General features: G+C 38.7%; 2 protein-coding genes and 1 long non-coding RNA gene across 10 annotated transcripts in view; 2 read left to right on the top strand and 1 right to left on the bottom strand.

Annotated features, from left to right (window-relative positions):
- WDR25 (WD repeat domain 25) overlaps nucleotides 1-45,311 on the top strand; it is a 62,331-nt gene extending 17,020 nt beyond the window's left edge. For all 3 annotated transcript variants that reach the window (XM_032112911.1, XM_032112910.1, XM_032112909.1), the window contains 5 exons: nucleotides 17,477-17,624; nucleotides 27,228-27,358; nucleotides 40,636-40,806; nucleotides 42,929-43,069; nucleotides 43,451-45,311. In XM_032112911.1, the coding sequence (XP_031968802.1) occupies nucleotides 17,477-17,624; nucleotides 27,228-27,358; nucleotides 40,636-40,806; nucleotides 42,929-43,069; nucleotides 43,451-43,672 (813 nt within the window). In that variant the 3' untranslated portion in view covers nucleotides 43,673-45,311. The remainder of the gene's footprint in view (nucleotides 1-17,476; nucleotides 17,625-27,227; nucleotides 27,359-40,635; nucleotides 40,807-42,928; nucleotides 43,070-43,450) is intronic.
- A 14,723-nt stretch (nucleotides 45,312-60,034) lies between these two features.
- Nucleotides 60,035-63,911, top strand: LOC116445817. The gene is made up of 2 exons (XR_004240893.1): nucleotides 60,035-60,113; nucleotides 60,744-63,911. It is a non-coding gene; the product is annotated as an uncharacterized LOC116445817 (long non-coding RNA).
- A 1,644-nt stretch (nucleotides 63,912-65,555) lies between these two features.
- BEGAIN (brain enriched guanylate kinase associated) lies at nucleotides 65,556-224,352 on the bottom strand. 6 transcript variants are annotated; one of them, XM_032112835.1, is made up of 10 exons: nucleotides 223,970-224,352; nucleotides 220,808-221,015; nucleotides 178,904-178,932; nucleotides 138,978-139,067; nucleotides 125,179-125,340; nucleotides 123,536-123,592; nucleotides 118,907-118,973; nucleotides 74,611-74,718; nucleotides 70,887-70,970; nucleotides 65,556-67,663 (listed from the first exon to the last, which is right to left on the bottom strand). In XM_032112835.1, exons 2-10 carry the CDS (start codon nucleotides 220,856-220,858, stop codon nucleotides 66,290-66,292), a joined length of 2,022 nt encoding a protein of 673 aa, XP_031968726.1. In that variant the 5' UTR covers nucleotides 220,859-221,015; nucleotides 223,970-224,352; the 3' UTR covers nucleotides 65,556-66,289. The 6 variants fall into 6 exon arrangements, with proteins under 6 accessions (XP_031968726.1, XP_031968727.1, XP_031968728.1 ...); XM_032112836.1 differs by having other exon boundaries at nucleotides 220,808-220,937; XM_032112837.1 differs by lacking the exon at nucleotides 220,808-221,015 and having other exon boundaries at nucleotides 223,970-224,350.
- Nucleotides 224,353-224,752: the final 400 nt, after the last annotated feature.

Below are 224,752 nucleotides of genomic sequence, written 5' to 3'. Positions count from 1 at the left end.
AGAGTGTCTCATCTCCTCTGTTCTCCTGGCAGTCGGCATTGCCAGTGCTTGTGATGGGCTTTGAAGCAGAGCAGTAAATCTACACTTGATGCAGCCAGGCAGCAGCAGGAACTGGCTTTTAGACAAGGTCAGGAGTTTCTTGGTACTATGCATCTTAAGAACATTTCATTTTTCTTTTTTTAGAAAGATTTTGCCTCATTTTTCTCTTCAAAGATAATCCTTGATAAAAGTTTGATCAGGAAAGAGTTTTCTGGTATAGAATATAACTGCTGTTCAAGTTGGGCTGAGAGATACAGACCAGTAGGACATCCTTACAGTACATAATTATTCACACTGTTATTTTGACTGATTAAAAATCCTCTATGTCAAATAATTGGAGAGCAATAGAGTAAACTTAACCTTTTGTACTTTAGAATGCTGTCTAAATGTTTCTCCTCCATCTTGGAGCACATTATTCATTAATTTCTTTTCTAGTGGAGAGAAACTGTCTTTACTCTTGAAAGAACAAAGGACAAAACACCAAGTCATGACTCTTTTGACATCCTGTTCTTGGGGTCATTTTATTCCTATTTTCAGAGTTTATTTCTCCAAGAAGGTCTTGATCAAGACCAAGATCAGAGTTGATGATCAAAGACTCCTTCCGCCTCTGAAGACAGTAATGGTTAAAACTTTTTTCCCAACAGAATCAGGTCAATGCATTTTCTGATTTTCACATTTTTGTTATACATTGTATGTCATCCCTGAATTTGGTTGCATTTTTGTTTTTGTAGAGAAATGGACCTAGCTATAAACAAGATGGAAGAAAGTGTGCAACCTAACATGAATAATATCCTCAGTATGTGCATTGGGGGTACCATTGGCTTGATGATGAATATTTTCAGTCAAGTATCCTTCACGTCAGTCCTGTGATCTTGAGTTCAGTTAAGGAAACTCAGAAATTTTTGGTTTTGTTTCCATATGATGGTGTGAGGAATTATTTTTTATGGTCCCTTCTGAGAAAACAATCAGAATTAGTGTTTTTTCTCAGTGTTTGCCTGAAGGAGAGTTTCTTATCAAAAGACACATACTTGCATTTGAACACATATCCCAATATTAGCAGGTAAGCAAAGGTATGCAATTTTCCTGAGCAACAAAATACTTGATTACAGGTCTAATGATAGTTTAAGAGGTGTTTTCAGATGTGCTGAAATCAAGGACTTGAAGCAGATGAACTTAATTATCTTTGTGAATATTCACAATCACATTATGTGCTTTAAATGTCACATTTGGAAATAGTGCCTCGTTGCTAGTTAATTAACAATAATTACTCAAGGTAGTACTTATGTTTCTGGAATCTTTTACCTACTGTGAAAAATGTATTTTGCTTCTAAAGGTTCTCCATATAAAATCCAGATTTTACTTAAACCATTCTGGAAGTGTTGCAGTTGCATAGGCCCTCTGTACTGTTTACCTGTACCACTGCAGCATGGAGAATCAGTTATTTCATTCTATTTTCTCTGCTACAGCTGGGCAGTGTTTTTGACACCTGAACCATGGTGTGTATAATATATTTTTTTCTTTTTCAAAAAAGCAAGCAGTTGATATTTTTTTTTCTTGATACCGTAAGAAAAGAGAAGCAGTAGCAAAGTAGACTGGCAGGCTAGATCCATCATGAGGTGTTGCAAAGGTGTGTTGACATCTTCAGCTAAAGAAATATGGCTTATGATAATACCAGAAGGGGTTTTTTTCAGTCCTAGCACTTACACTCTGTATGCTTTCCTCTCTCTAAGGATGTTTTTTCTTGGCAGAGAGCATTCCACAGCCCAAGATAGCTTAAACTGCAACCAAAAAAAACCCTCACAGATCCTAGAAAATCTTCCCTGTATTCTAGTTCCCTCATTCCCTCTTCCATCTTTCTTCTCTGCCTGCTCTGTCTTCAGGTAGACAGTTAATTGAAATATCCAAGGATTCTCTTCAAGATTTTTCCATTAAAATGAATCTTTCTTCAATAGTGAATCTTTCTTTCAACTTGTTTGCAGCAGTGCACTTAACATGTGCTTGTGTGTATATGTGTATTAAAAAAATATATATTTAAATAGGTATAAAAAGAGCCTTAAAGTAGTAGAAAACCTCTATTGTCAACTACTTTTACTTACAAACTGTGTATTCTCTTTGCCTGCACATTTCAGATTCACCTGTGTGAATGGGGCGTCCATTGAAATCCTGGTAATAACCTGTAACTTCCATTTCAGAATAATATTTTTCTATATAGTACATGAAATACTTTAAAGTTTTTAATTCAGGACGGTACTTACAACATGCTAAGCAGATGTTTGATTTCTCAGACATCAATTACAAGCTAGTTCAGAGAAGAGAAGGAAAGCTACTAAATTTTAGAAACAGTCATGAAGATTAATTAAAATAATTATCTGTGCTTTGTGCAATGGGAGCGGGGATAACTGCAGGTACATGATGGCATAACCAAGGGGAGTGATGGATATTTTTTCAAGTAGTGAAAGTGATTTAGTGATGGTAACACAGATGGAGGAGAAGTTGAGTAATAGGACGCTGAAATAATAACATGAATCTGATTGTGGAAGGGTCTTCAACATGCTATGTGAAACTAGTGTTGGAATTGGTAAGCATGTCATTGGGGAAACTTCCCAGTGATAATTTTTCAGTTGTAGAATGACTTCAAGAAAACAAGCTTTTCACAACCACCAGGTTTTGATTTTAAGTATTTAGGTAGTATCATAGACCCATTCTAATGGAATGGTCTGGTAATGATGTCAAAAGCTTTCACCTGTGTGTCTGCTATGCCAAATGGGTTGAAATAAAACATTTTTTGCTTGCTCTGTTCTCCTGCCATTGTACATGAAGGACTCTTTTTTTGTAAAGATTGATGAGAAATCTGCATTTGGGTATCTGAGTAGAGAGTCTGGATTATCAAAAAACTTGATATGTAGCTGCTGACATTCCTTGTTTATTTTAAAAATCATTCACATTTATGTGCTTAAATGGGATTTAAATACTCTTGAAAATTTTGATCAAAACTGGTCACTAATCTCCTTAAATTTGTGCTAATAGGCGTTAGCCTACAATGTTACTAGAATTTTCAAGTAAGCCAAACCCCAAATATTTTCATTAACTTCTAATTTTGAAATTCTTAATTCTGTAAGCCTGCAGTGGCAGTGAAGTAAATGCAATGAAATATTTCGAGTGGTGAAGTAACACTTTGTGTAGATGTGTCGTACCACTGCTGCAGTGAGAAATGCTGAACCAAGTTCTGCCTGACATGAGGTTGCATTGTTTAAATGTTTATGTTGCAGTAGTGCCAAGGAGCTAAGCACTCTGGGACCTATGGTGGACCTTTGGCTTTATGTGCATGTTTCAGAGCTGTGCTGCCCAGAGCAATTGAGCTGGCTTGGGTGCTTGAAGCTGCTGAGTAGGGCTGGTGTGATGCTCTACTGGGATACAGATATTTCTCTGGGATGAGTTTAAGTGGGATGTCGCATGGTACCATGGCACTGATGTGCTGGCCGAGTAGGTTTGCACTATGTGAATGCAATCAGAGGCAGCCCCTACTTATAGAATACCACAATTATGCATTTTTGCTTGCTAAATGAAGTATGTTCTTCAGGCTTTAGAACAAAACAGGGCAGGGCAGTGGTGTGTATTTTACAAGAATCTAAATATTACATTTACTTCTCTAGTTAAAAATAACTTAATTGGGTCCTGTATAAATGCCAGGCAGTGTTTGCAGGTGCCAGCATGTTCATACCTGCTCCTTGATAACTGTCATTAATTCATAGTTTCATATCAGTGTCCAAGTAGGAGAAGGTTAGCTTTTAAACTGGTCCTGGGTTTTTAGCAGGAGCTATTATTTTCGTTTCTGGCTGCAAAGGTATGCTCTTACACCAGCTGTAAAATGAAAGTTAGTGATACCATCTCTATAATATGACAAAACCACAACAATTGTGCAAGCTTGTTACTTAATTTCTAAAATATTGCTGTAGAGCATAGTAGATACTTTTTAACATGTACAATTCTGAGTATTTATAGATGTTCCTACCCACACTTTTCTAGCAGGACTTCTCATTTGAGCTGTACTCCTACTTTAAATTAAAAAAAGTCAGTTACATCTGGAAACTAGTTTTGAAACATTTGGACTACATTAATAATCCCTCTTTAAGGTACAGCTTCTTGTGTCTTAAATTGGTGTAGTTTTTCTTCAGCATATGATATCTAGGTAAACCAAGTATAAAATTTTTATATCCTTATTGGCTTTAAGAAAAAAAAATCCTATATTTTTAAAATGAATATCGTGTCTATGTTTAATGTTTTTGAATTTGTTGTTAAAATAAACAACCCCTTTACCTATTAGTAAAGAAAAACCTATTCACCAAAGTCTTGTGGAGAATGTGAAAAAAGTAAGTAGTTGTTCTTTTAAGATTATTTTTGAATCTTAAAATTTGATGCAAACTGTTGTGCTTTGTATTGATGACAAACATAATCAAAGATCTCTTGTTCAGCTTCAGGTTGGCTATATCTCTGTACTACATTGTGGGAATGTAAGTGAGCATTGAAAACCCTCTGCTGACTAGATGTGTATTAGATTTGCAAATTACCTACCAATGCCCTTTGGGACAAAGCTCTTCATGAAATCATTGTCAATAACTTTCCGTTGGGTTGACTTATGGAATAGGTTGTTCTTCAAGATTTCGCAGGAGAGATATTAAACGTTACAAAGTACAGAAACTCCGTAGGGCAATCTAAATGATGTTATAGGAACTGAGCTATATTACAAAGAATATTAAACATATTTGCAGTCTTCTGTTGTTTGTCACATGAATGCCAGGTCCCTTTTTGTCTAGTAGTTTGAATAGATATGCTAAAGACAAATAACAAAAGCTAATCAGCTTTGTTTTATGTAAAGCTGTTAATATGTAGATACTTGAGTCCCTAAAAGGAAAAATAAAAAACTGAGTATTCTAATGACGTGTGTTGATGTTGTGTAAATTGCTTGGCAAAGAGGAGCTGCTGTAATCATTTCATTTGAAAAAGGAATGTACTTAAAAAGGAAATAGTGTGACACAGCCAGTGTTGTATATCTGTGCTAAAATTAGTGTGAATTAATTAAGTTTCAGTGTACCTGAGACAGTTGGAGTAATGCTGGTGGGGGCCTTATCTGCTTGGGGAAACAACCTTTTTTCTTTAGTGTATAGACACACGGATATAAAGGGTAGAAGTGTGTACTGGCCCCAGCATGCCAGAGATAAATGTGGAAGTGAAATATTTTTGTTATGAGCATCAAAACATGTGGGGAAGCTGAAAGGGAAGGTGAAGCTCCTCTCTGTTGTGGTAAACATGACATGGTCACAAGCCCTGTGCTGTGCCTGGCCCCACATCAGGGCCAAGGCTGAGTTATGGTGATGGCCGTGCTCACTAAAGAAAACTGAGTTGGGCTGTGTGCTTGGAGGGAAGCTGAAAAAAAAAAAATTAAAATGGATAAGCTGTTTTACAACTTTTCTAGATAACTGCTTCAGAGCAGGATTTTTTCTGCTACATTTAAAAGTCAGGAATATGCTGAGGGTTGATGTGTGTGTGCTGCTGCGCACAAGATGGCCGTCCTTGTCTGTGGGGCAGACTGTTTTGTTTGAGTTACCAGATCTTATAGGAGGCACTGAATATCCTGGGAGTCAAATGTGTAACTTTAAGAAATCCTGAGGCATCTGCCTCCTACACTTCTTGTGAGTGGCCAGGAAATGCAAATACCCTTAATATAATAAATCACTTGTATCTCTCCATGTTACTCATTCTGTGATGCTCCTCAGCTTCCAGGGCTTAACAGCATTTTTCACAGGCTTCATTCTGGATAAAATCTACCTTCACCCATCCAGTGGAGACCCACCTGAGCACGAATTCCTGCAGCAGAGATTTGGACCTTGTTGAGATCTCCCAAAGAGGAATTGTCAGTGAGGATTATGGGAGGCAGCTTTGTGTTAGGAGCTATCTGGAGGCTCTTAATTTACATAGGAAGCAGTGCTTCCCATTCACAGGTGGGAATTCAATGTGTGTGTTAGAAGGGAGAACATTCACAACACAAGGAACAGTTTGTTCCAGGGGAAGCAAGAGGCCAAACCTTGCACTGAGAGACCTTTGTCACTTGGGCCATAAACTTCTTGTGTGTTTTTCCCATTACTTTCCCCAGTGCTTAGAGACACATAAACATTATAATAGCTCAGTAATAGTACAAACAATTGTAATAAAGCAGGATGTTTTCCTCAAGAAAAATAGGAAAAAGTCTCAGTCTGGATGACTCTAGTACAGACAAGTGGAGGTTCCTATATTGTACATCCATCCTTTCTAAATAACATATTATGCAGAAAATTCTTGTAAAGAACTCAACCAATGTTTATCCCTGCAGTCTTCAGGCTAGGTGTATTCTTCAAAGCAATTTAAAAATATTCAGTTTATTTTAAAAAAACCTACCCAAATAAGTTACCTATTTTTTGGTGCTCTCTTGTTGTTCTGGCTAACCTGATTTCAGTACAAAGTTACCTCTGCTAGACAACTAAAATTTAGTCTTCTCCTCAGTGTCACTTAAATAATCAAACTGCTTGTATTTATCAAAATGTATTCCACTCTGGGAAAGGAAAATATCTGCTCTTACTTCAAGACTTTTACTGCAAGGACTTCATCAAACAGTGGACTTGCAGCCATCTTTTCTCTTCACACCTATTTCTGAACTGCAGGTTAAGGCTGTTTCTGTGGAAACAAATCAAGATGTTAAAGTTGTATAGCTGCCAGAGGGGGCTCTGATATTTCTTCCTCTGAAGGTAAAGATGATTCCAGCTTGTTTCTAATTGTGTGGTACAGCTTTGCTAAAATTCTACCGCAAGCTGTCATGGGCAGCCCTGCATTATTGATTCATCTGGACATTAAAATATGTAGCCAAAACCAAATGTATGATAACATGGGTCCTACATCTTAATACATGTTCAACTTTTTGCAGTTTGCAATGTGTCTAGATTAGTGTACTTTTCAGAGGTTGCACCTTCCAGGCCTTTTAGAGGGATGAGCAAGCGTTGTGTGTAATGTGACCGACTCATCTCCACTTGAGGTCTTGGTGCTGCAGAATTTGTGCTGAAACCAGGAGTGAAGGGAGGTACCAGTACAGAGGATGCTGGACTGACATCTCTGTCCAAGGGTGTTTGCTGCTGGCTCTGCTGCTGTCCTACAAGTGTCTTGCTGGCATTTAAAGGACTCTTAGGCAACAGGGTTCTGCTTAGAGTGGTCTCATATCAATGAAAAGTGACGTGTTTCTCCAAATCTTAGAATAATGGAAAGGGGAAAAAATGCTGCTCTTACTGCTATTGCATCTCTATTCCTTTGGAATCTTTCCATTTTAAGAACAAAGGAGAAAACTAGCTGTCTGCCAGAATAAAAGTCAAAAGAAGGATCAGTGTGTTTAGAGATCTTGATCTCATTTAGTGAAGAATTTATTCCGCAATGTCTGCAATTTTCTAGTGTCTTTTAAAATTATACATGTGGTATAAAACATTATAACAAACAAATCTGTGCTTTTGTAGAAGGAATCAATGTGTTTTGAAAGTCTAACAGTGTAATTTATTTCCCTGAAGTTTTTAAAGGAAAATAAAATGGTTTCAGGAGAATTTTCTTACTAATGATATTTTGGTTTCAAGGAAGGAAGCTAGAACTGTGAAGATTTCACTTGGCAGTGTAGAAAAAAGTATTTAAAAGTAATGAAAATAAACATGTCTGTTTACTCACAATGTAATACTGTCAAGAAATGTAACTAATAAAAAATGATAGCAACTGCACGATGGCTGTGTTTTGAACAGTTTTATACTATAGGTTCTAACTGACATATTAATTAAAGCTCTAATACTTATTTCCAGAAACTAGGCTGCTTTTTCACACCCCTCTGTGTCTCTGCCAACTTGATTATAGTTGATAAAGTTGTTAAAGTTTGATAGTTCTTTGGTTCTTCAGCATGTGTCCTCAGTTTTTGGTTTACATTCCCCTGCTGGGATAGCAGTTATTCCTGTAGAGAAATTCAGGTGATGTCTAAGGAACTCTGCATTTTGTTAGTACTTGTCTTCAGTTGCCCACTTTCTGGGAAGTATTTTTAGTGGCAAGATCATCTTACTGAGCCTGTTTCAATATAATATTTTTTTATTTTAGTGGGGGTGAACCTGTGCTGCTGGTACTGTTCATTGAACAAGTAAGATATACAGCTCCTGCTGACTTTAATTTGCTTAAACTGATTTTGTCACTTTGTAATGTGTTCTTGTCGCACTGCAATACAAACGTGCCTTGTATTTTATCGTGATACTAAAAATAAATGCCTATCAGAAACTTGTAACCCTCATCTCTGTTTAGAAAAACAAACATCTCTGCCAAACATGCTGTACTGCAGTAAACCTTGTGCCCCTAAAACTCAAAGCTTGGTGCTATATCTTAACTAGACATTCACTGGAAATGCTACAAAACAAAGAAATGGCCCATGATTGTGGTATGAAACACATTTAAAAACAAAACCAACCAACCAACAAAGAAAAACCTCCCCTTAAACATGGTTTTATTTTCAAGTGAATGTGGGAATACTCCAGCGTTTAAAAATGCTCTGAAGCTTAATTTTAAAAACATGCCTTTGAAAAGACCACCCCAACTTTAAAACCCTTTTAAGTAGTGATCAAAGATATTAATTAAAGCAAGATATTGATCTTTGAAGTATTATAACACTTAAAAAATAGAATGCTATTTTATCTTCTCCTTTAAAGGAGTCTCCTTAATTTTTTCATTTATTAGATATAACAAACCTTATAAGTTACCATTCTGCCAAATAAGGGAAGTATTAGATTTATTTTGATTGTTTTACTAGGTGTATCTTCTACACATCTTTCTCAGCAATTATATGGTAGTAACTGACATTTGTAAAATTTTTCTGCCTTGTGTAATAACAGTAATGTGTGTATGGAATTGATATGCCATCCAAGAGGAGAATTTCATGTGTATGTGTGGCTTGGAAGCTTGGAGTCATGAAGAAGGAGATTATTGCATATCCACTTCTTATGTTACTCTCTGCAAGTAGCCTGAAAGAAACCAACTGTTCAGCTTTGTTATTTTGTGAAGCTCAGGTGTTGAATAGAAACAGTTCAGTATAAACCTGGCACAATTTCAGCTCAAGGCTCGGCTACAAATACACCATAATAAAAATAAAATTTTACAATGAGTTGCTGTGTCATGAAAGTACTCAGAACTGCTGCTGAGTTACTTTGAAACTTTTAACTGTGTTTTCATGTAAATGAAAACATGGCAGGCCAAGATTTCACCCTGAACTTGTTCATACTTCGACAGTATTTCAGTTCTTTTCATAGAGATATTAATTTTAGGTAAACATTCTTTATAAACAAACTCATTCTAATCTCTAACTTCAGTTTATAAGAGCAGCAGGGCTTACTTCTGAATAATTATATAATGTTCTAGCACTTACTTACTTTAATCAAGTGTTCGAATATGTTATTAGTATTTTGCTAGTTCATGTTGCTGCATCCGCGCATGTGTTACTTGTCAATGTTTAGCATCATTTCATCTGGACACCAGCTCTGTGTAGGTGCTGTATAATGCCTGGATGTGCAGGCCTCCCTCTGAGAGGGTTGTGAAATGCTGGAGTATTGAGCTTGTTTGTCCAGAATCTGCATATAATTAACAGGGAGAGAATATTGAAACCACTAAATAGAAATAAGGTCTCAGCTATTCTTCTCACCTGCCTGTCTGTAATTCCAGACATGAATGACAGCCCAGAAATAGGAATTCACCAGAGTCCATGTTTCTTTACTTTTTCCATTTCTGAATCAAATGGTTAAAAAAGAGTTTTCACAGATGAGATTAGTATGTCCTAAGGACGATTTTGATACAATGGGAATATATGATTTACAAATTCTCTAATAGAAATGTCTATGAAATAGGTTATATCAGTATTGTTCGGTGTCTTACTGTTACCATTTTAAAAATATAATTTACTTCTTTCTGAAGAGTTCTGTTTGCCAGTTTTGACTTGGAAGGCTCCTGTGGAGGCAACATTAATTATTTATATTGGCAAAACTCCAGACAGTTTGTATACTTTAAAATTATTTCTGTCTTCATTTTTCCTTGGTTGATTAGATTTTCCGTGTGTTACAGGTTAACTTTTGAAGTAAGGAATCGTTAGGTCTATTTAAGTGAGGTGTAGTAGCTCTTGTTGTTAAAGCTTTACCAAGAATATTTTTTTATTGTATTTAATCAGATGGGTAGCTCTTACCACAGTGGGTGTGGGGTTTTTGTTTCCTTTTCACAGAATTCTATTTATTTGTCTTGTCCTCCTTTGCCAGCTGAAAATGTCAATGTTTTATCTTCGTCCATTAGTGTTTTCTTAAATAATTTTGTAGGATGCTGGCAGCTCGAAGTGCACTTTTGATTAGGTTTATATTTTCCTATTAATGGGAAAACCACCCAAATGAAGCTTCAAAACCAACGATTATGGAGTCTTCCTTGGGGAAAGGGCTGCTGAGTTTCTGTGGGAGGGAAGATTAAAATAAAATACACCAAATAATTGGAAATGTATTTCATAGGCATGGTTGACATGAAGGTCATGTAGTGCTTGTACTTTAACTTTGCTGGATTTCCAGGATTAAAGCTTTTTGACATGTGTGCAAATCAGTTTTCATACCACTGAGTAGTTTCTAGTAGTAGTGCCAACTAGTATGCCACAAGTACTATAACTTAAAATGCTTCTGCCTGAATAAAGCCCCCTACAAAATTAAAACTATCTTATGTCTAATATACTGGCTTGTTTTTGGGTTTTTGTTTGATTTTGTTTCTGTTTGATTTTGTTTCTGGGTTTTGTTTGGTTGGTTTTTTTCTTTTTTTTTTTTTTTTTTTTATAAAAGAGAAGATTTTACACCTCACTGGTTTAATTAATATACTTGAGTCAATTTAATATTAAAAATTTTGGTGGAAAAATAATGAATTTAGACCTTGTGCTGGGTGTCTCAGCTAATTGAATTTATTATATTTTTCTACTTTACATTCTTCTTGTTTCTACAGTAGTAAGGGTTGTCTAGTAATAAGCTATCCAAATACAAGCTCTTATTCAGATATTAAGGCAATAATAAAGTTGGCTCTTCCCTTCGGATTAGTAAAATAATTGCATTTTGAGTTATAACTGCTGCAAGAAAAAAGCTAGTAATCTGTAAATGTTCAAATGACAGCATTGATATATGCTTCTTACACCATGGCTAGATTAGGAAGAGGGATGTCATTTAAAATATGTTCCCTAGAACACTTTAAACATTCCTGAAACAAGTGTTCAACACATCTGAAAATGTGTTAGCTTTATCCAGCTATACAGAATCCTGCAGAAAAACTCTTTTTAGGACAGTTGGTTTAAAAATTAAACTGGTATGTCCAAAAATGTCATCACTCATAGTGCATGTAACAATCTGAACATCTATTTACATCCTTCATAACTGTAAGAAAATAAGTTTATTAACACTTGAAGGTTATACACAAAGAGACCTTAACTCACAGGTTTTTTTGAGCTTAATTTAGTTTTTACACGGTTTAACTGCGATTTATACAAGAGAGTTCAAATGATCTCTTTTGTAGTTCTTTCAACAAATTTTGCTTTGTACTACAACAGTTATAATTAGCTCAATATTTTAAGAAGACATGAATTGAAACAAGAATGAAACATTCTAAATATTCCTGTAATTTAGGAACTTATACATATTGCATTCAAGATCAGATTTTTTTTTTCACGTCATGGCTGGAGAGGCTTAGGCACACCTACCAATTTTAATGCTTGGCTATTTATTGCTTCTCTTCCTGGCATTCTCTTGTCTCAGTTCTATGAACAAAAGGATGTACCTGTTTATGTAGCCCCTTATCCTTATTGCTGTTGCTTAGAGGTAGGCAAGGGGCACTTTTAGCTCTTGCAATCCTGCCCAAAGCTGCACTTCATCCAGCTCTGGGGAATCTGAAGAAGCAGTAGCAGTAGGAGATACCTTTTTATAATTTTTCCATGAGACTATTTCTGACCTCTGGTCCATTGATTTCCAAAGAACCTTTTAAAGTACAGTTCTGAGCCTGCTTTGACAACTAGAAAAGACATATTTTCTGTAGATAGTGTGGGGCTCCTTCTCTACTGTATTTGTTAGAAATTACAGTATTTAGATATTGATGAGATCAGAAAAACAGTATGGTTCAGGGAGTACCATTCTCTTGAATCTCTGCATGTTAGCAGATATGGCATATTATCTTTCAGACCTGAATTCAGTTCTGCAGTTAAAAATCAAAGTAAAAAAACAAATCAGTTTTGTCTCCTTGAGACACATCAGAGAGCAGTGCTGTTCCAAAAAAGAGAAAGGAGAAGCTCATATCTTTTCAGCTTCAGAAGTCTGTGGAGCAACCTGAGTGTGCTGTGGAATGAAACAGAATCTATTCTAATCAAAGCATAGTAATTTTTTCATGGTTCCCGTAACTCAGTACTATCCTACATCATCTTTGAACAGGCCTGTTTCTTAAATGCCTTCCTTGTATTAATTGATAAGGTTTAAAATGATTTCTTACTGTAGTTCATTAGGAGCCATTGACAGAGGAAGTTGGTAACACAATTTGGCACAACTTGGCTAAATAAAGGGGAGAAGAGTTCTTTTAGTATGGATATTATGTTGAAATTAACATAAATCCATCCATTAAAAAAGTTTTTAATTCTGTTACACATGCTCCAGAAATTAATTTCTTGTTTAGTATTCTTGACTGGCTCTGCTGTAGTTCCTTTATGCATGCAAATTCAAAATGCATACAATTTAATTCCTCACTTGCTTCCAACCTCTAATTTATCACAATTGAATCATTGTTCTCAAGTCCACTGTGCAATTAGTGACTGCCTGCTTGAATAGATGCACCTTTCTCTTTCTAGAAGTCAGGCTGCTGGATTTTATTTTCTGCAATCAAAATTGCTTGGAGGGAAGTGCATCATAGATAATCATAGTATGGCAATGAAAGAGATTTGCTCAATTCCTAATTTATCAGTCTTGGTGTACTTGATGAGTTCTCATATTACTTTGATTACTCTGCATATGTTACTGTGTCCTTTTGTCTAGGAATGCATCCCTAGATTGGATGATCAGTAAGGTAAAAGCCTTTCTTTTATGCCTTATGAGCTGGTTGATAGTGCAGCAGACCCCTGAACATTATTCCGTGACTGCTATTTACTTGAGTATCAAGTGCTTTCCCTCTCCTGCTTTCTGATGTGACTTACCAGGAGAGTTTTTATCTTCAACCCAAACTACTTTATTTTCAAAGGCTGTTTTCCTGAAAGCTTTCAGTCAGAAAATAGGATTTGGAAACATATCTATAATAAATCTCATCTCTTATATTGTGTAGTTGATTATATGGTTTGTGAACTTCTGATGAGGATGAGGAGGTCTGGTTATGTTACCTAAAATATGTGTTACAGTATTTTCATAGCATTTCTAGGCTATACAGGAAAGCAAACATCTTCTGAAACCTTTATTTCCAAATACTATGGAGAATGTGAAAGAGCAATTGAATTACAATGTACCTCAGAGAAAGTAAAAGGAAAATTGCTTTTGTAAAGAAATCTCTAGTATAATTTTGTCACTTTGCTGTTTGTACCTGCCATTTTGGCCCCATATATTAATCCTCACAGATAACTATGTAACCACCATGCTTTCTATAATAGGAGAGGAAATGAAAGGAAAACAATTTATGGAAAAGAAATGGAAATCTGGTGTTATAAATAGTGAAGCACAGAAGAGTAAGAAATAGTAGTAAAAGATGAACCAGTTTGATAAATTAAAGCAAATTTTAATAAAATTGGAAAAAATAAAATTAAAGTTTTCATGATATCTTTATGTCAGAAATGAGTATTGGCTGTTTATTTCTTTCAAATACTGTATAATTAATTAGTTAATAATTGTCAATTTAGAGGAGGTAGTATGGTAATATGTGTAATTTTTCTAATAACAGTTGCATATTTCATTGTTTTGTGATTGTTACAAGGGGAAAGGATGAACTGTTTACTGTTTATAATGTATAACATTGCTTGAGTGTGTGGCAGTAAGAAATATTTTCAGAGTAGCAGGATGAAATGTGTGCTTTTAACTTTTTTGCTCAGCAATTAAAATCACAATGGTCATCACAAGATAAAAGAGCAACCTCAGGTTTAATGAGAATTCAGTATTTCATCTAGAAATAATACTGAGTTTCTGTGAGAGCTGAGTTTTGAAGTAAAGCTACAACACTTAAAGCAGCTGATCTCTTGGTGAAAATAATTTAACATAATTATGTCTTCCTTTGGCAGATGCATAATAATGTCTAGTCTTATAATACTTGATACATGTGTTTCAATGCGTATGAAGGAAGATTTATATATACCTCAGCCTCTGTATTTTTTAGTGAACTGTTTCTCCAGCCCAAGTAATTTACTCTGTACTAAATACAATCTTTATTCCATGTAAATCTGGGAGTTTATTCTATAAATGTTCATTGTAAAGGTATTTATTACCAGGTATGTTTAAAGTTTAGCAGCTTTTGGTATTAAAAGTGAAATTTTCTAAATAGTTCTAAGACACTTCATTTATTAACAAAATTACTTCAAAATTCTTACAGCTATGACTTCTTAAATTATGGTGTGGTAGCCTTTATCTTCAGCCTTAGACTGGATTTGAATACAAATCCTTTTTATGAGTTCATGTATAGATGCCGCTCAGAAGGGTATATTTGGGATCCTCTTCTGGTAAAGAAGCTGTAATTTATGTTCATTTTCCCAAAGAAGACATGATCCACACATCACTCACTTGAAACAGCAAGTTTATAATGATCCTAGTTCCTAGGATATGGAAGAAGTGAAGAAAAAAAAGACTAGAAAGGCCTTTATTTCCACACAAGTTATTCTTGACACACTTGACTCTCTCAGTTGAAATTAAAACCCTGAAACACCCATTACCCTGGAGAATCTGCTGATCAGACTTCTGAGTCTTGGGCAGAGAGATGCAAACTCAAACACAGAGGACTCATCCCTTTGCAACTGATCCTCTTTTCAGTGATGGTGGCTGCCTGTATGGAGCAAACACCAGCAGCTGAGCCAACATTCCTCTCAAGCTTTGGACAGAGTATGGTCAAACTCTCCCACAAGCCACATTTTTCACTTACCATGATTAAACAGTGGAAATGCACAGGAATGGGGAAGTGTTTAAGAGGTTCCCTAAGGAAATGCAGACATGATGGTGGCTTTGCAGTGATCCTCTGATAGGATTTGAAGCATTTTTCCCTTGTAATGAAATACAGTAGATTCTCCATTTGTGCATGTAACACGGTTAACATCTCTGTCACTTTGAGGCACAGAATGGTGCGTGTAACCTGGGGCAGACACTTTCTCTTACAGCTGAGCATTCACTGCTTGGCTGAGCATCTCACCATAATGCCCAGTGAAAACTGATGAAGCTGGGTAGGAGCAGCAGGGGGAAGCACTGGGCTGAAGTGGGGCCTGAGGAGGGAAGGTGCTCCCCTAAGTGCTTGTTTAAATCTTGGTCTTTTTTCCTCAAAGTCAGGTTCCGTAATTGAAAGTTTACATTAATTGGCAGTAAACTAAGTGAATTTCCTCAGTCAAAACTGCCTTGCCCATGTGGCTCTAATTCCAGAAAGCATTGCAATACCACCATTACCTGGGCAAAAAAGAGCTGATGGAAAGTAAAACAGTGGAAAGAAATGTGTTATTTGGTAGATTGTCCCTTGGGATGTTGTCAGTTGTCTCATCCACAAGAATGGGTCACTTGTTCCATCTCACATAATGGAGGGAAATGTGCAGCTTTAAGGATGTGTTATTTCCAATTATATAGCTTTTTCAAATGAAGCATGAACTCAAAAGTGCTGTTGGACTTTACTTTACATTTCTTGTGAAAATTGATTTTTTGTACTTAATCTCTAAAACATGACAGAAAGTATCAGAAGCATCAGAAGCACCTGTTTTTCCTTTCATCTTGATTCATTCATTAGCTTCCTCCTAAGGAAGCCAAGCCTCCAAGACATAATTAACCCTTTTTTGATACTGTGAAACTTGAAACAATCATTTAAACTCATTAAAAGAGAGAAACTTACTTTCAAAAGCAGTTTAATATCAAAATTTCCCTGGTTTTTTAAAGTTGCGAATAGGGTAGAATATGGAGGGCCACCATGGTTTCAGTCTTTACTGGCTAGTCAAGTAATTAATGATAATTGGTTGCTTTGTATTGCAGAACTCTGCTTTGTGATAGAAGATCCTTTGATAAAATAATTTTCGATAAGGGAATGTTGTCTTCTGAGTATGCATTATGTAATGATACTGTCAGCAAGTCCTTTTTGTCCAGTAAGAAGAAAATATAATTGAAGATAAAAATACATTGCCTAAAGTCTCACTTTTTTTTCTCTCTTCACATTCTAAGCTCAATAGATATTATATTGTACAACCAACAGGGTATTTTATAATCTGGTTTTTACTGAAGAAGAATATTCATATTTAAATAGTTTTGATATTTAGCCTTCTGTCAAAGAACTGATCATACTGGATCTTTATATGGGCCATTTGTTGCTAAACTTCTAATTTTATCTTAAAACTATCAGAAAGAGAACCATGAAAAGGATATGCTTTTAATTTTTGTCAACTATATTTCATAACTAAATTCAAAGTAGTTGTATTTTCTTAAATATATTATTTGGAAAAAAGTGCCTGTCCCTTTAAGAATTGCTTTTAAAATATGAGCAGGACTATTTATGTTCTGAAAATGCTGCTGGTTATATACTTCAATAAACATTGGGTAGCTAGTAGGATTTTCAGAAATTCTGAGCATCAACTTAGTTCTGTCCGGAAGAAAATGACAAATGAGAGGACGTATACTCAGGGTCCTTAAAAATCTCCATGTAGCTGCATGATAATATTCTTATCTGCTTCCTTAGTGAAGTTAAGGTAAAATTCTACTTGAAATTACAAACTGAGAAATATGATAAAAGCCTGTGTTTAGGCAGATGTGAAAGCTGTAATCTGCCAGGATTCTTCTTACTTGATGGAAAATAAGATATGATAGAGACAAAAATTTGGAAGAAGAATGATTTAAAGGTAAAATTTATTTGGAGACATCCCTCCATAGAGGTAGGACAGCTGTATGAATGGGAAAGTATAATATGAACTGAAAGCAATGTAGGCATTTAAAGAAATAGCAAAAGTAATAAAAATATATTTGTACCTTGTTAATTAAATGCTCTAATTTTAATCAACCATGCAATTATTTCAAACAATTTTTTTACAGCTTAGCTGATACAACTTCAGAATGCAAAGCTTTCTCAACTACAATGATTTGCTGTAGCTAATTATTTTTGAAAAAAAAATACTGTGATTCTTTGTAAAGGTATCCTTGTCCTTCTTTTTAAGGTATGGGATGCTGTAGATACAAGCTGCTGTTTAAAAACATACTCCTGTCACTCCTGTGCTGTTCGAGCTGCCCAGTGGTCATCTTGTGGAAGAAGGATCCTCAGTGGGGGCTTTGATTCCACGCTGCATTTAACAGATGTAGAAACAGGTAAAGGCCATGAAGACTGCATTATAGCCATTTCTTTATTGTGTAAAGATAACTTGGGATCTTGCTAGCGTTATTCTTTCTTCTAAAACATAGACAAATATTAAAAAATGCCCTCGGCTATATCACCGTGTCCCACAGCCGTAGGGAGGAGGAGAGAAGATCCAGCAGGCAGGAATTGTGCAGCAAGATTGATTGATTTAATTATTTTACAAACTCTTTTATAGACTTTTTTCTTCGTAGTCTAATTGGACAAGGATCAGCCACCCCTTGGGGGTGATTGGCTAAAATCCTAAAACATCCATTGTCAAAATATTTTTCTACTATACCATAAACAAGGCTTCTCAAGGTTGTAGGTGTTTCATTTTACAGAACTCTGCTACTATCTGTAAGAGAGAAAAAGTCTCTCACAGACTTAGAAAATAGTGAGAAAATCCTTGCTAGCAGCATTTTTGTATCCACAGACAAATCTGTAGATGAAAGTTAGAATTCTTGAAATGTGACCTTACTTAAAAATTGTATCTTGGCAGTTAAGAGTAGTTGGAGAAATTTGAGAAAACTGAAATATCTTGGAGTTCATGATCACATGTAATTTCTGTTGTCAGATTCTACACAGATGAATAGAATTAATTGTGTTTATTTTATGCTCTGTCATGGTCATTCATTAAAGCGTTTGAACGGCCTCTTAAGGCTGACTTCCGTAACATTTATACATATATTTAATTTAAACATAGGCTTGTATCTCATTCTCTGTTGGGTTGAAGTTTGTGCTTAAAGTTAATTAGGTGATTTTTTCTTTTTTCTGAATAGGACCTTAATTAGGAGTGTAGAAACTTAAATTCTGGTATGAAACCTTGAGACTGAACTTGTTTTGCTTTGATGCATTTTTGAATTTGATTTGGGATTTAATTGTTGTAACCTTAACAACTAATTTCCTGGATGCTGTGTCTCCTCATGTCTCCTTCACAAACTAAAGTGCTTCTGTCAGCTATATTCCTTCTCTCCTTAATGTGTGTTACCAGCATCCAGCAGCATTCACTGGGGCTGTGCATAATAGGACATCTCAGTGTGTGTGTAAATGAATTAGATCCAAAATGGGGCCTTGTCAAGGGAAGAGATGCAATTCTATATTTTCCACTTAGTTTATTTTTAAGTGTTTAACTCCTGCAAAGGTGCAATATTTTTTGTAAGACTACAATAGAAATCCTTACAAAAATTACAAGCAGTTTTTGTCTAGGAGGATTCTCTCTTGCGTAAAAGCAAGAATTACATTGTATGTGAATATCTGGAAAGCAGAAGTCCTATTCAGATGAACTGGGAAAGCAGCCAAGAAAATTTTAAAATATTGTTCACATGAGAAAAAGATTCTTTTCCATGCTCTAAGAATTTATTTTTCTCAACAATAGTCGTACCAGAAGTATTTAAATTCAATGATGGCAGGAAGGGAGTTTTTGCAATGTGGGAATATAAAAAATATTACAGAATGCTAATGTTTTGAGAATATTCAGCTTTTTTTAATGGGGAAAGGAGGTTTGTATACTTGGTGTAGTAGTACATGAGTTTAATATACCAAGTCATTAATTTGTTAGACTTCTACAGCAACCTTTCTAGTCTCACATATAACTGAATCTTACTAATCCAAGTGGATTTACTTTTGTCTGTAATGCTTAAAATTCGAAACAGAGTAGCTATCTTAGTAATGGGATTTACAGCAGTTGAATAGATTTTGTGTGTCTGAGTCATTGAAGGGACTACTCTGGGAAAAATCTCCCAAAATCATAGCACAAATTCCAAAGATACATTATTTAAGTAATATACTTTAATTTCCAACATCTCTTTGGCTTAAATATCCAGTAATGGGATAGAAGTCTGGATTAAGTTGACTGTAGTGGTTCGTTTATACTTCTCTAGAAAATGACAACAATAGCAAAATATATTTACTAAGTTTCAAAGCAGATAAATTTATAAATGGTTCTTTCCTTACTGACTCGTGAGTTGTGTAGTGTTTCTAGCTACTTAAATAAATTGTATGTGTAAAATGAATGCTTATCTATTTGGAAATACCAGATATTCATTATTGCCTTAATTAGGGAACACAGAATTCCTTGTAGTTTCTCTGAACTGCAGTTGTGTTTTGACCTGACTTTCATACCTCATTTGGAAAAGTGTAATATGAGTGATCAGAATTTTAGTCTGATTTCCTATGTATGAAAGCCAGTTTCTGAGTTCCTTCCCTGTTGTAAAGTTACTCTTCTTTTCATACATTTCAGTCAGTTCTGTTCAGAGAAACAGGGCAAGTGGTTTGCCTCTGGAATCCAAATCAATTTGATATAAAAAGCCTCATTTCCATTTGAAAAACACCAAGGCATCTATGAGATTTTGATTTACATTAGTTCACTGAATCATTCATTCCTCCTCACTCTTCATCGGTGCTGAGAAGATTTCTTCTTTGATTAACTTCAGATAGATGTTAGAACTGTTCCTTCACAGAGGACTTTCAGATACTTTTTTGGTATTAATTACTTTCTGTTGCTAGTGTGAACTCACTACCAGTGTGTTTAAATGTAGTAAAGGCATGCCAGTAGGATTTTATAAATAATAATGCTCTCTTTCAGGCTCTATGCTCTTGTAGCTTGTATATTGTGATCTGATTCAACATTTTTTCAGTTGTTTCCTAAAATCTAATCTTTCTTGTCTTTGTTTTCAGTATAGGTTTTATATATTACATCTGTGTTATAAAAATTGCTACATGTCCTTCACTAAAGGAAGCCTAATGGTCTACATTGCATGACTTTAAAAGTTTAAAAGGTTGTGAATACAGCTTAGTACATGCATGGTATTGAGCTGCTGAGTTGTGGGCGGTCTTTTTGTCATTGTCTGTTGGTTTTCCATTAGGAATATAGTTTCTGCCCTATTAAATCAGAATTGTAGTCTGGCTAATTGATCGGAGTCTGATGAAGACTAGTTATGATAGTTCTCAAAGGAATGTATCAACATTTTTTTAACAAACAGCACTAGAATAAATTATCCAGGAAATTTTCTTTCTAAGATTGGACTTTAGTTTGGGTATCCCTTGTCCTAATATATTGCATTTTCTGGAGTGATTTTTTTAATCTTTATGATCTGAACAATATCAGAAGAATATCTGAAGAATAGAAGCAAACACTGAAATCTCATTAATCATGAAGCAGAATTGTTGTTGTTGGCAGAGAAATCCTGATCTAAGGCTAGAAGATACATCCATGAAATCTCATCCTGCAGTTTTACACCATCAAACCTCTTGCCCTTGTCACATGTATTTAATGAAAGTTCTTATCTATAAGAATTTAATGCAAGCATTAAAAATGGGCTGATAGGAATCTCAGGAAGTTCAACAAGGACATGCATCCGGAATGGAATAATCTTATGCAACAGACCAGGCTGGTGCTGAACTGGTTAGAAAGAAGCTTTGCAGAAAAATACCTGGAAGTCCTGGTGATGAATATAAATCATAAGTGTTCTCTTGCAGCAAAGGTCAACGTCATTCCAGGCCAGATTAGGAGGTGTTTACCTAGGATACAGAGAAAATGATACCAGGCTCAGAGATGTACAGTGAAAGGATAAGAGACAAAGGAAAAATATAGGAACATAGAAACTTGTTGGCTCAACTCAAGGGTCATCAAACACTAAACCAGGCTTTTCAGAGAAGATGTGGAGTCTATACTTGAAGATATTACCAACTTCAGTGGACAGACCCTTAAGTAGTCTGCTGCAGCTGGATTTAATTTGAGTAGGGATTTGGACTAGATGATCCCTGGAAGTCCAACCTACATGATACTGTGATGAAGAACTGGGCAAGAGAAGAATTCAAGTTAATGCAGTACAAGGAGTTCTCTTACCCTGGTTTGGATAAGAGATAATAGATGTTGCTGTGCAAGTCTTTTTTTTAATTCAATTTTTGTAGATCATCATTTATTATCTTCAAGGGTCATCCATTGCCTTAACACCAGGATGTGAAGCTAAGACTCTCCACAAATATGGTTTTCTTAAAAGCTGTTGTACACGTTCAGAGTATGAGTCTGATCCAAAATATGCATAAATTTTTAAGGAACTCAAGGTTATTCATGAGTCATTCACATGAGTGGTTCTGTGATTAGTTGCAGTTTGCATCAGGCACTATGGAGATTCATAAATATTGGTAGATCCAAAACCTGCAGATTTACTGCCTGTTACTCATTAATATTTTTTATTGTCCTGTTTTGTATACATTATTTCTTTATAAAAATAAAGGCTTTTGAATGGTTTCACAAATGTGATAATAATGCAGCAGTCTGAGACTCCCTGGTTTTGTTTTTCTCTAATAACACACAGTCGTTTTCTATTACTGGTAGTTCAGACACTTTGTTATTTACAGAGTATTAAATAGTGCTATATTCAGAGAGCACTGAAAAAAAGTGCTTTTAAAGCAATTCTAGGTCAAATACATTTGACATTTAACTTCTGTTACATCCAGATGCAGTGGAGATGCTCTACCAACTTTGGAAGGGTAATTGTATTTTTAAAATTTATTTATAACTATTTTATTTTTGGAATGCATGTTTTATTCATCAGTAGATTTTTCATTAGTCACAAATGAATTGGTATAATAGCATAGGCAGAACATTGGCTGGGTTTTTACTATTTGCATATTGTAGATACTTTTCATTTCTTTAATATTATGACAGAGGGAATGTTCCAAGAAATTTTGGCACATTTCCTAAGTTGCCAAATGCTGCAAGCTCATGGACGGGGCTTGGTTTCAAATATAATTTCCTCAGAGTTATAATAAGAGAGAGAGTTTCTTAATGGAACATTTTGTACCTACCAAGAGAATGGTTCAAATTTTCTTTTCTATGTATTTTTTTCTGTTCTAATTTGATAGTCCTATAGATATAACATTGCTATTTTTAATGTACTTGTTTTAGTTCACATCGGAGTTTTAGTTCTCTTACCTAAACATCACCCCAGGAGAGCCGTGGCATTCCTCTGTTCCCACTTTTCTCTCCCAGAACTATTTAGAGAGTATGTTATAATATGCAGAAAGCTTTTATATGATACCTTAGAAAAAAGCCCATTTGATTGATTTTTTTTTGCTTGTTTGTTTGTTTGCTTGTTTATTTTTTTTCTTTTGAGTGTATGCAGGCACCTTAGATGTGAGGTCAAAGGTTTCCCCCAAGATTCAGCAGTTTCATGAAATATGTTGAATGTAGTTTAGAGGTCACTCTCCAGCTAGGAGGTAACACCATTTTACTTTTTATGCTCACTGGTATAAAGTCTTCGCTAAAAGAAGAGAGAAAAATATCTACTTTGGGAACATTTTAAAGGTTAAAAGAGAAAATGATTTAATATTTCAAACATCTTCACGTGCTGTGAACTTGTGAATATGTAGGGGAAAAAAATAGGAAAAACATGTAGTCAATATAACTTAGGTTCTTGAAAAAATAATAAGGCCATTTTTAAGCACACCAAGAATGGAGAAGTAACAGACGGTATTGACTTGTTAAGAACAAATGATGTCTGATCAATCTAATGTTTTTTCTCACTATTGTGCATGAGAGAGATTGTGACTGTAATGAAATATTTTTGTATATATTGTCTTACGTCTTTTTATAAACACAGACAGAAATCTGTTTTGCTAAGCAAGATTGCTCGTGTCAGGCTTCACTTTCCTTTACAGATTAGAGTAAGGGAGTAAATGTTTTTAGGTTATGCAGGTGGGTGTGTGAACCTGAGGACCACTAAGCGCAGTTACAGAAGCATCCTGTGATGAATAACTGTGCCGATGTTCTGTGAAAAATTCACAATATTAAATAGCCTTTAACACATCTGATTTCATAGTTGAGCAGTTTCACAGTAGGCTGCTGCGTAAAGGAGCAGAAACATATACTCAAGATATTTTTAAAGATTTTTTTTTCCATACTGTGTATGTTACTATTATGTTACTGGCAAGCCTTTAAGGCTTGGAGAATTGAATTAAAGCCTTTAAAGAACATAAAACGCACTGCAAAAGATATAGTAGATATTGTTACTGAAATTGTGAAAATTAAGAGTTTAGAGAAACATTTGCTTTCTGCTTTGAAATAACAACCCCTTGTACAGGAAAATGATGTGTGGTATGGATTTTCCCTCAATTAGCCAAAGATATTTTCAGAAGATATGATTTTGTAGTCTATGAGTTGGTTATGCTGCCTTAGGAACTAAAATGCAATAAATATATACACAATAAAGGTACATGTAAACTTGCTGAATTATACCTGTTATGGATAAGGGAGTCTTCTCCTCAAAGGCCATCTTTTGCAATATATAAAATAAGGCCCCCCAAATTTGAATATTTCATTTTAATAAACTGAGTAATTGTAGAGAAAAATATATGTAACTGTAAATAATGATTTCCAGAAAGGTGGAGGAGGATTATAGCAAACACTGAAGCTGGATTTCCCAAGCTATGGGTAGGTTCCATCATAGCAGGATTACAGCCTGGAAAGAACAAATTCTGCTCATAGTAGTATAATACACAAAGCAAACTTTGTACAGAAAAGGGCTAAGATTTGAGTTCATTGTTTCAAATTACTGAATTGCATGAACTAATTTGCCCCATGTCATCTTGTGCATGGATCTGATCCATCTCTCAGATGGATATTTTTCCTAAATTTCTGAGTGTATCGAGAATAAATTTTAGTTCTGACAATAGGAGTGTTTCCTTTCTGTAACATTGTGATCCTTCCCTTCTGAGTTTGTTAACTGCTGCTGTTCAGCCTGTCTGCATTCCAGTCTTGCTCATTTTCCGTGACATGGCAGTAGAATGGAATTCATGTATGCACCTAATAACACCAGACTCTTCAGAACACTCTTTACTCAGTTTCCAAAAAGAGATGTTTGAATTTCACTTTGGGGAGTGAGACAACAAGAGAGAGCGTTGTATTTCAAAGTGTTAATTGGAGAGCCTGAGCTTCTAGGATTAATTTATTGTGATTGTTTCTGACTTAAGTAAAAAAAAATGGTTAATATCTTCATCAAATAGTAAGGCAGCAGCTTAAAATAGGAAAAAGAAGGAGGTTAAAGAGTATAGAGGTAAATAAGATGCTCAGGTTTGCATTCATTTTTTGTTATTACACTGTAATGTAGAATTCATAACACTGAGATCCTTATGGTTTAATTATGTTAGTGACTGTCACTGAGAGCTTTTGGATAAATTGCAGCCTCTAGAAGACAAGAAAAGGGCAAATTTGGTGCCCACTTCTCTTTCAAACAGGGGGAAACAGAGTAGGAAATTAGAGCATTTTAGTTTCTGGAGAAAATATCAGGTGAATGATTAAATTACTTGGAAGCAGTTGGGAATGAGACTGAAAAATGGACTAATTAATAACAAATTATGTTAAATCAATCTTTCTGTGGAAAAGGTAGCAGATCGTGTAGTTAGTAGATGAAATGCATCTTGAACTAAATGCACGTCTTTTTTGCTTGTGTTTTACCAGACTTTCTCCTGTCTTAGGCTAGAGAACACAAGTATTTATTATAGAAAAAAGCAGTTTTGAGAAGTCTTGTGGAGGTAAACACATAGCAAAGCCAGTGTTTGCTGAAAGCTTAAATGATGAGTTACACTGTATCAGTTATGGATATGTCTAATGCCATTTGGACAACACACTTTGTGGAGAACAGCGATCACTTGATGTCCTTTATAAAGCTGTGTGACAGGATTAGTACAGGTAGGCTGCATTTTTGCTAATTTCTGGCTGCAGTCCCATGGAAAACCTGTTGATTATACTCCCAGAGTTTTTATTAAGCTGGGAACTAGTAAGAAACAAATTCCTTTGGGAGCAAAGTGCTGTTAAACTGAGCAGTTAGCCTGCAAGGATTAATTCAGTATTTTCTCAAGTGCTGTGGGTGAGAGTAAGATGCCTGTGTATGTGGCTTTTGTTAAGCCCTCCCAAATGATGCCTGGCAGTGGTGTACCTGAGAGCAATCAATATCTTGTTGTTCCTATAACTGATGATTTTAATACTTTCTTCCTTCTTCCACTCCCTGTGGAGTCTTTTTTTTCCCCTGTAGCTGTTGGGGTACTGAAAGCTCCCATGGCGAGAGATGGTCACTGTTAGATATGATTTGTGGAGAAAATCTCTGCCTCCCTTATGACTTTTTGTCCTTTTGGGGAAGGAACTTATTGAAGAAATTAAATGTTTCACTTAGTAGTGACAGAGCGGCCCTTTAGATCTTGCGCAGGCAATTGGTGGAGAATCATTTGAAAAGGACAAAAATCCCCTACAGATACCAGAATTCACATAGAACAACACTCACCTCTCTTATAGGCTTTCTGTAATCTCTTCTCCCTGCCTTTTCTCTTGGTGAGCATGTGTGATGAAGTAAAATTTTTCTCTTCTTTAAACTTAATAAATAAGTAATTTTACAGATCTTAGCCTACTGACTGTGTAAGTTGAGTTCAGCAGATGAGGAAAATGCAACTGATGATGAAATCAAATATATTGGCCCCAGATCATGATAAAAAAATCTATTTGAATGATTTCCAGTATTGTGCACCTAACAGTAAGAGTTTACATCTGTCAGTAATGTTTTTAGCTGAAAGTATTTTCAATTGTTTAAGAAAGCCTCTTTTAAGACAACCCTTGCACAAAATGCAGATTAAAGAATATTTTAAGAAGCTTTTATCATAGTATTTTAAAGGATTTTTTTTTTTTTTTTGTTTTACTTCTGGAGTACCTCCTTCACTGTTGCTTACAGCAGTAACTTTATGTAATGTAGATCTTTATATGGGATATGTAGAATATAAATCACAGTTGTTATTGTGAAAGTGAGCAGGTATATTTATCTTGGTCCATACTGCTGTTCCAAAAATTTTATTTTGGGGAATGTACAGTAATGTCATGAATTTGTTAGGATGACAGGAAGCAGCGGACTGTGAAAAAGTGCTATAAATTAACCTAGCTGAATTCTGTTGTGTTCAGAAGTGCAGGCCATCCGATTGATACTAACCACAGGGTCCTGTGGAGATTAGTGTACACAATTAAATGTTGGCAACAGTGTATCCATGGGAACAGCTATTGCCTTCATATGGTGATATGCAAATTATTTCCTACTTTCAAGATGAAGTTTCACTCCTATCTTCACAGAAAGATAGGTAAACAACTTAAAAGTTGTAATATAGATTGGGATGTGTTATTTCTGTACAGACAATTTTTTGTTCTAGTTGTTTTTGTCTCACTGGAAAAAAAGACTGTGGCTTCTCTGTAGGGAAACATTCAACCATTACATTCGTAGATTTCTTCCTGTGTGTTGTCTGAGTTGCGACCTCAGTGGAGCTCCTCTCCTTAGTGTGGGAACCACTTGTTCTCTCCTTTCAGTGGGAAGCAGTCAGTGGTGCAGAGGCCCATGAGCAGGAGCAGTTTCATGTGGATAGAAATTAGTGAGTTGTCTCTTCTTTTCATTAAATTAGACTAGCCCCAGCTATTTGAAATATGTAGATATAAGCAAGTTCACCTTTGGCAACCTTGATATCTTTGAAACTAAGTTGAAATGAATAACATATTTCATTTTCTGCTCAAATTTTAATCTCTGCTTGTCACTTGATTTTAGGGAAGCAGATATTTAGCAGCAAAACAGAATTTAGGATCAGTGCACTGAAGTTCCACCCTACAGAGTCAAATGTTTTCATTTGTGGAGGGTTCAGCCCAGAAGTTAAAGCGTGGGATATAAGGACTTCTAAGGTAAATGAAATCTTTTTTCTCTTTCTCTTTCCGAGTGTTTCCTAGGTTGTGTGTGCTGTGTGTTACTAAGGTGCAAGATGTACTTACTGGTCATTCAATGGAATGTTATTCAGAAGTATTTTGCATTTGCATTTGTGTTCCTATTCGTTGATATGAACCTCTGTAATATCTTTTAAGTGCTATAAGGATCATTGTACACAGAAATATTATTTTTTTTATTTCTGTAGATGTAAGTAACATCGAATTGAATTAAACAAAGCCAATGGCTCACTTCAGGATTGTGAAAAGCAGTTGTGTACTAGGAAGCAGTACAGTTAATTTGCTCTTCAAGCTGTTACATGTGGGTCCAGATATGTGTGCCTGTACCTTTTGTATAGAAGCCTGGAGAATTTTTACATTCCTGAAGGGCCACAGAGGTGTGATATGCCTCTGCTTTTACTTTATCATGAACCACAAAGAACAATGTGCTCCCAGCTGCCATTCAGAGCTCAGGTAAGACCAGAGCTGTACTCTGCCAGTAGAAGTGTAAGGTAAGCAAGATCCTCATGCACAGAACAGCTCAAGGAGAAGCAGGGACTGTAAAGTTCTTTGTTTTCCTTTGAATTTCTCTGTGGGTAGATCGTGCTCATCATAGTTAGCCATTTGTTTGTTCTTGAGGATGTCAGAAGGGACCTGAAAAAGGTAAGATAGCATAGCCAAACCTTGTCTCTGCCTTTGATGCACTAAGAATAATAGGTGAGAGATGTAGGGAGATGAGTTTCAGGTGTGAGGGGTCTAACAGAAGAGCTCTGAAATAATTGTGAGAGTTGCTCTGTTGAGGACACAGAGTATTCTTGTGCAACTAACAATCTAGTTCCTGTGCTGCAGTTGCATTTGTCACTGATGTTTGAGAAAAGAATTTAATTATGTAGGGTCTCTACCACATGAGTAAGTTCTTACAAGAAAAACATTAGTAAATACATATTGAGACTGCCACATCTGAGGCTACTATGAAAATAAATTTACTGTGAGTTTCAGAGTTACAGTGTTAGTATGAAAACCTTTGTAGGAAGCTGTGGATGGGATTTATTGCATCCATCATACTTGTATGATGGCTAGTTTTCCTTGATAGGAATGTGAAGAGATACTCAAAGCACAGGTCTGTGAAGGAAGATGGTTCTAGTTTTAAATTGCAAAATGTAAATGCATTTAACAAAAAATACCTATGTAACTTTTTAAAAAGGAAATGAGATTTTTCATTTTAACTGTTCTCCCTGTTCTTCTTCTGAAGAAAGACTAATAGAAGTCTTTTCTCCTGAAGAGCAGGAGCAGTGGTTTCATAGCATGGAAATGACATAGAGAATACAGTTTTTCTTTCTTGATATTCTCGTAATAGTAGATCTTAATTGTGGGGAGGAGGTGCAGTCTGTAATTGAATACTTCACTGTCCTTTTTAGCATAGAGAACCCACTGTGTGTCATGGTATGCTGAACTACTTTTAAAAGGTGCTTCAGGAACTCAATGGGTATCATCTTTTTAAGGCTTAAAGATTGTTGATTGTTATGTCAAATTTGGGGTCTTTGACTGTAGTCAAGGAGAAGATGGCAGATGTATGTGGCAAAATATTCTTTGAGAGGTGTTCTGACTTGGTCCAATAATCTTTTCCAATAATAATAATAATAATAGTCTAATCCAATAATCTTTGTGTAGTTATACACAAAGTCAAGTGATAGTCTGGCTGTGTACAAAGCCAGAGAAATTCTTTCATCCCATGATGTTTCTTTATGATGGATTTTGTGCCTGTGCATATCTTTAAATGATTATCTCTGAGAATCTGTGAAGGTGATTTTTCTATAGATTTGAAATCAATTGTGATTGGTGAGCGTGGTCATGCCAAAACTGGCAATGCTTCCAGCCTGTGTGTGTCTAGAGTGCCCTGTCTCTCCAGATGGAAAATGATAACTGGTTCTGTTCTACAGCAACAAATGGCTGAAGTAACATGTTGCAAAAATGTGCCTGTCTGGACGGTGCTGGTGTTGTGTATGGTTGTGGAGGAGTATGTTAGAAATTTTTCAGAGGTGGTAGAACACATTCTCCAATATTGAGAATTAAGAAGGCACTTCAGTTTCAAGGAAACAGAAGATTTGTTTATAATGGATATTTACAGTACAAGACTTATGCTTGATTAAGATTTTTTTTCAGCAGTTCTGATACCAGAGATTGTGATGACAAGATCTGAAGACTATGCAAAATTGGCACTGACTCAAGTAGAACTAAGGGGCTAGATAACAGATGTTAGTGCCTGTGCTACATAAGTTAGTTCTGAGTTGTCTCCTGGGTCTGTTATTCTCCCATTGTTAGTGTCTCTGCCAATCTGCAGTATTTTGGTGTTATCTTTGAACAGTTACAGTGTCACCAAGACAAATGGATTGAAAAATGCTGTTCTTGGCCCTTTTTTCCCCACTTGTGAATTGTCTGAATTTCAGTAGTGCTTTCCCTTGGCACCAATCAAGGTATCTGATTGTATCTGAAGAATCCATTGAAATCCCCCAAACTAGGGAGCAGCCGACATGACATACTGATGACACTGATAATTCATGCCTAACAAATTTATGGTTCTGTGCCTGAGAGTTTGAAATGTAACTACAATATTTTGCAGTAATGATGCATAGGTGAGACTAACCTCCATCTCAACACGTTTGTCTGTTCCTCGTTACTGCCTCATGTAAACTGTGTTCTCTCTATTTGCCTTCTCTCTTTTGCAGTTACACTGTTCATTGGTGAAGGACATGCTTCCCCTCTCCCGCCAGTTTTCAGGAACAGTTTCACTGAGAAGACTTTCCAAGACAGCCAAAGAGCAAACTCTAGTCCACAGACATGCACATATTTCTGTGGGCGGCCCCTTCTGCAGAACACCAGGCTGAGGTGGTTGGCAATATTTGGCAATCACAGCTTGGGATGCTTGTGCTGCTTTGCAACCTCTGTCCAGGTTAAGCATCATGTGCTGTTCCATGCCTGCTCCTCTTCACAAGGAACTGCATTCTGAATCTACTTTTATGCAGGTCTGAACTACAATCAGGTTTGTACATACAATACAATACAATACAATAGTATCATCTTCCAAGCAATGAGGACAGTAAATGTTTGTCTCTTAAAGCAGCTCCTTCCTTTTAGGTTTTAAATTCTTACAGTGCCTTAGTTTAACCACAGCTAAACTGTCAATTTATATGTCTGGCAAACCTGATTGTAGTTCAGACCTGCATAAAAGTAGATTCAGAATGCAGTTCCTTGTGAAGAGGAGCAGGCATGGAACAGCACATGATGCTTAACCTGGACAGAGGTTGCAAAGCAGCACAAGCATCCCAAGCTGTGATTGCCAAATATTGCCAACCACCTCAGCCTGGTGTTCTGCAGAAGGGGCCGCCCACAGAAATATGTGCATGTCTGTGGACTAGAGTTTGCTCTTTGGCTGTCTTGGAAAGTCTTCTCAGTGAAACTGTTCCTGAAAACTGGCGGGAGAGGGGAAGCATGTCCTTCACCAATGAACAGTGTAACTGCAAAAGAGAGAAGGCAAATAGAGAGAATACAGTTTACATGAGGCAGTAACGAGGAACAGACAAACGTGTTGAGATGGAGGTTAGTCTCACCTATGCATCATTACTGCAAAATATTGTAGTTACATTTCAAACTCTCAGGCACAGAACCATAAATTTGTTAGGCATGAATTATCAGTGTCATCAGTATGTCATGTCGGCTGCTCCCTAGTTTGGGGGATTTCAATGGATTCTTCAGATACTCCTGTTTTCAGTTTATATTGTTATCTTTATTCACATATCTTTTCCATCTTACACAGTTATAGCCATAGTTAAGTCTGGATAGTGTCCTGGCCAGTATTTTGAAATTTATCCTGTTCTTATAAGTGCCATTTGCTCTTAACTGGAATAGATGTCTAAAGCCTCTTATCACTTTTTTTCAATTTTGACATGAACAGCTTTTCTACCTTTCAAGTTCTTTCATCCTAATTCATTACAAGATTTTCTTGTTTTGGCTATTCTTTCAAGTGTGTTAATCTGACATTCAGCTTGGAATGATGTGTGGGTGAACTACTAATTCTTTTTGTTTCTCTCATCATACTCCCGATAGCCTTTTCAGGCTTTGCAGCATATTTTGTCAATAGAGTGGACACCCTAAATCAGGCATCTGAATCTTGTTACTCATTGCACATTGAAAACTCAGTTTCAGCATTCGCTGGTAATTCAATTTCAGGGGTCACTCTTTAGGATGTACTCCTGTGTTTTAACAAGCTATCCTCTTGCATCTCTTAAAATGAACTGTGAGGCGAAATGATAATTGTATATCAGGAAATAAGGGGATTTTTCGTGGAAATTCAGAGCAAAACATTAAGCATAACAGAGATAGAGAGGATTAGAAATTGCAAAAATATTGTCCAATTACACATACATGCAGTGGTTTAAATGGGCTGCTTTATGCCAGTGTGCCTCATTGATGCTTTCTGCTGATGGAAAATGACATAAGATAGCTGATAGTGGTATTTCAAAGAATTAGTACTTCTGACCAGGGCCATGAATTTATGAGCATTAATTACTAATATTTATTTGTGATTTGAATGTAGTACAAAAATTGGATATGCAAGTCCCAGAGAAAATGTATCAAGTTGGTTTGAGGCAGCCTCTCAGCTACTAAAACACCGAGAAATTTTAGGGGAGCTAATAGCATCCCTGCTTTACACGATGCAAACCTTGCTGACGTGTAAATGAATCTTTTCAATTCAGTTTGACAGTTCATTCATGGTACAAGGGAAGTGAGCGAGTGGCTGTGTGGTACTTAGTTGCTGGCTGGGTTTAAACCACGACAGAAATGTGCACTAGGCTATTAATCAGAGAGGCAGATATAAAAAAAAAAAAGAGGAATGCTGAAAGATACTTATTGCTATCCTTGTTCTGTTGAGCAAATAGGCAAAATAGTTTCAAATGTAGCATATTAAGCAAGATAAAGAATGAAACAACAATAAGGGAGTTTAATTCTTTGAGATCAAGCTAAGCAATATACTTCAGAGAAATGAATGGATGGAACAGCTTTTTAACTGCTCAGTGAAATGTAAGGGATACCAGCATCTCAAAATTACGGACACAAGTAATCAAAGCCTGAAAAAAAATAAAAGAGGCAGATGAATAGCCTGTGGAGATTTATTATAGTGGTATTTCTTTCTGTTTGTGTTAAACGCAGTTTTGTCTCTCTGGTAAAGAGATTTTTCTGGAGATCTTATATTACTGTATAACACATTGATTAAATTTATGAAAAATTTGAAGAATGTTTATAGAGACTTTATGAAAAGACCAGAAAACTTGGAAGTGAGCTGCTGTGTTTTGAAAAAAAAGTATCTGCAGTGTTGACCAAGGAGGGAGCATCATATTGAACAGCCCCCACGGGATCTTTGGACCTCGGAGCTGAACCTAGATAAACCCTGTAAAACCCTGTAAAAAGAAATGTGCAATAACCCCAAGACCTTAAAGTAGTTATGTATTTTAGAAGCATTTCCTTTCTCTGAGCTGTGGAAGAATTTCTTAAGATGTTCAGCACTAGCCAGCACAGTCACCCTTCATTTTGGCTGATCTACATGAGCTTTTCAGGCAGCATACAAAATATATTCCAACCACTTATTCTACCTGAAATTTTAATATTCCTTGAAATGCCGAAGAGAACAAAAGGTTGTATCCTTTAACTCAGCAGTAAGGACCTTAATGTGTTCATTAAAGTAAATATGACTACAGATTTTTTTTTTTCTTTTTAATTTGGGTTTCTAAGCTTACACCGATGTACTGTCAGAGCAAGACTACAACTGCAGTTGTCTAAAACTGAAAATACTTTTAAAGAAGCTGAAGTTCATTACATGGGGAATGGTCGAACTGCATTGAAACAATGTATTTACATGTGTCCGCAAGGTTTGCGTGGTGTAGAGCAGGGATGCTGTTAGCTCTGGTGAAAGGGCATACAGCAGTCAGAGCTTACATCTGAATGTACTCATGTAAAGTTTCTAAATGTATCCATATGATTATTTTTGAGATTTGCATATTTTACCTTTTATTTACATTCTGCTTTGATGAAACAACATTTTGTAAGCATTCAGGAACTGGTTCTTTATTGTGTGCATACAGAAATGCAAGGGACTTTAAAAGTGGACATCACTGACATTTTTTTGGACTCTATGAAAAATGAAGGAATAATTTCCTCAACTGTTGGATGGAGTCTGGTTTTGATCTCTTGTCTGTTGATGTTCATGTGTCTAGTGTCACAAACTAGTGAGATTTTTTGGAGCTCTGGCAAGAGCTATTTGTGATCGCTGTCAGAACAGCAAGTCCTAATGAAGCCCCACACAGTAATCTGGAGAGGGAATAAGTGGAAGGTGACAGGGCTGTGGCTCTGATCCTAAAGCATTATTTGAAGCTCTTAGACCTCCATAAATGCAAATCTACTGCTTATGTTAAACAAGGAGGGAAAGAGAAGAAGGGCATCAACTAGAGGAGACCCAGTAAAATAAGACCTGACAGCCACAGAACAGACTTTGAAGGAAAGATTAGTTACAGATATAGGAATAAAAAACATAAAAAAAATTTATATGATTTAAGTGAAGGTCGGTTGTATGAAGTTTACTTGATGTCACTTTATGATGTTGGACTTTGACAGAGCAATTAGAGAAGCTGGAGAAGGAAGGAATTAACCTAGGTACAGTATAATGAGAAAAGTAGCTAAAAGGGGTGTCTCAAGAAAGAAAACTGACTGGGAGGAATTTAATGAAGTGCTTCAGGCATGACACTAAATGGAGACAGCATTTATTATTTTATTTTTGGAAAATGTTTGTTACAGAAAGTCTTGTGCTAGCACAATCAATAAAAAAAGGAATAGAATATTATGCAGGAAAAATACAATGATTTATTAGAAATTGAAAGAGTACAAAGAAATATAAAGGTTCAGCCATTTGGGATTAATAACAAAATTTGGTTGAGGAAGGTTTGAAAAAAGATTAGTATAAAGTCAAGGCAAATGTAAGGAAAACATAAATTTGAAGATTTACACAGAATTTCCCCCTTTTGAAATGAGATAAGATAAACAAATTAACTAGAAAAAATGGTGGAAGCTCCTATTTCAAGCTTTTAAAATTAGTTTTGAAATGAACTGCAAAATTTTTATTAACAACAGAGTTCAAGGCAGAGTAACAACAGGGTTTTTTCCCTCCCCCCATCTTTGTTTATTACTCTGAACATTACTTAGCTGCAAAATTGCAACTATCGTCTACAACTTTATGCTTAAAAAGAAAAAGATTAAAGAGATGCTTTTTATGTTGTTGAGCTATTTCTCCATACTTGAATTTATAAAGAAATAAGCCTAAGCTGTTAAAGCACAGTTAAAAAAATTAATAGGTGCAAATGCACTGCATTTGTTTCCTTGGAAACATTCTATTGCAATTTCTTTCAGATGAGATGCAGTCATTTTAAGTAGCATGTATTTAGGAGACCCTAATGAATTTGTCTCTGGATAGCATATGAATATGAAAAAAGGCTGTAGAAACTGGTAGAGCTGCTTGCACTTCTGGTTTCTATAGAAACAGCCAATACATTGTCATGTACTGGTGGTATTAGGAAGAACAAGGTAATTAAAATAAGATGATTTATTCAGTGCTTTAGAAAACTCAAGTTATTCTTCTCAGAGAAATCCTTCCTGAATCCATGGGCAAAAAGTTCAAAGAAATATGGTGAGGGAATATTTGTACTTGCATAATGGCATTTGATTTTAAATGTTAACATTCAGGGGTCCTTTCTGAGTGTGAAGGCACACGTTGTGTCTGTGGCCCAGAGGTGAGCAGTCTGCTGTGTTTATCTGGGAGCCTTGTATGGTGGCATTGCAGATGAGAATCCTACACCTGTCTGTGGACAAGCACTCCTGTGCTCCCAGAGGGACTAAAACAAGCCAGGAATGAAATAGTCCTTCTTTTGGAGAGGGAGTACTCAAGTGAGAAGCTGTCAGGGAATGGCTGTTCCAGTTTCAGACCATTTCTAGACACATTTTACACCCCCTGCAGTGACCAATACACTTTTGAAGATTAAGAATAGAGAAGCACAGCAAACTTCTTTATCACAACTCTCAGCAATGGTTATTCAGGCCTCTCTAACTTAGAGTTTGGGGGCTTCCTGCCTCTTTGTCTTTCTTGGATCACTTTGAGTTTTCACACTGTGGAATTGGTTGTTCTTGATCTCTTTACATCTGCAACTTCCTGTAGCAAGGAATTCAGCTTAAATATGTTGTGTTTGAAAGAAGCATCTCGTTCTCTGTGTTTTGAAGCTGCCTTCTGCTCATTTGTAGTCTGAAGTCTTATAATGAAGGAAACCACTCGCTGTCTCCATGCTGCTCAGACTTTATTTCAAATTCTTTCAAATTCCCCTCAGTCATCTCATTTCTGTAGTAAGAATTCCTTGTTTTTTACTAAAAGATCTGTGAGTTCCTCACAGAAAAGCCATTCTTTATCTTCCTGTATCTTTCCCATATGCAGATTTCACTTCTTACCCTATTTGAGATGGGGAGATAATTTTAAATAAAAAAATCTGATGGGAAAAATAATTTTATTTTTCTAATAAATGGTTGACAATTTCCATCACAAGATTCTTGTGCCTTGTCAAGCAATCTGAAATTGACTTTAAAAAAAGACGGTGTACATTGTTCATATCTGAAGTCTTAGAGATCAATACCAGATAAAGGTTAACCACTTCTTCATCTTGAGCAGCCTTTCTTTCCTTTTAATTATTCTCAAGATCCCTTGATAATCTAGAGCTGTATCTCAGAAAACAGAGCAGTTACAAATGGGAAAAAAACTTACATAGAAAAGAAAAATGGGGTTTTTTAACTGCATGAAGAGAAATACAATAGATTGACACAAATGGTTCGCACTGCAATAGATAAAATCCCCATCTATTTAGTGAAAAAACAAGCTTTTCTTTAAGTTAAAATGTACTTTTTATTACTGTTAATGGTGTAGTACTGTTTCACAGAGGAAACTTAAATCAGTCCCCCATTGCATTAATTACTCAACATGTCAGTAGGAAGTGGCAGGTCCATGCCAGATCACACAATCTAAAAAGGTAGGCCAAGAAATAAAAGAAAAAATATGCTGAATTTTACAGATTGGAAGCCATGGATCTGACTGATTAAGGGGTTTTTTTGATGGCCAGCCATATTGGCTGTAGTCCTATTAGATTTGTTGATTGTCCTGATGCCCAGGACAATGACTGTTAAAGCACATTTCTTTCTTATCACTGGCATAATACTTGAGGTATTTTTTGTAAAGTGCATTGCACACAGTTTGCAGCTGACCACCACAGAGTTGAGGCAAATAGCAGCTTCTGAATTGCTCGTGTGGAGGCTTTGAGATTTCTTGGTAAACAGAATACCAGTATGTGCATGGTATGTGCTTTATGCAGAGAAGTATTATAGAACACCCATCTGAAATATATACCTTGAATTCAGCACCACAACTTGCTTTTCAAATCACCAGGACCATAAGAATCTGTTTGAAACTGATTTAATTTGCTTAAATTACCTTTCTTTTAGAATGCCTGCAGCCTTGAACTCTTGTCTTATTGAAGAAGCTTTGTTATTATGTTGGATTGTGTTGACACCAGAAACTATTAGGCCTTCCATTGAAATGAATTCTTTTGTGTCCAGAAAATGCTCAGATTGAAGAAGTGGACTGTAGTTTTCCAGTGCTGATGGGTGATAAATCTGCAAGTAGGAAAAGAGCGGAAGCTGTTATTAACAAACTAAAGCCAGTAGGGTAGGCAAACTGGTGCTTTCCCCAGCCAAGTTCCTCAGGCATATAATGAATTAATTGCCTAAGGTAGAACAAAGCAGGTTTAATTATGAGTACTTTTCTGAGCAGGGATGTTGCAATTAGTTATTTTTGAAGGCTGTCTTTATGGGGCAATTGAAATACTATGTATACCAAGTTCCCAGCTGCTATTCAAAGTGTTAATTTACTGTTCTCTGAGTCAGTTCCTACTATGTGGTTTGAAGATAAAACAGCATGGTTTTTCTGAGGTATGTATCAAACATATAGAAAAAGAAGGTGTTTTGTACTAATTTTGATAGACAGTTTCCTGTTGCAAAGCTAAGGTACACAGGTAATTTGGTTAAATATCCTATTAAATAACAGACAAACATATTATTTAATGATTACTGGTGAAAATGTTTAAATTGATAGTGGCAGTTTTTGTAAGAACCCAACAGGTTTTCAGCAAACATTAAAAGTATTTGCACATTACCAACTTCACAGTATCTTCTTTTTCCTTACCAAGAGATGTCTGTTGCCCCAAAGACTGTTAAAAACAAGTCCAAAGCCTAAACCCTTTACAAAGCTGTACACAATGTATGTATGGATATGTACCCACTTTTCACAAGATTGGGGCTTTTTTAGGTGATGAAGATCTAAAGAGTATGTCTGTGATTTTCATCTTTAAAATAAGAAAATATTAAAGAATCACTACCACGAATAATGGTTTGGAAGTTTGTTATCATTTATTGCTCTATTTTGTTGTTCTTCATTTCTCAGCACTAACTGGCCTTTGTTTCTGGCTCTCTGTCCCTGTTCCTACACTTGTGCTGCTCCATGCTCTCACTCCTGCTGATTCTCTGGTTGGGACTTGTCACTTCTGAGGAGTGCCTGCTGCTAAGTAGCTGCCTCCTCAGTCTGTCGGGGTGGTTCTGCCTTTGTGCCCAGTCCCCTCAATTTAACTTCATTCTTCTCCTGCAGTTCCTACAGCTGTCAGGTTTCTGTATGGTTTTCCATTTCTCATTCCAGGCAGCTATTATATTTTGTGGATTTTTTTTTTTGGTTTGGGATTTTATTTTTCATTTTTGCTCCTGCAAAATAGCTTCATTTTCTACTTTACTAATGAACTATAGACTTCCTTTTATAACTCTGTGAAGAAATAGGCATGGTGATTTCTCCATAGAGAAAGTGGAGGCTATAAATATGGAAATATCCCTTTTGGCTTTACAAAATTTAATTGCTTTGTATATTATGCAGATTCTGAGGCTGTAAAATCTGATGAGAGCAAGTAACACATTTGTATATTCACTATCTTAAAAATGCAGGCAGATTGCTGAGAGATGTGCAAGTTTTTTGAGTGTGCAGGTTTACATCTCGTTGCTGTTATTATAGGGTGTGTAGGGTGCTTGCATGGCTGAGGTTCTTCACCGAATGCAAACATAATGTTTCTAAACTGTGTATTTCACAAAACCTGTGAAAAGCAACTGGAGCAGCTGCTGCTGCCATCCTTCTACATGCTGAGATCACAGGAAGCAGAGCTGGGAGGGACGTCAGGACACCTACTAGTAGATCACCACCCTAAAGTGGGATCACCTTTCTGAACATTTTGCCAACAGTCACTGATTTTTGTGAGGCAAGAAATCAAGTTCTCAAGTTTGGTACTTGAAGCGATTTTTCTTTTATTGGTGAAAGTGTAAAACAGAAGTATAATCCAGGACATTTCACTGTGACACCTGAAAATTGTTTGTTTGGTTGTTATTTTTAAAAAAATGTATCTGCAAATGGCCTGGGTCCTGAAGTCAGTAGTCACTAGGTATATTAGGGGTGTCAGGTAGGCACTGAAATACCTCACAAAGTTGGGAGTCATTTCAGGATAATGCTTCAATCACTTTCTCCACTGTGTTGGTTTTCTAGTGACATTAGAGGAAGGACTAACCTCCGCACACCCATTGGAAATGCAGGCAGCTATGTTTTTAGCTATCTTGGGGAGAGAGATTCAGATATTAAAAACTAGGAGTCTTCCCATGTCCTAGTTTCAAGGATCACCATATTCAGAGAGATGGTTTGCTTTGATCTGGCCACTTGCCTTGAAGTTTCTCTTCACTGGAGGCAAATCAGAGAAAAAAGAAAGCAAAAGTATTGATTTGCAAAATTCAAATTAGACAACATAGATACAGATTTTCATGAAAAAAGATGGAAAGAAAGGAAATTCAAGTTGTTCATGTATTCCTTAGAATAATTAAAAATATATCTTACTTTTTAAGATCCAGCTTACAGGCTGTTAAAATATTCAGAATCCTGCGGCTGATACCCATTTCTGCATGAATCTAACCCACTTTTTGTGTACAATCGGAATCTCCCCAGGTGTAGCTTGTACCCATTACTCCTTCTCTTTTCCACATAACTCTTTGTAAAAAGGGAGTTTCCATCATCTTTGTAGCCACCCTTTAAATACAGGAACTTGGCCTCCCCTAAACCTCTTTTTTCTCAAGGCTGAGCAAGCCCAGTTCTCTCTGTCTTTTCTTAAGTAGCAGCTTCCTAGTCTTTTGATCATCTTTGTTGCCCTTCTCTGTTCCCTCTCCAGCCTGTCCCCATGTCTTTTGTATAGCATGGGCAAAACTGAACACAGTGTTCCAGGTGGGACGTGAGAAGAGCTGGCTAGAGTAAGGCAATGACTTTTTTATCTCTGTTAGGGATGCCCTTGTTGATGCCCCCCAGCGCCCAGTTGGCTTTCTTTGCTGCAGCTGCACACTGTTCACTCGTGTTCAGCCTGTTGTCCATGAGGACCCTCAGGTCCCTTTCCACTTTCTGGCTGGGCACACAGCTCCAGCTCCTCCTGGTTGTTCCCAGGCTGTGTGTGTTGGTATAGAGACACCTGAGGTGCTTGGTCTGCTGGTTTTCATCTCAGGAGGCAGCTAAGGAACGTTTGTTGCTGCTCTGGTCGGTCTGTCTTATCCCCAGCTGCTTGCAACAGTGTATTTAGTGTTGACGCTTTGGACTTCCAAACTCCCCGAGGCCTTCAGTTTAAAGCCCAGCTCACACTGTGGGCCAGCTTGCTGCCAAGGGTTATTTTGCCTCCTCTAGGGAATCTAGAAGAGTTCATAACATTGAAGAGAGTTTGTGTAGACCCATCTTCACAACATTGTGTTGTCTAAAGCCCTTTCTGGATCTTACTCTAATTCCTTGGTAGTTTATAACAGAATCTTATGAATATATAAATATAATATATAAATTGTACAAACTGATGCTTTTTAAAATAGAATTTAATTTTCCTGTATATTGATTCTTTATATACATTGACTAAGCTATTTAAAACACTAGTACAACATTTTAAATTGGGTGACCTTTTGATGTTTAAAAATAAAATAATTTAATGGAGACGTTTATTAATACAAAGAGGGTAAACATAGGTTATCATGTTCTAATCTGTCAAAAAATAACAAACTCTTCTATCCACTAGGTGTTGAGAGTTTACAAAGCTGCAGTACAACAGACTTTGGATATACTCTTCCTCCCAGAAGGAAGAGAATTTCTTACAAGCACGGATGCAGTAAGCCGAGACTCAGCTGATCGCACCATCGTTGCGTGGGACTTCCAAAGTGCTGCCAAAATCTCCAATCAGATTTTTCATGTAAGATTAACAACTTACATTGTTCAGGTCACAATTTAATATTTCATACTTGTCAGTGTAGTAAAAAAAAGTATTTGATTTTCAATAAGGTCTTGTGATATATAAGATGCTTTTCCTGTAAGTTGATGATGACTTTCTTTGTTTTTTTACTTAACACTTAATTGTTATTAAAAAATAACCTTGAAGGCTGAGAGGTCTCCTTGTGTTTAAAATATTTACATTTCGGTGCTAATTCATTGACATGTAAGCTATATTTAGGCAAGGACTCTGCAGTGTCATTGTGGCTTGCCAGTGGTGCATGGCAGTAGCTGCTATAGTGCCACGATTCTTTTCCCACACTTTTTCATACATTCTTCATCAGCTGCAGTGAGGGTTATGGAAAAATTGAGTTTAATATTCACACAGTAATAGCAACCTGATACGTGCGTATAGATACCTAATACAGCATAATCACAGAGGCAAAATTTGCATTTATCAGTGCAGGTGCAGTATTTCTCAGTCATCTATCCAAGCAAGACATTCAATGGACTAAATTGTTTAGAAAGGCTGGCAGCTTCAAAGGAGATTACCAAGGAAGTTAATAGAAAATTTCAACTCCCTGGGTCTTTTTTGAAAACCAGAGTCTAATAACCTATGTAATACAATATGATTGGATTGTATATAGATGCTTTTTGGCTGAAATGAACAGTACTCTGCTGACAAGGACACATAATTGATGATTTAATGGGATTGTTTCGTATTTAATTTCCAGAATTGTGTCTTTGTACAATATTGGATCTATCAATACTTTGGATAGACAATAGGAAAGGAAAAAAGAAACAACTGTGAATATATAAATTACAGCCTAGAAGGGTTCAGCACCAAGGAGTAACAAACAAACATGATTACAGCATCTCTGAAATGGTTTTCTGCACTGTGAATAAACAAAATGTGATGATGATTTTGCCAACTCTGCTTCACTTTTCTGAATTTCACCTTTGAAACGTTTGATGTGGGAGAGAACTCCTCAGCTCTCTAAACAGATTAGATCCCAACAAGACTTGATCTACTGCTTGTCTGCATTAACAAATGAATAGTTAAGAGCTCTAAAATAACCCATTACTACAGCATACCCAGCATAACAGCACCTTGCTCCTGCAGATTATGTTGTGCTTTCTGATCACATACTTCCAGACCCAGTTTCTCTGCAGAAACACACAGTGCAGTGTGTCCAGTACCTTACAGTACCCAGAACTTCCTTCCCAGTCCTTCACTTCCAAATCACACTGCAAAACCAGTCTGATGTTCTTCCCGCTCTACCACACAGCGCATGGTGTCCAGTGGTCACTGTCATCCTGGTGTTCTTCACATGCAGATGGATCCTACAGCCAAAGCTCTTTTTGTATTCATGGCATCAAAACTCAGCACTCTGTCTTTATGTTAGGCTGAAACCAGAAGAGGTTTGGACCTGGTGGAAGCCTTGTGAGAAAGTTGATTTCTGATGGAGTCACCATGTAGAGTTTTGAAAGTAATCTTATTTCAGTCTTAAATAGGAACTGTATGAGTTCGCAGCCAGCAGATGTCCACATCACTGTCATAAGGAGGCTAATAATGATCCCTTTTTTTTCTTCTTTTTTATAACAGTGGGATGGGGAAAGGTGTCTGTTTCAAATCAGCTGTTTTCTGTTCCTGTCAGTGTGGCCAGAACTGGAAAGATGGAGGATTTGAGAACTGTACAAAGTAGCATGGAAAGCACAGTATGACTGTGGAGGAAGGGATATGGGAGAAGAAGATTGACTTTCATGTCCAAACTTGGGCTTTCTTGGGCAGGAAGATGATGATGCAGAACCATCTGGTTGGAATTACCTTATAATTGTTCTCCAGTATAATTATGGCTCAGAGAGATAGAGGATTTTGGTCAATGGCTAGGAAATTGGGGTAGAGGTTTGATTTAGCATTTGTCTTGATGTAGGACTTCCAGTGGTTTGTAGTGAGTTAAATATCTTTACATAAAGTATACTATGGAGATGACTTATCCTTACCATGGCCTTTATGGGCTCTCAGATACATCAACAGATAACTTGAATAATTTGAATAAATCTTCTGTTTGATACAACAAAACTTCCTTTAAAATCATTTTCAGGAGCGTTACACATGCCCAAGTCTGACCCTGCACCCAAAGGAGTCTGTGTTTGTTGCTCAGACCAACGGGAACTACATGGCTTTGTTTTCTGCCCAGCGACCCTACCGAATCAACAAAAAGAAAAGATACGAAGGACACAAGGTATCCTTCCTCACCAGGAACTCAGTATCCAAGTTTAAAAGGAAGATAGATAGCAAAGCACCTCTGCTTTTTAATATTTCTGCTAATAGTGTTTTATTATAAATCAGTGATAGATACTAATAGGCTTCATTTGCTTTCCCATGTGCCAGTCTATTTTGAATCATGCACTCTGAATAAAATAGTTATTAGAAGACTTTATGAATGCTTAATAGCTTGATTAAATAAGTTTTTGATATAGCTGTGTCTTAATAAAGACCTGGAGAAGTCTTTAGTGTATATTTATTTAAAGATGTGTGGGTTTTGTACTATATTAATGTTCAGTATACCACAATGAACTTTTCTAATCAGCATCAAGAGTTACACTGTTATTGTTTTTCACAGGTGGAAGGATTTGCAGTGGGCTGTGAATTTTCTCCAGATGGAGCACTTTTGGTGACAGGAAGTTCAGATGGCAAAGTGTTTTTCTACAACTATCATACTTCAAGGATTATTCGCACTTTGTCTGCACATAGAGAAGCTTGTGTGAGTGCTGTGTTTCACCCAGTCTTGCCATCGCTCCTTGCAACATGTGATTGGGCTGGAGAAATCAAGATCTGGCAATAACAAGCAGAGCTACGTTTAGGGATGTCTCTCTCCTGTTAGTCTGTCGAGGGCTTAGTAAATAAGCCAGAGTATGGAATGTGAAATTCTGTTGGGATGTGTTGTAAGCAGGAGAGAGAGACTGTTGTCTTTTCTCCTGTGACCTCTAAATTTGCGCTTTCGTAATGCAGTTAAGATGGTCTTGTGGTTAACTGCTGAGCAAAGAAGTGGTCCTACTCTCTCCCTCAGCCGTGGAGATGAATTTTTAACCCTTTTGTGTCAATATTCTGGTGCTCATCCAGTCCCATTCTGCTTTGAGTACCTAAATTTAAGAAAATTACTGCTCTTTTTATTTATCTTTTCAATGCAGCTTTCTTACACGAGGTTTATCTTAGAATCATAGAATCATTTAGGTTTGAAAAGACCTTTAAAATCATTGACTCCAAGCTTTAACCCAGTACAGCCAAGTCCACCACTAAACCATGTCTCATAGTGCCACATCTACAAATCTTTTAAATACCTCCAAGGATGGTGGCTCCACCACTTCCCTGGGCAGCCTGCTCCTGACAACCATTTTGCTGAAGAAATTTTTTCTGCTATCCAATCTAAACCTCCCCAGTCACAATATGAGACTGTTTCCTCTTGTCCTCACCAAAAGTCGAGGGCATACTATTTAACAGAGGATGATGTTCAGATCAGTTAATATATATTCCATCTTCCTGGGATGTTTTTTACCCCTGGTTTGAGCTAGTTTAACTCCCTGACCTAATCACTGTAGGGTTAGAGAAGCAATACAGTAGTTCAAGGCAAAATAGCTTCTATGTACGAGAAGGGGGAAGGTCACAGGGCAGGTGGGACTGCTTCTTCTGATGATGGATAGTCTGTTATCGGCACAACCTACTGTAAAATGCTGTCTGAGAGTTCCAGGGAAAGATGTGACAGATAGCTTGAACCTTAATTTGAAGTCAATACATCTGTGTTTTTGAAATCCTGATGTTTAAACTTGAGTTTTAAACTTACTTTTATGACTGTATATAAACAAAGTGAAACTACGTATAAATATTTTTAAGGAAAAAATAAACTTTTTTTTTAATACATGATATCTCTGTTTACTACTTTACTCCCATTATTCTTGACAAGTTAGTACACAAGCCTACAATGGAATCGATGCTTGGGGGTGAAAACAATTAACATGTTACACTAATTTATTGCAAACACATATGCACTTCTCCATATTTCTTGATGTCACTTGGGCACAGAAAACTATCATCATGCTATTTAGTGCAGGGGACGTTCTTTGGCACTCAGACAGGAGCTGGGCTATTCTTCACTAAATATAAAGTTCATTAGGCCATTACTGTGTATTTACAGATACAGAGATTGTTTATAAGTGTATTTTAAATTTGTACTCCCTGTACTTGTATTGCTTGATTCTAGAAAATATTTTATATGTATATGTGTGTATATGTATGAAAAATAATATGTCTATGCATCACATAAACCATATGTATTCCTAATCTTGACTCTATATAAACATGTCTTACCTTGTAGTGAGTGCTGTAAGGTTGTCTTGTCTTTGGTCTGGTGAGTCTGTAAAGGCGTTTTAACATACACAGGATAATAGTGCTGAGTAAATTGTCTCTGTTGTGGGTTCCAGAAACCATTTTTCCTCTGTAGCATCTTTTTATTCTTCTGATTTTTCTTACTGGCGCAAACACAAGGGGTTTCTATCCATTTTTCACATGCTCAGTAAAAAAAACTTTCTGAGAGAAAAATTTTCAGAACACCCTTGTGAACAGCAGATTTTAATTAATTAATGAGCAAAATGAGCTCCCTTGGTTTGTTGTTTATGTTCCTTATTGCTTGTAGTAAGAAATAAGCCTATACCAAGACTCTGGATCCAGTCACATTGTATGAAGTCTGGACCAAGGTACTGTGGCTGCATGATTTTAATCAACAGCAATGACAGGTTTTAACCTAGGGCATTAAATTTAAGTGAGCCTTGCAATGTAGCAAAAGCATCTTTTTTCTTTGTTTCCCTTAATTTCCTTAATTTCTTGCTTCCTTGTTCAGCAATGAGTTGTTCAGCAGTAGCCTGAGTTTTACGCTTCTCTTGACTGTGCCTCTAGTACACAAGGAAGATGCACCTTTAAACAGAAACTGGTTCAGTGGTTTTGAGTTACTCCTAATTCAAGGTGTGGGCTCCTCATAAAAGTCAGAATGAGGTCAGGTGGAAGTGAAGTAGCCCTTGCTTGTTGGTTGGCAGGCTGGATCCTAACTGTACAATGTTTTTCGTGGGGGTGGCTCTGTGTTCTTCCTTCCTGGTGTTTTAATTCAAAATGTACTGTTACCATGTTAAAACTTTAGGCAGCCAGGTGTGTCTTATATGAAGGATGGGCAGTACTGGAATTGTTTCTGTTACAACGTGGTATCTCTGTAGGAGATTATCTGTTACTTTGTTAAGTACTGCCTTGAGAAAGGCCTCTGAAATAAATGTGAGCTTGTGGTAGAAATGCCTTCTTGGATGAGGCTTCAGCTTATGTGAGCACTTCTCTCTATCTGAATGAGCTCTCAGCACACTCAGCCTCAGTGAGAGCACATCTGGACAGAGGGAAGGTCCTGAGAGAGCAGTCTTTGAGAATCATTGTAGAGAAAAGTAACTGCATTTTGTAAGATTACCCATGTTGTTGCTTAAGTTTAACTCATGTGCTGAGGCATGGTTCTGGTGACTTAGCATCTATCCCTCCTGAAATTATCTTGCAGGTATAAATAGACTATTTGAGGGGTGGAGAGGAAGGGAAAAGCTTAAATTTGATTAAAGGTAGTAGAGAAAATAAAAGAAACCTGAAACTGTATAATCTTTAAGAATATTAAAGTTAGAATTGCATTTGTGTCAGATTTCCAAGATGTCTGGAGTTTAATTAGTTAGAAGATCCAGTCAAAGGTTTTATAATGCAATGAAATTATTTTCACAGCATTATGTTGTTAAAATACCTTTCTAATATAAAACTGATTAAGACACAGACTGAAATTTAGTCATTGAAAGTATTTTAGAAGAGTGATGTCAATTAAGTTTTCATTATGATTCAAACACAAATTCTTCCTTGTTATCTTATGTAATGAACTGTAATCAAAAAATATCCACATTATTTCATCACTCTGCAATTACCAAATACTGTTTGGGCTGCAAACAAGGATTATTATGGTCAGATGAAGCTTTTAGAATGTAATGAATTGTTGGTTAATTAATTTTATTCATAAAATTGTAATCTATAAATTTTTGCCTCTTGCTTTAGGAGAAATTCTTTTAGCTTTATATAGAGCTCTCTAGGGCATCATATGTTGGAGCCAAGGCAGAGTTTTCCAGCATTTTGAAGTGGTCTAGACTGTGTAGATAAACAAGCCAGATTAATTTTAATCTATTTTGTACTGTACCAAAAAGTAATAATGCCAGTCTCTACTACTTTATTATTTGCTACTGGAGCATTATTAATTTGGGGTGTCAGAGGATGCAAGCTATTCAACTGTCTTTATCTCAAAAACCTGCTAATTAGCAGACAGTTATTAGAATCATTGTGTTCACTCAGCTGAAATACTGTTGGTGAGTCACTATATTTCAGCTATTGCTTCATCATGAAAATAAGGTATGGCATTACAATGGGATTACTCTTTCTGTAGGGGACAGGCAAATGTAAAGATACAATACTATGGCAGAACAGAACAAAACAAGAAGATCAAAAAATTATGGGATCTCAAATTTCCCGACATCCTTACATAAGAGTTTAGCCTGCATTCAACTGAAAATATTTGCTCTGCTTTCTTCAGCAAGCCTTGATCTTGGTCTCTTAAACCCAGCTCTTCCTAGTCACTGCTCACATCCTCACCATTTAATTTTCATTTGTTCTGTCCTTGTTTCAGCACCTTGTCTTCTGCACTTAAAGGTATAGCAGTCTATGTGCATACACTACATTCATCTTCTCTTTTTCTTTTTTACTGTGCTCTGACTTGAGACTTTCAGGCTTTCATTCCAGCTGTCATTAGAAAGGCAGGCAGAAATCTCAGAGCACTTTGCACTCCATTCTTGCCTGTTTTCCAGTTTTAATGAGGCTTATTACTTTTGGAGAGTCTCCCGTTTTCTTAGCCTCTCCTCTGTCTGCTTCTCTTTCTACCTTTGATTACTGATTTACTGTCTTGCAGATCCTTTCATATCAGCTCCTACAAGATTTACCTTGTCAGGAGTGCACTTTTGTGGAGAAAAAAATAACAAGGAAACCTCACCCACGAACGCTCAGAGTCATTGCAACTTACAATGGTTTAGCTCACAGAGTGCGAAAACTGCGTTGCCCTCAAATGAATTTAAATGAGGAGATGTGCTCTAGGACCATATTTAATATGTCCCAGCTGGTGGGACTAGATTGAGAATAGTTCAGAGTACCCCTACTCCCCCAAATGCTTGTAGGTTAGATACTGTGATTTCAGAAGTGAGACAAACTGCACATTTACTCCTGTTGGGCCATACTACTTGCAAACATGAATGTAGCCTCAGGAGTTTCAAAGAGCCTTTGGTGTTTTTCCCTTTCTTTGATAAATTTCTCACTGCTCTCTTCATGACTCACCTCTCTGTGCAGAGTGGTCATAGTCTGATGTTTTCACACTTCAAAGAATGAAAATGCAGGGGGCTAATGAAGGGAAAAGAAAGCAATTTTAGAGGTGCTTGATCTCCAGTGGCAGTAAGATGAGCTGGCCCCTGCCCCAGAGCTTGATGAATCCTGCCACGTGTGCAGAATGACTCCCAGCAGCCCAGCATAGGATGGGAATGATGGGTCTCTGGAAGGGGGTAGGACTCTGTCATAGGTTAGCAAGCATAGTCCCGGAAGGGACGTCCTTGCTAAGGGGTGCTTACAGTTTCCTCTGGGAACTGATAGAACCTATCAGCTGGCCAGTTTGAATGTGGACAATTCTCTAAGCCACTTAAAGTTGTGATCACCTCTGTTATCCACATTTAAGAATAGGCAAACTCCCCCTCCAAGCTCTCTCTCGTTTCCGGCGCTGGGACAGGTGGCTGCGGGCCCCGTGTGGGGGCCAGCGGGCCCGGCCAGGCCCTGCTCGGGCCAGGCCGGGCCGGGCCACGGCCATCCTGGAGCCGATGGACCTGTTCCAGCCGTGGAACCCCCCCCACTGCCTTGCCGTGGGCAGCCGGAGCGGCTCGGCTCTCCCCCCTCTCCACTGCGATAAGAAACATTCAACATTCCAGCTGCAAAGCTGCAAGGCCGAGGTGAGAGTAACCCTTTTATTGCTGTGAAGAGCTGAAAACCTGAGGGAAGAGAGAGAGGAGATGCTTAAAGCTGAAATTCTCTTGTGAAGCTGTGATATATCAGAGTATCCTGCTGTAATTTCATGAAGATCTGGGGGGTGGAGTGTTCAACTCGTAAGCAAAAGCACCTGCGCTGAGATAGGCAGATGCTGACGCCGCTGTAATTTCATGAGAAGTTTGGACAGGGAGAGATGAACCAGATGAGGACTTTTGCTCCAAATGGGAAAGGAGAAAACCTCAGTTCCTAGAGATGCTCCCAGAGATAGTCCTAAAGATGAAGATGATGAAGACCCTTTGCTCCCAGGGAAGGAGAAGGGCCTCTATTTTTGTTTCTGAACGGCTCGACCTTAAAATTGTACCCCAAAAAACTTCAAGAGTGGACCCTCGAAAGCAGTTGCGGGAAAAGCTGCAAGTCGGGGGAAAGGACTCACACGCAGGCAGAGAGACTCCTCTTCCTAAATGGACTGAACGATATTTGGAAGTGGGCGGCTGTCTCGTTGTGATAATGTTTTCATAGCATGAGCAAGAAGAGACTTCTCTCTCTAAATGGACTGAACAAGGTTATTATGGAAGTGGTAAACAGACTGAACATCTTAAAAGTTGTCTTTTCACATTGTCAGTGGGAGAAGGGAGGAAGGTGGGGGGAGGAGGAGAGTTCTGAAGGTGGTATAATTTTTTTTTTTCTTCTTTTAGGTCTGTTAATAAACTTCTTTATATTCTTTCAAGTTTGGTGCCTGCTTTGCATTTCTCCTAATTCTTATCTCACAGCAGATAAACAGTAATGAGTATTTTGGACCAAACCACTACACTAAATTGGTGTTTCTGCCCGGTTACAAACCGAACCCGCGACAGACTCCCTGTACTGGATTTAGGTGGAGGTTTAATGGAACTCAGCTTATTCACCTCCCTTTCCCAGTCCCTGGGTATCCTACACAAGCTTATTTAGAAGCCCACCAGAAAGCACCCAGGTACTGCACAGAAATGATAAGGCTTCATCCAAACGTAATCCTCACTACATTTTCATGATTTTGCATAAGTGCCTCTTAAAAATCAGTCTAGAAACTTTTGTAGGAAGACTTTGGAGAAGGCTGAAGTTACCAAGGTTGAAAGTGCCTGAAGTTATAGTCCAGACAGTTTCAGCTAGATCCATTTGTCTCCAATTTCCATCAGCAGGGCAGCAAAACTCAGGTATCATTCTGAGGAAGATTTCTACTGAGAAATTGTTTGAAGTGTGTCCTTAGAAGAGTAACTTATGTAACAACTTGTGCTTAAGTGTACCTTGTCTGGTCCAAACCTGCTTACATTGAGAAAGCAATTTCCTTATGTTCAGATTGTTACCACTTGTTCATCAGCAAGTAGCGAAGAATTGCCTCAGAATATCAATTAGGTATATCTTCACCATGAACTGTGTTATTTTTCATGTTTTATTGCATAACCACCTCCTTTGTTGGCTTGCAACCCTTGACTTACAAGAGTTATAAGTAAATTCCAGAGCTCTTCCACCTCATGGTTCATAGGAAATTATTTGAGTATGAGGTAAAGAATGTCATAACTTACATGTATGTTATAATTTATATATATATTATAAAGCAAATGAACTATTTTGGTTCATTCCCTTTCCTTGCTTTTTAAGTCCTTGCTAAGGCAAGTTCTTGCTTTTAAAAAGAATTTCTTATAAAACAAGATAGAAGATGTATTAACCCCAGCCAGTCTGGATAGTTAGTTTGCACAACTTTGCTATTTCTTTTAATGTGTGCAGCTACTTGAAATGCAGACATCAGTTCCAATCACGTACTGCTTTTAGTGCAAAAAAGAAGATATTTATTATGCTATTAATATGAAACATGCAATCTGTGAACTATGAACTGTAGGCATGTCACGGACTAATTTTTCTTTGTTGCAACATCAAACAGGTAATGTTTTGGCCAGATATATAACCTCAGGATCTGGGCAAAAGCCGTGAAATGAAATTGTAATCATATCCAAAACCTCATCTTTACTCTTCTCAAATATCAAACATGAGAGATTTTAAAAAATAAAAAAATTCCTGGGAGATTATAATACTGGTGAGGGATAGAGACATGGATTTCCTTCTACAAGTACAAAGGAAGTAACCTCTCTGTTCAGTTCACTGGTTCTAATCTCAAACTCTTTTCACTTTGGGCTCTTCCCTAATTTTTAATGTCTCAAAAACGAAATGGCTGTTGGTGAGTACTCAGGTGAACCACACCCCAGTGTATAAAGATTCCCGAGTCCTTGCATACTCTTTGTAAGGATGTGTGATATGCCCAGATCTGAATATATACAGAAATTCCAATTATTTTTTAATCAGGGGTCATTTGCTTATCAAAGATCATAAACCAAAGCCCCCCACATCCCGTAGTCCAAGACTCAGTTCTGCAGTACTTTTATGTAGCACTTGCATGCAGCTCGTGTGACTTTCTTTCCTGGACTGGGAGGAAAGCTGAAAGCTTTGTACCAGTAGGAGCTTAGGAGGAAAAGGGAGAATGTGCTTGGATAATGAGTGTCAATTTCAGGTGAAAAATTATGTAAGAGAAGAGAAGCAAAGAAAGGTGAGATGAGAGCAGGGAGGAATGGATGCTGCTGATCACGGAGCTTGAGGAGATGTGAAGGGTTTAGCACCACTCACAGAGGTGTACAGAGCACAGCTGTGTCAGGGAAAGAAACCTGGCCCTAAAAGTGAGGGAAAATATGAGACATGAATAAAAGGAGCAGGAGGATCTAGTTCTGGGAAGATGTGGTGATTTTGTGAGCAGCGTTTGCTGTGAAGGAGCAGTTGTGCCCTTGGCCATGAGGGTGGCTGTTCACACGGGCTGGGGCTGTGCCAGCTGAAGTTGGTGAAGCTGGGAAAGGTCCTGCCAGCTGAGCACTGCTCTGGGCAGCAACCTGGCTGGGCTGTGGAGTGACCTCAGCAGAGCCTCCATGCATCAAAGCCTCCAGTTACCATCTAGGGGTAACTTCATGGTCCTTTTCAGATGGGCAAACCTTGCCGCACTGTGATCTTGCCAGAGCTGTGAAGCTGCAAGGTGGGACTGGGACAGCCTCTAGCTGATAAACCTGCCTTTTGGCTGTGTAACTTGCTGAGGCTGCATTGCCATGCTAGCCACAGCCAAGAGCTTTTCTTCGGCCTGTATGGCACCCATTTATGAAAACCAACATAAATTTGCTGTAATTTGTGTCTGTGCTTGCAGGCCAACTTCTCAGCACTTCAGTGTTCAATTAGTAACTCTGGCACTGCTGTAGCAGTCTGGTCACGGCTGCTTCAGCGACAGGTGAATTGCAAAATTCACCCGAGAAGCTGTGTACTTCCTTGGATAATTGGCATTTTGAGAGTTTTACAGAGAAGGCAGTGGGGACAACATGTCATTATTAAAATAAAGACAATGCTTTGGGGACTCCAGAATCTGATATAATTTACATTTGGACCTCTGGTCTCTACTTCAGAAGGGCAATTTTGAATAATCTTTTTATTAATGATGTATACAATGTTTTCCTTGTTTTTCAACATTCTAGCTGAACTACCACATTAATTATGCACCTTTGGGGATTTTTGTTATTTGGTGCAGTTTGAATGCCCTTCAGAGAGAGGGAGGTTTGCAAGTCTGACAAGGTTTCTCTGAGGGAATAAGAATTTTCTCGTCTTACTTTTCCAATTACTTATAATAAGTTGAATGCTGTTTTTGGTACAATTGAACTAAATCCATTGGAGTAACAGAGAATGTGTCCTTTTTTTACAAAAGAAAAACGTTGTATGGACTTGGGCTTAAATTCTTGCATTTTGGCCAATACTTAGGAGTCTTTCATACAAAATCCTGCGTTCAAATTTGGATGTGCTCATAGAAATGAGTCAGGGGAAGCTTAGTTTAGATATCAGGAAAAGGTTTTTCATCCAGAGGGTGGTCGAGCACTGGAACAGACTCCCTAGGGAAGTGGTCACAGCCCCAAGCCTGACAGAGTTCAAGGAGTGTCTGGAAAATGCTCTCAGGCACATGGTATGACTCTTGTGTCCTGCCAGGAGCTGGACTCGATGATTGTGATGGGTCCCTTCCAACTCAGACTATTCTGTGACTCTGTGATTCTATGAAATACTTGACATGTGAAGTGGCCCCTGGACTTGATGTTCCACCAAATGAAAACTCCTCCTTCCCTGGTTCAATGTGTCTGTTTGGTGGGTCTGGGCCTTGGCACTACAGAGATTGCTTTGCTCTTCACGTTATGTTGCTGCAGGAACACGTAACAGGGAGCCCTGAGCCTCCTTTCCTCCCCCTATTCTCTACCCTCCCGTTTTCCATATATTTTAAAGGATGCCTAAGCATTCCCTTGGGTACTGCAGTCCTAAAATATGAGAATAATGACCTTTTCATTGTGTTTTAAATTGCCTTTTACTTAGGTGTCTGTCAAGGGAGTAATTTCAGAGAAATTGTATTCATAATCTGCACTGAGATCTGATGGTACCACTTCAATTTGAGGTAGGAAGCCTAGCTGTACTTAGCTTTTCACCAAACTCCTCTGGTTTAATAAACTCACATCTAGTTTTGCATTAATTATTCCTGAACCTGAGGTCTTCTTGAAAGGTGGCAAGTGCATGAGTGAATACAAAATAGTCTCATGAGAGTGTCAGAGGAAAATTTTGGCAGTAATTTGAGTAAATTATAGAAAAAATATCAATGGACTCTTCAGATATTTTCTAGAGGAATATTTTTCTTCATAACATAAGGGCTCATCATTTGCTTCTGAAATTAATAGCTCTGTTTTTATTTTTAGCATTCATAATTAGACATCAATTTGCTCTCTGAATCCTTACATTTCAAATTCTACAATCATTCCCTTTTGAGCGTGTACTACTCTGAATGTCTGGGAGAAAAATTCATGACAAGTATATTTGAAGTGTTATGACATTATCTGGGAGATTTATTTTTATGTTCACACAGGACACAGTCCCATCCATGAAGTCACTGTAAGTGTGCAGGAATTCCAATAAAGGCTTCCACAGAAAATCACGTTGCAGGTCTAACCCTCACAACATCCTGTGCTCACCTCTTCTTTCTGCTTTTAAATATAACTTTTGCAACACATCTCAAGAATTGCTTTAAATTGCTTTGTGTTTCCTTGGGTTTTTTTCCCCTCTGCTGCTTCTATTATTTCTGTGTTTGTCATTCCTCAACTGCTCCTCAGGACATCTTTGAATGCCTGTGATGCACCTTTCCCTTCATGGGCACAACTACATAGAAACCTGAAGCTGGGAGACTTTCATCCATCAGTTTTTTCTGGCCTGTAGAGAACACGCTAAAGTGTGGTGGATGTATTTGTGGCTGGAATGCTGTTAAGTACATATTGACACAACAGAGGCACCACTGACCCCTCTGTTTGGAATGCCATCTCCCATCAGAGAAATAACATGAGGCTACTTTGTGAACAAGGCATACATGTAACACATTATTTTGTGTTCATATAGGTGTGGTGCCTAGTTTTCCAGAAAATAGCCTGTCATCCAGGCAGCTTTTTAGGAACATTTTCTAGTGTTATGTGCAACCAGTAAGATGATAAAGCTTGGTTTCTCTTTAATACCTCTATTAACTACTGGTGCATCTAGGATGTAGATGGTAGGCTTGAACCTCTTCTGCTTTATCGCTGTAAAACACTGCAAAGGTAAAATAATGTATTATTTTATTGGATTGATTATAGAATAAGAGGTCCTGAAGTCTTGCCACAGAACTCCACAGGAGAAGCCATTAGGGTGAGAAAAGCATAATGCATTTGCCACTTGTCTCTGTAGCTTCCCAGAGGGGGGGGTTTCATTTCAGGTCCCATGTGCTGGAAGGCTGTGTGGCAGAGCAGTGTCCTCTCAACAGCAGAGCCGGCTCTGTCTGAGCAATGTGTTGTGCCTGGACAGCCCTCACAGGGCTCTTCACCATTGTGCAGAGGGAAGGGGGAACCAGAGGAGGCTGGAAGGCCTTTTCCTGGTCTTAAAATCAAAAGTCAAACATGGTTAGAAGGGAAAAAGGGATTTTACCTTGGTATTTATTTTAAGGATCCTTAGGTGCACTACGTCCAGGTGGAATGCACCTCAATGCACACCCCCACAAAAGATCTGGTCTAACATTATAGGTCTTACTAATTAGCATATCTATCAAAGATTCCCCAGTGAGAGGCTTGAATGAGCCCCCCCTCTCCAAGGAGCCTTCCCCTGGATGGTTCTATCTTAGTTTACAGAATGTGTTTTGGAGAGGACCTTGGGGTCTAGGGCACACTGATCCCTAAGTACAAAACTTTTAAAATGTTTAGTCTCTCAGCTTGACAAACAAGTCCAAGAATGTAGGCAAAAAGCACCAGGAATACAGAAGTTGTAAAAAGGTATAACAGGGGTATAAAAGAAAAGGTAAAATTCATCATGGCATCAGAAGGTGAAGGTTGAGTGCTCAGCCCTCCTCTGCATCATCAAGCAGCTGAAATACCCTTGTGATGGCTACAGGAGAGACCCTCCATTGGGCTAGCCACAGGTGTTTGTAATTGAAAGTCTCTCTGCTGCATTTGCATGGCGTTTCTCAAGCTTACTTTGGAAATTGTTCTTACAAGGTTTTGGAGAATCATATCAAGGCTTGGGTTGGAAGGGACCTTAAAGCCCATCCAGTTCCAACCCCGTGCCATGTGCAGGGACACCTTCCACCAGACCAGGTTGCTCAAGGCCCCATCCAGCCTGGTCTTGAACACTTCCAGGGATGGAGCATCCACAGCTTCTCTGGGCCAGCTGTGTCAGTGCCTCGCCACCCGCACAGTAAAGAATTTCTTCCTAACATCTAATCGAAATTTCTTTTCTTTTAGTTTAAAACCCTTGTTCCTTCTTGTCCTATCACTGTGTAAAGAGTTGTTCTGCCTCTCTTTTATAAGACCCCTGTAAGTACTGGAGGGTCACACAGATCTCCACAGAGCCTTCTCTCCTCCAATCTGAACAACTCCTGCTTTCTCAACCTTTCCTCAGGGGCTCCAGGCCTTGGATACTGGTCATGGCTGTCCTCTGGATCCAATTCAACAGGTCCATGTCTTTCTTCTGCTGAAACCAGGACATCATCACCACTAGTTGTGTAGTCTACGTGGTCCCAAGGCACAGGCACATGGTGAGGTGTTTATTTACACACCTTTAACCAAGAAGCATCTAAGCCTGTGACAAAACTGTCCCTCTGCAGAAATGCTGGGAAGCAGAAACAAAGGGTACCATTTGGAGAAGGAAAGCAAGCTGCTATCCACTTTTGTATTGCAGTAGTGTTTTCAGGAAGTGTTTTGAACACTTTAGTGCAATAAATAAAGGAAATTGAGCTAATAGGTTGCCTTGAACCTCTGTTGTGAAAAGGAAAATAGCAAGCAGATCTCATATTGCAGGAGGCTGAACACGTCAGATGTCAGCCTAACATAATGACATCTCTGCTGTGGGCTGCAACCATCTGAGGCAGTAGTACTTCCTGCAAGGAAAGCAGCATCCAGGGGAACCAGTTCCTCATCTTTCAAGGAATTACACTGCTTAACAGACACATTTGTTTCCCAATGTAATGTTATTGTACAGTTTTCTGTACTGATTATTTTCTCTCTTTAAATTAGGCTTTTATTTTTGTTAGCAATCTGAATTTAATGTCTGTTCTGTGGCTGGGGTAAAAAGTGTACACCTTGCTTTTATAGTGCAGCCTATTCACTTTTCAAGTTTCAGACCAAATGCCAAATGCTCTTGCTGCAGGATTGAAACTCATCTAAATTATTAATAAAATAATTTCAGTGGAAATGAAATTGTCACAATGTAATTATATAATAATATATGTATATAAGTATTGGAAATAATACATATACCTTTGCAAGCTATATGGTGGAAAATATCTTCCTCCTATTAAAGATATGGGCACACATGCAAAGATAAGTGACTGGCCCAGCAAAAATCTCTGCTATTTTTCTAGGCAAACAATCCCAACATAACAGTCCAATGGAAAATCATTTGTTAAATAGAACTCAGGTCGCTGTAGCTGCTGGGAGGCTTATGCTGACAAGGATCAAGATCAGTAGTTTATCTACAGTTTGTGTTCTAATTTGTATAAATTCCTGAATAATTTTAATGTGATTCAAATGTGTAAGGCAATTAAATGTGACGTTCCACAGCCAGAGAGCACAGTCTGTGCATCTTCAGTAGGTTTAAAACGAGCCCTAAAGCCTTTATAAGACTTGGTGTGTGGGAAGTCTCTAGAATGGCTAGAGGCATGAATTGAATGTACTGTAAATAAACTGTGGCATGAAAACTTTCACTAGTGCCGAGAGAGGAGAGAAAATGCTGATGAATGTCGAAATGATAACATTTGAATGCGGTGGGTAGCTCCTGCCTGACACACATAGGGCTGGAGCAGAGAAAAATTGATTGATTCAGCCAGCACAATGAGGGAGAAGCCTGACTCTGACACCACCATTAAATAGGAAAAATTTTGACAGGCAAGTCAAGCTATGCCATATGTTTTTTTCATCATTGTTATACACTTCTGAGGAGCTGCTGCCCTGGTGCCTGCTCTGCAGATGTGGTTCTGCAACATCAGGGGGCACCATGATTTTCTCAGGTCTGCCCTGTGAGCCTTCAGGAAAACAGAATCCTCTCTTGATTTCCAGTCTCTATTTCTTGGACAACAGGCAGCAGACTCAGCAATATTAATGGCAAAGATATCTGTAGTCTGGATCCTGAGGGTCTGGGAGGTTCCCAGGCTTGGTTGCTGTTTCTCCCATATTTTCTGATGAATCTCACTTCATTCTGTTGTCTGTTTTGTGTCGCTGTGCAGTCCTAGGCTAGGATTGTGTACCCCAAGATATGAGATGGAGACATGCCTCTCTCTTGTGTTCTTGCCTTACATTTTACCTCCTCCCACTCTCACCAAGTATTCACAGCTGTCCAGTCCCTTGCACTATTCATGCCACAGATTTCAAAACCTGCCTGGACAGCCCATGGAATCTCCATCACTGATGTAATGAGGAAATGTTGCTGTGTGGATACAGCTATTACTACAGCATCTGTAGAGCAACTGAGAGCCTTAAAGGCATCATCTGAGACTTGTGCTGGTTCAAATGTGATCAAAATCTGACTGTCACCAGCCTCTGAAAGAGTAGCTGAGAGACTGCTAGTTGCTGTCTGCCAGCCATGTTACAGTCATGAGGCTTCTCCCAGGCTCTTGCCAGCTGTGCAGCTCCTGCAGAGAGTGAGTGTGCTCTCCAATGAAGTGGAAAGCCCTTTTTTAGATGGGGGGGTACTTCCTTATCACCTCTTTAGCAGCTGCACCAGTCCAGTCCAGTGCGCTCTCTGAGCAGTCTTGCTTCTCTGAAGTCTTCCCTGTTTTGTTTGTTTGGGTTATTTTTCACCAGGAAGAGCTATTTCTTTCAACAGCTGTGTGAAACTTTACCCTCTCAGCAGGAGAATATCTAGAGCAATTCCTAAGTATCAATGTTCAGCTAGAGCGGATGGCACTAATGGAAGAATGTAGGTGTGGCCAGGGTGGTGCCTTCTTTTGAATAGATTTTTTTGTGTGTGTGGATTGATAAATAGCTTTGGCTTGCGAGTATAAAGATAAACTGCAGAGTGTTGAGAAATATGATACATGCAGTGTCAGTGCCTGTGGAAAAATGAGGTGGAGCCCAGCTGTTCTGTAGTAATTTCCAAATACTGTATGCTGAGGCTTCTGCTCTTTCAGTTTAAGAAGCTTTGCAAGGAGAAAGGCCTAGCAAGGGAAAGGGAGAGCCCAGGGTAATGGACTTTGTTCAAATACTGGTAGTTCAAATAGTCCCCTTCATTTCTCTATATGAGGCATGCATAGGTGTGAGGTGTTGAAGCCCAGGGACTGACCTGTGAATAGGAAATGCTAGATTTCACATTAAAAGGGAAAAAAATACTAAGGATAAGAAACCATAGTATTTGGTAATGGTAGGCAGGTAATGGAATATGCATGGCATATGCAATTATAATCAAGAGACTATTATGTCAAGTACTGTATAATCAAGTAATGAGAGACAATCCATTCTTCATAAGCTTAAAGGATAAAAAGATAGAAGAATTACCCTAACTTTTTATAAGGATAAAATACAAATGTTGGACAAATTACCTATTTGGTAGGGCTTGGGACTTGTGTGTGCATTTTCATGAGTTGAAAGTTAGGGTGTTTGAGTCGGAGCAACACTTTCTCTCTAAACAAAGCAGAAATTTAAAGCTCAAAACAAACTAGTCTTAGAAGTCAGAGACAAGTGGAGTTATGATCTGAAGCAAGAAATCAAGTTTAATTGGTGTCATCTGGAGTGCCAAAAAGTGCATTTCATCTTCATCATCAATAGAGAATGAAAGAAAAGTAAAAGGCAGTCCAAACCTATTTTAAATAAAATACTTGTTCAGGGTCTTTGCAAAGTGTGACTTCACTGGATTTCTTGTGTTCCCACACCTTGGCTTTCTGGGCTCTGAAATCTCAGTACTGAGCTGTTTACTGGCATTCTTTTCAATTAGACCATTTCTCCTTGAGTAGCAAATGTTATTCGGTTAAACTGATTTAATTTCAGGATTGTTTTTCCCTACTGACACAAGTCAGGTCTTTATAGGCAGGACTGACAGCTCTAGCAAAAAACCCCATATCACTGCAGCTTGCAAAACAGGATTTTTTTTTCTCTTTAAAAAGAGGTGGGGGAAAAAGCCAAAATAAGATTGAAAGAAAATGGTATGTGTTTCTGAAAACCTTTTCCTGGGACTTTTCATAATGCTCCCTAAAAATCAGGGGAATACAGTAAATGTTGTGACTGGAATGTTTTACTGCATTTTGTGCTGACAGAGCAATCATCCTTGCTCTGCCTCCATTCCCTTATCTACCCTTGCAGTTTGTCAGGAAAATCCAAGTTGGTTCAAAACAGAAAGATGCAAGTTCTCAGCTCAGTTACATATTTTCTCTGGCATTCTATGTATTCTCTGGGCAAAATACGGAAAAAACCCCAGTTTTATTGTAGACAAGCACGACTGTCTTAGAAATAATTTGGCCTTTTAACAGTTTGGATGCACAGATTAATTTCTGAATTTTCTTACTTCCGGTGTCAGGTCTTTCCTTCCTCACCTTCAGGCTATTGTGGACTCTGTAAGCACAGGTAAGTGGGGATGAATCAGAAAATGATGATTCAGTTCCTGTGCTGAGGCTGAGCTTGAGAACTTGAGCTTTCGTTCTTTATCTGTTTCTCAAGTTATAACATAGGCAAAAGGCCAAGAGCCTTAAAATCTGCTAACACTAAAATAGATAACTCCTTACTATCTCTCTGGGATTAGACATGTCATCTTAGTGTAACTCCCAGGGCTTTGGGGATAAGAGCATTTCCCTCATTTGTGGAGGATAAAGATCGTGAAGTGCTGAAGGCCCATTGAAATAAATTGTCAAATTTGAGTCAAGTGAACATAAGCCTGGATTTATCTCCCTGCCAAAAATAATCCCACCAGATTCGACACTAGTAATTTATCAGTTAGAAGTGCTGTTGCTGTTGTCCCCATCTCCTCAGGTCGGTGGCACAGTGGTTTCTTGAGGTGAGGGGTTCTATGCTGTCTGGACTTTCAGTGTAGGTCTTCCTCCTCATGTCACCCTATGCAACTGGTCTCCAGACCAAGAGGAATTCTACTGTAACAATAAAAGCTCTACTTTAACAAAAAACCTCTTGAGTGGGACCCCACTGAAATTTATAACCCTTATGTGCTGACGATGCTTTTATTCCTTGTGATCTGTTTTGCAGTGTCACATGCGAAGATCTGGAATGGGAAAGGACTCTGGCTGACATTGACATTACAAATTTAATGATTCTGGGACTTGCTGCTGTTTCTCTTCTTCTAAATCATAGCGCTGTCATAGCTCATCTGAGTGTAGTAAATACTGCTGAGGCTCTGCAGCTCGTGCGTGTCTGCTCTGACTCATAAATTGCAAAGGAAAAATTGAGACGGGTGAATATATTTAAATATTTATTCATTAGAGCTGACTTCAAAGATTAGAATTTTTCTGAATTATCCTGGTTAGAGTATTAGTGCATATGTATCGTGATGGGTGTGTTGTTGAGAAGGCATTTAACTCCCATCAAGGATATTTTCCAACAGTTGCATCTTGTATCCATGCATCTTGTTTTGGCCCTTGCAGATGAAGATGTTCTCCCTACTCTGGGATGGAGTAACATTCTGCAGGGATGACCCTTGCCTCAGCAAGCGGGGGTGGGAGGGGCTTTACCACTCCCCACAGGTGTGGGATATGGGGCCGACAGCATCCTTAAGGAGCTCCCATCTGGCAGAAAACAAAGTGCCCTTTGCAGCACGGGGGCTGCAGGAGCCTGGGGAAGAGAGACCTCAGGGGCTCTTGGAACAACAGCCTTCCAAAACTTTGCTGCACTGGACATTAAGCTGCTGTCTAAGGTCTTGTGGGGTACGAAAGCAGCAGAACCTTTCATTGCATGAATATTCGAATTATTATTTTTAACTGCAGCTGAACAAACCCTCTCAGTTACTAAAATACAGCAAAAAGAAAATACCAAAGAGAAAATAATGTGAGAGAAGCTGGAATGAATGACAGTCTGGTAAAGAATGACTGAATAGCCAGAGTTGTTTTATAACAATGAAGTTTGTTTTCAAAGACATGGAGGGAAGATTGGGAAAACAATGAAAAGCTTCTGGTAATGTTGATACAAGACCATGTAGACAACATGCCATGACTTAATGCTTACAGATCAGCATGTACAGTCATTAGAAGCCACTCCAATCTGTGTGGTCCTCTCCTTTCCTTGAACTGCACTTTTGTATAGGGGGTTTGAACAGCTCATTGTTCATATTAAAATGTTATGGTATTCAGCATTAGAAAGGTGAGGAGGGTGTTCCTTAAAGAGAATAAGAAGCAGTTAGTGTCCTGAGAGGAGTGTCTTCCAAGAAAAAATCGGAGAGGACTACATTTACATAATTTAAGCAATATTTAAGGAGACATATAGTAATGGTCTGTAAAGATTACAAGGTTGCAAACATGAATGGGGGATAAGAATTTTATATGAAAATCCAAAGGATGCCAATTAGTACTTTAAAATTAAACAAGGGGAAATTACTCTAAGTAGCTGCATAATCACGCTATGTGATAGATTATAAAGTGAAAATTCTTTTTAATTAAAAGTGCTGGAAGGGGAAAGGTTCAGTTTGATTAATTTTCTAGTTTGGGTGAAGAAGTTAGAAACTCTTGAATTGAAAATGACCTATGTTATGGCTTGCCATGGTTTAAACTTAAAAATTTTAGACTTCTAAAAAGCTTAACAAAAGGGACCTGCATTATTCATAATTATTGAGATTATGTACCTTTTTTAAAGCTTAATTTGGAGTAAGAAAACATCTCAAAAATGCATCTGCTTTCCATTTCATAATAGCTTTGGTCTGTTATTCCTGGTGCATTGTACCCCATATCCCTAGTAGTATTTTGGTAGTCTTGTCTGCTTTGATATGTGATTCAATATGCCTCACTCTGATTTCTTTCAGCGCCTTTTGTTTTCCCCCGATCAGTGTTCTGTGTCGTCTACATTCTGCTTTCAGTTTTCATTCATTAAAATGACATTTTTCATCTTCTGCTTCACTGCACTGTTGGGGACTTGCCACTTCTTTTACTCACTCTTTCTGTTCTTACTTACAGCAAATGAAATAATTAATCAAATCAAAATTCCTGCCATAGTTACCTACAAACCCTGCATACAGAATTTGATGTCGTTTTTGTGTCAGCATGCAGACACCTTGGCATTCTAATAATGCTTAAGAGAAAATTGCACATTTATGTCCTTGGGAAAAGGTATTTCATAGCAAATTCTCAGCCACTGGAGTGGAGGGGTCTGTGGCACTTTGGCTGAAGATCTGTTGCTTTGCATTTCTGGAGACTCTTGTCATTAAATGAACATAAGAGTAAAGTTTATCAAATCACCTCTACTTGAATGAAAAAGGGAAGCCAGCTGTTCTCTATCAGAAAAGTCCTAGAGAACGTAAGTGCTCTGAGAAACGTGGTGCCAGACAGATCTATTACCCCTTTCATCTGGGTTAAAACTTATTCTCTGCCTTTGTCTCTTTTTAACAAGTTTCAATCTCTTAAAATCTCGGTGACTGTAAGTCTGTACAAACAGACTGTCTGATGGCACAGCAGAGCTCTGTAGGCTGCTTTAAATATCTCCAATGACATACTCTAAAACTCATCATGATTTTTTTGGGTTACTTTCTCCTCGTGTGAAAACTGAAGGCAAGCAAAAAATTAAGACATTAGTACAAATAAAAATTTATTGTGAAAACACCTATCATCATTCTGGCCTTATGCCTCAGGTCTCTCTCTGTGGATGTCTCAATAAATCTAAACTGAATGTGACAAAATTAACCCCAAAATTCTGGGACTAAATCCTTTATTATAATCTTTCAAAGTTATTTTTGTTTGGAAAAATTAAACCAAACCATGGTATACCTGTAAATCTGAGAAAATTTTGATGAATTATTAAAAGTGTTTCTCATGCTCATAGGAAATTAGCAAACATATTGTCAGTTTTTCTAATTAAGGAGAAATTTAAATCAACACATTAAAGCTAATAAATTTTATAGTCATTTTGATTGATTCAGTTGAAATACAGGGTAATATATTGTTCTGTAACAGAATTCATTACAGAAAAATGTTACAAGGTTATAGGCTATTTTACAAAAACACCCAGTACTAATTGACTGAAAAGGCTGGTTTTAATCTATGTATTAGCGCACATAAACTGAGAAAAAGAGTCAAGTGAAGCATAGAAGCAGACTTTGAAACTGCAATAGTATGAAAGAATATAATAGAACAGGATATTAAATAATCAGAGATACAGTATCTAGCAGAAATGTAATTCTGTGTAATTGCCAAAATAGCACTTTAAGTCAAATAATGAACAATATTATAAAAGGATTATTCTGACACTGTGTTCCAGTTCATAAATGAGACAATTTACTGTTCTGTAGCTTACATATTTTCTTAGGTGAGATAACAGTTAATTTTCACTTCTTCCATACAAATCCTTGTATTCATTGACCAGAGAAATGAATGCCTTGCCTTAGGGATTGTCTAAACTTTACATACCTGGATGAGTCAACAGTGAGGATTTTTTTATATCTGTTTTCTATCTTCGTGTTTCGAAGGGGAAATAACAGCTCTTCTGGATCTCCAAGTCAATTTACTGCAGGTCACATCCTGCCATAAGAAGCCCTTGGCCTTTGGAAAGCTCATTGTATGTGTTTATTGTCTACTTCATGGAATTATTTGCAGCTTGCCCTACCTCTCACACTCACTGTGAGCAAGTTTGGGAGTGTAAAACCACAAGGCCTGTGGCAGCTTTTGTACTGAAATGAGCACCACTTTGGAGCTATCTCATGCCTTACCTGTGTGATATTATTTGCTACTGCTGTTCTCCATGGTGCTGCAATAGACCCTGGAGGAACTGCAGGGACTTGATGCCTGATCAGACAGCACAGCAAGTACTTGCACACATCAATAATGGTCAAATTTTTATATTATCCATGAAGAAAATGGAGAGCAATGGGAGATATTCATACCAAATGCATTGAATCTGTGGCCTCATGATTGAAGGTGCTTATGTGGGAAATGAACAGTTCAGTAGTCCTGGTTCATAGTTAGTTGCCAGGTAACTGCTTTCAGAGAATCAGCAGAAAAAGTATATTTTCTTAATAGCTACTGAATAGATCATTATTTTAGCTTTACAAGGAGCTAGTTTATATTTCCACAGTGATCTCACTGATTACTACCACATATTGCACTAAGCAAGGGCTTCCCCCATACATGAGCTATCGAGATTCAGTATTTTAAGTATAGGATATATGAACATGACATAAAATAATTATTAAATATTTATTGCTGTGTTCTACCTCTTACCAAGCAGGAATACTGAAGCCAGGAAGAAAATCCACAGGATTTCATCTCTCTACTTTTTGTTTTTCTCCTCCTCTCCTTTTGCTCTCTTCCTTTTCCTCCTGTCCCAGTTGTACACTCCATTATGGTGAAATGGTGAGAAACAGAAAAGTCAGTGGAGGAAATGCCAAAAGTACAGGTAAAAATACATCTTCTCAGACTCAGGGGTAAAGGCTACAGACTGCCAGACTTTCCTTAGGCTTTACAAAAATCACTGTTAGAAATACCAAGTACATATGAAGAAAGGGCAACTGTGGAATGTATCAGCCCTAAAGACATAAAAGATTGTGTCAAGTAAGCAAGTAATAGAGGAGGAACTTACATCACTGGTTTTTGAGTAATTTTCCAGAAAATACAGAACCCTCTAGTGAACTCAAGACTGGATAAACATTTTTTTTCCTTTCTTACTTTCAACAGGCTGATGAGAAGTCACCCTCCCACACCCAGAGGCCATGCGCTATGAACCAGATTTCTCTGGAGCTTACAAAGAAAGAGACACTCCTTTAGAAAGCAATCCAGTTCACGAGCTTTAGTCAACTTTTGCTGGACTGATGCCCCTCAGAGCAATTCTGTGTTCTATTGAATTAAGGGAAAAACAACCCTGAAATATATCCACTGGTGTCTTTTATTAAGTTATGCAAAATACAGTATTAATTATGACACTGCATGCATTTTAGACAATATAAATGCAAGCCTACAGAAAATGTGACAAAGAAACCCTCAATTACTTTTGAGGTAGTATACAAGGAAAAATAGGAAAGCAGAAACACAGTGGATTAAAAGAACAAAATATTAGTATCACTTTGTGCATACATTAGTCACTCATAAATACATTTGTATGAAATAACTTAAGATACAATTCCATTCTTCTTAAAAAATATACTTCTTCAAATTCACTATTTTTGTTTTGATTTCACATGACATTTTATGGTATTTTATCAGGTGGGTTTATTTTTTTTTTGTCACTGCCATCATGATTTTACCCTTTTCCTCCAAGAATTTAGGCACAGATGGCCTCATGCACAAAAATAAATAAGAAACCTGCTTGAAGGGAAAAGAATTCTGCTCAAATAGCTTAGGATAGTCTAATAAATACATTTTTGTTTATAAAAATATTTCAGGTTTATAAAAGAGGGGAGGGGACGGTCTCCCATGTGGAAAGGATGTCAAGTGAAAAGTGCTGTATAACGTTTTTGAAGAGATTTTGTTTTAAACATATAGTACCATTATGAATATATATTTTATAATAATCCTGTTTCTTAGAACCTTATTGTTCACTAGAAGTATCAAATGCTCTTTCCTTCCTGTTGTTTGCTGTCTTATTGCCAGCTGGGGAGATGCCTAGTTCAGAAGGGTTCCATATAGCTGTGCTTTTGTAAGGCTGTCCTTCCGACTCAGACCAGTGCTCCCAGTCCGCTGAAACTGCTGCTGTTTGCTGTGAATACCTGAATGACTTCCTTGATCCATGGAAGACTGGTGGATTTCTGAAGCCTCCACTGAACTCTGATTGAGGGACTCTGCTGAGCTGTTGGGGCTCACATCAACGTATTCTCTTTTCAATACTGGGCTATTTTCGATGTTTTTGCTACTGCATAACTGGACAGTGATCCTTTCGTTTTTTTGGTCTCTTGATTCCTTTGTTTTGTAAGTGGGCAACTTTTCCTGTTTACAGCTTGTGCTGATGTCAATGTTCAGGCCACTGTCTGTTCTCAGGAAGCAAGAATCCACAAGTCTGCTTTGGCAGATGTCGTCTCCCTCTGAGCAGCTGTCTGCTTTGTAACTAGCATAGATGGGGCTTGTTCGACTGTCCCCCTTCTTGATGGGGCTGCTGTAGTACTGCTCTGAGAAACTGCAGGGTGACAGCCTGCCAGCGTTCCTATAGGAGTACGCTCCAATGTCCTCCACACTCAGCTGCCTCCATCGCCCTGGCAAGTCTTCTTCTGAAAGGTGGGTGCTCCTGCACTCGTTCCTCATTTTCTGGTTTGCTAAAGCCTGCTGTGGTGTTATGGCTGAGAAATGAAAAGGTTCATTTGCATATGGAGGCAGAGTCCTGGTAAAAGTGGGTGAGTTCTCGTTGTCGTCAGCGAGCTCCATGTGCTGTGCGGGTTTGGGCTTGGCAAACCTGGGGCTCCCCTGATGCTCGTAACCCGCGGGTGACTTCCTCTCAAACAGTTCGTCTCGGTTGCTCATGTAGATCGCTTGCTGGGAGGCTGTCAGAGTGTTGGCTTGGGCATTCTCCTTCTCCTCAGATGTGACGCTGAAGCTGGAGTAGGAGCTGGAGGTTGGCAGAGAGGTAATGTACTCTGGGAAGGCTTCGTGGGAGAAGCTGGAATGGAAACCGTCTTCTTCGACAGTGCTGTCCGTGGAGTTTTGGGACCGCAGGAAGCCCACGTCTTTCACCTGCGTGTCTGCACTTGGCCGCCTCTCCCTCCTCCTCTCCTCGGGGCAGTAAAGGGCCGTGTCACTGCAGTAGATGTCGGACTTGTACTGGGGTCTTTGTCCGACTTTTCCAGCGGAGTCCTGAAAATTGAGATCCCTTGTAGATGGGCTTGACAAGTGTGAGGACAAGCTGTTGGGGTCTGGTTTTTCCAGTACTTTGGCAATGACGCAAGTGGGAATGGTGTCAGTGTAAGAAGTGTGGCACAAGGGGACAGAAAGGCTGCAGCCGTGTTTTTCCAGGTGGATGCTGACTCTTTCCTGAAAGTCGGTTGGCAACTGCAACATAAAGAGATGGCAAGGAGAAAGGAGAAAAGGGCACACGTTAATAGAGCTGTCAGATGAGTGTTGCTTATGACATTACATAGCTCACTATGCATGGTTCTTTGGCTAATGTGATGGCCACAATCTTTGTGCCTTTCTGGAAATAAATGTAATCAAATGACCTTTGCTTACTTAATATTTGTACATCTTCATCTGCTTTCCCTCATGGATAACATGTGAAGCTGAAATGTTTCCTTCCAAATTAATTCAGGTTGGGTAGGAATGATCATAGAATCGCTCAGGTCAGGAAAGGCCTCTACGCTCATTGAGTCCAGCCGTTAACCCAGCACTTCCAGGTTTACTTTACTGATGTAAATAAAGTATGTAGTAAACAACAATCTTAAAAAGGCAGGTAGGGAATTACAGCCTACAGCAACACTTTCCAGACTGTGTGCTTGGGTGTGATTTACAGTTGGAGTGTGGGTGTGCAGAGGTCTCTCTGGGGGTGAGGAAGGAGGAGGAAGAGATCAGATCTATTCTGTTCTTCTTTTGCCTTTCCTTGAGCTCATCTTGCCTACAACCCCATGCCAAACTGGCTCCCGCCCTCCAGCATCACATTTGATAAACAGTGCTCTTTGAAGGTGCAGTAAAGCTGCCTGACACTTATAGAGTGGTACTGGCTGCTGTGACAGGATTATACCTGTGCTGGGAAGAAGCAAATCAAGCTGGCTTCCTTGCCCCTTCGGTCAGACACTGCTTGTCAGATCAACCATCCATATAAGCCTCAACATGTCCTTCCATGCTGATAGAAATAAGCACTAAGACCTGAACTCACATTGTGATTCCTGTGACAGAGTTAATCAACAAGTCTCTTATGCATCAGAAATCATATAGGGTTTTTTTAGAAAGTCAGGATCAGGGCTGTGGATGGTGGTTTCACCTGCAATTCTGTCATGTGGACCAGAGGAGAGAGAGCGATGACACTCCTTGGATGCCTACTCAGGTATCACCAAACATGCTTTCCTGTCAAATTTTATCTGCCTTGCTCACTTCAGATCTCTATCAATGATCAGACAGCAATATGAGAGAGGTTGCTTCTCAGTATTTCTTGCTGGAAATCAGAAGAATTCATGTTTGGAATAAGTTTTGAGTTTGTGATTGTGATAGCTCCTTTAATATCTGTGTTGATTTATGCCACTTGGGAATTTATCCCTTCAGTGCTTGGCTGAACTCTGATTTACTCAGCACTTTCTTTTTATAACTAGAAATCAAATTCCTCTTCACAAAATCATCAGTGGTTAACCTTATGACCTTAGCAATCTCACTTCCTCCTTAAATTTGTTCCTCTAGAGGAGAGAACACTACAAATAACTGTAATTGCCCCCCTCCTCTTTATTTTTGGCAAAGGAAATTTAAGGTGCCTGCACCTTGTCATGGTCTCACATTGTATAAGATATGGATCTCCTCTTTTAGCTTCATTGGGAAATTTTTAAAGCTGGTTTAATCCTCAAACCTCAGTGTGTTGAAAATAAGGCATGTAGTGAAATGGCATTCTTGTTATTTGTAGTAGTATGAGTGTTTTTTCAATCAACAGACCTTCCAGGATATTTTGGATTAATCATTACGTTGCTAATTAACTCATATGTCTTCCATTGGAAATAAATGACATTGCCAGTCTGCTGGCAGACAGTAACATTAGTCATAGTAAGTACAGATGCAACAAAGATTGAATAAACAGGTTGTAAAATAGGCCTGGTGTAAATTGCCATAGAAATGAGGAAAAAAAAATACAGTTAACTGAATGTGAAAATGCTGTATGGGACAGCTCTTATTTCAGTATCCTGTAGCACCACTGTTTGATCTATTTTATATACGTTATTAGTATTATGAAATGTGTTAAAAAGAACATTGTTTTCTGGGCATTGCACTGGAAACTGGAATTACTAAAATGATTCTGCTGTCACATTACTATATTGTACTAGAGTTTAGGTTTCTGGATAACATACAATAGTTTATCAGGCAATATTTGCATTTGTAAGGAATTTATTGGCTGTGACAGCACATTCACACTTGCTAAATTAATAAATACTTGGACTTATGAGTGGAGACTGCCTATTGAACGGAGTATACGACAGTCTGGGAAATTGTGGGGAGAGCTCACATTTGTGATACTTCTCTGTAAATGAACAGCTAAGTGCTTTTAAAGTCCTAATTGTAACAGGTAGGGTGCTTTCAAGTGTGAGTAATGTAATGATAATTCCTGGATACAATTTGCTAAGGGAAGTCAGTTAACAGGAAAAAAATAACAGGACCAAGATAATGGTTAATTTGGAAATTCTGTCTCTGTTCAGAAAATCATTGCCTGTTTGACAGAAGAATCTTGCTCCATCTTTATTTAACAGGGTTGTTTAGTGCTCTGAAACCATCTACTGACTTATAAACGGTTTGTACATTCCAAATCTAATTTTGCAATATTCCACTGCAGAATTGCCTGAGAGACTATTTGGGGGAATGTTGACCTGATGGGATTGATGAAGGAAAAGCTATTCTCTGTAAACTTCACTGAAGCAATACATGTGAGGAAGGTGCTATTGCTTTGTGAAGGGCCTGGATCCCTAAAGACTGTCTTGTTCACTAAAATAATATTTACCTCCCCTTTAAGGAGCCTATCTCTCAAGCCTTGTTTCCTTGGAAGCGAGGATTATTAATTAAAGTTTACACCTTGGAAATCAATCATTCGGTGCTCTGGTTTCTTTACAAAAAGATATTTATTCTGTCAGTCCATTTTAAAATTAAGGTTTGGAAACTAGCTGGACTGGAAAATAGCTTCAGGAGGAAAATTGATTATATCAGGATCTCTGACGCCTGTAGCTTGTCATTTCCCTGCTCTCACCCCACTGCTCCTGCCCAGCATTTTGCATTCTAGAGCTCACAGCACTTCAGTGTTGCTAAAACCTTTGTTTTACAGGCAATCAGTGCAGGCCCATTCTACAGGATAGGAGAGGTTTTGGGGAAGAGAGTACCTTTAAGTTCCACCATGGGCTGTGATTTTGTCAGCAGCTCCCTCGACTGCACAGAACACCAGCAGGTGCACAAGGCCTCCTGCAGCTTAAAGGAAGATGTGTGCAGGAATAAAAGCCTTAAGGGCAAAAAAATGCTGGAATTTATACGTGCAAAATAACCTGCTTTCCATACAATATTTATGTCCTTGAATATTCAAGAGGCTTGGTCACATTACCTCTGAAAGTTTATGTGCCCTGTCGTAGTTCTTGCTGCACTGGAGCAGCTGAGCAGCCAAATTGCAGTCCTTCCTGTAGAGCTCCTGGAAAAAACAAAAAATAGCCTCTTTAAAGTTTGCAAAGTGCTTGTGGATTTCCCCATGCCTGATCAATCTTTTGAAAATTCACTTTGGGGAGATTTGGAGCATACTTTAACTTCTAAACAAATTAAGATGCTGTGTTTCTTGCACATCCCAGAGATATTTCCCCCTTTGCTCTGGGAAGGCTGATAAAATTACTAAGAATAAACTTTTGAAACCTGTTACAACAGAACAGTAATCTGCATTTCAGAAGATGGATGCTTACCATTAAGAACAGAATTTTATACTGTTAACATGCATGGTATTGTGAAGGTTAAAAACCATGATCTTTAAAGCAAAAAAGAAAATTTTTGCTGATTATTATCCAGACTAGCATTAAAATACTGCTTTAGAAAGTGCTAAAATAATCTTATGAGATTGTGGAGAAATTCACTGCAGAAATATACAATATGTCTTTTTTTAAAAAGGGAGACTCTCTCCTTTTGATTTTTCTTGCTGGTTCCTGGCCCCTTTAATGTCTTGCAGAATGCAGCTATAGAAATATATTAAATCTCACTGCAAATATTTGATGCTGCAGAGCAGAATATTTTCACTGAGCAAGAAGTTACCATGAGAATTCCACACAGGAAAGGAGAGAATTTAAGCAAGCTTCTTATGCTATCTTCATAGTGGATGGCTCCCACAGCCTATTTAATGGGAAAATTCGGCACACAGATTTGCCCTTCACCTAAATTTAATTTAGCACACATGACTGCGTAACTGTATCCTTCAACCAGTATCTCTGGGTCCCTGAAGGTAAGAGTTGTATGTTGTTTTTCCTTTTCCTTATCTAGTTGCCCTAGCCACAGCTGGCTACAGAAGCTGACTTTATAGGTGGGAAGAAACAAAATATACAAAGCATAAAAGTGCTATTGGCACTGGCCTGTGTTAATCTGTAAAAATTAGCATATGTTTATAGACAAATGTTGTAGAATATTGATATGATTTTGATTTTCTCTGGTGTTAATAATTTTATTGCATGCTGATTTTTATAGCTCCATTTATTCTCTTAAAAACTGATAGAGAAATTTTTCTGTGAAAAAGAAAATTTCCTCTCTTTTAAAATACCATTTTAAGGTATTTTGTAATAACATGCAGCAAGATGTTCTTGTAAGTCTATGAGGGATGGGAATAATTTTCCTATGAACATTAGTTCATATATCTTCATATTCAACGACCTTTAGATAATTTTATTTTGTGATTTTTTTCTGTGTCTTTGTGAGATTTTATCCATGCCACTTCTGCCTCAAATGTATTGCGGAGGCATACTCATTTATGTGGGTCTTAAATTTCATATCAGGACACACTATTTTCATCCGTGAAAATGTAAGAACCCAAGAATTCAATTTAGAAGTAAAATCTGTTGCACGTGCATGCGATTCTGACACGTTGCATGCACATTAAACCCATAATATATTGCTGCACAGAGTATAGCACAGACAGGTACCCTGAGTCCCATATGGCATTTCCAGGCACACAAAAATGATATCTCTCCAGAATCTAATCCTTTCTTCTAAAGCTGTATGCCTCTCTTTCTGCGCAGCGGTTGTCATGGAGAGTACAAAAAGCATTTCTGACACTTTATTTTTAGCAGCTTTAAAAATTACTACAGAAAAATTACATGTGAGCTACATGTGCCACATGCACTTTGTTCTCAACCTGCTGGGCCGAGCCATGTGACTGGACCGACTTTCTCTCCTTTAATATCTGCCTAAATGGAAACCAACCATATCTGTGGCAACTAGAACAATAACTGGCAACTAATGCCAGAAGTGTTTTCCACAGTTTGAAATATATTTTTGTATCAAAAGCATCATTTTACATTTCTGTCAGAAGAGTGACAGGAAATAGATTTGAAGGAAGAGATCTTGCCAATACAAAAACTTTCTCCCCATGTAGGATTCTTCAGTTTATCGCTTCTCTACTTAGGTATAATACTAGTGGTTTGCTTCATAGTCCTTTATTTTAAAATTTGGAATGTAACCTTTACTTTTATCAGTAATACTACACAAAATCACAGGTTATCCTGAGTTGGAAGGGACTCACAAGGATCATCGATGGCCCTGCACAGGACAATCCCCAAGACCAAGATATCAAGAGTCACACCATGTGCCTGTGAGCATTGTTCAGATGCTTCTTGAACTCTGTCAGGCTTGGGGCCATGACCACTTCCTGGGGAGCCTGTTCCAGTGCCCAACCACCCTCTGGGGAATGAACCTTCTCCTGATATCCGACCTAAACCTCCCCTGACTCAACTTCATGCAATTTTCTTGAATCCTGCAAGGGCAGAACTTTTTCTGTGACCCAACTTCAAGTCCGATGCAGTGGTACTGTTATTTGAGGTCTCTGGACCATATTCTAATGCTCAGAGTATCACTATGAATATTGAAAACACTTCAAATGTGGGTTCAAACCTGACTCCGTGAAGTAGTGTAAATGCATGCACACTTAAAGGGAGAGTTCTGCAATTTTTTTCCACCTGTATTTTAAAGCAGAAATAACTCCACTGATTTCAGCTGAATTAGTCTGGAGGTATACCTGTGCTTCCAAAACCTGAATGTAGCCCATTACATTTACCACACTCCATTACTTACAGCTGGTAGAGTTGTGAAGTAACTCTTCTTTCAACTCAACTTCTATAAAAGTAAGGGGTCAGATTGGGAACTTTTTGTTTCTGTTGGAAAGCTGTTAATTTGCACAGACAGAGTTCACATCGGCAGGCATTTTAATGGGATCAAATGCTCCCAGCTATGATTAGGAGTTCATGTGAAATTCGGGAAGATTGAATATAAGATGCTGAAAAATAAGTACTAACAGAAACATGTCCTCTGTAGATGAATTTTTTATTAAGTGTGGAAGGAATGGCACAATAATGAACTAAATGCCTGCAATATTCCTCTCTTTGCTGTCTTTGTAGATTTGTCTCAGGAAGAATTTAATGAGCTTGTTGCCAGCTGCAGTACTCATGCCATTTTGCAGCAGTGTTTAATGAGATGCAGGGTGACAATCACCAGAGATGTTCCCTGTTTTGTCCCACACAGAGACAGGTAAATTGTTACACATTAACAACTGCTGGGGAAAGCCCGTCTCCTGCTCCCTGCAGGAGTGATCTGAGTGACCAGGCTGGGTCAATCCTACCTTCTGCTAGCAGAGCTCCCTTGTGCTGGGCCTTTTGGAGAGCAAAGACTGAAAGAACAAAGAATTGCAGGAAATGTTGGGGTCTACACTGTGCCTAAAATCCTTCTGATGAGTCCTCACTCCACACGTGACCCTGCAAAAGCTCTGACCATGTGCTTGCACCAGTTTGCTGTACTGATGGCAAAATCAATGTGGGAATATTGCCATCTCTTAGAATATTTTTTCATCAGTTTCAGGCTAGACATAAAGAAAAAAATATCAGTGAAAAGTCTCACCTCATAGGATAAGGAGAGCCAGATTTACGAAATGATGGGAACAAACATACATAAATTTTAACTGTTGAGGTGACAAGTTATATTTTATACAAACATAAAAAATTATTCTATAATTTCATGGGAAGTGCAAGACCTAATTTTTTTCTGAATATAATATCAAAAATAATACAGTTGCACATTTAAATACTTACATTGTCTTCTGACAACTTATCTATCGTCACCTTGGCTTCTATTAAGTGATTATTGAGTGCAATTATTTCATGGCTCAAAGCCCGTTTTTCCTCTTCATAGTGCTGACCCTGTGTAGACAATGGAGTAGTTAGTGTTTTTTCTACTGTCAGAATATTTCAGATAAAGGCCCACAGACTGATGTCATTCTCAAATCCAGAGAAAAGCACAACAGACCAATATTTCTTTTTTCTTTCTCCTCCACCCCCCCCTATTGGTTTTCTCCATTATTTTGCTATTTGTACTCAGCAGATGCAGCAAAGTCCTTTAGAAATATGGAGGTCAGATTGAGCTGCCATTAGGAACCTTCACAAAAGACTTTAAGTTAGCCAGTGCAAAAATGTTGTATTGAGCCTCAATCAATACATCCTTCTTAGTCACAGGACAGGGTTTCTAACACAGAAGGGACTGGAGCTGCTCTTTTGCTACAAGAATGTTCCACTTATGCTATTATTTCCCATTCTCATAAGGAAGGAAGAACAATATTTAAAAAGAAAAGCAGTTGTGTTTGAGCCAATATCATTTTAGCTGTTGACTGTTCTGGCTGATTTAAAAGCTCTGATTAAGGCTGTTCATTTCTCAAGGTGAATGTTTACCTGATTGCAGTGTTAACACTCATTAGCAGAACACAACCCACTGTGGCATATCAGGAAAACAGTCTGATTCAAATTTCTTTCTCCCCCTAATTTAAACTTGTTACCAGTGTGCTGTAACTCTTTATTAAAAATGCAAAGAAATCAGTGGAAAGAATGAAATGTCACTGGCCCTTCCCATATTTTGTCTCATTTTGATATGCAGTGTTTATTTTATTGCCTCTTATATCAAAAATCATTGTGTGCCAGTCATTTATAACCCTGCCTCCAGCCTTGCATTGGCATTAAAAAGTATGGAACCTTCTGAATGCCCTGAGATCAAGGCATCTTCTGTGCACTCAGAGCTGCAACAAGAAGGTTGAAAATTATCTTGAGGGTCTTTTAGAAAGTTACGATGCCATAAGAGCAGAAAGTAGGGTGAACCCTAATGTACATCTGTTTTGTTCAGTGAACTCAATCCAAAATTCATAATTCATAAATCTCAGTGGTGCTGAGCAGCAGGACAAGAGGCAACAGGTGGAAACTGGAACATGGGAAGTTCACGTGAATATGAGGAAGGAATTCTGTACTGTGAGGGTGGCTGAGCACTGCAGCAGGGTGCCCATAGAAGCTGAGGAGTCTCCTTCCCTGGAGATACTGAAAATCTCCCTGGACACAATTCTGGGTAAAGTGCTTCAGAGGACCCTATCTGAGGAGGGAGATTGGACTAGATGACCTCCAGTGGTCCCTTCCAACCTCAACCATTCTGTGATTCTGTGAATGTCACTTCCCATTCTAAACTAGTTGTGAAGGACTGAAATTTCCCAAATGCCATATTGCCAGGGTCACAAAAAGTCTTCTATCAACACATGCTTGGCATCGTCAGCTAATTGACAGCAATGGGAAGTTGGGTGTTTTGAAGTCCCAACGAATATCAAGGTTAATTATCCAGCTGCAAAGCACTGGCCTGTATTAAAGGAGGGTGATTAAATTGGAAGTGGCAGCTCTCCTCCTAAGCTGCTATTTAAAGAAAAACACCTTCTCGAATGGTCTAAGCAAACCCACAGCTTGCTTTAAACTGTGCAGATATGATTGAAGTGTCTCTGTGAAGGTCTGGACTGGCCTATTTTAATGTCAGTTTTTCTATGGACTGTCTATTCCCTGCTGTTGCCAGCCCTCTGTCCTGACAGCTCAGCTGTGTCTGGAGGCTGGTTCAGGCTTGACACCTCTCCCCTCCTCGTTCCCATTGATCAGGCACTCCTGCCTTGGGACTACCTCATGGAAGGCCAAAGTGCAGCTTTGAGAGCTTGCAAGGCTCCAACCTTACTGATTTTAACCAGACACAGGGATGTTTTTTTTAATTAGGCAGATCGACATGGTTTTATATGAGACCCTTAACTCTCATTGATTTTATAGTGAACTAAACAACTAGGCACTTTGTAAACCTCCTGGCCATCTGTGCACCTCTAAAAATCTGTCTCCTTTGAGACTGTGACTGAAGATTACATTTCCAGAGGTATTTAGCTGTGTAATGGGGTAGAAAAGGGACTACCTAAGTACCCACAAAAAAAGTGTCCCCTCAATTTTCTAAGTAATTTCATGCTTTTGAAGGATCCATGTCCACAGACTTAATCTTCCAAATAACCATTCATATGGAAGATTTTATCAGTCCTTTTATGACAAGTTGTCATGCCAGGACAGCTGATTTGTAGAACTCTGCTGCTCTAAATCTCTCTGATCTCAGTTACTGTTGCTCTTGCCTAGCCAAATTGAACTTCAGTCATTCTATTTTGCAGTTCAGGAGAGAATATCTGATCAAGGATTTACAGTTTTCAGGAGAGAAACTAATAAAAGGGCAGCAGATTCAGGCATTGGAAGCACTACTTTCCACTGCATTTGAGTAAGGCTGAATCTTGCTGAATTATGATTTCACTTTATTTCATTTATGATAACATTTGGATGATGTTTCCCAGACTTTGTACCTGCTCAAGAGTGACTTTAAAAGATATTCTGTATTTTTGAACTGTAAAACTCGCCTCAGTTCAAATTTATAATATACAGGTTAGCAGGTAGACACCAAAGTAATAAACATCTCGGTAGTGCTGCGGAAGAGTAAGAAGGAAAGGCCAGTCCCAGTCTTCTCCACCATTATTATTTCACATCTTTCTCTTGAAATCAGTGTTGTTGACATGAGCAAGGAGTCTGTTTCAACGCAGCAAAATGAGGTAGCCTAAGGGCGGGCAGGACACTGAAATCCTTTGGCGTGTTGGCCACACACTGTGTGTTCATCTCTGGAAGTTCAGAGCTTCAGACAGACATTATTGTGGTGCAGTGGTGGCAACAAGAGGACAAAGGCTTAATCCTGACTCCAGCTGTGGGAGTACAGCATAGCTGGAAGAGACAGTGTGGTAGTGCTGGATCACTGCATTAGAAGGATTGTTGGTCACAGGGGACTGCAACTTTGAGCTCTCCAGTTGCAGTCAAACAATCATATATTCAGCATCAAATTGTCAGAGAGGTATGAAAGGAGGATGGGAATAATAATATCAATGCTGTGATCACGAGTTACAAATATAAGTGTTTATTTTACTTGTAACCTCTTTTGGCAGATCCCTCTATTTTTGGTAGCTTATAGAAGGTTGGTCCTCCTACTCTTCCATAAGGCTGGTGACCCCTCCTCCCTCCTTTTGGCACTGCTTTCTGCTCTGCAGGTGCTAATACCCTGTCTCTCAAAACCCAGTAGTGAATTAAATCAATGGTGTTATTGATATGCCAATAGCTTGCAGCTGGGCTGAGGGCTCCTGAAGTCCACTCCAAAATGCCAGAGCTATAGACGGCAGCGGGCTGAGCGCCTGGTGGGTCCTTGTCTAGAAATCTTTGTTGAGTCAGCTCTGTGCATCTTCTGCCTCCCTCATCCCTTGCCACAGAGTCAGCACACAAGAATACAGCTCTGTAGTGTCTGACTAACACAAGAGAACTACAATCATGTGCCCACATCTGAGTCAGACCAAATTGGTACTGCTGGGTGACTCCAGCAATCACAGCACCGATTTTGAGGGCACCTTGCTCCTATCCTGGATTTAGCATGAGCTCAGTGCTTCCTCATCAGATCTGAGGAAGGAATTGCATATCTGTTCTTCACAAAGGAACCAAATGATATAATAAAATATACATTCTCTGTCTGGAACCTTGGGGCCATTTTTATAATTTATATCTATCATGGTGAAAACATCGCTCAGATATTTACAAATCCATAAAAGTATAAGTTGATGCTTTCAGAAGTGTTTGGTGCCATCGTGTCCCTACATTTGAAATCTGTGATGTAAGTGGGGTGAAAAGCATTTTGGTAGGTTGATTCAACATGAAATAATTAATAGATAAGTGCATTTTTAAAAGTAACAAAAGCTGGATGAAAAGATCTGCTTATCTTGCATATTAGTGGATCCACAAAGGTTCCTACTCTAGTCCTCCAGCAGAAATGGGCAGGCTAAAAGTTCTCTCTCTCTCTCTCTCGTAATGTTCAGTCTCCCTTCATTGCTTTCCCGCAGCTGGAGGGTGTCCTACCATAGAGTAGTGTCAGCCTATTAGTCAGGGCTTGGCTGGTTCCTGTCGTCTCTGCTGTCCTGTGGGAGCTCTGATGTGTACAGACCTTTGGAAAGCAGCCTCAAATTTGCAAACGGGAAGTACTGGTCTGTGGAAATGTCAGACTTTTCAAACATGGCAAAGTAAATCTGTTCTTGATGTTCCTGTAAGGAACATTTCTGTGGATGCAATTTCGATGCTACAGTGACAATAATGTAATGGTAGTACTGACCAGCAAGGTATTAGTGGCCAGCAGTATTCCTTTGGAAATACTTCTTAATAAGTAATGCCCAAATGACTGACAGAAAGAGAGAGAGAGAGACTTTTTCTGTTACAAATACCACCAGAATGATACTGGTATCCCATCCTGAACGCCTTGCCAGAGGTGTACTACAATGTTTTTGGATGAGGAATACAGGCAGAACTTTGTTCCCTTTTTTCTTTATTCCTCTTCTTGTCCAGGGGGAACACAACACTGACAGGAGAAATTCCCCAACTTTGTGGGCCAGTGTAACACTGTTAACTCAGTACTTTTCTCCTAGAACAGTAGTCACAATCTTTCACTGCTTATGCTTTAAGGTATCTGCTAAGAAAATGCAGGGGGTTTACTGTTCCACGGATTGTAGTCAGCAAACAAGTGCTGTGGTGATATAGTTTCTAACCAAAGTCTGTGTATTTTATGGTGATATTTTATAACCTCATTGAAATCATGAAGGACAAAACTGAGCAGTTGATGATGACAAACTGGGAGGATGTGGTTGGGTACAGCAGAGTGTGGTGCTGCACTCCCCAGAGACCTCATAGGCTGGAGAAATGGGCTGAGAGGAACTTCATGGATTTCAAGAAGGATAGGTGCAAGATCCTGCACCTGGGGAGGAACAACTCCTTGCACCAATGTATGCTTGGGGCCACCCAGCACACATTGAAGCTTTTCAGAAAAGGATCAGGAGGTCCTGCTGGGATCCAAGTTGAACACAAGCCACCAGTGTGTCTCCTCTCTGCAAAGAAGGCCAAAGGTAACCCTGGGCTGCATTAGGCAAAGTGCTGCCAGCACGATTCTTCCCTTCAGCACTGCTGTGGCCACACCCAGAGTGCTGTGTCCTGTTCAGGCTCAGTACAGGTGGATATGGACGTGCTGGAGAGAGTCTAAGAAACGGCCAGGAAGATGATTAAGGGATTGGAGCATCTCTGTTCTGAGGAAAGACTGAGAGAGCAGGGACTGTTTAGCCTGGAGAAAATACAGCTTGAGTGGGATCTCATCAAATGTGGAAAAATATCTGAAGGGAGGGTGCAAAGAGGACAGATCCAGGCCCCCTTCAGAGGTGCCCAGTGACAGGACAAGAAGCAACAGGCACAATACCAGTGGCACAACACATGAAACTCAAGCAGTGCCATCTGAACATAGAAAACTCTTTAACTGTTGAGGGTGACTGAGCACTGAAAAAGGTTGCCCAGCAATAGTGTAGAGTTTCCATCCCTGGAGATATTAAAAAACTGCCTGGACATGGTCCTTGATGACCTGCTGTAGGTGCTTGATCAGGGAGTTTGAAGAAGATAATGCCGAGATGTCCCTTCCAACCTCAACCATGCTGTCCTCTTGTGAGTACTGTAGCAATGTATGGCTGCCACATCTCACTGGACTGCTGTGGTAAGTGGCGTTGTTATGAAATGACAATTTAAATTTCTGTTATTAGCAAATCCTGATATTTGCATATAAGCAAATGCTTTTATTGTTATGCAGAGATGATTTAATATATAATTAAGACATCTTTAGGTCCTAATAAAATCGAGAACAAGGATGCTGGAATATGGTTACAAGTTCACTTATGTTTTTCCCTGGTATTCCATCAAGACTCCAAACAGACTCCCTATTTGACTGGTGCATGTGAATGTATGCCTTCTGGAGTCAGTGATGCCACATCTAGTATTACTGATAATTACAGCAATCATGGAGGATGTGAGTGTGTTATCTGTCACAAAGAAAGGGCCCCCAGATGCCCTGTGCATTCTCAGTGATAGTTCAATGACAGCACTTCAGTGATGAGTGAGGATGAATTTGTTTTATAGCATCTGTCAGTACATATCTCGTGTCCTGGTGAGCAATTAATAAAAACAGCCATTCTTTGTGAAATTGAAGATTGGGAGATTATGCAATGGTCTCTCCCACCAGGTGTGGATACTTCTCGCTGTTGCAGAGGGTTACTATTGTGGATTAGTTCAAGCTAATGTGCACTTTTTCTTCTCATCCAAGTGTGTCACGGTCTCAGCTGAGCAAGGCCAGTGTTCACAGTAAGGTGACATCTTAGATTGCAAGCAGAGTCTTTAATAGAAACATATGTGGTGGTGGGCATGGCTAGGCCAGGGTTATAGCCAACAAGGTAAAGAAAACAAGAATGAGAAATGTGGTGGAAATAAAACCTTTTTTCCACCTGTAACTCTGAAAGTTAACAGCTGTTCTATTTGCAGATCATATGCATAATTTGTTTTATCAATTGGCTCATAAAGAAGCAAAGGATAGATTTGCAGGAATTACTGGATATTCTCTGCAGTAATCCCTGATTTTAAGCATGTTAACTTCTGCTCTGCAGATCTTCATGTTTTCATGACAGATGACTTGTTTATCTTTGTGCCTGTTTATGGATGCTCTGTGTGAGTTTACCTGACAGCGAAGAGCAGTGGATATCCCTACTCACACTCACTTGCACGCACAGGAAGAAACTGTAATAAAAACAGTGAACTGACAAGATCAGAAGAGCAAATATAATGAAAGACTTTTCAATGAATAGTGAAACTGTATCAACTGATACCAGTTCACAACATGATCCTTGGGGTGCAGGATTTGGTGCTGATCGTTGCGGCATGAAAGCAACATTTAATACACATTAAATTTTTAGTTTCACTTCTGTGCATAACAATCTTGTTTTGGTTTAAGAGCAAAATGAGTATCCAAAGGAGATGTTCACTTACAGATTCACTGAACCCACAAGTCTATTTAAGAATGTGCATCTTTACAAGCAAAAGAGGAAAAGAGCCAAATGTTTAGCAGATTTATGAGGTAATTCTTCATCAAGTTACAAACAAAACTGCAGGAATGTGTAGGGATGTATGCAGAGGCTGTGGCAGCATCCTGATTGCACTTCATCATCTACCACTGTCTCATCTTTGCTTCCCATTGCAGTAATCCCCAGGACACCCATCCTTGTCTCAATACTTCTTCAAAATGCTAATAGAGCCTGGCTTTCAGGAGTGCTGCTACTTTATGGTAAGGAGCAATGACTAATTCATTATATTTATCCTACGGAATATTAGATTGTATTTTAAAGTGATTTTATGTTGCCAAGCTGCCAAGGCTGCAGGCAAGGCTGCATTCTTCAGAGACAAACGTATGGCACTAAGGATTTGAAAATACCCATTTTTCTGGGCAGGTCAGAGTAAATATGTTGTTGATGTGTCTTTTGCCTAAGGCTTTACCTACTGCAAAATCTAAGTCATGTGGAGTTCTTCCACATAAAGAAATAGTGGCAAGAACATTGTTCCAATGTGACAGGCCTTTCTTATGATGAACACATGGGATAAAAGGAAGTGACAGATGTATGACCCTTGGGTTGGCTCAGGAAGAGACTGGATTTTCTGTCCTTGCCCATAGCTTAATTATTTTTTTTTTTTTTTATCTTTTTCACTCCTCCTAGGAGCTCAGCAAAATATTTAAAACAATTACATGGTCATAGTGAAATGAAAGGAATGGAGTCTTCTGCTGAGCTAGTGGTAAGGAGCAAAACATCTTGCAAAAAGAAAAAGAAATTGTGTGACTGGGTAGAAAAGGAGACGTTCCACTGCTGCAGGCCACATAAGGTAGGCTCACCAGCCTTGTAGCTTGAAGCTGTCACTCTAAGGACTGATTGCCTGACACTCAAACTTTCCAGCCACAAAGGCTCCTCTGTGGAAATGGAGAAATTACTGGAGACTGGATATTGCTTAAATTAACTACTTAGATAGTCTAGAAAGAGGAGGTAGCATTAATTTCTCTGAGTAAAGAAGTAAAATGGTCTAGGAAGAAAAATGTGGCATTCTGAACTTTGGAATATTAAATTCATTCATATACATTGCAGATTACTTCAATATGCAAGTGAATTCTAATTAGACCTGACTACCTAAACAAGGACAATTTCCCAGCCAAATAAAAAAAGTAAAGGCTAGATTATTTACAGTACTTTGCTCTTTAATAATTTGTTCAGCTCTAAGAATTTTGAAATTCACATTTCCTGTCACCTTTTGACCCTTTCTTTTAATAATTAGTTGTTCAGAAGAAAACTTAAAGTCTCTTCTTTTCCCCCTGTGACTAAAAGAATGGTTTATCTAAATGGTCTCTCGGAGCTAAAGTACTTCCCTCTCACAAAAGTTTCTCTTATATATCACAGTCCCTGTGGCAAGGCTGACTTTTCATCTCTGGGTTCAGAGTGCACTTGAGTGCACAGAAGCCGTTCTTGCACTGAAAACCTGTGATGAGCAGGATTTGTGCCCAAGCCTGCTTGTGGACCCTGAACAGCCCAGAGCCAGCCCAGCAGCTCTGGCCTGCCCACAGAGCTTGTCACAATGGCAAATCTGCTGATTAGGATTATTGCTGCATTATTGTTATACTTAGGCTTCCGTCTCCTCAACTTTTCCACATCTTGGGCTCTTCCTCTTGTGGAATTTGGATCTTTCTAAACATGTCCATGTCCAATGTGTGCATGTCTCTATGATTCTGTTCCCCTGATCTCTCATATCTGTTAATATACATTGAAACATCAGCTGGGGTATTGTTTGGGAAGATTTGGTGAGCTGGCTGAAAAATTGTAAGTGTAGTACAGGGAATAAACATAATTTACTTGTGTCTTTTCATGTGTGAATTAGCCTCTCCATTTTTTATTAAAATATATCTCTGATATTTACTTTGTAAAACCTCATGTTGGGTAAAGATATTTAAGGTTTGGTGTTTAACCCACACCCCAATCAACACCAGATCCTTGAGAACATTTTGAGAAAATCCATATAAGCTCTTTTCAAGGCAAAGCAGTGGAAATTCATTAAAACAAAATACTCTGTTCAAATATCCAGCCCCTCATACCCTGCTAAATAGTGTCTTTTTGGTAGCATCCCAATTCAAACTGCCATAACCAAATATAATGACTACAAAAAAAAAAAAAGTATAAAAAAGGAAAGAGCCTGTAGGACAGCGGGGGTGATTCGGACGGGACTGACGGAGACGAGAGATCTCTATAGTCAGATCTTGGAACATGCGGTTTATTGCAAAGGGCGTGGGTACAGGGGCACTGCTTAGAGCTGCAGCTGGCAGCTCTGAGCAGGCCCAAGAGAGCAAGAGAGTAAGCGAGTAAGAGAGAGAGAGAGCGAGAAGAATGAGAGTGAAGAAGAAGTGATGAGAATAGGATGGAATCGTGAGTCCTGTTACAATAACAATAAATCATCTTCTGTACTGAATATTCTAATTGTCACTAACCAATCTAATACAAGATACAAATCCTATAGCATTTACATACAGCCTATAAGAGTTCTTATATTACCATAGAGTGTTACATCTTAACTTCTAAAAACTACTCTTTGGACCCCTTCTGCTGAGCTAGTAGGGTCTGCTCTGACCCTTGGACCTGCTTGCAAGCAGAGGGTATTGTTCCATCAAGAGGGGATTACCTTCAGTTGGCCATACCATTGTTTTCCAGTTGTTCAGTAACTAAGATTTGGTATTTCAAAAGTGGCTTTCATTTCGATGTCGCCTGTAGTTTTCATATTCCCAAAATCTTTTGTCAGGCAATCATATTTCCTGTTTCATCTTCCCCAACAAGAGCCATTATGCAAATTGCTTGAAAAAAGACAGAATTTTGCTTCCAACCCTGCTAGTAGGTTACTCAAGTCTTTGTCTCCTAATACAGCTTGGGGGGGTTGTTGTTGTAGTTCTTTTTCATATGAATTTATTTGTGACTCTTTGGAATTGCTGAGGAACCCTGCAGGGAGGGACAGGTGGGACTGTGCTGGAGAGCTGGAGTGGTGTCTGCTGCAGGTTGTGGTCACGGGAGGCTTTGCTGGATAGAGCCACATTTGATCCCCACAATGAGGACACTGTTTCTGCTCCCCAGTGCTTGAGGAGTAAACTCTTCTGGCATAAGGAAAAGCTGCAATGGTTTGCTTGGTGTAACTGATTGAGTTTTACTATAAGGGAAGTGCAACACTTCCTTGCCATCTGACTGCTGGGATCAAATCCAAGGAAAATTAAAGATGGATATATTTTTATGGACAAGCAGATAGGGAACTCACTGCTGTGTGTTTCTTGTGTTGCTATTCAGGATGGTCATTTTACCTGTTGCCTCCAGAGTTTGTGTAGATGGAAGAGACTCTACCTTTTGATCAAGAGAAATGTCACAACCTTTGTCCCATGTCATAAGATCAACTGTCTTGAATCAGCACTGCTCTCCTCTGTGCCATTTCAGAGCTTTGCTGTAACTTCATTTGCCTCCTTAACTGTCCTGAGTTATACTGTAACTCCACAATCCTTTTTTTTTTCAGTCGTGAATTTGCTGCCCCACAACAGTTCATGGCCCCATCAGCTGTGCTGGCACGACTCTGTGGCCATCCTGAAAGCCAGGCTGATCAAAAATAACCCTTCAAAACTGAAAAGCCCTTTTTTTTGGGAAAGAGATATTTTTAACCATTTTTGCCATTAAGAAAAGTGTTCATGGATTCAATAGCCTCAGTATTTCTCCATGGCATTCAGAAAATCTGGCTCACAGTTTAAATATTTTCCAATGCTACCCCAAGATGCAGTTTTCTTTTGCCCTGCAGCCTGGCAAAAATTTGAACACTGTGATTTCTTAATTCCATTTATTATAGCTATTCATATACTTCCTAATAATATTAAGTCTCTAAGGTATTATTTTCACTGCAGCTTAGAAATATTAATATCCTCTTGAGAAGAGGCTAAAGCAAACCCTCCCTTATTTATATGTCAGGGGTGTCATTGTCCACTTTTAAGCCAGCCACCTTCCTGCCTTCCTTCAATCAGCATAGAGATTTCTTCAAAGCATGAAATTCTTCATTGTATGGTGATTTATTTTTGGAGAAGTAGCTCTCCAATGGTGCCTGCTTCTCTCCACTGACTGATAATGATGCTGAGTAAAAACACTTCAGACATACACATGCTAAATAGACATCTAGCATGTAGATATCTAAAAGTAGGTAAAACGAAGCTTACTTTGAGTAACTAGCTCAATGACTCATAAATGATGTTTGGCAGAGGCAAGGACTGAATCCATATCTCCCAAGACATAAATCTTGTAATTCATGGGAAACTTGCTTTTCTGGGTCTGTAAGTGTCCCCAGGGAAGAGCAGCATGAAGAGATTTTGCAACTAATGTGAATCTAGCTGAGACAGACTTTCAGTAAGTTGATTGTAATGACCTGTTCAATGGGAAAACTTCAAGGAATGAAGTATATGCTATTTCCCTGGATACCAGGAGCTCTGTGCCTCTGAATGTGCAAACAGCTTTCACCCTTTGAACAGGTCTGGATCCTGAGTGTAGCTCTTGTTTTGCCTGATTAAAAACCTGTCTGATATTTAGCATTTTCTCTCTGTGAAGACATTTGTATGAGTAAGTTGTCTTTCTTCTCTGCACTAAACTTGTGAGCTGCCTGAGTCTCTTGCTGAGGCAGCTTCTTCACTTTTCAGTCTTTCCAATTCTCAGGCAACTTGAATGATTTTACAAACCCTCTAAAATATTTTCAATATCAGAACTTGAGCCACTGTCTTCAAACTGGATTTTCTTTTGTCTGAAACTGTGGCAAAATTATCATTCTGCTCTATTCACTTTTCTCATGGTTATACAAATACTGCTTTTGTCATTTTTGTCATGGCTTGATGCTGGGGGCTCATGTGGGGTTGTTCAACCAGTCTGACTTTCAGAATCAGTTATGTTTCCTGAGTCCCTCCTTTCCAGAGCACAACCCATTCCGCTTACTTCTTCCTTCCCATTTGTTGCAATAGGGTCTGCAAAGGACCCTCATAGATTTTATGCTTTTAAATCTCTGTGGAAAAACATATTTTGACTGAATGGGAACATCTTATGAAAGGCACTGGTCATTTGAATTAATTTGCTTATCAACATTTAACAACATTGCTAATCCTTTTTATCTCATTTTATCAGCAATAATTTTGTGTTTACTTCTGGGACACTGTTGAAGACATTGGTTTGTGCTGAGACCCGTACCAATCACTGAGCTGTCCTGATCCAGCCCTCTGAACAGACTCTTTTAAATGGAAATACCACAGCACCTGGTACTTTTTGAAGTGACTTTTACTGCAACCCTTCTGCTAACTGCTTTTAATACTGTATCATGTTTATTTAGTAATCACAATCATATGAAGTGGTACTTTTCAAGTCTTACTATCCAGATAGATCTACTCAATTGCCTTTGCAAAAGAAATAGTGGTTTATGTAATTTTTCATAAAAATGTGTTGGTTTCCATTATTTATACTCTTCTGATTTAATTTTCCAGTAGCTGAACAACATAAAAAATGACTTTGTGTTTTGCACAACCTCTATTTGCCCCATTCTATCCTTGACCTCTCAGATGTTGGTACAGCTGGTTCAGAATTATCTCTACATTCAGAGTCTTATTTAAAATGAATAACAGCTTAACACATTAGAATGTATTTCTAATTTAGCTTGGAGTAGGAAGCTGGGAATCTGTTCAGCTGGTTCTTTTAGGAACCTTAGGTGGAAATTTATGTAGGCTCCTGTTTTTCATAAGAAGGATTTTGCAAGTGTTTGCTAAGACACATTGCTCAACATTGTCTGTAGTTTCCATTGAATTTGGATGTTGGGTTGCAATCAGTAGTTAAAAAAAATGCTTGGCCTTAAAGCAAAGAGTGACACAAGCACTCTGCCTGCTGCTAAGGGGAGCCAAGTGAAGAGGGAAAGGTGCTCATCTGTTTTCTGGCTCATGTGGCAAGACAAGGACTGGGAAGTACTGCAAAATGGCCCAGTTAGGTCAGAATGAGACATTTCTTTGCAAAGCTGGTGCAAAAAGCACATTAACGATATTGTGTAGTCAGGAGGGAGCTACTGGACATTTGGAGTACACAGAGCTATAGGGACAACATGGGGGAACTTTGCCCAGCACCATGTCCCTGAGGTTTGAGGTACCCCAACTGCAGAAGATTTAGTAAATCCCTGGGCGCTACACAGAGAAATTTTGGAAATTTCTTCTGGAAAACATCAGAGATTAACACTGTCCATAATAAACTTTCTACTCTAACTTTGGCACCCTTCATTTCTTTTTTAAATGTGGTGTCTCTCAACAGCCATTGATTTGAAAGTTATTTACTGCTTAATAACTAATTCATTTAGTTTCAGAGACAGCTCTCTGGAAACAGAAAAAAGCAAAACTCAAACCCCAAAACCAAATGAAAAAAACCCTAAAACTTCTTGGTAAGCACACAATACTAAAATTAATAGTTTGGATTTATTTTCCACTTCTTTAAGGGATGGTCCTTCAATCATGGGCACTGAAGTCATTTGACAGCTGTTTACTTCCTGCCAAGGGAATACCAGAAGCCCTGGGAGCCTGTAGGTAAACTGTTCTCTACCATTAAGAAAATGAGATTTAGATACCATAACCAAGCCCTCTCTCACTGTGAAGAGTAAAACTTTACTGGTTTATGGAAAACATGAGCGTTGGGCAGGATGTTAGGCCCCTGAACCTGCCAGAAGAGGAAGGAAAAAGAATAGACTCACACTTGAGAACACACTGATTAATCCTTAGGGCTTTGATCTCAGGAAGAAACTTTAGAGAGACTCTTTTTAATCATAGTTGAGGATGAAATGAGAAATATTTGACAGAGAATAGACCCCAGAAAACTGAAGGTTAGAAGCCAGACCCAAATGCACCACTCTACAAAAGTCCATATCCTCTTGTCCTGTTGATTGCCTTCTGGTTCCTTCCATCTCACTGTCCAAAAGTATTTCTAGGAATATAGTTTTAAATTCAGTGAAACTTTTAATCTAATTAGTCTGATTTTTGTACCCAGCCTTTGGTTTATGACTTTTGTTTATGACTTGATTTACTGGCTTTTGTTTTCCTTGTATTTCCACATTGTTCTGTTTGAATTTATCCTCCACACAATGTAGTACATTGCATGTGCTTATTGTCTTCAGAATTGACATCTAATTTACTGGTCCTTTTTTAATGCTTCCTGTCACAACATCTTATGCTTGAGGAGTGCAGAGATAATTTGTTTTTCAGCTACTGAGGTTTATTTATTGAGAGAAATGTGCTAATGTGGATGGACACTGAAGAGCTGTGTTGCTTCTCATTAGTGATAAGAAATTTCTGTCAAGGCTTTAGAAAAAATCTCTGATTGCTAAAAGGGTTCTTTTATCCCAATTTTTACTTCTAGCTTTGAGTCTTAACAAACATCCTTTCTGTTCTGCCACTCCAAAATAAGAGACTGAATACTGTCCCCATCCATGAGTATATTTTGGGTGAGTGAGAGGCCAAATTTCAGGCAACTTGACAGCTAGAAAATAATGTTGAATGTCTCTGCACTAGTCTCAAATTTCATCAGAAGTCATAAGAGTTGTTCTAAGAGATAAGGAGATCCAGTGCATTCTGAATAAAAACTTTAAAAAATCTTCTGTAACTTGCTGTGGTAAGGAAAATTCCTGGTGTCCTCCAGAATCTAGCTCCAGTAAATGCATAAAGTCATCAGCAAAACTACTGTTTGGCTCTGTCTCGGTTTATCTTTTACCACTGTAGAAAAATATAACTTAATATAGATATTTTAAATTTCCTGAGGTATAATTTAATCCACATAGATAGGAGGGAAAAAATGCTTTCATTGAAGGCAATGGTAGAACTATACTATTTAAACCTCATCACAGCCTGTGCTAACTGCTTTTGGTGATAAAACTAGGCACTATTGGAAGGTACAGAAACACTTCCTACTGCTCTGGCATGGTTTCAGAGTCCATATTTTCCAGCAGATTAGATATAGAAGGCTGATTCTAAGCAATGTCTTAATTGCTAGTTGATAGCTAACAAAGATGCAGCTTAAGAGCTGGCAGGAGATGCCATGGCAGATTTTAGGGTTCTCTAGATATGTCTGTGAAAAACCAGGCATGCATAAATAATTTAGCCAACTAAGTCAAAACAACTTGTTTTTTGAATAGTTTTTCTATACCAGCAAGAAGACCACTGTGATCACTCATCTGATCCATCTAGCTCATGCCATAAACATTTCAGTCAGCAGTTCCTGAGATTGAAGAGTACAAATTTTGTTTTCTATTGGTAAATAAGCACCAGAAGAACCTGCAGAAAGCTGGCTGGCACTTCATGAGGTAATTGTTGCCTATCTGGAGAAGGCTGAGTCTGACACATCCTCTGCATGTCCTGGCTCAGTAAGAACCACCCAGGAGGCATCTCAGTGCTCCACGTGGCTGAAGGTCATTACCAGAGCAGCTTGTCTAGTCCTTGGGCTTGGCATCTTGTGAAATCTTTGAGCTGTGGCAGTCTGCTTTGAATGGATATATCAATCTGTCCAGTCTTCCCTGGGAAGTCCTGGCCAGGGTTTGCCCTGTGCCAGCCTCAGAGAGAAGAAAGGCTGCCCTTGAATGGGACTTAGGTCATTGTCATAAGGGTGGATGGGAGTGTGAGGGCTACAGGAGAAATGAAAATGAAAAATGCAAGTCAAAGAGTGAGATCTTTAAACTGTACAACATGTCAGTTCTCAGTGTTTGTCACTGTCAGGAGACCATGGGCTTGTTAGAAGCTTAGAATTGAAAACCTTAATGTATTCTTTACAGAAACAAAAGCTCCTGAATTATGCAGCAACCTCAAATGTTCCTACTACAGGTGACTCAGCTTCTAGATGCATTATTTAAAGAGGCCTATGATATCAGTCTGCAGCTATGGAACTGCAATCTATACCTCCCTTTTTCACTGGTGTGTCTTTACAAATCCTAATTCTCATTGCAATCATTGAAAACGGTCATACTAAGAGAATTCTGCAGTTTACACTCATCTTCATCCACCTTTGCAGCTGCCTCCAGCAGTGTTTTAAATATACAGTGGAACTGATGGTGACTCCTTTCTGATTTTGGAGAATGAAGGTTGTAATAATATTTGCATTTCTAGTCTTATGAAAAAGACATTTCAAGAACACCTAAACTCTGCTAAGAGATTGTCTGGAAGATGTGGACCAGCATCAGAACAGCAGTTTTAGATGCTCAAGCATTCTGTGAATAGGAAGGATCCCCATACCTTGTCTCAGGTCAGGGTTTTAATGATTATGTGATGCAGGTGAAGGAAATAAAGCTTAAGTTATGGTTTATCTTCAAGCTTCAATCAGTAAACCACTGAACAGAAGCTACACATCTCATATCACTTGAACAATTTTCTACACCTCTGGAAGATCACAGAAATGCCTGAAGGGACCTCAAAGATCATCTAGTACAGATGTGTATTTCTTTTGTGTTGTGTAGTGTTGCTTAAAAAAGTGGCCTGAACATTTTAAATATTAAGGGATTATCTCTAGGCTCCTTTTACATTATTAATCAGTTACTATAGGATTTTCTTCAATTAACACTATAAAAGCTCTGATCTGTACTTCAAAATACAGTGGGACGAATCTGTTTTAAGATAGAATTTGCTTTCCAGGCTTAAAACTGAAAAGCATTGCCCTGTGCTCATAACATGAATGAGATGCACCGCATTTCTTTCAAGAGTGGATTACAAATCAACAATCTCATTGGCATGTATTATGGTGCCAGAACAGAGTCGATGAGAGAACCATTTTATTATCATACCACTTGTTTTGAGGATGAACAGAAATTTCCAATTAAAGAATCAAGTGTGTGCAATAGAGAGTGTATGTGAATAAAATCCCTCCAGCCTGAACCTTTTCATAACACTGATGTTAATTTCTCTCCCCTCTTGAATTTCATTTTTAAAGGCACTTTTCATGGCAGTCCTGAAAGTGGGCAAAAATATGACTGGCTACTTCTATAGTGATTGCAGATGATGCCATCTCCTGACTACTCGGAAGAAGTGCTGGATAGGAGTCAAAACTGAGAAGTGAGTCAGAATAGAAAATGAGTTCATTTTTCATGCAACAAAACACCTTGATGATACCTACTACCAGGCCCCACTCTCAAAGTAACTCTAAGTTACTCTGTATATTAACCTGAGCAGGATCCTGAAAGCCATATAGTTGCTCTGGTATTTCTAACTATGGAAAACCAATGGTTAAAAAGCACTGAATATATTTGGAAAATGAATGGTATGAGAGGGCAGAGGAGCTAATTAATGCTCCTACCTTTTCAAATGCCTGTTGAGATCAGGACAAGTAAAATGTATTTTGCCCTTTAAGGAAAGATTGAAAACAATGTCAATTATGACAGTAATATGGGAGAACAAAGGCAGGTGCCATATGGTGTTATGGCATACACAAGGATGATCACTTACTAAAATGAATAGAAATTTACTGATGGGATGTTACTGCATTCCCTAGTATTGTAGTAGTGCTTGGGAGTTTTATTCATGAATCAGGACCCCAGTAAAGAGAAAAATGCTATGCAGAGAAGAAAAATTAAGAGATCCCAGTGTCAGTGGGGATCAGCCTAAGCATACCTGAGCCAAATCCCGTGTTCTAGTAGAAAGGGGCCTGGTTTTGTTTGTTAGGAGAGCCCTTTGGGCTTTGTGCTTCTACATCTGCATTATTCTCTTGAATTCTTCTTCAAAACATGACTCTTGCAGAGGATTCTTTGGCCTCATCAGCTGCTGGAAAATCTGTCAGGTTTCTGATATGTCAGCTAATATATACACATTTTGTATGAACAAGGCTCAAGAGTGATAGGTGGGGAGTGCTGCCTTGCATAGGAGATCTGTGCTGTCTCAGAGATGCTGGTGCTTATCTAAAAGTGTGGTTACATGGTGGTTCTCAAAAGAGGAAAAATTACTTTTTGTGCTCTATTTTAGGCGCTATTTATTTTCTTTGTCTGTATATAGTAATTCTGTATCAAAACCAAGTCTGTTGGTAACTCTTGGCATCTCCTCTTAGCCTTCCTATTGCTTTGCTTTGCTCTCTCTCCCCCCACTACCTCCTCTTTCCGAACAACCAGTATCTGTCACTTTTGCCTTAGCCAGACTCAGCCTGCAGCCAGCTGGCTTTCAGCTGACTCCCTGACTTGTGTGAAATATTCTGTGAATTCCTCTAGCTTAGATTATTTTTGTTGTAAGCCCTCAGCATGCCTTTGTTTTCACTTCTGCCACAGAACATGGTCCCTGAAAGAGAACATGACATGAAAGAAAAGCCATCATCTGCTGCCGAGTCAACACTCTCAAGTGTGTGAATCCAAGGACAGAAGCCCTGTGACTAGAGAGCACTTCCCAAAATTTGGCCTTTGTCTCCGTGAGGCAAGAAGGTCTTTGGAAGTCTGTCACTACACATATAAAGTCATTGAATACAGAGCAATGGTCAGAAAACGTTCCGCTCCAAAAGAGAAATGGGGGAGCACAAAGGTGCATTGGACTAGAGAGGACCCCATGAGTTAATGCCTCCCACTCCTTGCTGTTGCAGGCAGCTGGCCTGGAAATCCTGATCCTAAATGGATCACACTTTGGCACCAATGTGACTAAGCAGTAGAACTGATCCTAATAAAAGTTGTTCTAGTCCTCTGGGGATTTGCAACCTTTTTCCAATAGTCAGGCTAAATTTATTAAAGGGTAATGAGTATCCATTTGTTTTTGCAGCAGAAGTGTCTTTTAGTTTAAATAGCTTTTAGCCTCTGCTAAGTTTACAGAAACTTAGACTGCTCAGTTTATAGAAAGCAACCTTTATTCTCTTAGGCCACACAAGCCAGCATATTTTAATCTCATTTAAGAAGATAAATTCTTCATTTCCTTGATTATTGTAGTTTTGTTACAGACTAAATTAATCTTCCTTGCATCTGGATGCCCGAGACTGCATATTGTATTCCAGATGGCCTCATCATGCTCTTGTTCTCTAAAAATGCCTCACAAGGGACATCTGAAACCAAATTATTTTTCCAGCTATGATTGAATAATCAAGCCAGAATTTTATTGCTTTCTGGCACCTCCAGTGGGCAATCCCCAATTTCTAACATATTTATTTCATTAGTTCGAGGGCACAGTTTTGTCTGGCCTGTGGGTGGGCACTTATCTGAGCAAACTGGGGAAGCAAAGTGCCTTTGCTCCTCAGTAAAACGGCTGTGGTCAGTGGAGTGACAGAGCCAGTTTCCCCAACAAATTGATTCATGTTCTGTCTGGTGCTGGAAGAGCTAATCTATCTATCCCTATTGACCACAGAAGGAACATGGGAATTCCATGTTCCTAAATTTGGTTCCTAAACTTGGGTAGGTGGGCTGAATCTGGCCTATGTGCAGTACACACACACACACACACACACACACACCTTGTAGTGTGCACTGCAAAATTTCATCCTGTTCCCATAAGCCAGGGGCATCCATTCTCTCCTGTGCTTCCCAGTTCCCACCACTGCAGCACAATTGATGGAAATGATGTAGGACTGATTGTAGGAAGGCCTTATTATATTCGCTTTCTCTGATAATAAAACTCGGTTCCCTAGAAGGACAATGGTTCAGCTGCCTTTTCACTTAGCATGATTATATCTTGCTTCCAAGTGGTAATGTTCTATTTTGTATCTTCTGTATGACTGTCTGATTCACTTCTTTTTGGGCTATGCTGAACATCAATTTCTTCACTCCTCTTTAAACAACTTCTTTTATTCTCGTGCTACTATTTACACAGATAAAGTTTATTTTGCTACATGTTTTAGTTTCCCTTGTGTAGTCTAGCATACCTTGAGTTTTGGCAATTTTAAGTTTATTTGTATGATTTATGACATACAAGTTTCTCCTTCCAAGCCTCTCAGATACTCTGTTGCAAGGAAGTTTCTCATTCAGTGAATCTCAGAAATGTTCTAGACTTTTTCCTTCTAACTTGCAGTGCATAATCCTGTATCCTTGATTTCAAAGGCTCTCAGACCTTTTTCACATTCCAGATTCTTGAATTCTTTAGTCCAGATAAACAGCCATTTTAATTCCCCTGAATTCTATCAGTCCAGATAAATATTCCTCTTTGATATCCACTGTAAAGTCCAAAGTCAGACCTGCACATACAAATCTGTTTACTCACTCTGTTTCTGAGGTATCTCTCAAAAGACAAAAGAGTGTTTTTCTATACATTATTTCCTTAATGGCAACCATTTGAGTGTTTCCACAAGCTAGTACTCGTTGAGATTCTCAAACTACCTTTCCTCGGGGTGGATCATATCCCTCTTACAATTGCATGGACCTTCCCTGTGCCATTGTAAGCAACTTCCTTTAATTGCACTCTGTGCTCTCTGTGGAAAGCATCTTTGATAGAAATTCCGATAAAAATTAGTAGCAAATAAGGAAGAAAAGAAATGAACTTGGATTCTGCTACATTCCTAAGTGTGGCTGTAACTGTTCCCATCACAATCAGTGAATTAGGTTTCAGTCTACCCAGTACCAACACATTTCTTGTTACTGGCTTTAGTTACTTCTTCTATTTTATTGGGAGAATTGTGGAAAAAATATCTATACTATGAGAACTTTTCTTTCAGGCCATTCACATCACTGTGAGATGAATAATTTCTCAGTTCTTCTTCAAAGTTTATAAATACAGCTCAGACAAAGTTATATCTCTTGTGTTTGTGGGGAAAGAATGAAATAAAAGAGAGGTATTTTTTACCCACAACTCAGTCATCTAACTGTGTGACTTGCACCTAGATTGAAGTAATTGCACTGTAACAAGTAATTGTGTAACAGCAAATGGACTTAGAAAATTTAGGCATTCACTTTTTTACATTTACAGTGCTATCCACAGCAAGTGATTATCCCAGCTCTTTTTTTTTTTCTTACAATTTCTTACACACTCTTTAGGCATATGTGTTGGTCCTAATAGACCAGAGACTGAGAGGAGGATCTTTAAAACTCAAGATTTGAGCTAAAGATGATCCTGCATGGTTAAGACTTGGAACAGACTTGTGTCTCCTGGTGACATAGAGCAGATATATATGCTCATTTAAAATAAACCATGGGCTATGGACTTTGGTTGACAGCTCATTTGGTTGGCAGTTTAATTTCTCTGGTGTGTGTTCTCTTGCGTGCTCTTTGTCTCTTTCTCCTCCTCTTCTCCCTCGCTCCCCTCCTCCTCTCCACTGAATTTAAAGGTAGGACCTTGGAGGTCTGTATTTGTTCATCCAGTGAAACTTCAGTGAGATGCGATTTCTTTCTCAGTTTGTGTCTTGGGGTGTTTGGCTGAAGGTAATTTTATCTCCTTGAACCAGTTAAGCAGGTTTGGGATTTCAGCTATGCTTGTAGGAACTAATTAATAGGTCATAAACACATCACTGGAAGCAAATGTTTACCCTTAATTTTGAAAATAAGGTAAATTTGGAGATTTTTTCATCCTCACAGGAGAAAAATAGTCTGCTAAAACACCACTTTTATGTACCTTTTAATTAGGTTATTTAATCAAGATGCTTTTGATTTGAACATTATTGTTTTGTATTGCAGTCCAGAGGGACTGACCAGCCTGAGATTCAACTTCCCACGGATACCCAGCAACACTTGGCTGCAAAACAGGACGGTCTTGCAAACTACCTGGAAAAGTCTCCTAAGGGCCGTCTCAGAACAGGGGCATTAATCTTGAATTTTTATTTCAGCTCAATTTCAATTATTTAACTCTTTGCTCACTGGAAAAGAAAATAAACCTTTACTGCTATTCTATGCAGGCATCTATGTATTTCAAGCACACAGGAATTTATGTAGAATACAAGCTGGTGATTTAAATTAGGTTGTGGGAATAGCGCTGGGAAAGGCTGAACAAATAAAATGGAACTAGTTCATTCATCATTTAATAGCATTTAGCTTGGCTCATAAAGAGAGTGGCAGCTTCTATTGCTCATACAAGCACTTATGCCACTATTAAAGAATGACGCCTCAGCTACTTCTGCTCCAAACTGCAGAGTATGACAAACCCCAGTGGACTGAATTCTATTTAATACTTAGCACCTAAATGCTAACTAATAAAGCAAAGTGGAAGGGTAGTGCTTAGAAACAGCAACTGCAATATTTAAAACCTGATTTTAAGCAGAAGAATAATACCTAAGACAAAACTTTTGGCTCAGCATGTTAAATTGTTAGGTATTTCCAGATTAAAATCAGTTGACTATTATAAATTCATTTTGCATTAAAACAAGAAGATATAATAGGACTAAAACTTCATTGAAACATGGCTTTTGGTCTAAAAACTTGGGTGATATCACTTAGTCACTGTGGAGAAATCTTGCTAGATACTCTCCTAAGTTTTCCTAAATTTGTCACTGACCAATCTCTGCATCCAAGGTTTCAAAGAATATCCTGTCAGCACTGACAAATCATTTAGGCTCCCACAGATTCAGGACTTCTGCTGCAAAAAGGAAAGATGAGTGAGAGATGAGCTCCCTGTCTTTGGTCAACAATGCCTTTTCAGAAGTGTTCTCTCCAGAGAACTGCAGTGTAGACAGCTCCTGCATGTTTCTCCTTTGTGAAATAGGATCCCAGGGTTGCTGATGTGTCCTGTAGTCTATTTTTGCTCTGAATCACTGTTGCACCTCATGGGACCTGTTGTTCATTCAGGGCAGATGGTGCAGAGAAGTCATCCAGACAAGGACCCAAATGGCAAATCCCTCAGACACTTCGGTGCTGTTTCCAACAAGAATGTTCAGGTGAGTCTGCAGTTACAAACTGAACACCTCTCAACTACTTTCTAGATGAAAAGCTGAAGTTTGCCCTTAATAATCTGCCACTTTTTGAGAAAAAAATTCAACATCATCACTTTGGAGATCAAGCATCAGACTGGGTAATTTTTCACTGAAAAGTAGTTTAACCAAAGCCTTTCTACCAGTCTTATAAAAAGCCTTCTAGGCTTTTATTCTCTGTTCCCACTAAGTTAAAGTTACCCACTCCTGCAGAGAACAAGGTGTTCCTAAATCATGTGCAAACTCTGATGAATCTTTACTGATACCTTTATTTATATGTTTCCTCCTCGTGAATATCTGGGGATAGCTCCTAATTGGTTGCTGAGCCCCTCAGTATAAATGGAGTTGCAATTTGCTAATGGGCTATGTAGAAAAGGCTGGGTCAGGAAAAGCTGTGGGAGGTGAATATAAAAATGTCCTAGTAATGTATCTAACCAGAAGTGAATTAAATACAAGCTGTTTATCTCTCACATTTGTTGTGTTTTCATGGTTCATCCTTCTGGCCTAAAGCTTATTTTTCCAAGTTATAATAATGAAACCAATAAAAGGTCTAAACAAGAAAAGAACTGTATTACTCAAGGCAGGGGTACATCTACCCAGCTATCTGGTTGAGAGCAGAGGTACCCAGAGTAGTGTACAAGAACAGACCAAGCACAGAGTCATAATTTCCCAGGTATCCCCAGCCTCTGTCAATTTTCAGTTCAAGTGCTTCCTTACTTATAGGTGATACTATAACAAAGTAGTAATTTCTTATCACTTTCTTAATCCAGAGGTGATTTTAATATTCATAGTATCCTGTGGCAGAAAGGTCTTTACCTAGGTGCTATGTGGATAAATGCCTCCCCTGTTTTGTTTTAAATCTATCACTTGCCCCTGCCATTTGATGGTCTTTGGTTCTTTTATTAGTTATAATGAGAAATAATTTCAGTTCACTTGTTCCTTGCTTTTCTAGGCATTTAATATATCTTTCCTGAGATCCTTCTCTCTCTGCCATTCCTTCAGCACGCGGGAGAGTCCTGTCTGTGTATTTGCATGGAACACGCTCCACAGTGTTCTCATGCTGTTGCTCTTCACTATGTTTTTTTCTATTTTATATGTTTTTTGAGATGGAGAACCTAAGTGGCATACAATCATCAGCTTATGGATGCACCGCTGACTTTTACTAAGGGGGCTTAATGAGAAAGATGGGGACAGACAATTTAGGAGTGCCTGATGCCATAGGACAAGGGGTGATGGTTTTAAACTAAAGAGGGTAGATTCAGACTAGATATAAGGAAGAAATTTTTTACTATGACTGTGGTGAAACACTGTCACAGGTTGCACAGAGAGGTGGTGGATGCCCCCGTCCCTGGAATCAACCCTTCAGTCAAGGTCAGGTTGGATGGAGCCCTGAGCAACCTGATCTGGTTGCAGATGTCCCAGTTCATTGCAGGGGGCTTGGACTAGATGACTTTTAAAGGTCCCTTTCAACCCAAGCTATTCTGGAATTCTATGATAGCAGACAGAATAGGTTTAAGGTGGTATTTTATTAGAAATATCTATTATAACTCAAACCCATGAGTGGTAATGGTGAGTTATGAATCTCTCAAGGCATGTGTGAGGTTAGTACTGGGTTTCTCACATGCCGTCAGCCTCTGCTTGGAAACCTTGTGTGGATTGTTGCCATCACCTTTTAGTCCCATGGCCCTGACTATCTCACTGCTGTCATTGCACTGATCTATTAATTTCTACAGGTCATATCTAAATCCACCCAGACCTGAGATCAAACCTCATTTTCCTTCATTGACAAAATAGACCACTTAGACATTTCATTTCCAACCTTTCAACATCTCTTAACAAGAGAAAAATACAATTTATAACCAGCATTACCTATAATACCATAATTTAAATATAACCACTCATGTCTCCTGTACCTTTTCTACATGGAACATTGCTTTCAGGTATAGCGATTTTATAACAATAACAACTTCAATGCCTTTGTTCCGGTTACCAGTGAGCACTAAAAGTGACATCAGACATTTCTGGTGCGGACAATTAGAGATAACAAGTGTGAAGGTATGGATCTGGAGTCAGCCAGTTTGCTGAGATGTATAATTGTGTCATGTCTGTCCATGTGTCATGTCTGTGTCATGCTGTGTCTACACCCTTCTTTTATATTTTGGAGGAGTTTTGTCTTTAGCCATTGAAGACATTGCTCCTGGATCCAGCAGTCTGCTTGATATCCTGTTCTCGTTGAGTACGTGCACTGCCAACTTAAGGGTTTAATTTCCCTCTTTTGCGTAGTGTTTGGTTGTAGAAGAAGTAGGAATAATTGGGTGCAATAATGGTCTGTTCATGCCTACAAAGTAAAATGAACACATTCATGGGCTCAATTCCTTCTGCTGTTGCTGCAGACTGTTTTGCTCAGGCTGTTTTGCAGTGGAAGCTTATCTCTAGGTTCTGGCTGTGAGAGGAAAAGTAAATAAGCCCAGGCAATTAGTGTAACGTTCATGCAGGTGCAAAGAGCCTGCATAAAACGCTATTTACTCTTGCCTTCAAACCCATTTAATCATCACTGTGGAGCTTAAGTTGTACACGAGGCTTTTGTGTGGTGTATTTCCCAGACAGAGTGTTTGAGTCCTTCTATTTCACTATAGAAATCCTCAGCCCTAGAGACATACCTGGTACCAAAATAACTCTGAACATCTCCTCAGTCCTTGATGGAATGAGCCACTTTAGTAATGAGTGGACAAGCTGTAGAGTCTCCAAGATCATTTGAAAGTTTATAGTACTGCTTAGTGGCAGTGTAAAAAATAATTCTGATCCATGTAATTCTACAAACAATAAATAAGTGTGGCACACATAAAGTGATAGGAATCGAAGGCTACTGAAAAACATCCACACTACCTTGGTAATTATCTGCACAGCTAATGAAATGTAAACCTCTGTGGAAATCAATATACCACTGGGATTGTCTTTTCTGTAATTTAATATTTCTTATAAATTTTTTTCCCGAGTAATGGAATTTCCTTTTGTTTGCTTGCTCTAATAGTACTTTAAAATTGAGCAGTTAAAACATTGTTGAGAGGACTTCCCAAAACAGCTTTATTCATGTTCCTGAAATTCACAATAACTGCTTATTTCTTTCTCATGTGATGCATCCTAAAAGTGAGCGATTTATCTATTAGGTTTACATTAGTGGTGGCCTGGGGGGATAATTTCAGGCAAAAATTCTATAATATTTTCTGCAGCAAAGCTCTTCCTTTAAGGACAAAAAATCACAAGGCTATTGAACTGATGCTTATATTCTCTGGTAAACTACAACAACAAAAAAAGGCAATTTTAGCCCATTTATTAAGAAAAGCTTTAGGTATAAGCAAATAGTTGAACAGTGTGAACACTGTGTACTTTATTTTTGGATGAAGGATTTGTAAAATTGACTGAGTCATAGATTTTAGGGTTCAAAGACAATGTTTAATCAGCTAATGTAATCTCATCTATAAATTAGTTCATTGAGTTCCAGTCTTGCACTAAGACCAAAACACGTGTTGGCTTAGGAACATCTATAACGCATGCCAGCTTATGTTCTTGTGGTTCTTTTTCTTTTTTTTTTTTCCTTTTTTTTTTTCTCCTAAAACAGGATGTATCTCAGGCACAGAACTTAAAGATAGCTGAAAATTTTGGGCATTTATCATCAACCCTAGTCAGTCATCAAACTTTGACTCCATCTGCTACCACATGTCTCATTAGTGTACATGTTTTCCTCTTGGTGTTGTCTCCTCCTGGGCTGACAGAATAACACATTTTTTTCTCCCAGACAGGGTATTTACAGGGAGGACAGAGAAAAATACTGTTAAAAGGGAGCTGGGGAAATAAGAGAGAAGAGCCCTCATCAAGTCAGTCTTCCATTTCCCGCTCTCCCTTTGGGAATTTAAGGCCAGCCTCATATCCGAGTGTCAAAACTGGCCCAGACATTTCATCGAGGTGGGTCATATTAGGATTTTGAAGGAGTTGTTGATGATGGAGTAGAAACAGGCAAGAAGGTGTTCCAGGAGGATCTACACAAGAGTCTCAGGCTTCTACCCTCTTACTCCCATTCCTCTGGAGTACAGGACTTAATCTCTCCTCACTGCCATGTAGTTGACAATCCATTCCATTTCCTACAAGAGCCCCCTTGGTCTCCCTCCTTCCTTTCCAAATTCCTGGGAGTGCATAAGGAAGAGGGAGGAGGTGAAGGCCAGGGACTCCTAAGAGGAAAAGAACAAAAAAGTCAGGGAGGGGAGGAGAAAGGAAGCTGTGGAGGGTGCTGCTGTGTAATGCTTCCTGATCCTGATACAACAGGTAGTAGCAGGGACTTCTTGAGAAGTGTATTGACTACTGTCCCATGTCCTCCATGGGCTACACCATAAATGCATGCCCTGCACAGCATCTTCTGTTTCCCATGTTTGCACCCTGAGCCAGATACTGAGCCAGAAACCTTCAAATCTTTTCTAGACTGCAAGACTTCAGGTTTTGGTAATTTTGCTCTCAGTGGTATTATTTACCAGGAATGATGACTGAACCCTATGAAAATGGTAATTTTGATGATTTTTTGGTATGCCATGCAGTAATTTGTTTCCAATTACTTTTCATCTACCATTCCAAGTCTATCCAATTCCAAACATGCACTAATCTATATTGTTCCAAATCTCCCCACTGGTGCATTCTGTCCTTTTTCATGGGGATGTGATACATCATATGCCTGAAATCCATGTATATCTCAGATATGTTTCTGGTGTATAGCTGAATGTAACCAGATCCAGGTATAAGGAACACTAGCAAGAGCACCTCACTGGTAGCTGGTTCTACATTCAGGCCATGAGTAATATTTGAATCACTGTATAATTGCTTGAAAGCGATGCAGAAGTCAGCTGCTACAGAAAATGGAGGATAGTAACTACTGGTCTTCTTGGTAGTGTTTGTAGTTCTATACTCAATGTGTTTTCCCAGTTATGAGTTCATGTTAACTTGACAAGTGAAATGTAAGATTTACTTGCGCTATATTTTGGCTTTTGTACAAATATATTCAAATTATCCTCTTTTATTGGTAGTGCAAATGTAAGGTGTGTTTTCAATTATCATAAAGAAATTAATCTTGTAGACACCTGATAGCTAAATCTTTTGAATTATTTGATTTGTACATTTGTTTCTAAAAAAAATATTAAAAGAAATAAGGGAAGATGTAGTTGGAAAACAAATAGGAGAGTTGTGGGGTTGGCAAATGAAGCTGTCCTTTTCCATCTTGGACATTTTTCATTCTTCATTATGGCAAAACAGATGTCTGAGTTTCAGCCCAAAAACTAGATGATTTCTGACAGTATACAGCCAATCACTCATGAGTAATCACTATTATGCTCAAGAAAAGGGTGGGGGTTTTGTCTATAACACATTTGACAGAGGCTTAATAGAGCACTGTTGAGTTGAAAAGCACAAAGTAAGTTGGAATTTTCTTTGTGAGCATACAGCAGCTGGAGAGATCTGTTCTGGGAAGGGAATTTGGTGGACATGGGGAAAGGTGGAAGATGCCCAGGAGAAATCTGGACTCCGTGCAGGTGATAGGACAACCACACATGGGAACTGGAGAGAAAGGCTGGGGCTCTTCAGATCTAGTTAAGCAGCTTGCAATTCAACACCCATGCTTTGAAATAACAGGAAGTGCTTTGCAAACTAGCCTCTCCAGAGGATAGATCCCTTATACGGAATGCATTTTTAGCCCTCTTTGTAGGAAAATTGCTGGTGATGTCACACAAGACAGCAGAAGTCTTAGGCTGGATTTAGGTGAAGTAAGGCTAAAACCCTCATGAAGTGCAAATTAATTGGAATGAGTTTAATTGGGACCACCAGTTTATTGGGATATCTCCTGGGGAACTGATTTAGTCTAATGAGAATGGACGGCAGTATCTACTGATTAACTGAGAGAGAGTTAGCATGTGTTGAGCTTAATGGGAAGGGCTCTGGCAAGTTTCAAAGCGTGTTCAAGGTTTTTCCTAGCTCAGAAGGATAAGGTCTGGTTTTAGTTAGTCAGAAGAGATTTTATTTAGGAATGAATCCTATTCACACTGTTTTGCATACAAATTCTTCCTTCCACCAGCAGATTACCCAATTGTGATATAATAAGGGAAACATATATTTTTGAAAAGTCAGACCATCTGTCTTCCTGCAGTAAATATAATTAGAGATAGATATAAGGTACCTTAGCAGGGAAAGGACAAGCAATTCTGATGTCAATGGGCATAACAGGCAAGACAGGATTGACAGATGCTTGTGATATTTTAACAGCTATGTTCCTAGACTTTCTTCTCTGCTGTATCCGTTGGGTGCTAAAAAGTTATTCCTGCTCTGATCACTTCAGGAAGTTATTATATGCTTAAATTTATAGAATTATTGAAACCACAGCTAGATCATGTATAAAATTTTGCCTTCGAAGTTCCTTTCAGTGCCATGTCCAAGATACATCTCCTGTCCTTGCTTGTACTGACTTTTCGTATCTTTTCCCTTTAAAACACTCTGATTGTCTAAAATTCTTGGCATCCCAATTTAATATAATTCAGAATTTTATATGCAGTGAATGATGCCATAAACTACACCTTAATATCTACTGATGTTGCCCTTTGGTTATCCTTAATTGCTTGTAAAAATTCACTTAGGTTAAGAGTTTTACTTTGAGTTAAAAACTCTCTCCTGGTAGCAAAATGTCCTGCTGAGAAGGTTTTGATTTAAGCTCTCCCTCTGTTTAACTTGGCTCATGCTTAAATATTTGTACTGTTGAATTTTAATTCTTTGTACTGTTCCCAGGGATCCAGGCAAGAAAAGTTTGAGTGCAACAATAATATGAATGATTGATACAGCCTCTATCCAAGCTGCTAACTTGCTAATCTCAACATTTGCAATGTTAATGTTTTCTACAAAATTGTCAGTTATCTCATCTATTATGGTACTAAATAACCCTGGCTGCCAGAGCCAAGCTGTGCAGAAGTCAGCTACACAGTTATTAAATACTTTAAAGTAGAAGATATGAAAAAAGAGCCTTTTCCCTTCCTCCTGGCACCTTTCATTTGTTGCAGGTGTTCGATTGCATTTCAGGAGTTCTAGGAGAAAATCCATGTAAACAGGTTACTCTCCAAGGTCCTGTTTGACTGTAAAGACAGCAGTTTATACCACAATTCTGCTTCTTTTTCATTTCTACTGTCAATTCCTGCTACTTCCTTCCACTTCACAATCCAGCGCACTCTTCCAAGTGTGAGAGCAGACCACCCACTGACCTGTGGTCATAGAGAAGCCATTCCTTTTTTTTTTCTAGCTATCATTTTCCAGACACCAGGCTGCTTCCATTAAGACTGTCAATCATTTGAAGACTCCTTAGATTCAACCCCTCTATCTGGACTCAGAGCTTTTTCTTCCCTGTCAGTGAAATCCTGCGCTCTCCTCAGCCCACTGTAAGAATGATTTCTTTGCTTTTGTATCCAAACTGTCCTCTGTAGGTCAAAAACTGGTCCTGTTTGTAACTAGGCACCTACTGAGGCCATTTTTATTGTGCAGCTCATGCTCTACTTTCAGCTTTCTTGCTCACAGGTGACTCTGTGTGTTACCAGGACAAACCAACAGCATAAATTTCTAATCTAGGGGGAATGTGAAAATACATCGTTTCCTACTCCATAAGAAGTGGTGCAACTTCACAAGGATTTTCAGGCTTTTTCAGCCTATACAAATGAAGTATATGCTGCAAAAGAAAAAAAAGATAAAAGCAGCAACCCCCTGTAGTGAGCCATCCAACCTACTATTTCCTTCAACATCTTTATGCTGATAAAAGCATTTCATACTCCAGAAGGAGAAATGTGGGGTAGAGCTTGTGATTTGAATAGAAAGTAGGTACCTCATTAAAAGGAAGAATTAATCTGATTACTGAGTGATTTTCAACATGAAATAGTTGCATCTGAAAGCTGACTTATATGTCTATATCCATCCCCCAGAATTTTGCTATTGAATCCCATAGAATATGTTTAAAAAAACCTATTGAATTTATAATACAGAACCTACATTGACACAATTAAACCTGATCATGTCACTCTTCTTCTTCAGGAAAATTGCTTGAAACTCACTTGATGGCACAGTAGGTAGTCAATCATTTAGAAGACAGTGTCAAGAATCTTGGTCTTTTAACTGTGTTAGCAAATTTTGACATCATGAGCAAGAGCTTCCCATCCTGCAGTATCAGGGATCTCTGCAGGATTGCTTAGGGCATCTGTTGTTGATGAAGGAGGAGGTAATAGAGTCTGAGTAGGATGGGAAAAGATGTTTGGACACACTGCAAACTCATCACATACCACAGGATATAGCAACTCCCTTCAAAACCCTAGCTTTTCATAGCAAATTCTGCTACAAAGCTGAGCTGGCTTTACCGTATTTTGTAGGAGAATTGCAAGCCAAGATGGGAGAAAGTGGAGAGGCTCAGAAAATTTTTAAGAGTACCTTTGTAGAAATGACCTTCCTCTGAGACATTCTGCAGCAGTTGAGACCTTAGGAGAGGATAATCAAAGCCCTTAGAGCGCATCAGATTTTGATTTAAAAACCCACAGGCTTTAGGATATTGGGACACACTTCTGTGGGTGTGTAAAACCTTTGTTCACTTCAGGTTAAATCTGATCTCTACTTCTTAATGAATCAAAGCTTTTTACTGTTGGAACTACAGGAACAGCTAAACCAGGAGTGAGCAAAATATAACTTTGTACCCTGCTAAATAAAATATGTTTAGGGATGCTGCTGGTACTGTCATCTATAAAAGACAATGTTGTCTCACCCCAGCGTGTTACCCAGCACTTACTGACATTAAACTTGGAGAATCATACCTGGAGTATGACTATATTGTTTAGATAATCTATGTAAAAAGAAAACTCTCTTCATAAATGCCCTAGCACTGGCTAGCTATCTGCTAATGCTGCAGTGCTTAATAGAGCACAGTAAATATGAAAGCTGTATTTAGAAAAGGAAGTATCTTCACACCCTTCGGAAAAGCTCTGCATACTTAAGTAATGATTCTTGACATGCCATTGTGTGGCTGCTCTTCCCAGGTTGATGCCCTGTTTACAAGAAAATAAGATTTCATGGTATAACTTTTTAATGTCTTGGACTATCTGCTCTTCTACTTAAATTTTTGAAGTCTTTGGTTTTTTTTGTTTTTGTTTTGTTTTGTTTTGTTTTGTTTTGTTTTTTTAAGGATTCTTTTAAGTATATTTCTACTGTAGGACAAAAAGAAGAAACACAGATATCCAGGGGGAACATAGCGATTCATAGGGAATTATGGAGTATCATCACATCTCAGGAGCTGGGTATTCATCTCCCATAACTTTAATTCATCTAACCATCTACAAGAAAGACACTGGATAAAACTGCTTGTCTAGTATCTAGTCAGTGGAAGAGATGTGCCCGAAGGTTGTTTCTGCCTATGTACTTAGACACCTGTTTGAAGGTGGCAGTCACACGGTAGAGGTGTTTCTGTCTCTCATTGGAATAGAGCAGAGCCTGGGCACTAGCTGAGTCCTTATACTTAATTAATAAGCTAGAAGTAGGAGACATGAAACACATGTTTTGTCCTAAGTTCTGATTACTGCTTCCTTGTATTAATTTTCCCAAACCCAAAAACCTCATTGACTTCAGTTCCATTAGAGAACAAACTCCATTAGAGTGCACACTCCTCCATGACTTGTAGGCAAAATATCAAAGTTATTGTTTAAATTCCTTCTAGTTATATAAACCCCATCATTATACCTACCTTGTATCTTACAGGTTATTTTCCGGTATATTTTTCCTTCCTTTACCTATTCTCAATGTTTCAGACCTTACAGCTGGTATTGACTGTTATCAGTTTTTCTTTCTACTTGCTACTTGTACAGCTTCCATTTTACACAGCAATTGTTTCCTTCTTCTCGTAAAGTTTTTTAATCATAGGTTTCTAGTCTTTTATTCCTAGATGTGAGATTTGTTTTTAGCAAAACAATGTGAACAGTGACTGATAAGTGTTTAAAATCTTTTCTCCCAGATGGCTTGGCTCAAAATAATTTGCAAGATTCACTCCTTTGCATTGAAAACAGATATCATTGCTTTGGACTTTATTCTATGTACCAATATCAAATGTAACAAATTCATGATCTCTTTCCCTTAAGCTACAACTCATTTTAGTTCAAAGATGAGTCCCTGCATTTATCATAATGAAGGCAAGGAGAGATTCCTTCATGTTTAATGCAGAATTTTCATAATCAGAAAATTGTTACTGTAATTTTTTTAACCATGGGTAAGGAGCTCTGTAGTGGCTGTAAGAGACCATCAGCATAGGTCATTAAAGCTAAAGATGACAGATTTTTTCCTCCTCGCTGTTACAAACAGCTCTTTATAGAGATTCTGCACTACTGATCACAGGGTTATTATGGTCTGTGGCAGGCAGAGACTAGCATATGATCTACCTCTGCTATCTATTAATAATTGAGGAATATTCAGGACTACTATTTTAGAGTTGCCAGGCACAATAGAGAGTGTTGTTCCCAAGCTCTGCAATCCACTTAGCCTATCCCAAACAAGCTAAGTTAACCATTTTAGTTGCACAAGTCTTTTCCATGAGCTGGAGTCATTTTCCAGCACCAATACATACACAATGCTTCTAAATCTCCTAGTTTATTACTAGATTCTTAGTTCGGCATGCAGACAGCTAAAGAGTCTCTTTTCATACATCTTGGTGGCTGTGGGTTGATTGGTTTTATTGTGATTGGTTTTGTCCTTGACACCTTGATTGTATGGTAAAATCCTTCATCTTCCACCCCTTTTTTGTTATCTAGGTTGATACCTGGCTGGTACAGCTCGCCAGTTGCACAGGCAGGACTTTCCTAACTGCTTTAGATGAATACAGCTAAACCTAGCGTCTTCTTTTCCTCACAGCAGATGAATGAGGATTCCACAGAACCCAAATTCTCCACCTAAAGCCACATGCCTTGCTATCAGCTCTCTTCCTGCTTTCTATTCTGTTTTCCATGTAGTATAAGACGGCTCTCTGACCAGAACTTGTATGAATGGCTCCTGTCTTTCAGCAGTCTACTGGGAAGTCTGTTAAAGACAATAAAGCAAGCTGGCATTAGCACCTGGGGGGGAATAATCATTCCAATTCCTCATTCTAATCTCTGAGCCTTTAGAACTGGTTAAATCGGCTTAAGGGAGAGCATGTGTAGTTAAAATGTTGAAAGAAGCAGGCAGATTCATGCTTCTTTAGAGCTCTCTTCCTAAAGGGCTTCTGGCCTTATTTCTTCCTCCTCATGGAATATATTCTCACTCTTAATATTTATCTCTGGCTATTTAGCCAAAAGAAAAATTCCTGGAAGTTGAGCAATAGAAAGCTGAGCAAGGCCATGTAGTGAGGGTTTATGAAAAATCTCATTGCAGCAGATAAAGGCGATTACATGTGTCATCAAGGAGTAAAATAAGTCTTGCTCTAATGAAATTTCTTCCCTTGATGTTATATTTATGGAGCTCTTGCGTCAATGTATTTGGGAACATCGAGATGAAGAGACATTAAAATAACAGCATAAAAATTCTCACAGGAGCAGAGCAGGTACTGGGGAATCATCCAATGGGGAGATAATTCTCCAGTCACCCTGAGAAGGGGAGACAGCTGCTTTCCCTGGTGTTGCACGGGACTGTCAGCATCTCTCCTGCCTACAGACTGCTTCCCTCCTCAGTGTGCTCTAGGAAGAAATATCTAACTGGAAAAAAAGAAAAGGAGTAAATAAGCAGAGACATTTAGACTGAGGAGGAAAAGTTTTGTGTTCTCCAGCCTCTGGCAGGGTCTCTCCTGGTTGCAGGGTTCTCAAGACTCCAGCCAAGGAGAGAGGGGAGCCACTGTCCCTGGTGTGTGTCCGGAGGAAAGTTTTTCTTGCTCATCTTCCTCCTCATGTCAACCCGATAAAGTCACATGGCTTGGGCTTTACATGTCAGAAACCTTAGTGCAGCAGGTTGACACAACCATATTTTGAATTCTTTACATTTTCTTACTAGGCTTACTTGGAGATCTAACAAAACTGACTTCCCCACTGAGACAACCTTCGCTAGCATCTTGAGTTGGGTATTGAATGGTTGCACCCTATTAGAAGAAATTAAATATATCTTAATAGAATAGATTCAATAATTGGTAACTTAAACTCTAATTTGCTTTCCTGGCATCATGTATAGAAATCATAGTTTTACTTTACTAGGCACGTTTTGTCTATTTATTCACTGAAATCTTTGATATCTCCCTGTATCCACATTAGAAATTTGAAAAGAAATAGCTAAAATATTTAAACAGGAAAGTACCAGAAGTTTTGATAGAAACCTTATATGATCAGCTAATTTGAGACAAAAACATGCTAATGTTGTACCATGTTCACTTCAATTAGTCTCTTCATACAAAAAACCTAGATTGTGGGACAAAACAGAATACTTTACTACTTTAACGTCACCCAATAGTGGAACAAATTTCATTGAAATTACTACAGCTGCTGTACAAAGATCCATTCAGTAAATTATGCTTTAAAAAATGCATTGAGAGACTTGGGCTAATTTTATTAGAGGGTTTAATTCAGATTCTCTGTCTAGTAGTTGGGCAACTGTGAAAGAACTATTTATTAATTTAAAGCTTATACTGCTGATTGATGCATGCTAATACATTTTAGATTTAATAATCACATCTTCCTTAATTGAATTGTATTTTCTCAGACAGAGCATATAATTAAATTAAGTCTTTTCTAATCCTTCTCATGCCAGATTATTCTATGGTACATTGGGGAAGAATAGTCAAAAGTATGAATTTAGTTAATTTAAGCCTATCGAAAAAATTTGTAGTCATGTGGAAGTTTGATATATCAATCATTTCCCAAAATAAAGAGATTTATCCTTCCATACAAATGTTCTGCAATAATTACAAAGTGTATAGAGGCAATAAGACTTAAAATACAACTAGGAAGGAACCAGTTTTAAGAAAATACAGCAAATTTCTACAGCAGATCGTGAAATCCTTGTACCACATTACCAGCAAGTCACTTTAGACAATTGCTCTCAAATGCTGTTATGGAGAATGAAGATATAAGAGGGAAGACACAGAAAACAAAGCCAAGATGTGCCTAAGAAATCAAAGAAGAGAGGAATGAGAAAATGCTTTACTGGACACAATGTGCTTGTGTATACATTGTCAGCTCTTTCTAAGATGCAGGTTCAGAGCCTAGGAAGGGTTCTCCAAGACTAAAGGGTAAAAAACCTGGTTTCAATGCAGGGGAAAAATCATTTAGAGTTGGGGATGGATTTCAAGAAGACATGCCAAGGGAAAGACAAAACAATAAAAGTATTTTTCAGGGAAGAAATGTATCTGTCAGCTGAAATTTTTATAATCTACTTTGCCCCTTCACTAAAAGAGTTGTAAGAGGAGGAGGATAGAGTTTAGGCATACAGAGGTTTACTTATTGAATGCCTTTTTCTGATTGCTGTGGACCTTTTGATAGAATAAAACTACAGCAATATAATTCATAGTGTGGTCTTCAAGCTTGGCATTTTCTTCTTTTTATGACAGATCACAGGAACTGAATAAATGGATGTGCTATCAATGTATCTTCTGTGCCCATAACACTTTAGATGATCTATTCTGCAAAGTAGTGATATGGAAATAAGCAGCATCTTTTTCTCTGATAAATGAGGTGTTGTCTCAAGTCTGAATTACTGACCTGATCTAATCTGTCTATTTGTCCAAAATCATAGAATTTATCCTTTTTACTAAACAACACTTGTTTCTGACTAAATATGACTTGCAGCAGAATCTGATTTTTCTTCTTGATTTCCCAATACTATAATTTTGTTAAAGATAACATCATGGGGCTGTAGTGTTTTGTCTGAGGATTCTGATATGCTCTCTGGCATTTCACTTGAAGAATGATTTGCTCTTAATGTCATATTCAACGTGGTATTAGCAAAGGTCTTACAAAGATTTGTTTCCTTGACTACCCCATGTTACAGGCTTGAAAGGTAATTCCATAGCAGTAAAAGGGAAAAAAACTTTGACACTGGTGTATAATTAATAACGTATCACAGAAAGAAATCTGTTTAGCAAAGTGCTGTCAGGGTTCTGCTTGTGAAGTAAAAGCATGCTTTTCTTTCTGTGCAAGTGATTTGTAAAAGAAATGCAGGATGATTACTTTTCTTCCTGGTACAACAAGTACTAGTGTTGATCTTTAATGTTTCTTTATGGGGGCAAGCCTGCCTCGACTGAGCAGGGTGTGTCACTTCACATAGCTCCTCAGCACTGACAACTGCAGGAGTTTTGCTCCTAATTTGAAATAATGCCAAACTACATGGCATACACTTTGTAAAAGGACATTGCAATAAAATCCGTTTACACCTGCACCTCCTGCTAAAGGTCTTTTTGTCACAATATCATCTTGAAATACTCCTGAGGTTTTCAGTTCAGTGCATGTCCCGTGTCTAACATGAGCTCAGGATAAAGGCACTTGTCACTTCTTATTCAGCTTTTTTGGAATGGAAATCCAAGCAGCGAATTTAAATAATAAACAGGGATCCTTTACCTAAATTCAATGAATGCAAACAAACCTGGCCCTAGGCTGGGGAAGGGTCTGCTTAGATGTGCTGGGTTCTGCTTAGATGTGCTCTTTGATATAAAATATGGATGAACAGGGTATCACTACACAGGCTGATTGCTCCTCTAAGCAGGAATTAGCTAGCTTCTCATCTTTTTCAAGTGTTCAGGACTTTGCTCCAGGCACTAGATATCTTTTGTGGCAAGAAGTTTTTTCCCAGTTTAGAACTGTTTTATTTTGCTGACTTAGGGCCAGTTCTTTGGGAAACCAGCAGTGCTGAGGATCTGTTGTTTATAAAGGAACGTAATCAGTTCATTATCTAACCCCACTGACAGCAGGACAAACTTGTTGGAAGCCAGAGGGTAGTTTTACTTGCCATCAACTTCCTTGGTCTCCTACGGCATTGCAATTATGCTTGAAAAAGGTGTCTTTCCTATCAGCTCATTAGAAGCCTTTCTAAGATAGCTAGTCAGCTTCACAGCCTGTGCTCTTTCTTCTGGCACTATAGATGAAGTTGAAAAAATGTGCTTATAGTCTTTCCTTGTACCTATCATCTCCCACATTTCACATCAGTGGTATGCCTTGCCAGGGTAGAGTCCTTCCTGATATGAAAATGCTAAATAAATTATAGCTGGAGGGAATAGATATGGTGTTGACTGATGCTAATTCCCTGAAGTCAATGTAATAGTGTCTTCTGAGGCTGTGTTAGTGACAGGAGGTTGAAAGAATAAGTGTTTCTTTCTGGAGGAAAAAAGAAAAAGAATGAAGTACAGGATTAAATATTACACCTCTAGTGAGCAAAGAGGATTCTGCTGGAGGTACATGCCACTTGTGATAGTAAAGAAAAGGTCTTACAATGTTGATCATCCTTCATACCTTTAGTACTGTTCTGTGAGCACAAAGTATGCAGCCAGAAAATGTACTAATTCATCTTTCTCCATCCCTCTCTTGATTTTCAATTCACAAAAGTCATTGTCTTACCTCAATTAATTCTGTATTCTCTCCTGTACCGAATAAATGAAATGGTTTTGGATTCTGCAGATGCAATACTATTTCCAAAAAGTACTTTTCTTTATTTAGGAAAAAACTAATAGATTATGAAACAGATGATCCATAATGACCTGTACTAAATACTCTAAGTACTGTATACTGAGTACCAGTACTCTGCTTGTATCTTTCTTTTTCTTTTTGTTTGTTTGTTTGTTTCTTTCTTTCTTTCTTTCTTTCTTTTCTTTCTTTCTTTCTTTCTTTTTCTTTTGAGATGTGAAATGCCTGCTACAGAACACCTTTTCAGGCTTATTCTTGTTCTTGCTTTCTCTGTCATTGTGGTGAATTGGGAGATAATCACAAAGGACCGAGGCACTTACAAGAAATACACAGGTCAAAAATACCCACATCCCACACATATTTCTGGTTTTTTCAGCTATTTTGAAAGCAACGGCTTTTTCTGTTCTCAGCTGTTCAATATGGTGTCCCTAGGGATTTTGCTAAGAGACAGAGACCAAACCATGGAGATCAGGATGAAGAAAATGATTGAAAACCTCAGGTATCAGAAATGCATATCAGTGGCCAAGAGATAAGACGTATTAAGAAGGAGTTTTGTCATCATGCAACAGAGACAGTGTTGGAAGTGAGAAGGGTTCATTGTCACTTTACACCTTCCTTAGGCTTCTCATACCTGTGGAAGATGTCCTACCGAGAGGGAGAGACAGAGCAGAACAGTCTCATGCCTTTTGGAAAAATGGAAAGTAGTTTCCATAACAGTCTCTCATGAGAGCAATTCATGTAGAGCAATCAGGGAGTGGCTGGGCTGCCTTAGGTGTCTCTTGGGAAGAGGACTGGGCAACCATCACCAATCACATAACAATGGGGCAACAATGGGAAGTGAATCTCTGTTCAGAGAGATTGAAAGGACTGAGAATGTCTGAAAGCCTGTGTGCTCATGCTCATGTTCCCAAATTGTCCAGGGGAATTCATTTATTTGACTGCAAAACTCATGAACCTACTCAGTCTGAGCTTGTGTAGTTGCTGCAGGTGTTAGTGTGTGTAGGTCCTATTGTTTACTTGGCAATATTTTTAACCTGGAATATGATTATGAAGAGTTAGGGAGAAATGGACATCTTTAGCACAAAGTGCCTGTAAGCATAAAACCATCCAGCCTTAAGTCCTCCTAGAAATGCATCTTTCAACTGCTATTTTTATAAATTACTTGTTTCTGTGGCATTTATGGTCATTTCCTTCCTTAGAAATGTTATTTTACAGTTGTTTAGTCCACAAAGCACAAACCTTCTCTGGCTTCTGCCTTAACTAACCAACCAGTATAAATTTCTCTTGAAATTCACAGCTGTCTTCACTGAATGTGAGTAAATGAGCCTGTCAGGTTGAGCTGACTCCAAACTTTCTTGTCTTTGGGATGCAAATCCTTTTAAGTATATTTAGGTCATCTCTATTTGATTTTCATGGGACATGGGGGAGGAGAAGAAACTTCTTCTTCCATAAAGGAAAGAAAATGAAAAAGATGGGCTTTAAATCACTCTGTTCAAAGTCACTATCAAAGTCATCATGTTCCATTCAAGAACCTGAGGATGCTGGGCTTCTGTTTTCCTTGTGTTTGTGTGAGAAAAAGGATTTCTCTCCATTGTTTTAATCTTTCACCTATGATTTAAACCATATTGGGGTTGTGACTGGTAGGTCTCATAGGAGACTCAGGTGCAATCTAGTCACTGGTTCAAATTGCAAAGCCAAACTGCTGGTACTTAGATGTTTTTAATGTCTGACTGAAATTGTTCATCAAATTCCTCACTACTTTCCATATTCTTTACCTTCCTGGCCTGGATACCCAGCAATCTGCTTCTTTTAAAATAACATTTCCCTGACACAAGGTCTCGGAGCACCACTTAAAATTGCCCAGCTCATATTTAATTCCTATTTGGATTTCCCCAGCTGGAGATACTTAAGTATATATTATGACCAGCAAACTGGAAAACCCCAGATATTCAAGAGCTGGATAAATAACTCTTAATAACATAGAATATAAAGTATTTGCTGTACCTCTTAGTCCTCCTCCAGCTCATAGGCAGAGGCAGAAACAGGATAAAAATCAGTGCAGTGCTCAGAAAGTGCAGCATTTCAGACATGATCATCCTTAACACAAACCCCTCTTTACTGCTGGTTTATATAATAATTTCTTCCAACTTTATGGCAGAGTCGCACTCCCAGTCTGCCTTAATGTGAATGAAAAATCAGGCTGTGATGTGTAATATTGCAAAAGTTCTATGGTAAAATTTAGCTGTAAACTTTGTACATTTTTATTGAAAAAATGTAAGAGTTTTCATCTTGACAGATGATAAAATGTATAATGCACTTTGTGCAGAGGGCCGGTGCTGGCTTTGCAGAGGTGGGAACCAGAGCTGATACCATCCAGCAGTCTGTTCAAACTGTGTAAAAATGACATATTTTGGGGTGTTTCTGGATAATAAGGTCTCCTGAGCTCTTTGCAGCTGCATTTCTGTGATCATGTTTTCAAGAACATTCAAAACGCAGATGGGGGAGGAGAAATGGGTGTAATTTTCATTAGCAGTTGGTTTTATTAAGCAGCTATTATTAGGCTTCAGTTCTTCCCAAAAGAGGATACTATTAAAAATCTGGCTTAAGGCATTAAAGGTAAATCTACAGAACTAACTGCAGCCAAAAGCCTTAAAACTTCAAAAGCTTTTTAAAATATGTTGTTTAATTCCAGACAGGATCATATGGAGAATACAACTGGATTGAGATCATATAAAGGATTTCTTACCATGTGGTTGGGGTGACTTGCATAATCTACTTGTAATTGCTATTTGTGAGCAGCAGGACCATGGCAGAGCATGCTCCAGAAAATCAAACAAGTGTAAAGGTAAGTGAAGATAACTGATTACAACTGGAACTAAATATTACAAAAAATTGTTTGATTAAACAGTGCTTTGATGGAATTGCAGTGCAAAATGTGAGGACTCTGCCTAGTCTTTTCACACATTTTAATGGAGAAAAGAGTTATAAAGATTAATTATTTAGGAAGACAGCCTGTATATTCCACTTCTTAACCAGTGCTTACAAAACCAAAGAAATCTTCTCCAGCTGAAGACACTTACTGTGGTAAGAACAATAGTTTTATGAGGAGTGACAGCAGAACTTTAACTCTGTGCCACATTCCTCTACTGTTCCATGTGTTGTCTTGCCCAGTTTATTACAGCAAGCTCTCCCCTGATTTCAGGATTGCATTTTTTAGCTCTTAGCCAAATCAGACACCATGGTTTATATTTTATATTTATACTTCCACTTCTGATGTGACAGAGGTTTCAGCTGGATACCATTTGCTGTGATCAGAAGTGTGCTTTCAAATATTTTTAAATATTTTATAGATTATCACCCAAAAGGAAGCAGAGCCTAGAAGAAAAGTAACTGCTACATCAGCTTCTTTTCTGTGACTCCTGATGAATTAATGATTATTCTTTTACATCTCTTATACCAATAGCAGGCATGAAAGGCTTTAACATTCAGGACACCAAGAAATGTTAGAAGAGGGAGCCGCAATGAACTCCTAGATAAGTTGTGATGAGAAGGACCAGTCACTGGGAGAGGGGGAACTGTGGGTCACCTGTTAGGGCAGGGAGTAACTCATCTCCTGGGAGCATCCCATGTTGTCTACAAGGGGAGCAAGGGACCACTGCCTGGGTGTCTTTCTTCTCCTACTTGTTGAATTTGAGCCCACTAAATAGTCAAAACCTGTGTGAGTGTATATATACATGGGTGTGTACAAAGGGATGGGGTAGGGGAGAGAAGGAGGAAATAAACACATGGTTTATATATTTGGATTTGTATAAGGGTAGAGAAATCAGAAGTGCTTGATTTTAGAATGACAAACTAAACAAAACAAAACAGTACACACAGCTGTTCCTCCTAAGCAGGAAAGGGAGAGAAAGGTATCCAAGAGCCCACCATAGCTGTTGAATAACCAGACCAGCTGTTGTTCAATTCAACTGTCTCTGAAGCATTGAGGGCTTTTGGAGCACCCTGAAAATCAAAAGGTTTGACTTATCTAAATCAGATATGGTACTTTCTTCTTCATCTTTTTCCTTTTAATAGAGTTTCTAGTTCACATTTGTTTTGTGTCTTCAGTTTCAATATTTCAGAAAGCGAAGCAGTCTGGAGTTAAGTGGTGTGCAGAGCCTGACTGATCTTCTCCAAGCCTCTAAAGCTATCTTCAGTGACTGTCATATTAGTGGGATAAAGAAAGGCACAGTGCTCCAAAGGACTGGTTTTACATCTTTCTGTGCTGTGCTCTGAAATAATTTCTCAAGGATTTAACTGGATGCTGAAACAGCAGTTTAAAAATTCTTTGCTCTGATCTGAAATACCTGATAAAAACACATGGATTTTCTGGAGTCCTTTCTGTGTTTCTAATATTATTATTTCATTTACCAGCCCAAATGACTCTACTTTATTTATCTTTTGTGGCACATAGGTAATAAATATTGGGCTACAGATGAAGTGATTTGGGCAAAATCCTCAAGTGGTTTGGGCAAAAAGAAAAAGCGACAAAAGAAGAGTGGGTAAAAAAAGCAATAACCCGAGGCCAAACATTATTTACGATTTTACAGTCTTTAAACATTTATTTATGAACAAATGTCAGCTACAACCCAGCTGTAACTTTGCTCTGTTGTTAGCCAGTTGCAAAAGCTCAGTCCCCTATTCATTGTTAGCTATTGAAATAGGATTCTGAGATAAGAACCATGGCATTTTCAAAAATTTGTTTATTAGTAAAGGCTGGTGCCTGTCCTGTATGTTACTATAGTCCGTACTCTCTCAAAATCCACAATAAACCCTTCCCCCCATTTCAAGCTGCTCATCCATGCAATTGCTACCTAAGATCTTTGGAAATTCAAAACTGTCATTCTTTCCTCTCTAAACATTATCTTCACATTCCTTTGTAATTGTACTCCTACCAGTGAGCACAATGTCCCAGCAGCATTAGCAACAAGCCAGGGGACCAATGGCATTGCCATTTCTTTTTGACATCTTCAAGCTATTTTGAATCAGTGGTGCTGTGTCTTGCAATGTGGAGCCCACAAAGGCTGCAGTGTTTTCCTCTCTTGGTTATTAATTGGCCCATGACAGTGACATTGACATTGTGGTGGCAGACACATGCAGATTGTAAATTAATATGCTGAGATTGATAGTTACAAAAGAATTTAATTCAGACCATCCAAGCTCTTAAATCACTTAAAAAAAAGGCTGAGTAGAAGCATCTAAGAAACATGAGAAAACCTTGGATTACCTTATTTAAATTTGACACTTAATGAAAACATAAATATTTAAAACCCATAAAGTTATTAACTAAATTTACCAGAATTATTTTAAAGGTACAATTTACTCAGCTAGATCATCAGTCAAGGCAATCTCTATTTAAATTGATGGAGTTATGTCATTGTACACAGCTTGAGCTCTTCACATGATATCTTTTCTAAGCGTCTCTGCTTTTAGAACTTGACTTTTTTTTTGTGACAGCTACATACATGTTTTTCCAATGACTTAAGAACCATAAAACCACATTTAATATATTTTTTTTTTTAAAAAGCACTTATGATAACTTACCATTCTGTAAAGCTTATCCTCCAGATCCTGATTAATTCTTTGTAAGGCTAGGTAATTGTTTTGTATCCTAAAACAAAGATGATATCATGTAACTGAATGCATTGCTTTTCATGTTGTTTTTTACCTGTATTTTCACATCAGTACAAAACTTTGGCTTGCACTACTTGAATTCTATTTGCTTATCACTCCTGTTACCAGTCAGTGGTTGCCTTTGAAATGCAATTACCATCTGCTTCCTAAGCAAACTTCTTTGTCATATTTGCTTACTATATTTAGCAGCAAATTCCAGCAGGAAGTGAAGATATGTTGGTTGTTCTGCACTTGTGTGCAGACACACATTACAGCCTAGGAACTTGCACAAGGTAATTATAGTTTTACATCAGGCTCAAGAATAGTATGTCAGAGAGGAAGCTTGAGCTGTAGGCTTAGGCAGCACAAAAATAAAAGATTTATTGTGAAATTGCAGCAGAATCCTGATGACTGTAGCAACATGTGGGCATCAACATGTGACTTAGAAGAGAATATTTCTTCTTTCAACAGGAGTTCAAGGAGTTGCTTATTTTTTCAGGAAGTATATTTAGATACCTTGGCTGGGAAAAGATGGGTATTTATTTTTATCAGCACTTAGGGACTGAATGAACTCTCAAAATGAGGCTTCCCTGCTTATTCCAGAGCAACACACCAAAGAAAAGTTTCAGCCTGCACATCTTTAGGTTACTTAGATGGTAACCTTGGTATGGTAGTGAACAAGCCCGTGGGAAAAGATTTTCCCACAGGCTGTGGGAAAAACATTGGCATTTTGGTAGTAGCTTTCTCTTCACAGAACCTAAGGAGGACAGCTCCTTGTTCATTAGTACCCATCACCTCAGCAAGATGTATAACAAATGTAAAGCAAATATTAGAAGCTCAGGGTTGAAAATTTTGTCTGAACAAATCTATATGTCTGTACTGATCAATAGGTCAAAGTATTTTCAGCAGTGAGGAGATTTTACGTAATGTGCAAGTGTTTTCACTGTAAGAGTGAACTCAGATGTAATACACATTTATACAGCAGAACACACTTCCTTTCAGAAGTCTGGATCCGGGTGTAGTTTCTGTGGTTATCAGGATGGGACTGGGATTAAAGAAGTCTCTTTGGTTTGTCATTTGGTTAGGAGTGGCTGTTGAAATTGGAATGAAGGTCTGTTTTCCAAACATGCTATAGCTTCCAATCAAAGGGTCCAGCCCACCCCTTCCTGGCAACGTGATGCTTCTCCCAGATTCTGTTGCCATGGAGATTTTCTTTCCAGTTAAATGATCAGAATTCTCCATCCAGGGCAGGCCAGTGGCTTGCAGTGCCCCTCTTGAGGGATGCAGAGCTCTGGCTGGGCCTCCCAGCAGTGAAATAACATCTGCTGCACGGACCTGAGAGGGGATGTCTGTGCCAAGGACATCTGCTCTGTGGATATAAATAATAACATCCCCATGGGTGAACCTCCTTGGGGTACCAAGGGTCAGCCCAGAATCATCAGCCGTTTCCAATATGCATTGCAAGCCTGGGGGAAGTCTCAATGTTGCCTACATTTTACAGAGTGGCTGAGCAGAGACTTCCTTCCTGTGGGGAGGGTCTGTGGTAAACAGTGTTTGCTGAGGTGGTGACCCAAATGGGCTGAAAACCTCTGAGACTTGTACTGTGAGACTTGGTCAATACTCACCAATTCTCATAGTGCCATTATGCTTGTGTCCAGGTGACTTAAAGGATTGCCTCAAGTTTACAATTCTCTGAATTGTCCATGCTCCTCACAGCATTTACCACTAAGCCTCACTATAGACATTGACTTGTGCAGCTCTAGGTTTACTTGGGATTTTCCCAGCCATTTAGCTGACAACACAACGAAGACAAATCTCAGGGTACTCTGTACCCAGCTTTTTGTGGCACAGGAGAAAGCAGAGATGATCTTGATACAAGGAGGATTAAAATGGCTTTACCTGCAGTTAGCACAAATATTTTGTTTTGCTGGTAAGGATGCATGCCATGGTGCAGGAAGAAAGGATTTTGGGAAATAAAATACTGCCTTTTGGCTGAGCCCTAAAGTGCCCTGGCATCTTCTTTGTTGTGGTCTACATTTTTTGTCTAGTAAAGCGAAATAGAACAGATTAAACTTGCTTGGCACCCAGGAAGTTTGTGGTTCAAGTGGAGGTGGTGTAAAAACTGATTTAAACAGCTAGCACCTGCAATTCCCTAAAAGTTTGCATGTGTTCAAAAGCACTTGCATAACTTCCTGAAAGTAAAGGGAAGAAGAAATTTCCTTCAGGGCTTTTCTAGGTGTCCCTGTACCACAGGCTGTTCTGCAGTGGTTACTGATGTGGACAGCTCAAGGGAGACCCTGAAGGTTCCTTGTCCATAACTTTGAGACCATGAATAAAACCAGCAGTGATTACTGCTTGGATAGACTCACTTATGGTAACAATGGGTTTGTTCCTCAGCTTCTGTTGTCACTTTTTCTCTTGATATGAATGACCAAAAGGTTAACTATTATTAATTGTTTTTCAGTGACAATACTTCCATGCCATAGATGGTGTTAGAAGGTTTTTCAAGTTTTTCACAATCTCCTTCTCTCTTTATAACTTCTTTTGCCTTTGCCCATCAAATTTTTGCCTGTTGTATGTTTAGGAGAAAGTAGCCCACAAACTCTAGTTCTCTAGCACATTCATTTTGCACTGAGAAAATGACCACCTCCCAGTACAGTCAAATCCAATCTAAAAAAAATCCACAGAAAGTAGGAAGCTGAGCTTCAAAAAGTGTTTCTATTGAGAACAGTATGCAAAGGTAGTCAAAATAAGCACAAACACATACACACATACACAAGCACATACGCATGCACATATAGGCATAAACCCCAAATTGGAAATTCACTGTGCCAAAAGAAGTGTCAGCAAATGTAGGTGGCAAGGAGAGAAATGGACCCAGAAGTACATGGAAGAAAGTGTTAAAGGGATAAAAGAGGAACAGAGTCAGATCAGTCTTCGGGCAAAACTGTAAGATAAAGGGAAGGGGAAATAAAGAGCAGGGAAAGTTCAAATTTGAAAATGATCAGGTGACCAAATGGTAACTTAACCTTGTTTGCAGAAAAAAATACACCCAGATAGCCTGAACATTGTGAAGTATGAAATATTTTAACCTTGTAAATCTGGCTTCTTTGAAAAGAAAATGAAGGGTAGGCTTCACTATCCTGCAAAACTGCTATAAGGATAAAGTCATGTGGCTTGATAACCTATATCATTTGTTGATGTATTTTTGTGTTGTTCATGTCATTAGGAGATGCTCATGTAACTTCAGGTGCACATACATGCATCCATTAAACAAATATTTCGATTCTTGAACAAATTGGGGCCTAATTAAAAATATTCTGACCATATTGAATGTATCAGGTGTCTGTGCTCCAACACACCAGACAACACATTCCTCCCTAAGACTGCAGATCACTGAAGAGGAAGTCTGCAAAAGCCTCTATTTCTCTGCTTCCACTCAATCTCAAGCCCTCTTAAGGCCATGAAATAAATCTAAAGTAAAACTTAGTCTTGGGCTGACTTTCTTTAAAGAAGAGAATTTCTCCTAGAGTGCAGTTAGCTTTGAAAAGTGACTCTTGAAAGAGTAACTTCTTCAAAAAACTTTTCTCTCTCTGTTATCACAAGTTATACCAACATCCTTATGAAAACAATAGTTTTTCCTCCCGGATTCCTGTTCAGAACACCCCTTCAGTCTGTGAAATGCCTTGCTTTTGGTGAAACAATTATCTGTGTGGGCTAATCTCAGTGCTAAATATAGCCTTGTATGGGTTTACTTCTCATGTCTTAAAATAACTTTCTGTTAAAGGATAGGATGGGGACCTCGCCAAGTTGTTACCCAGGGTAGAGCCTCAAGGAAAAAACCCAGCGTGAACTTTGGAGTCCAGATGTGGTTCCAAGCTTGGTTTTTTGATATTTTTTTAGATTTCAACTTATAAAAGCTATGCTGACCATGTCAGATAAGGGACCACTCTGAGGTATATGAAATCCCCTATCTCTTCAGTCACTTTTCAAAGCTGAACATATGCTTTACAGTCATTATTTTCAAATCTAGTCAGCACTGTTCTCCCACTGAGAAAAAAGAAAGAAGCCATCTCTAAATGTTTGTAGAGAGTTTGAAAACTTGACCCTTGAGACACAAAAATGACTTCTTCTCTTGGGTAAAAGTAGGGAGGCCTAGCAACAACACAGGCAATTCTGGGTAAATTAAGACAAAGACTTTCAGAAAGGATTAGAAAAGGTATTCATTCAGCCTCTTGGAAAAAAATTTACACTTTACAGAAACAGAAATTTAATAACAGAAATGTTCTCCAGTGTACAAGTGGGATCTTGCTACACAGGGCCTATTTATTTATGAGGGGTTGAATTTCTCTCCCTGTGCAGTGAATAAAGGAAGAGGCACATAATTGAAACTAATTATACTTTGTTTTCCTCACATTGATTTTCCTCTGTGACATGTTGCTGACATGCTTTTGGATGACAGGTTTTTTTCAGACATTACCCTTCTCCAGGTTGACAAATCTAGATGTTCAACTTGCAGGATGCCTTGCTATTCTCAATAGAAACATTTTTAAAGCTCACCTCGTAAAACATTTTTGGCTTCCATTATGATATGTCTTCAGGGGAGTAATCACCTGCCTGAAACATAATTTTTAATATAAGTTTTCTTTGTAATATGGTACAATGTTCCATTAGAATATTGGAAAGTCAGTTCTGCTAAAGTAATGTTCTAGTATGAGTTCTAGACTTGGCTGTGAGACCCTGGCCTGAGTTTCAAAGGGTGCTTGACTCATTAATGCCCAGTGAAATTGATAAGAGGCTTTCTACTGACTAGGAAGCCCCTCTGTTTTAACAAGAGTGGGATGGTCAGCCCCTCTGCTGCTTTATGGCAGCTGCACAAATTCATGCTTCAAGAGAAAAGAGTACCAGTGTTCCCTGTCCTGGAATGTATTGAAGCGAAACTACATCAAGAATGAAGTTACTTTCAGTGACTCTGCTCTAAGTGAAAAGATAGGAAAAATATTGTTGACAAGAAAACTATATAGAGAACCTCCAGACTGCTCTTGATAGATGTGTGTAGATTTCAAACTCATCACAACACCTGCATATTTTAGTTTCGTTTTGAGAAACATCCCCAGTTAGAGAAGCATTTAAGTTATAAGACCACACTAGAATGTTTCCTAAATTGAGATCTTACAGACTCATTCTGTTTGAAATTTGCATAAAATGGTTTGGTTGACTCTGTTTATTGGTGGTTTTTGACATTGTTTTGGTTTGGCTTTTGCCTTCTGCAAGGAATGAAAAATATTTCCTTAGGTATTGCCCTGGAATGATTTATTCTGAATTTAGTTTTGAGTCATCCAATGAATTAACCAAATAGTTCCATTAAGATATCAGTTTAGGAAAGTCTCACAAGACATGCAAATACATTCCTGCATAAGTGGATAATTCTAGTTTCAGAAGTTTTGAAAACAAATGAAAAAATGGATATTAAGAATCAATGATAAATTTTAGGCTAAGTCCACAGACCATTTTCATCAATGCCATTAATGTCAGGACTGCTTGCTTAACATAATCTATCATTAGCACTACCTAGGTCCCTGATTTGCAACAGCAAGGTACCACAGCTACAACAGTTTTAAATAATAGCTTTTCACCATCATCCCATTCTGCTTGAGGCTAAAAAGGAAATTATTTGCTATACTATAATGCAAAATGCCTTAATATTATTTGAATTGAACATAGTCTCAGCTTTGAGTGATGGAGACCCAAATTCTATTCTCTTGTATGAATGCAAAGAAGTCTAAACAAAGAAAATGAGCAAAGTCATTTAAAAAAGATTTATCTGTATATCTAGATTATAAATAATATATATATATGTAGTGTGTTTTTAACCTTTGTATGTGTAATGCCACGCGTCACTACCCCACATGTGTGTTTATACATAAATAATGCCATATATGCACATATATAGGTGTATTTCTATTAACATATTTGCTTTTGGTACAGAGACATTTTACATATCACAGATAAATAACTGCATGTGGCATGTAATATATACTCAGGTAAATGAAATCTATATATTAAATATGAAACACGATGTGTAATCAATAAATAATAAATTACACGTTTGTGACTATATTTGTTTTTACTTAACATATGTCTTTAATACAGCCACTTTTAAAATTCTAATAACTGTTTATTTCAAAAAGTTCATTACTAACCTTCTCAGTTTTTCAGTTACTTTTTCAAGTTCCTCCTGAGCACGTCTCAATTCTATTTCAAGATACTGACGTGTAGAATCAAACTCCGTTTCAAGCATTTCCAGCTTATGGGTAGTGTACGATAGGCGCTTTCGTAATTCCCCCTTCTGTTCTTGCAAAGTACTAGAAAAACAAAGACCACAGCTGTAGAATTTAGCTGCTCCCAAAAAGCTTTTCATGATCCACTCTTTGACTAGTTCCTTAGAGTATAGCTTGGCCTCAAGCCAGAAAAGTGTGCTTAATAATCTGTTTACTGCACTTTGAAAATCTTCGGATTCAGACAGCTGACTATCTTCCATCTGTCCTTTCTGGTGCATTTATTGCTACTATCTCATTATCCAGAATGGAATATGTTGTGAAAGAATCTTCATTAAAATACAAAACACGCTCTAGTGTTTGGTTTCACATAGGACTTCCATTTAGATTTATCTTACCATACTATGACTGAAGTAGCAGGTCTCTATAGAGCAGCAACTCTAAATAAACGACCAAAAATATTTCCTTACCTAAAATCCAAATTAAAATTCTGTGGAGGAAGAAACTTTTGTCTTGTTTGATTCCATTTCCACCCCAATCACTGCCACAGAGATGCTAGAGATCTTATTGTTCAGCATCTCGTTTGGAGAATGGTAATCAATTAATAATATCACAACTGTAAGGTTGTAGATCTTTCCCTTTTTCCCCCCACTTATTTGGGAGCCAGGACTTTCCAGACCCAGGTGTAGCCCCTAATTTTTCACAGTTTTTTTCACTAAAGAACTTATTGTAAAGCATCTTCACTTATGGTCTTAAACAAAACAAAGCAGGAGACTCAGGTGACCCACTCTGCATGCGCCTCAATTCTTATCTGCACAATGGAGACTTTTGTATCCTTGTCTATTTAGTTTGTAAGCTCCTCAGTCTTCTCACATTTTTGCCAGTTGAACAGCAGGATGGGATTCCTGCCAGAGCTGGATCTCTGGAGATGAATGTAACTTGGTTCAGATACAGCAACCTCAGTACGGAGCTGATCACTTGGCTCCAGGTGGGACCCCTGAGGCACTATGGAACTGGGATCTGCCATCACCTAGACACAAAGTGCTACCACGGGATGCATTGTGAATTGTTTTGGTTTTTTTTAATCCTATGGTAAAAATAGTTCTTCATAAATGAATGGCAAATCTTGATTCCCTTTAATGTCAAGTGAGTACCGCCATCAGCTGCAGTAGAATAATATTTTGGATCTTTAATTAGACAAGAGAGGTGGGAACAACATGTCAATCTTCAAGGAACACTTATCTGAGCTGTCTACAGCGTGACTGGCTTCTCCTCTTCAAGCTATGGTAGGAGCTCAGTAAGTTAATGCAAAAGCCTTACAATTGCTGCTTGCTTGATCCATGCAGCTTTGAGCTAGGAAACAGCCTAAGGTTTTGTCAACAGTGCTCTATTTCAATTGCATGTATTGCGTGGTTACAGCTATACTTAGATTACCACTTGTAGTTATATTCTCTTAAAATAATATATTCTAATTCATATATTTAATGCAGCTCCACTTAATATAACCATTTAATTTTTATATTTCACTTTGTGAATTAAACTCTGAAGTTATCTAGGGAACTGAGAACCCATGCTGCTCATTTCTACATGTCCTCATTGATGATGTTACCACATCATACCGCCTTTCACTTGCTCTGTTTCTGGCCTGTTCTTGCTACTCATCTGCTTATCTTGGGAAAGAAGAGTGGTCAGTTTTCCTTCCTGTAGCATGGCAACTTGGATTTTCTTCTGTGAAGTGGCAGTTACAGTGTCAAAATTGTTTAGAGTGAAAAGAGATATGATCTCAAGTTTTCTGCTGCTCTAAAAATCTAATCACTAGGATTTGCACGAAAAGTAGACAGTAGGTCCTCCAGCTATGATTTTGAATAAAAATGCCCAGGCTGAGGCTGCTGGGCAAGTGCAGTTAATGCAAGTTAAGCCAGATCAAGGAAGGCTAGAGCATCCTGCTTCACTGGGAAGTTTTGGACACAGGGAGCATAACCTTTGGGAGGAAGAGGAGCTATTGGGGTACAAATATAATGGTAATGCCAGGAGTGTTTAAGTTAATAACAGCTGGAGACTGCTTAATAAAAGAAGAAAACGGGGAAAGTTAATCACCTCCAATAACTTTGTTTTCTGCTTCCTCATGTAGGTAATTCTTGCTTTGGGTCTCAGTTGTGAGAAGAATAAGCAGGAGCAAAACTCCTGACTCCTCAAATGAAGTTGCTTCTGCATAGACCTGTGTGCCTAGACATGTCTATGTGGGGAAACTTGGGGTTAAAAATCCGAGTTCTGTGTAAAGCTTGATCCTGAGGTGGAAGGCAGTGCTGGTCTGAGATGCTGAAATGTGTTTTTAGATTCAGATCTCGACAGTTTTGTAGGTTTTGGCAGGCTGAAGCTTGTACTAGAAGCATAAACTTCCAACTCACTTTTTCCCTTGAAGTTCACTTTGAAGTATTTGTATTCTTGAATTCTTTGCTTTCAGAATGAGATTATTCAATCCATTAAAATAAAGACTATTCTAATGAGCTTTACTGAAAGTCTACACACATGGACTCTTCCATGTGATGTTTTGGGTAGTAAACCATAGCTGTAACTTTGTTCAAAAAAAGAAAAACTCCACTGATTAAGGCAAAACTCAGGCAGCTTCAAAGATCAAAGTTATTCCCAACCAGCAAACCATAATTCTGAAAAAGTTTTATTCGTTTCCACCCAAGCTGGAAAGATGGGGTGACATTTTTAAACTCTCCCAACCCTAGGAGAACCCCTCCTCACTGTGTACTTTGATTCACCTGATACATGTTAAAACAGCTAATTGTTTTCAAGAGGACATATAATTTTTAGATAGGAAATAATCCCTGATTTATGATGGGATTATTTAAGATACAATAGTAGATGCATAACAGTGAGTCCTTACTAAAACACAAGTTATTAGATGGAAAGGCAAAACTTTTAGAAGGAAAGAAATTATGTTCTGACAAGAATATGCTGAATGGCAAAATCTTATAGTCACTTTCATGGAAGAAGAAAAAAGAAAGCGATAGAGAAAAGACCACAGCTGGGAAAGTGTTAAATCATCTGCTTTAATATCTGTCTTGAGTCAAGCAAGTCTGGAAAGACAGCTAACTTTAAGCAATGGCACAATGAAACTTATGCTCATGAATGGCACAATTGGGAAATTTTCCCAAATCTTAGACTGCAACCATTGAAAGGGTACTGATAGCTCTAACACTGAGAGCAGATTTCCCAGGATTCCCAAGATGGCTTTTATTTCTGCATGATTTGAGCCTTATCTAGATACATTATTGGTTGGAGGTAAACCCTGCTGTTTTCTCTTGATATTGCTTCTATATGAACAAGCATCTAAAAAGCAAAGGCAAAGCGAGTGACACAGCAGAAAGAAGAAGAGGATGCAATATATCAAATTCTGCATCTCTAATAACAGGATCAGAGCCTCAATTTTTATTTTGTGCTAATCTAAGGTATTTAATGAGATTTTTGTTTGTTTGTTTTGTTGTTTGGGTTTTTTTTCATATCTCAAGAAACAGATGTTCTTTTTCTGAAAACCTTCCCCAAACCATTATCTTCCCATGTCATCACATAATGACATGCTTGGATTCTCATTCCTTATGCTTTGCCGTGTTTTTTGTTCTACTAATCTGAGGCTTTCACGAGGAGGGATAAATTTTGCTCTTTATCACTGTAAATTTGATAGTGGTAATTTAACTAGAGTTGAAAAGAGGGAAAAGATAAAAAGTCAAAATATGGAGTCACAAAGTCACCCATTTAGCATGTTCCCTTTTCTACAAACCAACCAACTCCATAAATTAACTGAACTTTTTTTCTGCTTGTCACATACCAGTTAATTAGAAAAGTTCATTGCACAGGTTTTTTTAATGCTGGTAAATCACTGTATTTTGATTCATAATTTATGTTCTATGGGTGTTGATCCTCATGGTTCTTTAGTTTTATATATATGTAAAACTAAGAAAATAAATACATGGGAAAAAGTACAGCCTGGAGAAATGAGAGGACTTATTTGCAAATAAAATTCTGATAGTGTTATGTCTTAGCAATCTGATAATGCTATGTCTTAGAAAATACAGATCCTATGGTCTTCCTAAAATTCTGACAGCTTCAAGGAGTATGGAATTACAGGGCAGGCTCAAAAATCCTGTAGATTATTCCACCTTTAGCATAAGTGGTTGTCTATTTCTTTTAATGATCTCTAATGTACTGCTCCTGTGACAATCAGTGGTTTGCAAGTCATTACCCACTTTGCTTCATTAAAATATTTCTCTAACAACAAGGACAGTGAATACAATATTAAATATTTAGACTGGTGAAAGAAAACCTCTCAAGGGAAGCTACTTTAAAGGTTATTAAAAATTGGTCTTTAAACTTTCCAAAGTAGTATTTTCACTGATTAGCTCTGTTTATACGCAAAAAAAGTATAAAATAGATGAAACATGTATTTGCACAGAAATTTGTGCCCACAAACATTATCTCAGCCTGCAGCTGTTGGTCAGGGTTAATCTGTAGTGCTGGCTGGAGAAGCTCCAGGTGAACACATTCCCACTGGATTTCAGACAAAGCTGAGATGCCACAAGATAAGGGCCTATTCTGGGGAAGGTGTGCTGGAAAACAAGCAGGTTTTCATTGTACCTGTCTGATCTTCTGCCAGCTCATCTGCCTGGCAGATGGGCTTATGACAAAGGAGTGCTGGCATGCAAAGCTGGGGATGTTCAGCTGCCTGGAGGCTAGAGGATTTCTAGAGCCTTCTACCCTCAGGTGGCCAACAAAAAGGGTAGGTTCAGGTGCTCCCTGAGCCTTTACTCCATGAGAGTTGATGTCTATGGGTCTGCCCCATCAGTGGAGTATTCCAGCAACTACATATCTCCACCTCACTGGTCAAACTGCTTCGGCAGCACTTTCATGTCTGCCTGCCACCCCAGGGCTCTGGTTTTAGATGATTCTGCAATGTTGTCTAAAGCCAGAGCAAAACCATTTTTTTTGAACCAGGGAAATTCTCCCTGAAAGGACTGATTACATTCCTTCACACTGCTCCTGAAGTGAGTGGAAAAAAAAATGATTAATGGTATTAGGAGGAAAATTAGCAGTGAAAGGAATGCAAAACAAAGGCAAGATAGATGCCCATGCCAAATATACTGAAAAATACCCATATCAAAGGTTCTTATATAGTGAATATTTTAATGTAGCTGTGAAATCCTAAGTACAACTAATAGCATTTTGGGGGAAAAAGCCTGTCTCAAAAGAAAGAACGTGTAAGAAGGAACTAATCTGGACTGGGGTTTGGTTCTCTGTTTTGAACCTGGCTGTATCACTCAAGAGAGTTAAGGCAAGACTGAGCTTGCCTACTGCTGGTCAGCTCTGGCTCCTGTTCTTAGTCAAGAGCAGGCACTATCAGGATGAAATTAATCTGACCTATATTGGAAGCCTACTTTTAGATGAGTTGACGCAAATCTGGAAGTACCCATTTCCGTTAATTACAAAGGGAATCTAGACAAGTATCTCAGATGTAGACAATCACATCTCATCAGATAACTCCCCCTCTTCCTGACTCAGTTCTGAGTGTATGAGATGAGGTAATAGTATTGCCTTTCTTGTTTGCTTAGATGGCGTGGGGGTCCACAAAAATGAACCACTAAATGCTTTTAAAATGTTTATCAGATCTGCTTCATGTCTGCGATGTGTCACATTCTAAAATAAAACTTCATAGGATCAGGAATTTGGGAGTGCTGAGGAAAAGTTTAAAAATATATTCTGAACAGAATTAAAAAAAAAAAAAAGTTTTCTTCTTTTGCCCTGTGGGGTTTTATCTAGGGAAAGGTCAATAACAGTCAACCCTGTAGGGGTGCTTTCTGTGAAAGAGTATAAAGATCAGGAGAGGGTCTCCGGGAAAGGCCAAGGGAGAACATTGTGGAAGGAACAGAACATGTGCACCCAGTCATGGCAACCCAGCTTTAACCACTGATGACAGACATGGCAGGCAGCCACAGGGGCTGGGGCAGCTTTGTGCCCTTGCTTTCCTGGAAGCACTTTCCCAACACTGTAAGTCTGCTGTGGATCTCTGCAACAGATGGGTTCTTTAGCTCAAGGAATGCAGCCATCCACACCCCTGGTTTTGTTTCTGATTTTTGGATCACAGAGATGAAGATCATCAGCCAGGCAAGAGGCAAGACTCTGGGAGACACCTTCCTGACCTGTAGCTCACACCCCAGGGAGCAGAAGTTGGGGACAGAAATCTCTGGGGTTGTTCACAGCTGGCAGAGATGCCAGCAAGTCCTCAGTGCTTCTGTGTTACTACTCAATGGAGCTGGACTGCGTTGTCAACTTGATCTTGAGACTACCAAGGAATTTTGGCTCCAGCAGCTCTTGATGATCCACTTCTGGTGGTCTGGATTACATGAGACATTTTATTCCACTCTAGAATGGGTCTGGAGGCTGCCCAAGGTGGACATGTTGCAAGAAAGACACCCAAACCCCATCTTAGAAAGCATAGCTTTGAGATGACAGTTGTGACATTGAATCTGACCCCTCAACAACATTTTTTCCAAGCTGTAGTTGTTGAGAAATGAGGTCCAACACAAGTGCTTTCTAGATTAATGAAAGATTTTTAATTAATCCAATTTAATTGGATTTCTATGTTAATCAAGTTTTGATTATGTGTTACGTGCTCAGGGTCACTGTTTCAAAAGGTTAATGCCAAAATTTCCTTGTCTGCAGTTTTTGTGTCTAACCTTGCTCTTGCTTTATCTGATTAGGAGGAGGATGGGATAAAAATACAAAGTCAAGATCCAGAGCCTGAGAATCCAACTACAGACTTGAAATTAAAATTTTATTGGGGAGAAAGATTACATGCTGCAGCTCAGACCCAGAGTCAAGTCCACAAATCCCAATTCCCTTGCACTCTTTATTCAGCAGCTTCATTTGTACTTAAAGAAATTTGCTTCAGCAAATTTGTATCCATGTTCTACAATAGGCATTTTCCTATAAATTCAGGCTCACACAGAGTTTGTTCAGCTTACCTATTTTTTATTTCAAATTTTTACCAAGGTCTGTCAGGATTTTTTTTTCCATTACAGCACATCCACCAAATTTCTCCATTACTTTTGAAGAAGTTTGTTAAATATTTGAAACTTTGGAGTATGAACAGTTTGCCTGTCAAATTGTATGCAGATCTCTCTTTCCTGTAGATATATATATATATAAACATATTTAGACAGATAGCTTTTGGAGGAGTTTATTGCAAGTATTAAACCATTTGAATTTTCTTTGAAGTACTTCTTTTCAAAATAAACAACTTGAAGCTGAGTTTGGATTATGAGAAGGAAGGCCTATATATATGTTTCAGAACAAATGTGTGGGTGATCCAAATCTGGAGCTCAGATAGTTTCCAAATGACTGATGGACCCGTAACACAAGTAACAGAGTCCTTTTCTTAGGTTCCAGGCATTCTGGCAGAATTTAAACGAGAGAAGAGGGATCCTTTATCAGAAAAATTAGAGAGTCATTTGGAAGGGAGGTGGGGAAAAGAAAGAGATGTTTAGCAGTTGGAATGCCAAGTGCTTATTATTTTATTTATTTTTTATTTATTTATTTATTTATTTTATTTATTTATTATTATAGATCCTTAGCATGAAAGTCTGTTCGAGGCACCTGTAGATTTGATATAGCTACTTTAAAACAGATATATCACTGGATTTTGGAAGGTAGCTTTTCTTTACTTTGGATGTGAGTACCTCAGTCTTTCATAATTCACACAATTAAAAATTCAGACCTGACAAGATATATCATATGGTAAATGTGTCTGAACTGTACTAGCCTTGTTCATAAGAGGTAGAAAAGAGGTTTTTTTCTCTTAAAAATAAAACTGAATTATGTTTTGGTTATAATGAGCTGGCAGTCTTTCATTGCAGAAGGGTGACTTCTATAACGAATATCAGAAGCCAACAAGAGCATTCAGTATTAACAATAATATGAGGTGATTAAGATACGAAAATTCAGTTACGTGTTGACATGCAAAAAACCCTTAAAGGACCATCTGTCAGCACTGAGTTGTCTTAAATGAATGCCATTATTTTCAGTGAAATGTGACACGGTTTTTAAAATAAGCTCATAATAAAGACATACCGGTTTTCCTTTATTTAAAGGTGCTATCCATAACCTAAGGCTCTGAATGGATTGAATATAAATACCATGAATAAAATTACAGCTTTCAAAAATAGACACTAGAGGTGTTTTGATTACTTTAAATGAAGTTTCTTCAGCAGACAATTTTGATTCCTCCAGTGTACTGAAAAATACAAAAGGGCAAATGAAAATGAACTGTGAGAATCCAGACCTGTGACCAGGGAGTGTGTTATTGTGCAGAGCACTAAGCAAGGCTACAGAGCAGCTCATGGAGAAGGAAGGACGTGGACTTACAAACCAGGATGTGCACTGTCAGTGGGAACCCCAGCCCGTGCTCGGTGCAGGGCTGAGCAGAGACTGAAGGCCTGAGCCAGCTCTCTGAGGATTGATTTAATACTTCTGCTAACTTGATTTGGAACTGGAATCTTCCAAATGTGTTTCTGTCTCCTATTAATGAGATGACTATTTTTGCTTATGAGACCCTTCTGAGGTGAAATACATGAGTATGTGAGAAATGAATGCAGTGCACAGTGAAACAGCAGGAGTCTTGTGCCCAAATTCAAAGGTGACTAAAGCAGAGGGAAACATTGGAAGCAGCAGAAGTTGTTACTGCAATCTCTGCCTTCTTCCAAGCTGCCTCCTAGTGCCTCTTTTAGGCTCTCCTTAAAGTGGCAACTAATTGTTTTCAGTTCTGGCAGGTAGACTCTTGGTGGGTTAAATGCAAACCTTTAGGCTCAGTAAGTGATCCTACAGAAGTTTTAATAAGCACTGTTCCTGTTCAATTTGTTTCTCTTTATTGCTAGAAAATGAAGGGATGGAGAGCTGAAAAATATGGTTCCAAAAGAAGAAAACCAGCCTATGATTCCAGGAAGAATACATGCTTTCTGGCTCATTCTCTAGAGGTAGGAAGCACGTTTAATTTTTTTTCCATAATGAAGGACTCTGTTTGTGTTCATGCCCTACTTCATTTTGTCTGCATTGTCTAAATGCTGCCTAGTGCTTGGAACATATCTGAAATGAATCAGCTGGTGAAACTGGGAGAGAAGGGAGGTAACTTCTGGCATGACAAACTTCAGACAGCATTCGTCCAAGAGAGCAGAGTCATAATGACCCTGACCCTTCCTAGGGATTAAGGGATCTTCACTGCTTGCTGCCCAGACTCTGCTCTTCACATGACTCTGGAAGAAGATTCACCTCTGTAAAAGCCACTATTTCCTGGCTTCCCAGAAGCTGATAAGTTTTCATAAAATATTTGACTAGCAGAAATGGTGAGTTACAGTGTAAAGTTGCAGGGTTCGAAAGGATAGCAAAACCAGCAGCAAAGACTGCAACAAATACGTCTTGATGTAACACAGGCCATGGGGGGGGGGGGGGGGGGGGGGGGGAAGTGCCTCAGACAGAAACTTATTTGAAGTTGTTGGACAGTTGTTGTCTGCTTTTTAATGTCTGTCAGAATCCTACCCGTCTGCACTGCATCTCGCTAGGGAATCCAGACTACTGAGAGGTGATAAGAAAGGGGAAAAAAATAGTAAGGTATTGAAAAATTGAGGAAGCAAAATTAGAAGTAGACTTCAATATGTGATTAGAAAGCTAAAGAGAGCTCTCCAGGTGATTAAGCAGGCTGCTTTGAGTCGCAGTAGCTCTCCTTACAGCTTTGAGTGGCCAGCTCCTAGATTGCTTTGGTTTGTAGTCACGGATAAGCACTCCCTCTGGAAATTACTGAAAGCAGCCTGCCACATCAGCTCACAAGCTTATAAAGTTATATTTTAATTGTGTTATTAAACCTTTCTCACTTTTGTTTTTGTCTGTTTATTTCCCTGATTCATCTGGATCAAGCTGTGCTGGAACAGAAGTGTGGTTCCTCCTGAATTGTGCAGTTTATTTGTAATAGGAATGTAATGAGAATGGGTGAAGCCCACTTCCCAGAAGCAATCTGAAATTGATCCTATTCTTTCTATTAAAGGACTGAGGTTGGAAGTGTGATAGGGGAATACTAGAGAAATGTGCTTTAGCAGTAGGGATAGAATTTTGTTCCTGTTTTATTTGGTATAAAACATCCAGACATAGGTTAACGGACAGAGGTTAGGTTAAGAATCTCACCTTAACTATTTCATTCCTTTCTATTTTCTTCCTTTCCCAATCCTTTTCTCTTTCCTCTGATTTGAAATTCATCTTTGTGTGGCTCAAGGAACTCATTTAGGTGGGTTGGCTTAACACTTTCCATCAGAAAGGTTATGCTAAACTGCTGAAAAAATTAAATATGCTCTTTCGGCTCTAGAACCAGTCAGACAGAATTACTATGGGACTGCTGGTAGGGGAGGAACTCCAGATGCTATTGTTTTTCTTCCATTACAAGCACTATATATTACATTATTTGAGGAAATTACTGAATTTTCCTTTTAACTATATCCGTTACAGTTGCATCCTGATCCTCTTTTGTGACAGAAGTCATACAAGACAGAAGCTCCTGTTGTATCTCTAACTTGAATCCATAGGTGCTTGCCTTTAAAAAAGTGCCCATATTACCCCTAAAGAGCACAGGAGGTAATGCTGCTCTTTCTTGACCGTTCAGACACCTTCAGTGGCCATCAGTGCAATCAGTTCCACTGCAGTCTCTGTTCTTTGGCATTTGTTTCCCCTCACACACAGCTGTATGACATTTCTTAAGTGACATGCCAGAGAGGAGAGCTCCGGACACTTTGGGGAAGGCTTTCTGGCAGCAGAGTAGATCACTGGTTTGTTAACACAAGCAAACAAATTAAATGAATTAATAATTTGATTTAATAATTTGATTAAATAATACTCCTAAGCCTGGACACACCCAAATTCTCAGCTGTGCACATGTAATTCAGATTCGGAGGTAAACTATTACTACACATAGACTCATGTACAAGCTGTTGAACAGGAACAATGAGAGCTACTGGCTCATACCTGAATGAACTTATTTTGCCTGAATATTTCAAGATATTTTTAGTTTTCCTACAATAACAAACGATCCTCAGCTCTTTGATCAACTTGATATTACAGCAAAAGAAAGGAAGGAAAAAAAGAGAAAGGAGTTGCCATCTGTCATCTGTGGCTAATTATTTCAAGCCCTACCTTGTTTTATACACTGCAGCACACTATTTTGGGACTTGTTAACTGAGAAGTCTTCTACTCTGCAAGAGTATAAATGAGTTCACCTCTAGCAAGTTCCCCACTGCTCAGCATGTTGTGCCATCATCTCACACAGCCTTCCTCCCAGCTGAATGTCATAATTTATTAGTTCAGTATTTTATCCTGCTCCCCTGGCTGCACTGGCTTTTCAGTGTAAGATTCTGTTCTGTCACCTCTTTTGTGGCTGTATGGGAAAGGAGAGGGAACAGGACTGCATTCCTCCAGATGCTTGTTGCTAGTCCCGCACCTTGACACTGGCTCTTGGGTAATTTTTGGAGTGAGCCAGCAAATGAAGGAGCTCTCTGCAAATGTGGAGGAACCAAATCAGGCAGCAGGTGTTCATCTGAAAAGCTGCTCACGCTACTCATGTGAAAAGCAGTGCACAATGTGCTCCTTCAGACGAGACCCAGGAGCGCTCTGATTCCACCTCCCCTGTGGACGTAGCACCCCAGAGAACTGTACAGAGTGAGGAAGCAGATTCATTACTCCAGACTTTCCCAAAAATTCCTCTTGTGCCTTGAGATGTGGATTACATAAACACAGGCCATGTATTTTGGGGTTTTTTTGGCATCTTATAACTAAACCACTTCCGCATTCTGGGTGAATCAAAACTTATGTTTTTACTTTAACTCTCTTGCTGATACTATTACTGCTTTCGCATTAGATTTTAAAGGTTAAGGTGCATCAGGCTGGATAAAATAGAACCTATCCTCATTTTGCCATACTCACTATCTTTCATTTTACCAAACAAATGTTTGGGGTTTTTTATTAGTTCCTTCAGCGAGGTGGTATTTTTCAATATAACTGGAAAGCAAGTTTCCAGATATATTTTTACAGCCTAGATAGGTTGAAACAGTGTGGTCAAGATCAGAGTTAATCAACAGGAAAGAAACAAGCTGGCTTTCAGGAAATACAAAAATTTCTCTAAAAATTTAGATCCTTGTGAGCTTTCCAAAAAGCAGGCAGGAAAATGAAAATTATCTTTCAATGGCTGTTTATTTTATTTATTTTTTTTTTTTATGAAATGGCTAAATAGCCTGAGCTAAAATCCTGGATTTGTGCATTTTAAGTTGTAGTATACATGGCGATAAACTGTGGTATTGTCCTCTACAAGAGCAATCTTTTTTTTTTATTTTGCAAATAACAACTACAAGTAGACAGTGGTGGTAGGAAAAAAAGATATTTTTTTAGTGAGCTCTACAAAAAGATGACTAAGTATCATCCCAAGACTCAGAACTTCCATGTGGACATCCATTTAAAAACAGAATGCAAGACCAAACTCAGTGATTACACTGTGGTTGTATGAATTTGTTCTGATTTTAAAGGATTTCCAAATATTTAACCAAGTTGGAATTAGGGTCAAACATTTTGTAAAAGAGTTTTATATGCCTGGATTATGTTTCACTTCACTGATCATCTCTTGATTTTAGCAAGAACAAGCAGTAGAGCAAGCTATTTTTGCATCAAGCTCCAGGTAAGAGTAGAGTGTATCTGCAGAATCCCAGGGGATTGAAAAGCAGAAATTCAAACCACTTTTCCAAGATTGCTGAGTTTTTTTACTCCACAGAGTGTAGACCATGGGAAAAATTACCAAAAAGAATCTCACTTATGTCTTCCTTACACTAGCAGCACACTTAAGATGAAAATTCTCACACATTATTCAGAGAAAATCAATATACTGCAAGAACCAATCTGAAGCTTAGTCTGTCTTTATTTTTTAACCTAATTACTTTCTTAGTTTGAAATATATTACAATATTTCATATGTCACTGCAAGGATAGGATTAGTGAATGACATTTCTTCTACATACCTGCCACTTGGAATAAAGTCAAGCAAAAAAGAAAAAACAGTGCATTCAGGAGAAAAGTAGAAGAGAATTTAAGAAAAATATGGAAAACTGAGTCATTACTTAAACTTACACTACATGCTGCATAGAAATATAAACCAGGATCAGTCATAACTCCCCCATCCTTTCAGTATTCTGTACCTATAGCATTGAGAAAATCCTTAGTTCAGGAGACCCAAAATTAATGTAAACCTGATAAAGGAAAGAATATATATACATACCAGCAATTAAGGAAGGTGGGTGAACTGCCCAGATAACTGTGGTATCAACAGTGAAATGCAATGTGCCTGTATTGTCAAACTACTTCATCAGAAAAGGGATTAATTGGTAGTAGGCAGCTGTGGATTTTGCAGCTTCTAAAACAACTTTCAGTTTTTATGCATGTTACTAACAATTATTACAGGCTTGGCTGAGGCAAGCATCTAGAGTAGTATAACCAACAGATCTGCTGTTACTCCCCTAGTCCAGAAAACACAGTGGCACTGAACAATGAGAGACCACAGACTGACACAAAGAAATGAAACATTTTTAAGGACATCAGAAAGTTAGAAAGAAAGCATAACTGCACAAAACATCACTTATTAGTTACCTGTCCCAGAGAGTAGGTGAAGATTTTGCGAGCCTGCCCTGGAGAATTCTAGGTTGCCATAGGCATGTTGGCACCCAGGAATTTCGTACCCTGTAGCATGAATAGAGGATAAACCATGGCTAGGTGTGGCTCATAAGACATACGAGTGATAACCTAGCTAGATTTGCTGCATATTAGAAGGCTATGGCATAATTTGGTACTAATTATTATTCAGGATATCTTACTTTAAAGCAGTATTAAAACTACAAAACAGAGTGATGCTACAGCACACACATTTAGAAATTTTCTTGTGTGACTGTTGTAGGTCAGAAAAAGCATTTACAATTGACCTTGTGACAGCTCTAAATGGGTGCTACTCCATTTATTTTACTGGAGAAGCATTTGGTCTTAAGGTTTGTGAATCAAGCCCTTATATTTTTGCATTGTAAAAACATCAGCTTAAACAAATTTATGCTTCATTGAAAGAGGGTCATCAAAATGCCTTCTGAGCACCATAGTGAGAACATGTTTAACAGTGTTAATTGAATCTGGGCTGAGGTTCAAGTCCCACATATCAGGTTCTGTGCTCATCTACCAGCAGCAGAACAGTAGCTGCAAAATGTTTGCTGGTAAAGAAAAGCACAAAGAGAAGCAATCTAAACTAGCAATAGAAGCTATGAATAACACACAGCAAAAGCAGATCCTGAGCCCAGTAGAAGGACGAGGCAGGCAAATTAGCAATGAGAACTGTTGCCCAACATTAGCATCAAGCAATGTTGGTAAGATTCAAAACAGTCTGTGCAGTCCTTAGTCAAGCAAATCCTCACTGAAGTCAAAGGTGTTTTTTCCTGAGTAAGCTCTGAGTAAGGACTACAATATTTGGCCATGCAGAATACCTCATACAGTATTTCTTTATTCCTTTGCAATATCAGAAGTGCAACATAACATGCCTGGAAGGACAAACTCAATAAAAAAATCAGTTGTTCCTCACCCGAGCATATCCATATTCATGAACCAGAATTTTTGCATAAACTTTCCCGCTGGTCAGTGATCACTACACATGCAGAAGATCCTACCCATCAATTACCAGTGGGTACCGCAAAGCAGGGACCTTCTGGACCCTGAACATATCTTTACATACATGACGTATTTCAGGAGTGTTACAGAGAGCAGCAGAGAATCTCAGTGTCTGTGGGAAAGGATAACCCTGCTGAGGCTCTTGCCACAGCTCTAAGTCTGCCCTGGGTTTGGCTTCATGTCAAGGACTACTGGCAGCAAGATAATGGTCTTTGAGACACTGAGGAAAAGCCACAAGTGAATTTCAGTCTGTTACTTTAGTCATACTGAGTTGTACCTAAGGAAAGAACATTTAAGCATCTTTTAACTTCTTCCATACTGGACTTGGATTAAGCGTGTGAAGACACCGAGGGAAGACATAAAAAATGTGAGGGCCCAAGTATTAAGTGCTGCCATCACATGAATTTACAGCAATATCAACTTTGAAATCAAACTGGGGGTGAGAATAAATCTATACTGTCTGACACCTCAGTACTGTTTGTTCTCCAGTGAACTGTCAGTGTTACTTTGGATTATGTATCTTGCACAGCTTTTTTGATGTTCTCAAAGTGCAAATGTCATAATCAATAGGTGAGTACATATTTAATACACACAGTTCTGTGGCACTTCACTATGCCTTTTCATTCTCAGCTATGGATATTAGGAAACAGTCTGTTGTAGGAACACAGTTTTGGAAATGGTCTTTACCTGGCTCTCCATCTAGTATTTGCATACTTTTACATACAAAATTGTAAACTGCTCCTAAAAATCATCTGAGAAACCTTAATATTGAAAAAAAAACCAACCAAACAAAACAGGGAATCTAGCCACAGGTTTTTCCAGAATGAGCAGAGGTTTTTCAAGCCAGTACATTTTGCATATTTCTCTGCACTTCATTGAGAAACCCTCTATAAGAGTGTTCTGATGAAATAACAAAACTTGAAAATCCTGAGATGGCTTAAATGAAAACATTAGGATTTTCAAGCCTCCAAAATTAATTAAATTTGGGCTCTTGGTGCAAAGAAGCCATTTGAGCAAGGAGAAATCTCTGCTGCCTTCAGATCCAGAGCAAGTTCTCATCCATATAGTCTTAATCTAATCTATTACTGATATATAGCATCTATACTGATATATAATCTAACCTTTTACTGATCTATAGCAAATGGCTTTGCCATAGGTAATCTTGACAAAATATTTTAAGGCTGTGACGTTGTGAGATGTTTTGACAGAGATGGGAGCGATGTAAATTCCACTTTAGCTGTTTGTTCAGTGTTTTTCCTGACACTGTTTTTGTAGTAAGTCCCATGTAATTGCTCCATAAATGAGCTAATGCAGAGAAAAGCTCTCTGCTCTAAATGTAGTGGATCTTTCAAAAGCTCCCCAAAGGGATTTAATAACATCCTGTCTCATATAATCAGTGTCAGTTGTAGTCAGTCTAATCCTATTCTCATATGCAAGGTTGAAAAATAATTAGTAATGGTAAGATTTATTTGCCTGATATTAAACCACAAAAATTAATTTGTCAGACTCTACAGTTTACATGGGATATTGTTTTAGCACTGGCAAAAAAAGAAATCAGCAAAACAGACAAACATTTTTGTCTAAAACAACTGCAAATTTTAAAGGAGACAAAATGGGAAAATCTCCTGTTTTCTTACTGTGTTGCTTCCCTTCTGAAACAACATTTATAAGAAATTTGTAAGTATTGCAAATAAGGAACCAGCCTGTTCAAAAAAAATTGTATAGTCACTCCAGACAATTAGTAGTTTACTAAAGGAAAAATGCCAGTCCCAAAAACCTGATTATGAAGTTTTTCAGATTATCAAATATTAAGACTACTTTTTATTATGCCAAGGCATGATAAAGCAACTAATTTTCCTCTTCTTTCTCCAGATCTCCCCTTATGCTTAACTGATGTGATTGAGATTGACTCCAGTGTCAAGTGAGGTTGGAATTTGGACACACTGTTGTAATAGTCTGTGTTTCCTTGTCTTGGCCTAGAACATGCAGTATGTTACTTCGAATACTGTCTGTGGCTCATCTGGCAATAATCACAGAAGATACTTACAGATCTATAGCAAATTTGGAAAAAAAAACAAGGTGTGGGTATCTCAGTGAAATGTGATCAACACTGTCTAGAGAAGAACAGCTAACAATTCATCAGTTTTGGTGCCAGAAGGTCATTGATCCACTGTGCCTGGAATAGACATATACAGACTGCTATGCCTATTTAAGAAACAATTTGATAAGAAAAGTAAATGCAAGGCCCTGTATACTACCCTCTCCATATTCTGTAGGTGGTGAATAAAATTTTTTTCAGTTCTTTCTGAAGCTGCAGCTTGAAGACGAGTGTGAGAATCTGTGAGAGAAGCCATTCCTCAGACACCAAGTTCAGTGCAGGAGTGTCAGGAGGTGCTCCAGGAGCTGGAGCATGGGCAGCCCATGGTGAGAGAACTGTGCCCCTACTGTCTCCCATGGGAAGGGCTCCACACTGGAGTAGGGAGTGTGAAGAGTCGTCACACTGAGGAGGAAGGAGTGGCAGAGACAAAGGATGAACTGACCACAGCCCTCATTCGTGTCCTCCTGTGACACTTGAGGGGAGGAGATAGATGAGAGTGTAGGAGGGGGGGGGTGGTGGGAAGGTGTTTTAAGATTTAGATTTTATTTTCTCATCATTTTTCTCTTATTTTATTGGTGATAAACTAATTTCCCCATGTGGGATCTGTTTGGCTTGTGATAGCAACTGGTGCGTGATCTCTCAGCACATAAGCCTTTCATAATATTTTCTCTCCCCTCCCTGTCCAGTCGAGAAGGGAAGTGACAGGGCAGCTTTGCTGGGCACCTGGTGTCCAGTCAGGGTCAAACCACAACAGGAGAATCCACGTCTCTTTTGCAAATGTCAAATGCAAATCTGAAAGATTTTTCTGTAATAATGTGTTTTTCAGAAGTTGGAGGATTTTGTGGTTGCTCCACTCGTGAGTAGAAGACTTAGTGAGTAGATTTAAGCAGTCTTCAAGAAAAAGTCTCCCCTAATATCACACCTGTTAAAGGGAGAAGGATTTTCTGTAAAGCAGCAAGGAATGTATCCCAGTCTACATTTTAGCTTAAAGTCAGTGATTTTTAAGACATGAAGGGGATTTGAAAGTCACCTTTAAACTGGGTTGTGCTATTATGATTTCTGTGCTTGCCCAATTTAGCCTTATTTTACACTGCTACAAGGAACTTAAGCACAAGAACTGCTATTTTTGCTTCTATTAACACCATAAAGCTATTTTAAGGGCATGCTTTTATAAATACTAATAACCTGAGATGAAACATTGACAGAGCAAGCTGGGAGAACCACAGGGACACCTTGGAACATACTGTCACGACTCTACCTCTACATCCCGTCCTCATTGAGAAGGCACGTGGCACTGATGCTGATTTAGCATCACAGACTTGCAAGATGCTGTCAGCTGTGCTTTCCTTCTACCTACTTTCCTACCAGTCACGCCAGTGTAGGTAACTGGCTGTCATCTCCATGGAACAAAGGCTGGAGCTAATAAAAATGTCAAACAATCCATTTTCTGTGAGGGGGTGGTAGTTCTATTCCTGGAGTTACCAGAACTATCCATGACCACAGCATTAAATAGTGTAAAACTGCTGCAGGGACTGCAACAATATACGTTAATGAACATTTTAAGTATAACTCCCTAGTTGAAAAGCAGGGTCCTATGGAACCAGGCATCCCACCAGCTGGGGTAATCTGCTGGGTCTGGACCAAGAGCTCTGCAGTGCAGACACAGATGCTAACAGAGTGTATGAGACTATAAGGAGGCTGGGAATGTCCGTGAAGCAGAAAAGGGAGGAAGATGAGGACACCTGTAATCAGTGAAGTTAATACCTCTTTTGTGACAGTATAGGAATACAGAGATGTTGCTCAGTTTAACACATTGCAGGAGAGGGTGTTTCCCTGAAAAAGGCCTGCTTGCTTCCCTACCTCTCAGTAACTTTCTGACCAGTCACAACTCCCACTTTTTTCCTCATCCTATTTCTTGTCGGTTTTTTGCCTCACTCTTCTAACAAGCTCCTGCTATGGCTTCTCTTCATCTACAGCTTTGTCCATTGGTTTAATCCCCAAATTAGATGTTTCTTGTATGGCCACTGGCTCCTCTTGGTCCATCACCTGCTGCACCTGGTGAGAGACCACATCCATGTGCCTTCTTAGGAAGCCAGACACTACAAAAACTTCACCTGCCATAAAGAGTTAGGGAGGAAGTCTTAGACTTGAAACTCTAGGATCAAGAACACTTGACTGAGATTGAACCTGTGTGAGATCTAGTTTAGAAACTAATACTTTTGAAGTGCACAACTTCACAAGTTTATAAAAATCATAGAAATATAGAACGATTTTGGTTGGAAGAGACCTTAAAGATCCTCTAGTTTAAACTCCCTTGCCATGGTCTGGGACACCTTCCACTAGACAAGGTTGCTCAAAGGCCCATCCAGTCTGGCCTGAGCAATTCCAGGGATATGCCATCCATAACTTTTTGGACAACCTGAGCCTCACCATCCTCACAGCAAAGAATTTATTCTTAATATTTAATCTAAATTTATTCTTTTCCACTTTAAAGCCATTCTTCCTTGTCCTATCACTACATGCCCCTCTCAAATGTTCCTCTCCTGTAAGCCCACTCTAGGTACTGGAAGTCCCCCAGGTCCTTCTCCTCAGGGCTGTTCTCAATCCATTCTCTGCCCAGCCTGTACTTGTGTTTGGGATTACCCTCACCCATACGCAGGACCTTGCTCTTGGCCTTGTTATACTTCACAAGGTTTGCATGGGCCCACCTCCCACCTCTGAAGCCTGTCCAGGTCCCTCTGGATGACATCCCTTCCCTCAAACGTGACAACTCCACCACACAGCTCGGCGTTGTCAGCAAATTGCTGAGGGTGCACTGAATCCCACTGTCCATGTTGATGGCAAAGATGTCAAACAGTATCTTTATTCCTCACAGAGGCATTTAAGCTGGCCTTCTGTTAAAGCCAAACTACTGGCCGGAGTTTGTGCTGCTTTTCAGGTGACCTCCTACTGACATGTGATCCCTCTTCAGGCTCTCTTAAAGGCACTGACATCCAACTGGGATGGATTGAGATTCCTGTCCCTTCACAACATCAGTTTAAAGCCCTTTTCACAAACTTTCCAAGCCTATGCTAACTATAACACAAATTCTTGACACTCTGGAAAGCTCCTTGGAATATTTTAGGTCCCAGATGCAAAGCAGGTTGGTTGAGGTGTTCCTAGTGAAAAAAAGTAATTGCTATGAGTAAACACGCTTTTTTTTTCTTAGTTATATTTTCTGAAATAGCTGAGGTATTTTAACACAAAAATGTGGCATACAACATTCCAATTGATACAGTCAAAATTTTGCAAAGTGTTAAGAAATCTGTGAAAATTTTGGGTAGTCTCAGTGATCAGTAATGCTGCTGGGTCACCACATCTCCCTTACCTACCTATTTATCCACCTATATTTATCAAACCATGTGGGTGGCCTTTTATGAAGTAAACATGTATGAATATGCATACACATATGTGTATGTATATGTATGTACATACTTCAAATCCACTCTTTTCAGGAAATATATGAGGAAAATAGTACACAAAGCCTTTAAAATGCCATTCTTATGCTATAAATACACAAATGAATAATTATCACTCTATTAGGCGGGGTGACAGAGCAGTTGTGGTAGAATTGGAGTTATTTGCAGTGTTTGATTTCGTTTGTTGATCCCTTCAAATAGTTGTGTCGCCAAAATACAAATTACATTTCATTCAGACACAAAGCAGTCAGTTCAATAGAGGTGTATGAACAAAATATAGGGATATATGACTAATGAATTAATGAACTCTGTTCTCAAAATGCTAAGATGCCTTACTCTCTGTATGATAACATAAGCTAATCAGTTTTCCATAAATTTCTGATATTTAAAAACAGATTTAAGCTCTCAAAAGTACCTGTGGAAACAGATCACATTTTTCCAAACTTTTGCTTTATTGCATTAATGGGGTACTCCAATATTGGCTTTAAGCTAGTGGGTTATTGCAACAAATTCCAAGATTTTGAAGCTTTGCATGTTTGGTGATCACTTTTCTTGGTATCACTGTGGCATTATATTTTGGCTATATGACTTCAAATTTTGTCAGTCTTTAAATGCTTGAAATATACTAACAGATCTGAAATTTAATAGCTGGCTGAGTATAATTTTACTGATTATTAGATTTGCAGGAGAAAAAGAGAAACAGGTGCAGAAACACTCCCTCCTGCAACTGCAGAAAAATATGATAGGAATTAGTCATTCAGTATCTGCATGGAAATAATCATAAATTGTTAATAATATTTCATTTTGAGTCTCCTGCTAGAGAAGCTGATCATCTGCATATTGTGAAAAACATCAGCTAGCTTTACTGTCCTACAATTTATAAACTATTGCTTTAAAATAAAAACAGTCACTCTTTTAAGGGTTAGAGATCATCTTTGCAATGTAATTCAATGACAGCTGACAGTTTGTATACTGCTTAAACACATTTTATTATTATTTCCAGTGGGAAGCAATATCCATAAATGCCTTGTGTAGGTGTCAAAACATACCTGTTGTTTGTGGACATTTCCCATTGGGACTCTACCTGCTAGTGTGTTTTGTGTGTGTCCTGAAGGGTCAGTATTAGCAGTGGCTCTCCAGTGCTGCCAATGATAATACACAACAGCTTCTCTGAGGCATTTATTTTTATGATGAGTTTTTGCATAATGGCAGGAAACAGTTTTCATGAGGAATGATTTTCCACATGCAGGAAAATAAATATCAGATTGACCTAAGGGCTGCTCTTTCCTCCATTTCCATTGGGTGCTTTTCTTCATCTAGCTGAATAAGAGTTGTTTTTAATGTAATTAGACCATCACGAATCATTCCCCCCCTACTTTTCCTCTACCATAAAAGCTTTGTTCCAGTGTCCCAGCAGCAGATCTGTATTTTTTTCATCCTTTTTTTATGGTTTTACTTCAGGCAATCTTTACAACACTCCAGCTGCCCTGTCTGAGTACACTTAAAGCTTTGTTTCAATGCGGAGAACATTATGGGGTAGCTGTCAGTAAGCATCAGGTTGAGAAGATTCCTCTGTCTACACATTAATTTTTATCAATCTTAAGGAGTCAAATTTGGAAAGATATTTTGGTATCCTAGTTTGGAATATTCAGATGCTTAAGGTATCAGCTGCATAAATTAGTAATATATTAAAATCTACCTTCTAAATCCTCTATTGCCAGTGTAATTTTCCCTTTCAACAGTCTTCCTTGGAGCCTCTAAGTTTGGGAGCTTTAGATAATCACTGAGTCATTTTGTCATCTAGGAATGCACTATGTAAGAGGTCTTCTCTAAATATATGGATGTATTTACTGCATACATCAACTGTGCTTGTATTTATATTTCATACCTTTTCCAAAATCTGCTGTGATGATTTTAAGCAGGGGGATGTGAATGTGTGAATAAAATCATACTGAATATAGAGTAGGACTATCTTTACTGAGAATAGCAGCTCTTTTGTGCAAAGACTGGTCTGTGCTTTCAGAGTTCCAGCAATCCATGCTTGGTGCCTCCAGAGAATCTAATAATTACAAGGCATTCCTTTAAAATTGCACACATTTTACATAGTAAGTCGAATAAGGCTAACAATTAAGACTGAAACATATTCCTTTAGCCATAAAGAGGTATCCTAAATTATATCTGGTAGTTCAGTAACTTTCATTTAGTCACTGAATGCAGTGCTAAAAAGGCTTTCAGGCTAAAGATCTGTTTTCTAAGCAGCTCCAGGAAACTATGGTGTGAAGTGTTTCAGCAAGAGAAGGAATGTTGGCGTACTGGACAAAGGGCAGTGATGTCTCTGGGAACATTATGCAGAATCTCAGTCACCCTTTTTCAAGAGAGGGATTCAGTCTGGAAGAGATGCACAGAAAAGGGTTTCTCTGAGGCAACTTAGGAAACCAACTCAAAGTAAAGTTTGTCTAGATAAGTCAAAAAAAAAACCAAAACGGAGTGGGGATGTGGCTGATATTGTAAACGTAACAGGGAAGGGCAAAATTTATTTCCTCTAAAGAAAAGTGATAGTTTAAGAAGAAACTGATAATGATTACATTTTCTACTGGAATTTAGAAGATTTCTAATGACAGAACATGATTCTGAAACAGCCTTTCAGTAAGACTAGCAGATAGAGAACCACTTGGAAGATGGAGCATCTGGATACCTGTAATGCAGTTCTGTACCTGTAAATGCAGCTCACTGTCCCTAAATGTCCAGGTTCCTAAATGTCTTTTTTCATAAACTGATTTTTCACAAAAAGGCTATTGTCAATAGATATTTTCTAACAATGGATCTCAGCCCTTCAATATATCACTCCCTTAAGTAATTGGTACTTGTGGGAGAAAGATCTAGGCACCATATCAGTACTGCCAATGACTGGAGTCAGAAATGGAAGAAACATCATTGAAAAAACAGTCTTACCTTTCAGAACCTGATGCAGTTAATAAATTTGTCATTTGATCTCTGTTAGCAATGCATTTATAAGTTCAACACTTTAATGCGTTTACAATACGAATGCTCTGCTACAGAGCAGTTGAATTTACAATTCAGAATTCTGTGATTACAGAGATAATATCTAGAGAAACATTCCCAGGAGATGCTTCCAGGCAGCTTAAAATCAATAGACATGATGAGTATTTTACATCTGTTCAGATTTTGCTTCTGGTTTGGCTATTACAGCCCTTATCTTTTACCCCTGAAGAGCATGGGTTCTTCCACTGTGGATAGATTTCTGCGTTCCTTTTGCTGAGAAAATTCAGCAGTGAGTGATCTGCTTCAGAAATCTGCTCACTGGAGAATTGGTAAATATGCATGTAAACAACTGCCCTAGAGTATAATCTGAACTATTTTTATGTTACAGTTTGGTAGGCTAGAAGAAGGAATTAATTAAAACAAGAGAGAATAGACTTCAGAAATTGTTTTTCTGTCTCCTCAGAAACCCAGTCAAGGTTTCCTCCTCTGCTTGCCACCACAGATTTAGATTATTTTTGTTAAATTCTGATTTTATTGACTAATTAATTCAGCACTGACTGTACCTCTGGTGAAATGATTCAGTGAAATTGCCTGGGCTAGCCAGGATGACGTTTCTCCCTTGTATACCTGTGCAAGTTGTCTCAGTCCATCTCGCACTCTGTGGTGCTATTTGAATTGATTCTTCCTAGTTTTACATGCCTTCCGTTATACAGGACAGATTTTCTGTTGTCTTAGGGTACGCTACACTCATTTTGCAGGCACTTCTCTATGCCAGGCACTGTTACATTGGACTCCTGGGTATGTCAAATAAACAATATGGCTCCCAATATAGAGACAATCAGCTCCCTTTTCTGTTGCTTGACTTGCTCTCCTACCCTTTTCCTTCTTCTCCATTTAAAGCATGAGTTTATCGAGGGAGAGGAAATCTCTTAGGCCTGTGGAAGAACAGCACGCAGTATAATGAATCCTTATCTCAGAATAGGACCTCAAGATTCTGGTGGGGTCACTTGAGTGGAGGATCTTTTGAGAAAACAAGAAAAAGAGTAAAAAAAGCATGTGAGGGATGGCAGACTTAAGATGTATTAAAAACATCCCAATACCCTCAGATTTGTTCAGGGCTGTATTTCAGAACAGCTAATGGGAAGATTTCAAAATTATTTCATTATCCTGCATACCAATTTAAACCAGACAAATGCCAATGAAACAACTGAATCCAGAAAAATGCAGGAAACAGAGCTGACTCAGAGGCAAAGAAAATGCAGAATTTCACTACCCCGTGGATGACTGCTGTCAAGGAAGGTGGCAGGGCTGTGGAGAAGTAGGCGTGGTGCTCCTGCTTGTGCCAGAACAAAGGGCCATGACCACTCTTTCTTCCAAGAAGGATGAGCAAGAATTTTTAGTCTACTCAGAGCATCCTTTCCTTTGGCAGTAGCAGTGGCAGGTCTCTGGCAGAGGCAAAGCAGGCAGCTGCCCCAGCAACTGCATACTTTGTCTGTGTTTAAAGCTGGCTCTGCAAATCCCATTCCATTTATTTCAGGGCTTGAAACATGTACTATACCTGGCGCAAGGCCCATCCTATGCTTTGAAAGTGCTTTGGGGGAAAAAAGCATGTCTCAAAACAAAATTGCCAGGTGTGAGCAATCAGAGCACAGTTAAATCTATTATGAATGGAATGAATTATCTCCTTAAAAAAAAAATGCTAGCTGTTGTGGAACATGTCTCATTTAGCAATTAAAAGATGTATATGTTCAGGTGAGTCTTATTACTGCCTGGCTAACTCATGTCATGTGTTTCTTCAAACTTTCTCTTGCCAGAATAGGCTGTGTGGCAGAAAACAGACTCAGTTTTCATCCAGATGTACAGCAGTGAGTCACGGGCATGAGACTGCTTTATTCAGTGTAGACAATGTCTAACTAGGATAGCAGCTAACTAATGGATACTGTTAAAACTACAGAAACAGAAATGCAGAATGTGTAACGGTGAGAATCCGAGTGCATGGAATACTCCTCTCAAAGGGAGGGCATCGCGCGCTAAGGGTGGGGATGGCTCAGAAGCAATACTTGGCTGAAGTGCATGTCCTGTTTTCAAGGCATGAGTACAGAAAAATTACTCTCTCTAACCAGTCTCACAGCCATGCAGAATTTGGGATTCTGGAGTGCCCTGGGAGGTTGTGCAGACACTGATCTGCCTGAGGACAAGTGGCCAGGCCCCCCAGCACTACTGCAATTCCTCAGCAAGGCAAGAGGTACAGGTCCATGGTAGAGCTTGACCCATTCATGGTGCTTCAAATCCCCCTAGCCCACAGGGATGGGCAGTACAGAATTAGCATGGAGATCAGCAGCTGTTATCTCTTATTTTAAAAGCCCAGAGGTAGTGGTATATATCCCACACTTTCAGAGATTTGAGCAGGGAGCAAATTTATTTTATATCAAATTGAAGACCTCAGTCTTGTTTCTACTTTTTCTCAGGATATACTCTTGCTAGGTGGCTATCAGCACAAATTTCCACGCCCTCCACTGAGACTTGGCACTGGATAACCAGGAATACAAAGTCATGAAGCCAGTAAGAAAGCAAGCAAGCAAAAAAATAAAACAAAAATAAAAATCTATATCTCTCCTTTCCCTAGCTGTAGTGTATTTCTCTCTTCAGGTCTTTAAGGACTCAGGGTTCCTTTTTCAGGAGGTCTGAAAGTCCCCTCTGGACCCAGGGATCAGTTCTAGAAGCAGTGCCATGCCTGTATTTTGTGCCCAGAATATGATATGGCTCAGACAGCAGAAAGAGCAAGCGTGTGCACGTTAGGTGCAGTACACTAATGGTAACCAGGCTGTGCAAGCAATTTAAATTTTAGCACATCCCTTTGGACTTGGCTGCCAAGTGCAACTGATGGTTAATTGGGCCTGAGGTTTGCAACAGTGTTAGCTTGTTATGGTACAAACGTGGAAACCAGGAGGTCTGATCTGGGAGCTGGTGCCCTCAAACAAGAAAACCCAACACACACATGAAGCCAGGAAAGCAGAATTTCCAGTCTGGTAGTGGGGCCAAGACACAGAGAAATCTAGTTCATACTTGTGCAAGCCTTACTGGTCATAGCAATTAGAGTCAAATTACCAGCTCAGTTAAAGTGTAACATTCTAATACCTCCCTAAAGGATACTGAAACTCTGGGCCACTCCTCAAGGAGTTGGAAGATTATCATGTGGCCCACGCAGCCAAATGTTTTAGGGCTGCAGATGTTAAGAGGGACTGTAAATAGCAGATTGTACTTGCTTCAATCTCATGTAATTTTGGAGTCTGTAACTCCCCCCTGGTCCCTGCTAAAAGGTATCATCATCTCCTTTGCCAGAAATGTGCTACTGCTTAGTAGCTGAGTAATGGGACTTGTCTCTGCAAAATAACAGCTTTAGGATCCTGCCAGCTCCAGACCAGAGCTGCAGCCTCTTGGCTCCTACAAGTGTAGAAGTTATTGCATTAAAGCAGGGTAGATTAAGGGATTGTCTCTTGCTCGACTTAAGAATTGGGGAAAGCATCAAGCCTGATAAACAGACACCAGAGCTGAGCTAATGCAAATGCCAGGAGTTGGGTAGAACTTGATGATGAGCTAAGCAGTCCTCCCCAGCCCCCATCTGCTGGGTAGTATTTGCAGAAGCTGGTGACTACTTAATAATGTTATAGTCTGCAAGGGACCTCTGGGAATGCGAGATGAGAGAGGAAGTGTTTGTGGGAGAAAGAAGCACTAAATAAAGATAGCTCATGTGAGAATACAGCAAATCCTCAATTATCAAGATAGTTTATTTGGAACAGTTTGTGTTTCCTTTTTGATCTGACATCTTCTCCTTGCTTTATAGAAAGAGATTTTTGGGAGCTGAAGGGCTACCTCCCCTCAGCTTCACTGGTCTTGCTTGTACATTGCTCATTCCTAACATCCCTTTGATTTCCTCTGCGTAATGAGAACTGAGTATAAACTTAAGAGGTTTAACTTTCTCAGGTCCTTATATTGCATTTATGCAGGACAAGATCACAGAAAGGACTGGAATTTCTGTACTGCCTCAGCAGTAGCTATTCTGCAGGAAGGCTGACAACCTTGACCATCAGCAGAGCTTGCTCTAACTCACTTCTAACCCCTGCACTGTTGCAACTAGTGAACATCTGAGCTCTTGGTGTTGGAATTCAGAAATTTTTTACAATGTATTTTTTCCTATTCCTTTGCCTCTGAGCATAGATAAACAATGTGTTTTATTACTTATTTCAGCACCTGCTAGCCACTTTCTCTCAATCTATTGTCTTTTGGAGAGAAACTGCACTCCTCCATTGCTACTGGAAGGCTTAGGCTTGATCCTGGCAGCTGCATTACACTTTTAGATAAGCAATCTTTTTGAATACTTACAGGAATATCCACTTATAGCTTGTTGTAACAGAATCTTTTTTTTCTCACTCTCTTTCTCCTTTGCAAAGTGTATTTTGGCATCATCCCTGAACTTCCTACTGGCAACTACCTCTTTGCTGAGAAGTGACATCCTTTCACGGTCTAATGCCCAGTATCTTGTTCCTGTCTTGTTTACATGTAATCTACTTTTAACAGCTCCAGACATCTTGGCAGGAGGGCCAAAGCACACTCACTAGCTGTATTTCTTGGCCTTTTTCTGATAAGACTTAGACTTGTTCTGTTCCCTATGGACCCTCGGATGAGTATGGAAGGGGAATTCAAAGTCCTGCTCTTTTTCTTCCTTGCTGTGTTCCAGTGCAACAGGAATGGCAGTGCCTGCACTCTGGGGAATGCAGACAAGCAACTGTTTGGACAGTAATAGGGTGGAAGGGTATGGGGCCAGCAGTGTCCCATGTCTGCGTTACTGGCTAACATCTGGAAGAGCTCTGTAGGAGTCTAGCAATAAAACTCCACAATTTCTCTTTCATGGGCTTTGTCTTAAAGGCACATTTTGATACCTTAGGATTAGTTTTTGCTCTGGTGTATTTAATATTGAAGAGCCAATGGGAATTTGGGGTTGAGTTCCTGCTTTGATTTAATGTGAATTCTCTGGCCAAACCTGTGGCCAAAGTTAACCTTTAATAGTCATATCTCATGATATGACAGGATTTTTATGCTCTTAGATGATTGCTTACTAATGGATGATGTATTTATAACCTGGCAGAGCCATGATCTGCTACCTTCTGACTCCTGAAGGCTAATCCAGGCAGATGATCAGCTCTATCACCTCATTAATCAGACCTGAGTTAGCAAAAAACCCTCACATATTAGAAAGTTCTGACAGTTGGTCACTTTTGATTGTTTTTCACTCTCAACGTATTTCAGAACCACTGCAACCAATCATTTGTCTTGGACAATTAGACCAAGGTAAGGCTATAGAAATGGGAAACCAAGGAAGAAAAAGAAAAAATTTAAGGTTAGCTAGTGATGTGTTCAGCTAGCTGTGCACATTTCTGGTTTATAACACGAGTTATAAAGAGTTAGTACATGGAGTATCAGTAGTAAATGTGGGAATAGGTCACCAAAACACATGTGAGTTCTGTGCACCCTGTAGACAGTTGTGTTACCATTTTAACCTTTGCTAGATACTTCATTAAGTGTTATGGAAAATAAAATAAACAAATAATTTCCATCTGTAAGGGTTTCACATCCTGTTGTGAAAAGGGCTTTCATTTCAGTCAAGCCTTGCTTTCTGATTAACTCCCATAGGCAGTGTAAAAGTATTAATAGATTTTTCTATCTTCACCTTACTGATGTTCAATCACAAGTTTTTTCCAACTCTGCACTTTTTTAGTGGACAGTAATTTGTGGAAAACATTCTTAGCAAGTTGATGTCAATCTTATTACAATTAATGATACATTCCATTTCCATTTCCCACTTTGAAATGAAGTTGAATGATGGCAGTACAAGTCAGGAAAAGGATTTAAAATAAGATGAGGTCTCTCTAGATTTCTATGAATACAGGGTTCATTCTTTTATGGTAGGTAGCAATTTTTGTACGTATCCCAACACTTCTCTGTTCATTTTGACCAAACAAGGTAAATGAGTAAAAAAGTGAAAAAGGAAAAGTAGATGCAAAGCAAATGCAGTTGTCTGGATTTATTGAGCCCAGTTGATGTTCTTGAAATTATTTTTTCTTATTTTTACAGTCATTCATTTTGTTCAGACCTGCTAGCGCATGTCAAACACAACATAAATGAATAAAAAAACAAACCTTTCTTATTCATAAATGAATAAAGAAATAAGCCTTATGTATCAATGAAAACTATGTACTCTAAAATTAATGTGTCTACTGCGGCTCAGAATAATAGAGAACAATTCCCTTTTATGTACATATTGAATTTAACTATCAATAAGAAATAGAGCAGTTTTGACTTAAAATGGACAGTCCCACTAATTTAGAAGATGGGAAAACATGGGTAGCCTCAGGAAAGACAAATAAGGAGTTGGCAGGTCAACCACCCTGAGATTTGGGGAGGTAGAACACAGTCCAAATGTTCTTCTTGGGGTATGGTCCCAGCAACACACATGGCAAGCAAATCCACAGACTGTGATGGTGGCAATAGGCCATGGGAGTGGTTTTCTTGGAAGCTTTGACTTGCAGGTTACCTGGTACAGATGGGCTATGGGGAATGACTCCAAGGAAAGGAAACTCGCTCCTGGCATTGACTTCCTATAGCATTTCCTGGGGACTGTCTGAAAAGTTCTTGAGAGATACCATTAGGATTTCAAAAGGCTGCAGAAGAAGGTGCCTGAGAGAACTCCTGAGCAAGCTGTTGGCAGCCTGCGCTGCTCCAGATGAACTGGCATGGGGAAAGGTCAGAGTAACCCCCATTTGGAGACCCCGGACTGAAGCAGAAAGGTTAAGGGATGGGAGACAGGATACAGACAGAGAAACAGAGTACACACTCCTTTCTCCAACAATTTGCTAGGTACTCGTGCCCCCTTGGACAGCACAGCTGAGGTGTTTATTGCCTGGGGCAGTTGTATCCTCACCTTTCATTTGCAGCCTGGGGAAGGAGCAGTGAGTGAGCTCTGTCAGTTGCTCCATCCCTCCTAAAGCAGAGACCTCTACCCCTGATGAGCCTGACACAGTCAGTAAAACCCAAGGTCACCTGCAGAGAAACTTCAGAATGAACCTTCAACTCAAAGGACTGACATCATTGAACCCTCAGTAACTTGTACCAGGAAAGCTTTTGGCTAGTGGTATTTCATAGTCTTTAAGGAGTGTGTTATGAATTCAGGTTTTTCTGCTCATTCCATTTATTTATCGTGACTGGGAGTACTGAGAAAAATCTGAGATAGAGATATTTCAAGTATCTGCAGATTTGGAACAATAACTGTACAGTGAAGCATCACTGGTGTGAAATACTCCAGTATGCTAATTTAGATGTAAAGCTGTGTTAGAACTTGGGTGCTTAAGGTTAGGGTGATGTGCAGAACCTTGGGTAAAATCTGTAGATTTGATACTTAAGTATTGGTGGCAGACCAAAAATACTTCTCTTGGGGTACATGCCAGACATGAAGGTTTTAATTAAGTAATGTACTTTGGACCTTTTATTTTTCCACTTTATGTGCTTTTTTTACTCTACTTGGAAACTATACTTGTGTCACACTGTTGGCGAGGAAACCTCTGCATTTAACAAGATTGATGCAGTGTTGCTGGTTTTCTCCTGTGGCCCTGAAGCACTTTGGGTGTTTGCAAATGCCAAATGAGCCACATGAAACATTTTCAGATATGTGCTGTAGTGAACAGGCTGCAAACACCATCTTTGGGCCAAATTAGCACTGCTGTGTCAGCCAGTGACTGAGTACATTGTTGCTATTAAAAACAAATGCAGTACAGTGTGTTTACCTATTTTTCAACCATAGGAGAATCCTGTATTCACTGAGGGAAGGATTATGGCCGCTTCCCTATAATAATTTATAGAAGAAATATAAATTTCTGCTATAAGAAGGATATGCCTCATTCTTGTACTTTACAAATGAGATACACTGTCACAGAAAATATTTGCAGAATGCAAGAGGGGTGCTTAATTTTTCCAATCTTGACCATCTTTGACCTTTCAGAACCAAAGCAAGGAAGGCAAATATTTGGACCCTAAATTATGAGTGCCTTCTGACCTGCTGTTTTACAGAAATGAGGCACAGCAATGAAAGTGTAAAGGATACTCGGTAGTGAATTACTTAGGTACTGCTGTAAATGCTAAAGGTAAATGGCTTATTGCCTTCATTTCCCTTTTTCTTATTGTTCAGGAGTAAAGAATCATCATGCTTGAAGGTAAATCAGATCTGTTTTTTATGGAGCAGTGTCAATAGACTGTAGGCTATACATTTTATCTCCCTCTGGGCTAGATTTTCTGCCCTCCAAAGCTGTTGGGCCACTGCACTTTATATGCCTGTTTCTCTTCCTTCAGCTTCTTACCTAATCAAATCTCACAGATAATCTGAACAGCAAACAAGGCACAAAGAAACAGTTAAAGAAGATATCACAAATTTTACAGGAATACAAGATTGAAATAAGTACTTTGGGCCACAGGGATGTGCTCCCTATTGTGTTCTATATTCCATTTAATCAACTGATCAGGATTTTTCTTAAAATTAATTTAGTTTTAGTCTTTAGCCCCATTTTTATGGTTACAAATAGTCTTTCAACTGCAAGACTAAATGTATTCCTGCTCAGTTTGGGCTCATTTGTTTTTATACCTGTGGTGCCTTGTAGCTTATATACCACTCTGCTCACTATAACTTTTGTCTACTTGTAAAGAACAAGATGGGGGTGGGGGGGAGAGGAGGTAGTCAGAAAAATTGCTTGTGAATAACTGAGTCTTAAGAAAGAATCTCCTTGTAATTGAGATGTTCAGTGAATTTGAAGATTGATCTTTTCTTCTCCTTTGTCCTCTGTTGGCTTAAGTCAGTTGCATCTACTTATTTGTGAGATTTGGCTCCAAAGAAAAGAAATTGCATAAATCCAACTGAGGGAAACATAAGGACAACCTGCAAGAGCACCCTAATACCTCAGGGGTCAGGTTAGAGGGGACTGAGGAGGTCAGGACAAGGCTGGGCAGAAGAGCCTGACCAAGAGATATTTGAGGTGAAGAACAATTTTGCTCCATTCCTGTCTCAAGGACTGATCTCTTCTACTTGAATTCTTGATGCTTTTGCTCTTGTCACCAAAGCAGTTTCATAATTTCAGTACAGACTAGATAGTTATTTTAGTAGTTTTTTAAACAGGACTTGCTGATAGGTGCTGTTGGCACCCTGCTCCCTGTGTTCTCCAAAACAATGGTGTGTTTGTTTACTGTTCCTGACTTCAGAGCACCTTTCTGACCACAATAACAATGCAATGAGGTTTTTAATACCTCATTTCTCCCAGTAAAGATGAAAGCACTGAGCCAGAGACATGCAGGCTCAAAGTCCCGTGTCAGAGCTAAGATTTTCCTGAGCCTGAACTCTCTGTGCAGTGGTGGTGTGCCCCTTGCCCCAGCTGCCCACAGTTTTGCCATGCTGTGCAGGCAAGGCCTAGGGAGGTAGCTGTCAAATTAAAAAGGTTTCAGCAGAAATAATTTCTCTGAAACAGTAGCATATTTCCAGCATAACTGTCTGCATGCTCCCCAAGAACAGAAGGATCCATCCCTTGACTTAAGCTCAAGTGGTTCCAAGGAAGAAGCCTGCTCTTCCTTGTAGCAGAAACATATGTATTGTAAATGTCAAATCACTGCAAGATTTGTATTTTGATGTTGTTTGTAGCACAGGCTACAACTATTTTTCGTTCAAATAATACATCTTGGCTGGGAAGCTGATAAGGAGTCTCTGAGATTTAGTTATCTTTTTTTTCTACCTTGCAAATACTTTCTCTGCAACTTAATCCCTTCCAGTCCTAAGCAAAAGCTTTGATCTTCTCATTTATTCTCATGAGCTGCACAAAACAATCTCAAATAGATTTTGGTGTTGTGACCTTTGCTAGTGTTAAGTTTTCTGCCTTTGCTGGTCAAGTGAAGGCCTCCAGGGCAGTGAGGGCTGTACTTCTTTGCTCTGGGTCAGACAACTCTCCTTCACAAAACTCAGTCACACAAATCTCTTTCCTATTTGTGCCATTGATTTTTTTTCATGGTTGCTCTCTGATGTTCATTAAGTTTTGTTTTTAGTAGCCCACTTGGTCCTCTGGCAGGTATTTTTATAGTGCTAAAGCCAAGTAACCTTCTTTCCTCTTGTGGGCTGAGCCCAGTAATGAGATGTTCACAGACTGAAAATATACAATTTTGCATGTTGGGGAAACAGCATTTTTGTGAGGTCAAAAAGTGGAAAAGAATCTTCATTAAACAGAATTCAAACTAAGGACCAACATCCTCCAAATCAGCCTGAAATATGCTGGCTGGGCTCATGGGATCTTGAACAGGGATTTGTAAGGCTTCCTGAATGAATATGGGTTACTGTAAGATCTTTTTAGGAGGAGTTTAAAGCCTCTGGCTTTCCAAAGAGGTGCTTCTTATAAACTGAAATTCATATGAAAACCTTACAGTGAGAAGAGGGTAAGAAGGCACAGTGATGGACAGGCTGATTACATTGTACTGGAAGACCTATTGATCGGGGAGTGCATCCAGTTCAGCATGTTTAATCATTTTCCACTTTGCACAGGCTGCTTTATTGCCCTGAGTTGGCACAGTTCTTGCCTGTACATCAGGGTGATGGAATACAAGCAAAGGGTTCTGAGCGATTCTTGAACTTGAAGAAACAACATGTACTACAAATAATAATCTGTTCTGTACTGGGTAGGTGTGTACAGCTTAGTAGTGTTGGTTTTGTTTCTTTGTTTGTTTGGTTTTAATTGTTATTTCATTTTTCAGTAGCAGACACTTAAACACTGTGCCTGAAACCACACTGTTCACTTCCTTTTATAAACATGACTCTCATCTATTTACTAGTGGTAATGGCAGTGCCTCAGCAGCACTAGCAGAGATGATTGGAAAAGGTGTCTGTGTTAGTATGATAAATGCTACTGTTCAATTTCAAGCAGAAAACAATTTTACACAACAGCGTGTCACATATCAATTAATTTTCTTCCTTGCTCCAAGCTATAGCTAATCTATATGTTTGCAGCACACCTATTACTGCACCATTTAGACATTTTCAGATTTGGTGTTTAGAAGTGTTTGGTGTTTATTTAACTAATTGGGGAGAATAAAGGCTATGCAGTTTCATAAATAAAAGAACGAAAATGAATAGAAGATTAACCATTTTATTCTGAAGTCCTAGATGACCTAAGTTAAAACGGAGTTGTACACAAATATTAATTATGCTCTGTGCTTCCTGCTGAGTAACTGTGTTCAAGAAAAATGCCTACAAGTCAGTGCAAGCTGTCATTTCAGCAAGTATGTAGTGGTTTGTAATGGGCTGAAATGTGCACCCTGATGTTTTATACAAGTGACTTCCACAACTCTGTTCCACTTAGGCCCTGAGAAAAGTCTTCTGTATGTTCACAGGAAATGTGGGCCCTGGCTTCCCCGGCTCTTAGGAAACAGCTGTGATGCTTTATTTGCAGATGGGAAATCATTTTCCCCTGGGCAGTGGCTCTCAAAGGTTTTGTTTTTTCCTTCTCCCATGTAAGTGCATACCATATTTCATGCATGAACATAAGGACATGAAGAAATCTACCATTGGTATGTGCAGACATGGAGCTGTTCACCCAGCTGACCGTGGCTACACGCACAAGTATGATATTTACACAGGAGAAGTGAGTTTTTGTGTATGTTCGTGTCTGCCTACCTCTGTCCACAGCTTAAAATTCCCGAAGGAAAATAAGGAACTTGTCCCAGTCATTTTGTCATTTCTGTACAAAACACTTTTTCTGGTAAATGCTTTTCTTTAAATGGAGTTCCAGACCCATATAATTATAACTGACGGAGCTCAATGTTTATCAGAAATTATTCTGCTAGGTGGCATCTGTCACAGGGATGAAAAAGTAAATACTTCTGTCCTTAAATTGAACTACATAAAAGAAAAAACATATTGAAATTAAATATGTCTGCAGTAGATAGAGATGTCCTTTAAACTCCCATTCCCTCCAATGGGAATTCCAGCGTATAAAAGACCTAGACTGGGAGTCTGTAGAATCATAGAAAAAATTAGGTTGGAGTGTGCTTCTAAAGGTCATGTGGTCAAACCTCTTGTTCAAAGAAGATTCAGTCAGACCAGGATGCTTAGGGCCTTGCCCAGTCAAATTCTGAATATCTTCAAGGATGGAAATTTCATAATCTCTCTAAGCATTCTACATTACCCTTCCTCTCTGCTATTGTCTGTTCTCAGGCCATTGCTAAAACCAGAGTAAATCTGACCAAAATGCACACCAAGAAAAATATTCCATTTAGAGAAAACAAAAACCAGTGGTACCACAAAATTTTCATCTGTTAGGAAAATCATTAGTGAAAACTAGTGAGGGGAGGAGAGGATTTTATAGCAAAGCACTGGATCTGTTAGAATTTCACACTGTCAGGGATGCCTTGCAATTTCTAGTGGAAAATTTTAATGGAGTAATTCTTCCTTAGCCTTTCATGTAGACATAGAATCTCAGAAAAGTTTCATTGGGAAGGGACATTTAAAGGTCATCTAGTCCAACCAACCCCCCTGCAATGGGCAGGAACATCTTCAACTAGTTTGTTCAGAGCCCTGCCCAACCTGACCTTGAATATTTCCAGGGATGGGATATCTACCACCTCTCTGGGCAACCTCTGCCAATGTTTCACCAATCTCCTTGTAAAAAAGATATTTAAAAAATTCCTTTAAGGAACAATTTAATTTTTTTTAGCCTAAATATACCCTCTTTTAGATTAAACCACTTCTCCTTGTCTTCTCACAAGTCTTACTAAACAGTGTGTTCCCTTCTTTCTTATAAGCCCCCTTTAGCTACTGGAAGGCTGCAATAATGTCTCCCTGGAGCCCTCTCTTTTACAGGTTGAGCAATCCCAGCTCTCTCAGCCTTTTCCTTGTCAAGAGGACATGCTTAGCCTATGACTAATTTAGCAGATTCAGCCTTCCAGAAGAGTTTATCTGGTGTTTAGCTTGCTTCTTGTTTTCTCCACAGACATTATTAATAGTTTTTTCCTGGCTTGTAGCTCTTTTTTCCTACTGGAGGGAGGGGGGCAACTCTCTTATCATGTGACCTCGGTGCAGTTGGCCCTCCCATTGCATGGCAGAGGTGATTGCTGGGATCTGACTATGCAGACAATGGTGGCACTGCTGGAATGGGAATCAGAAAAAAAATCACTGTATGCTTGTCCTCTCAGTGTCTTTAATAGCTGCTGCACAGTGAAAGGTTGGACATCCTTACTTTTTCCATTAATGCAAAATTTCTTCACTGAACTCAATATAACTACACAAGAGTAAAGAGGAGGCATATCTGTAGCATGCAGTAGACAATCCAGTTTAGTTCTTGTGCTTTAGTACCATCACTAGTGTACTGCAGGAATGGTCAGAAGACAATTATTCTTCCACCTGTGTGTTTTATAGGTCTTCCCAGTGCAGCTGCAGGGTTTATTCATTCTCATTCCAGTCTTGTCTCCTTCAATATCCTTTTAATTTGATGCACGACACCTACTCTGCTAGAGCAAAATGCCACAAGCAGGCAAGATGCTCACTTCTGAGGAAAAGCAGCCTGATCTGCAAGTCACTTTTCTCAACCCCATACAGATTTTTTTAAATTTTTTTGGTTTTACTCAGTTGGAAAGGTAAAGCTTACTTCTAGTATTACAGAGTATAAGCAGCTCTGCTTAACATTAATTTAAGGGAGAACTTTTCAAAGTGAATTTTAGAAAGACTCAGCAGCTGGAAGTGGATGTGTCTATAAGCACATGGACATATGTACAATGTACCCAAGCCTGACACTTGAATAGATGCAGTGCTGGTACGGTTTTCCTCTTGGAAGCCATAAGAAGCTGGGGGTTGTCTGTCTGGGAGCCACAGATAAAGAAGGAAGGAAGGTGAATCCTTAGCTGAAACCTGCAGCCACGGAAAGGGGACCTGGAGAACAGGATTCCTACTGCAGAACCCCAGGACCAGGTGGTCTCCTGTGCTGCTTGATGGCTTTGGGCTTGGAACTGTCACACATAGGCTTTTGGGGCTCTTAGACACTGAGCTAGGGGTGCTGCAGTTGCTGAGCTTATTCATGTAAGTGCCGAATGTTTTGTTTCAAATTACATGCTGAAAATGTCCATTTGTTCCCGTTTAAATATACTCCATTCAAACTTGCCAAGATTTATGTTCTAAAATGGGAACTGATGTCCCATTCTTTACAATCACTGTATTAGCACTCAAATAGTCTTGCTACCCAGCTGGAGAGTCCTTTGAACAATCAGAGCACCTAAATATGGGAGATCCATATCCATATCAAGAATGCAGTTTATAATGCAGAACTTAGAGTCCGAACAGTACTTCTGAGAATGGGAGCAAAAGATGCAAGGGTCAGAAAAAATAAAATGCACTGTTTCTTTCCAAGTCAAAGCAAAGAGTAAAACTTCAAATGTGAAGAACTATACAGAAACTACTGCAATGCCTTTTATATCTAATGAAGACTGAAGTAACTCATGAGCTTTTAATGACGTAGAATCAAATAACAAATATTAACTCTTATGCAATGAGTCATTTGCAGATCTGAATCGTCCTCTGGTGTCCTACTAATCAATAAACTCTCTTGTCCTACCGGCACCTGGTATATTTGAATTAGATAACCACTTGATGGAGGTGCCTCGTAGCTTTCTATGTCCTTACTTCATGTTGTCCTTTTACTCTCAAAAAGAGCTCTCCACCATTCCCATTTTACAGATGAAAACTGAGGCCTGAATATATTAAAGGTGAGATCCATACAGTCTTTGTAATCTTAAATCCCCTCTGAGGTATTTGCAGTATCTCTTTGCATTTTTTTTTTTCATTTTTGAGAAACGAAGTATTTTTCCTAAACTTGTCTGCTTCAACAATTTCCCTGCAAAGATGCTTCCAGCTTGGGTACAAAGTTCCCTCTTACTAAACAACCCTCTTGATTTCTTTAACTGTTGCCTTTCAGACCTGTAAGGAGTGTGTGTGGTGTCTCCCACGGCATCTCCAGGTTTCTGCCAACATCCAGTTCTGCTTTCCTGCCTCTCCTGCCTGGGTGCAGGATGCATTGCCCTCAGTGGCGGGGCAGCAAAAATGCCTTGGTTTTCCCACATGGCAGAAGACTCTCTTTGCTTTGTTACATCCCTCTAAATGCCTACTTTAGTGGTTCCTGCAAAAAGAAAAGGATCCGAAAGTCTCTTTGATTGATATCTCAATCCGTCTTTTCATTTCTCCTGCTGCCTGTTTCACCTAGATTCCGTCACTGCTAATTTGCTTTTAAATGTAATGGATAAGCTTCCAAACCATCCATCTCCTCTTTTAACCACAACCTCTTTCAGTGCATTAATGACTGAAAAGTTACATTTTCATTTAAAGTGAATTTGCAAAGCAACCTTTAGATAATAGGCAGTTCTAATATTCTGACATTGCTGAAGCTATTAGAAGAATAAATCAAAAGAAAATTCTCCTACTGCCTGCACAAAATGGGGGGAGGGACAGAGCACAGGCCTCAATATTGTGATGCTACACAACAGCAATTACCATAAACTGAAAAGGGCATGGAAATGGTAGCTAGAATTGGGCTTATCTCCCTGAAGTTGAAAGGTGTCAGGAAGGGTCAGGGGGAAACTCCACTATTGAAACTGAAGTTATGGTAATTGCCTTCATTTCACACTGGTTTTTATTACTTATTGGGTGACCTTTTTTAGTGCACAGAAAAACATCGAATAAATCATTCTGAAGATTACCTGTAGAAGCCGCAGTAACTATTTTGATCTGAATGCAGCTGAGTCTGCTCACACTGGTGGTGGATTTAGCTCTTAAATATCCTGCAAGTAGTACTTTTCTTGCAAGAATATGTGCAATGATACTTATCCAGTACCCCTAAGTGATGTTAGGAGGCTGTAACTGCAATGAGTAGCACTGATTTTGTGGGGATTATTTGTAATTGGGGTCAAGTTAACAAGTCTTTGTATCTGGATCCTTCTTCACAAGGGCTCTCTGCTGTGGAGAGGAAATGAGAAGAAAAACAGTCACAAATGAATTTTTGAAATAATTTGTGAGACAGGTAAGAATTATGCAGTTCTATGAGCATTTTGATTTGGCTGAGAGATGTTCCTCTTTGGAACTTGTCCCTGCTTCTTGGCAGATTGAAACTACTCATTTCAGAAATGGTTATTCCCCTCCTGGAGCAAGAGCTTTGTTCTCTTGTTCTATGTTCTCTGACCTCTGTCTTATTATAAAAATAACCTGCATGGGGTCTCTTGGCTTTGACAGAAGCCCCTCAAAGAACTTGGAGAAGTCACTTAGCTGTTCTCAGCCTCTCCATTAAGAAGGCAGCAGTACTTGCAGGAGCTACAGAGGGTTCCTGAGTCAGGGCTGATATCTAGAAGTGCAAAAGTTCCTTTGTTGGTCAAACAAACCTACACAGTGAAAGCAATGATTTCAGATTTCTCTCTCTTGCTGCTGAGCTTCTGCTCTTTGTTCAGGGAAGCGTAGGCAAAAAGGCATGGTTTTTATTTCCTTTACATTACAACTCCAATACAACATTTACAATGTGAATGCTTTGCATGCTGGTTTAGAGGTTTTTTTTTTTTTTAATGTGACTCATGTTCAAGTACTCTAATGATCACTCACATCATTCTTATTATGCAGGTAAACAATGTTTCTACCTTTACAGGGCCAATAATACTCTACAGCTGATGAGAACTATTAGTAATTTGACCTTCCTGTCTGATTTGTACTTATACATCTAATAATAAATAATCACATGTGAAAGAGTCAATAGAGAAATAATGCAACACACTCCTTTTAGTACCCTAATTCAGCCAAATAAACCATGAGAAGTATTTCAGTAATTTACTATAGTAAGTGCTCTCAGCAGCTTCTGTATTTCAGCTGTTTGGTGCTCCAGCATGAAGAAAATTATCTTTGTAATTAGTTATATTGTTATTTAATAGTCCCCAGACAATATTCTATTTTTTTCAAGGAATAGGCCTTTCCTTCTCAGTCTTTCTTCCCCATTACAAATAAATGTTTATCTATGAATCTTTCCCCTTGCCAAATCACCTTTTTTTTTTTTTCTGTTTACTACTTTCTCCAAAAAGTTCCCAGTTATTGAAAAAGAGCTTCTGCTTAGCAGCTGCATTGATGGAGCTGCAGGAGACTTCCTCTTCTTGCATCTCTCTGAGAAAACCACAGGAATCACTCTTGAGCTGGCAAGGGAGCACAGCTGAGGGGGACCAGTGGTTGGCAGCACTGCAAACAGAGACTGCAGAACTGTCCTATGAAACCTGTGTTTCTCCTCACCTGGGCTTCAAGGGAAATAGGAAAAGTGAAAAGGCTAATGAAACAGACTGGCAGTAAAGCCGAAGAGTAAACCTCAGTCTCTGAAGTTATATGCAAAATAATCTTTGTTAAAGTTTCATGTTCTTAGGTGTGGAGTTTCCGGCTGTTTCTGGAGTAATATGGTGAAACACAACAGTCTGAGGGCCGAAACCAGGATGAGAAGGAAGAAACTACTTCCTGGAAGTACTCAAGCTTAGTTGATTTAAATAAGACATTAATGTCTTAAAAACCGCTGGGGTGGGAAATATCAGGAGCTAATGTTCTGCAGGCCTAACTCAATATCTGGGGAGGGAAAGGGTGAAGCTGTTGGTGGAGCAGGAGGAGAATCCCTCCAGAAGGCAAATGGGTGGGAAACACATGAGAAAAACACACAAGTCTAGGGAGAGGTGAGAAGAAAGGCTGGAGTCTTCTGCATTTGAATGTAGGTGGTTATGACCTCAATAAAAAAGACACTTCCCCCAGTGTCACCCTCACTCTCAAAGTGATTTTTATTCCTCCTTTTCCAGAGGAACAGACTGTCATCACTCTTTTTTTCTCACATCACTCCCTCTGTGGTACTATTTCTTGCAGCCTTAGCAGGAAGCATCTTGTTTGCATACACCTCTTATAATAAACAACATAGCTTCTAGTTTATTTAATGCCTCCAGATTTTGTGCTTTCTTAGTACTGGCTTTGTTGCAGTTATCCTTTCAAAGTACTGCCATTCAAAGAAACCAAGGTTTTGTCTCTAACTTTTTGTCTGTGGAGATGTTTTGGGTTTTTTTAAAATTTACTTAGTGACTCAAACTCCACAAAGTACCATTCTTGCTTCTCACCAGCTGGTGGTCCATATGCCGCTGCATCTCTGCTCTTGTAAATACACATTTGAAGTCATGCTCATAGATCAGACTTTTGGTAGTTAATATGGCAATATGTTAAAATGTCAAGCAATGCAGAATGAGTGAGTCAGGGGAAAAAAACCAGAAGCAGTATTCTGCACATTTATAAAATTTTCCTTCTAAAGGACTCCCAGTGGTCTGCAGACATCAGGGGACTTCTGCTAGTCTGACGGGGTCAGCACAGGGCTGGGATTTGGGATCCGCAGCATCTTGATAGAAGCATCTGTGAGAGGCAGTGGCTCCCAGCTTCTCAATATTGTCTACCAACATGTTTAAACTAAATTAGGAACAAAAAATACGGTCTGACACATTGCCCGTGAAAGATTGCCAGCTTCTAACTGCAACTCTTCATTACTCTGGAAAGAATGGTGAGTGTTCTGTGAGGAGATGGTAATTTGTGACTTAGTGCTCAAAAAATGAAAAGGAAGGTAAAAAAGAAGAGAATCCTTTAAACTTTGACAGTGCTTCAGGGAGCATCTTAATGACCATGCCTGCAACCTGTGTCTGCAGAGCAGGACCATCAGAGGTTTCAGATCTTTGGACCTCAGTCCATATTTTCAACTCAGTCATGGCAGCACCTTCACCACCTGCATTTCAGGCAGATGTACAATCTCTGACCTCTCGTACTTCCTCTTTTCATTGCATAATTGCCCTTAAATTTGGCAATGACTCTGCAAGCCAATGCCCTAATTTCCAGTGCTGAAGAAAGTAGCCAGGGTAAGAATAGAAAATGCAGTTAAGAGCTTTCTACAAAAGAGCTGCAACTAGTAAAGGGATAAGAGTTTTTGTTCATTTTTCTGATTCTTCTGTTAATAACAACGCCTTCTGTCATTGTGAAAGTTGTAGTTAACCCGTCTCCGATTCAGTGGCTCACAACAAAAGTATAAGGAAACAATTTGTGCCACAAACCCATGCTGTTATGCATGTATGCTGTATGCCAACTTTGGGTGCATGAATGCAGACTTATATCTGGAAACACTCCGGATATGACTGACAGCATCATGTGAGTGCTTTGTTGTTTTTATGAAAGTAAAAAAGTATAAATAGCATTGCCTTTTAGAGAAAAGAATATGTTGTTTTCTTTAGTGTCTAATTAAATTAATCTCTCTGAAAAACTGTAGTGAACTCTTTTCAGCTTCTGTGTGGTCTGTGCAAACCAATATATGATGTAACTAATCTATGCATAATGAGGTAGATAACACTCATAAAGGAGTTGCAGTTCTGGGAAAAAACTGGAGTCCTCCAAGGATGAAGTAATGGATTCATTCAGTTACTTAGAATTCAGCATGCAACCATATCTATGCCTATTTATATCTTAAGATGTTTCCCAATATTGTGCCTATAGAGATGATGAATAAGGAGATGGGATGGTCTGCAAATCCAGGCTGGCAATTTAATCAGAACTGTCTGCTCTGCCTGCCATGATAATTAGTAGTTCAGTGCTATAGGAACCTTGAGATGAAAATCCTAGTAGACTTTGTTTTTACTGTGCAGTAGGATTTGGAGTTCTCTTTGGGGGATGGAGATGAGAATGCAAAGTAACTGCAAAGCCACAGTAGAGAAGTCCAGTCCACACTGTGTTACTGAAAAGCATTCATTAAAATTTTACTGTGAAAACTGTAACTCAAACCTTCTGTGTTCATTGAGTCCAAGTAAAATGATGCTTATTTGCTACACATTCTTAGGTTACAATAAAGGGTGTTTTCCAAAGTGGACCATGGGAGAGTTGTCACTGCACTAAAAAAAGAATGCTTTTAGATGAAAATAAATGTTCTTAAAAGCAAAGTATATTAGGCCAAACTGGCTAGATTAACATTGCTTTTCTCAAACAGCTCCAAGTCACTGTGTGCTGGAATTAATGGGACATCTCTCTTGGAGAATTTTTCTTTTACATTTATATAATATTCAGTTCTAGTTTGTAGAGAAAATCCTCCAGAAGCTCACAGCATGTGAAACTTGTCAGTTCTAGTAACTGAATCTGCTGAGGCTTTATCAATTCAAAAAGCATAACACAGTTAAGCATAACAGCAAAGCAAGTTGAAGTCTACAGTTGCTGTAAAACTCTGCATCAGCAGCTTTGTCAAGGTGGAGAAAAAAATGTTCTTGTTTTCAGAAGTTACCATTATCTAGAACTTTTTGCATCATATTCATCAGACAAGACAGCTTTAGTCCTCTGAACTGACATTTGTTAGCAGAGTACCTGTTTAGTGCTATAATTTAATGTATTTTTAATTTCTCAGCAAAAAAAATCATGACTTTTAGATTGTGATTTCTCTTGTAGATTGAGAAGGAGGGAAGTGGGGCAGGGAGGGAAGTATTTTGCTTTGTTACTAAACAGTATAGGTCAGCTAAATTCGGCCCAAAGAAACTCACGCCAGTCTCCTCTACTATGACTCATTTCTTCCCTCTCCTGCTCATATGGTCTGTTGCCAGAGCTACCCCTTGAGTTATACAAAGGCCTAATTAACCTTCTTCAAGGAAAAGCCAAGACTCTTGAATTTGGTCCTTCCTTCACATGGAACTGCGGGACTGCTGTGTATCTCCTAGAGGCTTCCTGCTCTTGGTCCCTTCAGGAGTGAAAGAGTTTAATAAAGAACATTTGATGTAAAGACAAGACACTGTCAGCATCTTGTGAAGAAATAAAACAGGGCCAAAGAAACATGAAAACCTGCTGCGGGGGACTCCACTGCTGGGAATGTCATTTTAGCAAGGGGACTGCAGCACTTACCACAGCAGTTCCAGCTGCAGAGCAAGGGTACTGCTTTGCCTTCCACAAGCAAGAGAACAGAAAATTCCATCGTTCACGTTACCTTCATCAGCCCTGTTTACCTGGGCACCTCTGCAAGCTTGTCAGATATCTAGGGGCTCCAGAGCAAAGACTGGCATTAACTGGGCTATTCTAGACTACGTTTTGAAGTGTGGGCTGAAAATCTACCTGGAAACCTGCCCCTCATGCCCATCACACTTGGTGGCATTGGTACAGTAAGGACAGGGATTAGCCAGGAAATGTTTTTCTTTTCCAAAAGGCTTGTGAAGGCTCAGGACTGAAGTGGAAGTGCTGAGGTTCAGCCCTGTCAGGGTCACGCTGCTGATGTGGGTTGAGACAGCAGGTGTTTCCTTCACCGCGTGGCTCTGCCCAGCCCTGTGTTTGCAAGGCTGCAAGGAGATGTCAAAGTGGGATTTGAGGGCCAGCTGCTGTGCAGATTTAGACAAAAATAACCCAGGGCAGTCATGCACCCCTTTTAGCAGCAGCCTGTCTGTGAATTCACCACTTGAAAGGAGTAGGACAGAGGAGCATTTGGGCTTGTGTAAAAACCTCCTGGCCAGTTTTATGACCGGAACAACCAAATTTTTCTGTGTGTTGAGCTTTGTCTGTGCTGTTGCTTTCCAAGTAATTACTTAAATATTATTGCTGCTCTGTCTTTCATCACTCTACTTGCATTGCTTTGGGCTAGTTTGCTGTGTTTCACATTTTTGCCCAGTCTTCAGAGTATTTGACTCAATCTTTCCTTCTTTATTTGTTGGTCTCTTATCAATCTTAATCAGAATGCAAATACAAATAAAAGCATCATTGTTATTCATAAGCTGAGAGTCAAAAAGAAACATACAATTTATTTTGAATTTGAACAGACTCTTTCAATGCTATAAATTGATTGTATGTAGTCTCAAAAAATCTCTATTTCCGTATAGAAAGCAGCACTTGCCTCATCATTAAGGATGTTTCTGTCCATGAATGTACATTGTTACTAGTTTCACACTTAATTGTTAAGAATATCGGGCAGAGCTGGAAAATATTTATTTTTCAGCAACTCATGGATCTGCTTTAAATCTTGGAATGTACTTGGTACACCTTTATCTACTTGGAAATTAACTTCTTGGAAATACTTCTTCCTTGTTACAGGACAGAGATAGGATTCATAACATGAGGAAGTCATATCTCAAAAGGGCAAGTGACCCAGCAGGTACAAACTTAGTTAAATATGCACATGCAAAGTCATGTGCCACACATTTAGTGCTACTTAAATGTAATTTCAAACACCTACATCTGTAGAACTTCTTAGCAGTAAGACCAATTATACAGATATGTAGGCAAGTTCTTTACTTATGTGTAGACTACTCTGTACAGGTGAAGCATTGAATACTGTGTTAATTTGTGCAGTACCTTGGTTAAGCCAACATCCCTGAGTTAAATAGCAGCAGAAAGATTTAACACTTTTTAAACTAGAAAAGAGGAGTGCTGATTGCTTTTCTCTTCAAATTGCCTGATGCAAGAATGAGCTGTTGGGTGATGTCAAGGCAAAAGATTAAGTAGCCATTCATTGTCGAGAATTCCAGTATAGTTCTTGGAATGCCTTAAAAATAGAGCAGTTTCTTAAATTGGTCATTTTGTCTGAATGGTAGTTACAGCTAACAGAAACATACAATGAGCTCATTTGCTTGACCTGATTTCTATGGAAGCTTCAGAGTTAAGGCCCTTTTCTCTGACATGGTCTCGAACAAAAGGCAGCAGTCTGGAGCTGCTGAGTCATGAGAGTTTCTTGTGAATGTGAGGGTCTTTGTAGAACAGCAGAGACTCCCTGAAGAGCTCAGTGGTTTCCAAAAAAAGTTTGAAGCTCCTCTTTTCTTCTAGGACCCTCCTACCTCTTTCTCCTCCTTGGGAAAAATCAAGGCAAGGTGGTAAAGATTTGCATTTTGCTCTGAACAGCTGAAATGGCATTTGTGTAGTCATGATATCCTAGTAAGTCAGTCAACCACTGCTTTGCCAACAACATTGTGCTCAATGCTGTTTGCCCTCTTAGACGCAAGTCTGCTGCATGAGTTGTGTGCGTACGATCGTAGAACGCAACTTCTCAGTTACGGCTTTGCTGACACGGTGACAGTTGGGCAAGTTCAGGATGAAAATTTGATTTTTCAATGATTTTCAGAGCTTAACAAATGCATATATGAAGAAACTCATGCTGTAAGGAACAATATAACTGCATGTGATGTGGAGCCCTCACTTTTATCCCAGTTCAAATATTACAAACCAATAAATGAGCTGTGACTCTGCACTGTTCAGTGAGGGGGATCTTGTTTCTCCTGGAAGAGTTGAATGACAACAGTTGTGCAGTTCACATGAGCAGTAGGATGGTCACACACATGGGAGAAATCCTTCAAGGAGGATCCTACAGGCACTTATGATCCTGCTGTTCTGCTGGAGGGCTCTGTATACAACCCTCACATTCATGAATTCCAAAAAGCATGATTACACCTCACTATCTACTGCCCATTTTTCAGCACATTGTGTTTCATGCTAAGCTGGCTTTAGGTCATCACTAAAACATTAGGACAATTCAGTCTTTTCAATTTTTTAATGTGAAAAGCTTAATAGTTTTGGTATACTTCAGATGCTTTTGAATTTTAAAGAATGCTGAATCAAATGTGGTGATACAGTTTTTATTTGAATGTATTCTAAAGTCACTTGTGTAAATCAAGAACTGATTGGTAAATTAAATTGCCTAAGCCATGCCAGCAGCAGCAGAGCTGGAAATTGCAAAAAGCTTGTAATAAAGTGTTGCAGACAAGTTACCTCCTTTCTTTCAACAGTCTGTGAGCTGTAGCAGCAGCAAGCATTCAAAATCTACTTGATTTCACCACAGAGCACGCTCAAGTGCAGTTCACAAACTGTACTGTCCTTGAACCATCTGGGGTTCATAGCATGAAACCTCTTATATTCTTCAGCTTATAAGATTGTTTTTGTTACTGCTGCAGTGGCTGCCACTGTTTGCTTTGCAAGTTGCTGCTTTCAGTGTTCAACACATACCCTCCAGTAGCTGCAGTCAAAGTGCTTACATAAACTGAAGCCTATTAGCAATAAAGGGGATGCATCCAATTTTCCCACCTTTGAATTTCTTACAATCATGGATAATTGTGTTTTTGGAGCTCGAAGGGGGAGAACCCAACAACAAAAACTAAACTGTTCTGTAAGTTCTGCTCCCTATGGTACAAAGTTCTGAACTAATAACAAGCACTATACAAAATGGTGTTTCCTTTCTTTTTTCTTAAATATTTGTCAAAAATGCCTCCTTTTGTTTATTTTTCTGTTCTGAGAAGCTCGTGGCATTGCTCAGTGATGCATTTTGCCTTGCAAGAGAGGGGTAGGCAGAACATTATTTGTAAGCTAGGCATCACTTAGGTCCAGCCTCTTCCCCATGACTCACTGCAGCTCCTGGGTGATGGCATGGCTCATCTACTCCTACCTACTTCCTTGGTCTCTTCAGATGTTTGTTCATCTCCCACTTGTCCCTGCAGGCCACTTTACACGGCTATACCTGGTTTCATTCAACTTGAATCTGTTCTGCCCTCTGTTTCTGTCTTGGTGGATGTTTTTGCTTCTCTCAGTATCTATCTGGAACTGAAGGATACTATAACACAACACTTGTTACATCCGCTGACTGGGGATGGTTCCCTGCATACTGACATCACTGCCTTTTAGGTCATTCAAGCAGCAGATGAAGCTCAGGGCACAGGATTGTTGGACAGCATGGCAGCAACACTGCTTCCTCAGCTGAGGTAGTGCAGGTTTGACTGACTAGCACAGGGAATAGCAATAGTGGAAATTGGGTATGATAAGCTGCACAAGCATACTGTGCCTCTGACAGCACTAACAAAATTCTCAGAGGTACTGGAATAGGTAGATCAGCATGGCTCTGTGCCTCAACCAATCCCAGTTCCAGGGATATGGTTCCCCTGGGGACTGTGAATGTATCTGTATGTGTCCATTGCTCCCATTGCTATGTTTGACAACCACCAAACTCAAAGCTGAGTGTAGTCTCGGGGGGGAGAGAGAGATGTGCTTTAGCTGCAGTCACACCTTGGATGGCAGCATGAACAAACCAGATGTGCCGAAAACAGCACTGCAGGGCTGTCCTTGCTGCTGGGACTGCCTGACAGATAAAAACAGCTTGCAAAACAGAGGAAAAATGAAAACCTGTTTTACCTGTCTGAATATATGTTAGGCAGCTTTTTTATCCTTTTCCTTCTCTTCTCCGTCTTTCAAAATGGACCCAAAATTCACCCAGCTTGCTGACTTTTGCACCATTGCCTCTAATTACCCCAAACTCTTGGCCCTTTCATGCTAGCATTTCCCTATGCTCTGTTTCTTCCGAGCTTGCCCTGTTCCATCTCTTTGCCTGTGTCCGCAGCTGGGGTTTCACATCCCAGCATCAGCTAGAGCCTGAAGACACTGCTAGGCAGATGGTGGAGCTGCTTCTTGCACAGCCCTGCTGCTGTCCTGTGGCATTTTGCTTCTGTACAAGGCAGTGGCTCCCAGCATATCAGCTGTGGATGTGAAGACCAGACCTAGGGTAAAGTAAACCATGTTTGTTGGTTAACTTTCTGGGAAAAAACATCCTCCCCTTGTGTTCAAGTATATGGTAAAATTAATGTGGGTACAGGCTGATTGAGTAATAAGGACAAGGTGGGGAGGGCAGGAAATTGCAGTGTGCTCATTAGCATATGAAGAGGGCTATACTTATACCAAGTGCAAGGAAGGCAGCATGATCAGGTGGGCATTTAGAAAGGTATTTACATTTCCAGCAAAGGATGGCAGAGGCTTTTCCCTACAACTGCATGTGTCTCTGATGTTCCTTTTGAGGAAACCCATATTCCTTCCTTACCACAGATGAACTCAAACATGCTTGAGAAAAGTCCAAGTCTAAAAATTCAAGAGACTTGGATCAAGCTGCTGACTTACTACCAGCTGTGTGTGCAAAACAAACCACTTTGCTTTCATATGTTCTGAAACAAGGACTCAAGTGAAATGAAGATGTTACCTCGCAGGTTCTTTGAGACACAGGTCACTTTCATCAGAGATCCCTGGGTAATTAGTAAAGTTCCCCTACTGATGCTACCAAAAGAAAGTAATCCTCAGTTGAGGAATACCATGATTATATTGTAAAGTGGAAACTCAGCCTCCTTAGAGGCACTGTGAGCCTGGCAGTTGGCGATGGTGATGATGTGTCCTGTTTCGTGTACTTTTAGATATACAGTTCAGCCTGTTGTGGATCTTGAAAGCTTAGAACTAAGAATATTGATTTATAGAGTTTCTGAATTGTCACTGAAATTTTAGGAGTGTATTAAAAAAAAAAAGAAAAAGCTTTTACTGAACAATATCTGTCTCTTCGAGTGACATTTCCTGTAGAGTGAGATACACTTCAGTGTAAGGAACCCTGAGAATCTGATCAGTATTTGTGTATAAAGTATATCTAGAGTTCTCTTCTGTCAAACCTTACATCTTCTGCACTAGAAACTTTGAATATTACAGCCTGTATTTCAAGCTGGATGAAATGGAAGCAGAGAAAACCTGCCAGGAGTCTGTACTGGAGCTGCAGTGGAACTGGTCTTTCATTTGCACATCTAACCATTCCATGGGTTCAATCTGATTTAAAGGAGTCGTTTCCAGTGTACGGGCAATTTTGTGTGCCAGCCCCCACAGATCTACAAGGCCTCCAGCTTGGAAGGCTTGTGCTTCTCTTGCATATATGCAGCAAAGATTGCACACTGCTGAGTCAAAATAAGGTAGCATAGGTATATTTGAAACTCACTTTAATTAACTAAGATTTTCAATCCTTGTTTATAGACATGAAAAAGAACCAGATCCAAAAAACAGTATTTAAAAGGTTGGAGTCAGAAGTAATTAATGCTCAAAGTGACTCTATAACCATACACAGCCAACCTACATAAGTGCAGATCCTCAAGAGGTTTGTGTTTAGTAGTTAGCCTTACTTCTGCCTAATATATTGGCACCTTGAGATGTAATAAACACTGTACTGCTAAGAATCATTCACAGTGACAAGACTTCATTGCAAAAACTGATTCTTTTGAGTCCAAGTTTTAGCATGAAATTGCATGTTTCCACTTCTAGAGGAAGGTGTCCCTGTGCCAGGCTAAATACTGACAACCTCCCACCTCTGCTTCCTGCTGCTCCTTCCACATATAACTCTGTCACAGCAGAGCCCCTGCTTGTGACATTGCAGGTCACAGCAGCTCCTTGGTCTGCAAAGGGAATTATTGCTGCATTACGTGAGATGAATCACATTGCTCTGGACAGATCCTCAGTGAAGGAATGTAACAATAAGACGTGTATTAATTTGCTGGACTACTACTTGTGCTGCTTGGCTCAATGAATTTTATGGCTGAATAAAGCATGGACCATCAGTGGATCAATTTTTCAGGCTCCTGCATTCACCCCTCTTTCTGAATGGGCCTGGCTACCCCAGTCCTTGGGGATGCTCCAGGTGGATCCCCATTCTCCTGGGCTGGAGAACGTGCAAAGCTCACCCAAAGACTTACAGAGCTGCCTTCTTAAAATGTTTGGCCCTTCGAGCTCCCAAGGTCTGTCACCTGTTCTCCTTATTTAAAAGACTTTCTTCTCTGAAGAGCACTGTGGAACGCAAACCTCTATTTCTCTAACCCTGAGGGTTTTCAACCTGGCTTCACTGTCCTGTGGTTATGTGCCTTTCTCCTCTTGTCCTGTTTGTCTAACAAGATTTGTTTCCTTTATGCTGATTACAGAACCCCTTTCTCTCCCTCTGTTGCAGGAGCCTTGTACCCTCTGTGCACCCCAGCTCCACAGCTGGTGTGGGCTCACCCTCTATTCCTTGGGCCAACACTGTCCCAGGTGCTGTGGAATTGCATATCATCAGCTAGTAACAAAAAACAGTGGCAAAGGAGCTGGGCAGAGGAGATAGGGCAGAACACAATGAAGTATCATGTGGGAATGGCTTTTCCACATTACACTGGTTTCTACATATAACAAAAAATACCTCTTTCCTCCCAGCCTGCCATTTTCCTGTTGTTTCTTTCTTTCTTCTCCTAGCTTCATGTTAGCTTTCTTCATGACCTCTCTGAATCCACTGTGGTTAAAATACAGGGTAATTTGTTTTTTACCTGGGTACCAGACTTCTGTAAGTTTAGAAAAATCTAATTCTCTCCAGGCTGTGAGTTTACCAGCTATTTAAGATAACGACTCCAGATAGTTTCCTTAAAATGCTGAAAATTCTGTCAGCTTGCATCCTAGAGAATGACTGTCGACAGGGAGGCTGGAAAAGTTTGTGATGGAGCAGTGCAGCTTCTGCACTGGGTCCTGCTGGAGTGCCTCTAGCCTGGCTCACTGCTCTACTTGGGAGCACACGAAGCTCTGGAACTAGCCTTGCACCTGCTGGGGCGATGGGGACAAACACCTGCCAAAATCAGCTTTTGCACACAAGAATTTTTAACAGAAAATTTCTTTAGCAAACTCCTGAGAGAGCCTGGCCCTTCTCTTTGTGGAGTTAATAGCGAAGCTCCTACATCATTCAGTGGGGCAGGGTGGGTTTTCCATCTATGTAGCACTCAGAGAGTAGGGAGGTAAAGTCTGGCAAGCCTGACAGCTGCAAAATTGTGGTGTTTGGAAAATGGAACTTTACAAATGCTTATTCTCATCATAGAAAATTCTTTTTTCAATACATTCTGCTTGTTCTCCTGGGCTCTGCAGCCCATTATTGCAAAAGAGACAAGACTAAAAGCAGAGGCCAAAGTATGCTCAGGAAAGTATTGCAAGAATTATATTGCATTTGTGCACTCATGCTTATCAAGCAAACATGTAAATATATATTTGCTTGTATCTTCTAAGAGAGTAATTCATGACAGGAGCGTGCATACACCATAAGTGATTGTTTGGAATTTTTATTAGACACCAGTCCACATATCGAGGCACTTTCTCAGGCATTACTCAGGAAAAACTCAAGCTTTAACATTATAATGCTTATATACATTGCTAATCCATAGTACATTGCACAGTGTTTTCCTTTCAGCACAAAAGTTGCAATACTTCTGTTGTCATGAGGCTCTACGAAAGTGTGTAAGTTAAGTGCTTTAAAAATGTATTCTTAGTAACTTTTGGACATGCATCTTCAGGTCCACTGTAAGAGACTCAACCTCCTTTGCATCAAAAGAAAAACAGGATTCTGTTTCCAGCCCAGAATTCATTAAACACTTGATCAAATTTCTGTTGTTTTGCATTTGCCATTCCTTCCCCAGTTATTTCTAGAATTTCAGAACTTTTCTGCATTTCTGATAACTCAGGATAGCCATTCCAAACTGCAGGAATCTAAAAAGTTGCTCTTGGACAACAGTTGTCACTAACTGGAGTTACCAGGTTCAGAGAAGGAATTTAGGCTTGTCCAATAAAACCAAGTAAGATCATAGCCAGTGTATTTGGTTATGAAAAGAAGTTCCATAAAGTATTTAAAGGGTAGTAAAAGGTTCATCTCTTGCCTATCACTTTGATAATGTGTTAGTAGACAAGATTTTACTAATTTTTAATTAATTTATTAAAAAGGGCTAGAATGCTTTCTTCTTTTTCTCTCTCAACAACATACACAAAAGCAATATCCCCCAAAGCAGACTTGCACTAGGACATGAGATGGAAAACTTATGTTATAAAACCTATCTCCTTCTGCTTAAAGCAGAGAGATGTACTGAGAAGCTGGTACAATATGACAACATTTTAAACACAGAAGAGACAAGATTTATCTGGCTGGTATACAATATAAAACAAAAATCGAACACCAATGTTATAGTGCTGTATTGAAACAATCCACATTAATTAGATGCTTTGAAGTCAAGCCTATGTTTTCTTCAGCTTTTTCATGAATTATTGATCCACTTTCCACATTAAATGGAATGGCAGGCTCTTGCAGTAAATGGACAAGTGGCTACAACATTTATATAATCAAATATGCGCTGCATCTGGCAATAAAATGTTTGTGTGTAAAACATGCTTTCTGAATTGACATCCCTGCAAAACAGATTTACTAGAACAGCCACATTCCTTTTCTTTTGTCTCTAAAGCACAGATTGCCTTGCATCATCATGCAATCCAGTGTTCTACTCTGATGGCATTAAGCGAAATATTTTCCAAGAGCCTGTAACAAGCATTGTGCAACAGAACATTTCTTCTCTATAATGAGATGTAAATAAACTGTCTCACTTACCTTATTTTCTCCATTTCTGCCGCAGAGGCCTACAAGAAATCAAATAATAGGAGCAAGTGAATGAAAGAAAACATTCACTCTGCAGATTTATGCATAGTTAAGGCTTTCCGAATGCTTCTCGACAAGTGGCTACAAAGCGCCGGCGAGCGAGCCCCACATCTGCATTAGCCGAAAATAACGCTGCCAGCTGAAGTGGGGAATAAAGCCGAGCGCAGTGGGAGCCCGGTATACCCACGAGCCATGGGCACCAGAATGACTCAGTTGTAGCGCTGAGGCAGAAAATGGGGAGGGGAAAAAAAAAAGAAAGGAAAAAAAAAAAAAAAAAGAAAGAAAAAAGCAAGCAGCAGCAAGTAACAGGTTACTGAGCCTCCTGGGTTTCCGAGGGAAAGTTGAATTGCAGTGCTACCCTGTGTGCGGTGGGCATGGCAGCGGGCTGGGCTGGCGGGGATTGACAGTGACTTCATCACACGTGAATTTGGAGCTCAATTCATCATCTTTCACAGAGCCCGACAGATGGAAGGACACGAGCTTGCCTCCTTAGTGGGAGTTTCGAGTAATCAAATTACTTTCCTCAAGTAATACACTATCTTGACAATTAGCATCTCGATACATGGAGGCGTCTCGTTAACCCTTTCGCTGCTGCTGCCCCGCCGGAAGGTCCCCGCCCCAGTGCCTGCCCCGGCCCCTGCCCCGCCGCGCCGGGCTCCCGTTAACCCTTCGCCCGCGGCTCGGCTCTCCCACGGAGACAGAGGCTCTCCTTGCATCCTCACAGACCTGGCACAGCAGTGGGTGGTCATTTCATTAATCTGCCTGGGCTCTTTTTACCGTATAGATGCTGTAAATCCCTACTTATCTATAGCATGGAGACTCTAATTTCTCCGGCATTACTTATAGCAAAAGCATACTCTTGTTAACCCTTTGGTTTCTTTTTCATAATTTTCTCGCACAGATCCTTAATAGCTGCTCTCATTTCATTTCAGCAAGCACTGGGACAGAATCTCATCAATTCTCCCAGTCCCGCTTTATTGTAACTAAGGAATGAGCACTCAGAGCAATCCTGCCATCTCTAGAGCCAGAATCTCTTATTTATAGTGAAAGCACTGGCCATTAATCGTGAGCACTTTAAGCCTTATTGATTAATGGCCAACAACCATATTTGAGTATGAAATAAATTAAAGATTAAAAATACAGAAATGTAAATTTAATCAGTTGACCAGCAGGAAATTTGTCAAACTGCTTAATAACACATCCCAAATGACAAATTGTTGGTTCTTCACTGGGTCACTTGTCTTCCGTTTTTCTCATTTACTTTTGATTTGCCCATTAGATAAGTTGTCAGTCAGGCTGGTGTTTGCACAGTAATTTCTGATGACAAACATTAAGGATTTTAGGCATCTACCATAACATGGCAGGCAGGAAGCCAGCTGCAGGAAAAACCCTCCTCAGTTTCTCAGTAACATACCTAATACATGTTTACATGGTCCTTGCAATGTCTGTTGGAACCACAAGGTTGCCTGGACCTCGAGTTTCAAAATGTAACCTAAAGACCCATAATTGCTTTCTCTAATTTGTGTCTATCCATTGAATCATGCTGTCATATGCAGGAAATAGATTCAACATTGCTGATTAGAAAATGAACCACAGGGGCTTTCTCGCTGGGCATTAGAAGCTGCTGGCAGACCCATGGGCTTGACAGTTTGGCTCTCCAGACATGAACTCTCCAACGCTGCCCTGATCATGATGTTCCTTTAATTCTGGGGAGACAACATAGTTTCTCTCCAGGGTTACTTACTATTTCCTTGCCTTGAACTCTGGGAGCCACCATGAAGGCAGAGTACTTAGAATATCTGATTTTAGAGCTTCTGTTGTGGCAATATCTGCAGACGTAAAGGGAAGCTACCTGGCCTTGTTTTTGCCTAGTACTTTGAATAATGCTGCACTCTTGGGGTCACTGTGGGGGTTGCTTTGTGTGATTAAATCAAAGTATTGAGAAGAGGAGCTGCAGACTGATGTTTTGGTGATACTCATCTGTGAATGCAGGTGAGTCATTGGCCGCCAATCCTGACAGGAAATTAGTAGGGGGAAGAAAAGCACAGAAAATGCCTAACACCAATTCAAACAAGAAAACTAAACCAAGCTTCAATTACCTTTTTTTTTCCTGGTAGGGCTGGGTTTTTTACCTTCTCACAGTAAAAGCTCTTTGTTTCATGTAATATTGCCAATTTTCCTTTGAACCATTGAGGATGTTCTCCTCTGCCTTTCCCTGGCAGGATGCGCAGTAAAGAGACAGCTCCTCTCTGATGTGGAAGCTGTGGGTTCAGATCAATCCTCCTCGAGGAGGATGCTCTGCCCCAGGTCAGGGGCCTCTCTGGGCTGCAGCACTGCAATTCTCTATTATGTCTTTTGATGGGGATCCACTTCCAGTAAATAAGTAAGAGCACAGGACAGGACTAGAGCCTGTGTGTTCTCCAGCAGATTGCCCTAGCTTTCAATCTAGGGAGTCAAATGAGTGTATAGAAACTAGAAATGGTGGAAACAAAGACAGGAGCATCTGTAGAAATATAGCTTTCATCCCAAGCAGTTTATTTTCTCAGATAGTTGTGTCCCTTAGAAAGGTCCTTTTTATCCTCTTTTTTTGGTTTTTTTCTTCTTCTTCTTCTATTTCTTCCTCCTCTATTTCTTCCTCCTCTATTTCTTCCTCCTCTCCCTTTTTATTTTTTTTTAATTTTTTTTCTTTTATCCCCCCAAAAAGCCTTAGCAACTCATAACTATTTTAAAAGTCTGTGGTTTTCTGAAACAGCTCTGTTATCACAAGGTGACATTTTTACTAAGGCAAAATTGCTGTTCCTAGCCGGATCCCTGCCATTGATTTAGCCTGTAGAAGTTTAGAGGTTGCATCATCCTCCCACTGCCATGAAGGCTCCTATTTGAAATATCTTACTGAATTGAGTTAAAAATATATTTTAAACAGCTCTGAATTGGCCACTTTAAGGACAAATCTTGTCCTTAAAGTCTTGTGGGACCTATTTCAAGCAGATAGACTGAAGTAAAAGTTCATATAAGAATGTCCTTAATGGCAAGTCATCCATAAATTGTTGCTTGCTAGTGTGTTGATTCATTTCAAGTGATTCTGGATGCCTAAACTGAGCAGTGATTGAAGATGTGTGTTTAAATTAAGATCAGTAATTACCTTTAATTACAAAAATATCAGATGTTATTTATTTACATGGGGTTTTTTTTTAAACAATATCAATGCTGTATGACTAAAGAATTTATTTAATTGGCCTAAAAATAACAACTTTTTCTTTTAATAAAAAGTTTGGTCTTAGTAATTCAATAGCCTACATTTCCATACACAGTCTCTTTATTTAAAATACTGAGACAGGTTTGAAGATTTTGATTTTTACAGAAATTCTTGGTGTGGCAACTCTGCCTAGAAGCACTTTTGGGCAATGCCTAATAATATTGGTAGAAACCTGATTTTTTTTCAAGTATTTGAAGGAAGCAAGTGTGATACACTGAACAACTGCCGAGACTCTCCTTTTTTGGAAATGTTAAACATTTAAAGGTTCATTTTGGAGCAGATATTGAAAAAGGAAATAAGTTTTATATATATATATATATATATATATATATATATATATATTAAATATAATCCCCCACCCCTCACTTATTCTAGATTGCAAGTTCATATTTGATATTCTTTGAAAACAAAGTCATTTATTGGCTTGAATGAAAGCATGGATGCTGTTAATGGAAACCCCAGGAAATTTACTGTGCTTTTTTCCCTCTTTACAATGTGGTTATTGCCTTTTTGACAGTGTGACAACTTCTGGGTTGTTTTCAGGTTGGCAGAGTGAATAAAGGATACTGTGCTCCCCTAATTTTTTATCTTTCCATGTTTCATTAATGAGTCAAACAACCTCAAGACAATGGCAGAATATTCTTAGTCATTGACATACATAAAACTTAGTATAGTGATCCAATTCTTTGGGTTTTTTATATAATCAGTGTCCATAGTATTGATTAGTGAACCTAAACATTTTTTTAATGAAAAAGTCATGCTGATGGTCTATCTACCACTATTCAGTTCACAGTGTGTTTATATTTTATTTCCTTTATGACCACTTTTTGAGGGATAAGCAATCATAAGATTTCAGATCTTTCAGATGTCTAATGAAATTTCCTTCCCCTATGATCTTGAGGTTAATTTTCATCCTTCTGCATCTTCCCAATGTGTGTGTGAAAAAGAAGGAGTACCCTGAAGGCGAATTTTTAATTTCACTTGTTATCTTTTGTTTTCTTGGAAAGAGCTGTTTCATTTCAGAGGGAGAGACAGGACCCAGACTGGCTCAGTGCTCACCAAGTCTTCCCACTGTGTTCAGTCACTTTGGAGCGGCATGTTGGCTTGTTGCTACCAAATGTAGAAGAAAAGAAAGTGTAGCAGGAAGTTACTGCCACTAATTTATTCTGACTGTTTACTCAGACTTGTTTATTTTTGTGGAAGTTACTTTTATTTCTTTGTTGAGGAAACCCGTGAATGAGAGCTCTTTCGCAACTAAAGTTTTCTGGACTTCTGGCACATTTGTAAACTGCCACTTGTTTTCAAACCAACTACATTACTTCAACATCTTTTTGTGCTCGCTGTTGTACTAAAGTTTTATTGATAGAAACCACTGTGATCTTTTTCCTTTCTTTTCGCACAGAGTACAAGAGTTAAAGATTTGATTTAATAAAAATTAGAGACTATGTAATTGAATAGGATCAATCTTTAATTAGACCTTAATCAATTTTTAGAGATTTGTTTTATCAGCTTTAAAGTACCACTCAGGAAATGCCTGAAGAAAGACTAAAGTTTAATCTATAGAAACTTTAAAAAAGCTGGAGGAAGTGTTCATTTGAATTTGATTGTATCGAATGTATCTGATAGATGTTTACAAAAGAAGAATCGTCTTTCTGTAAAACTCTTGCCAGAAATTTCATGAAGATACATAGAAAATTGGGTCCATGTCTCCACAGTTACCTATGTAGTAGATATTTTGCTCAGAAAGCATGTTCTCCAGCCATACCTCCACACCACGGGCCATGAAATACTTCCACTATGCTCAGACCATCTGAAGATAGTTCAGATATGAAAGGTGAAGAGGTTTAATACTGAGGGAAGAAGGCAGAAGCTGCCAAGACTAACAGCCTTTATCCTTTCCATACTAATGAACTTGTTGGGGCCACTGAAGATTTTCTCTTGGGAAAAGGAACATCACACATATTAAAAAGAATGGGAGGGTTCCATTAAGCTGTAGAGGGTTTGCATGTTGGACATGAGGAAAAGCATTTGTCAACCAGTTTAGATGTAAACAACCACAAGTAAGTCACAGCAAATCTCTTAACTCCCCCAAGAGTAGCATTGCACTTTCCCAGCATTCCCTCCCTATCTGGGACAAATTGCCGATGTTTCTTAGGGTTACAGAAAAAATCCTCCACAGCAAAATTAAGTTACAAATAAAAACTCAGATATTTGGGTCTAACTGCATACAGCAAAGATATGGCATAAATGGACCCAACTCAGTAAACAAAAACATAAATTGTCTTTTTAATTCTTAGAGCAGATGACTAAGTTCAATGCCCAGAATTTTTACACTGCACCAGAACACCTGTACTCTGTCATGCAATGTCCATAAGGCTGTTGGGACCCATCTTGAAACAGTTAGATTTATTTTTACTCTGTTTTTCTGAACACTACTAAACTGATTGAAATCAGAGGGTGATTTTAACCATGTTAAATTTTGTATGACCAATTCTCTCTTTGATCTTGTACCAATTTTATGTTTAAAGCTTATTACTCCCACGCTGTTTTTACATTCCCATACACATTTATGAAGAGAAGTTTTATCTGAGAAGGAAAACAAGATGTGCTTCTCTGACTGCTCTCAGAAGATTGTACTCCTTTTCATCTGTCATTTCAGTATTCCTTCTCTGGGTTTGCTCCAAATTACCTTAAATCTGATTTGAAAATGGGTGATCAGAATAAACATCATGCACAAAGCACCTTGGCAGTACCTTGTATGGTAAATGTATGCTTCAGTGACTCCAAAGAAAATATATCTGCAGTGCATCTTAGGCTTGTCTCAGATTTCTCATGGTTCTCTCTCACTGGAGGCTCACACCTGTTTCACAGTCTAACAACACACCTGGATCTCTGTCTCTCTGCTGCTGCCAAATGATGAGCTACACAACATAAAGTCTTTGTGAGGATATGTTGTGTTAAAGTTCATCAATTTCCATTATTCTGCTTATAAATAAACCAGTTCTTATATGAGCTTCCTAATTGTTGTCAATATGTCAAAATGCCTGTATTATTTAGGCAAACAGTTTATTTGCTCAAAGTCACTAACAAGTATTAGCAAAAAAATGTTTCCAAACCTTCTTTGAAAGTTCCAATAATCCCTTTCCAACCTGACAGACTTCAATTTTAACATTTACATAGGGTTTTTGTTCAGATTAATAATCTTGAATTACTCTCCATTTTATGTTTTAGAGGGTAATTCTCAACTGAGCACTTTATGAACTACTTTGTGCAAATCTAGATAGATCACGACTTGTTCCCTGAGTATGAAATTGCTTCTCTTAACAAAAAGTTACTTTTGCAAGAACTGTCATGATTTATGCCACTTTTCCTCATCCTTGATTGCTCAGCTTGCTTGACCATGAAGCCTTTGCTTCGCTTCATGTTACATTTTCTCTTTACCACTTAGGATATATTTGTACCATTGCACACAGAGAAAAGCTTTTCTTCTGAGCTTGCCTATTCGTGTGTCAACTGAGCAAGATTTTGGGCTGGGGATTACTGCAGGATTCCCGACACCAGCAGAGTGAATAGTCTTAGTTTGAATCTGCCTTAATTATGATAGTTTCTGTTAAACCTTCCTCATCCTTACTCAGATATCCTCCAATTATTCCCTGTTCACTATCATTCATACTGAAAGATGAGGCAGAGAATCTCTTTTATAACTGGACAACATCTAAGTTATCCTGAACTTCTGTCTGACTTTCAATATACACTAGGTCTTCCTTTTATTTTTTTTTGTTTTTCTGTCTGTGTGGTTGAAGACCTTTTCAGCACTACTGTTTTAAAAATCATTAGCAAGGTCTGACATCACTGAATTTTTGCCTGAAACAGACTGGGGAATAATCATAACAGAAATAAGATAAAAAGAAATAATGGGATTTTTTCTCAAAACAGATATTTAAATTCTTCATGACACATCCTGCATGTGTGAACATGTATCAAATAGCAACAAAGTAAATTGAAACTGTAACCTACAGGCTTTTTTTTTTTGCATGGCTGGGAAAACATAGCGTTCTCAAGCTGTTTTATTTGCTAATATTTTAGAATCTTTGTTTTGCTTCCTTAGTTTCTTTTTCACTCTGTAAAGTCTCAAAGCCACATTCCCAACAGGGGCAAATTAGCAGAGCTCCAGTGAAGTGAAGTCTTGCTGATTTATATCACTAGAGGTTCTGCTTTTAAATGGCTGTTTCAATGAGTCAAGCTGATTTCTGTCATACCCATTACCCCCAAGTACCATGAATGCTGTAGTTTATCTCAGAAAAGGGTTCCAAAAGAACCTACACCTCTTCTCCATGTCACTGGGCAAACCATCTAGTGAAACCTGAACAAAGATCATTGAAAACAGGGGGCTTCCTGCCTTAAAATGATAGTTCAGACTCCACTTGAATTGTTCAGTATATTTTTGCTCAATCAGATTGCTTGAACCTGTGTATGCAACTATTGTGATTAAATGCTTGGTTTTTATGAAAATAGTCCTTGTAGTCAGCAGCAGAGATGAGGATCCATAGTGCTAGGAGCTTTACAAACTTTTCAAGTGAAAAGGAAAGCTGTTCCCAGATGACCTGACCAACTAAAATAGGGACAGATATGTACAGTAATTTTTTTCCTTTATGGTGCAGAGACACAGCAGCATGTCTGACAATGGATTGATGAACTATTTTCTTTAGAGTTGTTCAGCATCCTATGATGCCATAACATTACAAAAGGTTAGAATAGTGAGGTGAAGCCACACTGCTTGCCCAGTCAACCCTCTGTACATTTCAGTTCCATCCAGTGAGACCCCACCAGTGACAGTGTAACTAAATACTTTAAGTGAGACTTAGATGCAATCTAGTGGACCAAATGGACTCTATGTCTCCTAAACTACTAATAACACTACCAACTGGACATTGCCAGTACACATATGTACTCTAATACAGACATTGATAACTGCAATTACAGACACAATATGAAAGCATTTAGCTACAGCAATTGTCATTTAAAAAGCTCCTGTTTGTCAATAGATAATATAAAGTGGTATCTGAGATAGTGAGGAGTAACTGCAATATCCTGGAGCACTGACTCCTGACTGGTTAGGTATGGATTTGTACTGAGTGGGACCAAAGCCTGGGTTGTCATGACCCAGGATGGCATATGAATTCTAACATAGCTGCTTCCAGGTATTTCTGTGCTTGCAGCTTTGTATCTCTACATATGTCCCTACATAATGAGGATGTTTTGCTCATGAATGTTGAAGATGGGAAGTGGGAGAGAGAGATGAGAGGGGGAGCAGAACTGCAAAATTCATACATCCTACACTTCGAGAACTCTGTTTGTTACAAAACATGTATTTTATGCTCTAACTGCTTCTATACCTATCTAGGTGATAAAAGTAATCACATGAGGCCCTGTTAAATAAAACTTCACCTCTAATTCTTGTTGTGGTCCCTAGTTTTGTGCCCTGTGTTTAGAACCACCCCTAAAGGAAAGGTTCAGAGGAAGGCATCCAGAATCCTAGGACAGCCAAACAACATCCTAGCAAAACCAAGACTGCAATGGATGAAAATACTTGTTTTCAAACAGGGTGAAGATTGCTGTAAAGAGAATGGAAATCTACCATTTTTCATGTTCAGTGTAGATTGAATAGGAAATAATGGATTCAATGTGAAGACAAAAAATGTAGAGAAAGTGTTAGAGGGATTATTTTAATCACAGAGGTAGTTACATACTGAGGGGATTTCCCACAATAGCATGTTCCATAAAGATTGGAAGGATTTACATACAACTTTCCTTGCCTGGGGCAGGAGGACAGACCTTTAATGGTCTTCATGACTCTTCTGAGTCCACGAACAAAGGACAATATAAATCAGTGTAAATATTTCTTAAAACAAACGGAATTTTCTCTCTGCTTTACTGCCTTCAGCATGAATCAGTTCCCAAGGCACCACTGCTTCCCTGGGACCCATACACTGGGGTCTTGAAAAAGTGTCCTAAAAGTAGGACATTTGTGTTCATGACGTTTGTCTCTTGTGAACTTGTCTATGGACAGGGAAGAGTAAACTAAACAAGGTGCACCAATACACCCAGTCAATATCACAGACATTTCCTTCAAAAGAAAGGCAAACTTCAAAGCGTTCACTTCTCCTGTCACAGCACTGGTGGAAAACAGTATCTGCTAATTGATTTGCCTTATTTTTCATCCTGCTTCCAACCAACGGGAGTGGGGCTTCAAAGTCATACCAGTGGTGCTACATCTATTTCTGGAACAATGGTATTTCCAGGGAATAAAAAGCCATGGCCTGTGATAGATCATTTGGATTTTTGCCTGAAATTGTTTAAGAGAACTTTACTTAAGCAATAAAAGAATGAGGCCAGAGAATAATGCTGAGGAGATCTTTGATCTTCCTCCTTCAAACCAGTCTCTTCACCAAAGGCATAGGATCTTCCCAAAAGATTAAAAAAATCTCCCCAAACCCAGAGCAGACTAGAAGGGAATTAGGATGTTACTTGAATGAAAAGAACTTGTTCTAGTCACCACTTTTACTCATGTGCCAGGAAAGTATAAATATGGGGAAGCAAAGAGGAGATCATATTCCTAGAAGTGCTGTTGGTCAATGCTGCTTTTTTTTTTATGCCACTGTAAAACTTGACTTGTACATTTGTTCCCTCAGTTGCCTTAGGGTACCTGCAAATTATGCATCTGTAAAACAGGTCTGTCTCGGTCCTCTGTTAAATTATAGTGTCTGCTGTCCACATGGAGGTCAAGAGATAATGAGGCATCACCATATATTTTTAATATATTATATGTAGATGTATTTATATGGATAACTCACTTAGAGCTTTAAACTGTGAATATTAATTACCATCAAATTAATCTGCTAGGTAAGATAGGGTTTAGAGAAGTACTAACGAAAGCTAAAGTTCCTTAAGGGAGTTCCAAGGCCAAGCAGTGATGTGAAGAGGCAGAAGAGACTTGAACTTTGCTCTCCCCAAGTCTTTAACTAATTTGCTAACTACTTAATCTGTCTCTTCACTACTTTTTAGGCAGGGTATGAAAGTAAGTAAAGCTCCTCTTGCCAGCTCCTCTCTGCACTCTTGCATGAGAGCCAGCCAGGCTCTCACTCCAGTATTGCCTAGGAAATATTTCCTAAGCTGTAGTGATTTTTGTTTCTGCAAAGCCACAATATTACTGGTGTGTGTCAGCATTGCTGAGTCCACTGGTGTAATTGTAATAATTTTAAGTATAATATAAGGTGACTTCTATGCTGGACTTGGATGGTGTCTTTAATTGCTACAGGGTCATCAGAGGTCTTTTTATTTTCACTGCACTGTGCATTAGCATTTTTCTCAGGGGTTCTTTTCTGGGAGTTTAAAGAAGTCTGTTCTTACTCCTACACAAAACGTGGAGTTGCTAGGCTTTACTGTGGAGATATTAAATCAGACTCTGGAGATTCCTTTGTTGAAAGGGAAGCTGTATTGTTAAAATTACATCTGGCTTTTGCACGTGTCACATTTCATGGGAGCATTGAGCCTGTATTATGTAGTGGCTTTGCCTGCAGTCTTTCTTCACACAGTGCTATTTTTAGATTTTCATACTGTTGGAATTCAATAGTCTAGTTGTCAAGGCAAGCACGAGAAGATAGTTAAGGCTGAATTTGTCAATGATTCAGCCATGTTCGTTGCTACTATTACTATATAATCTTACCATAGTGGGGGACAAATACCACATTTAGGACATGTAATTGCATGGAACTGTCAGGTTTTAGATTGAAATTATAAAGTGCTTAAATATAATTACAATCCAGGTTTGAATCATTACAGAGTAGAAGATTATCAGAAGACTCTGGGGGAAGCTATAATTTTTCTGAAAGGAATGGCAGTCAACCATACTGTGACTTCAGCTAGCATTTTACCCTTTTTCCTCTCTCCTGCCCCTTTTTACCCTACAGGCACTTTCTTTCATATACCCTTACAGATGCATGAAGGAGAAAAGAGTTTGGCCATGGTGTTAGATGAGGACAGTGAAGGATCAGGTCAGAACATTATTCTGTCCTGATGCATGATAAAAAATGAAGGCATTTGCAGTTAAATAGAATCAGGATCAAAATCCATAAAAAGGCTGGCTCCAGTCACCTACAGATTGGGGTTTAATATTGTGATGTTACACTGAATAACTTAAAAGCTATGAATGAGAAAATAGGCATTATTCTTCATAGGTGAATAACTTTATAACATATACCTATTTAAACTGTACTAAAGGCAGTGATCCAGTAGAGCATAAAACCGATACAGAGCTCTGATCACAAGTGTTATTTCATTGAAAATAGCATGCTCTTGTGCTTAGCAGAGCTCCTGGGTCATAAAGAATACAGAATTTTAAAGATTACCAAATTATAGACCTCAGTGATTTCCGAGATCCTTACTATGCCCTCTCGGTCACTGCAATAAAACCACTCTGATTTAGCAGATATGGGATATTTCCTTTAATTTAGTTAAAATTAGGAGATGGAGTCAATGTTGCAAAAAGTCCACTGTGGCACTCCTACCTCTAAGTGCACATATTCTGGGATGTCTAGGTGCCAGGGAGATCAATGCACTTCTGTTGCTGTAGCTGTAACCTGGGAGCTCCCAGAGCCCCAGGTGGTAAAGGAGGCAGTTTGAGGTGGCTCAGGGTGCAGATGGTCTGCCTGTAAGGCAATGGAAATGGTAGGGCTGGGGATGGCCAAACTCTCACTCTGAACTGACTTAAATGAGCTCAGCTCTTTCTGTGGTGGGAAAAACTTGTCAGCACACTGAAAACAAGTTTCTAGATATCAGATACCCAAGGTACTATTGATTAAAAAAGGATTTAATGGTGCCGTATTATAGATACAAGATAAAATACCTACTTGGAGAAATCCAAGGACTCCTGAATTTTCCTGTTGTACAAACTTTAGTTTAAATCAAAATTTTTAAACACTAAACCATAACTTCAGTTGTTTGAGTGCTGTCTGGCAGGAAAACCTGATTATTGCCAGTTTGCTCTTCACAGTGTGGAAGATTTGCAGGATGAAACAGCAGTCTCCTAGCAACCACAGATCCTCTAAGAATCTTCTCTTTGATAGTTCTTAAAATATGTTAATGCCACTAGATATCGCAAAATAAAACATTGGGATCCACACCTAATGAAAGGAGAAATTTTGACATATCTTCAGTCCAGAATAACAGTGCACTAGTCAGCAACTGTAGCACAGTTCTGACAGTGACTCAACCCAGTTTGAGTTGCTAACCATTTTTGTTGTGTTTAATTAGATCTGCATTACTAAATCCCAGTAGTGCAAATGCTTATACTCATAATTGTGTATATGAGTAGTCCCAGTGAACTTCATGTGACTATTTATGTGTTTAATTACTTGCTGGACTGAAGATTTACAGTCTGAATTTTAGTGGGCAATATTTTAAAGACCTGATCTCTCTTCCCCTGGTTATCTACAGGCATGTTATTAGGAGATAATTCTCTGACAATTTTTCATACACATGCTGAGAAACAGAGAATTTAAATCTTGAAAGCAAAGTTCAAAGCTCACATTCTTATGGGAGATTTTGATTCAGCAATTATCTTGTCCTCAGAGCACCTACAGAGTGCCTCACCCCTCCAAAGTGCAGCAAACCTTTCTGGGTGAGGCCCTGAGAGTGGGAGAGAAATAAAAAAAGGAGCAAGCATGTTAATCAATTCAAATGCCTACTACGAGGGACAGCTGCAGTGGTGTGCCAGCAGTTATCAAAAGGGATACACAGATGTAAGCCAGCGCAGGATGCAAGACTCTGCATTTAATGTAGAATCCCAAAGGATTTATTCATGCTGCTGCATTGCTATTTTAATGAATGGAGCAGGAAGGACCATAGTGCCAGGCAAAACTTATTGTAAGGGACTGAAATTCCTATTTCTGAAAAATAAGGAGGAGAGTTCACAAATGCTTTTTGTCCCCCCTCAACTATGCCTTTCTGAAGAGACAAAAGAATTGAACAAAGAACAAACTGTATGAAATAACTTCTCAGGAATCTTGGAATTAGCAAAAATGCATCTTCCCATACGGAGCTGAGCTGTAAAGAACACATGCATTCTAAGTCTCTGTAGGGCAGTTGATAGACAAAGCGTAGCATTTCTCATCCATTTCTACTGACTATTGTTTAAATGCCACAGAATCTCATTAGTTTTGTCTTTATTATGTTCATTATAGAGGCTTCACAGAGAGGAAAAAGCTTCCCCTTATCCATTTCTCTTACAGCCAAAGGACAACTGACCATTTGTGGTCACAATATCTGCTTGGCTTATTTTAGAGTGAAAAAAGGTTTGATAGAACAGAAGTGAAGCATATGAGAGGCAGTGTCTGTCTCCTCCAGAGCAGCCCCGCCTGAGCTCTTGAGTGCACGAAGGGAACTTTCCTTCTATTTAAAGCATTTCTATTTGTAGCATATTGAAAAGAGCTGCCGCTAATTTCTATGCATGTAATCAGTAAGCAAAGCTACAGCAGAGTGGAGGGGGATTCTCCAGGTAATGAAAATCTCTGTAACTGAGATCTATGGCCTTCTTTTGAGTAATTTTAAACAGGTATTTCTAGATCTTCTAGATTTCTTAAATTGTTAAGAAATATTGCAGATATCAGATTGTGTCCTTGTATGGAGCTCTGACATTCAGAATCTTTTTAGAAGTTACTGCAAATGCAAGGAAATTTCTTTCTGTGAGTTCTCTGGTGTGTGCTGTCTAGAGATACAGCCACTCAGATAATTACTGCAATGGTCCAAAAGGAAAGTTTTTTACAATATTTATCTATTTATAAGTGAGATTATAAGTGAAAAACCAAGATTGTAAACAGGCCTAAAATGTTTCCCTCTTTTTATCCTACCCCTTAGCTAGCAAAAACCAGTGATGGAATTTCCTGACTGTAGAGACATATCTTTTTTCTCTATTCAACAAGACTATGTTTCTTTATGCTTGTATCATTATTTAGCACAATAGTACATCTTGTCCCTACATTAGGGAAGTTTGTTTTCTTGTTATAAGGCAGACACATTATGCAAACTGTCCTCTTTTGTGACCCCATATGATTTCTGAGACACAGACCACATGTGAAGCAGTGCTGTTGACCAAGGTCAGTCACCTATTTACATCCCAGGTGGCTGCTGTTGAGACTAGAAAAAGGGACTGAAACATAAGGAGAGCCTATCAAAAGGCTATAGAGAGAAGAATGGAGAGGTATCAAATAACAACCTACACCTGCAAAGTTGTCATGCTGCACTAAATAAATTTGTAAGAGAAGTATTATTGCATTAAAAATGTGTCTTCCAGTGCTTTGCTAGGCTAATGGTTTTCTGATGAATACCTGACAAAGAGGTGGGAACAGAGGCTCTGGCTTTTTCCAAACTCCAGAGACATTACAGAACTGTTCTCTTTCTCAAGAGGTCAACAGAAAGCCAACCAATTCTAAGTGCTTGTAGAAGAAATGCTTTTAATATGGGCCAGGGAAGTGGCCCAAGTGGCAATGGAAGAGCAACTGAGCAGAGCCACATCAAAGTGACTTCAGCCAGAGTGTCTCTGTTAATTATTTCAAAAATTCTTCTGGATAGATACAAATGGAAAGAGCGTGGGAGTCGAGGATTTTGCTCTGCTGGCACCAGAATGGCTGTTTTGAGGGTAGGTTTTCTTTAGATGTTATTATTTCAAAGGAGCTGGGCATCTTTTGAACTGTGTTATGCCCATCACTGCTATAGGAGAATGGCAGGTTTGGGCACCAGAAAGACAAATGCATAGGGATGAACAAGAGCTGTCACTTGCAAAGACTCAAGGATATTGCAGAGGCTTGGATAAACAAACATCTAAATGGGACCCTAATAAATTAATGAACAGTGCTTTATGAATAGTGTCACCACATGCTGGCTTTCCAGTCAAGGTTGAATGAAGACACAGTGACATCTTTTAAGAAGTCAACTATTTTAGTTGGGAGATTGTGATTCAAGCAGTAAAGAAACCTCGTTAGAAACCTTGATTCAATCCCTTCATCTACTTCACATTTCCTTTCCAGTAAGTTTCTTGACCCCTACTATTGCCAAGATAAATAACTGCACTCATATGTGGAGGTTTAGGGTCTAAATCTCCATCTATCCTACAGTTTACACTTTACAAGCACTACAAATATCACTGCTTCTTCCTGTATATTTATGTCACAATCATACAGTGACAATTGCAATCATAATTTTATTTTAGCTAGGAAAGCTGTATTATTACTGCACTGATTTCATAAAAAAGATAAGGATAATACAAGTGATAAAGATTCAACTAGTTAAGCTCTATAAACTGAAATATATTTTGTATCCGTCAAAGGTTTTGTTTTGCATTTAAATTAAATTTTTGTATCAAAGAGGGAAGATGTCGCTGTGGTTCAAGACTTCATCTAGTTTCACAAATCTTGCTTTTCAGCTCATTTGTTGAGTGACAATGGGACTACTTGGGAGATAGATTTGTGTCTTAGTGTCTCTATATTGATACCTGTAAAATAAAGGTTGTAAACAAAGCTTCACAATATCACAAATAAGGAGAGGGAAGAAAAGAACCAAGGACCATGAAATCTTCAGAGGCAAAAGGAGATGGACTCAGTAAGAAAACCCACAGCTGGTGTTGTATCTGTAAAACACTTATTCCTGACTATGGAAAGGAAATGGGGCATTAAAGTAGGTCTAAATTAAACTGAAGGCACATTTATATTGGTAGTGGTCTTTGGCATGACCATGCCTTTGTGAATATGAAGCGGTGAAATAATAGCCTTTGTAGAGAAATAAACAAATGCTTTGTCATGAAGTAGAAGGAATTTTAGTGCTGAAAATCTGCTTGAGAATTAATCAGGGATAGGCAGATCGATAAAGAGTAAAGCATATAAGCAACTACAAGATATGTAGGGGCAAATAGCTTTCTGGGTGGCCAAAATAGAAAAAGTCACAGGGAGAACTTCAGGGTAGAGGATGATCATCTCATACAGTTGTAAATTTCTTCTTTGAACAGTGAAAACATGAGAAACTCAAGTAAGAGAACCAGAGAAAGGATTGTCACCAGTGTGGCAGAATACAGAATCCATTGAGCCAAAATAATTACATGAAGCATAAAATGAAGAGGAGTGAGATAATTAACTAAAATAAGGAAGGGTTAAAAAGAACATATCTAGAAAATCTAGGAGCAAATGAAAAATATAAGGCTTAGCAGACAAACCTTTGGTATACAATATTATGACATTTTTGCAATCAACATACCAAGAGACTTTTCACAAACACTGTAGGAAAACGTCAGAGCCCACCAGAGAAAGCCGTTCTTATGATGTCCTTTTACAACTGGGAAAGGATCTAAATTTACAGACCGAAATTCTGGCTCTATTGATCTCTTGTGTGATTTTTGCTATTTGATTCAACTGTTTCCAGAATTTCATCCAACAGGCATATTCTTCTAGGATAGAGAATTCACTTTAACTTCCAGTTTGGTAATAGTATTATCAGTGAGAAGATGACATCACTCTTGTCTCTCTTAAACCAAAGAGAATAGCAAGGATTTGCCTGTAAGCCTGTGCTTCAGACATCACTAGGAAAGGGCTGTTGGGATCATCTCCTCTTTAAGGCTGCAGTGAGGCCAGTCTAGTAGCCTGGCTATTACTACAAAGCCAAATGAACCCTCTGAAAGAAATATTTCATGCTGCCACGTCATTATTTCAAAAAGAAAAGCTGCATTTTTTTTTTCTCTTTAGAGCAATAACTGACACACATGAAATGAGGTAGTCAAGTTTTATAGGGAGGATTCATACATTTTATTACACCAGTTGGTATATTTCTGAATAGCAGAAAAGTCATGACATCCTTGAAACTTTGTTTGGGAGAAACAAAGGTTTAAACACAAACAGTCTTTGTTGGTTTTGCTTTCTTTCCCCAGCTATATCACTTAGCCCAATCTAATTTCTCTTGTTCTTCAAACATTTCCTGCTTATATCCTTATATTATGAAAGCTAGAATAACTCTGCAAAAATATGTGGCATGTGTGTATCCTTCCATATTTTGCTACCACTGTATACAGTTGTATTCAGCTTGATAATGACCTAAACGCTCCCCTCCTTCCCAATTTTCCACATCAGTGATCTCCAGAGATGCATTTTGGAATTCTATGCTCTTGGCATTGTAGCATCTAAACTAAAAGTCTTATCCCTAATGTTTCACAAGAAAATGGATGAAGTGACATAGTGAGTGATTGGGGAAGAACTCATAAGTAGGAACTAACTTTCTAATTCCTGCCAGGTAGAATTTGGATTATGCCTTGCTGCCTGGGGATTTCTGTACCTTCAGACAAATGTCTAACTTCACTCTGATTCCCATTGATCTTTTTAGACCTTCAGATTGTTTTGTGACAATGAGCTCCACATGCAACTTACTCTATCTAAAAATCACTTTTTATCAGTTTTGATCTTATTGCCTTTCTTTGTCATTTAAGTCTTTCGTTCTTGCATTATGAAAGTAGAAAGTGGAGCACCTGACAATCATTTTTCTACCCATGGTTTTGTATATTTTTCTCCTAAACATAATGTGTTCTTTTTGCTGTCTCTTCCTAAAGGAGTCTTTTAACTTTTAGTTCATCTTTCCTAAAAGCTTTCTCTTTCTGATTGTTGTTGGCGAGGTGAAGATCAGAACTCTTTTCTATACTCTAGACCAGAGTTATAAGGTCAGAAAAATTACATTTTTCTTTGCCTGCATTGTGTTTTGACTACAGCAGTGCTCAGCAGATCTTACTACTGGGTTTTCCATATGGGTTTTTTGGTTCTGTTCCTGTCTTTTCCCCCCACAATAAATTTAGACCTCTTGTCACCAAGCACACTTGGATTTGTCAGTATTGAACTTTTCCTTCTCTCGTGCTCTATCTTCATCCAGTTCTGTTAGTTCTCCTTGAAATATTTTATCTACTGATTCTTCTGAATAAGTTTGTGCATCTTTAAGGCTTTTTCCTTCACTTTTCATCTCCTTTTCCTACATTTTTGCTAAAGTATGACCCAGTGGTCCCCGTGTTAACCTATTATTAGCCTTTAACTTTTGTTAACCTTTTTGAACATTTAGCCTTAAAATTTCTTTTTCTTAGTTTGTTTTGAATGGCAACAAAATTTTACTTCCCTCTCACTCCTTTCTGACTTCATTTAACTGATAAAAGCACGTATTCCATACACACCTCCATGGGACCTACCAAATGTAGTATATCTTCTTGAATGACTTGGAGAACAGTAACTTTAAGAAGCCTCTGAGAGGGGAGCATTGAGGAATTACACACCAGTCAGCCTTGCCTCTGGTCTGGAATAGCCACAGAGCATATACTTGAATCCATTTCCACACACATGAGTTTCTTCTGTCACGGTATAATTGTGTTTTTCTACAATGACAGCCTGGAATTTTTGTCAGTCTTTCTAACACTGATGTTGCTTTACTCTGTGCATAGAGGTGAATATAGCTTAACATTCCACCCATTTAAGTTTTTAAATCTAAGGTTATGTTAGCTTCTTTTCAGCTGAACAGAACTCCTTGATCCTCAGCAGACTCTGATTTATGGTCTCCTAGTCTAAAAAGTATGATCTTACCTTCCTACATCTGGATGTATAATTTTATCATTGACCATTTAAATGTTCTTTCAGTAGGTTAGAAGTGAGATCACTCTGTCCTGATATCATTATTTATCGCACTATGAATGTTTGCATTAACCATTAATTAATCATAAAAGGTTTTCCTTGCAATCACCAACGAAAAGGATTAATACTCTTAGACCTGATTTCTCAGATCCTTGTAAGGTGAATTTCTTTGAAACAACTCTCTAAAGAGTAGTTAGTCTGTTCTGTAGTCACTGCAAAAGTGTTTTATTGCCATAGTATAGCTCCATACATTGTTCAAAAGAAAGCATCGTGTCATATTAAATCAAATATCCGTAAAAGACTGGTACAGCTGCTCTTTCAAATTTATCAGTCCTTCGGGGAACTTTGGCCAGAGTGTAAAGCTGACATTGTCTATAGGGATGGAAACATCACAGTACTTCTTATCAGAGTGATGACATTTTATAGAACTTTGAAAAAACCCCAGTTTAATTATTTCCTTCCAGCCTGCTGTGATTATGCAAGACTCAAACTGAGAAATCAGCTGTTACAATTATTTAGCATCATAAGCTGAGACTCAGGCTCTGTGAGGACTACGCAATGCCTCCTTTTGGGGGTGTCCTTCGGTCCTTGCTGTTAAGACTGGGGACTTGACTGAAGCACACTGTGCTTCCTTCTGCAATGGGCAGCTGGGTTTTCCTTCCCATTAAAAGAGTGACAGGACAGCAGTAGGAGAGGGAATACAATCCAAAGTTTCAAATGATGTAGAATCAGGATTACTGGGCACTGGAATGCTGCAAGCTTACTTGGCTGCCAGGCTGACCAGCTCAGTGATGATATTCCATGTAAACTATCACTATTTTAATCCTGGGAATCAATCCTAAAGACACTCCCTCTCACCTCCAATCAGTACCTCTCACATACATCTCATCCAGTTTGGGAACACAACCCAAAGAGTGAGGATGAGTGGTGACTCCAAGCATAGGTGAGAATTTTCTGCCTGTGTTTGTTTCATTGCCTGACACATCAGGGAGCATTTTCAAGATTAGGTTCTCAAGCCCTACTGCTTTGCCTTTGACTTCACATCTCAGTAATGAGTAGTTCCACAGTGGCCATAATGTGTCATACATTGATAATAACAGCACATGTATCATTAGACTTCCTACTTACAGTATTTGTCATAACCCTTAAATAATATTTTTCCACAAATAAATAAAACCCAGGGCTAGATAATTTCAGGCTTTTATGTCAGAAGAGCACAAAAAGCTATAGTTCTTTCAGCACTTGGGGTTTTTTTCCCTGAGTTCTCTTTTAATATTTTGAGAGTTAAAACGTTAATATAAAACAGTAGCATGGCTGTCAGTTAACTTTTAATGTGTTTTAGTGGAGAGAGGTAGAAATGCATCACTGAATAAAAAGAAGTTATTTGAAGTATTTTAGGCCTAAAATGAACACACAACACCCCATTGCACCAGTGGTACATAAAAAAATGCAGAACTATTAAAGAGAAGAAGAGATATGAAAAAGGTCTGCTAGATAGGGTATTTTGGGAAATGCAGATGACAGTTGGAAAAGATTTTAATGGTGCACCTATCATCTGTGAAGGCAATGGATGACAATGGAAAGCAAGATAACAAAAAGGTAGATTTATTTCTCACAGTAACAAGTTCTGCTCCACTTCTACTGAAGTTAATAGTTTACAGTTAATCCAGACACGGTAATTTAACTGCAAAACTGCATTACAGGGGTTTGAGTGCTGTACTTGACATAGAAATGTAAGATATTTTTAACTCTGAGCTATAAGAGGAAAGTGCAAATATAGAAAGTCTGCAACTGAACTAAGTCTGAACCACAACAGCTTTGCAGGCTGCAAGTCCTGCCAGTTCTGGCTGGCAGAAAAGGCACTGAATGCTGGAAGACTCAGGACCAACCCGAGACAAGACAGTTAAATTTGCCATGACGTGCTGCATTCTACGTAGATCAAAGTTTTCAGGGGTTGACAGTGCATTGAAATTATAGATGGATCTAACTTTATTCATTACTAGGAATAGGTTGCCCAGGGAGGTTGGGGAGTTACCATCCCTGAAGTTGTTCTAGAGGTATGTGGGTGTGGTACTGGGTGATGTGGTTTACTGGTCTAGGGGCTACAGGGGCAGTGATGGGTTAATGGTTGCTCTGGATGATCTTAAAGGTCTCTTCCGACTTTGATGATTCCATGGTTTTATTATTCTATTTTATTTTTGTTACAACTAGCTCAATTGGAATTACATAAATACAAAGAATAATTTCTTCAAGAAGAGAAATTTAGATGGCACACAGAGGGGTTAATATGTTCGTAGATTTAGATGCCCTTAAAAAGACCAAGGAAGACAGCATAGCAGATATGTTTTTGCACATTCAACACCTTTCTTGGAAAATCCTGTTATACTTGATGCCCAAGAAATTTCCCTAGAAAACACATTAGTGCCATTACTTAGGCTCACAGAGATTATGCCCTAATCTGGAAGAAAAATAATGAGGTAATGTGATAATAGGGTGTAAGTAACTTTGGGAATAACCAGTCTTACTGGTCTGGAGCTAAAAACAATCAACTACAATGCAGAAATTTTCCTTTCAACAAATGGAAGATATTGAGAAGCTCATAATTCCCTAGTTACCCTAGAGGGACATATCCATGTTTTTGTAAAATTCTGTTATGACTAGGAGGTTCATAAGATATACTAAGTGTGAAAAAATAAAAGGTATTAGTGACACAATTCAGTGTCAATCTATCTGCTCTGATAAAAAAAGGAAGGTGTACATACTTTCGTGGAAACAGGTAATTCTTTTGGTGAATGTGTGTCTAATTTAGTTGACCTGGGAATGGCATATGCAAAACTACGTGCCAAAAAAGGACTGCTCACTTTAAACAATTTCAGGAAACTGAGGAATGAAATAAACACGTTCATTTCTTGAAGTATTAGGGCAGTAAGCAGGAGACTCAGTCGCCCCTCAGTGCCGCAAGAGGGACTCAAGCAGTGCTATACCTTTACCTTGCTGGCCAGACTGCACACGATGTTCATAGACTATCCTGAGTTGGAAGGGACCCATCAGGGTCATTGAGTCCAACTCCTGGTCCTGCACAGGACACCCCAAAGTTCACATCATGTGCCTGAGAGCATTACCCAAACACTCCTTGAGCTCTGATGGGCTTGGTGCTGTGATCACTTTCATGGTGACCCTCTTTCAATTCTTAGTTATTTTCTTTCAGATATAAAGATTATATGATATTCTAACACTCACCATAATTTAATTATCTATTTAATTATCTATTCCAGGAAAAGATCCTATGTTTTCAGTTGCAGGCTACGTCTTAAAAGTTTTTAACAAAAACCGAAGCTAGGCATAAACACTTCAGAATAGCAAGAACAGAAACACTCCTAAATATCATAGTATCATAGTAAATATGATAAGTACTACAGGGGGATAGGACAAATTTCCAGTGTACATTAGAATAAGGATTCCTCATTTTTCTAAGAATGTTTTTGAAACACATCCATTTTATGAGAGGATCTTGAAACACTAAACAAACTGATTAAGCGTTATTTTTATTTTGCAGCTGGAGAAACTGAGGAACTGCCAAATTCGACCCTTACCCAAAGTTACACAATAAACCAGTGGACACAACTGTGAGAAAAGCCAGTCTTATTTCCTATAAATATGTATCTAAATTTACCTACATTTTGCCACAATGTTTATCTGGAAAATAATTGTTTTTACAAGAAGTAACAATCAGCACTGGAGCAGCTGTGATGTTAACAATTGTTCCACAGAAAGTAAGGATTTAAAAGACACTTGTTAGCCAGTTCTTCCTGAAAAACCACAGCAGTGCACATTCACCTTCATAAAATTCCATTACAGCTTAGAGGACACATACTAATATTTATTATAGCTATTAGGCTTCATAATTTTGAGAAATGTAAAAATCAAGCTATTGATCTGTGGCACTAAAATAACTGAGTTACTAGAAGAGCTACCTCCTGTTTTTCTTCTGATGATAGAAGTTCATTAAGAGTGGAAAATACTTAATCCCTGGTTGTCATGATTTTTAGCTAATTATTGTGTTATTAAATAGTGACTCAGCCAGAAGGGTTCATTTGTTTCTTCCTTCTCAACTGGAAGAGCTTGAAAGCTTATGCAATGGGAAAGTAAAAGCTGAAACTTTCTTCTCAGCATCCCACTCTTTGTTACTCACATTTCCCAACATGGGCGAGAGATGTATTTCCTTCAAGGAAGGAAGGAACATTTAAGATGCGAATGAATACAAGAAAAGCAGGAAACCAACCACAGCTGTCAATACACAATTTATAGAGCTGCAACACTGCTGGGGTAATATCAGTCAGAGAAGCAATCACCTGTAAAAGGAATTCCTGCAGACCTGAGCTCAGAAATGAGCCATTAGCTATGTTAGTACCATTTGTTCTGAAGGCCTGGTCGTTGAAGGACAAAGCCTCTTTCATTCCTAGGTTGCTTCCTGCAATGTCAGTTTCTACACTCCAAAATGATTATGAGCAAGATACAAAAAAGCTGCCAGTAGCTTGTGAGTGGAACAGTCTTACTTCTTTCTGCCCTTGCCTATTTCCAACATAAATAAACAGATAAATAATAATTTGCCAACAACTTCCCTCCTGCTGTAGGGAAATGTTCCATGTTTGATTGGAATAATTAACAGTCTTTTTGTTATTTTCTACCACCATATGCTGCTTTTCTGCTCTGTATTTGCAACTCCTCAGACCAGCTCCCAGTTTTGCAGCACTGGGAGTTGAATGGCAGATTGGTTGTGGAAGGTGTGTAGAGAAGGGGGAAGGGTGGAAAGGGGGGGCTTATGCATTTACACCTTAACACTGGAAGGAGAACTTGGGGCTGCAAAGGTCTGCTTTTGTAGCTATCAATGAAGTAAAAAGCCATTTACTTTTAACTGGGGACTGAGAGGCCCAACAAAAGAGCCAAACTAATTTTGTTTTAATTATTTATTGTGTTCCAATTCTCATGACTGATTCTGTTTTAATTGTATTTTTAATTAACTGCATTGATTGCGATGGACTGTACACTTCCCTCATGTAACTGCTGACTGGTTTAGCTTCCATTTTGCTTTACTACATCAAAAAAGGAAGCAAGAGAAGACAGGTTTATCCAGAGAAAATGAAGGGTCTTTTCTGCATTTTACTGGTGAATATGGGCACTTATGAAGCTAATTTTAGGAGGCTTTTGTTGGCAATTTGTTACTCTATGTAAATTTGTTAGCAATTTGTTACTCCATAAGTAACTCTGGTTTTGCATGGGTTGCAATATGGTGGTTCTGTTTCTTCCTTATGATAACTTGGCAATATTTTATCTTCTACTGCTGCTCAGGGATCAGCTCAGGGAGTGGCAGGAAGCCAGTGCCTGGTACAGCACTGCCTCCATCTCTGCTCTGCTGGAATCCCACTGTGGGGCTGGGGACTCCCCTGGGGTCTGTCAGGTCAGCTGGGGGCGCCAGGGGCAGCCCCAGCCCCGCACCCAGGGCACCCTCCTGTGTCATGAAGTTCTGCTTATGCCCCTGACTGCTCACTATTTCTGCTCCTCTGAGTCCTGCTGACTTACCAGCACTCCTGGCTTTCCCCTTGCAAGACTATGAATCAGCTCTGAGTCTCCAGAAATAGGCCGTGTCTGGTGCTTTCTGTGCGCTCGCAGCACCGTGCAGCATCGCAAGCAGAGAGAAGGTCTGACTGGCTGCTGGAGAAATAAGTGGTTGTGAACCAGATTTTGAATCCTCAATAGCTGCTCATTTTAGCCGTGTTCACAAAGCGGGTTTTTGTCACTGCAGTTATCCAGGGAATAGCTGTTCTTTGCGGGAAATGTCTCTTCATTTTTAAGAGAACAATTGTAGCTGTGTGAACAGGCCTGGTATTTATTCCTCATTCTCTTTTGTTTAAAATGCTCTCTCTATCCAAGCAGCGAACAGGGGGCTGAGACTGCCATATCCCTGATCATTCTTGCCCAACTGTCATCAAATATTAATGCAACCAGCTCATAAGCTCAACAGATACAGATGTGATTTGAATAATGTTAGTTTATCATTGCAGGTATTGAATTTACTGTCAGAAATTGAGAGCTGTTGGCCCAGAGTGTCATAACAGAAGGCCCTGCAGACTACAGTCTAGGAGCTAGTTGTTCAGCGATGGGAGCTCCAACATTGTTGTATCCAGCTCCCTTGGGTTTTTTCAACATTAAGTTCTGAACAAGGTTTGGAATTCCCTTTTGGTAGTGAAAAAGGAAAGGGAGTTGGATGTAGACAGTGCTGATTTGAGGCATGGAGACAACAGTGGGATCTTTAAACAATTTCTGTCCATTCTAGGTACTGAGTAAGTGTGACACAGAATAAAAGCACTTGCAGGCTTTTCAACTAAGAGTGATTTTCAACACAGGAAAGGTTTCTTTAAACTTGCTAAGTACCTGCTTACTTTTGAGAAATTGGCATTTTTGAAATTCCAAAAGCATCCTCTCAAGAGTATTACACAGGGGCATAGACACACTACTGTAGTGTCCAGCTCAGATAAAGGTGAAGAATTTCATGTTTTATTTGCTCTCTGTAGTTAGAAAGAAATGGTATCTCAAAACAAATGCATCTGCTTGCTAATAGCAAATAGTTTTGGTACCCCTGAGACCCTGGTCACAACTAAGTATTATGAATTACCCTCTCAATAAGGTTTTCCAATCAGTTTTGCCTCTACCTTTTAATATATCCCCCCTTATCTTACCAGCTTAATTTTGAGAATATCACGGAGACTGTTTTAAAGCCAAGATTTACAGCATCTACTGCTTCTTCCTTATCCACAAGATGTGTTTTTCTGTCACCTAAACCTCCTGGCACTGAAGAGTTTCTGAGAAGGTCAAATCTAAGCTGCTTTGCAAAGAAGAAGTCGTTGAAACAAATGCCTGAGCTAGTCTGTGAAAATACCTTTTTTTTGAGTTTTATGAAAAAATATGTATTTTATAAACATAAAATAGGTTCCCAAATGACGTCCTGCTTCTTCTTATCTGATCTGAGGTAAAAAACAACAGTTCCTGATGTTATGAGACGTGAGTCATGCTGTTGGGGCAGGTAGGCTTAATTTCTGAGACGTACATTTAGTATAAAACCTTTCAAACCATCCCATAATTCATGAAAATTTCTGTTCTTTAAATGTATTTGGCTCAAAGTTTTAATGCTACAGTTTCTGATGGGAGAATAAAACCAACCTATAGGACCACCAAGCCTACATAAAAAACAGAGTAATGCAAATGCAGCTTTGGCAGAGCAATGTAATACTGATTCCCTCTTTTCTGTCCCCAAAATGCTTGCTGTGGTGGGTTCATATTAATAAGTAAACTTTTATTTTACTCCAGTTGGATGTTAGAAAACAATGGGAATTTGGGAGCAAAGTCACATCTATGTTTCTATTAATTGCATGCAGTACATCACTGAGCAGAATTTTAATAGAGATGAAAACCTTAGAATGAGTGGGGAAAAATATCAGTCCCTCACAACTGAAAAATAAATCAGAGCAACCTCTGGCTCTGGGCAGTGCCTTGCACTTGAATTTTTTCTCAGTAGAGTTCAGAGATTTTCACTATGTGGACCAGGTTAAATAGTTACATTAAGTATTGCATATGGCTGTGTGAGAGGGTCACTGCATACCGAGGTCTTTGCTTTTCTGATGTACTACAGCCATGCTATGGCAGGGCAAGACCCACATTTTGTAAACATGACAAACAGGCTGCTGGCTGAATGAAGAAATGAAAAATGAGCTGAAGCACCTTTAAAATCTTTGTCATAAATAACACTTGTAGACCAAATCTGGACTAGAAAAGAGAAATCTATTAGTCTTTTCTACCTCTTGATCTTTCACCTTCCCTTGTCTGGCTTGCAGTTTTCAGACATGTCTGCTGATGGTAATTGTTCTAAGCCTATTGTAACCGCCATTACTCTGAAAGCACCATTTCTTTCCAAAGGCATCCAAAGATAGAGTACAATTGAGGAGTTTTTTTCAAACTCAAAGGAAGGGGAACTCAAAGGAAGCGAAAAAGTCATGTTAACAAAAATCACTGGGAAAGGAACACTAAATATTTCTGACAGCCAGTTTTGCTTTCCTGTGCCACGTGCCAAAAGATACTGAAATCAATGTGAACTGCATGTGCTCTGGATTTTTCTCTGTCTGAGTAGCTGCCCCTCTGAAGGCAAATAGTAGGCTGGAAAATTATTTTGTTTTCGAGTTGGAGCTCTGAATCCTGTGCAAAAACTCACCATTATAATATTGGGGTTTTTTCCTTTTACAAATATCTCCCTCCTGACTCACTCGCTGCTCTCCTTCTCTAAAAAAGGAAGGGTGGGAGGGCAGAAAAGGGAGGAAAACTGAATTAAAAACCCTGGCTTCAAAAATTCATTCTTTATGGTGAAATACTTAATTTCATTGGAAACACATTCTTGTTATTGGGAAACAGCTCAGACTGTCTATTTTAGCCTGTCTTGAATAAATAGCTTATTCTTTTGAGTACTGCCTTATAGATGTCTATGCTCTGTGAAGAAGATTTTGATCTAATTTGTATTTGATGAGCTGGGAAGCTGTAAATGACCATATGCGTCATCTTGGGAACATTGTAGCTTTATGCAGTGTTCGACGAGACGAAGGATCCATTAGTGACCCAACGGAGGTGTTTTAGAGCAGGCAAGGAGAACTCTCTAAACACCATCTGCTCCTACTGTTGCTTGTAAAACGATGTCACATCTGCTGCTCTAAAAACATTATGCTGATCTCTCCTACAGCACATGGCTGCTGCCCTCCTCTTAGCACTGGAAAAAGGAGTCAATGTCACAGTACTGGGACAAGAGGCGTTAACTGCAGATGAAATTGCACATGGCCTGCTTGGCTTTCCATGTCTTGTGACCAAACCATAAATGTCACCAAAAAAAAAAAAAAATTAAGGAGGGGATTCAGCACTCTACATTTAACTGGTGAAGCTGGTTAAATACTTCAACTGTAAGTCTTTGATGAGCTGCATCTTGCCCCAGCTTGGCTGCTGCTGGTACAACTAATACCGCTGTATGTATCAAGCTTACCATGGCTAAGTCCTCTCAGAGATTGAGAAGATATTTGAGATAGCTTGGTTGGTGGAAAATGAGATTTTTCTTTGATTTCAGATGGAATGAGCTCAGAAAGTACTACCATTTCCTTTGGCCATCAGATTTTATAGCTTAGAGTACTTGGCTGCCTAACACCTATGAGGTGTTATAAAGCCAATTTACCTACCCTGGAAGCTCCAAGTATACACAGTGGAGTACATTTTCAATACTGCTCATTACTACTATACCCAGAGTGATTCTTTCATAAGAGTGGTGTACAGGAAAACAGTGTTGGTGTCAGAGGAAAGAGGTTATAATGATGCAATAGAAATCCTTGGAAGTACCAAGGAACTGCAGCCCCAGATGATTAAAGATTTAGTACTTGGCTTTCCACACCCAAATGCAATTGTTATGATCTGAGATTCTTATACAGTACTGCTAGACACAGAGACTGTTTTCAGGAATCTGCAGATGAAGGAAAAATAACAGAGTGAAGTTGTTATGGTGCATGTTGCTTGCAGTTCAGTGTCTATGCTCACTTCACATAATAATGAGTTTAAACTAGTAAATCTTAAAATTGTTGTATTTGCCTGATATCTCTGAATGGTGAAAAGAAGTGAACACCATCTTCTGTCAATCAAGTTTAAGGTAAGGAATTAAACCATCTATTTTAATACCCATTTTGAGAAAAAAAATTAGGCTACTGACAACCTGATGGTCTCCTCCAATTTGGATAGAAGAGGGGAACAAACTTCTATGCAGTGTCATGTGGAATATCATGGCAAGAAAGAGGCCATGATATCAGGAAAGGTGGCCATGTGGCATTTTCCATTGCTGTATGAGACTCATAAAAAGCCCTAATGATATGCTGTGTTATCTGGATATCCTGCTAAAGAACTGAAGCACCTGATGTACTTCACTTTCTTACTTTCCTCTGGTAACCTAGAGATACCACAGCTTCATTATATCAGCTACTGAGGGTAGTTCTACATTGACCTGCCTGTCTGCAGAGCAAGAGCAGGAACAGACCAGAAAATAGGACACTGGAAGACTTTTCAGGCCTGTGTTTGGTTGCTGGCTTCATCACTGGCCCAGGGAAAGCATCTCACTACCCTTTCCTTCTGGTGTCACCTCTTACTATTTCTCTTTTAGCATATTGCATGCATGAGTCAGTGAAACAATATATACTTTCCATTATAATGTATTTGAACCCAAATCTTACTTGTAAACATCACTGTACTGTAAATAGAAATGAAAGATTTGGTATTCATCCAAGAACAAAGCAAATACCTATTTTTACATCGTGGTGGCAGGCTGGAAGGGCTAAAAGAGGACTGAAAACCTTCTTGTATAAAAGAGCTTTGACCTAAAGCAACAAAAATCTTGTCTGCTCTTTCAGCAAGATTCTGTTAGTACTCAGGTGCCCTAGAAACTGAGAACCTAGAAACTGCCCTAGAAACTTCCATTTAGAAATGGGAGATTCGTTGCATCTTCTACTGCTGTGGAATTCTACCACAGCCTTTGCATAACAATCTTCCTCTACACTTACCAATTTCACAGATTTCACAGAATATTCTGAGTTGGAAGAGAACCACAAGGATCTTTGAGTTCAGCTCTTAAGAGAATGGCCCATATAGGGATGAAACCCCTTAATGCCTGTGAAGTTCAGGTGTGTGATGCTGTAATTTCTAAAGATGCTTGTGGACCTTCAGAGAGACATCCCCATACTCAGGCATTTGTCTTGCAAGAGAACCTGTAATGAGCAGCAGGAATCCTCATGGATAACAAATAGTAAAAGAGCAGAAATTAATAAAATTTTCCTTGTTTGTGTTAATGTCTGTGACACTGTACTTCAGTGGCTACCACAGGGTTCCTTAAGAATTAAACAGCCTACCTGGATTAGAGATATACATGGATCTTTGTCTCCTCATTATCCTAGATAAATGTCTACTCTGGTTGTTTTTCTTCTTTACAGTAGCTATTGTAATAATGTTTTCTTGTTAGAGGAATGAAAAGGGGTGTTATTCTAGTTTGTGCTTCATTCATCTGCATTTTATAAGGATGCAACCCTTTGTAACAGGCAATTGTTCCCTTCTCTCTCAAGGGTTATAGAAATTAAATCCTTTAGGGAATACATTGCCTGAAATCAGAGTAAGAGAATCTTTTGTTTTCAAATAGTTTTGCTAAGGCTATGGGAGGGAATTGAATTGCTTATATGGGGTCAAAGTTTGGCCCTTGAGACTAAAACACACAGACTTCAAGCTTAGCAAAGTGAAATGCAAGGTCCTGGATCACAGCAATCCCAGGCAGAGCAACAAGCTGGGCAGAGAACTGATTGAGAGCAGCCTTGCAGAGAAAGACTTGGGGGTGATGGTTGATGAAAAACTCAGTATGAGCTGGCAAAGTGTGCTCACAGCCCAGAAAAACAACCGTGTCCTGGGTTGCATCCAAAGGAGTGTGGGCAGCACGTTAAGGGAGGGGATTCTGCCGCTCTATTCTGCCCTTGTAAAACCCCACCTGGAGTGCTGCATCCAGCTCTGGTGTGCCCATCAGAAGAACATGGAACTGTTGGAGCAAGTCCAGAGAAGATGAAAAAAGGCCTGGAGCACCTTTCTCTACAAAGACAGGCTGAGGAAGTTGGGGCTGTTCAGCCTGGAGAAGAGAAGGTTGCATGGAGAATTCATAGCAACCTTACAGTAATTGAAGGGGCTACAGGAAAGCTGGAGAGGGACTTGTGAACTGCAGTGATAGGACAAGGAATACAGGGTACAAACTAAAAGAGAGGAAATTTAGGTTAGATATTAGGAAGAACTTCTGCACTGTGAGGTTGGTGAGGCACTGGAACAGGTTGCCCAGGTGGGTTGTCGATGCCCCAACCCTGGCAGTGTTCAAGGCCAGGTTGGGTAAGGTCTTGAGCAATGTGCTTTAATGAAAGATGTCCCTGCCCATGGCAGGGGACATTGGGACGAGATGGCCTTTAAGGTCCCTCCCACTCCTTAACATTCCTAGCTCAGCTGGTCAGAGCCTGGTGCTAATAACGCCAAGGTTGCAGGTTTGATCCCTGTGTGGGCCTTCGTTTAAGAGCAGGACTTGATAATCCTTGTGGGTCCCTTCAAACTCAGAATATTCTGTGATCCAAATATATAGGGGTGTCTAGGGAATGATTATGATGATTATGAGGAATCTAAGTTCCTGTGGAGCATGGCAAAGTTTCTGCCTCTCACCACCTGCCTTATTCAGTCATAGTTTACAGTATCAGAAGTCTTAACTTCCAAAGTGTAGAAGTGGCACTATCCCAACCCTAGCTTGTTTTTTAAGACAGCCTTTGCAGCTTAGTAAGTCATTTGTATTGATCAGGCTTGCCCATACTTATTTTGCGTGATAATGACATGGTCTTAGGTGAGAAATGCATAATTCCTTAGGATATGTATACATATAGTTGAAATGGTGAGGTCAAAAATTTTTTCTGAGACCTCTTGCACACAGAAATAGTTTAATGTAAGATGGAAAGATACAGCTCTTTGAAGAAAGAAATTGACTTCCTGTGATCAAGAAGAGCCAATGTCTAATGTGTTATATGGTTCCTGGTGCAGGTAAAAGTAGGTATGTAAAGATGAGACCTAGCTGGTCTCATGATGAGACCTCATTCATGTATTACTAAATTTAACTGAAATGTAATTTTCAGGTTGATTCAAACCCTAAGGTGCTGCAGACTTACTCAGGTCTGAAGTCAGTCTGAAGATCCTGTATGATCATTCAAGAATTAAATTTTTATCTGTATTTTCTTCCTGGAACAGTAGTAGTGGTGTATAAAGCTTTCCTGAAGGCATTGGTTACTTGGAACAAATGTATTTGAGATAAAATATATATTAAAAGACACAGGCTAATCTCCTTTCATACCTGGCTTTCTTTGAAACATACCCTGGGTCTAATAAAAAAAGTATGTATTGTTTGGATCCCTCCACATTTCTCTCTGTATTGATCTGTCCTTTGACAGACTGACAAGCATGTCTTTCCAGTTCTTAGAAACCTTCCATTGTGTACAACCCTTTTCAGATATTTCCTGCATTTTTCAGCCCACTGAACTGCTCATATCATTTCAGCCTGGAAGTATGACACAGTCTCGAGTTGCACACCCTCCACTACATTGGTGTGGATTCAGAGGTTTGCTTTCATTTAGTTATAGCATTTGTCTTTCCTGCTTGTTTGTCCAGTGACTTCAAATTTAGATCAATACATAGAAAAGAAAAATTATTTCATCCTGCCGGCCAGGTTACTAAAATATTTAGACCACATAGTCATTGTATTTTGGAATTGCTTTCTACCTATCCCAATTCCCTTTAACTTCAGTCAAGAAATAAAGCAACCTTTTTTTTATTCTGCTAGCTGTCCAGAAATTCCTCTGCATAAATCTACAGTGACGGTTGTTTTTTTTTGTGAGATTTCATTTCAGCAGCAGCTGAACCAATAAATAGTTGCTGCAGAAATTGAACATTTTGACCAGTTCTCAGAAGTCTAAAAGTTGAAAATCACTTTAGTGGGTCTGGATCCAATCAACTGTTGTACAGAGGTAGTTGTGGACACCTCAGGGGTCTTCAGAAAACATAATAGACAGGAGGCAATGTCACAGCATTCATCTTCTGAGTCACATTTTTTTTATGAGGTGGGGCTTTTTTAACCTCAAACTTTCAGGCATGTTCTTTCATGCTCTTTAGGATGTGTGTTATTATACCTCTGCTATCCAGTTTTTATATTTAAGCCAATGTAATCTTATAATTTCTTTCTCTCAAAGGTTATCTTCTGCACACGAATAATAACTTGGCAACTAAAACATGAAACAGTTTTAGCCAATGTTCTATATGTGTATTCAAATGAACATTACATAAACAAGAACTTTTAAAATATCTTTACAATAATGACACCCGAGACTGTACAGTTATCCTTCTGCTTCTTGCTAGGCATGCTTCAGGTGAGGACTGGCACTAAATAAATTGCATTGAAGTCAAAGCTTCTGCATCTGTGAATGCAAAGACATGACTCTGTAGATGTGGCTGAACATGTTTTGCACTTGTATTTTGCCCTGCCACTCCTTTCTTTTCTCATGCTGAGCTCTGCAGTCTGAGGCATTTTGTTGAGGTAGAAGGTTGGGTAACTACTGTGTTTAATTTAAATGACTAGGCTTAGAGCAGACTGATGCTTAAACTAGAGTAGACTGATGCCTACACTGTCTGTGTGGAATTACAGAGCGCTCGGCAGTGTTTAGTCAGTGAGTACTTGATCGGTTGGAAGTTTCAATCTGTACGTATAATCAAGTCCACTGGAAAAGATGCTCTGACAGAAGCTTAATTAAAATTTGAAAAAAACATATCCTGCCATGGGCTCAGACTGGAGCCTCCTCACCCCTTTGCAGGACAGCTCTCATTGTGGAGCTGTGACACAACATAGTGTGGAAATTCTCTCTGTTTTATTACCTTTCACCTCTTCTCCCTCCAGACATCTTTGACGGGTCACAATTAAAACATCCAAGGACATAAAATCCTAAGCTCGGGTTGCTGAAGCTTGAATTAAATTCTTAAGGCTGGGATGTTCTCCTATTTGCTGCAGTCCTCTGTGAAATGAAATAACTTTTTGTTTCTTTGTTTTTAAACTTGGATAGAATTTTTAAAGAATAATGCACTGGTAATAGCTCCCAGTTTAGCAACGTCTGTGTACATGTGTATAGTCTTAAGCAATAGTTTCTGGACCTTTATTGTTCTAGTGGAATTGCAAATACTACTCTGGAGAGATACTAACATAATGTATCAGTTCAAGGTTTGGCAGTTCAGGATTTCAGACCATGCCATGCTAGCAAGCAACAATTTCCCTTTGCCCTCTTTCATAAGCATAAATACCTCTTCCTCAACAAAACCAAGAATCTCGTATGAAAAGATTAAACACATAAATTTTTTTTTTACCAGACCATAGAAGAAAGCTTCAGCCCTTTTTAGTTTTTTTCTTTTTTTTTAGTTGCTAAGATTTTGTGTCTGCTTGGGGGTTTTTTAGCACATCGACAAAGAAATTATCAATTGATATGTATTAATTCCAGACACACAAACATTAGCAACACTTTCAGGATGTCAGAGCTCTGAGTAGTACTTAAACACACTAACTGAGCATTCTTGTTTAGTGTAGAGATACCTGAGCAAGTTCTAAACTAGCGAGCTTCAATACCCGAGTGGTCCATCACTGTGCTCTCTTCACCCTTTTCTGAAAGTGCCTTGTTCATATCAAGGTGACCTGGTTATACACATGGTTCATTGCAGTGCAGGAATAACCTTCTAGTTTGATATTGTAAAGCCATCTTCTACGACACCAAACTAAAAGGACTAGGGAACTGTATTCTGTTTTTCCTTCCTCCCATACCTTCTACAGCTGGTTTCTTGAGCTATTAAAAATAAACATTCCACATTTCTTCTCACCCTGGAAGAAAGTTTTTTCACATGGTAAGAGCCCACCCAGGAAGACAGAAACACTTTTCAAATAGTCACACTAACGCGTAAGTACTTGTGATATACCACCCAAAGAACATATTTGAGAGAGCTCACCATGCTTGTACTTCTAGGAAGAGACGCAGATTTTGTGGCTGGCATTCCTTTGCTTTGAGAAATCATAATTTCTACTGGCAAGCCAGATCTTGTTCTGCATAAGACACCATTATCAAACGACCTGAAAGAGGGACTTGTATCCAGGGACAACGATTTCTCTAATTTGTGTGCTCCAGCCACCATGTCGTCACTTCTCAGAGTCTCTAAGTCTACTTCTTCATGGGTCTTCCTATCTAGAATGTTTTCTTTCCAGTTTTCAGGAGACTTTCTCTTAATATGAAAATCATCTAAGCTTCTCACACTGGATGGAAAGGTATTTTTCAGTTTAGCAGCTCGGTATGCCCTCAGGCTCATGGGATCAAGCACTCTGAAAGTAACTTCATTAATAAATTGAGAGAATTTGAGTTTAGCTTCTATTTTTTCTTCCACAACAGACAATGAACTTGATGATCCTTGACTCACCAAGCTCAAATCAGATGTAGAGGAACTGCTTTTCTTGTGAGCCTTCTTCTGCCTCTGGAGCTTTTGGCTTGCATTTCCCACTTCTGCTGGATATAGAGAAGAGTGTTCCAGTCCGTGAGTTTTTTCACCCCCTTTCTGACAGTGCTTTGATCGATGGGGTCGATAGCCTTCATCCTTATTTTTGCTTTTAACAAAGCTTTTAGCTTCTGACCTTGGTCTACCTGGTAACTCAAAGCTGTCCTCACTGGAGCTGCAACGTTTTGAGTAACTGTTCATTGTCAAATCTCCAGAGAGGTTCCTCTCTGCATCAGTTCGTACTTCTGGTGCGCATGCAGTGGTGCACGCACCGCATGCTCTTCCTTCATTCACCCTGCCACCCCCCTCCTGCTTGGCTGATCTTCCAGGCACAGCACCCTCTGGCTTAACTGGGGAAATGGAACCTTTCCATTTACTTTAGTGTCTGAATGTCAAATACTGTCAGTGAAAGAGGGATTCCCATAAATCCTTGTCTAACTTATAAGACAAAAGGTATGTCTTCAAAGGGCATAACAATGCACCCACCACATTTGTCCCATATGCACCTCAAATTATGCATATATTTCGTAATTACATCACAAGCAAACTCTCATAATTTTAATTAACCATACTAATGAACAGAATCTATAGGACATGCAAATTTTCCAGGGTATTGAGTGCTCAGTGGACAAGCATGGGCTTTCATTGACCCAGAGCAACATATGATATATTCCTGTTTGTTGAACTGGAAACCAAACTACCATGATGTAGATCAATTCTCACTAAGTAAAGTCTGGGGTGGTTCTGTTTCAGGGCTTTTTAAAATCCAATAGTAGAGAAGGTCATGCTATATTGTCCTAATGCTACTAGTGTTTGCTGTTCTATTAAAAAAGTTAGTGACAAATCTGCTAGATCCAGAAAAGCAAACAAAACGTGATTCTCACTTCCTACCTGCTTGTTTTTGTCATAATTTTAATTCTAAAATAATTTTAAAAGGTTAGGTTCCAAAGCAAGGTGCAATATTTCAAAATTGTCAATGAGATTGGAGTAGTAAAGAAAAGTTCTTTCAGTACCTTGTATGTGAAGTTCTCATTATTTACTGTCTTTATAGACAGGCAAGTCTGAACTCTGAAGTGAAGAATTTCTATTTTTGGTTGGTACGTGCAGGAACCTAAGGACTAGTTTAAGTGAGATTAAAGGCTATAGTCTGACTTTATAATCAGCGTGGATATTTGTAGTGCCCCAATGATGTGTTGCCACAGGAAATGACCAGAGAAAAGACTGATAAATTTGAAAGGCTGGAGTTTTTTGTGTTTTTTCATCTCCTTACTTTAGCATAAGGGTGAAACCAAGTGATTTTCCCCTTTTTGTGTGGTGGGATTCAGACTCTGCTTACATCACTGTAAAATGCAGCAAGCAGAGAAAGAGACTGACAAAGAGAAAACTGAGTGACCTTCCTTAAAGATAAGAGCACATTTTAAAATATAATGCATAGCTGACAGGTCAACAGCGTCTTGAGCTGAAATGTACTTCCATGTGCTTTTGAAACAGACATTTAGGTCCCTCATTATAAGGCACTTTACTTACTGCCTAGAATTTATTGTCTCCACGTTGGTAATTCCAACACTCATTTAAATCATAGTTCATAAAAGCTGCTGAAGTGTTGCAAATCTCTCAAATTAACATAGTAAGTACATTAATTTCGCAAATAACAGGGGGACATGAAGATCCTTTTAACACATCAGAAATCAATTGCTTTTACTGGAATTACTTTTTGAAATGCTTCCATATTTTCGATGGGACTGTGCCATTCCATTGCATCCTACAAACATTATCCTGATCACAGAGATAATGGGGATTAAAATGCATAAATCTGGTTCACACTGTCTTGTTTTAGATTAATTTATGCCTCTCTCACTTGAATGTGAATGCTAGCAGTTTAAAGGGCTGGCAAATGCTTTCAATTGTCAACACAAAGATTTTCATGACATTTTCAATGCAGTCAGGGAACAATACAGCACTACTCTCTTCTTGTAAAGCCAGAATTTAGGGATTTTTCAGTATGTCCAACACAGACTTCTACAAACTTAATGTTATTCTTGAAGCACACAGGATTCTGAATTGCATAGAGTCTATGCTAATCTATCCTAGGTCTTTTGCCTTCCAGATCCATTAGAGCTTGGCGATGGGTGAGTTCTGCAGTTTTAATGGACTTCATTAATAATGCCTGTTTCAGAAATAGAGCAAGCCTCATTGTTGATCCAGAACCTGTAATGACTTGTACATATTTGGAGAAGAGCTTTTTTATTCATGAGAGATTGGGCTCCTTCGTACATGAATAAAGCTATGTTAACTACAAGCGCAAATTCAGTTATCCATTGCATGTGTGCAAATTTTAAGGTATGAATTTAAAAATCTGTGGTACAGTCAATAAAAATGGACCATATAATTCTCTTTTATTGTCAGGAAAGAGCTCTTTTGTTCAGAAAGATGTTATTTGCACAGCAGTCAAATATATATATAGATATATGGTCATAGGTAACTTAGGTAAGGTACATAACACTTGTGGGTGTCATACAGCTGATAATGCTGTTTCTCTTTCTTCAGATGATTTCTGCCTAATGACACTAGACATATGACACAGACACATCTGATTATTAAGAAAAAAATATAATCCACAGCTGCAAAATGAAAAATAATTCTTCTTACTTAAATGATACAGATCTTTTAACATCAATCAGTGCGAATCTTGGTCAGAACAGATGTTATCAAAGTTTGTAGTAACTATTCAGTGTTCTCTTAAGTAAGTTTGCCAAAATATTCTCTAGAGACTACCTGAATCCAGAAATTATTTCCATTATGTGTGCAAATAGAGAAGCTGAATATTACAACAAAATATGATTAAAAATCTGAATGTTTGATATCTTGAACTTTATTTATAATTATTTGATGGTCATTATTTATTTTCCATATGTTAAGTGACTTATTTTTTGAAGTGTTCAAGTTATTTTACCGTATGTATTTAAATCTCTTTGAAGACATTGCTGATATAGGGAATTTCCTGTTCCAATGCAAGCGGGTGTGTCTGTGGATGGCAATACTTTGCTGCAGTAGTCTGAGTTGTACTCTTGAAATAAATACCTTCAGAGAGCTAAAATTCTTCTGTTCTTTATTACTACAATATGCCTCAGCTAGGTGGATGCTTGCCAGATTTCTAGGTTCTTCTGAACCAGTCATATTAACATTAAAATAATCCTAAGAGAAAAAGTTATGCATTAATTTTGCCCTGCTTTAGAAATGGTGGGCACCATTGTTGGAATAAAACAGTACGTCTGTGCAAATCAACTGAAAACTGTCTGCCCTAAGTAACAGACTTCACTATAAATAAGATTTCCTCTATCAGCAGCTCTGCCATTATCTAGTTCATTCACCTTTGATCAATACCTGCACTTTGGTCTGTAGCTGCCATTAACTGGCCTTTAAATTAGGAAAGGACTATATTGTATTCTTTCAATTAGGAAAGGACTGTATTTTTCTATGTACTTCTATGATACCCAATCTTGCATAAGGACACATCCCCAGATACCATCAGGGCTCGCTCATAAGTGAACCCTTTCTAGGGACTCGAGTGGATACAGTTTGTGATTTTGTGTGTTGCAATGGCTAAGTTTTTCTATCCTATTTTAGTGTTAATATAAGAACATAAACAGAGTGACACTGATCCTTTCCTGATAAACTTCTGAACCTGGAACATTTATAACAGCATGATATTTAAGATCATAGCTTAAATGGGACTTTCATAATGACTTAGTATTGCATTTGACAAGATCGAAACATTCAGGAATTTGTCTAGTAAACTTGTTACTTAGGAAAACACATCAAGATTTTTCTAAATTTAGGCTTATTTATATTCTGCATGTCATTTTAGAAAGACATTATTAGAAACCTCCATGTATAAACATGGAGCATAACAGAGTTACCTGCAAATATGACTTGATGTAATGGAATATTTCTACATACCATTGGCTTATGATTTTAATTTAAAAGCTGAATTTTGTGGGAATTTAAAAAAAACAAACATTCCACCCTCCCTTTTAAATAACATCCCTGGGTTTTAGTCTTCAGGAGATGTTTGCTAATTGTACTAAAAGCAAGTACAAGCTTTCTTGTATTTGCTGCAGGATGTTGTTATGACAACTAGAAGTTTCTTTGTGTAGAGCTCTGGAAGATATGATCATTTTTGGATCAAGGCAGAAAATATTCAACAGTTTTAGTACTAAGTTCTTCTGTATCCAAGAGTATGTCTCTTGATACATGAACAAGGATACCTTCAGCAGATTATCTACATTAAAAAACCCAAACATGTATAAAGGTTTTTTACATTTTGAAATTCATAAAAAACTTTTAAGTTATTATTAAAAAAAAGTAAATCCGATTTTTAAACAATATTGAGGTTTATTTTAATTGCAATTAAGACTGGTTCCAGAGTCTTTTACAGTCAGTGAATAAACTCCAAGATTATGGATGAATAATAACACTGTTGTCTGTGCTGTTCTTGTTGAAGCAAAGAACAAGTTTTACATTATAATGGTGTGTATTTCCTGTATTTTTGCTCCTAGTTCTCACTCATCCTTTCAACTATTCAGAAATATTGCCTAAGCAGCAGGGCCAAACTTACTATTATTTGTAGGAATGGCATTCAGTTCAAAGCTCTCAGTTTGCCCTACAGATATGTACATCCCTCAGCAGATACTCCACTCTTAAAATAGCTATATCCCAACTCTCCCAGTGCCCATTCTTGCTCAGATGTATTCTTCCCTCCTGCCTTTAATGAAAATTTTTTCTTATCCAGTCCTCTTCACAATTAATGCAGTTAATTTTGAAGTGTTTTATGAGACCTTTCAGTTTTACACTTCAGTTTATCCCTTTAAATAATGCAGATGTTCCTCTCTGTGTTTTTCTAACAGATGGTTTCTTTTTCTTTTTTTTCTGTATTGGTTGTCAAATACAAATTTGCTTTTAATGTAAGGTTGCCTAGACCAGTTTCATCAGCAAGACAGTGTTTCCTTAAATTCTTCTCAGCATTGTTCTGTTTTGTTCTTCTCCAGAAATTCTACCACATTTTCTAATTAATGGGAATAATATCTCTTTCTAGGATGCTAGGCCTCACACAGGAAAAATTCAATTTCACTAAATATTACTTTCACCATTTCTCTTTCCTTTTGGAACAAACAATTTGTAATGGAGTGGAGATGCAGTCAGTGTTGTATGTGTTGGTTTTACCTCACTAGGTTCTGCCTGAAAGTGTTTCAGCCTTAAGGAGAATTTAAGCAGGCATTTGCTCTAAGTCTGTAAGATCTAGCTGTCTTCAGGACCAGTAGAATGAATATTCAGTTATTTTAATGTATGACTGCTAATGTGAACAAGTTAAAATGGGTTTTTCCTTTTTCTATCAGTTGTTGGTAGATTTGTAACACGTTACGACAAACAGAAAATTGGACCAGTACTGCCACCATTAAACCAGTCTGGATTCTTAAGAAATGGTAGGTTTTGTTGGCATGAAAAGGAGGTGAAAAGGTACTGTGGTGTCTTAAAGAGCAAAGACTAATGTTTCTATGCAGGAATCTGCATGGTGGACAGTGTTTGCATTCAGCCTTGAATCTAAATCAAAATATATAATGGATCTAAATTGCCCTAAATTCTCATTAATCAACCTCTCCACCATGATGAGTAAAACATTTATCTGTTTTACAACTACAGGATGACTAAACTAAAGGCAACAAATTGCTGTGTCATCTTTCTTGTCAACATCCGTAAGTCTGATTCATTTAATTTATAGCTGTATACTAGACAGAGCTGTGATAGGCCTGTAAGAAGTGCTGAGCATTAGAAAAGAGATTTTTTTTTGGTATAAATCCTGCACCACCCTGAAAAAAGAGCCACTGTTCTCTGGCAAATGCTACAGCTGCAGTAAAATTAGAGACAGACACCCAATTAAAATGCAAGCTATATTTACAGCTTTAAAAATAAATGAAAAATTAAAGAGAAAAATGTAAGCACAAAATGTTTTAATACACCTTTTTTTTTTTTTTTTTTTTTTTTTAATTCCAGTACAACAGCATATTGGACACAGGCTCTTACTGTCCTCAATATCATCCTGTCAGAGCACCTTCCATTACAGTGCAAGCAGCCAAATCAGTATCAATTGTAAGCTGTTGGCTGTAGTGTTGTCTGCTCCTTAGCAGTAGAAAATGGCACTGTGGACACATGTTACTGCACATAGCTTTAAAGTTTTTCAAAGATATATATAAGGCACTTGTGGCACTAGCTAATGACGTTTGGCTACCCTTAATTACCAACGGAATTTTGTCTCCCATGAAGAGAAATTTTACTCTTGCTGAGAAAAGCCAGAGAAATGAAGCAGCAGACTAATTTTTTTCTAAGTGTTTTAAGTGGTCTTTTATTTATCCACGGTCCAGACAATGGACTGCTTGGAAGAGAGGAATACAAAATTATATGAGGCTGATCTACTGTGTAAGGAACAGATTACTAGTCTAGTTAGGCCAAGCTTCAGAGCATAAACACTATAGCTTTTCCTTCATGTTGGAACTTCTTAGCACTAAAAACTTGTAATATCACCTGTCTGAGAAATTTTTGTTCCCATCTAAGAGAGATAGAGCTTCCTAGCTAACAAAAGTTAACAGGATCTGTGAATAACAATTTATCAGATTTGCGTTTAAGTGACCAACCGCGGCTGCGTACCTTGACTGTGAATGAGTCCTCAAAATGCTCTCTATCCTCTGCCAACATCATCTTTTTCTTGCTCAGTTTCTGCTTTAGCCAGCTGCTCCATGAGCTCTTCTTCACACGCTGTACCGTTTTTGTGGCCGTGCTGTAGGATGGGTAGAGCTGTAGGTCATCTGCATTACACTAGCATTTGATTCTGTGTCTCCAGTTCACTTTGTAGTTGCTTGGTGAAAAGACAGTAAAATAATTGATCCTTCTGAGAATACACAGATGAGGAGTCTTAGTTTCTTCCACTGCTCCTTGAAAATGTATATTTTTAGGAAAGTGTCAAATCCTTTGAGTCTAGTCCTTAAAACTGTCCTTCTTTGAGGTAGTCTGGCAGTGTCATGTGGCTTTCCAAATTAGGTATACCATTTTCCTCATTTTCCTCTCTCTTTTCTCTCTTCTTTTTTCCCAATAATAATCATAATCATAATAATTATTATAATCAAAATCATCATCATTATTATTATCATCATTATCATCATTAAGAAGAGGGGGAAAAAGCATGAGAAAATTTAAGACAGTAGAGAGGAAAAATGAGTGGAAGAATGGAATGAGTTTCTCATGCAAAATCAGGCTTAGGATAAAAATACACTGCCTTTTTCTTCAGGTGGACTGAAAATATTTCCCACTCATTCATTATGTTATATTTTAAAATTAATTATATTTTATATACCAGTTTATTTTACTTTAATCCATTCCTAAATTTATGCTGGATGCCACAATCTGCAAGGCCTTGCTGTCTCTGAAGCTGTATAATGTCTCTTTCTGATCCCATACCACATTAATGGTGAACTAAGGCTACCCAAAGTCCTTCCCATTGATGCTTCAAGGAGTATTGAAGAGATCTTTCAGTACAGCAGTGTTTTTCTTGTCATCTTTTTTTTATATCTGCAGGAATATGCAATTCTTCTAATTAAATGTTAAACATAGAGGAGAGTTTAAGACTGGAAGGTAAGTCTAAATGCATAAACCACATAAGGAATAAGATGCTGCTGTGATATTCTCTATCTCCTCTTTTTTTTTTCCCCTGTCCAATGAGCTTATTTAAATTAGTGAAATATGTGTTTGACCAAGTTGTTCCAGAGCATAATACAAACATTCACAGTTCTTTGTAGTGGGTAAAGCTACACCCCCCATAGGGACTTTGACTTCATAAGAGCAATAGACCTGTACTAGGTTTGTGGCATTTCATTAGGATCATTCTTTTGCAGGATTAGGAAATCACGAAGTATAAGGAAGGAATAAGCCTTTTTACCTGGGCAACGCTGTCCCCTCTATCACGAAGTCACCATTTCCCCTTAAAGACACCCCAAAGGCAGTTCTCTACCTCTTCCTCACCCTCCCAGTCTGTCTCAGAAATAGTTACGGAGGATTGCCTCCTCTAGTAAAGAGTAACAGCTGTGGAAACAGTCTAAGCTTGTTAGTGGCATTTCTGCTCACTGATGTCTCCTTTAGTCTTGTAGAGATGGTACCATAAATTTCACTATTTACTGGTCTTGTTATTACTATGCTTTGTTTTCTTGAGATTTGGGGAAGGGTTGTGGAATGTCAGACTAAACCTCTCCATTATTGGCTTCTAATTTATTAGGCTCTTCAGAGCCAGCCCTTGGGAAGCCTAATGTTGCTTGCAAAAGGAAGGCTATATTATTGTTCACCATACCTGGAACACAGTAATTTTTTTATCTCTGTTTCCATTCTTTATCTCTGTGTATACATAATCTGCCAAAACCTTTTTATTTCTATTACACAGTAAAAAAGGAAATGGTTTTTCCAGTTCCATGCTTCAGTATGTCCTGAAAAAGTTTGCTTATAAAAAACTTGCCTGCATATAAATGAGTTGGGCTGGAAGTATGTTTTAAAATTTGTTGTTCTGAGTAATTTGAAAATAACTGGGAGAACTAAATGGTAATTTCTTGACTGCTGTTACCATGGGTTATTGGGGGATGGATAACTTGAGCAGGAGGGAAGTATTTGTGTAGTTTTCTGTGGAAGTTAATTAAACAGTGTGAATTTTTTGCAGCATAATCTTCCCTACATAAAAAACTATGATAAATAATATTACTTGGAGGTATAGGATATGCTTGTGCTAAACATTTCCAGAAGATTAGTTCTGGTGCTGTAATGTCTCTGTTGCAGCTCCAATATATTTCTGCTGAATGCTGCAAACCTGCAGGTTTACAATCAGAGTTGCATGTTACAGGAATTGGTGATAAGCAGCTATGACTAAATAAGAAAATAAAAGGTCTGTTTGTACTTGGATATGTGTGTGTTTGCATACCAAATGTAACAGTAGCCCTGCGCATTGCCTGTCCCTAACTCCTTTCTATTACAACAGTTGCAATTTAAACATGAAGCAAAATACCACTATTTATTTTCCTTCCATGACCATAGTCCCACCTCATTCATTACATTAAAGAGACATGTCCATCAGAGCTGTTTAAATACTCTTGTAGAAAGCATGCTACAGTATGTCCTGTTTGTTTGGGCAAATGTTATGCATTTATGTTGTTTTTCATACAAACAATTATTTCATCTATACTCTGTTTGGTTTAGCAACGTTTGACTAATACTTTGTGTAATTAGACAAAGTCATGCACCACATATATTTTCCTTCATCATTTAATACAAACCTAAGCTAGGTTTAATGTGTACATACTAGCTTTATTAATATTAATGCCACTGCCTGAATTTTTCCTTTCTTGAAGATATAAATTATTTTGCTAATTTCATTCTTAGTGGCCAGTAACATATTCAGAATAAATATTCCAGTTTTGATGAGATCAAATAGACATGTTCCATGATGTGCATTATGCAAATAAAAGATACATAACTCATTAAAAAACCCCTATCATGACAGTCAATTATAAATCATTTCATTAGCTTTCCAGCACTGCAGCTTTAGGAAGCTTCATCCATATAATTTGCTGTCTTGTACCTTAATGTATTAACTATTTCATTTTAAAGACAGTAATGTCTGCCAAATGAAACAACAGAGCATGTTAATTCATGCACCAGGCACCCAGTTGTCATATTGCAGCACCACTAATTCAGTGCTGAAGACTTCTTTCCTACCTGTTATAAATTTTAAATAAAAAAAATAGAAACATGCAGTTAAGAGAAAGCAATACTTACTTGAGAAGGATTCTGCAAGCTCTGTTGTGCTAGTTCACAGACTGAAATGATGGAGCCAGATTTAGAAGTAGCTTATTAGGTGCATGCTGCTTCAACAGTTACAGCTTTTCTTTTTTTTTAACTGAAAGACGGAATCGTTTTCTTTTAATGAAGCCAGCACAGAATGATATGCTGCCCATGTTGCTATGAGAGACTAAACTTGCAGAGCAAAGTCTGGCAATTTCAAAATAACTTACCAGGGGTCATTCACTATCAACCTGCCACTGCTTTCCTGTGTAGTTGTAAAGTTTGACAGCATCAAGCAAGATCATGGCATGTCACAAACGCAGGAAACTACTAGTCAGTCGTGTACACTTGAGATTGAAAGTGATTGAGGCAGTATTGTTTGTGAATACAGGTATAAAACCATGTTAAGACAAAATCTTTCAATTTGGAACACCCGCTGAATTCTCTTAAAAGGGAACAAGGCTCTGATTACAGTCAATCTGCAGTACTTGCGACTCTCCTGGTTTTGGATGCTATGTCTACAGCTCTAGCACTAAGAAAAGAGCACAGGAACTGGCCCAAAGGGATCACACAAACGTGAAATACTATGCATTTTTTATTGCCTTTGATATTTTAGGAGAAAGACTATTAAGTATCACATATTTTTGTGTGTACACAAACCAATGCAACTGTAAAGACATGTAATTATGGTTATAAAATCACCCATATGTATCTATGTATTTACCATATAAAACCACACCCAGTTTTGGAGTTTCGTTGATGTCAAACCATTGCAAT

Source organism: Corvus moneduloides, chromosome 6, assembly GCF_009650955.1.
Source record: "Corvus moneduloides isolate bCorMon1 chromosome 6, bCorMon1.pri, whole genome shotgun sequence".
Lineage (NCBI taxonomy): Eukaryota > Metazoa > Chordata > Aves > Passeriformes > Corvidae > Corvus > Corvus moneduloides.
This window is presented reverse-complemented; position numbering and strand designations above follow the sequence as displayed.

What these genes read in the sequence shown, in the direction of transcription:
- BEGAIN (XM_032112831.1), bottom strand. Translation starts at nt 214,306, where the DNA reads ATGAACAGTTACTCAAAACGTTGCAGCTCCAGTGAGGACAGCTTTGAG. An exon ending in TTCCTAGAAGTACAAGCATG is followed by an intron (nt 178,933 to 213,568) that starts GTGAGCTCTCTC and finishes GATTTCTTGTAG; the next exon opens with GCCTCTGCGGCAGAAATGGA. An exon ending in TCACCTACTCTCTGGGACAG is followed by an intron (nt 125,341 to 138,977) that starts GTAACTAATAAG and finishes TTGTTTTTCTAG; the next exon opens with TACTTTGCAAGAACAGAAGG.